General features: G+C 38.3%; 7 protein-coding genes, 2 long non-coding RNA genes and 3 other non-coding genes across 16 annotated transcripts; 2 read left to right on the forward strand and 10 right to left on the reverse strand.

Annotated features, from left to right (window-relative positions):
- Positions 1-21,159: 21,159 nt before the first annotated feature.
- cacng2a (calcium channel, voltage-dependent, gamma subunit 2a) lies at positions 21,160-141,096 on the forward strand. Its single transcript, XM_022672063.2, has 4 exons — positions 21,160-23,273; positions 106,137-106,220; positions 136,920-137,060; positions 140,308-141,096. The coding sequence occupies exons 1-4, from the start codon at positions 23,063-23,065 to the stop codon at positions 140,844-140,846; spliced, it is 975 nt and encodes a 324-aa protein (XP_022527784.1). The 5' UTR covers positions 21,160-23,062; the 3' UTR covers positions 140,847-141,096.
- Positions 141,097-151,542: 10,446 nt separating this feature from the next.
- LOC125784392 (uncharacterized) lies at positions 151,543-152,578 on the forward strand. Its single transcript, XR_007427185.1, has 2 exons — positions 151,543-151,859; positions 152,355-152,578. It is a non-coding gene; the product is annotated as an uncharacterized LOC125784392 (long non-coding RNA).
- Positions 152,579-170,954: 18,376 nt separating this feature from the next.
- On the reverse strand, positions 170,955-176,168 carry rpl3 (ribosomal protein L3). 2 transcript variants are annotated; one of them, XM_049467860.1, is made up of 9 exons: positions 175,995-176,168; positions 174,182-174,374; positions 173,518-173,686; positions 172,961-173,096; positions 172,529-172,715; positions 172,107-172,267; positions 171,904-172,005; positions 171,585-171,800; positions 170,955-171,084 (listed from the first exon to the last, which is right to left on the reverse strand). In XM_049467860.1, the coding sequence occupies exons 1-9, from the start codon at positions 176,127-176,129 to the stop codon at positions 171,040-171,042; spliced, it is 1,344 nt and encodes a 447-aa protein (XP_049323817.1). In that variant the 5' UTR covers positions 176,130-176,168; the 3' UTR covers positions 170,955-171,039. The 2 variants fall into 2 exon arrangements, with proteins under 2 accessions (XP_049323817.1, XP_007242797.2); XM_007242735.4 differs by having other exon boundaries at positions 176,024-176,114.
- LOC125784536 (small nucleolar RNA SNORA54) lies at positions 171,158-171,291 on the reverse strand. The gene has a single exon (XR_007427318.1). It is a non-coding gene; the product is annotated as a small nucleolar RNA SNORA54 (small nucleolar RNA).
- LOC125784542 (small nucleolar RNA U83B) lies at positions 172,335-172,428 on the reverse strand. The gene has a single exon (XR_007427324.1). It is a non-coding gene; the product is annotated as a small nucleolar RNA U83B (small nucleolar RNA).
- Positions 174,482-174,575, reverse strand: LOC125784541 (small nucleolar RNA U83B). The gene has a single exon (XR_007427323.1). It is a non-coding gene; the product is annotated as a small nucleolar RNA U83B (small nucleolar RNA).
- A 3,454-nt stretch (positions 176,169-179,622) lies between the features above and the next one.
- Positions 179,623-181,313, reverse strand: LOC125784391 (uncharacterized). Its single transcript, XR_007427184.1, has 2 exons — positions 181,177-181,313; positions 179,623-180,817 (listed from the first exon to the last, which is right to left on the reverse strand). It is a non-coding gene; the product is annotated as an uncharacterized LOC125784391 (long non-coding RNA).
- A 2,756-nt stretch (positions 181,314-184,069) lies between these two features.
- On the reverse strand, positions 184,070-187,791 carry LOC107197061 (uncharacterized). 2 transcript variants are annotated; one of them, XM_022677608.2, is made up of 12 exons: positions 187,180-187,790; positions 187,017-187,061; positions 186,434-186,523; positions 186,223-186,299; positions 185,958-186,036; positions 185,678-185,736; positions 185,487-185,583; positions 185,311-185,376; positions 185,110-185,168; positions 184,914-185,016; positions 184,516-184,584; positions 184,070-184,210 (listed from the first exon to the last, which is right to left on the reverse strand). In XM_022677608.2, exons 1-12 carry the CDS (start codon positions 187,216-187,218, stop codon positions 184,103-184,105), a joined length of 891 nt encoding a protein of 296 aa, XP_022533329.2. In that variant the 5' UTR covers positions 187,219-187,790; the 3' UTR covers positions 184,070-184,102. The 2 variants fall into 2 exon arrangements, with proteins under 2 accessions (XP_022533329.2, XP_022533331.2); XM_022677610.2 differs by lacking the exons at positions 186,434-186,523; positions 187,017-187,061 and having other exon boundaries at positions 187,180-187,791.
- Positions 187,792-189,679: 1,888 nt separating this feature from the next.
- Positions 189,680-210,632, reverse strand: slc25a39 (solute carrier family 25 member 39). Of its 3 annotated transcripts, none has more exons than XM_022672089.2 (12): positions 210,510-210,632; positions 206,915-207,020; positions 205,413-205,472; positions 204,887-204,937; positions 201,277-201,386; positions 200,131-200,198; positions 199,566-199,690; positions 198,719-198,892; positions 198,341-198,450; positions 195,350-195,431; positions 194,276-194,356; positions 189,680-192,634 (listed from the first exon to the last, which is right to left on the reverse strand). In XM_022672089.2, the coding sequence occupies exons 2-12, from the start codon at positions 207,009-207,011 to the stop codon at positions 192,516-192,518; spliced, it is 1,077 nt and encodes a 358-aa protein (XP_022527810.1). In that variant the 5' UTR covers positions 207,012-207,020; positions 210,510-210,632; the 3' UTR covers positions 189,680-192,515. The 3 variants fall into 3 exon arrangements, with proteins under 3 accessions (XP_022527810.1, XP_022527803.1, XP_022527815.1); XM_022672082.2 differs by lacking the exon at positions 210,510-210,632 and adding an exon at positions 208,872-208,997; XM_022672094.2 differs by lacking the exons at positions 204,887-204,937; positions 210,510-210,632 and adding an exon at positions 208,872-209,003.
- A 3,725-nt stretch (positions 210,633-214,357) lies between these two features.
- On the reverse strand, positions 214,358-218,644 carry rpl27 (ribosomal protein L27). Its single transcript, XM_022672104.2, has 5 exons — positions 218,536-218,644; positions 217,228-217,310; positions 216,710-216,879; positions 215,186-215,296; positions 214,358-214,443 (listed from the first exon to the last, which is right to left on the reverse strand). Exons 2-5 carry the CDS (start codon positions 217,306-217,308, stop codon positions 214,395-214,397), a joined length of 411 nt encoding a protein of 136 aa, XP_022527825.1. The 5' UTR covers positions 217,309-217,310; positions 218,536-218,644; the 3' UTR covers positions 214,358-214,394.
- Positions 218,645-226,704: 8,060 nt separating this feature from the next.
- On the reverse strand, positions 226,705-237,339 carry rundc1 (RUN domain containing 1). The gene is made up of 5 exons (XM_007238974.4): positions 236,542-237,339; positions 231,542-231,700; positions 229,643-229,841; positions 229,297-229,392; positions 226,705-228,915 (listed from the first exon to the last, which is right to left on the reverse strand). The coding sequence occupies exons 1-5, from the start codon at positions 236,926-236,928 to the stop codon at positions 228,044-228,046; spliced, it is 1,713 nt and encodes a 570-aa protein (XP_007239036.3). The 5' UTR covers positions 236,929-237,339; the 3' UTR covers positions 226,705-228,043.
- A 3,187-nt stretch (positions 237,340-240,526) lies between these two features.
- Positions 240,527-243,005, reverse strand: LOC125784388 (serine/threonine-protein kinase pim-2-like). Its single transcript, XM_049467861.1, has 3 exons — positions 241,673-243,005; positions 241,082-241,457; positions 240,527-240,962 (listed from the first exon to the last, which is right to left on the reverse strand). The coding sequence occupies exons 1-3, from the start codon at positions 241,718-241,720 to the stop codon at positions 240,892-240,894; spliced, it is 495 nt and encodes a 164-aa protein (XP_049323818.1). The 5' UTR covers positions 241,721-243,005; the 3' UTR covers positions 240,527-240,891.
- Between the last annotated feature and the right edge of the window lie 10,709 nt (positions 243,006-253,714).

Raw genomic sequence — 253,714 nt, forward strand, 5'->3', positions numbered from 1 at the left:
TGATAAAGTGAGCAAGCAGACCAAGACGATCATCCTAATGGTAAACACTGTCAAAGATTTGGCGCATTACTGAATTGCGCATTTAAGTACAGAATATACAGTTATGGTCGAACATTTTGATAATTTAACCCAAAACTCCAGAAATGGGCTGGGCAAAATTATCTACACCCTCAACTTAATATTTGGTTGCACACCTTTTTAAAAAAAAAAACTTAACTCAATTGCTTCCAATAACCATCAATAACCAGCTTTCTCAACTGGAATTTTGGACCACTCCTTCACTCCTGCAAATGCTCCCGGTTTATCATATGTGAACAGTCATTTAATGATTTTTCCACAGGTGTTCAAAGGGATTTAGATCTGGACTCATTGCTGGCCACTTCAAAACTGTCCAGGGCTTTGTTTCCATCCTTTCTGGGTGCTTTAAAGTACGTTTGGGGTCATTGTCCTGCAGAAACACCCATGACCTAGGACACAAACCCAGCTGTCTGACACTGGGTCCTTCACATGCCTGAAACAAAGTTATTTACCCACAATTTTGAAAAGGTGCCAATAAAGTTCTCCAGCACAGTTTTGGAGTTTTGTGTGAAATTCGGATCTCAAACAATACCCTGTACAATGTCAGGTTCTCCAACAGCACCTGGTCCACTGGAAGGTCACTAAGAGTACCTAGTCCAGTGTCAGAATCTCCAACTGTATATAGCCCAATGTTGTTGGCTCTCTCAAACACCACCCAGTCCAAAGTCAGGATCTCTACAGTACAATGTGAGACTCCGGTCCAATCACTACCCAGTTTACAGTATCTGATCTGCTGGAAGGTCTCTAACAGTATCCAGTCCAATGCCAGCTCTATCAAACAGTACCTGGGCCAATATCAGGGCTCTCTCCAACAGTACCTAGTCCAATGTGAGCTCTCTCAAACAGTACTTTGTTCACTGTTAGGATCCCCAACAACAGTCTGCCCAAAGTTAAAATATTCACCACAATCACCACTAGTGGCAACCCTCTGTGACTTTACCCAGTTCAATGTCAGCTCCTCAACAACACTTCTTCCAGTGTCAAAAGCTCTAACAATTTCAGGTCAAGTGGTAATTCTCCTGAATGGTGCCTGGTCAAGTGGTCCAATTGTAGCTCTCTAACAGTACCTGATCAAAAGGTCCACAGGTAGCCCTTTAACACAGAGTGGGAAAATTGTTCAGTGGTATCTCTCTCTCTAACAAGTCCTGGTTATGGATACTATGTTCAATGCCTGCTCCAGGTTCAGAGATGCTTTAATCAAGTACTGTAATTTCTGTTAAAGTGACGGGGTCCTCTGGGGGTTAGACCTAGCTACAAAAATATCTGCCAAAAGTTCTGCTCATTCTCTGTTGTAGAATGTTATCAGCTCAGCCTGAGATTGTCTAAATGTTCAGTTTTCCAAGACCAAGGGTTGAAAAATTTTCTTACTGAGCAAGAAAGTGCAGTTCCATTAGGAGCAAAATAAAACATTAGGGACATTTTTCCTAAGGAGCTCTCTGTACTGTTTGTTCAGTGAGAACAGCATCAAAAGAAGCCACTGGTTTGTTCACTTGTTACAATTTTATGCAGTGTTATAACATTTATTTGACTATAATTATGTATTATTGGTTTTTATGTTAATCTATCAAATATTACATATTCGAACTGTCAATAAAAAATAGTGAAACCCAGGTAGAATCAATTAATAGGAATAAAACTTGGTCTGTAGTCGTGCCAGACTGTCACAGAGTGACTCTTCTTCAGTGATGAGTTGTGCTCAGGTCTGTCTTGGTGAAGATGACCAACAAATCTGTTTGTTGAGACATTGTGGTCCAACACTTCTTTCTGGGTGTGACCAGTTTTTTTGACAATGAGCGTATATCACTTTAGGATGTTATAGGCAAACCTTTTAACCTTATATGGTCTTCTTTTTTGTTATGCAGAGAGTCCTGTTGGGTTTGGTGGACCTTTGCATTTTGGGGCTTTTAATTCAAAATAATCAAACTTCATCCCAATCGCAAGTAATGTAAACAACGTGTGTGAAATTTGTTCCCTTCATCCTTGTTAAATCACAGTTATGAATAGACATGCCACTCGTTTTTGTTTATTTTATCAACAAAATGATCAGCAAATGTACGAATGAAGTTTTATATTTTCCAAGTTTATTATTTTTTTTATATTTTTTTTTCCAAGTTTATTGAATTTTTTTTATTTGATTAGAAATGTAATCTACTCAGATCAGTTTGCACATATCATCTGTCTGAACAACATATTAGCCCCATTGAACACAGTCATTTTTATCCCAGACTATACCACACATAGTTTCACTCAGAAATTTAGTTTAGAAATGTGATCCTCACATACAGAAACGTCTTCCTCCACATTACCATCAAAATCCTTTTCTTTCAATATCAACTGTAACAGAGTCTGATCAGAGAATCACTTTGCCATCTTAATCAGTTGTGGTATGTAACCATGCTGACAGTTATTTATAGAGTTAGTTCTTCAAGATTGGTTCTCGCAAGACAGAGAGTAAAATGGGAATGTGGGGTCAGAGAGTGTAGGGTTTCCAATTTTACATCAATGTTGGAAAATTGTGCGGGAACAGAGCTCATTCACCTGCTTTACTCTCTTTCTTTTTCTCTCTGGCTCAGATCTGATTTTTTTAAGGCTGTGGGAATGTCCCAAATCAGATTTTCTCAAATCAGATTTGAATCACATATGTGCAAGGGCGTAGGAGCGGGTTTGATATTGGGGCGGGGGGACACATTTGCTAATATGCACCAAAGCCCACATAGTTTCTTAGAACAACATTTAAGGAATTACTTTTAATCACAAATAATCCCTTTTTTCTGTACTCTGTTTATTATTAGTTACATCCAAGTTAAGGTGACTTTACAACCGCCATGTTACTCCAAATTACATTTAAACAAATATGCGTGAAATGTCTCAATTATATACATATATGACAAAAACTGATCAGTTATCATCTGCGCTTTTAATTGTTTCTACTGAAAGCACTTCTTATGATGGTGTCCTTTTTTGAAAAAAGAATGTAACTTTACGTTTCATAGAGATTTTTGACAGAAGTTAATATAAATATTAGACTAAAGAAAAAAACATTTGGATTCGCCTGGAATCCCTCTATTTACTCAGGATTTAGTCTTACTGTGAACTACAAATAAACAGAAGTCAGGTTAGAGCAGTGTTTCTCAACCCTGTTCCTACACATTCTACTGCATATCCCCACTGCCTACTCTGCTTTAAAGTCACTTAATAAAGTAAGTGGAGGTATGATGTGTCTAATACACTGCTGACATACATAATGATTTATGCTCAATAGGGGGCTAAGGGGTTTTAACAGGTAAACTCAGTAAAGGACTGTTTATTAGCTAATCAGTTGGATCTGGTGGAAAACACACTTTTAGGGCAGAGATCAGGGTTAATAAACTGCTTTAAACTACCAACATAAAGTATTGTACTAAATTCTGGCTATCCACTACATCTGGCTTCTAGCTAACTATTTTTTTAGTTTACTATAGCTTACAATAAGTCCTGCAATCCTAAATGAATAAACACAATTTGAAAATGAAATAGTGATTAGCTGATCAGGCATATCAGGGCAAGCTGAACATAACATTTATGTTTTTTTTTAAGCCTTGACTCCCTGTCTAGCTAATTCCAAAGTTAAGATAACTGACTAACACAGCTGCAGTTTATTAATCACACGGTGGGTTTAACCTGTGTGTTTTGATTTGGAGAGGAGTCTTTTTAACCAGCTATCAGAAATAATCTCAACACAGGTCACATGGTTAGCTCCGTTACCTCTTAGAAAAATCGCCGTATATCCAGATTTACTTCAACACCAGCTGATGCTGGACACCGCTTCTAAATCTCACAGCGAGGGGGAGGGGCTTCTCCTCCACCAGCACGCTAACTCTTCTCGCAAGACCAGCGAGCTGATTGGCTGTTTATTCTGAAAGGCGGGACTTTCTCCCTGAAACGCACCGTGATTGGTTTCCCAGCGCTTAGCGGTCGGTCTCTTCATTAACAGTACGACTGAGCTGAGCGAAACTATTTCATTTTTGGGGGGGACATATCCACCTGTTTCTAATATTGGGTGGGACATGTCCCACCCATCCCCCCCGGTTCCTACGCCAATGCATGTGGTCCTAAATCCGATATGTATCCGATCCATGGACATGCGACATGAATGTGAACAGCCAAATCTGAATTCATGCAGAATGTTTCTCTCTCTCTCTCTCTCTCTCTCTCTCTCTCTCTCTCTCTCTCTCTCTCTCTTTGTCTCTCTCTGTCTTTCTTGTCCTGCATTAACTGCTATTTTTCATGTGTTCAGGCTTGTTTCAGTGCTCAGTGCTGTACTACACTGCCATCTGCTGATCAGGCACTGCCTCCACCTAAGAGAGATTCACTAAGTCACTATGTAAATGTCTCAGCTTTACAAAATGGTTTGATTGAATTTATAATTATATATTTTTTTAATACAATGTTAATTATCTGGAACCACAAATAAACGGATGAACATCTATACTAGTTTTTATTGTAAATGTATTGTTTCAAAACATGTTATGAAATACATCTGAGAGACCTGGAGTTATATCATAAGTGGATATAAAAAGTTACATTTGCAAAGGTGATGTAAAAAGATTGTAAAAAGTAAAATCATTTTATGTCAAACATGTTGTATTAATTACATATTGGTCTATTTTTTATCCCACTTTTCTCCCCAATTTAGAATACCTATTATCCCACCCACTCCACTGCTTAGCTGCACTCCCATTATCACTAGCAAAACCCCAACACCCAACACAGGGTAAAGACTTGCCTCCTCTATCGGATACATCCGATACATCAGCTCACAGACCCCCTATGCTGACATTACCCTTAGGAGTGATGTGGGGAGAGAGAGCGCCATCTACCTACCCAGAGAAAGTAGGGCCAATTGCAGAGGTGGAAAGTAACTAATTACATTTACTCACATTACTGTAATTAAGTAGATTTTATGTGTAATTTGTAATTTTTTAAGTAATTTTTAAAATAGGTAATTTTACTTTTACTCAAGTTCATTTTGACACAACTAATTTACTTCCCTACATTGGAAAACTTCCAATTACTGAGTAAAAAATGAAATGCTGGGGGGAAAAAACTAATTGTCTGAATTTAAAAAAAAAAAAAAAGTTTTGTTCTCCATGGCAGCGCAGCTAAACTTTCCCCAGGTTTTTATTATGGTTAGCTGGAGAGACGCTGTGGTCTGTGTGCGCGGCTCAGGGGAGCGGGTGTTCTGTCGAGTTATGTTACCCATCAATATGTGCTTCTTTAAGGCACTGCACATGCACTGACCAACAGTTTTTTTGTATGATTTTATGTTTTTCATGATAATACCTTATGTTTTATATTGGAAACATTAATAGCAGTAAAAGCATAGCAAATGCTGTTTTAAATTCGATAGAAAAGTAAAAACAGAAATTTAGAAGGTTTATTCAGTCTGAATATATAATATTTATATCAGAAGTTATTGTACTGAATTATTTTATATAAAAACGCACCCAGAGCAGAGTTTCTGAAGAACATACCTCCTTCATATCTCCCCTGTTATGTACTGTTAATTACTGCAGACCGCTAGAGGGAGCCCGCGAGTGAGTCCACAAAATGAATGGGGGTGAATAGAGCTCAAACGGATAAAAACTCTAATTAAACATAGCAAATTTACCTTGAACAGGATATTCGTTTAATTTTAGAATTATGTGTTTTTCTTAAAAAGTAAAGGGAACTTTATATAGATGTTTTTCTACAGTAAACAGGTTTTAGGCTCTGCATTACTGCCACTGTGAGCTGAATGTTTGGTAATCTGATGCTGGAGTTACAGCCAGAGCAACTGGATATTAGCTGGATAAGCTTTAAAATGTATGCATTTAGTGCTGAAACACTTCACACAGCACCGCGCAGTCTGTTTACTGTCTGGCTCATTTTATTTTTTTTCTGGTTAGTTTTTTTTGTCCGACTTGAAGATAAGTTTGACTTCACGATGACATATGAGGCTAAAACCGAACAAAAACGAAGTGGCTGCAGGCTTCTCACGCAGCCGCTGTAGTTGCTCTCCTTTAACTGTCTTCATTCTTCATTTGTATATTCATTCTTTGATTGGTGATAATTGTGGATGTTGTAGATCATTTGGTTAAATGATTATTTTGATTAGTCATCACTGTGTATGTCACTCACTTGAAGGCGGAGCTTACCGGCAGTCTGTGTTCATTGTGCCCGGTAGAGTGTTAATAAAGATAGCAGTCGAGAACTGCGGATTAAACGAGTAACCTGTAGTTCATCTCTAAAACTAGAGTGTTCCCTGGCTCACATACTCAGAGGACCAAGTTTCTACAGATGTTAAAACTCCTATTCATTGCACAGAAAATAAAACATTTTTAACATTTTTTTTATATTTGCCAATCAAACAAACTTTAACCACAACTTTAGTCAATATCACAAAAAATATAACATGAGATAATCTTTAATTAATCCTACAATGGGGAGATTTGCAGAACTTTTGAATTTTTTAACTAATGCAGAGCTTCAAATTCAAATCATTGCTGACAAAGTCTGATTAAAACTAACAGTAAGATTGAGCTAGCCTGCTGTTTTATATCACGGTAGTTTTAATAAACATATTATTAAATAGGTAATAAACTTAAATTCCACAAGGCCAGGAACTAGCTAATGATAGGGTTGGTTACAATTAATTAAGTCAAATAAACACATTTTCTTTCTATAAACTCTGAAGAATATTATTATACGAATAAAGCCAGACTCTACTCATAACAGCAGGGTTTCACAATCCCCTTCTTACTCAGCCGATTTGAAACAAACAAGATAATATCAGTCTTTTTTTTTTCAATTGTAACATGATTCGTGCTAGTAATCTCTCTATATTTTTTATGCAACTGTTATTTTATTACTGTTATTACTCAGTTTCACTGTAACTGTTTACAGTGAAGGATTACAGTTGTTATTTTTGTTTCTATATTACACAGTTACTTTACATATCTGTTGGTGCCTAACCCTGATTCTATATTTTTTCATGGGGAGGAAATAAGCAAAAAGTAATGGAAATGCAACTATTGAAATAAAAACATTTGGTGCATCTGGAAAATGTCTAAAACTTATACAGTATAACAGGGTTTTAAAGTGATCTGGGCTTGTTTAACAGAGTGAAAATTGTCAGACCTTGTATTCTTGCAACCATATGGGATAATAAATTACTCCCTGCACAACACCCCAGTAACACTGAAGATTACCGCATTGACCACTTAGCAACCATATAGCAACAACCCAGGATAAAAAAACAGCTCAGCAACACCAGCAACCACATTTTTTCTTCATGTCAAAGATTACATTGCCTCTGATCAACAGATTGCTAGACATGCTGGGAACCTGACAAATCATTATGGTCACAGGGTCCAAATATCTCCAGGCAGCAGTGGTGTCCCTCGGGGTTTGTGGAAGATTATAAAATAACAAGATTAGCTTACAATAATCATGATAGCCAAAATCTTAACCTATAAGCCTTAACTATGATTAAAACACATATTACACAAATAGATCTATGAAAGCTATAAATCTATACTCTACTAATCATTAATCACTGAATCAAGAGTTAGTCACTAAAACCACACGTACACACAGTTATTATTTGATTCATAAAATCAGCAATGACATTTGAATGGCTCAACCGAGAAAGCACGCTTCCTCGTCTTACTGGTAAACATCTTGAGGTTACAGAGGCTAGCAGACTAAAAGAGTTCCTCTTTTACTCCTGGGCTCTAAGGAGTTCCTCTTTTACTCCTACGCTCTAGGAACATAGGAGAGTTAGATTAAAAGCCAGTAAAAAACATACATTTTCTAGCCTTGCACTTAAAGATTGCGTCTAACAAAATTATACATGCAGCTTCAAGCTATGTTAAAATATACTAACTAATTAATCTTACTGTAGGTCTAGTAGAACTAATTAATCTGACTGTAGAATGTAGCAAAATTATTATCAATAAAACAGAGTATGAACTAAAGAGGAACTGTGCCTTGCTGACCTTAAGACATGCCTTGTCACCTTGGCAAGGGAAGTAACGGACACCTACGTTTTCTCAGAAGTAAAGGTTAAGACAACTTTCAAGTTCCTCAGAAGTCTGGAAAAATGAAGTAAACAATATGATATACCATATTTGGAAAGATAGCATAAAAATTAGAAGCCACCTAGCAACAAGGTACGTCACAGAAGGGTATACGTCACCCAAGGGTATAAAGATGGAGTCAGAAATGTCGAAGGTCAGAAGAACTAGGATGCATGCCTGTAATGTTCTTCCCAGATCTGAAATGTTCTTCCCAGATCTGAAATAAATCATACTTGTTCACTCTCAATCTCCGTGTCGTCTGAATCCTTGGATCAACGAACATGCAAAACAAAAAGCTAACACAGCTTTTTCTACAATTTGGTGACCTTCCGACGTGATCCAGGGTTTCGGCCGGCGAGGACCAGCTGACAGACTTCATCACTCTTCTGGGCCCATCCTAAACAGGTGAGCAGATTGCCTTTTTTATTAAAAATCTGCATATTGGCTATGTAAAACATACAGAATGAGTGATGGGTTCCAGTAGGCTAACATCCTGGTAAATTGGATTGAACAACTAGAATTTTTTTTTTTTTTTTTCTCTTTCTTCTATTTTATGTTAAGGAAACCGGTATTAAAGGATAAAAAAGGATAAAAGAAAAAGGATAACAGTGCTATTGAAACTAGGGTGGTGGCGTACCCGCATCTGCCCATATTGGGTTAGATTAAAGGCTAGGACGTGGTGTTCCTTGAAAGTGGTTAATTCTAAATAAATAAAGGACCGGGAGGGTGGCGTCCCCCCCCCACTTCTGATCAAGGTGGGATAATTGCTGGGAAAAGACGGGGTCATCCCGAGGCGTGGTCCACCTTAAACCCAGACGGTTATACAAACTGCTGGGAGATTTTTAAAACTTTTTTATTTTCTTTATTTTAAGTTTTTAGTTTAAAGAACGGGCACTGAAATACTCTGCAGTAGTGTTTTCTGCTCAGGAGCAGGAAAGTAGGAAAGAGTATGTAGTTTAAATAAAAATAAGAAAAACAAAATAAAAATACATATGCTATTGGTATTGTACAACTAAGGTAAAGCAATTGCTAATTGTTGATTTAATTGTTGTATGTGATTTGTGCGCGCGGGGGGGTTAAATAACATAATAATACAATATATATATATATATATAAGAAAATAATAAGGATATAAAAAAACCTAACTATACAAGGTAAAGATCTATCTGTAAACGGAGCAGTGCAGTAGATGTTACTAATGGTCATAAATAAATAAATAATTAACAGAGTAAAGTGCAATGACATCTATTACGACAGTGACTAATGTGAAATAGAAATATAATATAATATACATATGCACACGTTATAAGACTGTTCTAAAATGTGAAAATGTGAATACCCAATCATGAGTACAGTGTACTTTAATGTAAGCAAGGTTGGGGAAGTGTTAATATAAATAATTAAGCTGTTGAATAATGTCAGAGAGGTGTGTGACTGGATAGATAATTAGAGAATTTAGAGAACTTAATAGAGGGATTATGGGGTTGGTTAGCAAAACAAATTACAAATAAAAATAAAAAAGAAAAAGAAAAGGGGGAGTCAGAATTGAGGAAAATAATTAGCTTAATTTTGGGTATTGGACTATATCTTGGGGGCCCTAACCTAACAGGGACATATGTCTAACTCTATATTCTATAAGCAAATCTAATAATGGAAATAATGAATGTGTGTGGCTGTGTCGGAATCGTTTCCTATTGCAGAAATACTAAGCAATTTGGATTGGCCATTTTTGCAGTGCTTTGTAAAAACTGAGCAGTACATTTTTCCCCATATAGTTCACTATTAACTACATTATATTTTAATAATAATGTACAGAAGATGTATGCTGGAAATTCCAAAATATACTATGCCATGCAGTACTGCTGTGTCAGATGTCCTCAGAGCAGGACAAATAAACATGGTTTCTTGTTTGATTGTTAAATAATCAGTTCAATAAATAGAAAATGCTACATAGTGAATAGTGAATGAGTTACTGAGTGAGCCATTCCAAACACAGCTTTTTCTATCAGGTGATTTAGTCAATTATCTTACTATTCGTTTCTGATTCAGACTGATTTCAGTTCAGCCCTAGCTGAATGAGACTTAAATAAGACAGATGTAATATCTAATTTCTCTATGTTCTCATGTATCTTAGCCTATGCTGACATTTGGATCCTCTTAAGAGGGATAGTTGATTTCAGAAACCAGTGAGGAAAGACCTTATTTATTTGAAAAATGAAACTCAGTATTGGATGTAATACAAGCATTAGTGAATTGGGTCTTTCTCATTTTAAATAAGGGGAAATAAAGTGTATTTAAAAATGCAGCTCTCTGTTTTCCTTTACGGTATTAAAATTAGATTAGAAAGAGATCTGGAAAACAGCATAAATTTAGTTTTCATGCTTATACAATGCCACCTATAAAACAAATGCATAATTTTCTGGCTGTAGCATGAACAAAATCAGCTAAGCAATATAAAATTGTTTCATCTGCATAATGGTAAAGTTTGCAATCTGAGAAGCAGAGCCAGCAATATAATTTATGTATATATTAAATTAAACTGGACCAAAATTTAACATTGTGGTACATCTGTGAGATACAGATGCCAAATCTGAATAATTATTCATTGACATGCACTCTTTTGGGTCTATTCCAGAGCAGTGGCATCAAAGCAAATAATTTAAGCTAAATTCAGTGGGAGAAAAAGGGTGATACTGATGGTAATAAGGAAAATCTGTATACAATAATAACAAATAATAAACTATGGATACTCGGTGCCTTGCACAGGCTTTCACTGTGAACACCAGAGTGTGAGTTTATGACAGTATGACATACCTGGGTTTGTGCTCCCTAGCTCTACCCTGCAGGAACACTACGGCACTGAATGTTGATAAAACAGTGCTGCTACGCTGTGTGTGGTTCAGTGGGCTAGGCTGGTTAGCCAAAGACGGGTAAGATCCCAACATATTACACAGGGACAACCTAAGACAGGCACAGTCTCGATCTGACCACCACATGCATTTTAACAGAAAACGGAGAAAACATCGTGGAAGGGAAGCGCAGCCCAGGGGGAGAGTGAGTGGATGAATGAAGTGATGGGGTGTGTGTCAGTGGAGGCCTGGGCAGGGTAGACAGAAATGGACAGTAAGAGGGTGAAGCAATTTTGTGTTAAGTTCTCTGAAACAGAAATTCTGTTTCAGAAAAAGGGGGAGAGGTAAATAGATGATCATTATTGCCACCATTATTTGCCCAATATTTATTTTATAGATATAGAGCATTTTTTTTTTTTAACTTTTAGCTTGTTTATCTTTTTAAAGTTTTGGTTTTAAAACAACCTCTATGCAGATGAGCAATTACTTTCAGCAATATTGTAACAGTCTTAACTTTAAGACACACTCAGTCCTAATTTAAAAGGAAGAAATAAGAAACTTAAAAATCACAAAATTGAACTTTCACTATTCAACATGTGAGCCACTTTTTGAGCAAGGGAAACAGTAAGTGAGATTTGATAAATTGTTTAAGGAAATAGATGTATTGTTGATCATTGTGAAAAGCAATCTGCTTGGCATTGTATATGCATAAATACATATTTAACATATTGAAAAGTAAATGTAAAGCATTGTTCGGATTTATTTGCTATAATAACGTGGACAAAGCAAAGCATAACATCTGTGTTTATTAATATTGATAATATTATTGTTTGTAATGGAACGATTGATACAGAGAAAAATAATCACGTTCCACTTATCCCAATTCTTAAAGCACTAAATAAAATCAACTAAATCTAGAAATCAAGGCTTTATAAAATCTTGGGAACTGAATAAAGTCAGAATCATAATTTCTTAATAAATAGCACACCGCAGAAAAATTAAAGTGGCAGGTAAAATAATATAGCCACAAGCGGCGATGCTAAAGTCCAAGCAAAAGTAACCCAAGAAAGCCCAGTACATCAATATGGAACCATTCCTGACACAGAAGCCACATTATGTGTAGTTTGTGCAGAGTTTAAAACTTTGGGCCCTGATATTCTATCAATCAGTGTGGAGATGAATGGGAGAATAGAGCAAGCGTTGGGCTTGCGCCATAGCTATGGTTCTGTATATCACCCCGCCTCACAAGGTCAGGTGGAGCGGATGAATCAAAATTTGAAGGCCAAACTAGCAAAAATTAAACTGACCACAGGCATGAATTGGCTTGATGCCTTACCAATTGCCCTGATCAGCATTAGGAGTTCAGTGAACAGAAGCACAGGCTTCTCCCCATTTGAACTGATCAGAGGCGTAGCATTCCCGGGGCCGCAAACTGCACTAAAAGCCCCATCAGAACTACCTCATGGCACTGCCAACCAAGGTTACGATCAAGTGTTCAATAAGTTAAAAGCTGTATGTGAAGCTTTTTCTGTGCAGGTACAGAACACACGGGAGCAGACGCAAGAGGAGGACAACCCCCCCGAGTTGGCCATAACTCCGTGGGTATACCTGAGAGTCATAAAGCGGAAGTGGTCGGAACCCAGGTGGACAGGCCCATTCCGGGTGGCGGAGAGGACAAGCCACACAGTCCGGCTGGACGGCAAAGGCACCTCCTGGTATCATCTCTCCCAGTGTCGGCCTGCTGATCAACCACAAGCCAAGATAACCCGATCAGAAGAGGCAGAAAAGGAGGCCTCAACCAACATAGGGGCAGAATAATCCCCTGAGGCCAGGGGCACGTCGAGGGTAGTCTACCCCTCGCCTCCAGCGCAGATCAACCAGTGCTACCCAGGGCACCAACCTGCACCGGCGCCATCTAAACTACCACCTTGAGACTCCCTGGGGAGTTGAAGAACTGAACATTTACACCTTTACACATACACATATAGGGCTATAATCAACTATTTCCTCATTAGGGGGAACACACTTGTTTTTTGCTATGGCATGGTATGGCAGACGGGGTGGGGGAAGGACTGAAAATAGACTAAGCTGGTCAAATCTACAGATGGGATTGATTCCAACATGGTTGAAAGTACTATTGGTAATAGTGGTGGTAATAGTGGTGGTTGGCATGATCTGTGTAGAGATAGCGATCCGGAGAAAAGCTGAACCAACTAGTAACAACAATGGCACGACAGCTACAAACTCTACAACTATGTCATTGTTGGATGATAGCCTGGAGGACCACGGGTGCTCTGGGAATCTTCCAGCTTAGTGTTGACCTGTCTTAGGACAGGCCAAAAGGAGGAATTGTGGAAGATTATAAAATAACAAGATTAGCTTACAATAATCATGATAGCCAAAATCTTAACCTATAAGCCTTAACTATGATTAAAACACATATTACACAAATAGATCTATGAAAGCTATAAATCTATACTCTACTAATCATTAATCACTGAATCAAGAGTTAGTCACTAAAACCACACGTACACACAGTTATTATTTGATTCATAAAATCAGCAATGACATTTGAATGGCTCAACCGAGAAAGCACGCTTCCTCGTCTTACTGGTAAACATCTTGAGGTTACAGAGGCTAGCAGACTAAAAGAGTTCCTCTTTTACTCCTGGGCTCTAAGGAGTTCCTCTTTTACTCCTACGCTCTAGGAACATAGGAGAGTTAGATTAAAAGCCAGTAAAAAACATACATTTTCTAGCCTTGCACTTAAAGATTGCGTCTAACAAAATTATACATGCAGCTTCAAGCTATGTTAAAATATACTAACTAATTAATCTTACTGTAGGTCTAGTAGAACTAATTAATCTGACTGTAGAATGTAGCAAAATTATTATCAATAAAACAGAGTATGAACTAAAGAGGAACTGTGCCTTGCTGACCTTAAGACATGCCTTGTCACCTTGGCAAGGGAAGTAACGGACACCTACGTTTTCTCAGAAGTAAAGGTTAAGACAACTTTCAAGTTCCTCAGAAGTCTGGAAAAATGAAGTAAACAATATGATATACCATATTTGGAAAGATAGCATAAAAATTAGAAGCCACCTAGCAACAAGGTACGTCACAGAAGGGTATACGTCACCCAAGGGTATAAAGATGGAGTCAGAAATGTCGAAGGTCAGAAGAACTAGGATGCATGCCTGTAATGTTCTTCCCAGATCTGAAATGTTCTTCCCAGATCTGAAATAAATCATACTTGTTCACTCTCAATCTCCGTGTCGTCTGAATCCTTGGATCAACGAACATGCAAAACAAAAAGCTAACACAGCTTTTTCTACAGGTTCCAGGCCCTTACTCTGAGAACCATAGCCCTAAAGGCCTGACTGACCTTTAGGCCTTTCCTGTTAAAGGCTGTTAATAGAGCTAATCCCAAATCATTAATCCCCAGTTCATCTGAGAGAGAGAAAGGAGAGAGAGAGAGAGAGGAATAGAGAGAGAGGCCAAAGCAAGCTGTTTACTCATTGTTCATTTGGGTGGTTGTCACACAGTTAATGAAGGCCAGATTAGTGAACAGGGACAAGATGAGCAAACAGTGATAGATACAGACCTGTCAGCCACACACACACGCACGCACGCACACACTTGAATACATTAGCACCCTTGAAGATATTATATCATAAATAATCAATAAATAATAATAAATAAATAGTATTAATGTTGGGGTGGTAGAGACATATGTGGATATCTGAGTTCTGATGTGGAGAAATAGGCAGTATATAGGCCTGACATTTTGATTAAGGGAACACACACACACACACACACACACACACTATTTAAATGTTTAAGACTGACTAAAGTGCCTTAAGGTGACCCTGATACCATAGATCATCATATTCTCCAGATAACTTACATTATCTCTTTATTTAATCTCACTTTCTTTTATTTAACAACTGTAGCAGACTAGAACGTTTTTCTTGCTTTGATGCCATAGCAGTTGGTTTGTGTGCTCAACAGAAGAGTATCAAATAAACACAAACAATGCCTGGTCAAAACATTAAATGTCTGGTCAAAACATCAGTGCTAGCAGAACAAGACCCAGCTTTATAGAAAAACTACAGTTCTTACATCCATGGTTGCCAGGTTCAACAAAAATATCCAGCCCAAAGTCAATGTAAAACCCACCCTACAGAAGCTTTAACTAGCCCTAAATATATGTGTTAAATGGGGTGCTGAACTTGACGTCAGCACAACAATGATGGAAGCTAGGGCTGATTTAGTTAGCAGCAATCGCCTCAGGTTGTCCGACAAGAACAAGGAGATGTAGGTTCCAAAACTGTTTATTCACACACCCTTGTGAACATGCCACTCAGTTACTGTACTGATCACTCAACAATTGACATATGTATGTGTGTGTGGTTTAGTCTCATGGACGCACGATAAACAAATGTCTGTCTGAAATCCTTAAAACATCCAAACTTAGCTGCGCTGATATCCATTCACTCCTGCGATCTCCTAACTCTGCACAGGAGCAGCTCCAGGTGGCCCCAATGCTGGCTAATTACTTGAGCTCTCTGATTGGTGCCCGAGCTGCAAGAGCATGAGCTCAGCACGTGAACAAACCCTGGTTTACACACACAACAGGGGGGGAGGGGCGCGCGCAGCTGGAAACAGCGAGTATGAGGGACAGTATTTTGAACAATATGACTGTCACACGTTTGAAGCAAATGGCATGACGAGTGTATGACTTAGTATTTTTGTTTATAAGGGATTTATTATCAGCATTTATATTTATCTTAAATTATTAATAATATTGTAACATTAGTGATTTATTAGTTCTTTTATAACAGTTTTATATCCCATTCAAGAACATTTAATAGTAACATAATTAGCAAAAAAAAAGAACTAACATTTATTGTCGTCTTGTACACATTTGCCCGCCGTGTTTCTCTAACATCCAATTCTTTTGTCTTTTGGCGGCCGCTGTAATTTTTAAAAGTAGCCCAAAAAAACGCAACCAACCACCCCTCATTTTTCCCTCATGACTAGGTTTTCAAACAAGCCCAAATTGGCAGGAGAACCGCAAACCTGGCAACTCTGCTTACATCACTTCCAGCGTGCTACATTTTTACTGTTCATAAAAATCATTCAACATTTTTTAAAAATGTAGAGATTTCCTCTTTAAATATAAATGCAAAGTGCGCAATGAGAAAAACTAAGAGGTTTCTAACCAAAGAGCCCAAAGAGTACAAGTCTTTAACATCTGCAATAATCCAGCACACAGATAATGCATTCAGAATTAGTGTTTCTGTTTAGTTAAAATGTTGCCTGCTCTACATTTTATTGTTTGTTTCTGTAAGTTCAGTTTTTTGAAGACAGGGGGCGACAAACATCTACACAAAGCTTCATTCATCACCAACTAATCACTACAGCATTTTCTTTATATATTCTTTTCTTTTAAAGGTGTAGCAGCATCTCTCACATACACAATGTGGACAAAGGTCTTGGGACACCTGTTTATTTATTGTTTTATCCAAAATCTAGAATATTAGAGTTTATCATGCTTTTGTTGCAAACGTTGAACAAACGTTGAAGTCTTCCACATGTTGTCACCTTACAACCACAAACTTAAATGGATTTTATTGAGATTTTAAACGATAGACCAACACAATGTAATGCATATGTGTGAAGTGAAATGAAAATGATACATGTTTTCTTTTATTTTTAGCAAATAAAAAACTCAAAAGTGTGACGTGCAAAAGTATTCATATCAATACTCAGTAGAGCCACTGCTTTGGGGTTTGCCTCTAATAGTTTTGCACTTCTAGATAATGATTTTTTTTTGCTCCATTCTTCTTTATAAACAACTTAAGCTCATCCAGGTTGGATGGAAAGCAATTTTAGTGTCTTGTCACAGAAGCTCAATTCGATTTAGGACTGGGCCATTCTAACACATGCATATTCTAATGTGGGATCTAAACAATTCCACTGTAGCCCTGACTGTATGTTTAGGGTCAAGGTGACTCTCCTGCCCAGCCTCAAGTCTTTTTTTTTTTTTGCCTTCAACATGTTTTCTTCCAGAAATGCCCTGTTTTTAGCTCCATCCACCTTCCCATCAACTCTGACCAGCTTCCCTGTTCCTGCTAAAGAAAATAATCTCTACAACATGATGCCGCCACCACCATGTTTTACAGTGGGGATGGTGTGTTCAGGGCAGAAAGTTCAGCATTGGTCTCATCTGACCACAGCACCTTCTTCCACATGTTTGCTGCAACTGCAAACAGCACTTTATATGTTTTTTTTTTTTAACAACGGATTTCACCTTGACACCTTTCCATAAAGGCCATATTAGTGGAGCGCATGACTTATGATACTTGTCCTGTGGACAGATTCTCCCACCTAAGATGTGGATTTCTGCAGCTCCTCCAGAGTGACCATGGGTCTCTTGGCTGCTTCTCTGATCAGTGCTCTTCTTGCTCGATCTGTCAGTTTGGGTGAATGGCCATGACTTGGTAAGTTTGCAGGTGTAGAATACTCATTCTATTTTTGGATGATGGATTGAACAGTGCTTCTTGGGATGCTCAAAGCTTGGGATATGTTTTTATAACCTAACCCATCTTTAAACTTCTACACAACTTTATCTCTGACCTGTCTGGTGAGTTCCTTGGTCTTAATGATGCTGAGGTCTTCATTGAACAGGTTTATTTATACTGAAACTAAATTACACACAGCTGAACTCTATGAACTCTACTTTTGCACACATTTCAGATTTTTGTTTGATATTTTTTTTGAAAACTATGTATAATTTTTTTTCACTTTACACTTATGCAATACTTTGTGTTTGTCTCTCACTTAAAATCTCTAAAAACATGTTAACAACAGGCTTGTAAATATGAAGATCCTTTTCATGGTTAAAATAACCATCATATAATGTAAAGTAAAAGCTTTAAACCAATTTAGAAATGTATTGTAGATGATATGAACACATTTAATTTGCAAAATGTTATACTAAAAACCGTCCACTGAAACACATTCATTTTAGGAGTGTCACTGGGGGTGCACCATTCAATCCCTCTGGGACGAGCTGGAGTGCTAGAACTAATCATCCAAAATCACTAATGCTCTTGTGTGGGTGAATGCAATCAAACACTCCTCTCAGCATTCTAGTGTAAAACTCTCTCAGAAAATAGATTCTGTTAATAAATATAAATCTTGTATCTTGTATCTCGTACAATATGTAGCTTGTAAACGGTCAACTTTCAGTTTAAAGGTATTAAAATAGTTTGTTTCCTATGTATTGCAGTGACACTCGTGTATTTAGGCTTGTGTGCTGTGAGAAGAATTTGATTGTATTCAGCTCTATTAAAAGCATCAGTTACAGTGAATAATTACTGTATAACTGACTGTTCAACTCATCCTAAAGGTATTGTATGTAGTATGAAGCTCCATCAATCCACAGACAAGTGTTTGTGGACTTTAAATGACAAATTCTGTGTGAAATTGACTTGAGTTGTAGTGAAACATTATAACGAGTATGAACTTTTTTTCTAATAGCCCACCTCTGTTTACCCCCAGCATTGTGAAATACAGCGCTTTTAGCCGATGCTCCCAACAGGTTTACAATGCTAGTAATATGGGCATAGCATTGCTTATGCAAAGAAATCACTATTTGTACACCTTAACACTCCTATTATCTTTGGGGTCAATCTGACCCCGTTTAATGTTTAAAGTCTCTGAAAATATGGTTGACATTAGTTTCGTGATTCATACTTATTGTCTTTTTTTAATTTGACAAAGGCAACACGTAAAAAGTAAAGTGTTTCAAATGTTTTAATTTCAATGTCTGTTTTTATTAAGGCTGTTTTATTTGCATAAAACATAAGAAATATCAATATTTTACACACATATTTTTGTAGTAATTATGTTAAGGTCACAATAACATTCAGTTTTATAATTTTTCTCTAAATGTCGCTTAACTTAAGGTACTTACGTAACAAAACAATACTTTTTACATATTTATATTATACTAATATAACATAATATTAATGCTAGAACATCTGGTAATTCATCAGGTAAACATAAAGTAACTGGCGAATAAACGTTTGTAACATGTTTATTTAAATGTAATCATAATTTTCTGGAGGTTTAAATTGCTGGGGTCGTATTGACCCAGAAAAAAAGAGTGTTAGTAAATATGAGGAAAGCAGGAGGGTTAACAAGCTCAAAGTAGCTCCAAACTTCATTGGTTGAATTCTGAGAGCTCTTACATTAAAAACGAGACACAAAGAACTTGTGAAAGTGCACAGATAGTTTATTAAAAACACTGTTTATACACACAGTACCTTGAGGCAGTTCTCTAGGTGCTGCCATCTTGAAATTAAGTCACGCAAAGTCGACTGATGAGCACAAACTATGAGGTAGTATAGAGAAACAGATTATAAAATAAAGTTTTTACAGAATTTTAAATGTCTGGGTCCAATGAAGTTTGGAGCTACTTTGAGCTTGTTAATGGTGTAAAAAAAAAAAAATGAAGCAATTTCTTTACATGGGCATCTCTATGCCCCTATTGCTAGCATTGTAAGCCTCCTGGTAGCATTGGCTAAAGGTTGTGTAATTTTAATCCATGTAGAGAAATGTTGCCAATAAAATAAGACTCTCTAGAACATACATATACTGTACACAAACCATTTGCCACCATGCCTAACCTGATGCCAGGCACTGGGTAGATGAGTATATATATACATCCCCCAGAGCCAGCAGTGATCTGTGTTCTTTGGTGAGATGATGATTATCCAACACTTGTTGAATGCAATCAAATCCTCAGCACAGCAATTCTACAATAAATGCAATATGTAACATTTAGTAGAAGTTTATAACGCTCTTGATTTGGGAAGAAACAATGAGTATGAGCATGTGTCCCAACACTTTTGTCCATACAGTGTATGTAGCATATAATTGCTATAATTGAGGAACTGTTCAAGATAGGCTTATCAACACGTGACGTTTTTGCAGGCGTGCTCTCTCTCTCTCTCTCTCTCACTCTCTACCTTCTTATATCAAGAGAAGCTGTGTTGTATGTAGTATGTAGCTCGATCACTCCAGAGACAAATGTCTGTGCACCCATTGCTAATGCACAAACACAGCTTCTCTAGAAGAACACACATATACAGTACACAAACCTATTGCCACCATGCGTACCCTAATGCACAGCAATGCATTACATAAAATAAATACAATTTTTAAAATCTGCTTAATGGTTACAGAGACATTTACTCCACCAAAAACAAGACACAGACACAGTGTCCCAACACTTTTGTCCATACAGTGTATATAGCATATAATTGCTATAATTGCTTGTAACTGTTTAAGATTATTACGCATATCCACATGTGACATTTTTGCAGGCATGCTCTCTCGCTCTCTCTCCTGCTCCACCCTCCTCCTTCATCACTTCAGGCTTTATACAAGAGTTTGAATAATTGCTGTGAGATTAATTTGATTGTATTCAACCCTATGAAAGCATCAGTAATACCGGGTGATTCGTTCCGGCTCTTCAACTTATTTCAAAGGTATCGTTTGTAGTATGTAGCTCTATCACTCCAGAGACAAATTTCTTTTCACCCAATGCTGACACTGATGTGCAAATACACAAACAGAGCTTTTCAAGTCCCTGATGATGACTCTCAAGAAAAATATACATATACTGTACATGAACCTATTGCCACCATGCGTACCCTAATGCAGAGCAATGCATTACATAAAATAAATACAATATTTAAAATCTAGTAGAAAGTCTTTTCTAGGCGGCTTGAAGAAACAATGCATAATCCTGTGTCCCAACGGTTTAAAAAAAGGAGGACACATTATTTTGAAGAAAAAATGCATAAGCCCATATCCCAACACTTTCGTCCATACAGTGTATATAGCATATAATTGCTATAATTGCTTTGGAACTGTTCAAGATTATTACGCATATCCGCACGTGACGTTTTTGCAGGCATGCTCTCTCTCTCTCTTTCTTCTATCGCTTTCTCACCCCCCCTTCCCTTCTCCTCCTCCTCCTGCCTCTCCCCCCCCCTCCCTCCTCTCTGTTAGAGCAGCAGCGCTGGGAGGCGGATCGGTGCGCCATCGCCCCTTTGCACACTTGCTTTGCACTCGAGGAGCAGCGCGAGCCCCAGCTAGAACCAGCTTCTCCATCCGCGGCCGGGATCAGTCCAGCTGCATGGGGCAAGAGCACCCATCACTCCTCCTCCTCCTGCTGCTGCCCTCCTCTCCAGCAGCGCCCCCCACCTCCACCACCCCTCACCCAACGCTGCTGCTACTGCTGCTACAGTTCCTCTGATTCCTCCTCCTCCTTCTTCTCCTCATCATCATCTCCTTCATCCTCCTCATCCTCTTCCAGCTCCAGCCCCCCGGTTCATGGCGCAGGGGCTCCGCGGCCGGCGCGCGCCCCGGTGTCGACAGCTCGCTTCGGAGGAACGCCGAGGAGCAGGAGGAGAGGCAGCGGCGGGAGCAGCGCAGGCAGCGGGACTGTCCTCCAGCCTCGGAGCCGCGTCCGCATTCTCCCCCAGCCCCTGATGGTGGGATCGGTGGGCTGCATGCTTCCCGGACGCTCCACGCCCCCCCATCCTCCCCACTCCTGGAGGACATTTCCCAACAGCTAGGAGACACCTATGGAATCTGGGGACCAGAATTTTAGGAAAAAGGAGAACTGAACGTTTGCGTTTTTTGCGTTTAGCTTCGCTCGAAGCTCCTGGTTCTGCTCGGTTCTAGCTCTCTGGCTCTACCTCTTATCTAACGCTTCTTCTTCTTCTTCTTCTTCTTCGAGTTTGCTCTGATTCTCTGAATCAGTATTTGATTTTGGGACACTGATGTAACAGCAGCGTACTGTTACGCTATTTATCAATACTGGAATATTCTGGGGTGCTCGATCTTTTTCGTTTTTTGAGGAGGTGCAGGCTTTGGGACTGAAAGGAAATCTCAAAATATCTTAAACTAGTCTCAAATACAGCCACCCATCCATTGATTCATTTGATTCATTTTAGTCATTGACACATTGATTCATTGATCTATTATTGATCTACGTCTTATATATCTATCTTTTGTTTTGCTTCTCTCAGTTTTAGTTTTCTGCAGGCTCCTGCTTGCTTCATTCAACCTTCTTTTTAAGGCTGGGGGTCCGTCTATCTATCTGATCTGTCTATCTGATCTCTACATCTCTAGATCTACAAGAACTCTGATTCTCTTCTTTAGCTTCTTCTTAGCTTGGTGGTCTTTCTCTCTATCTCCCTGTCCGTCTTTCTGTTTTTCAGTCAGTTTTCATAATGCTCCCAATTTGAGCTTTTGGTGATATGTGTATAATATATGTATATGAGATCTGAATTTGGTGAGAGCCTATAAATTGGGGCACACTTGGGGTGGTCGTCCTGGTGGTGTGCACGTACCGTACGTACTAAAGCCACGATCTCAGGAGCTCGGTTTATATCCATCTATATAAATATAAAGATAGACAGATGTTCTGCAGCTGCAGGTTTTATGTAGCTTTTATTTTGGGAGCATTCGTGCTTATATAAGGACGTGCAGCCTGGTGCAGAAAATTAACACATAGATATAGACACACTACTTACTGTTTATTTATAATAATAATAGTAATAGCCGAGAGACGGAAGGAAGGAAGAAAGGAAGGAAATCACTATAGCTAAATAAGCATTATAACTATATAAGAAGAAGAACAGAGAAGAAAGAAGGGAAGGTGAGAAGGCAGAAGAAAGCCCCCCAGCCGGTCAGAGGCTCGGTTAGATTTTTCTCCCCTCATCTGTCTTTCACCCAAACGCAACCATAAGGCTCCCACCGCCTCCTCTTCCTCCTCCCCCCTTCTCCTCTTCCTCTTCCTCCTCCTCCTCTTCCTCCTCCTCCTCTCCCTCCTCGCGCCTGGCGCTCTCCCGCTTCTTCCTGGGCTCGGCGTGGTCGCGCAAAATCTCCAATATTTATTTCCTGTACGTCAAGAGGAAAGGGGGTCCCCCCTTCGTGCAATGCGGGAACATGGGCGTGTTTGACCGCGGCGTTCAGATGCTGCTGACCACGGTGGGCGCCTTCGCCGCCTTCAGCCTCATGACCATCGCCGTGGGCACGGACTACTGGCTCTACTCGCGCGGAGTCTGCAAGATCAAGAGCACCAACGAGAACGAGACCAGCAAGAAGAACGAGGAAGTCATGACACACTCTGGCCTGTGGAGGACGTGCTGCCTGGAAGGTAGGAGAGAGACTACCGATCCTTCTTGTCTGTCTCTATCTCTCTCTATACCCATCTTTTTCTCAAAGCCCTTTAATATCCCCCTGTGATGACGTTTATGGTGGTGCTCCGGTCTCAACACGTGCGCACGTGTTACCGCGTCAGCTGTGAATGAATGAGTTGAATAAGTGAAGGAGTGAGTGAAGGAGTGAGTGACTCCTCTACATCCATCCATCCATCCATCCATCCAGCAGATAGACTAAACCCCAGCTTCACCCAACTTTACCCATCACCATTCCCCCATTGAGAAAGTAGCCTAACTACCTCTATCTAACCTCATTTCCTTCTCCCCCTCATTTCCTCCTCCACCCCACTATTTCCCTTTTTTGGCCTCCTTTATGCCCTGTCTTAACCCTGTTGTTATGTTCATTTTTCAGAAACAGCAATTGTTTTCCTGTTTGTTTAATTATCCAAAATATGTCTGAATCCCAAAAAATTCCTAAGAAGCAGTGTGAATGTGTCATTACTAACTCAATTGCTAATTACCTATTGCTATCATATGTGTTCCTTACCTCTAAAAAATACATGTTCAAACTTTTTTTAATGTTTACCTACTTTATTACTTTTGAAAGACCAACATATAATTTTGTTTTAGATTTAGTTTTTGCAGGGGGTGGTTGCAAATAGGTGAGATGAACTATTTTAATATTACATGTTGATTACACTAATTAAAGCAAGCAGAAGTAATTTCATACTGGAAAAACAATTTTTTCTGAATCTTCAAACTTTAAAACGGGTCAATTTGACCCAGAACATAACAGGAGGGTTAAATGTTACCTTGAATTTCTAGGTCTTCTATCGCTAATTGCACACCATTACTGTAAGTCGCTTTTGACAAAAGCTTCCGCCAAATGTAATGTAATGTAAAGTAATGAGGTGGGAGGCTGGACTTTAAGCACATCTGTACACATCTGTACAGATAAATGTCTTTTGTTTGGTGTGTTTTGGCACCCTTAGCCAACATGCGAATATTGGGCTCACATGGGTGGGTTCTCACATGGGTGGATTCGCATACAGGTGGGTTCAAATGTGGCAAACAGTATTTACATTCATTTAATTCTCAGGTAGAAGTATAGATTGTATATATAGAGTTTAACAATACTCCTGTAGAAGTTGAAGTATCAACTCAAGAATCATACTCGAGAAAGTACTGGTTTCAAAACTACTTAAAGTACATAAAGTAGTTAAAGTCAAAGTAATGTAAGGGAAAAAATGCCTTCAAGAAAAACAAAAAAAAAACAAAAGCTTAGGCAGTGCCAGAAGAGCCAGTAGTGCTTAAAAGTCAGAATGTAAAGAGTAGAAAGTACAAATAATTGGGTTAAAATGTAAGAAGTAGAAGTAAAACATTGAAAGACTGAAAAATAATTACCCGGGTAAAGTATAGATAACCAAAATTCCTACTTAAGCAACATAACCAAGTATTTGTACTTTGTTACTTGCCTCTAAATGGCTCTAAATGGCTAATTAGGTTTTACTAGGGCTTGGTATACACCTTAGCTTTGCAAATGAACTCCATTATTACAGCCCACACTAATCCCAAATTGGTCCCATCTATGCCTGTATGTTGATGCAATGTACAACCCAGATGAGGCCATGTTTAACTGCTCCTGGTAGTATCACTGACTCATTACGGAACGTGGAGCCCATGGACAAAACCTGTTACACATACTGGCTCATATGGACATGTTATCTGGGGGCTTTAAAACACTGCTTCCCAATCCTGGTCTCTTGGACATTATGGATAATGGTTATCCTGATTCTAACACACCAGGTCCAGCCCATATGAGGCCTTTATGGGTATCTTGTTCCAACTGGGAACAAGAACATTTTGTCCACAGGTTACATGTTGGCCCCACATATCGTTACTGTCCTCCATTATTGTTTAGTTTTAGTTCACTACATAATTTGAACACACTAACTGTCCCTTACAATGTGTAAAAATGTAAAAGGTAAAAAGTTTTTTTAGATAGAGTACATGTTTTTATTTTTTTTATCCTGCTTTTCTCTCCAATTTAGCTATGCTACAATCCCACCAACTCACCTGTACTCCCCCTATCACTAGCAATGCCCCAACACCAGGTTGGTGAGGATCAGCTCATGCCTCCTCCGAAACATGTGAAGTCAGCCACCACCTCTTTTTTCCGAACTACTGCTGATGTAGCATTGAACTCGGTTCCGATACATCAGCTCACAGACGCCTTGTGCTGATCAACACCACCTACCCAGAGAGAGCATGGCCAACTGTGCTCTCTCGAGGCTCCGGCAGCTGATGGCAAACTGCATGACTGGGATTCGGACCAGCAATCTTCTGATCATAGTGGCAGCATAGTCCGCTGGACCACCTGGAGCCCTTAGAGTACATGTTTTTTACTGGAGAGTGATGATATGGATACCAGTGGTCAGTGGGGGTTAAACATGGGCCCCATTTGGGTTGGACACTGTACATGGCATTTAGATGGTACTTGACCCATCTAGCCTACGTTCCACCTAAGTGAAGGCTGAGAAACCACCACTAGGGATTGGAACCCCCTTGTCTAGATCTCTGTCAGTGGTCAGTTTTTGATTATATAGATGCTTTTGGATGCTGGTGGATGTTTAAATTGGTTAACTTTAAATTGATTTTGGTGGTGGACCTATTTTTTTCCTATCTAGCATAGACATAACTTTTATGAACATCACTATATTAGTGTCTCTTTTGTGCTGAGATTTGTCTAAACTGACCAGCAATGAATGAAGTCGAAGAGGGTGCAGCAACAGATGAAGCTGGAGTCTGTAACTGTACACCTGTAGTAGAAGTAAATTGTAGGGGATTCTAATAAAGTGGGCAGTGAGTGGTAGTACAAGGTAGGTGTTTCTAATAAAGTGGCCGGTGAGTGGATGTAAAAAGTAATAAGCATGTAGTATAAAGTCCTGTATAATTTATAGAGCGTATCAACTTTCAGCACCATGGACAGCAGCAGTTCCCTACCAGTGTCTGCTATGCATGTGTTAAAAAATAAGGGGATAGGTTCACCAGTGTGTATTGTCTTATTGATGTTAATGGTAGAGATGTTTAGGCCTAGATAGTGATATCTTGTCTACGTCATTGATGACACTGTGTGCACAGATTTCAAATACTGCAGCGTTAGTTTATACACCTCATCCTGGCTGTCATGATTAATGGTTGGCCCGTCACTATAATTAATCGTCACAATAATTAATCGTCACAATAATTACATTATCATCCAATGTATAGACATAAACTGAATAATAGTTGTTATTCACAATATTGTTTTTTCAATTATGCTTTTAGTAGCAAGAAGATCCCATTAATATAAATTTAAAAATATATATTCCCTTCCCAAAGTCTGAAGTTTCTCAATAATTAAAAGCTCACTGCTCTTTAAGGTATGCTACTATAGTATCTTTATATCAAGGACATAAAAATATCCATCATTAAAGACCTAGTTTAATCACTCGCACCAGTGCATCAGTTGTGCAGTTTTATACAGGTGTATTGAACAGAGTTTGGATGTTTGGTAAAAGATTATTTTTTGTGTTTAGTGTTTTTAACACACATTTTTTAAATAAATGTACTCAGCCACATTAAGTGCCACATAAAAGCGTAGGTGGTTCTGTGAAGCAAACGGTTGTGTTTCTAGTGGAGCAAAGGTCAAAATAGACCAAATTAAATACAATAAAACGAGGGAATTGTGTTGCGATGTATTAGGCTTGCGTTTTTGCACACAATTAAAGAGTTTGCATTTTTTTAAACACTTTAAAAATAAGGCTACATTAATTAATAGTTCTCACGACAGTAAAAAACATGGTCAAATAATTAACAAAAAGACATTATTAAACATTACAAATTGTTAATGCTTAAGGAAGTTGTAAGTAATAATTAATTGAGAAATGAGTTAAAAACATATAATGAATAATAAGGTCTTAACTAGTGTCAATTAATAATAAGGTGAGACATTTTGACATTAGTAGTGTTAATAAATGTACCCTCTCTGTAAAGTGACTGTAAACCATTTCTTCTGATTATTTTTTTCCTCTCATTATTTTCATTATGATCAACTGTATTCTTTACGCACTCCACCAGCCCCTTAATTAGTGGCAATAACAACTAATACAAGCCATTAAATAATAACTTCTAGTGGTGCTTGACCCGAGCCTATATCGCCCACCTGACAGTAAAAACACAGTAAAAAACAGTAAAAACAAACAGAAAAAAGGAAAAGAACAAGAATATAACAATACAAAAACAATAAAGAATAGAAGGGAGCAAAGATATAGCCCCTGTCAAAATGTTAATGAAACGCTCTTCTAGTATTCTAGTATTATTTACAGTTATTATTACTTTATCATACACCTGGTTTGGTAAATCTATATTTAATGGTGTTACATTAGGTGAGCTGGTGATGGAAATGAACAAATACACTGGAGCGCAGTCTAGAAATGTCTCATAAGATCTCAAGTACTACTAATATTTTCTTTATAGTAAAAAAAAATCTTCCTTTTTTCCTTTTATTCATGTTTACTTAAAAGAAAATCAATAAAAACTATCTTATAGTGAATAGAGACAGTTCTATTACTTTTATTACTAACAATTGGGCTATGCCTTATCGTATCATACACAATAATATTGCCAACATCTTTTAATATTGTGAACGATATAATACCCTGAAATATTGTGCCACATCAGCCACCCCTTATTATTAGTGTGTTTTTAGCAAAAGAAAAATTCACACTGTTCTCATTTTGTATTATATATCTACTAGAGACAGATTATATCTGTCCAGTAGCATTTATTTTACTTTAATCCTGGATATGTAGAGATATTTGGAGTGCGTTATATTAGCATCATGACATTCTGGATCATTGACCTCTGTTAAAAATCGGATAAAATTCTTTTTTTTTATATATATATATATATATCTTAGTTATGGGTGTGCCATATCATATGCAATAATTAAATGTAATTTTCATTTTGTTGCAGCAGTGTAGTCTTGAAAGATTTTTTTAAATTCAGTTTTTCGTTATCGTGAAAATACCTTGATAAAAAAACCCTAATCTAACAATACATAAGCTTAAACAAGACAGGGCCTCTTTCTGGTTAGTCAAATCAAAAAGGCCATTTCTGGTTTAAAAGCTTAAAAGGGTTTCTTGTTGTGATGTTTTATGGTCTCAGTCAGGTTCCTGTCATGCCCCAGTGACCGATATTGACCCTGTGATGTGACCTTGTGAGACATATCAGGGCCTTAGATCTCACCTTCGTATTTGTTACACCCAACGAGAAGCACAGAGACTCTACTGGCTGTCTATATTGCTTCATCCTGCATCCTGCTTTACTTGAGTATAGTTCTTATACTCTCACTGACTTTGCAGATGTTCTATTTCCTCTCTCTCTCTTTGTCTTTCTGTCTCTCTGTGTCTTTGTTTCTCTCAGCAATACAGCAAATTACAGTCACATGTATCTCATGCATGTGGTAGCTTTGCTGCGCTTGACCAAATCACAGGTCACAGGTCAACACCAGAAGGTTGGTTTATGCCTTGAACATTTTTAAAGGTTGGGTTTATAGAAATATTGCAAAGCCTAGGCTGCAGAATGCTGTAATTTACAGTTTTGGAGGGAAAAAAAAATATTAGACCACTTCAAAATAATCAGTTTCTCTGATTTAACTATCTATAGGTATACGTTTGTCTAAAATTAACATTGTTGTTTTATTGTTGACAACATTTCGCCCAAATTCCAAATAAAAATATTGTCATTTAGAGCATTTTTTGCAGAAAATGAGCAATGGTCAAATTAACAAAAAAAGATGCAGAGCTTTCAGACCTAAAATAATGCAAAGAAAACAAGTTCACATTAATTTAGAAACAACAACAATACTAAAATTTTATTTAAGGAAGAGTTTCGAATCAGTTGGTAGAATTACCCAGATTTTTATTTACAGATTTCATACATGTCAGCATGCTCTCCACAAGTCTTTCACACTGCTTTTGGGTGACCTTATTTCACTCCTGGCACTAAACTTCAAGCAGTTCAGCTTTGTTTGATCAGGGTAACTACACCAAATATAGATTTCTAAACTCTTAAATCATTAGCATTGTTTATAAATGAATATTAACTTGTCTTCTTTGCATTATTTGATTTTTATTTTTATTTGTAACTTTGTAACTCAAACATATACCTATAAATAGCAGAATCAAAGAAACTGGTTATTTTGAAGTGGTCTAATAATTTTTTTTTCCAGAGCTGTATGTCTAATTGAAGTATCCTTTTCAGGATATCCACAATTCTCTGTTCAGCTACAATGGAAATATGTGAAGAAATGTAAAAGATCCGTTTTGTACCGCAAAGTCAGCACGGACAAGACGTCACCACATAAAGGCCTTATAAATACTGAATGATACTTTTACTTCGAATTAGTGCAGACTAGAGTCTACATGGCTTAGAAGGCAGAGGGTGGGTGCCAGCCCTTGGGCAACTGGTGGGACCAACCTGGAGTTGGTGGGGAGACAAAACAGTGACTGAAAGCAGAGAAGGTGTATAAAGGTTTGTCTTATTAAGACAGGTAGAAGCTGGTGATTGGTTGAGACATGAATGACATGCATTCGAGAGTCTCCTGGCAGAACTTGCGTTGCAGCGTTCACTTTTGTAGCATTGCTCACTGTTGTTTAATAGAGTTTATTTCTGTATCTGTTCGCTGATTGTCAGTCATTCTCTGTCACTAGTTTTCTGACGATGAACTCAGAGTAAAGTGGACAGTTATGTCATGAAGTCATAATGGGAAATTCACCATCATTGACTGCTACAAGGTATGTAATAGGCACTTTCTCCCCAAAGATCTCATTGAAACACCAAGCGGACAATAGGGGTGGGCAATATTATATCACATACAATATATCGTGACACAGAAATATTGTGATATTAAAAATCCATATCGTGATAATAGAGATGTTCTGTCTTAAAAGTAGTCTATTATTTACTGTGAAGCTTTAGGTGTATTTATTGTATAATTGTTTTAGTTTGCAGTTTATATGCACACACTAAATATTCTGCAATATTTTTTGCTGCATTATATATATATATATTATTTTATGCTATATTATTTATGTTGCCACATTATGATTATGCTGTTATACTATTATGCTATATTCCTGAAATTAATTAATTATTTTTCTGTTTTCCTATATCGCCAAGTATATCGTTATTGCAAAAATACCCTGAAATATCGTGATATTATTTTAGAGCCATATCGCACACCCCTAGCGGAAAACATCAAAAAATTTTGTTTACTCTTCCACATGCTTCCATTGAACCCTCTCCATCCACATCCTCATTTATCTGACCTGTGCAGGTAGACAGTGCTCTTTTCCTTCTCTCCAAATCTCTCATATGTCGGCTTACTTCATAACCATTTCACTGAAACAGCACAGGTTAAGCCATGCAGTGTAGAACCATGGCAGCCTTAAGAATTTTGTATGCATAAACCCTCTTTACCAGGTTTCAATCATGGCTCATAATTGCTCGTTAATCATTCAGGCAGAATTAATTCCTATTAACCCTTGTGTGTTCATATTTTTGTTACTCGTTTACTTTGTTACTTGTATTTAATTCAGCAAAATGAAGCAATTTTACATTAAAATGCTTTACACATGCTCGCTTCACCTAAATTGCAAGCAATATAAACAGCTTACATGGTTAATATTTGCCCTTTACCTTTCTTATGTTACATTTCTTTCAAAAAGTGCTACTCTTTTTTTATTAGTTTTTTAATAAAATGTAAAAGAAAATAAATTAAACTCAAGATATGAGTAGAAAATTTGTTTAGTTTCAAATTTACAAATGAAGCAATGTTTATTAGACCTTGGCCAAACATACTGTATGTAATATAAATGTGTGTGTGGGTGGGGGGGGTGTACAGTGTGTGTTTATCGAAAATGTGTTTTGATATATGTTTTTCACAAAAAATGAGCCAATTCCAATGAGTTTCAGTTAGAAAAAATATTTTTTTAGTATCATTTGATGAAAAATGACAACAGGTCCCACAGACCCGAACACCACACAAGGGTTAAGTTCCGGTCTAGTCCTGAATACAGACACAGACACGTTTATCTGTAGCTTCAGATAGATACAGATACAGATCAAATGACACAGTGTTACACCCCAGTGTAAGATGTTGTAACTTCTGCATGTCATTATTGCCACTCACTTCACTGACTCCACTGCGCCGCAGCTCCCCTCGGACCTGACCGCTCATGTCTCTGTCGAGCTACGTATGATGGGTGACTTTGGCCGCATCTGTGAGCCCGGCATCAGCATCTGCTCAGGGTTTGCTCGTCGTCTGTCTAATGACCCTGAAATCAAAGGACAAAATGCTCTAGGCCTTTTATCTCCTGCCCTGGTGTTGTGGCAGTAGCATCTATTGGCAGCAATGTCGAGCTTACGCTAAAGCTAGCTCAGAGATCAGTGCGCTGGAGTTCAGTTCAAGGGACTCTAGCCCATCTGTTGATGTACAGTTTGGCTGCTTTTCCACTGCAGGTTAAGGTTAAGGCTGTGCAGACCGGTGAGCCCAGTTACAGTACCTTTTTCCTTTGATGTAGAAACTGGGGGGGGGGGGGGGGGGGTATCAGAATGTCAGAAATAAGTGGATTGGTTCCCCCCAAAAATGATAACGCAGAAAAAGCAGATTTTTTTGTGAAAGCACGTTTTGTGTGCTGTGTTTATTGTTAGCAACTGGCTCAGGTTGTTATGTGTTCCCACTCAGTTTAGGCTTGAGTTTTAGATGCCTGTTCAGAAATGTCCTGCTGTCAGCAGCAGCTTCACTGACCCGAGCTTTCACCTCATTGGGCGTTGGGGAGTTCGCGCCAGCTTTTTTCTTTTTGCAACAATGACAACATACTGCAATAACCTGATGTTATATTATTTTAAATATTAGACGATACTGATACGTTTTTGTTATATAAGTGTATAATTCACACATTGGACGCATCATTTTTTCTAACAACAGAAAATGTAATGTGAAGTAACATGTTTAGTTTGTAAAGTGAAAATAATTTAAAAAATATAATATTTTGTTTATTTGTGATTAAATGTAATTCCACAAATGTTGTTCTAAGTCATTATAGGGTGGACTTTGATTTTTATTAGCAAATGTGCCCCGCCCATGAACCTGGTTGGCTACTGGTTGGCATGAACCTGGTTGACTACTGTCAGCAACTAATTGGTGCTTTCTAGTACTTTCCTGCATTAGTCGTCACAGAATTTTAAGGATCAATTACACAGTTTGTTGTTGCATCCAATTCGAAACCAATTGATTGGTTTGCTTGCCTTGTTGCAATGGGCCTGATGGTTCTGTTGCCAGCTGTGCTAAAAAAGCACAGTTTGTAAGTGTCCCACGCCAAACTGTGTCCATGTGAAAAAGCCTTAATGCTCAGAACTGTTCAGCCCTGTAACTCTTAATCAGTTAGTAAGTGGAAGCACAAGGTAACTGGCAGAAAGGATAGCATGGACATTTCATTTTCTGTGATTTATGTAATACGTTTTGCTGATTTCCAGGCCTTATCTATTGACCAATCAACATTTCCTTGAAACCAGTATCTCTCTGCTCTTCTTCCTCACTCGTTTGAGTGTGTTTGTTTGTGTTTCTGTCGCTTGCCTCTTGATTTGAATCAGTAGCCCATATGTTCTGTAGTAAACAGTGGTTTGTGTAATTTCTGAATCATGACGGCTGTCAGGCCTTGATGAGCCGAGCATCACACAAACAGCTCTGTAGTTCCAGCCCGGGGTCAGACTCACTCGAAACCAGTCGGCACTGAGTTCTGCTGTGAAGATGCAGAGAGAGAGAGATGGGTTTGAAACTTATAAATAGACAGATAGAGAGATACAGTACATGATATCTCCAAAAATGCAGAAACCCCTTCTATTACATGAATGCAGCTAGTTTACATTGCAACCATATAAGTTAAGTCCCTGTAGAAAAATATTTCCAATAGAAATGGAATCTCTTGCGCAAATAAACATGAACTTTATACCCCGCTAGCCCAAACCTGGCATTTGCATTAAGCTGTGTTCTTGGGAACAGTGGTGGAGTAGTGATCCTCTAGAATCCTAACCTCTTCAAAATATGCATCTTAAATATGTGTTTGTCCACTTACCACATTTCCACTAAGTACACTATATGGTCAAAAGTATTGGGAGTAATTACATAATTTATTTTCTTTTGTTCATTTATTTTTTGGGAGTGACTGTCGCTACTATTTAATTTTGATTTTTGGATCAATGAGAACAACTTAAAGCATTTGAATGCATTTATTATTAGAAGGGTTGTCCACAAACATCTGGACATATATTAGGGAGCGATATACATTGGGGAAAATATTTCTTTTGCAAGTTTTCCCAACTACAAAGAACGGAGAGGTCAGTGTTTTTTATCACAGGTACACTTCAACTGTGAGAGACAGAATCAAAAATAATGTAATTACATTAAATAAGTATTTGATACAATTGAAAAACAGAACTTACTATTTGATTCAGAAACCATTGTTTGCAATTACAAAGTTTAGAGGTTTCTTGCCGTTCTTGACCAAGTTTTCTTACACCTCCATACAGATCTGCTCCAGATCTTTCAGGTTTCAGGTCTGTCACCGGGCAACACTGAGTTTCAGCTCTCTCTCCAAAGATTTTCTATTGGGTTATTTATAATTTGTTAATCAAGCAGATAACAATACTGAAATAATATATTGTCCAGCCCTAATTGATATATGTTAAATGTTCTTTACCAGGTTACAGGGATCTTCAAAAAGCCAAACTACCCCCCATTAAAGAACCGTTTTTCAGCTCCATTTAAACCCCTTTCTGCTTACACTGAGGAAGATGATGGAGGAAGCTGCTTGTGAATACTGCTTGTGAATACTATTCCCTCTCATCAGCAGCTTGAAGAGAAGGTGTTGGGCTGTAACGCTTCAGTACATGCGTGCAAATGATCAAAGCCGTCACACTGCTCTCAAATCCCATATTCTAATGTAGTGTGGGCTCTGTGTGCAGCGCAGCATTATTAAACCAGGCCACAGGCTCTGCTGCCTACGAGCTCAGATTCACAGATGATTTCAGTTCATCAGGAACGCGGCACCTGTCCGCCTTTAGCCATCAGGCCCAAATTTACACCCTGTGACCAACGTTATTACCCAGAGCGCTCCAGTCCCTCTCCAAACTGTGCTGGGCTGAGTATTGATAACATTCAGCACTGCAGTGCTTTGTATATTTGATATACCGGTACCATATATGGACAAAAGTATTGGGACACCTGCTCATCAACTGTCTCTACTGTTTAGGAAGGGATTTCTAATAGATTTTGGAGCATTGCTGTGAGGATTGGATTGAATTTAGTGTTAATAGCTATAATTAGGTCAGGATATTGTTGGATGATCACAGCACCTTATCCCCAAATTATTAAAAAAACAAACAAAAAAAAACATTAAAGCACCATCAATCCTGAGAACACAGTTCTCCACTGCTCCACAGCTTAATTCTGACAGACTTAAAGGAGAACTCCAGTGTAAAATAGACTTTTTATGTAGTAAAACATAATAAAAAGTACTTATCTTTGATGAAAAGCACACCTCCGTTCTCCCACAGTGTTCTGAGAAACAGCAATTTTAACAGTTTATCCAAACACCCTTCAGACTGGGTGATATGGGGCATATTTTGCCCCGAAAAATCGTGGAGACGTGGAGGCGGCCGTAAATGAAGGTAAGGAGGATTTATTATAAAATAAACAAATAAACAAACAAAGAAACAAACTAAAACAAATGGGAGACGAGTAGAAGAAACGGTGAGGATAAATAAGAAAATAAAAAAGAATTAAACAAGGAAATAAACAAGTGCTAAACAAGGGTAATAAACTAGTGAGACAAGGAAAGCAAACGCGGGATAGACAAAACAACAGAGGTTAGTTCAAAGACCGACAGAGAAACACCAGGACTATAAATACACGCGAAACCTAAACACGAAACTACATACACCTGGGCAGGTAAGGAGGGGGGCGGAGTTACAAATGAGACCAGAGGAGAGAACATGTGAATGTAAAAAAAAGTACAGGGGAGCACACTGGGAGATGGAAGCATGTAGGAACAGTAAACAAAAACACAGAAACGATACAGAGCAGCTCAAAGTAGCTCCACACTTCATTGGTAGAATCCGGAGAGCCCTGACATTTAAAACGAGGCATTAATAACTTAAAAAGTGCACAAGAAGCTTATTAAAAAACACTGTTTACATCCCATAGGGCAGGCTTTCAGCTCCGTGTGCCGCCATCACTGTACTGATAATGAAAGACATATACATACATAGACTTCCTGGTGCTGGCTGCTACGCTATGCGGAAACTATGTATATATGTCTATCATTATTAGTACAGTGATGGAGGCGCATGGAGCTGAAGCTAGCATAATATAACAAAAGTATTAATGTAAAGTAAAATAAATGTAACAAAAAGAAAAAATCACAATATTTGGTGCATGCATATAATATAAATAAATTAGCAAAACAAATGCAAAATACACTGCTTTCAATACAGACGACAACTATTATCACAATAGGAATTTTTTATAGTTTCAAAAAATATGGCCGTATTACCATGTACAATATATGGTATACAATGTATTAATCTTTGAATACTGTTTCAGACTGTTTTCATTTGAAAACATAAGGACAGCTTGTTTTTATGACATATACAGTAGTAAATACGCTAATACACTCGTCTCAATTTCTGAATCTGTTTCTCTGATTTTGCTATTTATAGGTTTATGTTTGAGTAAAATGAACATTGTTGTTTTATTTTATAAACTACGGACATAATTGCTTCCAAATTCCAAATAAAATATTGTCATTTAGAGCATTTATTTACAGAAAATGAGAAATTGCTAAAATAACAAAAATAAAATGCAGAGCTTTCAGTCCTCAGATAATGCAGAGAAAATAACAAGTTTATATTCATAAAGTTTTAAGAGTTCAGAAATCAATATTTGGTGGAATAAATCTTTTTTTTTTTTTTAATCACAGTTTTTATGCATCTTGGCATGTTCTCCTCCATCAGTCTTACACACTGCTTTTGGATAACTTTATGCCTTAACTCCTAGGGCAAAAATTCTAGCAGTTCAGTTTGGTTTGTTGGCTTGTGATCATCCTTCTTCCTCTTGATTATATTCGAGATTTTCTTTTAATTTGGTAAATCAAAGAAACTCATTTTAAGTGGTCTCTTATTTTTTTCTAGAGCTGTATCTGTGTTAGCAGTGTGTGCAAGTTAAAGTAGCTGAATGCATTTATTAGAAGGGTGTCCACAAACTTTTGGACAGCCAGCAGATCCAGACGTTTTACTATCTTTCCTGTTGAGTAATGTCACGTCCGCTGGTGTTTCTGGTGAATGTACTGTATGGATGGTGTTTCTCTACAGTGTCCGGTTCTGTGCCTGGCTTTATAATGGTCTTCTGATTGTGTCCATTCATCTTTCTGCTCCCTGTCCTCTTTCACTTTACCTTCAACTGGTCCAGCAGAGCTGCCTTTTACACTCAACTGATCCTTCTCATCTTGAGCCAGATTCATAAAAAAACACACCAGCAGTTTGCAGGGCTTCTGAGTGGTTCAGGAGATCACAGGTTTGAGCCCCAGTTATACCAATGTTGCTCAGTGTTGGGCACGTTACTTTGAAAAAGTAATTAGTTATAGTTACTAGTTACTTCTCCAAAAAAGTAACTGAGTTACTAATGGAGTTACTCCACTATAAAAGTAACTAGTTACCAGTAAAAGTAACTATTGCGTTACTTTTGTTACTCGCCCCATAACAAAAAATAAATGAACAAAAGAAAATAAATTATGTATTCTTATTATGTAGTCTTATTTGACTGCAACACACAAAATGCTAAACTACAGGTGATTATTTAAATATAGTGTAAGTAGTCCTTTTGCAATGAATGTCAATACATTTTTACTATGATTGGTTACACTTTACAATAAGTGTACATGAAATGGCATGAATTCATGCAGTATTTCATGAGTAAGTAATCATTAATTCATGCACATAATACATCATGAGTCATCATGAAAATACATAAGGTAAGCATGTCTCATAAATGTGTTAATGTATTAGTTCATGTAGTAATTAAGGTACAAATGTAATTTACTGGCATAAGTTATTAATGATGTTCATGCAGGTCTTCATGTGAAATCGAGGTAAAAACCAAAGGGTCAGCCCACACCTCATAGAAAAAACACAATTCAGCATTACTTAAAGTAACATACAGACACTCTGGCAGCTGGAAAGAGAATATGTCTGTGAAAGCAAGAAAACAAGAAATAGAAACTAATCCGCCTGAAACATTTATTACACTCTACAACTGTAGGGGGAACCCACGAGCACAAAATCTCAATCCTACCTAGTGTAGCTTTAAGCATAACTTCATCATTAAGCATAAGTTAATGATGTTGTAACACTTTACAATAAGGGGACATGAAATGGCATGAATTCATGCAGTAGTTCATGAGTAAGTAATCATTAATTGACCATAAACCCAAGAATGTCTCTCCTGTATGATCTCACATAAATGTCTTCAGACCTTACACATATAATCCCCCTCTAGTGAAGGTTCTGTATTCAACTGGCAATCCTCTTTGAATGTTCTATACAGACCTGGCAACCTATGACAGAATCTCTACACACTGCCTCCGCATGTGTCTGTGATTCCATGTCGCTCTGCAGTGTGTGTGTGTGTGTGTGTGTGTGTGGCCCACTCGAGCAGAAGAGTGCTGCTGTTTGCCGGCCAAAGTGATCAAACATTTGTTTTGGTTACCTGTTCATAAGTCTTGCGAGACACATTTAACCCCTGGTGAGAAATATCATGCAGTTTGATTTTCCAAGATCTTGTGTCATGAGACCTCATCACACTCTAGAATCAAGTACATCAAAAATTCCAACATAGCGATGAGCCCATCCAGCATTTTTCTTAATTTTCCCTAATTTAAAAATCTTCTCAAAATGTGTTATGATTGTTCCTTTTAATTGTTGATCTGTGTCGTATATCTTCACTGCTGTATCTGTTGTTCCAAATAGACAACAGCCGTCCAATGCTGATTTTTTAAATAACATTTCAGAGGATGCATAATTTAAAACATCATTTGATAAAATTGGTGAATGATTTTGTAGAATGACCATATTTGGTTTGATGAAGAATAAGGGTGGGAATCTCAGGGCATCTCATGATACGATGATATCACAAGATAATTCTCTAGGATACTTCACAGTAATACCGAAGAGGATAAAATACTCATAAATAATCAAATACCAGGATGTATGTGTTTATTAGTGTCAGTTTCACAGATTTTAAAAAACAGGTTTACCCTATTTATTGGATTAGCGCATCCATGTGGAGTAATGAAGAAGGAACTTTGGTATGTCTAATTGGAGAGGCGAGTCTTGAGGAGTTTAAAGGCCTCAATTTTAGTAATTGATTAATATTTGATGCCACATATTGATGAAGCATCTCAAACGAAAACTATACAATATATCGTGATATCGATATTTTGTCCCACCCCTAGAGAAGAACCATTTTAGACCATGACGTTTCCTGTCATGGTTCTTGGCTGTTACAAATAATAATACAACAAAGCATTCTTCCTAAGGATTTTAATTCCTTGAAGAAGCTCAGAATCATAAGACCAAGCCCAGAAACGTTTAAGAAACCATGTTTTAAGAGAGTGATATGAACGTGTGTGATGGAGGTTCTGTTCTTTAGAGTTAAGTGGTGAGTACTGAGGATGTGTGTTGTGTAAAATGCGGCTGATCGGCTCTGCTGGAGCCTCTGAGAGCCGCACACACACACACACACACACACTCGCAGGCAGAACGGCTGTAAATCTCGGAGGTCAGCTCAGACGCTGGAGGTGGAATAGATTTACAGCGCGCGGGTGGGCGAGCGAGAGAGTTACTGTAATCTTTCCCTCGAGCGCTCCCAAACCATCAAAGAAGGGAAACACCTGCACTCAGCAGAGCATCCCATAATTCAGACCCATCTCTGTGCATGAGCCCACCCACTCTTTAATAAACCTCGTACACAACATATGCCCAAATGTTTGTGGACACCCCTTATAATAATACATTTAGGGTGGGCAATATGGCCCTATATTAATATCACGATATTTTAGGGTGTTTTTGCAATTTGATATATATATATATATATATATATATATATATATATATATATATATATATATATATATATATATACAGTACTGTGCAAATGTTTTAAGAACCAGTGGGAATTTCAGTAAAGAAAAAGCTTCTTATCTGTTAAGTAAGTGTTTATTAGCTCAGTAAAACACTAAAAAAAACAATAAATACAAACAGGAAATTTACAAAAAGAAGACCTTTACAGCACCGTTTTCTTTAAAACAACCTCTAATCTCTCCTCATCTGAGTTTAATAGAGTTATTTGTACTTGTCATATTATCAACACCTGGTTAGTAAATTAGTAAATTTGTTAAATCAGTCAAGTCAAGTCAAGCAGTTTTATTGTCAATACTGCATATGTACAGGACATACAGAGAATTGAAATTACGTTACTCTCCTTCCCAATTTTACAGCAAGTACAGATAATAGATATAATAAAAGAGAATGGGAGACACTATGTGTACAATACAGCAGGGACACAAATAGACATACATGAGACAAAAACAAGGTGCAGTAGTGGTGGGGGAGAAATAGATATATAAATATAAGTAAAAAAAATAGATATATAATATAAAAGAATGGGAGACACTGTATGTATAATACAACAAGACACAATAAACATACGTAAGACGGAAGACAATAGTGCAATATTGATGGTGATTGAGATGGAATGACAGTATAAATAGTATATAACAGTAGTGCAAATATGGTATATAGCTTAATGCTGGTAAAGTGAATGAGTGCGTAAAGTTTTTAAAGTTCACAGTTTTTGGGGAATTAAAGTGTGTATTGACAGCGCAAGTATAGCAGTAGTGCAGGTATTGGGTGTGTAGTGCAAGTCCGTTTGGAAGGGACCAGTACTTTGTGTATTGTAGTGCAGAGTTTCAGTATTGTATTGGATGCTGAGTGAGTGTGTGCTGGGGGCAGGATTGGGATGGGGGGTAGAGCAGAAATCAGCTGAGCTGCTGACGGAACTGAACTGAACGATTGTATATTTCATAATCACTAACTTATCATTAATCTGATATTGTATAAAATAACCAAAGTGTACAGAATTTTGAAAAATATAACAAAAAAAATGAACAACTCTAACAAAAATAAAGTGCAGCATTTTGCAGTTTATTGATTGCATATAAACTGCAAACTAACAATTACAAGTAAATACAGTAAAAAGCAAAAAAAAAAAACATAATACAAATACAAAATAGACAGCCTTCAAGAATATTGTGAGTTTTTTTATTTTGTCAAAAATGTGGCACAACGCCTTTAATGCTTTCAGCTTTTTAATTTAATTTGCATCCATTGCTGACCAAGATGCACACATGTTCACACACACACCGTGTTTAATGCCAGATGTGCCAGTATTGAGCTCTGAAGTCGTGAAGTACTGTATACTCTGGAATGATGGTGGTCTTTGTAGAACAGTGGGATTAGTTGGCGAGTTGGGGATGATGAGGTGGTGTGGTGAATATCCAACATCCTGACTTCACTAATGCTCTTGTCGCTTAATGCAGCCAAATCCGTATTGTACATTATACATTGAAATGTATAATTTGCCATATATCAGACCTATGAATGGATGTAGCAGAGATGTGCAGATTGTTTGTACATATATATATTATTCATCTCTCTAACAGAGGTGTCAGAAACCACATTAAAAGTCTATTTTAGCCACTTTTGAACCACTGAATAAATGATCTGGTCTCTGTGGATTCAAACATCCATGAACTGTTTAATAAGACATATTATACCGGTGTTGTCCTAAAAAGCACAAATGTTCTATACTACTGCACTTGAAAGAAAACAGATAAATAAATAAGTAAGTAAGAAAAAAATCTATTAAAAAATTACCATTTAATATTTATTCAAGACTTTTTTTCCAGCAGACCAGCCAAGGTAAACCGCAATACATTTACCTCAGCAGTGCTGTTCTAATCATGAATTTACTTCAGCAGTGCTAAAATTTAAGGCTGTGTAAAATTTACACAGCAAAAGGTATCCAGTCTTTTGGTGGTACCATTTAAAAATAAGACTACCTTTATAAAGGGTTTATAAATGGATTGCTATTAGTTTATTAATGGTTACTAATTAGGTTGTAAATGCCTTAAAAATCATTAATAATCAGTTATAACACATACGTAGAAAAGGCAACAATATAGATGGCTGTGGGTTCACTATTTGTCAAACAACAGGTCATTGTTGCCCTTTCTATGTATGTGTTATAACTGATTATTAGTGATTTTAAGGCATTTACAACCTAATTAGAAACCGTTAATAAACTAATTATAAACCTTTTATAAACCCTTTATAAAGGTAGTCTTATTTTAAAGTGGTACCCTTTTGGTAAACAAACGAATGCTAATTTGTTGCATAGCTCCATTAACGTTGCTATCCTAGGCCTGTACAGTTTTTATCTTTCAGCTAGAAAACAGCTAGTTTTAAAGAGGTATTAAACTGAGATAAAGCATTAAAAATTGAAGATGAACATTTTATTTTGCTTTGTTTATAAGAGAAGAAATGAACATAAACTCTAAGCGATTCCAGGGAAGAGACAAAAACTGTGTTTCTTCGTTACAGAAAACACTTAAATAAGACTTAGAATGAACAAGTTAATGTCCAGTATAAATTGTTTTGTCTTTTTACTTCGTTTAATTCGTTCAAACACTAAATATGCTTTTTGTTTTGCCATTTTCAGTCAAATAATTGGAGTTAGCAATATCTGTTGCATCCCTATCAGTAGTGTGTTACAATATTCCAAAGCTCTGTTTAAAAGTTTCTGCCGAGAGATTTTAAACACTGATGAATCCATCCACTCTATTTGAATAATCTATATGCAGAGAAGCCTTTGTAATGGATCTCTTGGGTTAGTGTGAGGGAGTGTGTGAGTGTGAGCGTGTGTGTGTATGTGTGTGTGTGAATGTAGCACTTGAACATCCAGCTGCTTTTTGTAAAATCCTGTTAAAACCTCCTGACAGATATACAGCCATGACTGTGTGATTTTACTAGAAGCGTATTGCATTGATTGCTGAAGCGAACTGTGCTGGCATTAAAACAAACACTGGGAAGGAAATGAAAAAGGAGGTCAAAAGAGCAAGTGAGGATAGAGAGAGACGCTATCAATAACCCCATACACACACACACACACACTGAGCCACTGAGAAAAGCTGGAAGTGGTCTTAATTGATGTGTAGTTATTTGATATGTTGTCTGATCATCTAATTCCATTGGCGTCTCTTTTACAGATACATTTAAAAGTAAAACTGTGACTTAAATCAGCCATTAACATTAAAATCACTTCCAGGTGAAGTGAATAACATTGATGATCTAGGTTCCATTGACACCTGTCAATGGTTTACTATAAAAAGAGAATGTTTGAGCCAGAAGGAATCAACCCACAGCAAAGATACTTGTTGGGTAGTCGTGTGAGACTGTCATTGAGGACAGTGACTTTTTTGCCTTGGTGGAGATGACAGTACATGCATTTCTGTACTGTTGTACTGTGTGTTGTTTCAACAGGACCATGCATGTCCACAAACTGCTGCTGTCTGTAGAGTCTGTAGAGCTTTTACTTCAAGATACAGATACTCAGACCTATGCCTAGTTGAAAATATGTGGAATGCTATTAAATTCACTATTAACAAAATCTGAGTGAGAATATTTGTGCTGGATTGGACTATACACAACAGTTAGTTCTGACCTCTCAATCTGATTTAATTGGTTGAGAAGTGTTCTAAACGTGCTGATAATTGTGATAACAGCACAGCATTTTCACACTTAATCTGTGATCTGTACATTTTTGTATCATTACCTCCAGCAGCAGCATTAGCATAGCACAGGCTAGCACCCAGCCAAGGCAAGCTTGCTCGCAGCCTGCTGTGCTGGCTAGTCAATTCTTTAGTCACTTCGGCTTACGCTAAGCTAATGCTAAGCTAAAGCAAGCTAAGCTAACCTAAACACAGTCCTGCAGGCACAGCTAGCCTGTCAGCTAGCTAACTTTCACTGTTTTTCATTTATTTCCAATTTTGATTTAAAGCTAACATTCATGGTCTATGGCACTCGCTGTACACACACACTACCACTTGTGTTCTATTGCTTAAGAATATCAGAGGAAACCATAAGGAACATAATGAACGCTTTTCCACCAAAAGAACTCTGGATCTTGAATCAGTTCTGTTCGTGCTTATAAAAACCGTGGTGCATTTTAGGGAACCAGTCCGTGTTTTCACCAGTTTAATGGAACCATCAAAACGTCACATCATACGTCATCAACAGAAGGCATTGCAAAGCATCGTTGAACAGAACCAAACAGACATGCCCACAGATGCAGATGTCGTCACAGTTTGCGATTAAGAACCTCGTGTTCTTCGTTTCCTGCTTTGAGCGAACGTTCCTGGTTCCAGAACCTACTATTGTTGGTGGAAACGTGTTGAAGGTGCCGGTTCCATGCTAATTGAGACGTCCAGCATGTTATGTTACTTACGCAATAGAACACGAGAGGCAGTGTGTTATCACGAATAACGTATCGGCTGTGATTTGTAGATCATCACAGCCGTGATGTTATTCGTGATAACACACGACCTTGAGTGTTCTATTGCTTTTATACAACAGTTTTTTGAATAAAGAAAATAAATCAAAGAACTTTAAGAAATTCAGAATGAATATGCTTTAATATGCACCTGTGCCTTCTGCCAAAAAGTAGTTCCACAACAACTGTAACAGAACTGTAACTTTACTAACGGCGTATGGTTTATACAGACTAACACCACGAAAGTAAGCTTGAAAGCAAAAGTGGGAATAAGCTAAGATGGTAAGGTTAGGAGCGTGAAATAACACTAATACTCTCCTCTCCTGCTCCGTGGAGTCGTCTTCAGGTGAAAGCTGCACATTTTTTGAGTATTTCTGCTTGTTTTGCTGGGTGGTGTTGGTTAGCATGCTGGCTGGACTGTGGTTGGGTTAGCGTAGCTTGCTTTAGCTCAGCATTAACTTATCTTAGCCTAGCCTGGCTGGTTAAGTTACCGTTCTGGCTGCCAGACGGCATTAGCCGAGCGATTTTCCTTCCCTTTTTTACCCAAAAGACGAGTCAGCACTGCGGGCGAGCGTGCCGTGGTTGAGCGCTAGCCTGTGCTAAGCTAACGCTGCTGCTGGAGGTGATGATTCCAAACTGTACTGTGTATGTACGCCGTTACTCGGCAACGCATCGGCGGAGTGATACAAGTTTAATGTGAGAAGGCCGTGATGTTATCACAAATATCATCACGGCTAGAACACTTCTCAACCAATCAGATTGTGAGGTCGGGACTAACTGTTGTTTAAACATGCTTTACACACTACTAATGTATGTGTAGCTTATTAAATATCACCAGGATTTTCAGTTTCGGTTAGCTGCTAATGCTAATGCACATGCACAGCCTTAGTGCTGAAGAAATTTGGGAATCTAAGCTTATTGTAAAAAAAACAAAACCACTTTACTCACCCAAATAAACAGTTTTTAGGAGAGAAATCTTTGTAGATTTAGACCCAGCGCTCATTTGACTTTGAAAGAAAGTCTTTTTATTACAGTTTTGTTTACTTCACTTAGCTTTACTTAACTTAGTTAGCTACCACCTCACCCCCACCCAGCAGCAAGACCTTCTGAATTAGAATTTTTTTATAGTGTCTCTTAAAATGTGCCTTGTAATCCAGTTCGCCTTGTGTAAATTTACATTCATTGATAGTGCACCTTATAATACAGTGCAACTTGTAGTGCGAAAAATACAATAATTATTGAAGTTAAATCTGAATCTGAGACACTTTGGTGAGAAATATATTATGGTGTCTAGATGATTGGGTCAGAAAATCCCTTAAGCATCAAACAAGTCTTCAGTTGTTACAGGTATTTAGTAGACTTTTAGTATTTAATAATAGTATTTAGGAGCCCAGTACCAACCAAAATTACTCCAAGGAAAGACAATCAGTATACCACTGACTGGTAACATGTGGTGTGTATAAGGCAGGTGATTTTAATGTTATGTCTGATTAATGTACTTTGACTGTTGTAGAAACAAGTTCTAACCAGTGTAGAATAAAAAAAGGGTTCTTTAAAGCCTCAGATCTCATGTGCAGCAACAATCCTTTAAGAAATACTCTGAATATATAAACAATGAAGGTTGTTTACGGAACCAAACCTTGATCATCTTGATATCAAGACAGCCTTGACATTGGTAGACTTTATTTAGATTTTTGTTTATGTCTTTTCCCTTTAACTGCAGCTTATTTAACATATGATGTAAAGTGGGCTAGCGGCCGCTGCTTAAGTGGAGGTTTTATTGGTGAAATCTAGCAGCTATTCTCGGAGCTGGGTCATTTCTCTGCTGGCTTTTATTTCCTGCAGTTTATTTATTTATTTTTGGCTTTTTTTCTTTTATACTCTGCTGATCTGCTTCAGTACACAGTTACTACTAGGAGTGTTTAAGAATAAAGAGAAAAACAGGAGCTAATTACTGTAAAACTGTGCAATAGTAAAACTGAAAGGTTAACCCTTTCAATGTCAGTCTGAGATTTTAGTTTTCAATTCAATGAAATTCTACTCAGCTATTCCAGCCAATTATTCACAATATTTGAATATGTAATTGTTAGAATGTACTAATTGTTTAGTGTATAATATTAGTTTATGCAATAACTAGCAATTATTCAATCTACTATTTATTCAAAATATACTAGTTACTCAATATCTAATAATAGTATACGCTATTAGGATGCTCAGTACATAGTAATAATTCTGTAAATACTATTTATTAAGTGTGTTCTAAGTCTTTTACATCTATAAGTCTATTTTTATATTGTTTATTATATACTATTAATGTATTTATTATAAATATTAATATAAATATTATAATATGTATAAATATAAATAAATATTAATATTTAGCAATATTCAGTAAATAACTAAGTAAATAAATAGTTACACAATATCTAATAAATATTTAGCATATACTATTAGGATGCTCAATAAATGGTAATGAATCTGTAAATACTAATTATTTTACATAATATTAAACTAGTAACTTATTAATATAGTATTTACTTTTAATATACACTATTAAATAGTGCATCAAATAACATGCACTAATTATTTACTAATTAACTAATTTACTATATACTATTCAATGAGTAATTTTGACTAACTATTTGGTGTATCATTGCTGTCAAATGAAAAAGTTGTACCTCTAAAATAAAAATTTTACAGGAGAGAAAAAAACTTCTTAACTTTCAATGGAAGTCAATAAAAAGGAAAATTTCTTTTGACCATTCGTCACACAGTGCAAGGTTTGTGTGTTCAAGTGATGTAATAAACTAAAAATAGAGATACTTGATTTTCATTGGACAGCGACAATATACTATTAGGATGCTCATTGAATAACTAATTAATCAATATGTTCTAATTATGCAATAACTACTCTACATCTAATAATGATTTAGTATGTACTATTAGGATGCTCAATGTAACATATTTTTTAATATGCACAGATTTATTCAGTTAGTACTAGTTATTCAGTATCAATAAACAATTTAGAATATTTTCATTAATTATTCAGTTAGTATCAACAAATTATATAGTACCTACTCATGATGCAATTAAGCAATAGTACATGAGAGGGAGTGTTATAATATGTAATATTGGCACTTCTGTGCTGACCGTAGATCAATATTACATATTATAGCAAGAACCACGAGTGTATTGTGATTATACCACAGTTCCATTATCACTGTTTATTGAAATATTTTGAGTGAAAGAGGGAGAGAAAATACTAACTGTTTGGTTATAAACACGCCATGAGGTAAAATAGTTCAATTGTTGCTCTGTTTGGCATGTAAGCACTGTATCATTGCTAGGTTACCTGTATGTGGAGGAGTAATACATGGAGAGCTTTGGTTTACAGTGCATTACCGGCTGATAACGGCACTCGTATAACGCTTCTCAGCCAATCACACAGGGTCGGAACTAACTTTGGTATAATATTTAGTAATTGTTCTATAACTACTACTTTTTCAAAATGAACTTACTATGCAATAATGCATTAAGAAATTACAATAATTGCAATGATTACATTAAGAAATACAAATCAATCTGTGAGCGACAGCTGTCAACATGCATTTGTTGACAAGCTGAGAGATTCTACTCTCCATATTGAATGATTTTAAAGCTGCTGTTTTAAAGGAAAATGATAAATGGAACTGCTTTAAAAAGCATTTTAGCACAAAATCAAAAAATCAAAAAGCATTAATTGATCTTCACACTGACTAAATACTCTCTCTCTCTCTCTCTCTCTTTCTCTCTCTCTCTCTCTTTTTGTCAGTTCAGTTGATCCTCACACTAAGATGCTTTTGGGAAACTGAGTCTAGATTCAGTATTCAGTTTGATATTTGAACACACACAAACTGGTGTGATAGATCTGCAGCTTTCAGGCTCCAGGTGTGTGTGTGTGTGTGCAGGAGGTACTTTAAATCTGTGTGTGTGTGTGTGTGTGTGTGTGTGTGTAGGAGCTGATTTAAGACTGCAGCTAATCCGCCTTATTAATCTTCATTACTCTCACAATGGAAGCGCGAGTGTAAAGCAGAACGGGGCAAAAGCAGCAAAACCAGCCTTTGTGACAAAGGAGGTGCAGTTACACACCCCGGGGCGTCTTCTCCTCTGTCCTCTCTTCCAGCAATCCTCTCTTTTCTTCTCTTCTTCCTCATATTCACTACACTGGCAAATAATTTATACATTTCTGTAAAAAAAGTATTTGCCCCCCGCTACAGATTTCTCTTGTTTTTGCTTTTTTATCATACTTACATTTTTCAGATTACCAAACAAATTTTACTATCAGACAAATGTAACCTGAGTTACAGTTTTTAAATGATAATTTCATTTATTAAGGTAAACTAATTATTCAAACCAATCTTAAATCCGCAAATGTTCTAAGACACTATAGGGTGGGCTTTGATTCATATAAGCATGTTTGTGTCCCCAATGTGAAACCCGCTCACCTTTACACCTTTGCTGTAAGCCTGGATAAGTTCAATTTACCTAAAGGAAGTTATTTGCGGAAACTGTTGCTTGAGGATTTTTAAGGATTTTTTTACTGAAAGCTTAAGTAGTTAATTTGACAAAAACCTTTTAGTTATTATGCCTGAATTGTACATTAATTTCATTGATTATTTTTTGGTTACATCAACTGCTTTACATGATACTTCCTAATAAACTTTGAATGTTATGGTCAGGTGAATAAAACAGATTTGTATTTAGTTTTCTGTTTGATTTTATTTAGGTAAAATACAGATTTGAAATACTTATATAAATTAAATGAAGAAAGAAAATGCTATAGAGAGAACAGTAGAACAGTACAGCATACAGCCAACACAGAATCATCAGCTCAGAAAATGTTGCTTGTTCTTACAGCCTACAACATAGAGGCCAAATCAAATCAAATTTATTTGTATAGCGCTTTTTACAACTGGTGTTGGCACAAAGCAGCTTTACAGAAACATGATTACAGGACAAAGAATCAGGCAAAACATTAAACATAGAATATACATGATACAGAACCCCCAGTGAGCGCGGAGGCAAGGAAAAACTCCCTCAGAGCTGCAGGAGGAGGAAGAAACCTTGGGAGGACCAAGACTCACATTAAAGGGGGGACCATCCTACCACTGGTCAAATGGCTTTTAAATTAATTGTAAAAAGTCTTTCATACATCCATATAGGTTTTATATATTCAGGTGTATAGCAGCTCCACTAATGGCTTATAGAGTAAGATGGATGATGAGCAGCTGATCTGTTGTGGTGGATGGAGAAGAGCTGACTTCAGAAACTTCCAGTCTGGCCAGACAGAGGACATGAGAGCCTGAGGGCCAGGCAGTTAATCATCATATATTATTTACAAGTTTACCTGAGGTAGCTCAGCAGGAATTACTTCACACTGATAGTGAGTCTCATACCCAGTATGATAGATAGATAGATAGATAGATAGATAGATAGATAGATAGATAGATAGATAGATAGATAGATAGATAGATAGATAGATAGATAGATAGATAGATAGATAGATAGGTAGATAGATATTTTATTTATGCCTAAATTTCCTTCGGGATGAATAAAATCTATCTATCTATCTATCTATCTATCTATCTATCTATCTATCTATCTATCTATCTATCTATCTATCTATCTATCTATCATATTGGGTTATACTCAGTTATTATTCATAGTTATACGTTCATTCAACTCAAAGATCTCTGTTTGAATGTATATGTGCCAACAAATATTCACCTAATTAAAAGAAAAGTTAAGTAATGTTTGGAAATATCCAATTTTACAATAAACAGACTAGATTAATTTTTTTGAGTTTAAACTAATTGTGGGTTTACAGTCCATTCTGTATATTAGACATGATCTGATCTGAGCTGTTACGCAAATGTAGGCTAAAACTTCATCCTGCACTCCAGCAGACAGCAGCTTTCCCAACACTACAAGTCACACTCCCGCATTCTGCAGCACACACACCCGGTGCAGCACAGCACACACTGCGAGCCGCTGAGGACTGTTACTAATGAACAGACTTTCTGTGCTGTGTGCATCCATATGTCCATAACTGCAGCGCAGAACTGTGAAGAGAGGTGTGAAAATGATAATCTCATGACTAATTGTGCATTGTGTCCCCCCAGTAAGTTGAAAATCAAACACCTCTTAGTAATTCTCAGGGTAGCATATGTACGCTCCGCTAATATCTAATATCAATCATCCACTGGGTTTATTTTAGCTGGCTGAGGCAGTCTGCAGTTTCAAACCTGCGCGTGTGTGTGTGGGTTGCATGCGCCTGTACGGACTTTTGTTCTGTTTGTGCTAATGAACAACTTTGCTTAAACCTGCTCGTTTTGTAAGTAAGGACTATAAGACGCACTTAAAATACTTTCATTTTCCCCAAAATCATCAGTGTACCTTTTACTCTGCTGCACCTTGCGTATGTATTTTACCAGTCAGGTTTTAAGGAGCAATAAAGCAACTCCACTGAAGTATAGCTTTATACAGGAGTTTCAGTTTAGTTCTCCAGCTGTATTAGCATTAGCCTCTAACTAAAAGTGTTAGCTCTTTCGCCTTTCAGAGGTGAGAGAGGTGCTGGAGCAATATTAGCATGGGTGCTAACTGTGCTAAGCGTTAGCTCTTTTGCCGTTCCGAGGTAACTATTATCGGCATGTAGATTGCTGCTAACCCCGGCTAGCACTACTGATGCAGCATTAGCTGCTAACCACGCTAGGGGCTAGCTCTTTTGCCGTTCAAAGGTGAGTATTATCAACATCATTGCGCTGTTGGACGGCTACCTTAGCTGGAAATCTAAGCTTACTGTAAATAAACAGAAGTGCTTTACTCACCCAAATAAACCGTTTTCAGGAGAGAAATCTGTGTAGATTAACATCCAGTGCTCATTTGACTTTGGCTAAGAATTAAAGTTTTGTTTACTTAGCTTAGCTTTACTTAACTTAATTACCCTCCCCCCCCACACACACACACATGTAATGGCTGTAATTACACAGCCATAATTCATTCAAGCAGCAAAAGGCATACTTTTCCTGTCGTTACGATAGCAAAGACACACTAACACGCCCTAAATCAAGCTGTGTGGTGCACGGTTATGGGCACACCTATACATTGATAAAATAGGGCACTGTGTAACAACACTTTTTTAAATATTTACTCTTGAGTTAAATATATATAATGTTAATCCTCATTTTAAATTAAAGTTTAAAAAAAATGTTTTGTCATTTTACTATAAAGTTTTTTTTCATGTGGGGGTGTTTTTTTTCCCATGTCCACAGTGCTGTCTGCAAGGTTAAGGTTTAGATTTTTTTTTTGGCTGTAAATAACGCATTTTAAATATATGACATTTTTTATTCTAAGCGTTGAATAAAAAAAATAAACTATAGTTTCATTTTTATTGAACCTGGGATAACCGTCCCTTTAGAACATCAACACCTTTATGCTTTTTTTCTTCTCAAGGGAATGAAGACACATCATGAAAGTTCATTTTACTCATTATTTGGTGAGGTAAAGCTTACGCTGTCCATACTGTTGGTGCTCAACTTAACCCTGTGTTTTACATTTAAACAGTCCCTAGAGAACATTTTAAACCTTCACAAAATTAAAATATTGCTATTTCCTTTTCAGGCAAAGTAAGAAATGAGACAAAAAAAAATTAAGGTTACTTAGAGTGATAATACAGTGATCTCTAAAGAGTATCTGAAGTATCTGAATACATGCATTATAAGGGGTGTCCTCAAACATTTGGACACATAGTTTCAGTAAACAGCTGTAAAAACAGGTTTGAAGAGGAATCCAATGCGTCTCGGAGACTCACAGCTGGTCAGGAACGGATAGGACCACATTACACTTGTAACACTTGTAGTGTGAACGCTAAAGTGTTATGGGTTTTTCACAGTTCCCGTATTAAAGGTCAGAATTCAGCTCCGCTTTTCCATCTGCGGGCGGAAAATCATTTGCATCTTATGTGGTAACCATGGCAACTGTAACACTAGCACAGCCAGCCTCCATCTGGCATAGATTGTGCCGCTATTTTAAAAATGAAAATGGGAATTGTGAGAAGCATCAGAAATGTGCGGTGGGTGGGCAGAACTGTCGTCCATCCAGTCCATCACTCAGCACGGGTGACGCTGGCACATGTGGGCATCGGTTAGCTGATGTAACAAAACTAGGAGTTAGGGTTCTCCTCCAAGCGTGTTGAGCTCCAGTGGTGATTGTGTTAACTGAAGACACTAAAGGTGTTTTCACACCTACAGTTTTGTTTGTTTTGTTTGCTGTGGTTTAAATCAGTTAGCAGGTTTTGGAGCACATTTGGAGCATCTTCCTCTTGGTTTGGTTGGTTTTCATTTTGGAAAAAAATATCAATACACTCACCAAAATCTCATGTGGTCACAACAAACCACGCGAGAACGTTCCTTTCCTTTTTTGGTCAGAACTGTCTGAGGTAGGAATGAGAAAGTAAATACAGGAAGAAGGTGTTCTAAACTAGTATTTTTGGCCAACAAAAAGGCTAGAATAAACTAGGGGGTTTTTAGAGCTCCGGATTGGTAGCGAACATTTAAATATTTGTTTTTTAAAAAGACGGATTAAAAACGGATTAAAGTACGAAAAAAAATGCAACTCATGGCAAATATATATATATATATATATATATATATATATATATATATATATATATTAATATTTTATTATATTAATCAGTTTCGAAGTGCCTGCAAGTTTTTATCATGTATAACATTACTTTTAATGTCAGACAGAAGCAGCTTCATAAAGCTATGTTTGCTAGCAGGAATAATCTTGTTTTTTTTTTTTACACCGTCAAGAAATAATACTTTCCGCATTTAGATGGTTCCTCAAGCTTGATGTGCCACCATGATATGCTAGTTAAATATCATATTTGGCACACTGCCTTTGTCTTGTCTACACTCAATTTGAAATGCTTCCAAACAGCTGAGCTTCTCTGCATTTTGCCTCTCTTATACCGTCATTAACATAAACGGAATTGTGATGTTAGAATGAGGTGGAGTTAAGAAAAAAAAAAAAAAAAAAACTAATATCCGAATACCAAAATTAAAAACCGAATACCTACTTAACGAGCAAATATCCGAATATCCGAATACTCGGGTCCAGCCTTAGATTAAAGTACACCTGCATAGAGTACATTCAATATTTGGTCAGATCGAGGTCAAATCATGGTCTATCCACAAACTAAGCTCTCCAGAATTGCTTTGGGATGCAGTAGTTTTGGTCGGCATCCAAGAGCGATTCCTGAATTCACACCTGCCTAAACAAATCGCACCAAGGGTAAAAACGAACCTAAAGTGCAGGTGTGAAAACGCCCTAAGAAGAAAACTAAATTTTCCTTCATCCTTTGAGAGTCAGTCGCAATCAGAGCACCACCTACTGTACTGGAGTGCTCATGACAACTTCAGAAAGAATATTTGCCTGTAAGTTTGAGAGTGTGGTTTTGAAGCTGGCAAGCTTTTTTTCTAAAAATATACAGAGACTAGTTTTATGTGACAATTAGATTTTTTCGCTTCTAGATTTTCCCTAAAGTTAATGATTTCTTTAAATACAAAACACACTTTGAGTGCTCCCTAAAGGACAGCTGTAAACAAGCTTTTTTTGACAATCGAATAAGTAATATCATTTTTTTTACACAAATATGACTTGGGTTATGCAGCGTTACCCAGTTCTGGGAGAGATTTTTTTGCAGCACCACTAAAGTTGCATAGTGCAGTAGCAGCTTTCTGGCCCAGAGTGATATGGACAGAGCTGTCATTTTCCCAGTTACAGTCAATAAAGCATTAATATGATTCCAAGGCTGTTATTTTAAGGTAAAACTGATTCATGATTGTCATTTGCCATGTCAAAGGACCTTTGTCTTGTGTGTGTGTGTGTGTGTGTGTGTGTGTGTGTGTGTGTGCTGCAGATAGAGAATCGCTGGACCCTGACGCTGCTTGGCTCCGCTGTAGAAAGGGATTATGTACATACAGTGATCTGATAAGGATTACTAGGCTGTCGTTTCTCCAGCCAGTTAATGACCAGACTCCAGAGCAGCATTACTCACTATTACAACACTGCTACACACTACTGCTAACACAGGATTACACACAGCACACAAACACAGAACAGTCCAGCACAGCCCAACACAGTACACCCCAACACTGCTACACACTACTGCTAACACAGGATTACACACAGCACACAAACACAGAACAGTCCAGCACAGCCCAACACAGTACACCCTAACACTGTAATAACCCAATATAGCAAAACCCCAATACACTACACTGCAATGCCCAGTGTAGTTGACCCCAATACAGCAAAACCCAATTTAACAAAACCCAATATGGAAAAAACCCAATATAGCAAAGCCTAATATAGGACAACCCAATTTCAGAAACGCCAGTACAGCACACTCCCAACACAGCAAAACCCAATTTAGAACAACCCAATATATCAAACTCCAATATATTCAACCCCAACAAATCAAACTCCCAATATATCAAACTCCAACATATCAAACCCCAATATAACAACCCCCAATATAGCAACCCCAGTATAACAACCCCCAATATATCAAACCCAATTGTAGCATCCTCCAATATATCAAACCCCAATACAGCAACCCCCAACATATCAAACCCCAATATAGCAACCTCCAATATACAAAAGGCCAGTATAGCAACCCCAATATAACAACCCCCAATATATCAAAGCCCAATATAGCAAACCCTAATATAGGACAACCCAATTTCAAAACAGTACAGAACACTTCAACACAGCAAAACCCAATCCCCAACAAACCAAACACCCAATATATCAAACCCAAATATTTCAACCTCTTATATATTAAACACCAACATATTGGAATACCCAAAATATCAAACACAAATATAGCAACCTCCAATATATCAAACCACAACATATCAATCCTTAATAAAGCAACCCCCAATATATCAAACACCAACATATTGTAATATTCAATATATCAAACCACAACATATCCAAACACATTAAACTCCAATATAGCAAACCCCAGTATATCAAACCCCAACAAAGTAACCCCCGATATATTAAAGCCAATATATCAAACCCCCACATATTAAACCACAATATAGCAAACCCCAATATATCAAACCCCAAAATAGCAAACCAAACATAGCAAACCACAATAAAGCAAAACTCAATATATTAAACCACAACGTAGCAACCCCAAATATATCAAACCCCAAAATAGCACTCCCAATAAAGCAAGCCCCTAATATATTGAACCCCAATAAATCAAACCAAACATAGCAAACCACAATGAAGCAAAACTTAATATATCAAACCCCAAAATATATAAAACCCCATTATAAAAAACTTAACAGAGTTAAATTCAATACAGCGATTTTATCATTATAGCAAATACTAGGGGTGTGACGAGATATCGTGCCACGAGATCTCGCGAGATTAAATATGACGATATTTCTCGTCAAGCTTAAACCTGTCTCGCGGGAGAAAAAAAAGTGTTTAATGTGGACTTTTTAAGAGGGATCTGGCAACCCAGTAGCAGCGAGTGTGAGAGTATAGAACAGAGGTCACTAATGGGCGGACCACGGTCCGGACCCAAACGTTGTCCAATGCGGACCCAAACCGATAAACTACTGAGAAGGATTTAATTGTGCGGCGCAGTAAACTCACAGACCAATCACGTGTGGGGTAAGATCACCAAATGCTCTGTTCGGTCAATCAGATCTATGCAGACGCGGTAAGAAAAAAAATAAAGAAAGAAACACACCGCTCCTCACGCGGGATCGAACCCCCGGGTGGAAAAACGAGAACGGGCGGAAACTAGTCACGCCGAGCGCGACAGAGAGACAGGGGATAAATGTAAACAAAATCTGTCCAGAGAGGCATTTCTTCTTCTTCTTCTTCTTCTTCTTCTTCTTCTTCTTCTTCTTCTTCTATATTTTTACATCATTCAGTGCAAATGATGTAAAAATACAGGATATAACACTTAAGTATTTAATATAATTAAATACTCCTGGCATAGAAGATGCTTCTGCTACTTTTAAGTTGTATGTCTGGCTGCATTTTGGCTCCAGTAAACGGAAACAATAAACAGTAACAGAGTGACCAACAAGACACAAACCATATGTAAATACTGTAAGTAAATCCTACACGTGACTGTTTCATAGGCAGTTGTACTAATCCCTTAACTCTGTTCTGTATTTAAAAAATGTTCTGTCTCTGTTTACACTTCAAGCATAGTCTTAATATGACTGGTTGTGGTTTGTACTTATTTTTTGCACTATATAAGACCTAGAAAAGTTTTTTTATTCTCATTTCTATTCCTTATAGAATCAATGTGTGAGAGAAACCAGTCTGTTAAGTTTGCGGCATATGATTTTGTCCCAAAAAAAAAAAAGTTTTCTTTAAAATTTAATTTTTAAATCTCGTCTCGTTATCGTGAACCCAATATCGTGTCTCGTCTCGTCTCGTGGTATTAGTGTCTCGTCACACCCCTAGCAAATACAGTATGTTCCTCTTTTCTATGCCTTGTTTCTAGCATTCATCAATCCTATTTTTTTTTCTTTTTTTTAAGAAAAAAAAAACACATTTCTCAGATTGGAGTCTCGATGTTGCACCATTTTGTCAGTCCTCAGCCCCTACACAACACATACAAGCCGTAGTTAGTGGTTGGTTGATTTGCATGTTGGTCAAATGGCCTCTTGCGTCTCTCAGTAGGCTATTTTTGAGTTTATAAACCCTCTCCAGACTCTCTGAACACGGGCAGAAGCCTAGCTCGTGACGCTACAGCCGCCCAGACATGCTGAATAATCTCTCGGCTCAGATGGTGTCATAATAAGGGTTAAAAAGGCAGCGTGATGAGAGGCTTGGCTTTAATGCACTGCACTCGAGTGGCCAAGCAGACAGTGGAGAAACACTCACTAGATCCACCAAGAGTTCCTTTATCACATTTGGCCCAGTCGTAACACTCCGTCAGCCAAACGCGAAAACCAAGAGTGGAATGACTTGGCAATATTACATCACTCTGTCACTGGTGTTGTCACGATGCGACAGTTGTTCATTTGCCCTCGCCTCTCTTTCTCTCTTTTTCTTTTCTCTCTCTCTCTCTCTCTCTGACCCAGCCACCCGATCATTACCGCTTTATTGGTCTCTGGCCTTCCACTTACACTATATATGGCCCTGTCATTATATGACTCAGGCATTCATATCAAGAGCCTCTAAACACAGAGAGAACAAGGATGTCAAAACAAAGATGATGAATCTCGGAGAAATACGATATAATACCTCTTCAGAATTGTTTCCAGGTCAACGAGACTAATGATACATTATTACTGCGTATGCTGAAGCACTTCTCTTACATCCTGTTTAAATAGAACTGCTGAAAAATCCACCTCAAGACCAGCTATTGCAGCTAGCTGGTTTTCAGAAAAAGCTGCACTTTGATGTTCAAGGTGGTAGAAAGGCTGGTCATACTGGTACAACAACATAACCAAGCTGGTTTACTAGCATAGATCTTGAAAAGAACCTTGTGTTCTGTTTTCCTAATGGAGCATAATATGTCAGCCATGTTGGTCAACATGCTTGGTAATTCTGGTTGACCAGCTTGGTCAGGTTTGAAAATGCAGGTCAGTCATTGTGGTCATGCTGGTCATACTGCTCAATAAACTAGGCTATACTGGTTAACTGGCTTATTAAGCTTGGGCACACAGTGTCCAAAAGTTTGGTCCTACTGGTTGATCAGCTTGGTTGGATTGGTTAACCACTCTGGTCAGGCTGGTTTAATGGGTTAACCACCTTGGTAGTTCTGGTCAAGAAGCTCAGGTCTGGTCATGCTGGTCAATCATCATGGTAATGCTGATCATAGTGGTTAACAAATTTGGTTATTCTGGTTTAGTCACTTGGTAAAATTGGCTTTTCCAGTCAACCAGATTAGTCATGCTTGTCCCTAAGCTGGATCATACTGGTTGATTGGCTCGGCTCTACTGGTTGATCAGCTTGGTCATGTTAATGAAACATCTTGATTATGTTGGTAAAAAAAATTCTATCAGTACTAGTTAAGTAGATTGATCAAGTTCATCCTGCTCAGCAAGATTAGAGTCGCTAGTCAACACTCTCGGCCATACCAGTTGACCAGTTTGGCCCGGATTGTTCTTGCTGGTCATCCACCACGGTCATCCTGATCATAACTGTCTTCAAGCTTGGTAATTTTACTTGGTCAGTTTACTCATTTGATTAGCTTGTTTATGCTTGTCAACCAGCTTGGACATGCTTGTTTATAAGCTAGGTCATACTGGTTGATCATCTTAGCTATACTGGTTGATCAGCTCGGTTTTACTGGTTGATCCACTTTATCATGCTAATCAACCACCTTGGCAATGTTGTTTAAAAAGCGTATCAATGCTAGTCAAGTAGATTGATTGAGTTCCTCCTGCTCAATCAGATTAGTCTCGCTGGTCAACACGCTTGGTGATACTAGTTGACCAGTTTGGCATGGTTTGGTCTATTGTCATACTGGTCATAATTGTCTTCAAGCTTGGCCATGCTTGTTTACCAGGCTATATTGGGTGACCAGCTTGGTGATACTGGTTGATCAGCTTGGCTATATTGGTTCATCAACTAGGTCATACTGGTTGATCAGCAAGGTCAGACTGGTTGATCAGCTTGGTTTTACTGGTTGATCCGCTTGATCATGCTGTTCAACTACCTTGGCAATGTTGTTTAAAAAGCGTATCAATGCTGGTTAAGTAGATTGATCAATTTTATCCTACTCAAACAGATTAGTCTCGCTGGTCAACATGCTTGGTTATATTAGTTGACCAGTTTGGCCAGGTTTTGTTTTGCTGGTCAACTACCATGGTCATACTGCTCATAACTGTCTTAAGCTTGGTCATTCTGGCTTACTTGTTTGATTAGTTTGTTTATGCCTGTCTATCAGCTTGGTCATACTTGTTCACAAGCTTGGGCATACTGGTTGAACAGCTTGGCTATATTTTTGATTAGCTTGGTAATACTAGTCAACCACCTTGGTAATGCTGGTCATAAAGCTCGGCAATACTGGTTAAATGATTGATCAGGTTCATCATGCTGGTTAACCAGTTTAGTCATGCTATTCCACAATATTGGTCATACTGGTTGATCAGCAAGGTCATGTTGGTCATCCAGAGAGGTTATGCTGGTCAACAAGCTTTGTCTTGAACCTGTGGATCAACAGTAAAACAATATATTGTGAAACAAGCCATTGTGATCATGGGTAAAATAAATAATAGTATGTAAATCCAATGCATAGTAATATGGCAGCACATTTCTGGCATCTAAATGTATATATTTAGATGTAATCTCAATGAACGGTAAGCTAAGCTAAGCTACACATGGTTTTTAGAGCATATGTGGAGCACACAGTAGAAACAGCAGGTCCTTTTTTGAGTTTTCCTTGGAGAGAAAAGACAGCGTTCCTCTCTCTCCTTCAGTGGAGTGTAAGCTGTATCCCGGGGGTGTGATTAATCCTGGATCGGGGCAGGGCCCTGGTGGAATTCTGTTTCAGTGCTGGAAGTGGAAGTGGGTTGGATATCAGTGCCAGTGATCACAGTGAAGTATAACAGCCTGTTTCTTATCTTTTATATAATCTGTCACACAACACATTCCCAATCAGTTACATATATTAGATTAACTATATGAGTTCTGATATATGTTTTGTATGACTGCAGTGCCATTCAGAAAGAAGATTAAGAAAGTTTACCAGGAACAATAAATGATTGTTGTTGGTCATCTCCACCAAGATAAAAGTGGAATATTTCATTGTAGAGATTGCAAAAATAAAAAATAGCGTTTTGCATTTGCATTTTTGGAGATGCTGTGGTTAGTGCCAACTTCTACAATTTGTTGTCACATATCACACGTCCAAAATGTGTGGTGTCATGGTATTGCAGCAATTTTGTATGATACCAGTTGTGAATTATCCTTACTAATAAATACTCCACAGCCAACTGTCAGTGATATTTTAAAGAAGAATTTATTGCGATACACAATGTTTTTGTAATTTTAAGACTATTAAATACCACTGACATAATGATATCAGAACAGCATAAAAAAGTAATTATACACTTTTTAAAGACAGCAAAAATTTAAATAATATATTATATACTTATTTCTTTAACCACTTTAGTCCACACCGTGTATATGGAGTTGAAGTTAGTGAAGCATGACTGGCTAAAATATTGTTCACTGTTATATGTGTGAATAAACATACAAATAAACACAATAGACAATATCACGATTATCAAAAATGATTGAGGTCATGTTTATTTATTGTACGATAAATCGATATTGCAATTATTGTGACAGATCTAATTCCACAGTCATCTGTCAGTGATATTATAACAAAGTTGTGAATTATCCTCACTACTAAATATTCCACAGTCAACTGTCAGTGATATTTTAACAAAGTGGAAGTGAGTGGGAACAAAAGCAACTTGCTCTGTCAATATGGTCAGTCTCTCTGTCAATGGTTTTCATGTATCTTGGCATGTTCTCCTCCACCAGTCTTACACAGTGCTTTTGGATAACTTCATGCCTGCACTCCTGGTGCAAAAAATCAAGCAGTTTAGCTTGGTTTGATGGCTTGTGATCATCCATCTTCCTCTTGATTATATTCCAGAGTTTTTTTTTAATTTGGCAAAATTAAAGAAACTCATTTTTAAATGGTCTGTTATTTTTTCCAATGCTATAATACACATGGGTCCACACACCTACATGAGCAAATAAAAGATTTCTTTCCTTTTAACTTTTTTTCTTTAACACACCCACACATACATTAGCACACACACACACCTTCTTGCTTTTCCTTTGCTGCACTGCTTCATAGAAAGAAAGCACGCTGTAATAAATTGGATCCATACTTTATTAACACAATCAGCCTGATTTACTGTGAGCGTTATTAGGGCTAGCTCATTTGCTTTGCGCGGAAAAATAAATTGCACTTGCGATTCGTTTCCTGTCTGCTAGTGATGTGCTAACAGTCACGGCAGTTTAAAATAGCAGCAGGAGGAAAAAAAGAAACTATTTGCATGCGGAGCCGCTGCTTTAGGGCCGTGCGAGAGCAGGTACGATCTTTTTACAGCAGCAAACCCGAGACTGATGGAAATATTGGAGCGGTTAGCTGGAGGTCAGGGTTAGAGCAGGTAGCGTATTTCAGTGTCGTGCTTGATTACAACGCCTGTGTAAGATGTGCAAATTGGAAAACGGCTGTAAATCGGTTAGGCCTGCTGTCGGGGCACTGCTGTCATTCATCATCACGCCATCATCTCCTCTCATCAGCGAGCAGCTATTTTACATCAGACGAGAGCGGCACAGACTGAAGCAGCGGGTCTGGTCTGCTCTGCTGGCTCTGTTTCAGTTATTTTGGCCCCCATGCTGTGAAATCCTCCCTAAATACCTGAGTGTGATTGACATATCAGTGCTTTGATAACATGCACTGAAAACAGTGTTGAGACTTGCTGGTATCATAGAATTTCATATAATGTTTCTACAATAATGATATAGTTGTGTAAATACAAATTATGTATTAACCTCTTTTCATTATTAGTCAGTAGTTGTTTTATACTGCAGTTGAGCTAATATTTATACTAATTTTAACACTGCAGCGGTGGGTCCACCATCCGAACCTATTCTAGATAGATCCTATACTAGGGATGCACAATATAACTTTTAAGCATCGTCATCGTGATGTGCACATGCGCAATAGTCACATCGCAGGACATCGCAGCGATGGAGTAAACACAAGGTAACCGCATGGCCTCCATCCACATGGTTGGGCACGTGCTTGTAAACGCACGTGTCGAAAGCTGTGCACCTCAATCCAGCACAGTTTTGCACAGATATTTCCAGTTACAGCTGAATTCACGCTTTAAATAATGAAAAAACACTGAATTTAACCTTAAATTCATAGAGATAGAGATGGGGCCCATCCAATACAATATCGGTATCTGGGCCGATATTGACGTAATTTAACGAATCGGATATCGGTCGACCGCGGCCGATCCACTTACCGATCCATATTCCAGTCCGCAGCTTGAGCTGGACAATAAACCCACTGTGATGTTAACACAAAACATATCACTGATCTGGTTTCCAGTTCCACAGTTTACCCTGAACCCCCAGCAGCTTCAGTCTGCGGCTGACTGAGTAAACTTTAGCTGACAACTGCATTCTGGTGTTGTAAAGGTATTAACTTCATACTGGAGTAAACTATGGTCATAATCCATATATTCTATAAAACCACAGGATCTACAAACACTAACCATTTGTTGGTAAAAACAGCAATTATTTTAGTTTTGGAAATACAGTTAGCATCACCAGTTAGCCATTAGCCATCTCCAATAACATCTGCAGTCTGTTAGCCTAGCTAGCATCGGGCTGTCAGCTTCTGTCCGGCATTGTGAATGTAATAAGTAACTATCTTAAGTGTTCTAAAGCCATAATTAACATAGAATATCAAACCACAGATCCACTACTCTACATGTCAAAATAAAAGTCTCCTCCGCAACCACTGCCAAAAAATGTGTCTAGAGCCCTGTATTTAATATTTAACATATTTAATATTTAACTTTTTTTTCTAATTAATAAAAATTCTAATATTTAATATTTGAAAGAAAACTATTGTGTTTGTATATAAGGTGTGTCAAATAAATGACTGTATTTACAGTAAATGCACTTGTGTATACTCTTCAGGGGCTGTGTGGTATGTTTCAGCCTCATTATGTAACCTTAATCATAGAACTAATAATAAACTAAAAGTATCGGTATTTGTATCGGTATCTGTAGTTTTATATCAGTTTTATATCGGAATCGGATCGGAGCTGAAAAAAGTGAGTCGTCCCATCACTAATTATAGAGCTCTGTCAGAATGATCATGTAAATTATATGTGCATTGTAGGTTGACAGATATGAAACATAGACAGAAAGGTAGACAAACAAACAGACAGACAGACGGATTTCAGTAATGCTGAGGTGTGAGTAATAAAGAGCAGTGCAGTAATGTAGAGCACTCTGTAGAGCAGTAGTGAAATTAGAGCTGCAGTCATTTCGGAAGTCCTTCCTCCATGTACTCCACTGCTAACTGCTAAAATTGCTGTGAAACCATTACACAGAGGAGCAGCAATTATAAAGAATTGATCCGAGCTCCACTGTAGCAGTGCGGCGTTAACATTAGGCCAATCTTCAGAGAATGTTTAACGGAGCTCATTCCTCTAGCTCTGCCCTCCGTCTGACGGCCATTTTGCTGCCTTAGAGGAGCCCCCTACTATAAATACTGATTAACGCCATATCCACTCCCTTCGTTCTCCTGGGGAAGCGTTCACGCTTTTTTCCCCTGATAGCGGCAGAATCTGCAGCATCTAGGTCGGTGATGAATTGGTGCTGTCCTCAGCTCAGTTCATTTGCGATCCATTACAGCACATTAGCTTTGTGTCAAAGAGGAACCCAAACACAATGCATCACCAAAGGGCGGAGATAGGATCCATCTGATACCCCACCACATTCCCGCCTGCGTCTGAACTCGGATGTGAGATATTTAAAAAATATATTTTCTCTGTGTGCAGCAGCCTCGCAAACTTTACAAAGCATGTGAATTACTGTTTTACTTTTTACAGTTTGCATTTTTAAGTGAAATGAAAGAAGCCATTTTGCCTACACTTCTTGTAGTCTATTATCTACTGTCATAAAGGTTGTGTGAATTATATGAACCTTATAGAGCATTATAGAGCAACACCTATGGTTCCTGTAGTGTATTACAGTCTGCCAACATGATCACATTTATCATTTATACAATACAGAACTTTATGGAGTGCACTATGATTCCTATTGTGTATCACAGTCTGTCAGAATGAGCATATGGATCACATATACATTAGGCAGCATTAAAGTACGCCCCCTATGCTTACAGTAGTGTATTACAGTCTGTCAGAATGAGTGTATAAATTATATAAGGGCAATTCCATCGAATGAGTGTCATTTGCTTGTTGTAACTCTTCCAAATTCAACTTATTTTTGTATTTTTTTTTAACTCTGAATCTAATAAGACATGTATTAAACTGTTCAAAACATGTACTAGTCAATCTCAGACAGCTTTGCTTTATTTTTTATAAGGTTTCTAAGCCGACATTTAAAAAGCATGTTTAAAAGCAAGTCCACTAATTCCTTTGATTTTCTTTCAAGAAAGTCTTTATTTCAAATAAGTGGTTGGCATGTTTAAATAATTGATTTTTAAGATTTTAAAAAATTACTGGCACTCATTCCTGTTACTTTTTATGTTTTAAGTAACAGGGCTGAAAGCAACAGGAATAAGTTTTTAGCACAGAATTAGCAAAAACAGGAAAAATAGGTAAATGCCGGCTATGGTAGTAGCATGACCATACTGAGCACATTATAGTGATCATATAAATGTTATGCAGCATTATAGCACGCCCCCTATGCTTTCTGTAGTTTATTACAGTCTGTCAGAAAGAGTGTGTGGATCGGATAAGCATTATAGAGAACTCTTATGTGTTTTGTAGTGCGTTACTATTGCCACAGTGATTCAATTTAGTATTAATGAACTAACATAAATTATGCTAACTTCCCTGAAGTTAGTTCCCTGAAATCTCTAGGCCTTCAATGAAACTCAGGAAGAGTAAAAACACTTAAGAGTTTCTGCCTGCTAAAGAGCAGAAAATACATTGAATCAAAGCACATTTACAGTATATTAGAGACCAATACTGTACTACAATATAAATTACATAAACAACACATCAGTCTTCGTTTAGTATTCAGTGCTGATGACTAATTGAATTTTTGGTCTTATTCTTTCTGCTGTAAGTGTGCTGTGAGTGTTTGGCTGGGTCTGAATAGTGTAGTGCTGTATGAGGGACGGCTCAGACCTCTACAGTCCTCCACTTAGCACCTCAGCTGGATAGGTGCAGACAGCCACACTGCAAGACCTAGACAGCAATATGAGGTCAGATTTTCCCCTCAGCATGTGTGTGTGTGCCGCGATCAAGATGGATTGGGGCATAGAGTGATTATGTATAGTATCTAAGCTATAAAATAGGGCACATCCTCGTATAATAGGAAATACAAGTATTGGGACATGATAGTTGCCCTGGCAGAGCTGCAAAAACATAACAGTTTTGACCCCAAGATTTTTGGAGAATATTGGACCAAAGCTAGAAAGGCTAAAAGCTAAAGCTAGGCTGACTAAAAAAAGGAAAAGAGTGCCTTGTTTAGGCACTGTGTCACCAAAGGGCTAAAAGCTAATACTAAAAGTGAATGCTAGAGAGACCTTTGTTCTTGTCACAGTGCTAAGCTAGGATTGGTTAAGCTAGGATAAGGTAGGTTAGACTTGTTTCTTATACAGCTGTTTGAGCCAGGCAATAAAGTATTCATCAGGAAATGGAGTTTATCATTTGTATTCAATATCCCATTGCAAAATGAAATAAGCTACATTACCACAAAAAACAACTAAATCACTTATACTGTATGTCCAAATGGGACTTTCGAAAAAAAAGCATTCAGATACTTTAACCCATTGCTATAAGCAGACGCACATGCACATCACAGTAGTGTAGTCCCTGTAGAGAAGTATTTCCAATAGAATAGGATTCTCTGTAGCAGATAAACAAACATGAACTTATTGGTACCTAATAAAAGGTATTGGTTAGAGGGGTAATAGGCACTTCAGCATTGATCTGTGGTGCTCTTGTTGTTGAATGCAATCAAATCATCACAGTAATGGTGTATTTTTTGACTCATAGGCTGTATTCGGAATGGCATACTACATACTACTCGCGTACTAAATCTGCCCAAAGCTAGTATGCAGTACGCAGTACCAAACTGAGAATCTGTAGTGCACTACAGGTACCCGGATGGTGTACTACTCCGCTCCGATCCGCAGTGTGCATGGGGAGCTATCTTCGCGGTGTACTGCATCCCAACATGCATTGCGACTGGCTTCTCCAGCTCGCTTCAGAAAAAAACAAGATGGAGGCGAGTGCGAGAGAATTATGGAAATATATATATTTTTAAATTAAGGGAATTATTTTGGAAAGTATTGGCTCACCGCTGTAGAGAACCTCGGCTGCCTCGGCCGAGCGCTCTCCGCGGCCGGGACCCTCCGCTGACGCGGCCGCGCGTTCTCCGCTGTGTGCTGCCTTGATGTAGTACATAATTCCCTCAGTTTTAATAAATTATTTTGTTATTTTAATAAATAATTCCCTCAGTTTTAATAAATTATTCTGTTTAATAAATAATTTCCTCCGTTTTAATAAATCGTTCTTATTTATTTAATAAATAATTCCAATAAATTATTCTGTTATTTTAATAAATAGTTCCCTCAGTTTTAATAAATTTGTTACTTTAATAAATAATTCCCTTCGTTTAATAAATCGTTCTGTTGATTTAATGAATAATTCCCTCAGTTTTAATACATATTTTTATTTTAAATAAGGGAATGATTTGAATACAAATTAATAAAATTGTTTCACTTGTGCAATGTGTCTCATTTCTTTTATTGTTGAGATTGTGTAAATATGAATGAGAGTTTGTTTAAATGTGTTCTTCTTGTTGGTATTTACATAGATGAAAATAGTATTCTTCTAAAATAAATATGAAAACATATTTAACTGTAACATACTTGGGTTGTGGGGGCTGCTGCTAAATGGTTGTTAGAATTGGGTTAACTGCACTTACATTAAACTCTAAAATAAAAGCAGCAATTGCTGTTCTGGACAGTATGCAGATCTCATTAGTTTTAATAATGAAAAGGTAGGACATTTTTCATGTTCTTTCTGTTTACAACTCACTCTGAGGAATTCGGAGCACTACAGAGCACTGACTGGTGTGTCACAGCAGGACCATGTAGGGTACTACAATCAAGTGTTACAGTACCGAATACTACATACTGGGCAGCGTGTAGTATGCAGTACATACTAGTGCAGTATGCAGTACGCAGTATAGTAGTATGCCATTCCGAATACAGCCATAGTGTATTAAAATAAGCAGAAACATTTGTCGTGTTTTGAATAAATATTTAAGGAATTAATAATCCTTTATAAACTAGCAGAAGGAAGTAGAACGTGTAGATTTAAACCAATCAATACCTAATATAGTTAACTATGAAATTACCTCTGAATTTTATTATGTATTTATTTCTGTATTTTCTGTATATTTCTGTATCTTATTATGTATTTCTATGTAAATAATTATGCAAAGCAAATGCAAATGAATGTAGCAATATAGCAATATTTACAGGAACTGATTCAGCTTTGAACAGAATTGTATAAATAACCATAGACCCAGACTCGAGTAACTTGGTAGAAACGATCCTCCAGGTCCGATGCAAACCACTGCCACACAGAGCCAAAACAATATAGCATTATGTATTTTTTTTACAAAAAATGTTGGAAAGTTTCAATATCTTAAAGCAGTCAGGCAGCAGAGTGAAAGGCAGAATGGAAGCACTCTCTGTCTTTTTATAAGGTCAGCTTAATCACTTGCAAATCACTAAGGAACGTCATCAAACCTGGTGACAATGCAGAGCATGGCTTTAGTAATATTTTTAAAATATATTTAAATTGATCAAAAATATGTCAAACATATGTAGTGGAGTAAAAGAAAAAAAAATACTCCAGTAGATGTATATATATATATATATTTGAAGTCCTTTGAAAAATATGCTTTTTGGAAGATCTAATGCAGGTATTGAGTGTAACAGTGTATTAACTGTAATGTTATTTTTAGGATATTATCTGATAGGATATGCCTTGGACTTATTAAGCTCTATTGATCTGTAATTATATTATAAATATATAATCAAATGTAAAAAAAAAGGCTTTATCCTGCTGGACTTCCTTTATTCTATAGGTTTATGCTCGGACGAAAATCTAGGATTACAGCTGAAAAGGAGCCAAACTGCTTCCTGTACTGATTCTTACCCTCACAAAGACTTCAGAGATGACAGAAAGGAAATGGTCAATTCATGACTTTTATCTGTAGGACCACTGTAAGATGAAACCCTGTGAAAAAATCCACTCACTGGCCACTTTATTAGAAACACTTTAATTCAATCAATCAATCAACCTTTATTTTCACTCGGGAAAAACATTGAGGGTGACCGTCATTTACAATGTTGCAGAACATTTACATCATCAAAGGGATTAAAAACATTTAATAAGAAATAATATGTAATAAAATAGAAAAAAAATACAATACAATATTTTTATCAACATTTAATATATATGAATCAAATATTCATGTAAAATAGAAAATTCTAAAATACCATGAAAAAAATTAATTGACCCATAAAAAGTAAAGAATTTACAAAATATAAAATAAAGAAAAAGATGATAGTAAAAGTAAAATAAATTGATAAAATGAATAATAGTGAACTTAGAACATAAGAATAAAATAATAAAACATTAGAGTCAAAAAATAAAAAGTAATAAATGCATTAAAATTAAAATTAAATACATAAAAAATTAAAATAATAAGATAAAGATAAACTAATTAAAAAAATAATTTCACTGGCCAATAATCTTGTGCTTCCACTTAATGGCCACTTTATCAGAAACTCTTACAACATTGTGCTTCTACTCTCTGGCCACTTTATCAGAAACACCTACTGCTATCACCTTATGCTTCCACTCTCTGGCCACTTTATTAGAAACCCCCCCATGCCTCCACCTCTTTATTACAGCTGTGTGATCAGGCTTAGCTGTGCATCCTCTCCCGTATTACACAGGCAAGTCTTTTAAATCAGTACAAAACACGAGGGGGATGAAAGATGAGATAAAAGAATGCAGAATGTTTGTTGTTTCTGGCACTGGAACGGACCGTAGCCCTTCTGCCTTAAGGAACACGCGGAGAAGGCTTGCGCACCCGCCGTGGCAAATCTGCCCTTCATGTACCCGCTCTGGCGAGGATTAATAAGCAGGCCAATTATCTGGTTCAAGCTGTAGCAGCAGCACTTTTTCAAAGGCAATTTCAGATGTGGATTGTGTTTCCATATCGAGGCTGGGCATGTTGAGATCTCCCAGTGGAAGCCCACAGTGGCGGTGGGAGCGTGTTTAGCCAACAGCGCCATTTGCTGTGACTGGAGGTGGTGCCAGAGCTGGTGCCTGCTATAAACATAACCATCTGAGCAGCCTTGCAATTCCACACCAATGATTGGCCTTACCAGGCCACTGTACAATTAGCAACCATCAATTAGCAGAAACAGTGTGAACTGAGCCCACGGTTCATTCATAATAGGCTTGCTTTGCCATCTTACTAGAAAAATAGTCAAATAACTGTTTTTAACAACTGCCAAACAAAATACACAGAATTTAAGTCAAATGCACTTAAAAACGGTCTGTAAGACCAATTTAAGATGAATAAGATTTACCTTAAAGCAGCAGTCTGTAAGATTTGTCTTTTAAATTGGAAGTAGTAGTGTTCCTGAGTGGGGAGAGGGTAAAATACACTGTCTGGCCAAAAAAAAAATCGCCACATGGAATTAACTCAGTAAATGATCTGGAGTTGCTGCAGTTGATCAGGTCCAGGTTCAGCAACGGTTTGTGCTCAAAGAATGAGGTCAGCGTATTTTTTCTTCCCTGATGGCACGGGCATATTCCAAGATGACAATGCCAGGATTCATGGGGCTGGAAATGCGAAATAAAACATAGTTTAGGGAGCATGAGATCATCTTTTTCACACATGGATTGTTCACCACAGAGTCCAGACCTTAACCTCATTGAGAATCTTTGAGATGTGCAAACATGGCAACATCAGAATGGCAAACTCAAACAATAATGATGACTAGACAACTAGAATAGACAACAATTCTAGTACACCAAGCAGTTATTGTGGGGTGTTCCTGGTGTGCAGTGTTTAATACCTACCTGAAGTGCTCCAAAGAAGGACAACCTACAAACCTATACAGACAAAAGCACTGGAATACCAGTCAATTAAGATTATTGTGAAGAGTTTATTCTGCTTTCATTGGAGTAACAGTATCTACTGTCCAGGAAAGGCTTTCCACTGGATTGTGAATTATTCCTGTGAGGATCTGATAGTGAGCTGAGAATGTTGTATGACTACCATCACACCCCATTACCAACTCAAAACGAAAGTTGGGCCATCATTCCAGAGAACACAGTTCCTCTCACAACCTTACAACTGATGCTCTTAAACACATCAGATGTGTTGTGATGCATCTTGGCTGGATTTTCTCAGTCAGATTAATGAGGTGTAGTCACCTGGAATAACTTTCAGTTAACAGCTGCACTGAATTTAAGAGTTAATTAGTTGAATTTCTTGCCTCTTGATGTGTTTGAGAGCATCACTTGTAAAGTTGTACGCTATTACGTAACTACATGATTCCTAATGTGTTTCTTTATAGTCTGGATGACTTCACTGTTAATTTACAATATATGTAAAAAAAATAACATGGAATAAGCAGGTGTCACTGGCACTGTATATAAAACATGGCAAAGTACATATTTTTTATAAATCATTCTCTGAAGAGTCACTTTGCTTTAGCAAAGCCTCTGATCTGGGCCTGGTGTCCAGATTTGCTGGACATCAGATTATTCATATCTGCTGATAGGGCCTGTAGGTGTCAGGAAGGACAAAAGCTGCACTTCTTCCTCCAAATCGCTGATGACACAGCACTTTCTATTCTGAAGATAACCTCAGGAGGACACATGAGATATAGTTTGTCTGGCTTCGGCTGTTATCTCTCTGTCTTTCTATGCGGTGATGAATAAAAAAGCGAGGCTGAGGTCACTGATGGGGTCACTGCAGTGTCGTTCCTGTACAGATCTGACTGCAGTTCAGTGTTTTAACCCATTCTACTCCAGATGAGTGAAAGTAGAAGTAGTGTTTTTCTTGTAATCAAGGGTATTGAAAGAGTTTATCTTGCCTTTGTTGGATTAACTATCTCTCATGTACAGGGAATCATTTCTACTAGACTTTGGAGCAACATTACTGTGAGGATTTAATTGCATTCAGCAATTAGATTGTGTAACTGAATGAAGTTCAGCAAATTTTAAATGAATATCATTTGTACTAAGTATGATACAGTACAACTCACATCTTACTATCAGGTGAGGAGCAGGGAAAGGATGTGGAGACCGGAAGCAAATGCAAGTTTTTATTAAGAATACAAAAAAAATAATAAACAGAGAATTAATTAAACAAAGAAAAACTTGAGTACATAGGAACTGGTAAAACAAACGGAACAGGGCCAGGACATGACACTTACATACTGTATGTTTTTTTCCTTACATAATATTAATTTTACTGCAGACAGTATAAACACGAAAAAGTAATGTTTTGTCTGTTTAATTTAATTTCATTAGTTAATAAACAGACATCCCTACAGCATGTCCAATAAATCTGGGACAGCATGTACTCCTTTGTAATGGTGCCATTTCTTCTTAAAACCCTTCAAAGACATTTTAAAAGAGGAGGATACCAAGCAAAGAAGTTTTCAGGTGTTATCTTGTCCCATTCCTTCAAACATGTTTTACACGTGTGCAACAGTGTGAAATCATTCATGTTTTTGAAATGTGTGCAGCACATGGTTTTGCATTGTCTTGTTGAAAATTGCACATCCCCAGAAAATATATCAGTATGTATTTTTCTGTCTTAATGCTGCTATGACAGACGTTGGCAGATGCTGGATTTTGGATTTGTTGCTAATAACAGTATTGATCACCAATTTCCTAGATGCTACCGAGCCCAGATAAGGTGATGCTGCTTCTGGACATGGTTTAAATAAGGCTTCTGTTTTGCACAGTAAAGGATTGTTTTATGCCAAATCATAATTACAATCACTTATCACCTTCAATTCAAAATTAAATATTTTTTTTTACCTGCTTCAGATCTGAAACAAATAAGAGAACACTTAAAAATGATGAGTTTCTTTGATTTTACCAAATTGAAAAACTCTGGAATATAATCAAGAGGAAGATGGATGATCACAAGCCATCAAAATAAGCTGAACTGCTTGAATTGTTTTTCACCAGGAGTGGCATAAAGTTATTCAAAAGCAGTGTGTAAGACTGGTGGAGGAGAACATGCCAAGATGCATTAAAACTGTGATTAAAAACCAGGGTTATTCCACCAAATATTGATTTCTGAACCCTTAAAAGTTTATGAATATGAACTTGTTTTTTTGCATTATTTGAGGTCTGAAAGTTCTGCATTGAGCTTTTTTGTTATTTCAGCCATTTCTCATTTTCTGCAAATAAATGCTCTAAATGACAATATTTTTATTTGGAATTTTGGAGAAAAGTTATCCGTAATTTATAGAATAAAACAACAATATTCGTTTTAATCAAACATATACCTATAAATAGCAAAATCAGAGAAACGGATTCAGTGTTCTGAATATAAATAGTACACTGCCTGGCCAAAATAAAGATTTATTTCAATCCGGTGTTGCATGAATTTTTCATCAGGGAAGAAAGAATCCATTGATGGAATAACTTGATCTATATTCAGTATATTCAGGTAGTCAGCTGACCTCATTCTTTCAACACATACTGTTGCTAAACCTAAAACTGACCAACTTCAGCATCAACCCCACATCATTTACTTAGTTAAATCCAGGTGGCGACATTTTTTTGGCCAGGCAGTGTAGCATATAACAGGATTTTATGGGCATTTTAAAATATCACAGTTAGTATTGTCTTTAAATATTGTGATCTTTTTTTTTACCATATCACCCACCCCTAGTGTCAGCACTGATTGCAGCTGAAAGTAGCTAAATGCATTCAATAGAAGGGGAAGTGGTGTTTACAAACATTCTGCCCTATAGTGTATTTCTGCAGGCAGTGCCAGATATCAATCGTGTGTGTGTGTGTGTGTGTGTGTTTACGCACTCTCCCTTCGGAGCTCAGAAACAGGGACCTCTGACAGGCCGCACACGCACACACTCTGCGTCCTCTGACAGCAAGGCGTCACACAGCGCTCCCCACACACAGCCCTGCGTGAGCCTAATTAAAGCAATTAATCAGCTGAATTAAACAGGGATCACACACTGCTCCACCAGCTACACCCCCCAGGGCCTCGCAGTGACCGCGGCTAGCACAGGCTAACGCTAACTCCAGTGTCAGGCTTTTTCAGAACAGAGCCGCCTCATAGAGCTGACTTCTAACTCACACACTCACCCAGTGTTCCCATTCCAGAGAGCGCAGACCCTCCAACACTTACCCAGTGCATATAACGCTCTGACTGAGGCCTACTGGGATTTAATAATACACTGTACAACACACTATACAGCAATTTAATAATAAGCACTGTATAGCCAACAAGGGGTTAACGGTAATGCTGGGTTGTATACAGGTTCATATGATATACCAGAGGGGAAATTCATTCATATTCATTTTTCACATACCACCACACCACTAGAGGCGCTGTGGAGCACCATGTAGAACAGCACCACCAAAAAAAGCACAGAAGCAAAGCTCGCAAGCTAATGCTAACTAGTTAGCATAACATGCTAACACACTGTAGTAACCGCAGCTTAGCTCAGTAGAGCCTCACACTGTCCTGCCTGGAGAAACATGAGAAAAGAACTCCTGGAGATTTGGCTGCTGCTCTTTGCAATTTAAGTAACAATAATCATTTTAAAAATATGAATACTGTAGCCTGAAGGATTATACTGTATGTATTTGTTAATCAGAGAACCAAGGGAATTGTGTTAAACTGATAAAGAGCTACTTAAAATACTGTAATGCCTCTACTGGCTTCAGTAATAATAATAATAATTTTAATTTGACATTTAACTTGTGTCTGACTTGTGCAATAGAGCTTTAAAAAATATCTCTTTTAAATAAACATTGAGTATTTTAGGTCAATTTATAGTGTTTTTGCTGGTTTTGAAAAGGAAGCTGTGTTAAAGATAAAACATCAAATTTTAAGGTCTTTTGTTTACATTCTTCCGCTGTTTTTTCTGATAATGAAGTCCATGAGTCCTTGTGGGACAAAATAAACCCAATAGTAATCAAAGCCTTAATTTAAAGCCTCAGTGTTTTATATTGTATGTACTCCTAACAGAACAGTAAGTCACAAATTTATATTTCAGCTCAGTTGTGCAAAAATATATAAATAAATAATAATAATAAAAATACTGTGATATATTGTGAAATTGTCAAAAATACCGTGATATGCTTTTTTGGTCATACCGCCAAGCACTAGTTACTGTCATGTTTTGTTAGGCTTATAATTAGTTAATTGGTTAAACTATTATAAATTAGTATGTGATTGTTTAGAATATGATTGATTAGCCTGTAATCGATTAGCTTGTGACTGGTTAGCCTATAATTAATCAGGCTATGATAGGCGAGCCTAATGATTATTCTGACAATAACCGATTGAGCAGTGTTAGCTTAAAATGACGTAAAATTGGATTGTGATTGATTAGCATATATATTTGGATAGCATGTGATTAGTTGGTCTATAATTATTAAGCCTATGATTGGATGAGTTGGCCAATAATTGCAATAATAGTTAATAATTCGTTAGCATATGAAGATTTAGTGTATGGTTGGTTAGTCTAATGATTAATGACTAGTGTGACCAGAATTGGTTAGCATGTGATGGCTTAGCCTATGATTCAGTAGCTTGTTATTAGTTAGCCCATGATTAGTTAGGCTATGTCTGATTAGCCTGTGGTTAGTTAGCCTATTAATAAATCAGGCTGTGTTTGGCTAGATTATGACTGTTAGGCTATGATTAGTTAGCCTAAAGGTAAGACTGTAACTGGTTAGCATGGTGATTAGCTACGCTATGATTGGTTAACCCATATGCTATGGGGGCTCTGAGTAATTAGCCCAACTTATAGTTGGTTAGCCTATAGGCAATAATTAGTTAGCCAAACTTACTGATTAGCTTGGCTATGGTTGGTTAGCCTAACCATAATTATTTATTTGGCATTGATTAATCTAATGCGTATTCTATGTTTGGTTAGCCTATGATTAAGTTAAGCTATGAGAAGTAAGTCTATAGATCAGTTGATCTGGATGACCCATGTGCCTAATAATTAGTTAGCATATAATTATGAAGGTAATGGTTGGTTAGTCTAATGATTAGTTAGACTATGTTACTAGATAGCCAAAATTATTGATTAGTTTGACCATGATTGGTTAGCATATGATGGCTTAGCCTTTGATTGAGTAGCTTGTGATTAGTTAGTCCACGATTAGTTGGGATGTAGTTGATAAGCCTATGGTTAGTTACTCTTAGGCAGTGAGTGAACCTAATTATTAGCCTATTATCCTAATTATTAGTTAGGCTATGGCTGGTTAACTGATTAGGCTATGGTGGGCTAACCTGTATATTATGGTGGGATAATCTATTTAACTTATTAGCTGGGTCTTTATTGGTTAGCCTATGATTAGTTAGGCTATAGCTTAAGACTTAGTTAGCCAATAATAAGAATGTAGCATTTTGATTAGTTAAGCCTATGATTGGTTAAGCTATGTTTGCTTATTCTGTAATGGTTTAACCTTTGATTGATTAGCCTATGATTGAGTAGCTTGTGATTAGTTGGTTTATGATTACTTATCCTATAATTGGATAGCTTGTGACTGCTGAGCATAATTAGATATGATTAGTTAGCCTATGATTGGTTACTCTAATCATTAGCTAGCCTATCAGACGTAGAGAGTTATTAAGTAACTTAGGGCTGAAAATCTCTCTCTCTCTCTCTCTCTCTCTCTCTCTCTCTCTCTCTCTCTCTCTCTCTCTCTCTCTCTCTCTCTCTCTCTCTCTCTCTCAGAGGCTTCCACACTCTTCCCAGTTCTTTTTGTCTTGAGCCCCCGTTCTCACTGACACACTCCTTCATCTGTCTCAGAAACACACTCTGTTCCCTTTCTCTTACACCCGACTCCCTCCAACTCACACACACAGACACTTTGGTCATTCTTTCTTTCAGACTAGGGCATAATCAATATAAACTAATGAATCATTCTGCCAATGGACAGTTAGTGGATTGTGTGTGTGTTTGTGTGCATAATTTGTGTGCATGTGTAAGCGTACAGTACTGTAGGTGTGTATGTGTGTGTGTGTGTGTGTGCAGTATGTACAGTAATTTCTTGATCTTCAGGTTCATTGAGGTGTGTGTGTGTTCGTGTGTGTTTCTGAAGATGCGCTTCTGCTGTGGTATAACTGTGTGTGTGTCTCAGTGCAGTGTTCTGGCTGTGGGCTGCTTGGCATAGCTCCACGTTTCAGCCTGTTTAGAGAGCATGATGTAATTGAGCTATTTGCGATTGATGGAACTCGCTGTTCTCTCGGTTATCTAAAGACAGTGTAAGGCTGAGCGTGACGGGGTGGGACGCTCTGGAAATAAACGTGGCAACTGGGTGATGCAGCATTTATTGGACATACGTTTAGGAGCACACAGCTTGTCTAGTCTCTTTGGTGTAATATTGCCAAAAGAATAGCTCTCTCTCTGAAGCAGAAAAACGTGAACCTATTGGCTCCACGTGTCATGTCCTGTCTGTTCTCTTGTCTGTATGTTCTCATGTGACCCGGCTCCTCTGTGTTTCATTCCCAGTGTTTTTCCACTCACCTGTGTTCATTTGTAGCTCCGCCCCTTCGTCCCAGGTGTTTCCTGTTTCCTGTGTGTGTGCACCTCTATTTAAGGTCCGTGTTCCATTTCCCCGGTGTCGATCCTTGTACGTTTATCGTCTGTCAGTGCTCCATGTTTTCCCAAGTTTCCTCAGTCCTGTTTTCGTTAATAAATCCCTTTTTGTTTGCATTTGCATCCGCCTCCGCATCCTCCCTGCACCCGCACCTGACACCACACCTAATGTCAGGTGTGGCTAGAGGTGTTTAAAGTCCCTTGCATGGAGCTGTGGAGCCGTGGAACTAACTCTTTTGTGTTCTTTGAAAATAATGATGCAGTAGGGGTGGGCGATATGGCCCTAAAATGATATCACAATATTTCTGGTTATTTTTACGATAACGATATTTAAAATGATATTTAATTACAAATAATAATAATAATAATAATGATTAATTCAAGAATACATTACTGCAACAAAATCAATATTAAATTTCGTTTCTTAATATTTTTGCACTTTGATATGGCACATTGAGATTTTCCATTGTAACAGAAGTCAATGATGCAACATATCATGATACTAATAATACTCTCAATATATCCAGGACTAAAGTAAAATAAATGATACTGGACAAATATAATCTGTCTCTAGTAAAAGTTGTACCTTGTTGATGGACAAAATCACCATATTTCAGAGTATTTTTGACTTAACAATATTTTAAAAATGTGCACAATACAACATGGCACACCCCTATTCCTGATCAAACACATGCAAAATGTGATCTATAAACAATACAAACTACTCAAACTAACAAAACTACAAATGGCGTTTCAAGTAAAAAAAAGAATACAAATATATCCGCTTATCTTTACACTGATTTACTGCTTTAGGTCGGTGTTCTGTTAAATTTTTTCTTCCCGTCCATATGTACTTCTTCCGAACATTTTTAAATATGTTTTCATGTTTTTCATGATAATTCCTTGCATTTTTATTGGGAGCATTAAACAACCTGCTCGCATGTTAAAGCCCGACTAGGTAGGATTTACTAGATTTTTGAACTTTTTAAAGAAGTAAAATTACAGCTTAAAACTCACTTAAGCGCTGCATTGAGGTGTAATAGGAGGAATAGCGGTGCTCTCGTGTCTGTGCTGGAGCTCCTCTGAGCTCAAACCAGACTCTGTAAGTTTTCCGAGGCAACCGCAACCAACGCTCGCGAGAACTGCGACCTGCTTTCCGACCTTTAGTTCTAACAGTTCTACAAGGACTACTGATTCATTCTTTACAAACTAACATACAGACACTCTGGCAGAAGCTGGAAAGAGACCGAACATGTCTGTGAAAGCCAGAAAACGAGAAAGAGAAACTAATCGGCCTGAAACATTTATTACACTCTGCAACTGTAGGGGGAGCCCACGAGCACAAAATCTCAATCCTACCTAGTGGAGCTTTAAAAAACACTGTAATTAGCAGTTAAACATATCAATAAACTATAAAACTATAACAAACTATAAAAAAACAGTTTCCAATAGCATATATGACCATAACTTTTTAAACTTTATCTAATACAGTGATTTAGCCTATCCACATCGCCTACCTAGGTTTCTGCTGAGAGTATTTTTTTTATCACATAATCACACAACGTAGTCACATTTGCTTACCTGGGTCCTTATGTCACAATATTGCAATATGGCGAAATCCTATCGATTAAAAAAACATACCATCATATTTTAGTGAACGATATTATACTGCCCACCCCTCTATCCAGTATTTTTTGAACTATTTGGGGAAGGACCTTACAATTTTAATACTCTTCTCGCTGAATGCAATCAGATCCTTGCAGCAATGCTCCAGAATCAAGTAGAAAGCTTTACTTAGACTGTAACATTTCCATCTTTACAAAAAAAACCTTAAATACTTTGGGATTTATCTTAGAAGAAACAATGAATGAGCAGGTGTCCCAATACTTTTGTCCATATAGTGTAGAAACCCGTAAAGAACCCCTCCTTCAGATCAGAGCCAAGCTCTCCTCAGCTGAGCTCTATCTGATGTGCTGCTGTCATCGTTGTTGTTGTTTAGTCCGCGAGCCAAAAGATTGAAGCGATCAGCCAGGAAGCCGCTGCCTCCAGAATATTACTGTGTGTATCAGAAAACACACAGTTCTTGGCCACAGATGAAGTGATTCAATTACAGTGTGTTTGAACAGTCGACTTAAAGTGCTTTTTAGATTACAGCTGGAGCCGTTCCACGACAGAGCAGCAAAAATTCAATACCAGCCTGAAATCAGGTCTCTACGAGAATGGATGGATAAGTGGTCAGGCCAAGGGGGGCAAGGCTGTGAGGGCCTCGGAATACCGGGGTCTTAACACTGCTCCGGCTTGTTGGCGCACCACAGAGTTTCCCTTTCATTTTCAATAGGAAGCCTTGGTTCCATCAGATGTGACCGTGAAGTGCATGATTGGTCCTGCTTGTCGAGTCTAGGGAATCCAGAATGGCAATAAGTTCAGCTGAGACTGCACTAAGAAGAGCTGCCAATATGATCTAGGGTTGCCACCTGTCCCGGTTTTCCAAGGACTGTCCTTCTTTTTAATATTCAAAAAAAAAAATTTCATTAGGTTTTCATTAGGTTAGTTTAACTGACTATTTAGACTTTTTCTGCCTGCATTAAATCTAAAGTCTTTTTTTGAGCTGACGTGCACCATTGTGCCTCATTGGAGCTGTGGGATCATGTGATTTCACTAGCCAGTCGGTACAGACGGCTTGTACAAATAGTGAATCAAATATTAAGGAGAGAGCACATCAGATTCGACATTACCACATTAAAAACAAATATATACATTTACTGTGTATAATCTTAAGAGACACATTATAGGCATCTCCTTACCTAGTTTTCTCCCTCCTTAACCTTTTGGCAAGAGGATGCAAAAGCAAGCACAAGCAAAGCTCACACCAGTACTCAGATAAGCAGGTAAGCAGCAGTTCCTTCTCATAATTAATGTATTTAAAATAGTCATAGCTTTAAACAACCCTACTTCTTAAAGCCGTCTCTGATTCTGTTACATCAACCGTATATTTGTGAGCAGCTGTCAGTATGACAGTGTCCTGTTTTTTTGTCAGACACAGGTGGCAACCCTACTATGATCTGAAGATCGCTGGTTTGAATTCCAGGTTATACTGCTTGCTATCAGCGGCCAAAGTCCTGAAGGAGCACCACTGGGCGTGCTCTTTACTGTATTTTGCGCACTTAAAATCCTTGAATTTTCACAAAAATCTTTGGAGTGCCTTAAAATCCAGTGTGCCTTATGTATGAATTTTACCAGGTTGTCAGGTTGTAAGGAGCAGTAAAGCCACTCCACTGAAGTGCAGTGTTATACAGGAGTTTCAGTTCAGTTCTCCAGCACCGGACTAGAAACTAGAGTAATATTAGCATTAGCTGCTAATCGCACTGAGTGCTAGCTCTTTTGCCGTTCAGAGGCAAGTATTATCAGCCTGTAGCCTGCTGCTAATCCCAGCTAGCACTGCTAGAGCGGCCTTAGCATTGGATGCTAATCACACTAGCTCTTTAGTGGTTCAGAGGTGAGTATAATAGACTGTAGTCTGCATGTTTACTGTGTTAAAACAAGCTATGTAGGATGAACCATTAGCTAATATCGCCCTGGGCTACTGGAACACTCAGGGTTCCTCAGTGTTGCTCTGTCAGGAGCATTAGCCGCTAACTACGGCTAGCCATAGTGGAAATCTTGTAATCTAAGCTTACTATAAATGACTGGAAGCTCTTTACCCATCCAAATATACTTCTCTGCAGAGACAAGACAAGCTGTTTGCATATTTGCACATCTGTCTTAACACAGGCAGCAACCTGTAGTAGCTGAACGCATTTATTAGAAGGACTGTTCACAAGCATTAAGAAATGATAGTGGCCAGACAAGCTGTGTCATTCTCACTTTAGTGTAAGTGTTTGTGTGTGTACATGTGTGTGTTTTTACTGGTCTCTATTTCGCCAAACTGATGAATGCTACCTAGCGTCTTGCTCGTTTTCACAGCAGGATATCACAGAGAGTGTGTGTTTGTGTGTGGGTGTGTTTGGGGGGGGGGGAGGGTTGGGGTGGTAGGGGGTCGTCCACACTACAGCCATGCTGCTACAGTCCAGTGTCACTAAAACAGCCTCTATTCCACGCTGCAGCACTCTTCACCCCGCAGCCCTCGCTAATATTTATATGCGTGTGTCTCGCGGCAGCGGGGGGTTAGCTCACACTCTCAGCGCTAAAATGTGCATGGCTGGTGGGCAATTACCCATAAATCCCGGCTTAAAAAAGCAGGCAGTGGATCATACAGACGAGCTGCAGCCGTACCGAGGCCTGCTCGAGCTCTCGGCTCCTCCAGCAGGAGAGATGCGGCTCAGCCACGGATATGCAGACGCTACTGTTATTAGCATCTAGCTGTAATAGTGACTATAATTATAGAGTTAATTCTTTATGCATTACTGTTTATTAATCACCTAAACCTTTACCTGTTTTTTATTGTAACAATGCTTCTTAAATTCTCCCTCAAATGGTGCCACATTTGTAAGGAAAATGCATTTTGGGAAAGAGCAGCAGAGCTGAGTATAGCCCTGTCCGGACGGGATTAGTTTCTCAGGAGGAAATATGTCACACTTCTACTCAGTGATAAAACTCCTGCATCCAGACTAAAATTGAAAAAACAGGACGGCCAGTGAGTTTTTTGGCTTTGTCGATCACATGACATCGTGTTCAGTAGCTCCTCAATTTCCACTTGCTGTTGTGTTTACATGGATCTCCGTGGAAACGCACACCCAAAGTGTAATTACGGTGCATGGCAGTGGACAAATAGCTATTTTATTAAACACGTGGTGACGAACCTCAGAGATGTGCGTCCGGACGGGGCTAAAATTACTGGAGGACCACGGAGTCTTGACGTATTATCTTTTGGTTTATCTTCTTGTTACCACAAAAAAATAATCTACCAAACACAAATGTAGTTACTTTTCGTACTATGTTTAGTAAAATGTGAGAAAGCACAAGGTAAGTAGGTGTTTCCAATAAAGTTGCCAGTGAGAGGAAACACAATGTAAGTAGGTGTTTCTAATAAAGTGGCCAGTGAGTGGAAGCACAAGATAAAGAAGGTGTTTCTAACAAAGTGGCCAGTGAGAGGAAGAACAAGATAAGTAAGGGTTTCTGTTAAAGTGGCCAGTGAGTGTAAACACAGTGTAAGTAGGTGTTTCTAATAAAGTGGCCAGTGAGTGGAAGCACAAGATAAAGAAGGTGTTTATAATAAAGTGGACAGTGAGTGGAAACACAAGGTAAAGTAGGTGTTTCTAATAAAGTGGCCAGTAAGTGGAAACACAAGGTAAAGAAGGTGTTTCTAATAAAGTGGCCACTGAGTGGAAGAACAAGATAATAAAGTGGCCAGTAAGTGAAAGCACAATGAAAGTAGGTGTTTCTAATGAAGTGACCAGTGAGTGGAAGCAGGGTTTTTGATAAAGTGGCAAGTGAGTTCATACCCAAAGTAGGTGTTTTTTTTATAAAGTTGCCATGTCAGCGAAAATATAAGATAGGGGTTTCAAATAAAGTGTCCAGGTGTGGTAGATTGTAACACAGCAGGAGTGGCACTTCCTCTGTGAACTAAATCAAATTAGTGTCTGGTCGGCGTGAGGGCTTGGCTGGCCAGAGTGTGTGTTAATGAGTGCTAGCTAGCTGCTATCACGTGGAGAGATGTACAAAGCATGCACCGCAGTGAGCCTACACACACACTCACCAGGGTGTGAACACACCCCCTCTGAACCATGTGTTGTCTGAGCAACCTGGGGGAGTGTGTGTGTCTGTGTGTGTGTGTGTCTGTGTGTGTGTGTGTGTGTGTGTGTGTGCATGTGTGTGTGGCTCATACTGTCTAGAGCAAATGCTGTAACACTAATATTTCACAAAATATGGCTTAAGAGTGACTCTGACTAGTAGGGGTGGGAATCGTTTACTATCTCACGATTCGATTCGATTCCGATTTTGGGGGCCACGATTCGATTCAAAATCGATTTTTGATTCAAAACGATTTGAATTATAAAAATTTCTGCTTCTGGCTTATGAATCTTATTGAAAAAAAACCCTCCATAATATACACTGGTCCTGGAGCAAGTAATGTGTTACAAAAACAATAAAATGTGCAGGAATGTGGGTCCTCAGTGACAGAGAAATCACTGGGATATCACAATGACGTTAATGAACAATAAATAAATAATAAATAACACTGCTTTATTACCAGGCTACTAGCGGTGGTGTGTAGGTGACGCTGCTGGGCTGATGTGATGATAGCAGTGGAGCGCTAAAGTTCAGGAGCAGCTGCTGATTAACTAGTTAATTTAAGGTCGTTGTATTTCTTCAGAAAGGGGGCAGGAGGTGGAGAAATTAATTCATATTGTCCATTCCTTAATTCCTCTGTGATGAGGAGCTGAAATTAGCTCTGATTAGCTTATTGTTATTTTTCCGTTCCGCCTTAAATGCTGCAGCCCGCTGCCACCTGTAGCGTTATTTAAGGTGGAACTGGAAAGTTAGCTAGTTAGCTAGCTAACAGTTACTGAAACTAACTACTAGCGATCTTTTTTATGCTTGTTATGAAGCATTCTGCCATAAAACATTAAAACTACACGTTAATCTAAGGTAATATAGTGCTTGTTCTGCCATCTTACCGGTGATTCTCAAACACCTACGCTCTGTGTGTGTCTGGAAGATCTCCGTTTGAAGGGACAAGCCCTATCCCCAGGGTTGCCAGGTCCAACAAAAATACCCAGCCCAAAATCAGTCTAAAACCCGCCCCTCAGAATCGATTTTGGGACATTTTAAATCGATTCTGAATCGTAGTAAATGAGAATCAAGATTCTTATGTGAATCGATTTTTTGGCACACCTCTACTGACTAGAGTTGCATTTATTTCTATGGAGACACACTTAGGCTATTTCATGCTTTATTTGTGGACACTCCTTCAAATAAATGCATTCAGCTGCTTTAAGTTGCATACTTTAAGTTGCATTGCTGAAACCAGATGTCCCAAGTCTCCCGGAAGTTGCGGGAGTCTACCGCATGTCAATAACGGCTCCCTGATGCCCAAAAGTTTTAAGCTTTATGTTGGTGTTCTGTGTTTGTGAGCAATAACGATGTTTGATTATGAGTGTTTTTTGTAGAGGACCACAATAATATTAAGCCTTTATTGTGTTTTAATCCTCAATGTCTGTTGTCTGTGAATGTACTTTTTGTATCATTAAATAAATAAAATTAATCAATTAACGAATGGCCCAACAGTAAACACAAATGCGTACACAGGTGGCACAGACTTTTTTCCCAAAACACATGTGGAAAAGAAAGGGAAAAGAAGAGAAATGCGCTCTCTGTGTGCATATTTATGAAGTGCGTGCAAAATTGAGAGAGTTCTGATTGGCCTGTTCTCTGAAAAGAGTCTGTGAATCATCTAATCAGTTTTTAGTGTAGGCGGGCAGTGTTTCCCTCCTGGACGGGATGCGTTCAGGAGCATCATGGCTCCCATCAAAACTCATTTCTCCTCTCACTACTCTAAAGTATATCCATGTCTGGTATATGTAAAAAACAAGTCCTGCCCGCTGTAAGTCCTGCCCGCTGTACAGTTTGTATACAGCAGTTACCTGAATAGGCAAAATTTCCTGGCAAAACAGCTTTATCTCTGTAATATTTTTAGATGTCTCTCTTCAAGTTAATCTGCAGCATCTAAGATCTGGGCTCTGACTTGGCCACTCCATAAGTGGTTGTTGTTTTTCTTAAGCCATTCTGTTATGTACTTGGTCCAGTGTTTCAGGTCATTGTACTGTTACCCAACTTTTACAAAGTTTCAGCCAGTGCTGGATTATTTTAATGCTTAATTTGGTTTGAATTAAAGTTTTAATGTCATTTTCAAAATGAATTAACCGAGAGTAAAGGCTTTATGAATGGTCATAAATGAGTTTATTAATGGTTATTAACTAGGTTGCAAATACTTTAAAACCCATTAATAAGTAGTTAAAAATGTATCTATAACAACACATAAATAGAAATGGCAACAGTGAGCTAAAAGTTTTCAAATGTGGTTCCACACATATTAATACTGCCAAACTTCAGATCTTTCTAAATACTTAAAATAAATGACTAAGTTAATTTATATGACTAAGCAAACAATGAATCACTGTTACCTTTTCAACTGATGTGTTGTAACTGCTTATTAATGTTTTTTAAAGCATTTACAATCTAATCAATAATATTTAGTAAACTCGTTTTTAAAACAATGTATAAACCCTTTATAAGGGTAGTCTTATTTTAAAGTGGTACCATTTTATCTTTTTAAAGTGAAATATCTTAAAACGCTGCTCATTTCTGAAGTGTTTATCTATCTTACCTTGGTTACTGGTGCCTTCCAACAGACCACCACCCACAGCTATTTTTTAAACATTACTCAGAAGACTGAGCTCATACCGAAAAAAGTTCTAGCACCTGCGACACAAACGCCCGGTAGGATAAAGCCTATATTTTAGCTAGAAATAAATCCTACCTTTCAGTCACAAACCCGCATTCTAAAGTATAATCCAGCGTCCGTCAGTGTGTAAGTAACTCAGTTTTTAGTGTAGGCGGGCAGTGTTTTTTCTCTCCTGGATGGGATGCATTCAGGAGCATCATGGCTCCCATCAAAACTCATTTCTCCTCTTACTACTGTAAAGTATATCCATGTCTGGTATAAGTAAAAAATAATGAAAGTCCTGCTCGCTATACAGTTTGTATTTAACCAACCTTGAACCAGACAAGTTTGTATGTAGTATCCTGTAAGTAGAACATCTTTCTTTCTATGATTTTAAGCTGGCCAGGCTCTAATGCAGCAAATCAGGCCCAAATCATGATGTTCCCTCCACCATACTTTATGTTAGGGATGATTGTGATGTGCAGTGCCTTTTTATGCCAAATATTGTGCAGCAATAGTTAAATCTTTGCGTCATCAGTCATCAGCAACCTGTATTCCTATAACTAGCACAGTCTGGATGTGATGAGCTGCTCTTCAGTATCAACAACACCATATTCTCCCTAAATCCCTGCTACATTTTTACCCCCACGCTGACTTAAGCTGTTTCTAGAGGCCCGGGTTTATGTAAATGTTCAAGACTATTACCATTTTGGTCCTTCTGGTTTTGGAAGCTCATTTAAGTAAATAACAACAGTTTGTTGTTTGTAATTTGTTCATTAAATGTACTGATCTTTCATTATTCAAGTGATAAACCCAGCTCTCCATGCTAGAGCCACTTTAGCACATTTTTCAGAATAGAGCAAAAATAGTGAGTTTCTGTGCTCGCTTTAATCGTGGAAGATGATCAAACAGAAAAAGGAAGCTCCATTTGGCTGCTGTGAAGAAGTACATGATGAAATGGATGCAAACTGAGTGCCAAGATACAGCATCAAGAGATCTGTGCAACTCACAAAGGGGGTTGCTGAATTCAGCACAACACCAGTCATGTGTTTCGATCACTGCTCGATTATATCATTTATTACAAGTAATTCCCCTATTTGTCAGTCTGTGACATTTTCGCTTAGTTTTTATTATTTAACGAAAAGTGTAATACATTTGTCCCATTCTAAAACTATAGGCTTTTAAAATATGAAACCTGTCCCCCTGTTTGCAGCTTAAGCAGCAGGTATGAACCTGCTCAACTCATATTGACCTAACAAAGCATTTAATACACTTTGCCCCTCAGCATAGTGAGGAGGAGACCCCCTCTGTAATTTAAGGTGGTCTTTCACTTTTTGGTTAAGCTGCTGTGGTTTCTGAATACTTCAATTTGTCAATAAAGCCAATCACAGTTGATGGGTGAGGGCAGAAAGTTCACCAACTGACTTGTAGTGTTGGCATGGTTCAGTATATACTTTAGAACCATGTATTCTTTCCTTAACGTTTAAAAATGCAGACATGCATGGCTAGGTGCTTAATTTGAACCCTTTCAGAGCTGAATTATCTCCAGTGATAGAAAAAATGAAAGGACGCTGTTTTCTGTCTGTAAAAACACAGAAAAAAAACTCTAATATTCTACTATAAAATCAATATAGCAAATAAATCCAATTAGATGAATTATTTAATAGTTTATTTGTATTTCTATTGCATTGGTAGTCTTTGTGTATTATTCTAAATTTCATATTGACCTTTTTATTTCACAAACCTTCCCCAAACAGTAAAAAAAAAAAAAACATAATTAAAAAGTGTTCTAAATCACATTAAATTACTAAAAAATGAGCTGATACTTTGCCTCAATGGCTCTAGTATTATTTTTTTCCAGTGCAGTGGGCGGGGCCAAGCTACTGTTTCATTGGTTTATGAGCTTGTTTATTGGCTGGTTCATGCTCTGTTCTAATGGACAACACCTCTCAAATAGGTGGCTTGAGTAATTGGATTGGACTCTTCTTCAGCACTTGAACTCAATGCTGACCACATTTAGGATCAGATCACCCAAGATGCATGTTACTGACAGGTGTGAACAGCGGTGTTTCTTCTTTTACACAGCACTGTAGCTACTTTTTTGAATAAATGGGATTTAAAAGGTAGGGTATAGGTGTCTGATAAAACGGCCTAGCCCGGCGTGGTCTGTGGTCCAGGATGGATCATTCAGTTCAGCAGTCTGTGTGATTGACCCGCGCTGGTTCTGAAGTGTAGAACGCTGTAGCTAGAGCTGCTTGGTCCGTGTCCTGACACAGATACAGTGAGAGAGAACAGGATGAACAGGCCAGCTGTTTTTAGATCGTCCTCCAGTTCATGCTGGCTGCCTGCCCCACTCCTCTTCGGTTCTCTTCATCTTTTCTTCCTTTTACCTGCATGTCCTGTATGTCTGTCCTTTCACTTCCTTCACTCAGCTGCCATCCCTATTTCTATATAGTGTCTACAGCTTTATAAAAAAACACTAATAAAAGCATAAAAGGGTTCATTAAAACTTAAAAAACAACACTGTAACATATCAAAAACATGACCAAAAGTTTGAGGTCATCCATTCTAAATGTACAACTGTTGTCGGCATAAGCTTGTATAATCTCCATAGAAAAGCACTGACCAACTGAACAGGGCAATCTCTGATCACATACAATCCCCTAGCATTAGGCTGTGGGATCTGGAGTTCCATCCAAACCCTTTGGGAATATCTGGAGTCATGGAGCTCCTTTTGGGATGAGCCAAGATAATGGAGCTCTGCTGGAGTGATTGAGCTCTTTAGGGATGAGCTTGAGTGGTCTCATTCATCTAGTACCTGTGGGATGGGCTAGAGTGAAATACATCCTTTTGGATGGGCTGGAGTGATGAAGCTCCTTTGGGATAAGCTGGAGTGATGGAGCTCCATCCAGTTCCTTTGGGATAAGTGGGATAAGTGATGGAGTTTTTTTTGGGATGAGCTGGATTGATGGAACTCCATCCAGTTCCTTTGGAACATGCTGGATTAATGGAGCTCCCTTTGGGATGAGCTGGATTGATGGTTACGGGGACGAGTAACAAAAGTTACGCAACGCAATAGTTACTTTTACTGGTAACTAGTTACTTTTATAATGGAGTAACTTAGTTTGTAACTCAGTTACTTTTTTGGAGAAGTAACTAGTAACTATAACAAATTACTTTTTTAAAGTAACGTGCCCAACACTGCCTTTGGGATGAGCTGGAGTGATAGACCTCCTTTGAGATGAGCTGGAGTGATGGATCTCCATTCCGTTTCTTTGAAATGAGCTGGGGTGTTGGAGCACCTTTGAGATTACCTGGGCTGATATAGATTCTTGGGGATGAGCTGGAGTGAGGAAGCTCCTTTTGGATAAGTTGGGATGGAGGATATTCTTCAGGATGAGCTGAAGAGATGACGTTTCTTAGGCATGAGCTGGAGTGGTAGAGCTTCTTAGGGATGAGCCAATAAAATGTCCATCTGCTCAGGGGACAGAGTTCTTTAGGGATGAGCTAGCATGCTGGAGCCCTATCCAGTACTGTTGGGATGAGTTGGGGCACCTTGTTTCAGTTGATTTGAATACCTTTAGATCTAATTATTGGAACACAAAATTTGTTTGTTTTTTTTTTCTCCTCTTTTCTTCTCTTCTCTGATGAGTGGCAACATGGGATCCTCAAAACAACTCTTAAATGAAATTGCTGATCTGAACAACTAATGATAAGGAATATTATGACAATTATAAGGGGTGCCCAAACTTTATCATGGGCTGGAGTAATGGAGATCCATGCTGTTTCTTTTGAACGGCCTTCGGTGATGGATTTTCTTTGGGATTTTCTGGGGTGATTTATCACCTTTGGGAAGAGCTGAAGTAATGGAACTATGTCCAGCACCTTAGAGATCTGATGAAGATTCTTAGTCATGAGCTGGAATGGTGGAGCTTCTTTGGGATGAGCCAAAATATTGTCCCTCTGCTAAAGTGACATAGTTCCTTAGGAATGAGCTAGAGTGATGGAGCCCCATCCAGTACCTTCTGGATGAGTTGGGACGATGGATCTTGTTTGGGATTTTCTGGGGTGATGGAGCTCCATCCAGTTTCTTTGGGATGAGCTGGGGTGATGGATCTCCTTTGGGATTTTCTGGGGTGATGGATCTCCTTTGAGATGAGCTTAAGTAAAGGAACTCCATCCAGTACCTTAGAGATAAGCTGGAGTGATGAAGTTCTTTAGGGAAGAGTTGGAGTGGCGTTTGTGATCCAGCAGCTGTGTAACTTTATTACGGTCACATCGATGACGCTCCTCTGAGCTGAGCCGAGGGCAGAACAGATGAGGGATGAATGACTGTGTTCCATTCATTCCGAGTGGAGCTACATTCGCACTGCTCTTCTGGAAAGTGAGAAATTAATTGGGGGCGACCCAAAAAAAAAAGTTTGCCGGAAAAGTAGATCAGGAACAATTGTTGTCCTACTAGAGTTCTAGAGTAAACACACTTTCTCTCTCTCTCTTTCTCTCTCTCTATTCTTTTCTCTTTTACATACTTCATCTCTCTCTCATTCTCTATTTTTCTTCCTAGCTCAATGTCGTTCTCTTTCACTCTCTTTATGTCTTACAGTCTTTCTTTCTCTTAATCAATGTCTCTTTTTGCCATTCTCTCTCTCTCTCTCTCTCTCTCTCTCTCTCTCTCTTTCACTATCTTTATGTCCATGGGTTTATTGCCCTCTATCCTTTCATCATGTCCCACTGTGCACTCGCTCTCTCTCTTTCTCTCTCTCTGGTATTCTAGTATCCTCTCGTCTCATTCTCACGTCAGTTTCTACTCTGCACTGCACTGACCTCATTCCTCATAGCAAGAGAAAGAGAGAGATAGAGAGAGCGATGAAAAGAGAGTGTGAAAGAGAGATACAGACAGAGATAGCTGCCATATATTAAAATACTTTTTAAATGATAGCTCTGCAAAATGTCAAATCCTCTCAGTTTGTTTGATGTCTGAAGTGTCTTTAGTTTTACACTGAAGCTGCAAGTCTAATGTAGACAAAATTTACTGTAAATTTATAACCTACAACTATGCTGACATGGTTTGTTCTGCAGGGCCCTGAACTACACTTATTTACTGCACTAATGAGTGTACTTCTATTGGCGGAGCATTGGGGGTTCTATCTAGTTTTATCTAGGGTACTTGTTTTGTTTAGAACACAGCCTTTGGTCAGATACTGCAGTCGTAAATGTTGGTAAGGTTGCTATGGTATAGGGCTGGATGATATGCCTGAAATTTATCCCAATATCTTTCTTAATTTCGGTTGATATGATAAATTCTGATATCGATATGAACAGTATAGCCACTGCCATTGATGTACATAATCACATGCTGATAAAACTGTGTGATGGTAAAAATATGATGTCACAATATTTAAAGACATTTTCACAATACACAGTATCAATCGTGGCAAATTCTTCCAATTGAACAGGATATTTGACACTCTCTGTATTGAATGTACAGTTGGATCAGTGACCTTTAAGCACGGAGGGTATCCTTGATATGCTTATTAAATTATATTGTCGATACAATGTGAAAATGTATCACAATACAATAACATACCAACATATTCCCCAGCTCTACTATGATATACATATATATATATATATATATATATATATATATATATATATATATATATATATATATATATATATATAAGATAGTTGATTCTTGGTTGCTAGGATGTTGCTATGAAGTTCCTGTGTTTAAAATACTTTTTCCACCCTGCACTGTGAAATTGAACATGTTGTGTTCAAAAAACTATGCAAACATATCATTTTTGTGTGGTATTAGTTTAAGCAGACTGTGTTTGTCTATTGTTGTGATTTAGATGAAGATCAGAACACATTTAATGACCAGTTTATGCAGAAATCCAAGTAACCCCAAAGGGTTCACATATATTTTCTTGCAGCTGTATAGCTTTAAAAGAGGAAACTTAATAAACCATTCAACATTTTTTAATTGTTCTGAAAGTGTTCAAATTTAAAATTCAAAGAAAATGTTGCAGGGTCTTAATTAAAGAGAAGACAAGCAACTAGTTGGAAAAACTCAATTTTTTGTGCATTATTGTGCAACTAACCCTTGTGTTTAAGTATTATGGTCTGTCCCAGACAGAGACAGAGGAGGCTGGTCTTGTATGATCTTAGCGAATTGCCCAGTGGCATTGCAAAGATGGCCGCCAAGTGAACTGACTTTGCCTTTAAGGACTTTGCCTTTTGTCTTGATTACTGTACTGAGCACAGAACTCTGTTTGCTTAGCATGTGCAGGCTTTTCTGCCTCCAGCCTCAGGAGAAGAGAGAGAGGGAAGAAAGGAGGGAGGGACATGGTGTGAATGAAAAAGTAATGACAGAGCGATTGAAAGGATGACCGTAGGGTGAAGACCCCTTTTAGCTTCGCATCAAAGCAAATGCCCAGGGAGCTCTGATCCATGCAACGTCAACAAACACAGGTCGACAAGCGTGTATATGAGTGTGTGTGTGTGTGTGTGTGTGTCACCACGGCACGACTCACGAGGCAGCTTTTCTCTAGGAGAAATATAATAATGAAAAGGAAAAAGAAGACGAAAACGAATCAGAGAACTAAATACTACAGAGTAATGATAAGTGGTTGCTATAATATGCTTTCAATGGTGGTTGCTGTGGGCTGGCTATATTGTTAAAGTGGTTGGTTTTCTGATGGTAAGTGGTTGCTGTGGTATCCTAGGCGGTTGCTATGTTGTTTTAAGTGGGGCTATAAGAAAATATTTATACAGTGGTGTGAAAAGTATTTGTTCCCCTACAGATTTGTTGTGTTTTTGCCTTTTTTATCATACTTACATTTTTCTGATTAACAGACAAACTCTAATATTAGGCAAAGATGAGTAAAACCTGAGTAAACATAAAAAGTGATTTATTAAATGATAATGTCATTTATTAAAGATAAAAATCTATTTAAACCAACCTGGCCCTATGAGAAAAAGTATTTACCACCTAAACCGGTGGCAAAACTGCAAATCGAGTCTATATATATATATATAGAGTCTAACGAGTCTATATATATATTATAAGATATAAAAAAACATATTTAGCATGAACGTTTTTTTTATCTGTATACATATATATATATATATATATATATATATATATATAAAGATATAAAAAAAAACTGAGCTTAAGGTCACGAACCAATGGCCAGTCATTCTCCCTCAGGATTTTTTGGTAGAGAGCAAAGTGTTTCAGGTCCTGAGGCAGTGAAGCAACCCCATACCATCACACTACCACCACCATGTATGATTTAATGACTTTTTTCATGTCCAGTTTGCTTTGGATTACTGCCCTGTATACCAAATAGAAGATATTTGACAATTGAAAGTATTCAGCTGAAATAGCTAAAAAAAGTGCTTTTAGTGTTCAGTATCTGAACGTTGCCATATACAGAGGGTATTCACTGCTGAATTAGTTAGCTATAGCTAAATGTATGACTAGAAAAGAATGGCTAAAGAAACTGTATGATTAGAACATTACTATTTAGCTACATTAATGATTAAAACTGCACTGCTGAGGTATACTTATGATTAGAGTGTCACTGAGCTAGCTAGCTAGCTACATGAGTAATTATAGAACTGCTGAGGTACATTTATGATTAGAGTGTCACTGAGCTAGCTAGCTAGCTACATGAGTAATTATAGCACTGCTGAGGTAAATGTACTTTGCTTTGTTGTCTTGTTTGTCTGCTGGCCTGTTACATTAAACATGTGTTCAATAACTATTTCTAACAAAATAATAGTAGTAGCTTTGTAATTGTTTTTTTTGTTTGGAGAGCAACACAAAAATACATTTAAGCTATGTAATTATGTTATTCAATACTGTAAAAATGTAGAACAAATGTTCAGTTTGATTTTATTTTGGACAATGTTTTTTATTTTAGTGGGTTCCTAATATTTAAGAATTGCAATATAATGTTTTTCAACACTTTTCAACAATTTTCAACAATTTTCAAAAACATAGTATTAATTTTAATGAATAGAGATTTAAGGATTTGTGTCAGACAGTGGTTCATCCTTTGCTGTGTTTAAACCTTAATCAACTTTTAGAAATTTAAAGTGTTTTTTTTTTTAACTATGACCATTTATTTACTTTTATATTACTTTTTCACATTTCTCAATATTTTGAATATGCTATTTATGGTAGTTGCAAAGCAGTTGCTATGGTATCCCACGACGACCCAATTGTTACAGTGTTTCTGTACTATGGTTGCCATGCTATCCCCAGAGGTTGCTTAAATGTAGCTATACAGTTTTCAGATGGTTGTTAGGGTGCTATTCTGTATCTGATTGTAACTGGAATGGTGTTGAGAGGTGGTTGCTGTGGTGTTCAAGTTGACTTAAATAGCAACATGTCAGTAGTTAAATTTAAAATTAAGATAGATACATTGCATTTTCATCATACATCGATGCTCACGGACACACACACACACACACACACACACACATTGTGTGGGTGTTGCTCGGCCTGTCCTGTTGCTGTGCTCTGGTGCACACCTTGCGAGCAGAATTAGGGAGATTAATAACAGGTGATTATTAAGATAAATAAAGCAATTCCAGCTGCTGTTGGGGCTGGTATTAATAACAGCCCCATCGTTAGCACTCTGACAGCAGCATTAACCCCGCCCCACCGCCGGGGGGGCTGCGAGGACCTCAGCGGGGTCTCTGCATGTTTCTGGAATGATGGAGTGAGCAGGTTTAGGAGTTAGTGGTGGAGTTTAGCCTTGCCTCACTCAGGTCGAGTCCTTATTCATCAAACGCCCAGAGAACAGAACTCCACAGCTGTGCAGAGAAACCTCCACAATACGGTTCTAGACTGCAGAACTGCAGCGGGCTGTAGTGTAAACAGAGAATGAATACAGGAAGTTACCAACAGAGGAACCCTGTTAGTGCTTAATAAACCAATTTTTATATCCTTAAAAATGTATGTTAAAAGTTGATTTCTAAGAGAGTAAGACTGTGATACAGTACCCATATTTGTATTATAATACAGTTTCTGATACTTTAATTAAGTTAGATTATTATATAGAACCCAAACATTTACTATAGTACGGTTTCAGCTCTTTTAATTGAGTTAGATTGTGATACAGTATCCGTTCCTTTACTATAGTACAGTTTCAGCTGCTTTAGTTGAGTTAGATTATGATATAGAACCTTGACCTTTACTATACTACAGGTGCTGCTGTTTTAATTTAGTTAGATTTGTATACAGTATCCATTCCTTTATTATAGTACAGTTTCTAATCTTTTAATTGAGTTAGATTGTAATACAGTATCCATTCATTTACTCTAGCACAGTTTCTGCTCTTTTAATTGAGTTAGATTCTGATACAGTACCTGCAATTTTACAGTTTACAGTTACAGTTCCTGCTGTTTTATTTGAGTTAGACTGTGATACAGTATTCATTCTTTCACTATAGTACAGTGTCTGCTTTTTAATTGAGTTAGATTGTGATACAGTATCTATTCCTTTACTCTAGTACAGTTTCTGCTAATTTAATTAAGTTAGATTGTGATACAGTATCTATTCCTTTACTCTAATACAGTTTCTGCTAATTTAATTGAGTTAGATTGTGATACAGTATCTATTCCTTTACTCTAGTACAGTTTCTGCTAATTTAATTGAGTTAGATTGTGATACAGTATCTATTCCTTTACTCTAGGACAGTTTCTGCTAATTTAATTGAGTTAGATTGTGATACAGTACCTATTCCTTTACTCTAGTACAGTTTCTGCACTTTTAATTGAGTTAGATTGTTATACAGTTCCTGCAGTTTTTCTATAGTACAGTTTCTGCTGTTTTAATTGAGTTAGAATGTGATACAGTACATGCAGTTTTACTATAGTAGAGTTTCTGACCTTTAATTGAGTTAGACTGTGAAACAGTATCCACACTTACACTATAGTACAGTTTCTGCACTTTTAATTGAGTTAGATTGTGATACAGTACCTGCTGATTAATGGATTCCTGTAAAACTGCACTGACAAAAGTTGTTAAAAAAACTCTATACATATATTTGACTTGACTTGACAGTAACCATATTATCACTATAGTACAGTGTCCACTCATTCAGTTGAGTTAGAGTGTGCTACACTAACCATATTATCACTATAGTACTGTGCCCTCTCATTCAGTTGAGTTAGATTGTGTTACAGTACCTGTATTATTGCTATAGTAGTACTGTTCCCCCTCAACCAGTCGAGTTAGATTGTGCTAAACTACCCATATTATCACTATAGTAATGTGCTATCTCATTTAGTTGAGTTAGATTGTGCTACACTACCTATATTATCACTATAGTACTGTGTTCTCTCATTCAGTTGAGTTAGACTGTGCTACACTACCCATATTCTCACTATAGTACTGTGCTATCTCTCATTCAGATGAGTTAGATTGTGCTACACTACCCATATTATCGCTATAGTACTGTGCTCTCTCTCATTCAGTTGAGTTAGATTGTGCTACACTACCCATATTATCGCTATAGTACTGTGCTCTCTCTCATTCAGTTGAGTTAGATTGTGCTACACTACCCATATTATCACTATAGTACTGTGCTCTCTCTCATTCAGTTGAGTTAGATTGTGCTACACTACCCATATTATCACTATAGTACTGTGCTCTCTCTCATTCAGTTGAGTTAGATTGTGCTACACTACCCATATTCTCACTATAGTACTGTGCTATCTCTCATTCAGTTGAGTTAGATTGTGCTAAACTACCCATATTATCACTATAGTACTGTGCTCTCTCTCATTTAGTTGAGTTAGATTGTGCTACACTACCCATATTATCACTATAGTACTGTGCTCTCTCTCATTCAGTTGAGTTAGATTGTGCTACACTACCCATATTATCACTATAGTACTGTGACCATTCATTCAATTGAGTTAAATTGTGATGCAGTACCCATACCCATATCATTTTTTCTAAACTATTTTCTTTTATTTAAAAAAAAATAAATTCAAGCATAACTAAATGTTCATAACTACATTCACACGATTGAAGCCCACCCAGGTGAGCCCCTGGCTTTGCCACAATTTGCTGGAGAAGAGGCATCAGACCATCCTAAACGGTTGCCATGGAAACCCGTCCCCTGCTGCTGCTGTTTGGCTCTGAAGGCTGCTGGTAAACTTCTTTATTTCGCCCACCTGCAACAGAGCAGCGGGCTGAGAGACGAGCGGACTAGAGACCAGCAAACACACTGGAGAGAGAGAGAGATAGAGAGAGCATCACACAGTGCATACACATACATGCACACACACTAACATGCACACACACACAAATACATACTGTAGACACAAAAACACATCACAAAAAGACCCACACGCATACACGCACATATATATGCAGATAGAGAGAGAGAGAGAATATCTTGGTGAGTGGGCTTCAGCATTGATTTTCTCTCAAGCTCAAGAGATGACATCACTGTTAGAGAAGTGTGTGGGCGGATCTTCTGTTTGTCCATCTCTGAAAAGAAGAGGCTGTGATTGGCTGATTTGCTCTCCCTCTCTCTCCCTCGTTCTCTCATTTATATCTCTCATTTATCTCCCGCTCTCTCTCTCATTCTCTCTCTCTCTCTCTCTCTCTCTCGCTCTCTCCCTGGCGCAGTGGGGTCGTCCTCTTTGCAAAGAATTCTGGGTATTTTTTTTTCCAGTCCCTACAGCAGCTTGCAGTTATCAAAGGAATAGCGAAGGGAAGGAGGAACCAAAGTGTTTATTACTGCAATATGCACACACACATATACACACACACATACTGTATGACTGAATATATTCAAGCTGTATAGGAGCACAGGACTCAGGGGTGATAATAAAACACTCCCTCTTACCCTTAATGAACCTTTAGTAATCTGTGTGGTTGGGGGGGGGTGAATGGGTTGTGTGTGGGTGGGAAGACAGATAAGAATTAGAAAAACCTGGTGGGAACAGAACGGAACGGACTTGTGAATATAGAAGGATAGTTTCAGTGGTTAACAATGACAACGTAGATGTTAACATCAATCATGTCCCATGACTTTTGTCATATCCCATGGAAGCTAAATCATGCTGCAATGCTCTCCAGCATATGCATAGGAGTCGCATGGACAGTTCTAGCCAGATGTCACAATCATTACCACCCAATGTGCTGTCCTCTGTGGTGGTAATTCCTTCTGTGATGTATTCCCAGTACACAGGTGACACTGTGGATCAAGGAACATTAAATGTCGGAAATGGAATGTCCCACACAACCTGGAAACCACTTAGCTATAAGGCTTCACTCAAACGATAATTCACATCAACTAACCATGCTGGCCAGTATTCAAACTCACTTACAAGATAACACCTCATAACTTATACAGTTTGAACTTTGAGTTGACTGAGCTTTGAAACTTTGGGTTGACTGAGCTTTGGGCTTTGGAACATTGGTTTCACTGAACTTTGAGACATTGGGTTGACTGGGCTTTAGAACTTTGGATTGACTGGGTTTTGAGACTTTGGGTTGATTGGGCTTTCGGACTTTGAGTTGACTGAGCTTTGGAACTTTGATTTGACTGAGCTTTGGGACTTTAGGTTGATTGAGCTCTGGGACTTTGGGTAGACTGGGCTTTTGAAAATTATGTTGACTGGGTTTTGAGACATAGGTTTGGCTGAACTTTAGGACTTTGAGTTTACTGAGCTTTGGGTTGACTGGGCTTTAGGACATTGGGTTGACTGGGCTTTGGACCTTGAGTTGACTGGGCTTTAGACCTTGAGTTGACTGGGCTTTAGGTTGACTGGGTTTTGGGACAATGGGTTAAATGGGATTTGGACTTTAAGTTGATTGAGCTTTGGGGCTTTGAGTTGACTAGGCTTTGGGGCTTTGGTTTACTGAGCTTTGGGACTTTGAGTTGACCAGGCTTTGGAGCTTTGTGTTGACTAGGCTTTGGGGCTTTGGGTTGACTGGGCTTTGGGACATTGGGTGGACTGGGCTTTAGGGCTTTGGTTGACTGGGCTGTGGAACTTTAAGTTGACTGAGCTTTAGACCTTTGGGTTGACTGAGCTTTGGGACATTGAGATGCCTTTTTTAGGGACATTGTGTGGACTGGGCTTTGGGACTTTGAGTTGACTGAGCTTTGGAGCATTGACTTGCATTGGATACGGATGTGATTTTAGTTGCTTGTCGGTTTGCACAGACAATTCTAGCCAGATGCTGCGCTAGACACTAGACTGCATGTGTCTGTGTACATATGAGTGGAAAAGTCCAGTAGAATTGGAGATGAAAATTTGGATGGTTATGGAAAAGGCTTGAGGGAATGGAGTTAGGAATGGGATGCGAATGTCAATGGGAATGGTAATATGGAGTGGAACAGGATGAGACTTAAAGATGGAATATGTATGAAGAATGAGAATTGAGAATGAGAATGGCATACTGAGACATACTGAGAACCTTAAATGAGAATGGAATAAATCAAATAAAATGGGAATAAGACCATTATATAAAACTGAAATGAAAAGGGGAAAGAGAATGAGTATAAAAAGGATAAGTAACTATGCATTGTTGGAATGGGACTGCAACTGGAATCGGAAAGCGGACAGGAATGGAGAATGAAATCGGAGATGGCAACTGGGAATAGGAATGAGAGCAGGAATTAAGAAACTGTAGAGGGGGTAAGAAATTGGAATTAAGATAAAACTGAGGAATAAGAACAGAAATGAGAATGGGAATTTGGGAAGGAGGATGTGAGGAGAGGTTAAAAAGAGAATGATCACAGTTGTCCTTTTTAAAGCCTCATTAATTTTGGACTGTGAATAGAATTTATGAGACTAGAAAATTCCCTGGGAGACAAAGAATACAATTAAAATAAAAATCACACTTTCTCTCCAGCTCTAATCTGCAAGACTGTTGTAAAATTAGCTTTGTGGTTCTGTGGGAACGTTCAGTTAAAGAGGGAAGAGAGAGAGGGACAGTGAGAGAGAGAGCGAGAGAGAAGATGAGAGACGGACAGAAGGAGAGAATAAACCCTCTGAAGTGTTGCTTCAAAATAGATGCAAAATAGAACTCCCTGACTCCCAATTCCAAATCAGCAAGCTGTCTGACAGTAAAGGAAACAGAGACGAATCTCTGTAAACTACAAATTATATTGTTTGATCATTTCTATATGAGAGAGAGGGGGGGTATGCTTTAAATAGCAATAAATACCAGAATCCTCATCATAGGAAGAGAGAGTAAATATGCTTTTCTGCTTCTCTTTCTCCTCTATAAACTGTTACCTCAGGTAATGTATAAACCACGAGAGAAGAGAGAGAGAGAAAGGTTCGAGTTTTGTTATGTTTATGGACTGACAGATTGGTTTGGGTTTACTGGGTGAGGGGGTAAATCTGGGGGTTCATAAGGGAGTTTATATGTACTGGGCTATTGGGTTTAGTGAGTTTTAAAATACATGGTTTATTGGGTTTAGAAGGGTTTGGGTGTCTTTATTATATATTTTTTGTCTATTGAGTTGTGACTAAGGTTGGGACATTGGGTTAATTGGGCTTGGAGACATTGGGTTGAATGGGTATTGGGACATTGGTTTTGCTGAATTTTGGGACATTGGTTTTACTGAATTTTGGGACATTGGTTAAGTGGGCTTTGGGGTTGGTGGGCTTTGGGACATTGGGTTGACTGGGCTTTGGGACATTGGGTTGACTGGGCTTTGGGACTTTGGGTTTGCTGGGCTTTGGGACATTGGGTTGACTGGGCTTTGGGACTTTGGGTTTGCTGGGCTTTGGGGCATTGGGTTGACTGGGCTTTGGGACTTTGGGTTTGCTGGGCTTTGGGACTTTGAGTTGATTGGACTTGGGTTAAATGGGTTTAGGGATGTTGTGTTTTTTTGGTTTACCGGTCTTTGGTATGTTGTGGTTGACTATTAGAAATGTTGGGTTATTGGGTAGAATGTTTTTGTGGGTTGTTTGGTTTATTAGGTTTACTTGGGTTTCAAGAGATACATTTCTTGTATAAAAAATACTATTTCCGTTTGTGGTTGTGTATGTGTGTGTGAAAAAGAGACTATTAACCAAATAGGCTCATAGGCTCAGCTCATAGACAGTGGCTATGGAAACAGAACTCAGAAAGAGGAGGAGGACAGAAGGCGATAGAGAGAGAGAGAGAGAGAGAGAGAGAGAGAGAGAGGATAAAAGAGCTGTGTGGGAAAGCCTGGTGCGTGGGCTGAGCCAGGGGTTTCTGCAGCTCCAGCACTTGTAAATCCCCATCTCTCTCTCTCTCTCTCTCTCTCTCTCTTTCATTCTCTCTCCTCATTCCCGCACTCCCTCACCCTGCAGAGATAATTACCTGCTTTATGAATGGTGGGGACAGTGCAGAGACACAGAGGACCATCCATAACTCATACAAACATCAATGAAGGGATGTGATGTGATGACCCTCCGTTGGTGTTGGAGTGATGAAGGGACTCTGGTTCTCGCATTAAGAGCATGTTCTCTGTGTTTTATTCACTTCAGTTCAGTTTAATTGACCGATCCTCACTCTGATCATACTGAACTTACCTTCAGTGCTGGGTTCAAAAAGATCACATGCAATCTGGAATAGATCATTCGGTCTATAATTAGTTATAAATTCTTTTTATTTTATCATCAATGCAGGATACTATTGAAAATAGGTACGCATTCTGAAGTAGCTTATAATGCATGTGTAATGCAACTTGCTAGACATCTCGGCATGGGATTGTAGAGGTTCTTAATGATGGTCTGCAGTAATCCATCCCATTGGTTTCAAAGATTCTTGCAGATTTCATACACTAAAAAAAAAGAAAAGTTACTTTGGACCAGCCTTAAATTTTTTTTTTTTTTTTCAACTTATATTTATGATTTAGTTAGAATCTAACATTTTGATTTAAAATCAGTCAATATATTATTTAACCCACATACTGAAAAGTTTTTTAAAACAAAGATAAAAGATGATTCATAATAAATATAATTTGTTAAACTTTTTCTTTTCCGTCACAGCAATGTATAATTTTACCATTGAATAAACAATTAAAATCATTTTAATTCTGTAATTTCCTTTAACCTACTAAATTTTGTTAGAATCATTCAAAACGACTTAATATTCTAATATTATACAACAGTTAGTTCCGACCTCACAATCTGAAGTGTTCTAGCCGTGCTGATATTCGTGATGACATCACAGACTTCTCACACTAAGTCTGTATCACTCCGCCGACGTGTTGCCGAGTAACGGTGTATATACACAGGACAGTTGTGAATCATCACCTCCAGTGGCAGCAACAGCAGCGTTAGCTTAGCACAGGCTAGCGCTCAGCCATGGCACGCTCGCCCGCAGCGCTGACTCGTCTTTTGTGGGAAAAAAGGGAAAGAAAATCACCTCGGCTAATGCCGTCTGACAGCCAGCACGGTAACCAGCCAGGCTAGGCAAAGCTAAGTTAATGCTAAGCTAAAGCAAGCTACGCTAACCTAACTACAGTCCAGCCGGCTAGCTAAAACCAACACCACCCAGCAAAACAAGCAGAAATGCTCAAAAAATGCGCAGCTTTCACCTGAAGACGACTCCTCTGCGCAGGAGAGGAGAGGTTTAGTGTTATTTTAAGGTCCTAACGTTTAAGTAGCCATCTTCGCTTATTCGCATTTTGATTGCGTTCATGGTGTTAGTCTGTACAAACTATATGCCGTTTTGTAATTAAGTTACAGTTCTGTTACAGTTGTTGTGGAACTACTTTTTAGCAGAAGGCACAGTCTATATTAAAGCATATTCATTCTGAATTTCTTAAGGTTCTTTGTTTTTTTTTCTTTATTTATTTTGTAAAAAATTTGTATAAAAATTTGTATAAAAAGTTGTATAAAAAGCATTAGAACACTCGAGGTCGTGTGTTATCGTGAATAACATCACGTTATTCACGATTACACACTCCCTCTCGTGTTCTATTGCTTAATTAAGTATTAATTAAGTAATTAAGCTGGGCAAACTTTCAAAGTCTCTAATCTGCAAAAAAGCAGTGTAACTGTGCAGTTAAACGACTATGCTCTTATAGCCGACAAGCTTTTAACCATTATATAAAACTTCCCTCAGTAGCTAAGAGAAGATCCCCTGAGGGGAACAACTTCACAATAATGGTGAGGGAGGTCACGCCCTTTACATGTAATAGTGGTGACAGGAACCAATAGGAAAAGTGTAAGACTGACTGACAGAAAAACTCCAGGAGGAGTGATCTGATGTGATGTCATAACCTCTGGAATGAAGTAAAAAATATAATTTAAATTAAATTTTAATAGGGAATGGATTTGCTTCTGGGCAAACTGAGAAAAACAGGTTTAAACCAGAAATCATAATTTTTCATTAGACCAACATAAAAAGTTCACTTTAAATCAATGACATGGTTGTTACACTTTTTTCAGTGTAGGTCAGGCAATGTGGCCAGCCATGGGATAGTATCTGTGTCTTCAAGGCAAGCTGGTTGCAGAACTTTATGAACAATAATGGGCCTGCAATGAAGACTGATGGTGACCTGACATTGTCTGACTGGTTGTCTTCACCAAATTGGATCGTAGTATCTTAAGTTTTAGTCTTAGCAGCAAATAGTGCTGTAATTTAAAGTGCTGTGAATTGAATTTTTGTATCAAAGTCCCCTTTGCTTCTGGCATCACTTGACTGCATGTTGCTGTGAAATCTATATTTAAAATAGCATACGAATAAACCATTCTGCATCCTCCTCAAATCCTCACAGAAAAAGGAGCAATGTAGGGCATTCCCTGAACTGCCCCACAGGTTAACTTCTCCAGATGCCCAGACCAGGTCAGCCCAAACAGCTGGCTCTCTCTGCTCTGCCAACAGGACCTTCTGTGTGGAGCCTTCATTGCACTCCTGTCCTGCTGTGATAGAGTTCATTGCCAAAACAGCTTCATTATTTGTTCACTGAATAGAAGAACCACACCTGTGATTTCAAAGGTGAAAGTGGACAATTTTGTAAACTTAGTAAATACTTTATGGGTCTGGATTACAAAATCAGCAACATATTATATATATTTTTGCTTTATTTCTATAGAATATAAGGTTATGAAACCACAGCTGCAATATAATATAATTCTGGTCATAGAATAAAAAAAAATTGGTTTTGGTGAGCCACCACAAGATTTTCAGTGATCCCGTCTGGCCACTCCTATATGAAAAATTTCCATTGGCACCACTACAGACCAAACATAGATCATACAAACCATAAATATTATACAGACCATACACACCATACAGACCATGCAAAATATGCAGAATATACACAACATATAGAGCACACAGACACAGATCGTACTGACCACACAGACCAAACTGACCAACAGACCAGACAGACCAAACAGACCACAATAGACCTTACAATCCATAAAATATACAGACCATACAAACCATGCAAACCCTGTTGACCATACAGCCCAAGATCAATCAGGCCAAATGGACACAAACCATACAGACCATAAAACATTCAGACTATACACACCATACAGATCATATAGACACAGACCAAACGGTTCATACAGACCAAACTAACCACACAGATTATACAATTCATGCAGACCATACAAAACATGCTGACCATACACACCAAACAGACCACACAGACCATACTGACCAACAGACCAAAAAGACCATACGATGCATACAGACCAAAAACAGGGGTCGCCCATGCTTGGGCTCCCTATCTCCTTTTAAGGCCGTTTTTTCCCGGCTGGGTCCCAATGCTCTAGCCGAGGCAGCGGTAGTGTATTGGACCGAGACCCTGGCGACACAGATTCGATCCCGCGTGAGGAGCAGTGTGTTTATTTTTATTTTTTTCCTTTCTTCTTGGGTTTACCTGCTTCGAGATCAACTGTTCTAAAATTGGGTTCAACAACCCTCTGGGCTGGAGAGTTACTAGTCTGTAGCACTCCATCCCATTACACTTCATTTTCCAAAATATAATTTTTTTTGTGGCCCGCCATGTAATGGCTTAGAAAATATCTGGCCCGTGGCCAAACCTAATTGCCGACCCCTGCCGTAAAACATTTAGACCATACAAAATATACAGACCATAAAAACCATGCTGACCATACACACCAAACAGACCATTCACACCAAATTGACCACACAGACCATATTGACCAACAGACCAAAAAGACCACACAGACCATACAGTGCATACAGACCATAAAACTGGGGTCGCCCACGCTTGGGCTCCCTATCTCCTTTTAAGGCTGTTTTTTCCCAGCTGGGTCCCAATGCACTAGCCGGGGCAGTGGTAGTGTATTGGACCGAGACCCTGCCGACAAAGATTCGATCCCGCATGAGGTGCAGTGTGTGTTTTTTTTTTTTTCCTTTTTTCTTGGGTTTACCTGCTTCGAGATCAACTGCTTTGCAATTGGGTTCAACAACCCTCTGGGCTGGAGAGCTACTAGTCTGTAGCACTCCATCCCATTACACTTCAATTTCCAAAATATAATTTTTTTTGTGGCCCGCCATGTAATGGCTTAGAAAATATCTGGCCCGCTGCAAAACTTAATTGGCTACCCCTGCCATTAAAACATACAGACCATACAAAACATGCAGACCATACACACCATACAGATCACACAGACACAGACCAAACAGATCATACAGACCAAATTGACCAACATACCTTATAAACCATACAGACCATACAAACCATGCAGACAATAAAAACCATATAGACCATAAAAACCATGTAGATCATACAATGACCAACGGACCAAACAGCCATACAGACCAAACAAACCATACAGCTCTGCTGATATACATTTACTTTAACTGTTCTCGCTTTCTCCTGTAACATTCTCTCTCTCTCTCTCTCTCTTTCTCTCACTCTTTAATTTTTTCTATCTCTCTGGCAGCCGCTAATTGCCGCAGAGCTTGTTGATACAAATCAATGTGCTGTGTTACACTCTGAGCCAAAGCAGAGAAAGGTGAGATAGAAAAGTGGACACTCAAACACGATAGGGATTTTATAATGTCTACCCTGTTCTAGTAAATGCATTCAGCTACTTTATATTGAACTTATTGCTGTCATGGATGTGCAAATGCACACACACAGCTTGTCAAGTAATAGGACTCTCTGGAACATAAACCTACTGGGATCATGCAGTGGAACTGTGTTCTCTGCAATGATGGTGCTCTATCCAATACTAACATCCTGATATTGTCACAGAATGCAGTCAGTCAGCTCTGATATTTGGTAGAGAACCTTCCCTGTGCAGTAGAGACATCTAAGAAATCTAAAATGTTGGTTGAATGTGATGATTTCAAATATGTCAGTTTGTTTTCTCTTTTACCAATAACCTACTTCCTGATTGTTATGAAAATAATTTTCAATATAACTTTCAAGTTCATCACTACTCCACTAGATCCTCCAATAACCTCCGTGCTGCTTTTTTTTAGAACATCAATTGGACAGTTTTCACTTTCACACAGAGGGCCTTTAATATGGAACTGCTTACCAACTCATTTGAAAATCTGCAATAGCATCACTAATTAAAAAAAACAGCTTAAAACTTATCTACTCTCATTATAACCAATCCAAATAGTAAATATGTATTTGTGTATATTCTTGTAATTATGTATATTGAGTAACTACATATTATTATTATTATTATTATTATTATTATTATTATTATTATTATTAATCTTATTATTATTATTATTATTATTATTATTATTAATCTTATTATTATTATTATTTTGTTTGTTTGTTTGTTTTTTCTCAATCTTTTTCTTTTTTCTGTGTTTCTCTTAGCCTCTTTTAGGCTTTTTTTTACTTTCCCTGCATAGTAATTTTGTTTGTTTTTTGTTTATTTGATTATTTGATGTCACATTCTATCTGTGCAAATTAAAAAAAGATTGATTATAAATTCGAAAAAAAAAAGAATCAGAACCTTTACTCTCACTAACCTTGACTGTGCTCTCTTTCTCTCTCTCTCTCTCTCTCTCGCAGGAAACTTTAAGGGAATGTGTAAACAGATAGACCATTTTCCAGAAGATGCGGATTATGAAGCCGACGCATCGGAGTACTTCTTACGTGAGTGAATCTTCTAATTCTATCATAGACGTTGTGAGGAATCCTTGCTAAAAGCTTTCGCCCTGCTAATCAACATAGAGCTAACTATAGGCCTTAATCAGCACACACTCTCCTCAAAGTGTGTGGAATCTCTGTAATATATTTATCTACAATACTACACCAATGTAGTGATTTGTTCCTTTCATCTAGATAAAAAATCATTAATACACAGTCCAGTCAGAATATTAAGATCACCCTATGATCCTTGTTTATATACTCACTGCCCGTCTTATGCTTCTGGTTGCTGCATTATTACCAGACTCAGGTGTTTAAAACTCCAGCAGCACTGCTGTGTCTGATCAACTCGTACCAGCCAGCTCAACACTGACTAACACACCACAATCATGTCAGTGCCACTGCAGTGCTGAGAATGAATGATCAACCACTCAAGTAATACCCGTATTTGACTTGTCTCTCTGTCGAAAGTTCTTTCCTTAGTTCCTATATTTACCATAAAGCAAGATTAACTCTTGCAATGCCTTAGACTTTTGAGCCTATGGTTGTGGGCCAAGAGCTCCTGAACCTGCAAACATGTTCTTTCCCCCACAAACTACCCATTTTTACCCATTTTATCATCTAAAATAGTATTAAGCACATTGATTAACTAAACAATGTTGTATAGTGTGCCTTAATGCAAATGCTCCTATATGCTCAGTGGAGATGATAAAATGGACAGTGAGTATAGATTATTGACTATTCTTTTGTCTTATTGTTCATTTATCTGGTATTTTCAGCTCCTCTATTCTTTCCTCCTCTCGTGTGTTCTCTCTGTTTTTTTGCTGTCCAGCAGCAGGTTTGTCCAGCTCTTCTTAAGCGGGTGTGATAACAGCACAGGGATTCCCTCACAAACAGCATTGATTTTTGCTCTTTTTTCGCTGTTGCAAGTAAACCAGTGAAACGAGTGTCAAACAAACAATGCATGAGAGGCTTTTTTGTGTCTTTGAGGACCTAGACACTCACAGGAATGCAACTAGGATGTGTAAACATACTCAAGTACTTGAGTATTCTGTTACCTGGACCAGCTTGAGCTTGAACTTGAGTGTTGTTTGGATCACAGGGGTTTTGCATCATTTTAAAATTCAAATTTAATGCTTTTTAAGACCTTTTAAAGACCTCCAAACCACAGTTGTAAAATGCAGCTTAAAATGATTTGTTATTTATTATAGTTTTAGTCAAGACATTTTTTGACCTTCCAGTTAGCTAGCTCACTGCTAAGGTTAGTATGTTAGCATACTGGCTAGCTCGCAGCTAACGTTAGTTCTCTCCTTGGTAATGTAGCTAACTTGCCACTAACATTAGTATGTTAGCTAACTCACTGCTAATGTTAGTATGTTAGCTAACTCACCGCTAACAATAGTAAATTAGCTTGTGCACCGCTAATGTTAGTATGTTAGCTAGCGCGCTGCTATTGTTAGTATGTTAGCTAACTCTCTGTTAATCTTAGGTCTCTCCCTGGTAACATTAGCTAGTTTGCCTCTATTGTTAGTATGTTAGCTAACTTACCGCTAATGTTAGCATGTTAACTAACTCACCGCTAACATTAGTAAATTAGATTGTGCAGCGCTAACGTTAGTTTATTAGCTAGTGCTCTGCTAACGTTAGTATGTTGGCCAGCTCTCTGTTAAACTTAGGTCTCTCCCTGGTAACATTAGCTAGTTCGCCATAAACATTAATATGTTAGCTAGCTCACCACTAACATTAATATGTTATCTAGCTCGCAGCTAACATTAGCTAGCTTTCCGATAATCTTAGTTCTCTCCCTGGTAACCTAGCTAGCTTGCCGCTAAAGTTAGCTAGCTCACTGCTAACCTTAGTTCTCTCCCCAGTAACATTATTATATTAAAATTACACCAAATTTACAGTAAATACATCACATCAGCAATCATGGATTAACATAGCAAAACTTTAGCAACCACCTAGCAACACTTTTGCAACCAGCCAGCAACACCAAAGCCAAAAACACCACTTTGGACACATTAGCTACCACTTGGCTACACCATAGCAAAAACAAGACATACAGTAGAGTAGAGTAGAGTAACATCATATAAATTACTTAGCCACAGTTAAGTAACCCACTGGGATACATTAGCGATTGATGTTAGCATGTTAGCTCAACTATCCAGCGTTTCTTCAGGAAATGCACTTTTCTAGGTAGTCATGCAAACCCTGACCATTGAAACTTGTGTTGTCTGATTGGGGTTAGAGGTGAAGAAACTGGAAATCATAAAGTTTATTTTTTATTTTTAATGTTTGACCTCTTTAAGATAGTACAAGTCTTGGGCTGCTGAACCCAAAGTCCTGAAGTTGACTGGTTTTAATAGACAAGAGTGTCACTGTAAACCTCCGACCCTATATGTGTGTGTGTGTCCTTTTCCTTTGCTGCAATTGGACAAAAAGGCTGCAATGCTCCCAATGGCTCCTGAATTAGGACACTCATATCCATAAATATTTCAGCCTCTTTCCTATATAGGTCAGGCCTCTCTCTCTCTCTCTCTCTCTCGCTCTTTCTCTCTGAGTCTCTCTCTCTCTCTCTCCGTCTGTCTGCGTCTTGTCCTCTCAGACTTCCTCACTCCGGTACTTTTGGACCCTGACTGTGGAACTATGTGGCAGAAACACAGACCAAGCAAAATCACACAGGGCCATTTAGGACACTTTTTAAAGCGATAGTTCAGCCAATCAGACGTATCCAGCACCCAACACCCCCCACCACTACCAGAAAGAGTGTGAGAGTGTAAATAACGCTCCGGATCAGAGCCACCGCTCAGCACAGTTTAACACTCGACCTCATTTAACACCCTGCACTCACTCAGTCTCAGAGGACAGACTTTACTGGAACGCCTCATTTGCATACAGTGTTTCTAAACACGTACTAAATAAAAAGAGGCGGCGCAGGAGTGTTATTATTAAAATTCTCAATAATCAAGTCCTTTGAGTGTTTAAAACAACATTCTGAGTACAGAGCAAATTCTGTTTTTTGGAATAAACTCTCTGAGAGTTAATATCAGCTCATTTTAAGTGTATATAGAATACACTTTATGACAGAGTTAAAGTAACTGTTTCCTGGGAGTTTTTTTTAACTATGTTCAGGAGCTAAATCTGAACTGTTGTGGGAGTTAAAATACTTTTCCCATCTAGAGTAAAATACAGCTCTCAGCTGGAGTTAATTTTAACATAAACTCCTTCACAGTGTTAACAATTAATGCAAAAATGTGTGTAATTAAACTAATATTATAAAAAAAAACATAACATAATATTTTAAAACCTAGGAATGTTTAGGAGAAAATGACAACAAATGGCATCATTACAGATTACAACAAAAATGTCATACTTTATAAGTATTTTATATATAGTGTATATTTACACTTTACAGTAGCTTGCTCTTATAGCCTACAACACGCTGGCTAGGCAAACAACCATTATATAAAATATAATAGGATATCCAATGGAAGGTAGCCCTGGTGGTCAACACTTTACACTGATGGTAAGCTAGGATTGGGGGACACGCTCATTATGCAAATAAATGATGCTGAACGTTTGGTTTAACGCTGAAATATTTAACCCTGTCAAGTAACTCCAACACTGAAAACTATTTACAATTACACTTACTCTTAGCTGTTTAACTTACTTGAAATTTGGTTATACAAACATAATTAGAAGTAATGTGGATAATATATTAATTTAATACATGAAGTCCGCAAAAGTAAAATGGCGCTCTCACATGCTGACGTTAAATGTTGCTGTGGCACGAAACAGTAAAGATAAACCAACTCCAAGTGAGTTCAGTCATGCCCCTCAACTCAATAAGAATAAACTTAATTTAACACAATTTAACACTTTTTTGTTTAACTCCAGATTTTCAAACTGTGTTGTGGTTTAAAGTTAAGATTGTTGATGTTAAGGCCAGAGTTTAGGGGTTATGGTTAAGAATAGAGTTAATATGGCCATGTTTATGGCTTCTATGGTTATGTTTATTTTTTTTTTATTAAATTGTGATTCAGGGTAATTAGAGTTAATGGTGTAAAGATTATAGTTACGTTTGGGACTAAGGTTAAGGCTAAGGTTTAGGATAAATATTTGGGATCAGGGTTAATATGGTTACAGTAACAAGTTCAGTTTAAGGGTTATTACAATCAATTTTAAAATTATGGTTAGGTTTAGTCTTAGAGTCAGGGTTAAGGTTGAGTAAGGTTAAGTTTAGATTAAGGGTTAATGTCTGGTTAGGGTTAATATTAGGTTTAGATGATGCAGGATACAAGATTACAGAAAAATCAGTTGTTGCTTTTACAAATACTGTAAAACTCTCTCTCTCTCTTTCTCTCTCTCTCTCTCTGTCTCTTTGCAGTAGTACAGTGGTAGATTTGACCCTGTATGATCTAAAAACTCACTGAAGCTTCAGAAGGCTTCAGTGTGTTATGTAACTGATGTAACTGTGTGCATGTGTGTGTGTGTGTGTTTCTATTGCAGCTCATATTCACTGTAATACACACAGCACACACACACAGTAGTAAAACACTGTTTTATAGGTAATGATTCAGTGAATTAGTTAGAGTTGTTTTGGAAATGATTCAGGGTATCTTTAGAATAGCCAATATAATTTCATCCAGGTGGTTAAGTGCATTTTAGACATGATAATAAATAAATACAAACCCTAACTCTAACCTTAACCCTAAAGCTTACTTTAACCCTAACCTTAAACCCAACCGTAAACCTAAGCCAAACTCTAATCATAATCTTAACCATAACACCCAAACAATATTTTAACCCTAAAGCTTACTCTAACCCTTACCCTAAACCCGACCTTAATCCTTAGTCTAACTCTAATCATAATCATAACCATAATATTCAAAGCCATATTCTAACCTTAACCTTAAAGCTGACTCTAACCCTAACCTTAAACCAACCTTAACGCTAATCCTAACTCTAATCATAATCATCACCATAGCAACCGCCATACTTCCCCAAACCCTAATTCTGACCTTAACCCTAAAGCTTACTCTAACCCTAAACACAACCTGAACCATAAACCTATCTCTCATCATCATAATTACCATAGCAACCACCATATTACCCCAAACCCTAATTCTAAACTTGACCCTAAAGCTTACTCTAACCCTAAACCCAACCTTAACCTTAAGCCTTACTGTAATTATAATCATAATCATAGCAACCATATTACTCCAAACCCTAATTTTGACCTTAACCCTAAAGCTTACTCTAACCCTAAACTCAACCTTAAGCCTAAGCCTAACTCTAATCATAATCATAACCATAGCAACCACCATATTACCCCAAACCCTAAACCCAGCCTTAACCCAAAACTTACTCTAACCCTAAACCCAACCGTAACCCTAAGCCTAACTCTAATCATAATCATAACAACCATCATATTACCCCAAACCCTAATTCTAAACTTTACCCTAAAGCTTACTCTAACCCTAAATGCAACCCTAAACCCTAAAATCTCTCATCGTAATAATTACCATAGCAACCACCATGTTACCACAAACTCTAATTCTAAATTTAACCCTAAAGGTTACTCTAACCCTAAACCCAACCTTAACCCTGAACCTATCTCTCATCATAATAATTACCATTGCAACCACCATGTTACCCCAAACCCTTATTCTAAACTTAACCCTAAAGCTTACTCTACCCCTAAACCCAACCTTAAAGGTCACCTTCCGTCGTTTTTTCTTTCATTTTAAAATGTCTAGTTGTGGTCTCTAGTATGAATGAATGACATGTGAGCCGTTTTTGTAAAAAAAAAGTGCTCAGGTGTCTCTGTATAGCTCTTTTTTAATGGACTGTTTTAGGGGTGTGTCCAAAATGACCGGATTCCAGCTTTGCTCATGAATATTCATACATGCAAACAGCATGAAAATATCTCTCCTCTGATTGGCTAGGAGCACTGCGACGCCCCTCCACCGCTCTGCCGCTCACTGCCTCCCACCTCCTAACTGATGAGCGGTGATGTTGCGTCGCTTCAGCTCCGCCTCTGGGAGTTTCTCGAGCCAAGGTGGGCTGGTCTGTGAGTTTCTGCCTACGTAGGCAGAAAGATAATTCAAAATTCACCCGTTTTTCGGAGGGGGGGAGGGGGGATTTCTTTGCTTAGCTCCTGCAGACAATGGGGGCTGCAAAACAGTTTAATGTGCAGGTGTACACATTCAACTCGGAGAGACCTACTGTATTCCACAAAAAACAAGAAAAATCGGATTTTCGCGGAAGGTGAGCTTTAACCTTAAGCCTTACTGTAATTATAATCATAATCATAGCAACCATATTTCTCCAAACCCTAATTCTGACCTTAACCCTAAAGCTTACTCTAACCCTAAACTCAACCTTAAGCCTAAGCTTAACTCTAATCATAATCATAACCATAGCAACCATATTACCCCAAACCATAAATCCAATCCAAACCCTAAAGCTTACTCTAACTCTAACCCTAAACCAAACTTTAACCCTAAAGCTTACTCTAACCCTAAATCCAATCGTAACCCTAAGCCTAACTCTAATCACAACCATAGCAACCACCATGTTACCCCAAACCCTAATTCTAAGATTAACCCTAAAGCTTATTCTACCCCTAAACCCAACCTTAACCTTAAGCCTTACTGTAATTATAATCATAATCATAGCAACCAAATTACTGCAAACCCTAATTCTAAGATTAACCCTAAAGCTTATCCTACCCCTAAACCCAACCTTAACCCTAAACCTATCTCTCATCATAATAATTACCATAGCAACCACCATGTTACCCCAAAAACTCTTATTCTAAACTTAACCCTAAAACTTACTCTAACCCTAAACCCAACCTTAACCTTAAGTCTAACTCTAATCATAAACATAACCATACCAATCACCACATATCTCCAAACCCTAAACCCAACCTTAACCTTAAGCCTAACTCTAATCATAAACATAACCATACCAATCACCATATATCTCCAAACCCTAAACCCAACCTTAACCCTAAAGCTTACTCTAACCCTAAACCCAACCTTAACCCTAAAGCTTACTCTAACCCTAAACTCAACCTTAACCTTAAGCCTTACTGTAATTATAATCATAATCATAGCAACCAAATTACTCCAAACCCTAATTCTAAGATTAACCCTAAAGCTTATTCTACCCCTAAACCCAACCTTAATCTTAAGCATAACTTTACCCCAAACCCTAAACCTAATCTTAATCCTAAACAAATTTAGCCCAAAATTTTGCCATATCCATTTTTGCCGTAAACCTAATCTTAAACCTATGCTTAAACTTTTACCATATCCATTATTTACCTTAACCTAATAAAATCATAATTCGTTTACAATTTATACCTAATCCTAAATGTAATCTCAATATCTTAATTATATTAGATTTTTCAGTGCAGCTCACGGGTTATGTTCATCTCACAGAGAACATAATATAGGAATACACACACACACACACACACACACACACACGTATATAGCACAGTACTGAGCAATAAAATCAGTGGACCTAGGCTGAGCTTGTGTGAGAGGAAGGGAGACCCTGTTTTTGCAGTTTATTAGACTGTAGAAGCCACACTGCACTGCCAGACAGCCCCTCCTTACACACACACACATACACACACACACTTTTATTACATTTCATGATCATCCACTACCAGGCCTATGGGGGGAGGAGCACATAGCACTGAAGCCTGGGGCAGCGGGCATGAACACGCACATTCATACACACACAAACCAAGTCAGTGCCCACATATCATAATCCAGCATTGCTTCGCCTATAACATATTACAATAGTTGCAAAAATTGTTGTTACCAGGAACAATAAACGTTAACAAATGCACAGTGACGTGGGTAATATTTATTGGGCTACACATTGTGCATTTGTGAAGTTGTGTGTAACACAGTGATGCGTGGTTTGTGGTGGTTTGGAAGTTAGGTGTGTAAATTTCTGGCGTATTGCTATCTTGTCGGCGGAAGCGCAGAAGAGCTTCGCTGTTAAAATACTAGCATGCCAAAGTCAGAGCGTACCTGGCGTTTAAAGCAAATGGGAAGTGATTGGTTTATTTCATCTTACACTCAAAACATACGTATGATTAATAAACAGAAAAAGAAAGTGTCTTTAGTGGACTTCGAGGTGCACAAGCGGTATTTTTTCTGTTCTTACAATAACAAACACATACTGACATGCCTTAGAACAAGCCGCATGGTTCATGGTTGATGGCTTGCCTATAGCTCGCTAAAATAGGGCCCGTAATTTTTCAGCGTGGAGTTGGAGAGGTTCCTAATGGTGTTCAATAACATTAGATTCCATGCATCTTGAATATTCAGTGCTCATAATGTGTTTAATAACTTCCCAAATATTCTCAATCGTGGATAGATCTGGCAATCCAGCTGGCCACAGCATCTCTAAAAGAAATGTAAGAAGATGCATTGGTGTGTGTGTAATCACCAGCACTGTGCTCTGATTGCAGTCCGGGCTGATTTAAAGCCTCTCTGGGCCGTCTCGCTCTGCTGCAGTGGATTCTGTTTGCTGGTCACTGTGGCTGACGTCACCTGTTTGATCGTACAGGAGTGCCATTAGTCAACAGAAGCTTTAATGTCGTTTAGAGAACAGAGTGAAGAACCTGCTCAGGACACGGTTGCAGGACAGGGAATTTTACGAACATGGGAGTAGCTGAAAACGACCGCACAGTAATCGTCTGGTTACTCACTGTCAGGTCACTGCAGGGAATTGAGCTTACACTGTGATTACACTCTACAGGCCTGTGTGTGTGTGTGTGTGGAGTTGTTTGAGTACAGCCAGTTATGCTGTGATTGTGTTGAGTAAAATTTAGGCTTTACTAGGGCTGGGTATCAAAATTTGACACCAAAAAGGCACCGACTAAAATTTGTCTCGGTACTATCAAATATCATAAGGTCTCAAAACATTCGGTGGCTGTTTTCAGTACTTTGCATTAAAGCTCCAATGATAAAAATCATTAATAATCAGTTATAACACATATGTAGAAAGGGCAACAATGACCTGTTGTTTGCCAAATTGTGAACTCACAGCCATCTATATTGTTGCTCTTTCTACGTACAGTTGTGGTCAAAAGTTTACATACACTTGTAAAAAAACATAATGTTATGGCTGTCTTGAGTTTTCAATAAGTTCTACAACTCTTATTTTTCTGTGATAGAGTGATCGGAACACATACATGTTTGTCACAAAAAACAGTCATAAAATTTGGTTCTTTCATAAATTTATTATGGGTCTGCTGAAAATGTCACCAAATCTGCTGGGTCAAAAATATACATACAGCAACATTAGTATTTGGTTACATGTCCCTTGGCCATTTTCACGGCAACTAGGCGCTTTTGGTAGCCATCCACAAGCTCCTGGCAAGCTTCAGGTCGAATGTTTGACCACTCTTCTTGACAGAATTGGTGCAGTTCAGCTAAATGTGATGGTTTTCTTGCATGAACCCGTTTCTTTAGCACTGTCCACATGTTCTCAATGGGGTTTAAGTCAGGACTTTGGGAAGGCCATTCTAAAACCTTAATTCTAGCCTGGTTTAGCCATTCCTTTACCACTTTTGATGTGTGTTTTGGGTCATTGTCTTGTTGGAACACCCAACTGCGCCCAAGACCCAACCTTCGGGCTGATGGTTTTAAGTTTTCCTGCAGAATTTGGAGGTAATCCTCCTTCTTCATTATCCCATTTACTTTCTGCAAAGAACCAGTTCCACTGGCAGCAAAACATCCCCAGAGCATAATACTACCACCACCATGCTTGACAGTAGGCATGGTGTTCCTGGGATTAAAGGCCTCACCTTTTCTCCTCCAAACATATTGCTGGGTGTTGTGGCCAAACAGCTCAATTTTTGTTTCGTCTGACCAGAGAACTTTCCTCCAGAAGGTTTTATCTTTGTCCATGTGATCAGCAGCAAACTTCAGCCGAGTCTTAAGGTGCCTTTTCTGGAGCAAGGGCTTCTTTCTTGCACGGCAGCCTCTCAGTCCATGGCGATGTAAAACACGCTTGACTGTGGAGACTGACACCTGTGTTCCATCAGCTTCCAAATCCTTGCAGACCTGCTTCTTGGTGATTCTTGGTTGACTCTTGACCATCCTGACCAATCTCCTCTCGGCAGCATGTGATAGCTTGCGTTTTCTTCCTGATCGTGGCAGTGACACAACTGTTCCATGCACTTTATACTTGCGTATAATTGTCTGCACAGTTGCTCTTGGGACCTGTAGCTGCTTTGAAATGGCTCCAAGTGACTTCCCTGACTTGTTCAAGTCAATAATTCGCTTTTTCAGATCCACACTGAGTTCCTTTGACTTTCCCATTGTAGCTTTTGTAGCTGAGTCTAATCACTGGGTCAAATGAGCCCTATTTAAATGGGCTCATGAGAAGTCAACAGCTGTAGTCAATCAGAATCACTTACAAGAAGTGAAGAGGCCATGACATGAAGCTAATTTGATTGACACAACTCGCTACATCACCAAAATTGACAAATTTTGTTGCTGTATGTATATTTTTGACCCAGCAGATTTGGTGACATTTTCAGCAGACCCATAATAAATTTATGAAAGAACCAAATTTTATGACTGTTTTTTGTGACAAACATGTATGTGTTCCGATCACTCTATCACAGAAAAATAAGAGTTGTAGAACTTATTGAAAACTCAAGACAGCCATAACATTATGTTTTTTTACAAGTGTATGTAAACTTTTGACCACAACTGTATGTGTAACCATTAGTAACCATTAATAAACTAATTGTAAACCATTTATAAACCCTTTCTGAAATTGAAAATCATAGATTTATTAATGTAATTTTTTTTTGGTACCTTATTGTGATTAGTTACAATAAATAATATACCATGTGCTATTTACATTTGCTTAATTACAGATAAAAAAAAAACGAGCTTATGAAAGTGAAAAATGCCATGTCATTACTCTTTATTCAGCAAGTTTTTTGTAATAAAAGTGCTTGTTATACTGAAATTAGACCACCCATTGACACTTGTACACGTTTTTGTAGACGAACTGAAAGATACGTACAGAGGCGGCATCTGAAATTAATGAATTATTTGGTGTAAAAAGAGCAGTGCAGAATATCACAGATTTATTCATACAAATTCTTTTTTTGGTTCTTTATTGTGATTACTAATAATAAATAATTTACCAATGGCTAATACACTTGACCATGATGATTTGTATTAGTAGTAGGGTTTATGTGTGTGTGTGTGTGTGTGTGTGTGTGTGTGTGTGTGTGTCTGAGTGTGTGTGTGTGTGTGTGTGTGTGGTGGGCAAGGCAGTGGGCAGTAATAATAAGTGTTTGTAGAGTAGAATCAATGGTTCTGCAGGCTGAAGCACCTGATTAGCATGACCCTGCATATCAGCACATTCGCACCAGTGGGAGGCTGATTAAGGGTGCATGCTAATTTCCTTTCACTGAGCTGGCAGATAGTGAGAGAGCAGAGTTCAAAGACAAACCTCCGTCAAGACCGAGCTGTGTGTGTGTGTGTGTGTGTGTGTGTGTGGATACGTACACAGCCTATAAAAAAGTTTGAACTTATCCGACTTTGTAACGATCGATTATTCGGTGTTAGTCAACGCAAGTTTAAAAAATCATGATGTCAGTATGTTCTGTGTTCTACTACATTTACAATACATGCATGCAGTCTAATGTGATTCCAATATCTGATCATGCATGTAACAAATGCAAATAAACAATTGTAATTTGTTGTGCAATTCAAGTAGATCAGTATATAATTGTAACATTTTGTGGAATTCTGAAATATAATTATGTACATGTAACAAGTTACAATTGTAATTACGTTAGTGTAAATATTACAGTTTGTTTCCAGTATGTAATTACAATGTGTAATTAGATAAATGTACACATTAGGGGTGTAACGGAACAGAAATTTCACGGTATGTTTTCGGTATAGTTGGTGTTAAAAATAAAGAGGCTTGGCATTCTGTATAGCCTCACCTTTATTAAATTCATATTAACAATGAATCTTCATTATAATCTTGTTTTGTTTTTTGGGATGGAATGATGTAATGGGGCTTGAGCACTTTTACTATTAAATGCTTGAAACCAGGGTTCTCTCCTACTGTCATCATGAGAGATCTTGTTGAAAGAAACAAACAATGAGCATGATTGTGGTGCTTTATTAAGAACAAAAACAACAGCATTACTTAAACTACAAATATTTTTTCCTAAGCATATTACTGGAGAGAGTGAGAGATAGAGAGAGAGAGAGAGAGAAAGAGAGGGAGGGCACGCAGGCGAAAGAGAAAGAGACAGAGTGAGTATGAGCGCCTAACCCTGCGTTCACACTGGAAAGCAGCCATTCATTTCCTATGGCAGCGCAGCGACGGTGTGTGGACAGTTTGAATCACCTGCGTTTCTGCGCACGCTCCCTGCTTGTGTGCTCCAGGTTCATTGGTTCCACAAGTCTCATACAGAATGCCTGTTCCGTGTATTCTGCTTGTGTTTGTGTGAACCGAACCGTGACCCCAGTACCGTGACCTTTTACAAAGAATATAGGTACCACTACACCCCTAGTACACATTTGGGGAACTCCTGTCTGGAAATACACAGATGTAGCAAATGGTGAAATTCTGATGTAAAATTACACAAATCTAACATTGTTATGTAATTCCATTTGATTAGACAACAAGTGTAACAAGTTAAGAAAACACAATAGAATTTAAACAGATTGTAGAATTCCAATCTATAATCAGGCAAATGTAACAAGCTAAGGATTTTTGATCTATAATCAGAGAAATGTGTCATAGCTTATGAGGATTCCACAGCTTTTTACATTTGCTTAATTACACATTAAAATAACAAAGCTTATGATATGTAGTTACACATCTGTAACAAACTAAAAAATCCCATGCTATTACTCTTTATTCTGCAGTTATTTTTTGTTATATAAATGTGCATTATACTGAAATGAGAGCACTGTAAAATAAAGTGATTTAAATTATTTAAAAGCAAATCATAACAATATTTCAATTAAGAATTCTGGTGATAAATATACAGTTTTACTGTATACAGAATATTCAGTTTAATTCAACTTTATTATCATTATACTGATATGACTGGTATAGTGTGTAGAGGTAGAGCAAGTCTTCTGTTCCTGTACCTCATTCCGGATGGCAGAGGTTGGAACAGGAAGTGACTGGGGTGTGTAGAGTCAGAGGGTAATATGGGTAAGAGTAGTGCTCCTGCTGGTAAAACTGTTTGTGTGTGTATTTTTTTAAATATTGATATATAAATCACCAAATACATTATATGAACAAATGTATTGTTTCTCCAGAAATCAACAATGAAAAGAACAGGCGAAAAGAAAAGTTAAGCTTGTTCTGGCCCCGAAAAGCTATGGTGGAAACTAGCTCCCCTGAACATCGCGACCACCAACGAAAGGCAGTAATCAGGATAAATTTATTGCTGGAACTTACAATGGTTACTGTCGGCCGCAACCACGCCAAAATCACAATAGGCTAGCGAGCTAACAAGCTAACAGGCTACAACTAGCACTTGTGCTGAACACACACACTCACAGACATTCACACAGTGAGCCCCCCTCTCTCTTCACCTTACACACACACACAAACACTGAGCTTGTATCAGTTGAAGATGATCAATATCAAGGTTGGTTGTTCACTGGTTGTTGGTTGTGCTGGAGACAAAGAGCTACCTAGCTTCAAAAACACAACGTCAAATTTGAAGAAACGTTTGGAGTCGCAGCGGAGGCATGGGTGTGTGTGTGTGTGTGGTGGGGGGGGGGGGGGGGGGCTCCCTGTGTGAATGTGTGTGTGTTCACCCCGAGTGCTAGTTTTGGCTGTTAGCTTGTTAGCTTGCTAGCCTGTTGTTATTTTGGTCTGTTGTTATTTCAGCAGCTACTGAAAGTAACTTATAAAATTACTTGAAAATAAGTTTACATTACTTTTAAAATCAAGTAATCCATAAAGTTATTAGTTACTTTTAATGAATACTTTTAGTGAATTTAGTGAATATACACCCCCCCCCCCCCCAAATCCTGTCAATGTTAACATGTTGTGTTCAATAAAACCATGCAAACATATAATTTATTGTGTGGTATTACTTTAAGCAGACTGTGTTTATCTGTTGTTGTGACTGAGATGAAGATCAGAACACATTTAATGAACAATTTATGCAGAAATCCAAGTAATCACAAAGGTTTCGCATACTTTTACTTGCAACTGTAACTATGGCATTACTGATTACCTTTTCTTGTGATATTAGTCATTTCCATCGTTCAGCAGAAATAGAAAAGTTATGTGTGTGAATTCGCACATCAGTGTCAGCAGCGGGCGCAACTTTCTGTAGCTGAATGAATTCATTAGATAGGGTGTCCATAAACATGTCCATATATAGTGTACGTGAGCACGAGGCCTGGAGTAATCTGCAGCGATGCTGCTCCGCTAGCTGGCTAAAGGGACACGACGTTCCCTCCAGAGTCTGCAGCAGCTAGCAGAACGGCTGACCTTGACCCACATCAAAACTGTGACCTCCTGCTAATCACCTATCTCCAATGGCCCATCCAGATCAGCTTTCCCTCTTCAAAAAAGCATCCGCCGACCCCTGGCCCGCCGCCTTTCCCCGGCCATTAGCCACGGGAGAAAGGTGAGAGCGCTAATTTGAACCAGGTCATATTGTTAGCCTCAGCTAGCGGGCTAAGAGTGACAGGGCGTGCATTAAAAAAAAGAAGGCAGCAGCTTGGCTCACCACAGTGTCCTTGCTCTGAAAGTAGGTAAGTGGAAAACTGTTTTTAGAGACCATTTGGGTTGAGCTGGAGCGCTTCAGCTGCTTTGCTGTAGTTAAAAATTAAAGCAGCATGCTGGAAAGAACTCTCAGCTGTTCCAGCTCGTGCTAGCGCAGCACTATCGCACCGCTGGAACAACACATGTACAGTACAGGTGTACAGGCTTCTGCTCTGCCCGTGCTTTCTGATTATTATACAGAACAGAAACTAGAATACTAGAATTTAACCATAACAATAAGACCAGTGCCATATGAGGTGAATTACACTGATGATCTGGTTCCAGTGGCTCCTGTCAAAGGGTGGATCTACTCTCTTTATCAGAATGTGAAAAGTCAGTTCTTGAAGTTGACGTGATGAGGCAGGATACACTTTGACACGGATCAAATTTGTTGTGGTGGCTTGACAACTAGGTCAGAACATCTCCAAAACATGAGGGAGGTCAGTACCTCCCAACAGTGCTCAAAGAAAGGACAACCAGTGACCCAGCAACAAGGACACAGATGCCCAAACACACTCACTAGTGCTCATAACTTCAGAAGACCCACCTCACAACTTCAGTGCAAGTTATCCATGTGTAACTCTACAAAGATCTCAGAATATAGTTGTAGAGGTTCCTAATGGGCTCTTGCATGAAATAAAGGTTATTTCATTCAGCGCTCAGGGATTTTATTTGCTCATGTGTAAAATATAGGTGTGCTCAACTTCCCCCTTTGTGCTTGCAGAGTGTTCCCTGCTTGAGCAACAAAGCTGCCAAAATCTCCAGCCAATCAGAAGTGGCAACAGGATTTGACCAATTAAATTCTTAATGCCGCTTTCTCTGCATTTTCATTGGTTGGAAAAAAACCCTGCCATCCTGCCCCCTGTAACTTCTCCAAAATGGATGGTTATGTTATTTAGGTAGTCTCTAAATCTGTCTCACATTCGTAACACCATAATATAGAAGTATATTCCACAGAACATCATATATACTAATATAAATACATGCATCAGTTATAAATCACTTTATCTGAGGACGTTGACCCGAACCATCCATTTTGGAGAAGTTACAGGGGGCAGGATGATGGGGGTTTCATCACATTTTTTGCCAACCAATGAGAATGCAGAGCAAGCGGCAATAAGAATTTAATTGGCCAAATCCTGTTGCCACTTCTGATTGTCTGGAGACTTTTGGCAGCTTTGATGCAGTGAAAATCTCAGGGAACGCTCGGTGAGCACACAGGGGGGAAGTTGAGTGTGCGCACGCTCTCAAAACATTAAGAACAGACAGATAGTTATTATATACAGACAGATATTTATTTATCTGAGAGTTTTGTACAAGAGGAGAGTTAATCTGAGAGAAGAAGGAAGGAATTTTTCAGAGAAGGAAGGCCACTGGTTGCACAGATTCCACAGATTCTTCACACAACCTAGTGCATGTCTTTCATATGCTACGGAAATATTTACATGATTGTTATGGCGAGCAAAATGTTGATAAGGCCAGCTTGCTTCCTGGAGCCCCTCTCAAGCTTCTGCAACTGTTAAAATTTCTATATTAGTCTTCCTCCAAGGCATGCTTCATTTGCAAAGGATGTTGCCAATGGTCTTTTAGCTAGGGATGGTGTCCACCCCATGCAGGAGGGTGCCGCCTTACTTTTGTGCAGCATAGCACATACTCTTTTAGTTTGTCTGCAGAGTCGTTTTACAAACTGCTGACAATCTAGGGCTGGGACCAGGCCGCAGACAGATAGGCTTAACCAATTGTCTGAAAGCTGCAATGAGACGTAACCTAGATACCAGTCTGCCCCCATAATCAAACATAAATGTCGAAAAGTTCAGTCAGTCTAAATGACCTAACTTATATTAAACATATAAACAATCTTATCCAGAGGGTAGCACCAACTTTACCTAACTTAAAATAAGATTCAAGAGCAGTCATAGTGAATTAAATTATAGGTGATCAGAAATGTGATGTGCTGGAAACCTGGATTAGGCCTAATGGATATTTAGCATTAAATTAAGCCACCCCTGCAGGCTATAATTATATACACAGCCCAATATTGTCTGGTAGAGGAGGTGGAGTTGGCTCACCTTTTGAAATAGCTATAAATCAGAAATATTATTATATTTTTACTTTCTTTAAACTCCTTTACATTAGGAGGATTAGGTGGATCTATTCTTCGAAGTAGTTTTCTGCAAGTATTTGTATTTTCGGCTCCTGAGCTCCCTTTACGTGTGAACTGAGGTCGTAGAGTGATACTATAGGATTTTACACAAACATGTAGCATCATATTTTAAGAAAAATGTGTTGCATGTTGCATTAAAAATTACATATTATGCAAAACATTTTCCACGCTTTTGTGTTTCTCCACTGTGGGTCTCGACTGCCCAAATAAACACTCCAAGCACAAAAACAATCCATCTATCCATTTTCTGTGAATCAGTTGAAGTAGTTTGGTGTCAAGAATCAAATGCATTTATGAGACATTTCGATGCCTGCTTTATTAAGATGTCACAATAAAGAAACCTGCATAGAACCACCCTGGCACCACCCCTCAAAAGTGAAAACCACCTCAAGAGCCCCACCCACTACATCAGTTGAGGAAACACCATTACAGTCACTGAACAGCAGGATTATCCAGCAGACTTTGTCTGAGGGAGGCATCTGTACCTACTGTCTGTGGCAAGTCAGCAGACGAGGGAAATGTACATTGATTGGATAAGGAAACTGAAACACCTGTCATTTTAGTGTGGGAGGTTTCAAGGTTAAATTGGAGCAGCCTGGTGGCCAATCTTCATTAATTGCACATTATTGCACCAGTAAGAGCAGAGTGTGAAGGTTTAATTAGAAGGGCAAGAGCACAGTTTTGCTCAAAATATTGCCATGCACACAACATTATGGGTGACATACCAGAGTTCCAAAGAGGACAAATTGTTGGTGCACGTCTTGCTGGCGCATCTGTGACCAAGACAGCATGTCTTTGTGATGTATCAAGAGCTACAGTATCCAGAGTAAAATCAGCATACCACCGAGAAGGACAAACCACATCCAACAGGATTAACTGTGGACGCTGTAAGAGGAAGCTGTCTGAAAGGGATGTTCGGATGCTAACCCGGATTGTATCCAAAAAACATAAAACCACGGCTGCCCAAATCACGGCAGAATTCAATGTGCACCTTAAGTCTACTGTTTCCACCAGAACTGTCCGTCAGGACAATAATTTATTGTGGTCTAAAACCAGGTGTTTCAGTTTCATTGTCCAACCCCTGTAAATTCCTTCAAATAACAATTCAAAAGAGCCCTTAAACGACTCATTCTGAAAGGGTTAAACCTTTGTATAAAGCGGTATAATATATCCCCTTTAAAAGATTTGCTGCTAATATCGATGTATGCCAGATACCTCAGGACACTTTCTCCAGTCCTGTGAATTCAATATACTTCTCCTACACATTATTAGGGAGGTGGTTTTAATGTTATGGCTGATACGGCTTTGCCGGTACATTCTGCACCTTTCCCTCCGGTATCACATCATGCTCTATTTTTGTGTTGGCTGAATAAAAGGTAAAGGCAAGGTGAGCGTCGCCCACAGCACCCACAGCAGATCATCATCAGCATACGGAATTACTGAGAACTCGAGGCAGGTGCTGCTCTTCAGTGCCTGTGTGTTCTCGGTTCTAAAAGCAGGCTGTGTGACTGAGAGGTGTCATTTTTTTTCCTCCTCTTTCCTCTCCCTCTGTTCCATTTCTTTACCCCAGGCATGACTAGTCTATTCCTCCTCTCATCTCACGGCTCATAATGCTGCACTAACAGCCCCCCTCCTTCCCCCCTTCCCTCCCAACTGCAGCCCCTGACAGACTCTGTGAGCTGCTGTCTTCATTGGCAGTGTCATGGTTGGGAAACGTGAGCGCAGCAGCCGGCCCTTGGGGCTCAGTCATTGCTTCAGATCCCTGAGAAAGCCCTGCCCACCTCACCACCGGCCCGTCACTCAAAAACAGCCTCCCCCCTCCCCCCGAAGACGCCAAAAAATAAATTATTCCTCTAATAAAAATAAATAAAAGCCAGAAGAGAGGAGGGGAAATGGCTGATGTGTGTGAATCTCATACATGCATTAAGGGAGCAGCTCACTCAGGCATGCAGGATCAGAGACACAGCGTGAGAGAGTGTATTGGTGTGTGTGTGTGTGCGTGTGTGTGTGTTTTACAGAGAAAGAGAGAGAGAGAAAGATTCACACACATCAGCTTTTTTACCCTCCCCCTCTATCTTGTTTATTTATTTATTTATTACATTACTCTACGTGCAAAAAGTCTCCTATGTGGTAATTAAAAAAATAACTACATAACCACAATCCATTCCATTGGTTCTTTAAGTTGACATGCTTTTTTAAATTTACAGTTATATATATATATATATAGATATATATATATACCTTTAAATATTCCTTTTAAAGATTGTGATTATTATTTTACCAATTTGTATTTTGTATGTATATCTCACTATTATAATCATATAAGACACAGCCGAATGATGTTGCCATACAACGCAGAGGTCAAACCCAAGGTCAAGGCTCAGCAAAGCAGTGCAGAGCACCAGAGAAATGCTTAGGAACTGTAACTGAAATTCTCTAGAGAATAAAGCATTTAGCTTGTAACACAAAGTTTATTAGCTACTATTCTTATTTAAACAATTGAGGCCTACAGCCAAACTGAATCAGCTCAGCATGACGTTTGGATGGTTCCCTTGTTGTGACGGAAATCTGCATAGATCCATCCTGGCACCGCCCCTCACCTGTGAACCACCTCAAGAGCCCCACCCACTAGATCAGTCAAAGAAACGCCATTTTTTATTTTAGTTAAGACCCTTAGACATTGCACAGCGGGATTAGCCAGCAGATTTTGTCTGAGGGAGGGATCTGTACCTTCTGTCTGTGGCAAGTCAGACAGCTTTGAATCATCAAATCATTTAAAGGTTTGATTTGATAAAACAAACAGTTCAACTAATCAGTTTAGTAAACAGCTGGCCTTTAGAGTTATAGTGGCTGGAGCGAAAATTAATTACTGAATCAATGGACATTCGATTAGTTGTAACAAACAGTTCAATAATATCAGTATGGTAACAGCTTATGGCCTGGAATTTAAAAAGAATGATTTTAAATTATTTATTAGATTCATTCAAGCAAATGTTGGTTTGAAAGAATCTGTTCTGTAAACTGATTCAAACTTTCAGACTTAATCAAAACACCACAGGAGCTTAAACTCTACCCATTATGTTTTTCTCTGAGGAGCCTTTCAAAACCTTCTGTATAATTCAAACCAGATCAGCAAACTGAATCAAACTTTCAGACTGAATCAAACATCACTGATCACTGCAACTCAAAGACAGAGCAATAATGAATTATTAAATCATCAGGCCTTTGGTTCAGTAAAACAACTGCTTTAAAGAAGTCGTTTTTTTAGACAAGCTGCCTTGACTGCTCACTTTGGTCTGAAGTAAAAATGAATCATTGAATCTGAGTTTGGTAAGCTGGCTTCATTGAATCATTGAAAATGACTGATTTGATTCACTTAAACTGACAGTTTAAAAGAATTAGCTCTGTAAACTGAATCAAACTGTCAGACTCAATCAAAATATCACCCGAGCTGAAACTCTACCCAGAGTTCCGTTCTCTGTGGCTGTTTTTCAACCTTCTGTCACCTTCAGACTGGACACTCACACTCTCGCTGTCCACAGTCAATATATTTGGGCTCACTCTATCTCTGACTGTCATTAGATCTACACAGATCTAAACCACACTCTTTAACAAGTAGGGTTTTCAAGGATTCTGAAGTAACTGAAACCATTACAACTCTAAGAAAACATTATTCAGCCACAGTCATTTTTATTTTATTTTGACTGTGACTGTGTTTGTCAGTTACATTACAAACTCAGAGTGTGTAACACAAGCCTTCTAATGAAGTTAATGAGAGTCTGTTGACTGCTGTCCATTTTCCCTTTTTTCCTATTGCCTTGGTGCACCTTCACAGAGTGAACCTTCAGGTCAATATCCTCTGCTGAGATGCGCAAAAGCACTGCGCTGTTTAGATGCCAATATGCCTACACCTCATAGATAATGGAAAGTGACACACTGATTGGTTTATTTCACTTTACGCCCAAAACCCACCCATGTTTAATTAATAAGAGAAATAGTTTAGAATTAGTCTGCAATGGACTGGCGGCCTGTCCAGGGTGTATCCTGCCTTCGGCCTGATGCCGGCTGGGATAGGCTCCAGCCCCCCCGCGAGCCTTAACGGATAAAGCGGTTGACGATGCGTGAGTTTAGAATAAGTGCCTTTTGTGGCATATTTTTTGCCCCCTTATGATACTGAAGATACACAGACACACCCTGAATCAAGCTGTGTGATCCACAATTGACATCTTGCCAATAAATCGCAAAAATAGGGCCTAATGTCTTTTTTGTTGTCATGCTGCCACACAAGTGTTTTCAAAAAGCATTCTACTATTGTTATGGTTGCATTTTAGTTAAAAAAAAATGTAGCCCGACTTCTAGAATAGCAATTGCAGTGCAGTACTTTTAGATCCTTAGCCATCTGTACTGAAGCTCTGTCTCATCAGTTTTACATAAATGGACTGAATTAGTGAAAAAGTAGAATTTTGTGCACTGCAGTATTCATTCTGTTACTTCTATCAGTCAATATACACAGCAACATATTGTATTTTTTGCACTAAAAGGTTGCATCATATTATAAGGCGCACTGTCAATGAACATCTATTTTCTGGTCTATTTTCATACATAAGGCACACTGGATTATAAGGTGCATTTTATTTTTTATAAGGAACTTCTAATTCAGCAGGTCACGCCGCTGAGTGCTGGTGGTGGGGGGTAGTTTACTAAGTTAAGTAAAGCTAAGCTACGTAAACAAAACTGTAATAAAAAAAGACCTTCTTTTAAAGTCAAACGAGCCCTGGATGTTAATCTACACAGATTTCTCACCTGTAAATTGTTTATTTGGGTGTGTAAAGCGCTTACATTTTTTACAGTGAGCCTAGATTCCCAAATTTCTCCAGCACTAAGGCTGGAGCATTGGCATTAGCGGCTAACCGCTCCAGCAATGCTAGCTAATACTAATAATGCTAATAATGCTAGATAATACTCCCCTCTGAACTGGAAAATGGCGAGTGCGGTTAGCGGGTAATGCTAATGCCACCTTAGCAGTGCTAGCCAGGGTTAGGAGCAGGCTGCAGGCTGATAATACTCCGCAGTCCGTTTGCAATACAAAGGCCCTGTTCATAATGTTCAAATACTTACGTACCAAATTATTAGGAGAGAAAAAAAGAGGGAGATAGACATCTTTGTAGCTTGTTCACACCTGTTCTTTGGATCACCAAAGATGCATGTTATTGCCAGGTGTGAATGGGTCCAGAGAATGATGCAAACAAAGGAGGGAGAGAGGTTTTGTTGGATTGTCTGTCATGGTGTTGGTAAATGTTTGTTTACAGTGAGAAGATGAAATAGCTTGCTGGAGAAGTAGATGATCATGTAGCACAAGTGGAAGGCCTCACTATGCTGGAGGAGAAGAAGAACAGACTGAAAGAGACAGATCTGTGAGGAAAAGATAAAGAGAGTGGGAAAATTAAAGTGTCGTCTATCACTTGGAGTGAAATCTGGTTTCACTTTCTCAGCAGGACTGTGAGGGATGAGGAGTGTTGTTTTACTCACTCAGGGGCAGCTCAGTTTTCAAGGTGTTCAGTTCGTTTAGCTAAATAAAGGCTTAAAATGTCCATCTCCCAAAAGTTTTAAAACAATATATATATATTTTTTATTTGGAAGTTGAAAGCTTAACTGATGTAACAGTACACTGAATTAAGATCATACTGTCAAATAGAGGGAGTGTAAATTTAACCCTAGACCTTGTAACCCTAGAGCTAAGCACTAAGTGTGTATTTGTGTTTTTTTAGTTTATTAGGATATTATAATATGTGTCTCTGAGTAACCTGATTTCATCAATGCTTAACATTTCTGATCCAAACAACCAATAATTTATAAAGGAAAATCATGAAAATAAACGGTTATGTCACTGTAAATATACTGTATAAATATGACAATGTTCTGTTCCACCTTAAAAGCTAAACACAATCATTTCAAAGCGCCAAAATACACATCTTTATCCTGAAGACTATGTGTCGCCACAGCAGAATGTAAGGTGGAAGTGATTTGCTGAAGGCAGTAAAGTAAATTTAAGAGTGCAAGATATCAGCTATTTATACGTAGTGCCAGTGCTACATTAACAAAGACACAAGCAGGGGTGATAGCGTTCCGGCGCCGCGCCGGAAATCCGGCGTAGCGTGGCTCTATAAAAAAAAATATATATATATATATATAAATAAAATAAATAAATAAATAAATAGAGCCGGTTCAGGTATTAAGTCCCGCCTCTCAGTAGAAACAGCCAATCAGCTTGCTGTTTTTGCGGCGCGCGGAGGAGCGGGGGAAGCCCCTCCCTTGCTGTGAGATTTAGCGGCGGGATCGGACGCAGCAGCTTCAGCTGATTTAAAAACAGATCTGGACATACGGAGATTTTTCTCAAAAAAAGATAACGGTAGGCTAAACACGTAAACTGTGATGATATGTTTCTGATAGCTGGTTAAAAATACACTTCTTGTATCAGCACACAGATTAAACCCACTGTGATTAATAAACTGCAGCTGTGTTAGTGAGTTAGCTTGATAGGGAGTCAAGGTTTTAGAAAATAAATAAACTATATATGTAATCTTCAACTTGCCCTGTACCTGATCAGCTAATCACTATTTCACATATTTCACTGTCGTTATTAGTTTAGGATTACAGGAGAAAATGAATATAGCTAATTAGCTAGAAGCCAGATGTAGTGGATAGTCAGAATTTAGTACAGTACTTTATGTTTGTAGTTTAAAGCAGTTTCTTAACCCTGATCACTGAACTAAAATTGTGTTTTCCACAATTCCACAATCATTTCACCTAGATTTTCACCTGATCTTGATTTTCACCTAGAGTGACAGCTGTCACAGTGAAAATGAAGCGGAGTTATGAAAGTGGTTGTGCTAAACGAAAGAAACGGGCAGAGAGCAAAAGAATCGCAGATGCACTGCCAAAATTCACCTCCTTTTTTACACCTCCTGAACCGATCAGTGTTTTTGGGGCCGATTCCGATCGCCGGTCGTCTTTCACCACGATGGGCCGATCGCCGATACCGATCTTGGGCGGGGCCAAATGCCACATTAATGCCACACAGGTGCCTGGCAAACCTGGCTGGTACAGATTCCCCTAATTACATCCACACCCAAGCAAACACTGGTAATTTACGCTGCTAGTAAATAAACATGAATGTTACTGACCAAAATAAACGCTTTTTATGAGAGATATAAGTTCTGTGTAAATATGTATAAGACAATACCTGACAAAATCAGTTTTAATGACGTTAAATAAACATCACTGTGACAGCGCTATTCACAGTTTCACCGCAGTAAAGGACGAGGAGGTGAATCACTTATCTAACCAGCCTTTACTGATTTCTGCTCCAATAACCCTTTCAATAACCTCCAATAGCCTTTAATAGTCTTCAGTAGCCTTCAACAGTCTAACCTTGCAGCCGTGGTGTGTCCACTAAACTCCGTAGTTATAAACATCATGAGGTTAGCAGCGCGCTAACTGACCTGTTTATAATGTAATCCGAGCAGTGCATCCGTGACAACTGCTGCTGTTAGCTGCTTTGGCTGAAAGGTGAGCTGTAGAGAGCTGTATTATCCGTTTTTAAAACCTTTTCCTACACAGATGAACTTAAAAAAACGTGTAAAAAAACGCTCCAGACTGGCTGAGCTGAGCTCTGTAGCCCGTGGCTGGGCTGTAGCTGTGACTGAGTAAAGACAGCGGGGGCTTGTGCTGCTGCAGCTCCGACTAGTGGTTGGATGAGGAACTGCAGCTTCTTGTAAGTGAGCAGTTTCACCGGTTTCACCAGTTTCATCCACACACAGCTCTGATAAACTGCTTAACCCTAAACTCCTGAATCAGATCGGCTAAAATCATAAGAATATCTGCAGAACAGTGTTAATATGCAGAAGAATATACAGAACAGTGTTAATATGCAGAAAAATATACAGAACAGTGTTAATATGCAGTAGAATATGCAGAACAGTGTTAATATGCAGTAGAATATGCAGGATCAGGGTTGAGAAACACTGCTGTAATGTGACTTCTGTTCATTTGTAGTTCACAGTAAGACCACATGTCCTGACGTTTATAAAAATCTCTATGAAACATAAAGTTACATTATTTTACACAAGGACACCATCTTAAGAAGAGCTCTCAGTAGAAAAAGAAAAATTAAAAGTGCACTTTTTTTTACAAGAGTGGAGAAAATGTAAATATGAAAATGAAAACGTTATCTAAAATGTGTCACTTGACAATAAGGTTATACACAGACTATTAAATGTTTGAATAATGTGTCAACATTTATGCCTATGTTACGTCACATATGCAGTCTGTTGTCCCTCCCCAACAACCCCCCTTCCTCACCCTGTTGGAACAGGAAAAAAAGTTCAGGCTCAGGATTTTTTTTCACTATCACCCCTGCACAAGCCATGTGACCAATAATATGAGCAAGGCAGCTAGACGAGAGGAATGGTTACTGGTCAAATTCAGTTGATAATATGTAAAACTGATAAGATTGACCTGAAGTACTGATGAATAATAACTCAAAAATACTGCAGTGCAGACCAATACCTTGGAAGTCATCTAAACTTAATTTTCTTTTGTGCACTTTTACATAAAATTGTTCTATAACTGGATGTACTATGTACATTTTTTATATATAAATGTTAATATATAAAACATAAAAATGTTTGGTCGGCTCTTTGGTCGGATCAAGTCTTAATTAGGGTGGTCAGACCTTCCCAATTCCCACATATTTCATGCCCTGATCGTGATGTGATATTTATCATATCGTCCAGCATTGATACTCCAGTTTAGCAAAAGAACTTAGCATTAGTGTAAGAACATTTACTAGAACATTTCATTTATGTTTGAATATGTTTCTTATTGTATTGTGTTGTTGCTGCTGGATGCCTAAATTTCCTTTAGAATCTATCTATCTATCTATCTATCTATCTATCTATCTATCTATCTATCTATCTATCTATCTATCTATCTATCTATCTATTTCTTTATTAGCAGCATAGCCAACTGCGGTTAGCAGTGCTAGCCAGCCCTGCTTAACAGCGCAAGCCATCCCGGTTAACCGTCCTAGCCAGCTGCAGTTAGGAGCATAGCCATCAATGGTTAGCAGTGCTAGCCAGACTTGATTAGCAGTGCTATCCAGCCCTGGTTAGCAGAGCTAGCCAGCTGCAGTTAGCGGCATAGCTATTCATGGTTAGCAGTGCTAGTCAGCCCTGGTTAGCAGCACTAGCCAGCCCCGGGTAACAGGGATTCCCAGGTGCCGTTAGCAGCGCTAGCCATAATAATAATAATAATAATAATAATAATAATAACTTTACATTTATAATGCGCTTTTCTAAAGACCCAAAGCGCTACATAAAATTAGTAAAATAAACAAGAACAAAATAAACAAAAACACTTAACCACTCTTAAATGTTAAAGAAAAAAGATGAGTTTTAAGTAATTTTTTTAAACAGTCCAAGGTAGGAGCACTTTTAATGACCTCAGGGAGAGCATTCCACAATCGTGGCGCTCTAAAAGAAAATGCTCTCTCTCCCATCCTTTTGAGCTTACAGATAGGCTCCTGTAATGTCCAAGGGCTAACAGAGCGAAGATTGCGTGAGGGAGTGTAAAACTTCACCAGATCACAAAGATAGACCGGAGCAGTCCCATGTACCACCTTAAAAGTTAGAATAAGAGTCTTAAAATCAATTCGTACTCGGACAGGGAGCCAGTGAAGTTTCTTTAGTACAGGAGTGATGTGTTCCCGTAGTGAGGTATTGGTCAACATTCTGGCAGCACAATTCTGAACATACTGCAGCTTCTGGAGAGATTTCTTTGGTAAAGCAGAGTAAAGCGAGTTGCAGTAGTCCAGTCTACATGTAATAAACGCATGTACCAGTTTTTCGGCATCAGATGGGGAAAGAAAAGGTCTGAGCCTAGCAATATTTCTAAGATAATAAAAGGAAACTTTACAAATGTTCTTGATGTGAGTCTCAAAATTTAACTCACTATCAAAAATAATGCCTAAATTGCCATCACTGGTTAAAAGGGATTCCCAGACCTGGTTAGCAGCTCTACCAAGCCACTGTTAGCAACGCTACCCAGGCGCTGTTAGCAGCATGGCCAGTCGTGGTTAGCAGCACTAACTCCATTTTAATCTGCAAATTCATTGGAGCAGCTTTACTGCTCTTTACAACCTGACTGGTAGAATTCAAACATAAGGCACACTGGATTATAAGGCGCACTAAAAATTCTTTTAAGGATTTTAGGTGTGCCTTATTGTCCAAAAAAATACGCTATTTATGTATCCTTTGAAATATTGGTTTGTCAGAAAATGCAGGAAGTACAAACCAAAATTTATTATTATAATTTTTTTAATTGAACCCTTCCAGGGGTTTTAATCACCTTTAGTTCAAACAAATACATATACAGAAAGAAAGAGAGAGAGAGAGAGAGAGAGAGAGAGAGAGAGAGAGCTGCTGACTATGCAGGTTGAGAGAGGTGGTGAGACGGTAAGTGTCCTGATGAAAGTGTAAGTATGCATGCTAAGTAGCGGAGGAGGAGAGAGAAAGAGAGAGAGAGAGAGAGAGAGAGAGAGAGAGAGAGGAGGGGGAAAGAGATGAAGGGAAGAGTGAGAGATTGAGAGTGGGGGATGAGTAAGCAGTGGGGATTAGAGAAGAAGAGGCAGTAGGAAGGAGTGATGTGGTTTCTGACTGAACGACGCACCATGTTTAAAAATGCACAGAAAAAAACGAGGCTTTATTCTGCTAATGTCTTTAGCTATGCTAACATACTTCACTCCATGTTCTACATAACAGTGAGTCATACAGAGTCAGAAAGCACATAATGAAGTATGTTACAGATTACTGAACACCTCCACATGGTTTAAGGTGTGTGTGTGCGTGTGTGTGATGGTTAGCCCAGTGCCACTTGGTGTGGTATACTGTAAGATGCTATTATATGTTGTTATGATGTACTGTGGCTACATAAGCTTCAGAGCTCCAGGCAGTGTAATGCTACAGTCCATTTTCTTTAGTTGAGAGTGACGTCACAAACATTTGAATCATTGTAGTCGATTTGCATAACCTTATACACCTAAAAAAAAATGCTAGGGACTTTAGAATTTACCACAACTTGTGTGCAAATTATTGTTCAGTGTTTTATGGATAATAAACCAACTATGTCCTACTTTTAGTACCAGGTTATGCTTGTTAGCCTTGCCTCAAGTTAGCATTAGTAGCAAAACTAGTTGATAACAACCCATAATTTGGTATTGTTCACACTAATATGCCATGAAAACCTGTCCACAGATAAAAGTTAGAAAGTACTGGGCCCTCCCAGCTGGCACGAAACTGACCTCCATTTTTAAAAAGCGGTTGAAATATAATTGAAGTAATGTCTGTTCTTAATGTTAAATTGTTCTGTAAACTGTGAAATCTTAATGTTGAATTAACATAATGTCCTCAACTTTCTGACTTTTCATTTAGCATTTTAAAATTCATCATTATACAATTTCAAAAAACTATTGAATTAAAAAGTGTTTTTTACTTCCATTTGCAGTTATTGCTTTTTAATTTGGCATCATTTTTTTTACCATACCTGCAGGTATGTTCATGTTCTAATAGTTTTACTGTTTTAGTGTTTTCTAGATCAAGTGTTGAATCAGATTGGTAGTGGTGGGTAACTTTCTTTATATTCAGCTTTACTACAGTGATGATGTAAGTTTATGGTTAACACTCTGCTAACCATAGAATTTTCTAGTTTTAGCTACTTGTTGTGATTGATTTTTGTTTGTAGTTGTACAGTTCATACTTCTCAGTGATGTATATTCAGAGACAGAGAGAATAAAAATAAAATTGTTAATTTTTTTTCTCTTCCATACAATTTTGAGCATCCCCAATGTAAGCTATGGTTTATTTAAGGTTAAACAGATGAAAAAAAGTGGCAAAAGTATGCCTTGCACAGCCTGAAACTCTTAATTAATCATGGGTGTGTTTTGGTCGCAATATAAAATAAACCATCAGCGTGTCATTTGCTACTCCCTTGGCGGATTAGTATTTTAATGCCAAAGTGCTTCTAAACTTCTCAGCAGAAGGAACTGAACCGCTTGCTCACCCTGTGAAGGTGCGTGAGCAGGTAATTTACTTTTTTTATTGTGTATTCTGTTAACTGTTGATGTAAAAGTTGGGTATGCACACTGCTGCTTGTCTTTGTGTGTATGTGTAAAAAGTGGCAGTGCACGTGTGCCTAGCGTGTGCAGGGCGCCTGCATTGCAATGAAGATAGCAATGAACATCTGACTGTTGACTGTGGTCAGGGTTCAAATCAGTCAGTGAACGCACCTGTGTTTTCTGTTGCCAAGATACCAATATGCCAAAACACTCCTTACTACCACGGCCATCGGCATAGATATATTCAAAAACACCCTTGCTATTTAAACGACGAGGACACAAGGGGTGACAATAGACGGTTGACAGGATGTAAGATAGCAATGAGCATCACAATGCACCTTGTGCAGGGTGTAAGACACGGCCTATTGTGTGTACAACTGATTTAATGAAAAACAAATAGATAATCATGCTAATAAACTGTATAATGCTACTGCTTTTACTACTGATGATGAGTAGAACATCTCAATTATAAGGGCATTTCAGATCATTGTTTTTGCCTGAAACTCTACCTGGAAAGTCCAAAGTCCAAATCCAAGTTCAGATGGAGGGCAGAATAAATATAAAGTATTTACCAGGTGTGTGTTGGCTAATTGACTTCATTTGGTGTAAATTTTGGGCGGAACTATTACTTCAATCCTCTTCTCCCATTATAGAATAGATGTTGTTGACCCACATTCAGACTGCCCTGAACATTCAGACTCTTTTCCTGTTTCTTAGTGTTCTTTCTATTAAAAAAAATACTAAATTATACTCACTGACAAGTCACAAGTAATTGAGCCGTCAACCGTGTACCATGCAGCTTGATTTAGGGCGCCAATGTGTGTTTGAAAAAAGAACGCCTTGCACGGCTCGAAATGTGCTTATAGTTCTCCTACATAGTTCCCCAATGGTGGAACAAAGTTCCTTCCGCTACCAAAGCAGGAGTATCCCTCACTACTTTTGAGAACCGCCTAAAGAATGAGCTCTTCAAAGAGCGCTTACTCTCCTAACACCTCTAATAAACTAACCACTTCTAACCCAATTCCTTGCTACCCATGCTCCTTTCTTCCTCCTTTCTTCCTCTTACCCCTCTTTTTTACTACTCTTCTGTTCTTTACTAGTCCTCTTTTAGTTGTAATAACTTGATGTTTTAATTTATGCTTACTTAAGTTTTTATTCGCCTTTACTTAACATTTTTTAGGGCAACTGTTTTTCTCTCATTTTTAAAAAAAATCAAGTATCTGGGCTTACAGTGTGGGTGTGTAAATGTGGGTGTGTGTGAGAAAGAGACAGAGAGAAAGAGCGTGCATGTGTGTCTATGAGCAGTAAAGGTTATTACAGAGTGCTCTCTCTCTTTCTCTCTCTCTCTCTCTCTCTCTCTCTCTCTCTTTCTCTCGTGAATAGAGCTGTTTACACACTGATGGGGTGTTGATTGCTTTGTGCTGAGAGTCGAGCAGAGCAGATGCTGAACCCTTGCACACTCTTTACCCTTACCCTCTCTTTATGCTCTCTCTCTCTCTCCCTCTTTCTCTCTCTCTCTCTCTCTCTCTCTCTCCCTTTCTCTCTGTAGGTGCTGTGAGAGCGTCCAGTATATTTCCGATCCTCAGTGTGATTCTGCTCTTCATGGGTGGTCTCTGTATCGCTGCCAGCGAGTTTTACAAATCCCGCCACAACATCATCCTCAGCGCTGGGATATTATTCGTTTCTGCAGGTGAGCCACTAAGAAGGGATTGCAGTTTGATATTATAATAGGGCACGGTTTGATATTATAATTATGAACTTCACCGACCGAGCTTGAGCTTCTCAGTGGCAAAAGGATCATATACACCTTTGTATATCGTTTATAAATGAAGTAAAACCAGGCCTGGACGAACTCTAAAATAATTAGTATTGTAGTTTCTAGTTAACACATTAAAATGATTAATATTAATAAAAAAAAACTTTTACTCTACTGCAGTAAATACAAATCACATGCCGATTTTTTCACACACAAGCAAAAATACATAATTCTCGTCTGATCTACCATTTAGATTTAGATTTTTGAGTTAAAATAACATTGTAAAAACCCGAACATCAGTAAAATCATTGTTCATTTTTTAGTTGTTTCATATTAAAGGTTAGTGAATAGTGAGAGATAAAGGCCGAAATGGCTCCCTACTCCCTCATTAGTGTTGCGCTAAATAAAGAATATAAAGGGTGGTTTCATGCTACTGGTCGAGTTGTGTCTGAAATTGTCTGGAGGAAATGCTGTGCTTTGATGGGAGGAAAAACTACCAAGTGTTAAGAGTTTGTAAATTGAACTAATCAGTGTTGTAGTTAGATATCTAAGCTGGCAGAGACAGAGCTTTAAGTCCTGCTGATGGAAATTTGAATAAGCAATGTTTATGTTCGTTATTATATATGAGTATTTACTTCTTTCATCGCTTGCTAGCTTAACACAGTGAATTGGTTTTATCTAAATCCTACTGTAACAATCTGGCAACCCTGTTGGCTTATTGTTCTCTCTGTTTGTCTGCTGCTAGGTAGCGAGGCTCGCAATTCTTTTTGGGATACATTTTGCTTGCTTAGTAAGCAGCGATGCTTACTTTAAATCATGATGCATTGTGGGAGTTTGTAGTGCCCTCAAAATCACGTTCCAGTTCCTGCTTGCGATTCGGACACTCAGAGAAAAATGGCTTACATACTCAATAGTGCCCTAACTAGTAAAAAAAAGAGATCCATTTCGGTCACAGCCATAAAGAATAAAGAAAGTAAAAAATTTGCGTGTAAGTCACTCTCTCTACACACAGCAGCGAGAGAGAGGGAGAAAGACAAGAAAGTGAAGGAGGGGGCAAGATTACAGCTACTTTAGCAAAACTCCTAAATCACTACAATTGCCACAAAAGTTTGCATATCAAACGACTTGCTGCTTCAGATTTCCAGGTCTCAGGTACCGTCAGACCCCCACAGTCCGGATGTGTAAACAGTTTAAAGCAGAACATGAAGGCATCTGATTTTACACATATTCAGTTCAATCCACGCAAGACAGACTACTCCTCTCACACCCCCTCTCTATCTCTCTCTTCCTCTCTTTCTCTCTCTCGTTTCCTCCTCTGATCCTGTTGCTAGGCTAAGTGGGGTCTTTTGGGATTACACTCTAAAAATACGGTGTCCCTGACACACTTTACCAATGATCCATCATCTCGGTTTCGCTCTATCACAGACGACTGTTCGACCGTGTGACTGAGCCCAGCGCAGCCAACCTCACAGGTCACCCTGACCTCAGCTCACTCCTGCCGCCTGCGCAGCGCAGCCGCCATCTGCTTCACACTCGCGCAGACAGGCGCTGCCGCTCGACTCGGGCTCGGTAACTCGATGCGACGGGCCGACCTGTGAAAGCTGAAGCATATTGACTATAAAGGGGTACTTCACTAAAATATTCAAATGTGGTCAGCAGCAAGCAGAAGCTAGCCGTTAACTCTAACAGTGATCCGAACAGAGCTGACAGATAACTAGACAATCACGAGCTAGAGCTCCTCACAACTGGGGACCTGTTAGCATAATCTGCAAAAAACTTATTAAAACTACTGTTCCTATTAGATTTTAGATTAGATTATTTAACACAGTATAGTGATTGACCAGTCAGTATTATGTGATTCACATAAAACCTTAAAATAATTTAGCTACTGTTAACATTTATCACAAACACTGACGGTTCTAGGGGCAGGGTCACAGAAATCTGAAATCTGATTGGCCCCCTGAAGTGCCCTGTCCTGTCACTCATCTGTCCTTTGCCAAAGAGCAGCAATCAGATTATAGGTGCACTAATAGCACTAATGAACCAAATATGAACGTCCAGTGTGATTAAAGCTTATGTAGGAGAGATGTTTTGATGTTTTAAGCTAAAAGTTATTGTAAAAACTATTTAAAAATAATCAAATGCTGGATTTACTCACCTGCTGTGTGTTTGAGAGTTTTTTGTTTAAGTTTTACACCAAAAATAAAAAATCTGTAATCTAAACGGCAGATTAGATAAATATAAAACCAAAAAAACAAAACACAAGCAAATGATCAGCATTAACACACTCAGAATCTGTTTCTATATTAGCCGTATATCTTAATAGTTTGTGCCAATCACATTTTTATATTCATAAATTAGTACCTGTTACCTTAGCTCACATTAATTCTCTGTACTGTTTTGTTCTGTTGTTTGTTTGTTGTTTATTTGTTTGTACTAAGAGGGTCAACCCGAGTAGGATGGGTTCCTCTAAGGTTTCTTCCTCTTAAAAGGAGTTTTTTTTTTGCCACTGTGTCACCATAAAATTGGCATCTCTGTGGTGCTGCTCATAAGAGGCGTGGACCTGTTTTTCTTTTTAAAGCGGCTTTGTGACAACCTTTGTTGTAAAAAGCGCCATATAAATAAAATAAAATAGAATTGACTTGACTTGACTTGATAGATTTCAGAAGTAAAACCCTTTAGCAGCAAAATCCATAAAAATCCACCAAAACACAAAAACCAATACAAAAATAATTTTCAAATAACTGCAATTCCTATCTGTTTTAAATTAGCAACATACACTTTTTCCTTTTGATTCTTAAAAATTTGATTGCAGGTTTTTTGTGTAAACAAACAAAATGAACTTCATAGATTGTATGTAATAATACTTGGCCCTTTGATGGCCCCCTACTCAGAAAATCCTAGATCCACAACTGAAAACACGCTAGTGGTTAATCAGTCATTTTGCCAGCTTTAGCTGAGTGCTAGCAGTGTACCTTAGGCTTTCAGTGTTACTAAAAAATACTCTTGGTATTTTAATCTCAGCGTTATCAAGAGGGAGAGTCACCTGGAATCGTTTTTTTTCAATGTTTTAAAGGAATTCCTGGAGGTGTTGAACAGTAGTTGCTCCTTTCTTAATTTACGCTGTACAGTCAGTGCAGGTTGCAGAAACCTGACGGTTCTTCTTCTTCTCTCTGCACAGGCCTCAGTAACATCATCGGCATGATCGTGTACATATCGGCGAACGCGGGGGACCCCACCAAGAGCGACTCCAAGAAAAACAGCTACTCGTACGGCTGGAGCTTCTACTTCGGCGCCCTGTCCTTCATCATGGCCGAGATGGTGGGGGTTCTGGCCGTGCACATGTTCATCGACCGGCATCGAGAGCTCAGGGCGGGGGCGCGGGCGGCAGATTACCTCCAGGGCTCGGCCATCACGCGAATCCCGAGCTACCCGTACCGCTACCGGCGCCGCTCACGCTCCTCCTCGCGCTCCACCGACCCCTCGCACTCCCGGGACGCCTCACCGGTGGGCCTGAAGGGCTTCGGAGCGCTGCCGTCCACCGAAATCTCCATGTACACACTGACCAGAGGGGGCGACACGCTAAAGGGCAGCCACGGGACCCCCACGGCCACCTACAACTCAGACAGGGACCACAACTTCCTCCAAGTCCACAACTGCATTCAGAAGGAGCTCAAAGACTCGTCCAACACAGCCAACCGGCGCACCACGCCCGTATGAGGACGTGAGGAACCCCCAAGACCGAGAGAGAAATGGGGGACGGGGCAGACGGGTGGGCATATAGAGAACAAAGCCCTCAAATATTACTGTATTACTGATCAAATTTCATATCCCTTCAGTTCTCATACTTCTTGATTACGTAGAGCTGGGAGGATCTTCTGTGTTTATTTGAAAGGTTATTTTACATGTATGCATGATTATTTTTGCCATTTGTCATCAGGGAATCGAGCTCGCTCTGTCTGGGGTTGGAGAGATGATGGGGGGGGGGGGGGGGGCGGACGGACTCGGGTGGGCTCTTTTACATGACTGGGGGGCTGTAGCTTGAGGAGCTGGTTGGGTATTTTTGTGTTCCAGCACTCCTCTTTTGGTCTTTGTTGGATGAAGATAATGAAGATGATAGTGATGATAATAATGAGCTACAGCATCTCCTCAGTCCTCTACTCAGTCTTCAACATATTGATTTGTTCATTTGTTGTTTTGCAAAAGAAACTGTGAAACACTTGCAGTAGGTATTTTAATCTGCAAGAACAGCCCAGTGTGCAAATAAAGGTACTATATATATATATATATTAATCAATATTTATATATATATATAGTACTGTGCAAAAGTCTTAGGCACCTGTTTATATATAAAAAGCTATTTATCTGGGTTGTAAGCATTTATTTGCTCACTAATACTCTAATATTAGACTAAATACGAATTATTTATTTTACGAATGATGATTTTATTATCTTACGTTATATTTTGTGTTGGTTAAACCATTTCCATTTAGCTTTTGCCATTTGCCCCAGTCTATTTTACCAGTCACTAAAAAATCAGGTGAGCTCCTGGTGGAACCGAACAAATCCGTACAGTATTATTTATTTCTTGTTTATATTTATTCTAATATTGTCGAGTTAAATTGACACTTATTATCCAGGTAAATGGTTTTGAATTATTTACTTTGGTGCCTAAGGATTTATACTTTGCACAGTATGAATATGAATATATATATATATATATATATATATATATATATATATATATAGTAGTCATTTTATAACTTATCAGAATTTCCTGAAGTGCAAAAAAGCAAAAATATCTAAAAAAAAAAAACAAACAAAAAGACAAAAAAAGAACTATATCTATAAAACATGAGAACAGATGCCAGGTCAGACTGGCGGGTGATGAACAGACTGAGTGATAAACAGCGGCATCAGCTGCCATTCAAACGCCCAGCTGCTAAGACCAGCCGCTGCCAGAGACGCTCGACCTTAGACGAAACATTCTATTCTTTTAAAAAGAACCTTCTCATCTTTTGCTCCGTCCCTGTTCGCTTTCTTTTCGTTCCTCGCACCTTTCAGCCGTCAGTGGAGCGCAAGAGCCCCCTCGCCGGGGCCAAAGGTCACCGAAAGACTCCGGGAACGACTGCCAAGATGACTCAAAAAGGAAGGAGGAGAGGGAGAGGAAAAGACGAGGACGTAGAACACTAAATAATTACTTGCTAAGAAGGAAGCAAGCGTCAGTTTAACTACGAAATACTACGAGACATGAAGCTAAGAGACTCACAACTACAGAAATTAAATGCATGCTATAAATTTACAGAAAACCTGCTCTTGAGAAACTTAAGTTTTAAAGGATAACAATAATTATAATGGGAAAAAGCAATGTTGAAAATGTTTAATTATTAATGTTTGTGTACTCTTTTCTCTTCCGTTGGTTTTTTAATCATTATTTAACTCATTGTATTGATATTTGTTTGTAACGAAACCAAACAATCGAACAAAACAAAACAACTGCTTTTTAAAATGTTCCGTTTTTTCTTTCTATGTAAACGTATGTGTTTCATTTCGGGAATCACGCAGCCTTAGCCATTTCCTGATTTCTTTGGGTTAATTTCAGTGTGTTGTTTCAAATGAAATGAAATCTAAAGGTGCCAAAACAGAATGATCCTAAACTTGGATGCATCAAGTTCTGATGAATAAAATACAAACCCCAGGGGGAACAAAGCTGCTGTTTCTGTCTTTTAAACCTCCACAGATCCAGGTGGGTCCTCACACACTTTTATCCGAGACACTCATTGAGCAGTAACGCTGTCTTAGTAAATCTTTTTTCATCAGAACAGCCTCAATTTTATCTATATTACATATTTATAACACATTTATTATTATTACACACAGATTTAATGGACCATATAAATAGTACATATATACACTACCATTCTTGTCCAGTCAGTAACTGAAAATGGTACAAAGTATTTTTTAGTATTTTTATCAAAAGTTTATTAAATTATGTACTGGGTAATATCTTACCGGTATGTAGAAATGGATTAAAAAAATAATTTTACAAAGCCTTTGTAAAGCAGTGCTGGAACAGACTGTTTTTCTGCACTCTCTACTGCAGCATTTACACACTTAAACACAGCACATTCACATTCTCATCATAATAACTAGAAAAAACACAGAGAAGTCTTTTCTTCATAGAAATTACAGGTGAAGTCAGAAAGTGGTGAGTTCTGTTTTCTACACATTCAAATGACTCTTGAAAACTGGTATAGGAAGACGTCTGATGTAAAACATCTTGGTGTTATCCTGGCTACAACACTGTCATTTAATTTACATGTAAATAAAATCAGGCAGTCTTCATTCTTTCACCTCAGAAATATGTATGTATCAGATATTAAGGAAACATGCTGAGTTTAAGCACTGACAGCTGGTGTCAGCAGAGTTTCAGACAGTATTTTTTATTTGAACTGTACAATCACGGAAATCTGTGTGGGTTTTAGCCTCCCAATCTGCCCACCACCATTCCACCCAGTCCCATTTCCACACCCTGTGCTGTCAGGTATAGACAACAGAATGCTGGCTAATTTTCTGCTGAACAGGCCATTACTGAGCTACCATAATAGAGATAAGCATTTTGAACATTGCAAATGTACATATTCACTGATAAACTACTGAATAAGACTCGTTGTTGATTGCCACTGGGTTTCAATCTGGCAACCTGCGTGAGCTTTGCATCTGCGGAGAAGAGGGTGAGGCAGAAAACTCTATCCAGTGTTTGAAGACTGACTTCTGCAGCCATTTCACACACTCACTTGCATTTACTACTCATTGTTCCTTTATAACTCACCTTTGTGGGGATGTTAATGGCTTAATTTTATTTGGATTCATTATTTTATATAACCTTACTCATTATATTCTTTCGCTTATCTCTTTATCTGCTTATATAATGTGTTTTTACATGCCTCTTCTTTTATACATTCTTTCTTGTTTTTGTTTCTTCTTCTATTCTTAAATATTGTTTGATTATACACGAATGTCACTTTTATTTGCAGTTTTTACCTGCATTATTTATGTGTTTGTATGAGGGCTTGTTTTTGATGCATTGATGCACCATCATGGGGAGACAGGGTTCAGACATGCGCAGATACAATTAAAAGGATTTATTGAGAAAAATAGTATACAACAGCAACGGAAAACAAACATATCATAAGCAGGAAACAGTCCAAAGGTCATGCACGAGCAGGTAATATCAGAGGTAAGGCAGAATTAAGCTTAAGGAAAATTTAAGTGAATGTTAAAAAGTCTTTATACATCCACACAGGTCTAATATATTCAGGTGTATAGCAACACCAGCAATAGAAGCAGTTAAAGTTCATATAAATTTGGATGGAATCGTAGTGGAAACTGAGGAGCTAGTCTGAAGCATGTGGCAAAAACTGGTCAGATGATCTGTGCTGGATTATAGAAGGGGAAAACTGACTTCCAGGAACTTTCATCAGTCTGACCGGACAGGAGACAAGAAGAACCTGAGGGTTCAAAATCCATGGGTATCGGGACAAACAGGTGGGCAGTCAGTAACTCATAGGAAGGCAGAGAGATGGAATTACTGGATTTATGAAAAACAGAGAATATAAAATATTATCAGAGTGTGATTATCTAATGACTCCGGCCGATCTGAATAAAACAACTAAATGTAGAAAGCCAGAAGGTAACATAGACACGGAGGCACCCGAAACACCGGCATCCACCCACTCCACCGTCCACAAACCTGAGTGACCGTGTGCAGTGGGAGAACAACAGCACCAACATCTCAGTTTACCCACAATTCCCTCTGTCCATGAACCCCAGAATCTGCTGCCTTATCTAAAAATAAAAACATTAATTACCAAAAGCTAAACTAAACAAGTAGGTTTTCAGTCTAGACTTAAAGATTGAGACTGTGTCTGAGTCCCGAACATATTCGGGGAGATTATTCCACAGTTGAGGCGCTTTATAAGAGAAAGCTCTTCCTCCTGCAGAGCTCCTCTGAATTCTGGGAACTACTAAGAAACCAGCACCCTGAGATCTAAGTAATCGCGGTGGTTCATAATAGGAGATGAGGTCTCGTAAATACCCATGTAGGGCTTTATATGTTAACAGGAGAATTATATAGCCTATGAGGAATTTGACTGGAAGCCAGTGCAGTGCTGATAGAACTTATGGAAGCCCATTCCCGCCACCTAAAAAAAATAAATAATCCAGCAAAATGTTTTTTTATTATTATTAAGTAAACTGCTATCTCAATATTTTGAGATACTAAGTCAATATTTTGAGATACTAAGTCAATATTTTGAGATACTAAGTCAATATTTTGAGATACTATCTCAATATTTTGAGATACTAAGTCAATATTTTGAGATACTAAGTCAATATTTTGAGATACTATCTCAATATTTTGAGATACTAGTAGGCTGTACAGAGACAGAAGCAGGTGAGACAAAGATGCAAAATGGATACCATCATTGAGGACTACTTCAGACGTGGATTCACAAATCATGAAATATTGGAACTTTTAGAGGAATCACACAATATCAAAATAAGCCTCCGGATCTTGGACGAGGCTGAAGTTAGCTTCTTATTCGCCAGTGTCTTATTCAGATTTCCGTTCCACCTTAAATGCTGGCTGAACATTCATGCGGCCGCCTGTAGATGTCGCATTTTAACAGTAAAAAACAGCATGTAAGCAAGGTGCTGTGAAAACGCTCTGAATAAAGGGGAGAACACAATGCGAGGGACAGAGTTTAACTCTGAGTGAAATATAATGTAAATAAAATTAAATATGAATTAAAACGTTATTGCTCTCACTTTTGGCCTAATTCCCAGGTCATTATCTACAGGTGGCCGCATGTATATTCAGCCAGCATTTAAGGTATCTCAAAATATTGACTTAGTATCTCAAAATATTGACTTAGTATCTCAAAATATTGACTTAGTATCTCAAAATATTGAGATAGTATCTCAAAATATTGACTTAGTATCTCAAAATATTGAGATAGCAATTTACTTAATAATAATAAAAAAAAATTGCTGGAGTATTTTTATTTTTTAGGTGGCGGGAATGGACTTCCATAAGAACTGGACTAATATGCTCAAATTTTCTAGTTTTAGGAAGGATCCTTAAGTATGATTTAAAACATAATGAGGCAAATCCAGTTACACCGACCATGTTCTCTAATCTTTGTAGAAGGACAATAAGATCTATTGTATCAAAGCCTGCGCTCAGAGCGAGAAGTACCAGCAGCCTTGGTCTGCGGCAAGAAGCAGACCATTTATCTTAACTAGTTAACTTTAGGGCATCATTTAATTTTAGAAAAACGGCAGGATGTGCAGAAATTCATTATTATTGTCCGTTCCATTTTATTTTATTATTTTTTCCGTTCCACCTTAAATGCTGCACCCTCTGATGCCTGTTGCAGCGTTTAAGGTGGAACAGGAAATTTAGCTAGCTAGCTACTGAAACAAACTAATAGCAATATTTTATGTTTCTTAGGAAGAAAATGGCCATAAAACATTAAAACTGCACATTCAACTATGGAAATATAGTGATTATTGTAATTTTTAATAAGGAAAATACTTACATTTCCACGTTTCTTTGGTTGGTTCTTCCACCACCTTGCCAGTGATTCTCAGAGCCCTTTGTTTTGAGTGTGCCTCTGAAAAATCTCTGGAAATCTCTTCAGAGAGGTAGGAATAAGTGGTAGGGATAAGGGGTGACATTTTTTCTCTCTAAATTGAGACCAGCTTTAATGTTCTTTTTGCTCAGCAGTGGTTTTTGTCTTGGCACTCTGCCATGAAGGCCATTTTTGCCCAGTCTCCTTCCTCCTCCTCCTGATGGTGGAGGCATGAAGACTGACCTTAACTGAGGCAAGTGAGGCCTGCAGTGCTTTGGATGTTGATGCAGGGTCTTTTGTGACCTCTTGGATGAGTAGTCCCTGCCCTCTTGGAGTAAATGTCGTTGACCGACCACTCCTGGTAAGGTTCACCACTGTTCCACGTTTTCACTATTTGTGGATAATGGCTCTCACTTTGGTTCATTGGAGTCTCTTATTTATTTATAACCTTTTCCAGACGATAGATCTCAATTATTTCCTAAATTTATTTGAATGTTGGCATGATGTATAGTTTTTGAGTATCTTTTGGTATACTTTACTTTGTTAGGCAGGTATAATTTATGTGATTTCTTGATTGAGAACTAGTGTGGCAGCAATCAGACCTGGTTGTGGCTAGCCACCAAGTTTGACCCCAACTTCTCCGGCCAACTTGGTCTCCGGCCAACGTGCTGATTTTTTTGGGAGCAATTCATTTTCTGGGAACTGTAGAACAGGTGCGTAATTTACTAGGTGGTACAGCAGGAGAAGCACATTAAGTTCTCTCTCTCGCTCATTTTCGTTGTTTTAGCTCAGACAATGATTTTATTTTTGTGCCATGACCAAGCAGGCTACAATAAATGCCCAGTACTTCGCTTTAACCCAGCTTCTGATCATCTTTCTGCTGGAAAAGAAGCAGAGTTTGGGTATTTCCTCTGAATGGTTGAAAGGGAAAGTTAAGCTTGTTCTGGCCCACCGAGCTACGGTGGAAACTAGCTTCCCTGAGTATCACGACCACAGTCAAGAGGCAATAATCTGCATAAAGGATAAAGTAACATCAGTTTACTACATCTGTGTTGCACATCACATTAAAAACACTGTGTTAGCAAATGCAACATTTCAGCGTTCAGTGTTAAACTAGCTTCACACTGCACAGATATATGAGCTGGAACACAGAATCTTCTCACTATTTTTACTTTCTTGCTTCCACGTGAGACAGCTCTGACTAATCAGAGTAGACAATGTGCTTGCGTGGTTTACTGGTGTGCATTTATGTGCATTTAGGTTTATTGCTTGTGTGAAACCAAACCAAACTGAAATAAAAAAGAAAAGTAAAAGAACTTATCAACTAATCCGGACCAGAGAAACCAACTACAGGTGTGAAAACGCCCTTTTATTCTCACCAAATTAAGTTTTAATTCAGAAATCCTCACAACCAAGCTGAGATGTTTATAATAAAGTAGATAAAATGTTTCCTCTATCTAATTTATTATGCATTCTTTATTTCAACGCCCCACATTGTTTTTTTTTTCTGCCCTCATATATGTATATACTAGTATTTTAACTGAATCCTCGAATATTAATATAACCGCATTTTACATTTTTTACAAACACTCTTTTATTTACATTTGAAAATCCACTATAAAATCGATTGACACACCTTTTATATTTACAGCTCTGGAAAAAAATAAGAAACCACTTGATTTTAGATGGACGATGACAAGCCATCAAACCAAGCTGAACTGCTTGAATTTTTGCACCAGGAGTGGCAGAAAGTTATCCAAAAGCAGTGTGTAAGACTGGTGGAGGAGAACATGCCAAGATGCATGAAAACTGTGAAACTGTGTAAAAACCAAGGTTATTCCGCCAAATATTGATTTCTGAACTCTTAAAACTTTAAGAATGCTTTCTTTCTTTGAGGTCTGAAAAATCTGCATATTTTTTGTTATTTCAGCCATTTCTCATTTTCTGCAAATAAATGCTCTAAATTACATTATTTAATTGGGAATTTGGGAGAAATGTTGTCTATAGTTTATAGACTAAAACAGCAATGTTCATTTTACTCAAACTTAAACCTATAAATAGCAAAATCAGAGAAACTGATTCAGAAACTGAAGGGATCTCTTAATTTTTCCAGAACTGTATATATACAGCACCCTCCATAATTATTGGCACCCTTAGTTAAAATGGTTAAAAAGCCTTAAAATAAATTTAATTGAAGAAGCATAATCTCACTCTGAATTATTTGAACCATTTATGCCATTTCTACTGTAGTTTATAAAGTGGATCAAAGCATCTAGGAAGCTTTAATTTAGGTAGTTTATCACTTCCTGTTTCACATAGGCCTATATCTCTTACTCACTTTTAAACATGGGAAAGACACTATTCAGGTAAGGCAAACGTGTGTCGACCTACATAAATCAATGACTACATAAAGGAAATAACTACAAGAAAACCTGCAGATGCCCTTCTCTACAGTCAGAGCATCATCAAAAAGTTTAAAACATCTGGAACAGTGACAAACAAGCCTGAGAGAGGACACAAGTGTATCTTACCACCACGCACAGTGAGAAGGATGATAAGAGAAGAAGAAAAAGTTCTGCAAAGCTCACTGTAAGAGAATTTAATTCAATGGGAGCAGGTTAGGAGGCAAGCACAGAGAAAGCCTTTTCTGAGTTATAATCATAAGCGTAAACGGGTGGAGTTTGCCCAGTGGTACTGGGATTTTAACTGGGATTTTTAAGGATGAGTAGGCAGAAAATCACCTCATGTCCACTGTTAAGTATGGGGGAGCATCAGTGATGCTGTGGGCATGTTTCTCCTCCAAAGGACCTAGGAACCTTGCAGAGGTGGAAAAAGTACTGAAAAATTAAGTAATTAAGTAAAAGAACTTTTACTTTGCTAAAGTTTTACTCGAGTAAAAGTAAAAGTACCCATCTAAAAATCTACTCGAGTAAAAGTTAAAAAGTACTTAATTTAAAATGAACCTTGAGTTAAAGTTGCATGGCTACTTGATGTAAAAAATGTACAACAAATCGTAAATGTATTGTTATTAATTAATATATATATAAATTATTAATAATATATATTTGGACCTTTTAGTTGTATAATCTGTGTAGTTGCACATGAACGGAGATTACTGGTCTTTATAAAGTAAATCCACAGCTAACCAGTAAATTTAGAATATACATATAACTTACCACCACATGCTTTCGCAGGTTTGATGTGGAAGTTTTGAAAGCTGATCAAAAAATGGTAAAAACCAGCAGCACTTGTTGACTGGAGAATTTCTGATTTATTAACAATACAAGAATAACCAACGCGTTTCAGCGCTCAGGCCTTCATCAGGGTTAAAAGACAAAAGTTAATAGCATTCCAGCTTTTAAAACACACATGATTACATGATTACAAAACAACCAATAAGAGCACTTAAGAATATATAAGAATAAGAATTGTTGAGTTCCTTTAGGTAATTTGGGGAAATGAGTCTGTATCTTCAGTTTGGTTGTTTTTTCCTCTGTGTGTGTTCTTGAGCAAAAGTCTTTTTCCCTAAAATGGATGATTAACTGTATTAATGAATTTCAGAAGGACTTTTAAGAAGTTTTGGGTGGAAGTGGTTCCTCGGTGGAATTGAGCTGCCAGCTTCTCATTGGCTGATCATGTGACCTTTAGTATTTGGAGTGTTCTCATTGGTTGTTTTGTAATCATGTGTGTTTTAAAAGCTGGAATGCTATTAACTTTTGTCTTTTAACCCTGATGAAGGCCTGAGCGCTGAAACGCGTTGGTTATTTTTGTATTGTTAATAAATCAGAAATTCTCCAGTCAACAAGTGCTGCTAGTTTTTACCATTTTTGATCAGTGATTTTATTGCCAGGCACCTTGTTGTGCAGTGAAGTTGCACCAGATCCATCTGCTTCTAGAAGATTTGAAAGCTGACAGCTCTGTCCGGCGGGACAGGCACATTTTGTATTGCATTTTGCACGTATTGTCTCGTTATTCTACCCGCGAGCATCCGTGCACCGGCGCAATTTTTTATTCAGACAATTGATTTTTTTACTGAGTAACAGGGGGTTTTCCAATGTGGCGAAGTAAATTACTTGTGTCAAAATGTACTTGAGTAAAAGTAAAATTACCTATTTTAAAAACTACTTTAAAAATTACAAATTACTCATAAAATCTAATCAATTACAGAAACGTGAGTAAATGTAATTCGTTACTTTCCACCTCTGGAATCTTGTAAGGATATATGGGATCATGAACTCTGTGAAATATCAGGACATTTTGAATCAGAATCTGGTGGCCTCTGCCCAAAAGATGAAGACGAATCGTCACTGGGTCTTTCAGCAAGACAATGACCCTTAACATGTGGCCAGATCTCATAAAAAATGTTTCACGAGGCACAAAATCAAGCTTCTCTCATTGCCATCTCAATCTCCAGACCTCAACCCAATAAAAAAACTTTGGGGTGAGCTGAAGAGGAGCGTGCGAAAGAGAAGACCCAGGACACTGGACGATTTAGAGAGGAATGATTGACGATCTTTCTTTCTGTATTCTCTTATCTTGTGAAAAGTTATAGGAGAAGATTAAGTGTTGTCATGTTATGAAACGTAGGTTGTACGAAGTACAAAGTACTAACACCAGGGGTGCCAATAACTGTGGCACACATGATTTCATTTTAATATTTATTTTGTAATATGTGATTTTTTTCCCCCACCAAATAAAGGCACTTGAATTAAAGCTTAGATTTTTCTCTTTTTCTTTTGCATTTTTGTCCTATATAATTTTTTAAATAAAGAATTTGTAACTGTCAGAATGCCATGTTAATACGGATATTTTTGTTTATTTATCATTATACATTCATTGTTGTTTTATTTCATATGGTTGTTAAAAAGGGCTAAAAATCTATACGAAAAGGTGTAAAAATGAGGGTAAAATGTGTTAATAAATATACGTCTCTAAAATAATATTTGGTTAAAAAGAGGACTTTTAGTTTAGTGTTGCTTTACTGTGGAGCGTAATGAGTCACGTGACGCGAGTTAGTTAGGCGGGTAACTGGAGAATTATGGGTCAGAACTAACGAACTTGGCGGCAGAGAGAGAACAACAATTAAAGCTAACACGAGGTTGACGTATATTTGAGCATACACAGTTGTAAACACATGGGATATTCACCATATTCACCATTATCATATATATTTTCCACACAGAATGACCACTGGACCACAGGGAACAGATGGAGTTAGCCCTAACTTAAACACATTTGTTTTTTCAAGCATAGGCTAGTGTGGGGGAGCACTTCTTTCCCCTCCCATGCATTGCGTCAGACTAACTTGTGTATGTTCTATGTATGTGCGCTATAGGAGCGTATGTTAAGTGTTTCCAGCTGTGAGGTGTTTTTCAAACATAAAGGCTGGACTTCAGCAATTCCAGCCAGAGAGCTTGGGATCAGATTGGGGAAACCTCTCTCCAAGCAAAACCGGTTTGCTTGTTAATGATGCTGTTATCTTTTGTACTAATTATTCTTTTTTCTGTAATAAATTTTCTTATATACAAAGAACAGTATCAGCGAAGACTTATTTCATGCATCTACATGGCATCACAGCTCAAGATACTACAAGGTCTAAAGGCGCACACGGTAAATGTTTGTCTGTTTCATATTGTTTAGTAATGTGTTTAATATGCCTTTTTTCAATGAATCTTGTGTTTCGAGTTGTACACAGAATTGTTGTGCTAGCTAGCATATACTGAACGGTTGCTTTGTTTTGTGTAGTTTTCACGGTGTCCGATGAAGGACCAGAGAGAGGGAGAGAGAAAAGGAGAAATAAACCTTCAAAAGACATCAGTATGACTCGTGGCCATTATTCCATTAGACCGGTGTAGCTACAGAATTTATTATGAACCAAACAATACTTCTTAACTAGGGGTGCCAATAATTATGCAGTGAGCATTTTTGTTTCTATATACTGTATATAACACATAAAGACTACATTATAACTGCATTCAGATACTTCTAAGTATATATATAACATATGGACTATATTACTTGCCTTAACACACAGCCAACATCCACCCCCAGGGCCTGTAGGCTGAACAGGCTGTGAAGGCGTGTAGAATCGTAGCTGTTGGTGTTCCTGCATAAAAGAACACAGGTTTGCTATAAAACACACTCTTCCCTGCCTGAGTGACTCCACCGTGCACTACTGTACACGAACTCACTAAAAGCATCGCTTTCACATCGCTCTCACAACCCAACACACCATGTACAGCTTCAGCTGGGTCGTTTTCGTGTGTATGTGCGTGTGTGTGTCCGTGTGTGTGTGAAACATTTACCTGGTGTGAATTTATGCATCAAGCACAGAGAGCTCATGTCCTGCACTCAGAGTTTCTCACAGCAGGTTAAATAAGCACCACTTCAGCTGTAATGGTTAAATTGCGGAACCGCTTTAATCTCGTTCTGCAGTTCGTTCCTTCCTTCTCAGGCCTCCTACATGCTGCACACTCTCCAAGAACCAACATCTGCAGCACCCAGGCCAAGTTTCACTACCTCAGACTCTGTTAATAATTCAGCAGCCTTGTTAACATGTACTGTATGCATGTTAAGTGTGCACATGTTAGCAAACACAAGAGCCAGCAGCTGTTTCTCATGCCTCACCATTTTGTTTAAAGGCCTACGTTCTTTATTATTCTTGCCCATTTATTTTCAAAGAAATTGTTGCAAAAGTTGTTGTTTTGCAATGCCTAAAATTACCATGAAAAATATGTGCAATATCTACTGAGCTACACATTCAGAAGTAGTATGTAACACATGCATGGAGTTGTAGAGGTTCCTAATGGTGCTTGAATATTCACACTGTTCCTGCCAATATTGCAGCAGGGAGTTGGAGTTCAGAATTCAGAAGTCTGGTAATGGGACTTTTTCTTGTTCTTTGTAGAATACATTAGGTCTCTCTGAGTTGTGTATGCTGATACTTCTTGTCAGATAGGAGCTAACAGCGCTAGAAACAACATGGCAGTTAATTCCCGTGTTATTTGTGCAAATAACACATCAGTGTTATATGCTTTGCCCAGTAATTCTAAGAGAGCTAAGGAACAAATGTTTAGAATTTGTCTATGGAACACCACCAGTAAAGTACAGTTGAGATAGATAGGTGTAGGTTTAGAACAGTTCTGTTTGCACTAGTTAAAAATAAAAAATCCAACCTTTCTGGACCTGGAATACCCACCTCTGTGTGTTTAACTATAGGTTAAAATAGGATCTCCGGTGGATTTCACATTTGACAGAGACTGTAAGACTAGGTCAGTGGCTGAACTGCACTTAGCAGGGCATTACACATGTTTAAAGTAACATATGACATTACAAAGACTGTTAATTACATAATGTTGAACTGTCAAAATGCCTGTAATGAAGACCAAAGGTGGACATTAATGAAGGGGCATAAATATGGGGGTTTAATTCACAGGTATTAATATGGGATATTGATTCAGGTGTAGTGAAGTGTTTTATTTATTCAGGGGCATTAATATGGGGTTTTATTAAGGAGTATTAATATGGGTTATTGATTTAGGGGTATTTATATAGGGGGTTGATTTATTGGAATATATATGAAATATATGGGGTTTTATTAAGGAGTATTATTATGGGGTATTGATTCAGGGGCATTTATATAGGCGGTTGATTTATTGGTATTTATATGAAATATATGGGGTTTTATTAAGGAGTATTTATATGAGGTATTGATTCAGGGGCATTTATATAGGGGGTTGATTTATTGGTATTAATATAAAAAATTCAGTGTATTGAAAAAGGGTATTAATTCAGGGATATTCAAATGGGGTATTAGTTCAGAGGTAATAATATGGGATATTATTTCTGTTCTGTTTATTTTTTATGCTGTTTTATAGATCAACTCTATCTCTCAGTACTTATTCTGTATCTTTTCCTCTTTCTGCTCTCTCTCTCTCTTTCTCTCTCCCCCTCTTTCTCTCTCTCTCTCTCTCTCTTCTTCCGCTGCTCCTCATTATAATATGGAAATAAAAAAGACACGTTTTAAACAGAGGAAATCAATTATCAGGTAATAGCCGCTTGCTTTCCTCGATCAAGATTACTGACTGATTAATGTCGTGCTGTTTCTCTTAAATTAGCCGCTCTCCCGCAGTCCACATTATGCAGACTGAAATTACAGCTCTTAACATCTACACACACACACACACACACACACACACTCACACTGAACTGAACTGAGCGCATTGAACATTTTTAGACATCTTCTAGTTCCTTTTTACAAGTGCCACACTTAACGCCTGTGTTATCACTGGTATCTAATCTTCAGTCACATTTTTTGTCATTTTTTTCTCTATATTGAGTTAAAATAGGATTTTAACACAACAAATAGGTAAACTGATCAGCCATAACATTAAAACCACAACATAACATTAAATGCCCAACAACTCTGATCTGCTGAGGTATGAATTCCACAAGACGGTGCAATTCTGTGGTATGCTGCACCAGAACTAATGTTAGCAGCAAAAAAAATTACCCCAGGACCCCCTGAGAAACTAATCCCACCCCGATAGGTCTTAAGACTTACATGCTTGTCCATTTTTACTGCTTCAACACATCAACTTCCAGAATTTACTTTTTTTTTATCACTGCCTAATATATTCACCTCTTAACAGGTGCATTTGGAACCAGATCATCCATCATTTAGTACTTTTCTGTACACCTGTTTTAATGTTTTGGCTGATTTTGTTTGTTTGTTTGTTTTTCATTCAAAGTGTCAGAAGGCATCCTTTTTCCATCACTGTCCATCAAACGAAACGGATCCAGCAGACAGCCAATCAGAAAAGGTTGCCTATAGGTTCTGGTTTATCTTCTGGATTTGAGGAATCTGTCTCATGCGCAACAAAACTAAATTGCTCCTTGAGTGCCTCAGCACTTAAAAAAAAATACAGAAGATAAAAGGCAATGGAATCTTTACCGATAAAGGAACATGCAGTGTAGCAAACATGATTGACATCATATTCGGTCACGAATATGAGTCTAATAAACTAATAAACTCTGACAATAATAACATTACCGCTCCTCCCCATGTAAAACTAATGCTGTCCAGATAGGGCCGTGTGTAGTACACAATTGGGACACAGCCAACGTTCCAAAATGAAACATTACCTTCTAAATCAGGGGTGTCCAAACTATTCTTTTTTAGAAATAGAATGAAAGTTGGCCCGCTGTTAAGCAGGTTTTTATAATGTGAGATTCAAAGTTTGAACGCTAGGTGTCAGAAACGGGCCAAAAGAGTCTAAAAGCGGAGAGGGTGCGCATTTCTAGTGCAGAAAAACGGGCCAAAGAGTCTAAAAGCGGAGAGGGTGCGCATTTCTAGCACAGAAAAACAGGCCAAAGAGTCTAAAAGCGGAGAGGGTGTGCATTTCTAGCGCAGAAAAACAGGCCAAAGAGTCTAAAAGCGGAGAGGGTGCGCATTTCTAGCACAGAAAAACAGGCCAAAGAGTCTAAAAGCGGAGAGGGTGTGCATTTCTAGCGCAGAAAAACAGGCCAAAGAGTCTAAAAGCGGAGAGGGTGCGCATTTCTAGCACAGAAAAACAGGCCAAAGAGTCTAAAAGCGGAGAGAGTGCGCATTTCTAGCGCAGAAAAACAGGGCAAAGAGTCTAAAAGCGGAGAGAGTGCGCATTTCTAGCGCAGAAAATCGCGCAAAAGAGTCTAAAAGCAGAGAGAGTGCGCATTTCTAGCGCAGAAAATCGGGGCAAAAGAGTCTTAAAGCGGAGAGAGTGTGCATTTCTAGCGCAGAAAAACAGGCCAAAGAGTCTAAAAGCGGAGAGGGTGCGCATTTCTAGCACAGAAAAACAGGCCAAAGAGTCTAAAAGCGGAGAGGGTGTGCATTTCTAGCGCAGAAAAACAGGCCAAAGAGTCTAAAAGCGGAGAGGGTGCGCATTTCTAGCACAGAAAAACAGGCCAAAGAGTCTAAAAGCGGAGAGGGTGTGCATTTCTAGCGCAGAAAAACAGGCCAAAGAGTCTAAAAGCGGAGAGGGTGCGCATTTCTAGCACAGAAAAACAGGCCAAAGAGTCTAAAAGCGGAGAGAGTGCGCATTTCTAGCGCAGAAAAACAGGGCAAAGAGTCTAAAAGCGGAGAGAGTGCGCATTTCTAGCGCAGAAAATCGCGCAAAAGAGTCTAAAAGCAGAGAGAGTGCGCATTTCTAGCGCAGAAAATCGGGGCAAAAGAGTCTTAAAGCGGAGAGAGTGTGCATTTCTAGCGCAGAAAAACAGGGCAAAGAGTCTAAAAGTGGAGAGAGTGCGCATTTCTAGCGCAGAAAATCGGGGCAAAAGAGTCTTAAAGCGGAGAGAGTGCGCATTTCTAGCGCAGAAAAACGGGGCAAAGAGTCTAAAAGCGGAGAGAGTGCGCATTTCTAGCGCAGAAAATCAGGCAAAAGAGTCTAAAAGCGGAGAGAGTGCGCATTTCTAGCGCAGAAAAACGGGGCAAAGAGTCTAAAAGCGGAGAGAGTGCGCATTTCTAGCGCAGAAAAACGGGGCAAAGAGTCTAAAAGCGGAGAGAGTGCGCATTTTTAGCGGAGTCTGTGGCCCGTGACTTCAAATATATTTCTCCTTCTGGCCCCCAACAAAAAAAGTTTGGACACCCCTGTTCTAAATAGTGAGTAAAGTAGTATACAATTATGAGTGTACTAGTGATATTGAACATTAGCTGAAGGTGCACACTCAGTGACATCATCAATCACTAGAAAGCCTTTTAAAAGTTGAGAAAGATTATTACATTAAAATGGAAACACATTCTTAAAATGATAAAACTGTAAGTGTGTATGCAAATATATTCTGGAATTATTTATTCTGTATATTACATATTATGTTTTTCCTGAACTGAAATAACTGAACCTTTAATGCCATCCACATCTATATTTCTCTTTCTTCTCAGTATAATGCTCATCTCTCTCTTTCTTTCTTCCTTTCTCTCTCTACCTCTCTCTCTCTCTGTTGATTTCTGTGTCTCTCTGTTTGACAAGCTGTGAGGAATTAGCCCCTCGCTGTGCTCCTGTCAGTGTATCTGGCTCTACCTTCATCCTTCTATCCCTCTCTCTTCTCTCTCCCTCTCTTTCTCTCTCTGCTGGGCTTCCTCTTGGCATCTCTCCCTGCCTGTCAGTTCTTTTTTCTTTGTCGTTCGGCCCGTCTGTCTTCTCCTCCTCTCTCTCTCTCTCTTACTCTCTCTTGTGGTTTCTACCTCCCATTCTCCCATTTTTAACGATGCCCTTCATCCCCTTCCCTTTCTCTTCCACCCGTTTCTCTCTCTTCTTATACTGCCTCTCTTTCTTTTTTCCCTCTCTCCATTCTATCCTCACTGGTTCTCCATCTCTCTTCATCTCTCCCAATTTTCATCTGGTTCACTCCATTCTTTGTTTTCCTCTTGCTCCCCTTTCTTTACTCTTTTTTTCTGATTTTCTTACCTCTCATCATTTCTTTCTTTCATCTATATTTTTGTCTCTTCTGCAGTTCCTTATATTCTTTGTCCTCCTATCACTCCCTCTTTCTTTCTCTCTCTCACTTTACCTCTATGATTTCCCCCTTTTCTATCTGTATATGTCTCTCACTCTCTTTTTCTGTCCTCTTCATTTCTCTCTCATCCTTTTCTCTCTTTTCTGGTAACCTACTGTCTTTTCCTTCCTTTCTCTCCCTATCTCTTTCACTCCACCTCTCTCAATCTCTCATTTTGTCTCTTCTCCAGTTCCTTATATTCTGTGTTCTCCTATCAGTTCTTTTTTCTTCTCTTTTATTTTTTCTTCTCTATTATTTGCCCCTTTTTTATCTTTCTTTGTCTCTTGTTCTCTTTTTCTGTACTTTTTTACTTCTCTATCATTCTTTTCTCTCTTTTTGGTACCCCACATCCTTTCCTTCCTTTCTCTCTATCTCTCTCTCTCACTCCACCTCTCTCAATCTCTCTTTTTGTCTCTTTTCCAGTTCCCTATATTATTTGTCCTATTTTGTCTTTCTTTTTTTCTGTTTTTTTTACTTCTCTCTCATCCATTTCTCTCTTTTCTGGTTCCCCACATTCTTTCCCTTCTTTCTCTCCCTATCTCTGTCTCACTCTACCTCTCTTAATCTTTCTTTTTCTTAATTCTTAATTCTTTCTCTTCTCCTCTCTTATCAACCTATGTCTCTCTCAGTCCACCTTTCTCAATCTCTCGTTTTGTCTCTTCTCCAGTCCCCTATAGTCTTTGTCCTCCTATTGCTCCCTCTTTCTCTCTCTTTCTCGCTTTACCTCTATTCTTACCTCCTTTTTATCTTTCTATGTCTCTCGCTCTCTTATTCTGTAATTTTTCACTTCACTCTCATCCTTTTCTCTCTTTTCTGGTTCCCTACATTATTTCCCTTCTTTCTCTCCCTATCTCTCTCTCACTCCACCTCTCTCAATTTGATGTTTCCCTGTATTTTTTTTGCATTACTATTTTTTCTTTGTATCTATCTCTCTCTTTCTGCTTCTCTTTAGTCTTTTTTTCTCTCCACCTTTTCTTCTCTCACCCTTCTCTTTCACACACACACCCCCCTCTCTCTCTTTCTCCTGGTGTAGTGATCAAACACTTCTTGTGTTCCTCTCTGTAGCGCTGTGATCAGTGTGTGTGTGTGATCAGTGTGTGTGTGTGATCAGTGTGTGTGTGTGTGTGGTTTGAAGAGAAGAGAGTCGGGGAACAGGCTGTCCCCTTCTGGCTGGGAATACTAAGGCCTCAGTCCCACAGCTGCTGCTGCTGTGTGAGTGTGTGAGTGTGTGTTTGTGTGTGTGAGAGAGAGAAAGAGAGAGTGTGTGAGTGTGACTGAGTAAGTGTGTGTGTGTTTCCAGCGCTGGTCGAGCTTACATAAGACTGCACATACACACACACACACACACACACACACGGCCTGACCTTTTTCCCCACTGCACCACTCACACTGCCCACCACACACTGACGCACACACACACACACACACACACACACACACACACACACTCTGCCCCCCAAGCGCCTCAGAGGGAACGTGACACCACACACTCTGGGGGGGAGGGGTTAAGAATATCACAAGTTGACTTAAGGACATACACACTCCAGGACAAAACACATACACAACCAGCTGATTCACACATTCACACACCTGACACCCCTCATATATCTATTAGTGTGTGCAGTTGTAGTGGGAATGTTTAAATGCATCTGAATTTGTTCCAATGTACACTGAAAATCATCATTCTTTCATTTGATATTCAATTGAGAATTAAAATAAACAATAATAATTATTATTTCGTTTTTGGTTTTTGAATATAATACCAAAAACAAATAACACCTTGTATTTTCTGTTTTTTATTTGATGATTTAAACAAAAATGGGAAATAAATAAAAAAAAACAGATCAGAAGCCGAACTTGATTTCGATTTTTCACCAGCGTGTTATTCGGATTACCGTTCCATCTTAAATGTTTACTGCAGTAAACCACAGACAGTCATCTTTCATCAGTAAAATGTTTATTTCCTTTATTCATGAGCGGAATTTGTTTGCTCGCAAAACCTGAACTAAAATGTAGCAGAAACTCTGCGTTTAAAAACCCTGTGTTTAGATTCAAACCCTGAGTTACTGAGTTTAGATTCTCTGCCCGAGTCCGACCCGATGCCCGGGCTGAAGAAAATGGTCTGTGGCGTAGGAGTTTTTATTATATATATAAAATCACAATATAGCAAAAAGTTTTAAAAAGATGTATCATTACACCTCTACGATTTTATAATTCTCCCTTTCAAATAATATTTTTAGTTCTAAGTGCATTTTATAATTCTCCCTTTCAAATAATATATATCATTTTAAATCTATTTCTTCGTTCACGAGCTCATTAGACAATTTAAATCAAGCCCAATTTAAACCCCCCATTAGAGCGTTAAAACTGAACTTTTTAAAAGCGGGCTGCTTAAATGAGCAAAATTTGTTCAGAATTATATTAATTAACACTGCAACACTAAAGAAGCATAGACATATTATTTAGGAACAATATTTATTAAGAACAGTTACACACAGCGCTGCAAGTCACGTGCATAATATGGACAAAACCATGTTGCAAACCTTCTATACAGCATATGGAGAATTCAAATATTTCTCTGCATTTACTGTAATATTTAACATTATAGGTGAAAATGATATATAAATGTGAAACATTGTCTTTTTAAGACAATGTTTTTTGAGTCTTTTGAGTCTTAATTATGGGGGTCAGAACACCCAGTCTCCCCTGTAATCCGAGCCTTAATGCCTTAATGGCTGCCCTTCTTGTGTGATTTTTTTTTTACTGACTGTCTGTTACAGTGCCCCTTCTTGCAATAATTAATGGTGGTGTGTCCTCTAGATCAAAACAATTTACTAATTTGTCTTAATAAGCACCCTTATGGGTGCTATTACAAAGTGTCTCCTATGCCACCCCTATGAGACAGCCTCCCAAAAGGTGTCTTCACCAGTAGATTAAACATAATGCAAGTTTCCTAAAGGTTGCCTCATTAGTGGAGAAAATGTGATGTTGTGTCCTATATATATTCCCAAAACAAAATAAAGTGGGCTGGGCGCTGCCGCTATGATCGGGAAATCGTTAATTCGAATCCTGGTTATGCAGATTGCCATCAGCTGTCAGAGCCCTAAAAGAGCACAATTGGCCTTGCTCCCTCTGGGTGGGTAGATGACGCTCTCTCCCCATCAGTGCAGTGGACCAGCACTGATGTTTTGGAACTGAGTCACTGCGCTTTACTCCGAGCATTTACAGTTTAAAAGGGATTAAAAGTATTTTTAAAAATTTAAATAAAAACTGACATTTACTATAGACAAATAAAATATATACGTAAAAATGGAAAAATAGGACATTTTAAAAAGATTATAAAAATGGACATAAAAAGTATAATAAATAAATGTATGTACAGTCAAAGTGCTTTTCTCTTTTAATTTTTCATTTCAAAAACTCCAAAATTTGAGGGGGAATAATTTATAGTTACTGTGCAGATTTTTAAGTTAAGATATTTAATTTTTATATTTGATTGCTGAAGGCTCTGGGTGAGATGTATTTTTCTGTGGTAAGGAAGTGATGGTATGGGGTATTTTAGAGCGCAGGGCGATCGTGATTCAGTTCAGGCTGCACCACTGACTGTTGAATTTAAACGTCCTTTCAGGGGATCAATCATGCAAAGCTTTTTTCCGCCGCCAAGATAGAAACCTGAACACACATCATTTCCAGACCACCACGCCCATCAGCGTTATTATATTCTAAAAGTCCAACGCTATTTTAAGGAAGCGTGCACAAGGCGTAAAAATAGTCTGTTGGCGGGGTGTACGATGACAACGCTCCACGCTACACGCCTTGTGCTGGGTGTACGATAGGGGCCTTGGTTTTCATTGGACAGCAACGATATATGTTTGTATTAGAATGCTAACTGCTAATTCAGTTATGTCAGTCACAATTTATTTTGCAATCGCAAAATTAAACCAGGCTGCTGTATGATAAATTATGGCAAAACTTCCAATAAGAAGACATGCAGAAATGAATGTTATAGCATGTTAAGCCTGTTTGCTGCATCTGGATGAGCAGATCTCACACCAAATAATGATTCTCAAAATAACACACCATTTAAAGCATATACATTTTTAACCTTGCCAAATAAACACTCAATATAAGTATTGACATTTTTTCATAACCAAAACATGACTGAACACAATGAGCATGTTCTGAAGACCAATCTCTACATAACCAAGCTAATGAAGCTTGGTTAGCTAATATTACTGTACTGTATTACTGTAATATAGTAATATCACAAGCTAATATTACTGAACTGCCACACTCTCTTTCTCTCTTGATGTTGTGTTGTTCAAGTTATATGAATATTGTTGCAAGCCACTGTATGGTTGCGGTTGAGATTGCTTTTGTGGATTGTGGGGGTTGTGGCTTGGTAATACCTTTCTGAAATGAGTTTTTGTAGAGTGGGATGTGCGAGATAGGCACTCATTAAGACACATTATCAAAATGTCTTAATCTAAAATGCACATCATTATAATTCACTGCAAATTTATTGCAAAATCAAGGGCTCCCTAGTGGGCACCCATTCCCTTTTTTTTCAACAAGAAATGCAGCCGATATAGCACTTTTACGGTGTCTTTTTTACCACTCTTTCTAGATGGAACCTCACTTGCTTGATGCTTTGTCAACCATGAGGGCATCTCCTTGATTTTGCAATTGCCCCCATAGCCATAGCAATACTTGGGCTTAGGCCCATGCTCTCCATTCTATGAAGACCCCTTCTATACTGTCAGAAATAGGCCCACTTTAAAGCCGCTGAACTCACTCATTAGCTATAGTGTCTGAATACTTTTGGACAGTTACTATGCACATCCATGCCTGTTCAGTCATCACTGATGAAGATGCACTGCGGTTGTTCTCCTCATGCCCTCTACTGGAAGGATGGAGAACTGGTCCTCTCCGCTCTCTGCTCTGGAGTCTGGTGAGGCTGCCGGCTTTAAGAACGCCGTGTCCATGGGAACAGGCTCAGAATACTGATCACACAGTGCAGCAAAGGGGGCTGCAGTCGAGCACAAGGCAGCAAAAAAGCACGGTCTACCCCACCTCAGCCCTGAAAACGCTCCTTCAGTCTCCTACAGTGTTTGAATGCAAGCAGTAAAATGCATGCAGCACTGTTCAATACACATACAAAGCCCTCAAACACATGTATGTGTGCAGTTTGTTATATGTGGTTTATGTGGTTTAACCCACACATACTGTGCGTTGGCTCTAGCCCACATGCCTGGAGCATCCAGCGTTATTCATATGCAAACTGCAAAGCCTTGCAGGAGCGTGTGAGGCATCAATCTCAGTATATACACGGCATGGACAAAAGTATTGGGACACCTACACATTACACCCTACTTGAGATTTTTAGACATTCCATTCTTAATCTATAGGTATTTATTTGTAGTCAGTTCCCTCTTTGCAGCTCAAACAGGTTCAGAATTCTGCAGTTTTTGAACAGCTTTCACACCTCACATGTTTGGTCTGGATTTTTTTAGACCTTTCAGTTTGGTCTAAAACCAAACAGCAGGGGTGAAAGGTTGCTTAGACCAAAGGAACTAAATTTGCTCTAGGCAAAAGAGGTGGTCTTGGTCCGGATCAATTTTGTGTGAAAGTGTGAAAGCACTTTCTAGATGGAACCGGTTTTGCTTCATGGGTGTGCTACAAGTGTCACCCAGCAGTACACGTGCAAAAGCTGATGCTTGTGACTATATCTACTGTAACTGTAGATTAACCCTTACCCTTAATCCAAAATAAAAGGAATCCAAGGGTTATCTGTTACACTAATTCTGCTGTGTGATGCGCGTTTAACAACATCTCCAAAAATAGGGAGATGCACCCCATGACAACAGAACACCTGTCATGTCCTTGCCCTGTTCCATGTCTGTCCTGTTTTATGTCTTCCATGTGCTCTGCTGTGTGTTTTTCCATCTTTGCCTTCACCTGTGTTCCATCTGTAGCTCCACCCCCTCGTTACCTTTCCCCAAGTGTTCTCTGTTTCCTCTCCGCCTTGTGTGTGTATTTATAGCCCTCTGTTTCCTGTTTTCTTTGTCGGTTCTTATACATTTCTTCGTCCGTTCAGGATGTATTTTTCTGTGTCTCAAGTCCACTCCTTGTTTCTTTGTTCTTTTAGTTTTGATTTATTGCTTGTTTTCTTCATTTGTAAATAAATAACTTTATTATTAGCATTTGCATGCGCTCTCTGCGTCTTCTCCTTGCTGCACCCTGACAACACCTCAACACTCAGAGACCCCACACTGTTATTTTATGAGGTTTGACATGTAGCTGAGTTGCTGTGGTACCAAAATGCTTCTATAAAAATAAAATTTGGACATAATTTAGAGCAAAAGCAAATGCTATACAGCAAAGTACACTGTATAGCAGGATAGATTTACTTTTCTCTTAAAATAACTCAACACACAGCTATTAATGTTAAAATACACTGTCTGGCCAAAAGAAAAGTTGCCAACAAAAACAAAAAGTTCACACACACTAATATTTAGTTGGACCACCTTTAGCTTTGATTGTGACAAGCTTTCACTGTGGCATTGTTTCAATAAGCTTCTGCAATATCACAAGATTTTTTTCAATCCAGTGTTGCATTAATTTTTCACCAAGATCTTGCAGCAGCATTGATGATGGTAGAGTCTGATCTCTGCTCAAAGTCTTCTCCATACAGCACATCCCAAAGATTCTCAATGAGATTAAGGTCTGGACTCTGTGGTGAACAATCCATGTGTGAAAATGATGATCTCATGCTCCTTGAATCACTCTTTCACAATTCCAGCCCCATGAATCCTGTCATTGTCATCTTGGAATATGCCTGTGCCATCAGGGAAGAAATCTTAAAAAAGAGAAAACAAAGTCATTGACATATTTTGGTCTGGAAAAGGTTACAAAGTCATTTCTAAAGCTTTGCGACTCCAGCAAACTACAGTGAGAGCTATTATTCACCAATGGAGAAAACATGGAACACTGGTGAACCTTCCCAGGAGTGACTGCCCGACTAAAATTACTCCAAAAGGGCATGAACAACTCATCCAGGAGGTCACAAAAGAACCCAGAACAACATTTAAAGAACTGCAGGTCTCACTTGTCTCAGTTAAGGTCAATGTGTTAATGATCCAATAAAATGAAAGAAACTGTCTGAAAATGGTATCTATGGGTGAGTTCCCAGGCAAAAACTCTGCTGACTAATAAGAACACAACAGCCCATCTTACATTTGCCAAAAAAAAACATCTTGAAGATCCCCAGGACTTTAGGGTAAATATTCTTTGGACTGACGTGACAAATGTGGAATGTTTTTTGAAGATATGTCTCCTGTTACACTGGGCGTAAAACTGACACATAATATCAGAAAATAAACATCATACTGAATTTAAAACATGGTGGTGGTAGTTTGATGGACTAGGGTTGCTTTGCTGCTTCAGAGTCTGGACAAAGTGCTGTAATATCTGGAACCAGGAATTCTGCTCTATATCAGAAAATCCTGAGAGAGAATATCTGGCCATCTGTTTATGACCTCAAGCTCAGGTGTACTTGGGTTCTGCAGCAGGACAATGATCCAAAGTACACCTCTGAATTAATAAAACTACATGAAGGTTTTGGAGAGGCCTAATCAAAATCTGATTGAGATGCTGTGGCATGATCTTTAAATTGTGGTTCATGCTTGATAACCCTCTAATGTGTCTGAATTAAAACAATTCTGTAAAGAAGAAAGACTGAAAGACTCAGTGCCAGTTATTGGTAAAGCTTGATTGTAGTTGTTGGTGCCAATGGTGGCATAACCAAGTTATTTGTTTTAGGGGGCAAACACTATTTTTTTTTTTTTTTAACAAATAAAATGATCATTTGAAAAGTGTTTTTATATTTACGTAGGTGTTTTTTTGTCTGATATTAAGGTATTTTTGATAATCAGAAAAAAATATTAGTGAAAAGCAAAAACACAAGAAATCTGTAGGGTGCTTTATTTCAGATTGACTTAACATTTCAGTTCCACAACTAATGGTAATGCTAATGATAGCATTATTCCTTAACATCTTGAAAGTTTTAATTCGAAATACAAGCAGACCTTTAAAGTAAGGGCAGGATTAAGAGCTTAGATAATGAACAGCGCTGTTATTCATAAAGAGAAATGCTTATCCAAACAGCCTGTTAGGACTTTCCCAAGGGCGGACGAGTTGAAAGATTTCGTCAGGGCCTCTGAAGCTTCTTCAGAATCAACTCTCTGTCCTCTGAGGGAACCTTGTGAAAGTACAATGCTAATTAGCATGCGTACAGCATTCATTATCGACCCAGCACCTGAAGGCCAGGGCTAAAGCTGACTCAGGGTATCCACAAGGCCACCATTGACCCAGCGTTTAGCTAATTCCACTCTTCCTCACAATACGCTATCAGCTAGCATCCGCACCTCTGACTTTCAGCCTCCAGAAAGTTTCATTTTTTTAACAGAAACCACATTAGCAAGTCTATAACAGATTGCTGAATATGTTTTTATACCGCTAGGATATGGAGTTTACGAACTACTATTATATTTTCAGGTGACCATAAATCCTTTTTCTCTTTTATGATTTATGCAATATTTCTAAGTTCTTTAAAATACACAGAATTTTGCATTGATTCAGTGGCAGCCTTTACAGTTACCACACATACAATTGTTTATTTTTTTTCAGTCTGCCTTTTATTTCTTAAGATTTTAAAGATTGCTTTAATAAATTTAAACATTTTAATGATTCATTTAGCTATTTTTAATAAAATATATAATGCTATTTAAACATGTCCAAGAATTTCCTGTCCATCCTGTGATCTTTGGATAACTGCCCCTTTAAGAAAATAACCTTTAACACCATTGACATCACAACCACAACACTGTGTTTTCTCAAGGGAATTAAGACAGTTGCTGCTTGTTCAGTCCTGTATAATATTATGTACACTAATTTCATCTTCATATTTAGATGAGGTAAAGCTTAAATGAAAACTGCAGTGTGAAATGGATTTGGGGTGAAGTGAAGCAAAATAACGAGTACAAACTTTTGTTTAACAGCCCACCATTCCAAAATACAGAGCTTTTAGCCAATGCTCCCAACATGCTTACAATGCTAGTGATTGGGGCATAGTGTTGCCCATGCTAAGAAATCACTATTTTTACACTATTAATAAGCTCAAAGTAGCTCCACACTTCATTGTTACTGAGAGGCCTGACATTTAAAATGAGGCACTGAGAAAGTTTGAAAGTGCACAAATAATAAAAAAACACTGTTTATACACACAGAACCCTGAGGTAGTTGTCTGAGTGCCACCATCTTTAAATTAAATTACAATAAGTCAAGTAAAAATGTACAAACAAATAGGTAGGATAGGGGAACCATTGATATCAGTAACATGGTACTCTAATCTCTAATCTCTAATTTTTTCAGTATCTTGTTACTATTTCTAATCCAGTAATCAGATTAAAGTTCCTTATCCAAGTCACTGTGCGCTACTTTTTTGCAATTTTCCTTACTAAAATAATGTTGTAGCATCCAGTTGGAAGTGTTGAAAGGATGGACGAGAAACCGGAACTGTTGGCCGCAACCAAGTGATAACAATAGGCTAGCAAGCTAACAAGCTAACAAGCTAACAAGCAACACTCACACAGGGAGCCCCCCTCTCTCTCCACCTCACACACACACAGACCCACGCTCTCCCCACCTTTCTCACACACACAGCGAGACTCCCTTCTTCTTCTCCACACACACACACACACACACACACACACACACACACAGCAAGCCTCCCTCTCTCTCCGTCTCACACACATACTGATACAGCCAGCACGCTACTCTAATTATATGCATGTCTTATACCTTAAACACAACAGTGCGGAAGTGGATCGAAGCTTCCAGTAAAGTGAGTTTTGGCAAAACTGCTATATTAAGATGGAATGAATTTAAAAGTAACTTTTAAAATCAAGTAATCCATAAAGTATCTTAGTTTTTTTTATTATTTTTAAAGGCTAATTATTAATCAGTATCTAAGTTTTTTTTGTTATTATTTTTAAAGGGCTAATTATTAATCAGTAATCAAAATACTTTTTCGAAGTAACTATGCCATCACTAAAGGGGAACAGATAGCTAAATGAATTCCGTAAAAATGCACAAATATAATAGCTATTTAAGCAACAGCTGAAATTCATACATTTACACAGAATTAATTTAACAATCTGTTCCTCTTTTTTCACCTATGCTTTTAAAGTCCATCAGTCAACTCATCGAATAAAAAGTGGAGGTACTTTGAGCTTGTTAATAATGTAAAAATAGTGATATCTTTGCATGTCCCTATTGCAAGCATTGTAAGCCTTTAGGAGCATCAGTATTGAGCATATGCAACTCCTTTTTGCATAAATATAGCAAATATATAGCATATATTTTTTATTATTTGTAGTATGAACATATATTGTGCTGTTTATTACAAATGATCAACTTTTAATAGGCTATTGGTTTTGAAACCACTACAATGTTTTGTAGTTTAAGCAAAAAATAATGCTTCTTTTTCCTGGTCGAAATTTGACTTTTTATATAAATGAACACGAAAAAAATAAATAATAATCCAAAAATTGCATTTGAGAACTTGAAGATATTACATTTTCACATACACGGTTCCCTTTTCAAGCAAGTTGTTTTATCATGTTTCCATTTCCTGCTTCATAGTTCCAGTGCAAACCTAAAGGTCATTTAAGGCATGTCCAAACCAATAGACAAACTGTTCTCATAAACCTTAAACAGTCCAACAGACTTTTCCACTTTTGATGTGTTTTGTATCAGATGCCTACCAGTCCTCACAGTTTGGTTGTTTTAATGTCTTTTAAATATTACAACGGTTTGATGTATAAATGTTCAAATGAAGCCTATTCTATCCTCTATTGTTCCCTTAAAAGGGACGGTGTCCTTTTTTGAGCTTGGGTCCTTGTTATCACCTCACGTCAGGCTACGGTTGCCTGTAGCCTGTTCAAATTGGTGGTTTTGGTTGTATCATAATGACAGTGAGTTCAGGCCTTTGCTTAGTTAAGCTTTACTGTTCTAGGATGATGTTCACATCTTTGAGGGCCTGAGATGTTTTGCTGTGTTAGGAGGACTCCTATTGGGCAGAACTGAAATTGAAAGTGAGCTCATGCTACAATAGACTGAAAAGCTATGCTTTTCGGCCCAAATCTGATTTTGTGTCCAGATTTTGATTGCAGCAGTTAGAGTGGAAAATCAAGCAGCGTTTAAAAGAGAGACCTCCGCTATAGTCTTTGTCTGCTGTGACTGTATTAAGAAATGATTAAAGATATTAACAAAATCCTAAATGAGAGATGTAATGCTTGGCCAATTACATCCATCTATTTTGCTAAAAAATCAAATATAAAATAAAGCTTAGCTGAAAACTAATTTGGTGAAAAAGATCTCCACCATGACCAGACTACAGTAATGAACTCCTGCCTATACAATCATAATACTTATAATCTGATGATTTAATATGAACATTTAGAGTGCTTAAACTTTAGGCTCTAAGAACTTTCATGGTGATGCTTAATTTTACAGCACACTTTCGATGCAGGCACTTCAATTCAAACAGTACTTCTGTTAGTGCTGCAATATTGATCATGAAAATATATAGCAACCTAATCCAATTTTTTTTAGACACATTAGTGAAAAATTGGATTACACCTCTAAATAGCAAACATTTTATCCACATTTTACACAGGTGTAAACAGAACCCCCGCAGTATGTGGAAATGTGTGTGGACACCAAAATAAATCCTTTAAGCTACCAAAATGTACATTACTTCCTCGAGACAGTGTAAACAGAACATTTTCTCTGGAATGGTGGTGCACCATCTAACACTTCTGAAATAAGTTTGGGTGGTTATCATCCACACCCTGACCTTAATGCTTTTAGCTTTGAATGCAAACACTACAAGCAAATGCCCTGTAATCTCTCTTTACTGTCCAGAGGTTTTAAGTTACACCAGTAAAAGCAAAAGTTGAATAACCAATCACCCACTACCTCATTGCTATAAGAGGTGCATAACATGTAAATTACAGAATACTATATATGTTAAGTTTTGCATTTTATTTCGTACCAATATTCTAGTCATGGTCTTCTCTTCCTTCTTGAAAAATAGCAAGCACCAAACTAGACAAATTTCTCGTTTAGTAAATTAGGAAACTACAAAATGCTTAAATATGCAGGAAGTCATATATTCCTGCAAGAGGGTAAGTTATATTGCCCCCCCCAGACCCATGTGTAAACAAAGGGCTCTTTCAAATGGGGCAGAGCCAAACAAAGGGAGAAAATCTTAAACCATTTAAAACTAGAATGTTTCAAATATTTAATTCTATACATTTTAAAGCATGTAAAAAAATAATCAGATAACCAGGCACATATTTGAATCTCCAAATTAATTTTCCTCCAAACTAAAACTTGCAGCAGTTTTAGGTTTTTCAACTCCATAATAAGTTCAACAGAAATGCTTCAGAACGACCAAGAACAATTTAGCATTGGCTTTCATTTTAGGTTCAACTGCAAAATTTGGGGGAGCAAAAAAAAGGATGAAGCCACAGTACAGGACCCTCTCCCCATAAAATTTCAGTATGAAAACAGCAAAAAAGAATAGTTGAGCCAAGCATGTTTTTTTGGGCTTTTTATTAAATAATTCTGCAGTGCTGCATGACCACTTATGAATCCACAGGCAGAGCAGGGCTGATGAAAGCTCAAGCAGTTTCCTCCTTGGCAAGGCGGTCCTTCTTGAGTGGTCCCTGGAAAAGACAGAAAAAGGAGCGTCAAGAGAAGTACCCCCACAGATGTCTTTACAAGACATGTTTACGGGTAATTTGTCGCCAGAGAGTGAACAGGGAGTTATGCACATAAGAGCTCCACTCCCCTGCCTCACTGAACATTCATCTTGCACTGGAATGGAACCCATGTTTCGGACTGAACTCCAAAACGGGTCACGAACAGTGCACCATTTTAGACATAGACTTGCTCATGGTAGTGAACAAGAAAGCTAAAAATAACGTTGCACACCTTAAGACTATATGAGCCTAAATTTAGCCACTATAATAGGGTGCAAACAAAAAGTAAGCCTTTCTACAAGCTTCACAAATAACTAAACGTACAGCAAGACGTATGTTAGTGGCATTGGTCAAAGTCAACCTCAGGCTCAGTGGCTCAGCTGCAGGATGCATGAGAACACTGAGCATACAGAAGGATGACTAAGCAGGATCCCTTCCTACCCGGAAGCAGTCACTCTACTCACCATGAAGGCCTTCTTCTCATCCATAGTCTGGAAGCGCCCATGGCCAAACTTGGAAGTGGTGTCGACGAACTTGAGGTCGATCTTCTCCTGGGCCTTACGGGTGGTCTGCGTCAGCAGAGACTTACGCAGAGTCAGCACCCTCTTCTTGGTTCCAATCACGCAGCCTTTCAGCATCAGGAAGTCATTGGTCACCTCACCATAGTGGACAAATCCACCCTATAAGAAAAGACAGGAGCACATTTAGGTTAAGTGTGTGAACTAAGGACTGTAATCCTAATATTGTTACACATGTTAAATGGATTGTTTCCTGAAGGCTCACCATTGGGTTGATGCTTTTGTTGGAAATATCGTAGGTAGTGGAGGCATTGTTCTTGATCAGCTTGCCATCCTTGGTGTGGTAACCCTGGCCAACCTTGTAGATCTAAAAGAAGAGAAATTAGTCAGTGGTGCATAACCTTCACAAAAAATAGTAGTAACATCATTTTTAAAGAATGTGCATTAAACAAATGACTAATTCTTTACCTTCTTGTTAATCTCAGTACGGTGGTGGTAGCCCTTCTGACCAGCACGGGCAACAGAGAAGGCCACACGAGCTGGATGCCAGGCACCAATACAGGCCACCTTACGTAGACCACGATGGGTCTTGCGGGGCAGCTTCTTTGTGTGCCAACGGCTCGTCACACCTGGAGAATACAAAATAAAGTGAGATCTACAGAACAAGAGTGTAACTTAAGTGAAAAGTATTCCTTTAGTGTTTTCAGAAGGAAGGCAGCATGGGGTATTTCCTCATGCATTTCGGGCGCCATGCCTGACGCTGGATCCATGTTTTTCATCACTTTACACTCGGAAGTTTCGAACCCATACAAGAGAAAAGGCTCATGTGGTTGCACACAAGCACATTATTCTAGTCTAATCAAAGCCCACTTTAGACTAGTCACACTTACCCTTGTAGCCATGACCCTTGGTTACTCCAATGACGTCAATCATCTCATCCTGGCCGAACACAGTGTTGATGGGAACAGCCTGCTCAAGCTTCTCTCTGGCCCAGTCAATCTTGTCGGAGATGGTGCCTCCATTCAGCTGAATCTCCATCAAGTGGGACCTCTTTTGCCTCAGGGGCAGCAGTCGCATCTACGAAGGAAAGTAGAACTTAGTGACTAGTCATACACCGCTGCATGGAGAAGGTACTGTTAAGGTGGTTGAACCAAAGCATTTAAAATTATACCTACAGAAAACCCAGGTAAATCATTTTAAACAGTAACAAGGTATAAACTGCACTGAAGCCTTTCTGCATTGTGCTACTTTCAAACATGCAACAACCTTCCACCAACAGTACCAGTCAGTTATCCATTTCTTCACCAAATATAACAACTCACCTGTGTGTGAGCAAGGACACGGATGACCTTGCAGTACTTTTTCATGGAAGCAAAGTCCTTCTCCAGCTGCTTCTTGCCCTCATCATCCTGCCACTTCTTGCAATACTTGGTGAAAGCCTTCTTCTTGGACTTAGACCTGTACAGGTGCCGCAGAGCACGAGCAGAGGAGAGAAGCACACAGGTTTGCTCACAGCTCCTTCATAGCCCATCAGGGCCAGAGGAAGGAGGCTGGGCAGAGCAGCTAACCCATCCTCAACACAGCAAGGAGGGCATCAACAGCTCTTGGTTTCTTTCGGCTCATGGCTCGGTTTCTAAGGAGCCCTTTCCACCGGCCAGAGGAGCCCGGAGCTCATCAGGGCACAAGGCACCTGAGCGGAGCTGCACCACACCGACATGTTAGAACTGGCTCAGGAGAAACATGGGAATGTTCACACTGGGCAGCAACATTCAGCTCCAACAGTTTGAACAAGATCACTTTGCTAATGTAAATGTTTTACAACACATTTTGCTGCTAAAAATAGAAAGAGGCATATACTGCAATCACTAACAACGCTTACCAGTTTCTGTAGAAGCGACGCCTGCACTCATCACTGAGATGCTCAGCGAAGATGGTCTTGAAGGAGCGCAGACCACGAGGTGTCTCGACGTAGCCCACAAGGCCAACCACAATCATGGGAGGAGTCTCGACGATTGTGACTGCCTCAACCACCTCCTTTTTGTTGACCTCTGTCAACAAAAAAAAAAAAAAAATAATAAATATATATTTTATATATATATATATATATATATATATATATATATATATATATATATATATATATATATATATATATATATATATATATATTTAACACCAGCTACAGAAGGCTGGAATTTTCATCTAGAGCAGAGCCAGGCTGCAACCTTAAACGAGTTAAACATGCAAAAACTAAAACATTTAGCAATTGTTTGTGGCACTACAGGCTTACATGCCCATTATACACTTAAAAAAAATATTTAAAAAAAAAATACAAACTTAGTCTGACCCTTTATTTATTTATACATATTCTTTTTTTAACCCCAGTCAGGTCTGGCTCTACACCACTGCATTAGTATGACTGCGCTCAGTACTCGACATTCAGCAAGGGCTTGGGCCCACATATGTCCGCCCGTCGAGGGTCTCATCACTGGCAGACGCAGACAAAACACATCAACACAATGGCTGAAAAGGTTTAAACTCACTTGAGCCAGGTCTGTCCACTTCACGGACGATGTGAGTCATTCCAGCCTTGTAGCCGAGGAAGGCTGTGAGGTGAACGGGCTTGCTGGGGTCATCCTTGGGGAAGCTCTTTACCTTACCACGATGGCGACTGCTCCTCTTGCGGGGCAGAAAGCCCAGAGACCCGTGGCGTGGAGCCGAAAACTTACGGTGAGACTGAAAGAGGAGAAGACACTTAAATTATACATCTGCATTATACTGGACTAACATCTATTCCACAAATTGCAAAAAAACAAAACAAATTCAAGTAAAGGTATTCCTTTAGTGTTTTCAGAAGGAAGGCAGCATGGGGTATTTCCTCATGCGTTTCGGGCGCCATGCCTGACGCTGGATCCATGTTTTTCATCAATAAACACTTGGAAGTTTCATAGCCATACAATTTAAATTTCAGCCATCTTAATTTAAATTAAGACTACTTATATGGTAAAGCCCTTCAGCTTCATTCTAAAGCTGAGAGCTCAACAAGAGTCAACAGACCGTTAAACACTGTGTAACAAAGGAAATACAGCTAAATAAAACAAATTTATCATGTTACCAGCACTGAATAAACTAATTTGTATGATACACTTTTGGAAAAAACAGGTTTGAGGGCACAAAATCAATAGATTTTAACCAATTCATTTTTAGTTTGTTTTATTTAACCTGTTAAACTGTGATAAGTCTATGGAGGAACCAGTTATGACCAAGTAGTTACAGAAGCCCTTCAATTTTTTTGGTTTAATAAACTGTCAAGATAAGCCAAAATTTAAACAGGGGGGGATAGTTTGGTCTAAAAATGTTCTACCTAGAGGTTAAGGAGATACCAATGCCAGATGTCAATACCAACAAGTTATTCAAAAAAATATATAAAACATTACTTTAATGTTACACAGGTTTTAAATAATGTGAAACTTGCCTCGATGCAACATAATGAGGACAGTGCACCTCTGTGCTTGTTTTTTTAAGTGTTAAGCGCCATTATGCATATGGATCCATTTTACACCTAGTGAAACTAGGTCTGTACTCGACTCTCGTACACCAACTGCAGGCTTGGCTGTAGTATTACATAGTACTTTTCGCAGTAACGTCCTTAACCATGGTTATATTATACAGTTCAGTTCTTTACACATCTGAGCAAAGTAAGCAAACATAAATGAAACTTTTGTATAACATACGTGTGCGTCAATGCTAACCTATACAGAACGACAAAATGCCTCTAGTGGAGTGACCAGCCTAAGGCCGTGATTTGAGGCTAAAAAAGCGAAGGTGAGTCAAACGGAGCTTCTGACTCGCTTATTAATGCTTATAGGTTAACTTAACAGCTTCCTAATTTCTTTACCTGCGAAAAAAAACTTTTGAACTACACTAAATATCCTATAAAAGTGGTCATAACGACGACTCTGCGTAACTGAACTCTGAGCTCCAGCAGCAGCATGTAGGTTAGCTAACCGGCTAACTAAAGCCTACAGAAACTAGGCCGCAAAACTCAAATATTGTATAAAACTAAAGCTGTAACGAACAGGTAACTTAACTACTGCAGAACAAATAAGCAAACTATATATCTGACAAACACCGACCGTAACTTCAAACATTCAAAAAGCCGATAAAAACAAGAACTAGCAAAACCTAGCATTACCGCCTAGCCAGTAGCTGCCAATCGGGCCATCTAACAAACACAAAATAAGACAAACCAACAGACTTTACCCTCAAATAGGATTAATAAAATACTGATTAAAGACAAAACATTTGAATGCAGACAGTAAATTGTATATAAACGCAAGGATGGTTGCGATATACCTCAGCTACTGTCAGAAAACCAAACTCACCATGTTGTCCCCGATTGAGAAAGAGACCGTACAGAGGCGGCCTCAAACATTTTATACGCAACGTGAACGCGCGCGCCTCCGTGCGTCGTTGCGTCAGTAGCGTCATTGAAGCACGTGAACTCTCATGTAAAGCGATACAGAAATCTCTTAGAGAAAAGTTTTGTATTTATAATAAAATCAGAGAAATACATTTGAAAATCCTGCATAATAGCTACCCATATATTTATAATCTTGATAAATTTACAGAAATAGAACAGATTTGTACATTTTGCTCCAAACAGCAAGAAAAAAACTAGAACATTTATTTATTTTTTAATGTTTTTATTAAGACTATTTTTGGAAAGCTCTAGCTAACCAATAATATTTTCGAATAAAAGGAATTGCAGGGTAAATATAAAATGTAAAGTTGTTTTTTTTTTGTTTTAACTGTAATGTCTCTAATGTCAACTTTACTTTGGATCTGATGATCCTCTTTTTGCTGGATGATGAATGAGATGTGTTGTCAGTACAAACGTTTTTTTTAGCTGGTAAAACCTTTTTGGTTGTATGTTTTTTTATTATCTTGGACTCCCTTTTGTGATGTTTTGTGAAATTTAATAATTTATATAAAAAAGAAATGCTAAGCTAGTTTAGCGTTAGTTTGTTCATAAGCTAACAACGTTATGAATTTACAATTTTCTGATCCATCCTCTATAAATACACAACTTCTTAAGTTAATTTAACACATTGACTAAACAATGTAAATGAAAAATGTTTAAACTGCACAAAAAAACGTTATATTTAAAAGTTCCTATAGAGGAAAGTATGTTTAGCACTGGCGCTGGAGGCACACTGCCCTTTATGACTTCCCCTCTCACACTAGATTAATTATGATGTTAAAAGTCCCGATTAGTCGTGGTGATACTATGGAGTTATGTTCTAACCACTGCATTCCAGAAACTTCAGCCATAGCCATTTTCACCAGAGTAGCTCAGATTCATATGTTTGCCCAGTTTTTCCTGCTTCTAACACATTAACTTTAAAGATTGACTGTTCACAGGTTCAAAATCCTGTTCTTAAACACTTCACACACTTATTAGCATACCTGTCAAGTCTCCCGTTTTGGCCGGGAAACTACCGTATTTTACTCCTCTTTCCCGCCGTCCTCCCGTATTAGTATTTTCCCGTAAATTTCCCGTATTATATTAAAATAAAAAATATATATTATTGAGGAGACAGGGCACTGACCGCTCTGTGTCTCTTAACCGATCGAGGAGCCGGTTCAAGGAGAAAGTCCCGCCTTTCAGGAGAAACAGCCAATCAGCTTGCAAAGGTGAGTCAGTGGGGTGAAGCCCCCCGTCGCTGTGAGTTCAGGCAGCTAGTCGGAGCAGCTGATGTTAAAACATATCTGGATATTCAGCGATTTTTCTAAAAGAAAGGTAACGGTAGGCTAATCATGGAAACTGTGATGAGATTTTTCTGATAGCTGCTTAAAAATACTCGTCTCCGAAATAAAACAAACAGATTAAACCTTTTAAAATAAAAAAAATTACAGCTTGAGTTTAACCAGAAATGTGGAGAGGACCGAAATTAACTGAACTAATCAGGGGTGGAGTGATCAAAATAAAGAAGTATTAATTAAAAATTATTAATTGTGTAGGCCACTTAGGACTAATTTTTACAGATGGAATATATCTGGTCCATGTCCTTTTAGTAAAAGCTCATAATACTATTTTAGGTCACCTACAGTCATTTTGCAGAATTTGTGCACCCTTTGTTCAATTTTAAATCTATTAAATAAATAAATAGATATATAATATAAAAGAGTGCATTTATGGCAAAAAAGACATGAAATCTTAACTTTTTTTAATATCTAGAAAAGGATTTTTTATTTGGCTGTATTAAAAGAATGAAATATGTAGGAATGTCCACAACATTTCAGATTCTTCACATGTGTCTTAAAATGTAAGGGATACTGAACCTTCGTTGGGCTGGTGGGACGACTTTATGCGGACAGAGGAAAATATCCCTTATTTTTAAATTTAAAACTTGACAGGTATACTTATTAATGAGCTAATTATTTGGATCTGGTGTGCTGAAAGCAAAGGTATCAAAAGTATTCACATTCGTTACTCGGGAAGAAATATAAATACTGTGGTTTATCAACACAAAAACATGTAAAAGTTCTGGTTTAAAAACTACTTAAAGTATAAAAGTAAAAGTAAAGTAAGGGGGAAAAATGCAATTAAGTAAACAAGCTTAGGCCACTCCACAAGGTCCTATAGTGCACTACCCCCCTCCCCAAATCACATTTTATTAAAAGCCATAATGATTATAATGTAAGATTTATCTGGATAGGGTTTTTTTTTTTTAAACAAATGTTGTGCTGAATTCAGCACCCCCGCCAGGAAAAGCTTGGCTTTAACTTAAAAAAAAAAAAAAAGAAAAGAAAGAAAATACCCAAGATATATAACACCAGAATAATAAACAAGCTGAAATGAAACAGGAGTATCAATGCTATTTCTAAAATGTAAGTTTTAGAAATGATGAGATAATTGTGAGAAAATGTAAGGACTAGAAGTAAAAAGTCAGCTAAAAAATAATTACATAAGTAACGTATACATGACCGAACCACTAAGTAACATTTGTACTTTATTAATTGACACCTGCTGAAAACAGTGAGAGCACTTGTGTAAAATGTGAGGGCAGGATCAGGATTGGTTGAAAACCACTTTAGGTGTTCCATAAAAATAAAGAAAAAACTATTTTGACAATTGTAATATAAGACTTCACACTACAGAGAAATTACACTTTCCAGAATCTATTTATTAATAGTTTTACTTCCTGTTATGAGTGTGTCCATGGCAAGCTGCACAACAGGAAAGACAATGACAGAAAAAATGGCATTTGACTGATGTTTCATAGATACAATTATTTTTATTATTATGATGTTTTACATTGACAGAGTGGAAAGCTTAAAATTAATCTCAGCTAAGTACAGAGACAATATGAGAAATATTAAAATAAATTAATGTTATTAATTGCTGAACATGCCACAATTGTCCTCAGTATTAAGGACATAAAAAGATATGAAGGTGTATCATTTAACTCCTGATGCCAAATTCTGGGTCCAGGTGTGTAATAATAATCACCCCATGGTCAGAAACACTAAGTTACAGCTCATTTAGTATAAAGATCTACAAAACACACTACACCACACACAAAATGTAAATAACGGGATCCACAAACTCACCAAACTGTACACACTGCACTCAAAACACTGCCGATAGCTGTATCCACACTATGTGGCACTCCACACCCGTTTACCAGTTCTCTTAATAAGTTATTACCCTCCAATCCTGTGCCTTAACCACCCAAATCCACCCATCACCATCATTCTGCCTAATAGGAGACACACCAACTACTAATACAACAACAGAAAACAATAGAACTGTTTAGCTATATTTAAGTATACAGGTATATAAGGATATAAATATATACAGTGGTGTGAATAGGTGTTTGTCCCTTTCGTGATTTTCGTTTTTTTCCTATTTGTCACTTTTAAATGTTTGATATCATAAAATTAAAATATTAGTCAAAGAATTAAACACAAAATGCAGTTTTTAAATAAAGATTTTTATTATTTGGAGAAAATAAAAACTACATGACCCTGTGTGAAAAAGTGTTTGTCCCCAGTTAACATAACTGTGATTTACTGTGAGTTAATTTTCTCTAGCCACACCCAGGCCTGATTACTGCAACATATGTTCTCAATAAAAAAATCACTTAAATAGGACCTGCCTGGCAAACTGAAATACACAAAAAGATACTCAAAAGCTAGACATCATGCCAATATTCAAAGAAGTTCAGAAACAAATGAGGGAAAAAAATAAATTAATTAAGTAATTGACATCTATCTATTAGCTAGATCAACATCCAAAGAACTGCAGGCCTCATTTACCTCAGTTAAGATCAGTGTTCATACGTTATTTGAATATCTCACGAAACACTTTGAGCAAGTATGAACTGAAATTGAACTAGTTCAGAAAAGCTGTGAACTGGCACAACACTGTCCACAACAATCACTGAATTGATTAGAGCATGCAAATCGTCACAATTGTGCCTCACTTCACCACGCCAAACCACGTAAACCTACAGGCACAGCAGCCAGAAGCTCAAGTTCACCGGAAAGAGGAGGGGTTATCCAGGGCCACAGCCGTAGAAAGAGTGAGCCCATGATGCCACTCTTCAGAGGAAATTCAAATAGGAGAACAACTTGCAATTGGCCTCCTTAAATACCTTTTCTCATGATTGGATACACCTGGCTATGAAGTTCAAAGGTCAATGAGGTTACCAAACCAATTTTGTGCTTCAGTAAGTCAGTGAAAAGTAGTTAGGAGTATTCAAATCAATAAAACGATAAGGGTGCCCATACTTTTGCACCAGTCAAATTTTAGTTTAAAGCATATTGCACATTTTCTGTTAGTACAATAAACCTCATTTCAATCCTGAAATATTACTGTGTCCATCAGTTATTAGATATATCAAACTGAAATGGCTGTTGCAAACACCCAAATATTTAGAACTAAAAATGATTAAGATTAATAGGGGTGCCCAACTTTTTTATATGCCTGTACCTTTTGGCTGGTTAAATGGTACAAATCTGTACTTACTGCTGTTAGGAATGACTTTGTACTTCAAAGGGAACAAATCTGACTCTGTAAAGACCAATATTGTACCATTGAGGGCACAATTAGAGTGTACCTCTGAGTACAAAAAAATACTTATATCGTACCTCTGTTTTTTAGAGTGTACCTATCTGCCCTCCCCCTCTCTATCTACCTTTTTACCCTCCTCCTTTCTATTTACCTATCTGCCCTCCCCGTTTCTATCTACCCATCTGCCCTCCCCCTTACTATCTACCCATCTACCCCCCTTTCAATCTTCCCCTTCCGTTATTCTTTTTATCTATCCTCCCCCTCCGTATCTACCTATCTGCCCTCTCCCGTTCTATCTACCTATCTACCCCCTTTCAATCTATCCTCCTCCTTTCTATTTATCTATCCTCGCCCTTGCTATCTACCTATCTGCCCTCCCCTCTCTATCCTTCCCCTTTCTATCTACCTATCTGCCCTCCCCCTTTCTATTCATCTCTCCTCCCTCTCTCTATTTACCTATCTGCCCTCCCCCTCTCTATCTACCTATCTACCCCTCTTTCAATCTATCCTTCTTTCTATTTATCTATCCTTGCCCTTGCTATCACCTATCTGCCCTCCCCTTTTCTATCTACCCATCTACCCCCCTTTTAATCTATCCTCCCCCTACCTATCTGCCCTCCCCCTTTCTATCTACCTGCCCTCCCCCTTTCTATCTACCTAACTGCCCTCCCCCCTCTCTATCTACATATCTACCCTCCCCCTTTCTATTTACCTATCTGCCCTCCCCCTTTCTATCTACCCATCTGCCTTCCCCCTTACTATCTACCCTCCCCCTTTCTATTTACCTATCTGCCCTCCCCCTTTCTATCTACCCATCTGCCCTCCCCCTTACTATCTACCCCCCTTTCAATCTACCCTCCCCCTTTCTATTTATCTATCCTCCCCCTCTGTATCTACCTGCCCTCCCCCTTTCTATCTACCTAACTGCCCTCCCCCCTCTCTATCTACATATCTACCCTCCCCCTTTCTATTTACCTATCTGCCCTCCCCCTTTCTATCTACCCATCTGCCTTCCCCCTTACTATCTACCCTCCCCCTTTCTATTTACCTATCTGCCCTCCCTCTTTCTATCTACCCATCTGCCCTCCCCCTTACTATCTACCCCCCTTTCAATCTACCCTCCCCCTTTCTATTTATCTATCCTCCCCCTCTGTATCTACCTATCTGCCCCCTTTCAATCTATCCTCCCTCTTTCTATTTATCTATCCTCCCCCTCTCTATCTACCCTCCCCCTTTCTATTCATCTATCCTCCCCCTCTCTATTTACCTATCTGCCCTCCCCCTTTCTATCTGCCGATCTGCCCTCCTCCTTTCTATCTACCCTCCTCCTTTCTATCTACCTATCTGCCTTCCCCCTTACTATCTACCCTCCCCCTTTCTATCTCCCATCTACCCCTCTTTCAATCTGTCCTTCCTTTTCTATTTATCTATCCTCCCCTTTCTATCTACCTATCTACCCTCCGCCTGACTATCTACCTATATGCCCTCCCCCTTACTATCTACCCCCTTTCAATCTATCCTCCCCCTATCTATCTACCTATCTGCCCTCCCCCTCACTATCTACCTGCTCTTCCCCTCTTTATCTACCTATCTGCCCTCTCCCATTCTATCTACCTATCCACCCTCCCCCTTTCTATCTACCTATCCACCCTCCCCCTTTCTATCTACCTATCTGCCCTCCCCCTTACTATCTACTCTCCCCATTTCTATCTACCTATCTGCCCTCCGCCTGACTATCTACCTATCTGCCCTCCCCCATTCTATCTACCTATCTAACCCCTTTCAATCTATCTTCCCCCTTTCTATTTATCTATCCTCCCCCTCTCTATCTACCTAACTGCCCTCCCCCTTTCTATCTACCTATCTGCCCTCCGCCTGACTATCTACCTATCTGCCCTCCCCCTTACTATCTACCCCCTTTCAATCTATCCTCCCCCTTTCTATCTACCTATCTGCCCTCCCACTTACTATCTACCTATCTGCCCTCCCCCTCACTATCTACCTGCCCGTCCTTTCTCTATCTACCTATCTGCCCTCTCCCATTCTATCTACCTATCTAACCCCTTTCAATCTATCTTCCCCCTTTCTATTTATCTATCCTCCCCCTCTCTATCTACCTAACTGCCCTCCCCCTTTCTATCTACCTATCTGCCCTCCGCCTGACTATCTACGTATCTGCCCTCTCCCATTCTATCTACCCCCTTTCAATCTATCTTCCCCCTTTCTATTTATCTATCCTCCCCCTCTCTATCTACCTATCTGACCTCCGCCTGACTATCTACCTATATGCCCTCCCCCTTACTATCTACCCCCTTTCAATCTATCCTCCCCCTATCTATCTACCTATCTGCCCTCCCCCTCACTATCTACCTGCTCTTCCCCTCTTTATCTACCTATCTGCCCTCTCCCATTCTATCTACCCCCTTTCAATCTATCTTCCCCCTTTCTATTTATCTATCCTCCCCCTCTCTATCTACCTATCTGCCCCCCCTTTCTATCTACCTATCTGCCCTCCCCCTCACTGTCTACCTGCCCTCCCCCTCTCTATCTACCTATCTGCCCTTCCCCTTTCTATCTACCTATCTGCCCTCCCCCTCACTGTCTACCTGCCCTCCCCCTCTCTATCTACCTATCTGCCCTTCCCCTTTCTATCTACCTATCTGCCCTCCCCCTCACGATCTACCTGCCCTTCCCCTCTCTATCTACCTATCTGCCCTCTCCCATTCTACCTACCTATCTACCCCCTTTCTATCTACCTCTCTGCCCTCCCCCTTTCTATCGACCTATCTGCCCGCCCTCTATCTACCCACCTATCTGCCCTTCCCCTTTCTATCTGCCCTCCCCCTTTCTACTGATTTATTGATCTGCCCTCCCCCTTTCTGTTGATTTTTTGATCTGCTCTCCCCCTTTTTATTGATCTGCCCTCCCCCTTCCTATTGATTTATTGATCTGCCCTCCCCCTTTCTATTGATTTGATTTATTGATCTGCTCTCCCCTTTTCTATTGATCTGCCCTCCCCCTTTCTGTTGATTTATTGATCTGCCTTCCCCCTTTCTATTGATTTATTGATCTGCCCCCCTTTCTATTTATCTGCCCTCCCCTTTTTATTGATCTATTGATCTGCCCTCCCCCTTTTAATTGATCTGTTCTCCCCCTTTCTATTGATGTCCTCCCCCTTTCTATTAATTTGTCCCCCCCTTTCTATTGATTTATTGATCTTGATCCCCTTTCTATTTTTTTTTTTTATTATTTAAACCTTTATTTTACCAGGCAAATAATTAAGAACAACTTTCTATTTACAATGGCAGCCTGATCTGCCCCCCCCCCCCCCCCCTCTATTGATCTGTCCTCCCCCTTTATATTAATCTGTCCTTTTATCTATCTATCCTCTCCATTTTTTGTTATATCTATTAACCCTGTAAGGACAGCAGGAAAGTAAGGTAGAGGCTGTGCTCCTCCAGAGTCTCAGACAGCGCTGTAGCCATCCTCTCTGCAGGGAAACATCAATACAGAATAACATAAGACATGGTGTAAAACCCTCTGAAATACATCCCATACAAGTGCAATAGAACAGTAGACAGAATTGCTATAATATCCCGTTAATACGCCTACAATATTAAAAATTGTTTCTCAGAGCTAAAATGATATTAAACTCATTTCTGATGGAATACAGATGGATTTCTAATGTCTTGTTGTACATACAAATATACATGTGTTTTATGGTTCTGTGCTGAACATTTGACTTTAAGAGTAAACTCGTTTTGTTTGCTGCTTTAGGTAAAACTAAACTCTGACCTTGTTTTTGGGAGCTGTTTCTATGCTCTCCACCATGACCTCCACACTGCTCTCCAGATCCCCCTCAGCCTATAAGAGACAGAGTCAAAAAAAATAGAGGGGTTTTCAAAAGAACTGTAGACCTATAACTGTTTAAAGACAAAGTGAAATAAAAAACACCTTACTAATAATTTAACTGCAAATATTTGTTAAAGTTTAATACTTTAAAGAAAGTGAAACAGAATAAAATGGTGTTTAAAACCTCTTCTTAAGAATTGCTGTATTGTTATATCACTAAATAAAAAGTATTATTACTAAATGAGATACAGTAATGGGTCATACATGGAAAAGGTCTAAACAAGCTGATACTGCAGGTACCTCTTCTATAGCTGACAGGAAGATTAATTCCCAACTCTTACCTGTGCAACTGGCACTGGCTCAGACTCAGGCTCGGTGCTGTTGGTGTCCAGCCTGTGAGAGGAATCCGCCTCTGCATCCAGCACCAGGACATCGATACCTGACCTGAAACGAGAGAAAATTGAGGTCTTATTGTTGGTGGCGAGGTGTTAAGAAATAATGTGCGTGTTAATGATGGGCGATAGTGCAGTGACTTACTGGCTGGATGTCTCAGAGTGGAAGGTGGTGGTAAGGGACGCTACCTCTGCTTCCTCCCACTGTCCAAAAATAGATAAAACAAGATAAGATAATTGCTTATGAATCCAACAGTGGGAAAATTGACAGTATTACAGCAGCAAGAGAACAGCAAGGCATTCCTAAGCAGAAAGACGTAACAATATAAGACAATTACAGACTGACCTGTGTTATAGGAGCTTGCTCCAGGAACTCCTCCTCTCCACTGTCGTCCTCCAAGTCAGCCACAGCCTAGAAGAAGGGGAAGAGGTGAAAAACTGAATGGGTTTCCTAAAACCTTTAGATATTCAATCGTTTGAAGATAGTAAAGAGAGGATATAGAACTAATTGCAAACTCTTACCTGTGGAGCTGGACCTGGGATAATCCTAGGCACTGGTCCAGTGGTGTCGAGCCTGTAAGAGGGATCCGCCTCTGCCACCAGCATCGGGCCATCTGACCTGAAATGAGAAAAAACAGAGGTCCTACTGTTGATGGTGAGGTGTTTAAGAGACTATTTGAGTGTTGATGGTGGTTGAAAGTGCAGTGTCTTACTGGCTGAATGTCTCCGGCGGGTAGGTGGTGGTGAGGGACGGGATCCAGGCTTCCTCACACTGTCCAAAAACAGATAAAGATAATTGCTTATGAGTCCAACAGTGGGGAAGTTAACAGTATAACAGTAGTAAAGGGATAGCAAGACACACAGAAGCAGAAAGCTGGATAATTAAGTGTATAGTGTGTATGTGTGTGTAAGGGAATACTGTATGTGTGTCCTAAAAACTTTACCATCTTCCAACGATTTAGAGATGATACAGAATAAACCAGAAACTCTAACCTGTGCAACTGTACCAGTAGTGTCCAGCCTGTTCCAGGGTTTTGCCTCCGCAATCGCCACCAGAGTCTTGCAGCCATACCTGAAAGAGGAAATGGGAGGTGTCAGGGGGGTAAATCAGAATCAGAAAGAGGGAAAGGGAGGTGTCAGGGGGGTAAATCAGAATCAGAAAGAGGGAATGGGAGGTGTCAGGGTGGTAAATCAGAATCAGAAAGAGGGAAAGGGAGGTGTCAGGGTGGTACAGGGGCAGGTAAGGAGGCTGTGATACCTTGCAGGTGTGGTTGAAAGCAATGCAGACTCTGGGTGGGAGGTGGGCAGGAGTCCCTCCAGCTGACCTTCTATCCACTGTTAACAATAAAATTTCATGTTAATAGAGATTCAGTAAAAGCAGAGCTGTATGTATTAGTGATGCTGCTAAAACAGAGATGTATGACAATGATACTTGATTACACTTTAATTGTTTATTGTGCTTTTCTCACCATCTTAATGTGGGCCCTCCGCTTCATCTCGAGAGACCTGGGCTGACACGGCGGGGGCTCCTCCCAGGCGGCTGGCTCTTCACCCTGCCACTGCAGACAATCGTATGTCAGTCAGCTCATTATTTTATTATTATTAGCAAATTTCATATTGTATGTATAATATTTACCTAAAACTATAACCACATTTGTTATGAATCTCTCCTTGTGATCAAATAAAGGGTCATCAAAAACATATGCACATATTTTTAAGAGTAAATTCCCTTCAAATCTAAATCCAAAAAGAACAGGAAAATACACAATACAAAAAAGTGTTAAATAATTTCACTAGCTCCTTTACAATATATGCTGGCTATCTAACCATATCTTAGCTAAACTAGGTTAGTAAATTCCACAGAGTGCACAGTGGATACTCAGAGAACCCTCTTCAGAAATGAGCGTTGACTCAAAAACCCCAGTCTAAAGCTGGTTTAGTTAAATGTTGTGTAAAACGTTATATCAGTAAATCTGAGGTTTTATAATAAGCGCTCTGAGCGGGTCTGAAAGTTAGTAGCTGCAGGTGTAACAGTTAGTGATAGAGACTCACCGGAGACACAGGACGAGTCCTGAAAGAAAAGTCTCCTGACTGCGCCTGAAAAACAAAACAAAGCCCTGATTTAAACTCCTGTCCTAATCCAGCTCTGAGTGTTTTCTGAGTGTTACTGTGGGTGAATTTTGTGTAAAATGTGAGAAGTTTCCAGTTTACTCACCACTGTTGGAAGAGGTCTGCTCCTCCACTGGGGATCCATACCTGATCGGTATGGGGGTGAGCTCCCTCAGCGGCTACAGTAACCTGAAAAACAAAATACAATTAATTAGTGAAAAACAGTAAAGATAATACAATTATACAGTAATTAAAAGATAATACAGATATTAAAACAGTGAATATAAAACAGTAAACTGGTGTTTAAGAGTTGTAGAGTGTCCTTCCGTCGAAGAGTTGCCGCTGCTGCTGCCGCTGCCACTCACGAGCTCCGAAGAGTTCGAATAAAAACAAATGGAATCTTCTGCTGAAGGACGCCAGGCGCTTTTTACTTCCTGCTTCTTTTTTTAAATTTAAACCTTTATTTTATTTTAGCACAACAAATTAATCTACTTTTGAAAAATAAATGAAAATTCTGAAAAAGTGGATTTTAACTATTTTAAATTTTTGTTTTTTTTAGCCGTCTAGCTCTATTCACCGCATTCATTTTGGACTGACTCGCGGGCTCCCTCTAGCGGTTATCAGTGTTTTTTCTGATAGAAAGGGGAGACAGAAATTGGGTAAGGAAAAGTTTTTTATATATAAAAATATAAAATAATATTACTATAATAATGGAGCTCCATTTTTTGAGAATGTGAAAACAAAGCAAACATATGTACACACACACATAATATATAAAAATACACAATACAATATACAATACAAATACACAATACACATATAAAAATATATAATATAAATATATATTTTTTCTGTGAAAGTTCAGTAGAAGCAGAGCCGGTATAGTTAAAAAAAATCTAAAAATAAAATAATAAAATAAAAAGCAGGAAAAAACACTTCCTTGCGTTACTTACCCATAAAAAATGAACAAAAGAAAATAAATTATGTAATTACTATTATTATTAGAAAAATAACAAACGAAAATAACCCCAAAATGTTGACAAAAATATAATCTAACGAATAAAAAAAAAAAGAAACGAAACACTTCACACGACCAAAGAAAATTACTAAGACTTGTAATACTGAAAAAAAAAACGGAAAAAATAGCATCTGGGGATAAAAAAATAAACAAACCAAACCACACTCAAAGGAAATATATATATATATATATATATATATATATATATATATATATATATATATATATATATATATATATATATATATATATATGCAAAACAAAAGAATGGACAAAAACAACAATCCATTCAAAAACTCATTTAAAACAACCACAGACTTTCTGCGCATAATAATAAAAGTTTTGGTTAGTTTCAGTTTCAAATCATGAAAACAGCTCACCAAAACCTCAACCTATCCTTTATATTTGACAATATTTGATTAAATTACAGGTTCTTACTTATTTTTATTTAACTGAACTGAGTTTTATAATATTTATAGCCTCCTGCTGAATTCAGCTCCACGCTGTGAAAGAGAGAGAGAGAGAGAGAGAGAGAGAGAGAGAGGCGCAGCGCATTTTGCCTGATTTCTCTTGATTTGTTGGCTTTAGTGAATTTAATAACATGATTTTACCTACACTTGTCCGATATTATTTATTAAAACGTTTTTGATAAGAAACGAATTCTAATGTATAGCTTTATATTTCTGTGTATTTCAAATGTTTTAAGTTTTATATAATTGACGAGCAGCACCAGACGCCGACAATGTGCTTTATTTTTCAGATATAAAAGTGAAACTCAGTTAAATAATAGCAAAGTTAAATAAAATAAATGTATGTTTAGTCAAAGTTCTTTTCTCTTTTAATTTTCCATTTCAAAAACTCCAGCTTTTGAGTGAGAATAATCATCTGTTGAAATTCTTAAATAGCAAAATGCCTGTCTGCTATATTAAGTTACAGTTATTTAGTCTGTGTACTAAACATAAATATGAATCCTTATAACTGACAGAAATAAATATAACTAATAATAATTTATAGTTACTGTACAGATTTTTAAGTATATTTTATTTTTATAGTTGATTGCTGAAGGCTCTGGGTGAGCTTTATTTTTCTGTGGTAAAGAAGGGGGATCAATCGCGCAAAGCTTTTTTCCGCCGCCAAGATAGAAACACGCCAGAAATTTACCTGAACACACAGAATTTCCAGACCACCCCGCCCATCAGCGTTAATATATTCCAAAAGTCCAACGATATTTTAAGGACGCGTGCAAGGCGTAAAAATAGACTGTTGACGGGTGGCAACGTGCCACGCTACACGCCTTGCGCGGGGTGTAGGATAGGGCCCTTTGTCTGTATGTGCGAAGTTAAAAAAAAAAAAAGTTAATTCAGCTGATAATGTAACGTGCAGTAACGGGGTGTCGGAAATAGTAACGGCGTTATAGTTACAGCCAGAGTAATTAGTTAGATTACTCGTTACTGAAAAAAGTATTATAACGCCGTTAGTACCATCACTGGTATTGGATTCGTTTCAGTTCTACCAACCTTAATGAATAGCTAGGTCTTGAATAGGAGCTTGTTTTTGCTTTAGTATTAATAACAGCACAGACTACGTGTTTAAGGCATTCTTCTTTATTAAAAACAGGTAAAACACAAATCTCAAGTAATATTTCAGCCATGTTTCCATAGCTCTTTTAGCTCCCATTTAATGCAAACCCTGTTTTACTGAAATGATGAAATTATAATAAACTTAAGTTAATCTCCTCCATATTTATTCTCCAGCATCAATGAAACATTTAATCTACCTTTAAAAGGCAGAAAACAGAGTGGGATGCATTATCACTGCTACAGCGGAAACATAAGAAAACGAGAAAACAAGGCTTTGAACAGCATAGTGTCTCTGTGCTCCTCAGGTCAGCGGTTAATGACATTACATTTCACAACCTTCTGAGCAGACCAGCATCTAGCACCTTCCATTTCTTACTTTATCTGTAATTATTACTCAGTCCTGTGGCAACTGCAACTATAAAACAAGTCTAGATCAAAATGAACTCAGTAACCTGCCAATCAAGAGCAAAGACACATATTTACTAATAAAATCCCACCCCTTTTCCCCAAAAACCTTCACATAATTAAACAGTAAAGATGTGAACAAAGTCATTTAAAGAGGGTTTGGTGTGGAACATGCCCTCCTGCTGAACTCAGAACCCAAATTGTTTTCTAACAGTAAGTTATTACAAGAGTTTTTATTTTTTTTTATACACAGCATTTGCCTCAGACATTGTTTTATTATAGTTTTGCCATGACTAAGGGTTTAAGCATCTTGTTGTGTAGTTATACGTATGGTTATATATTCAAGGTGGAGGGATACAAGCAGGGAATTGTATGACAAAATAGTCCCCAAAGAAACCATTTTGTCCAACATTAACCACTGTACACCATTATACCATCATCCATATTCCATATAAACTCATGTGTAAATCCACTGGTGGGTTGTGAATTAGGGGTATGCGATACTGTATCATATCTTATGCAATAATACAGGCAAAAGTTCTGACACAAGTAGTCCAGAGGGCTAAAGCGCTGCCACTATGATCAGGAGCTGGTTTAAATCCCATTCATGCAGCTTGCCATCAGCTGTCAGAGCCCTGAGAGAGCACACTTGTCCTTGCTCTCTCTGGGTGGGTAGATGGCACTCTCTCCTCACAGCAATCCAAATGGTGATGTCAATCAGCACATGGCATCTGTGAGCTGATGTATCAAAACCGAGTCGCTGCGTTCCGAGCGCACTTCGATGCTACTCGGCAATGCTGCATCAGCAGCAGTTTAAAAAGAAGCGGAGTCTGACTTCACATGTATCGGAGGAGGCATGTGCTAGTCTTGAACCTCCTGGTGATCCCTCCCTCTATTAATAGTGATGGGGGGAGGAGTCCTAATGAGTGGTTTGGGTACTTGGCTGTGTAAATTGGAGAGAAAATGGGAACATTTTTTTTATATAAAATTATATATAAAAAAAAAAGTTCTGGCATAAAAAAAACAAAGCAAAATTCCATTAACATTCCATATAACTTGACATTGTGATATTTTTGAAAGCAGTCCATTCGTTTTTTGTTTTTTTGCCATTTATTGTAGTTTCTTGTTTAACTGTTTGCAGTTTACATGCACTACATATGCTACACTGTAGTTTTGTGGTAGCTTTTGCTTGCAACATTACTTTATTTTCTTTATATTTTATATTTTAGATCATTTTTGATGAAATAGATGTTTTGGTTTCTACTGAATGTATGCAGCTCATATTTAAACTAAAATGTTAATGTTTATGTTGTGGTAGTATATTCTTGGAATTAACTTTGAACAATGTCACTGTTATGTCATATTGACAAAAATATCGATACCGCAAAAATACCCTGAAATATCCTGACTGATTTAGTGCCATATCGTCTGTATAAGTTTAATAGACATGATGACAACTAGTCTTATTCACCACCACTGTAAAAAAAAAATTCTTTATATAAGTTTCTTCATTTCACAGTGAACCACAATTTCACACCAAAACCTCAATCTTGATTGACAGTTTACATCTTCAACACTGAATTATGTGTACATATTGAATCTGATAAATTCCCCTTAATTTATCATCCTTTTTTATTTATCAATGGAAGGGAAAATAAGGAAAAACTAAATGATATTTAGACTACACTTCTTCTGTATTTAGCCATTTTCTTCAGCACAGACACAAATGTTTGTCTTGTAGTTCAATGGAATAAGCAGCAGATGGCGCCGCTCTACACAGAAATGCTCTCTTACAATAGCAGAGCTTGACCATGCTGTTGGAAGTCATTTTATCCTGACAAAAGGGCACAAATAAATCATTCCCTGAGAAAGATTCATTCACTGATGTCTCTCTCAGAGGTAGGGGATCTGCCAGCATGCTTTGGTGCCATTTTAACATACGGTGATGTAGCGTCATGCTACTGTTTCACATTGCAGGGTATGACTATAATATAGGGCTGCATGACATCTCTCACGTTCAAACTGGCCTTTACTAGAATGAGAACGGCAGAAAGGTTTTAAACGAGCCCTCTACGCAGACCAATCATCTTCCAAAAAAATAACACAGACCAGGCATTTCAACCATGTTACATTTCTGCATTGCAATATGAAGCAACATAATCACTATGCTAGAAGAGCCTCATCCGCATCATGCAGTCCTAACTGAGATCCACAGCTTCATAAGAAGAACAGTGTTAAAAGTCCCACAGTTCCGTGGTCATGCTGTGCTCAGCACATCCAGCTTTACCTAGCTTTATCTTTAGCTCTGAGAAGGGCCACAGCACAGGCTGAGCTAATGAGCTAAAGGCTGGTTATCTCTGTTTAGTCTTTATGTCCAGTGGTTTCTCCATGCTAGGCTGGGAGTGAAAATAGAGGCTGAAACCAGCAGCCAAATCCTCCTCAGACTGCTCTCTGCTTCAGCTCCTCATTATGCTGCTGGAAGAAAGCCTTTCCAAACTCGTACGTGCTGATCATGACTGCGCACGCCGGGGCCACTTTGATCACACGTGGAAGGAAGCCTGCAAAAATGGGAAAACAGGTCAAGACAATGGAAAAAAAAAATACAAATATAGTTAAAGGGGGTTCTAATGAAGTAAAGTAGCCACTTTATTAGATCCCCCTACATTGTGCTTTCAGCCACTGGTTACTTTATTTAAAAAATAAAGTTGCGTGTGTGGTAGAAATATGTAGCTTTCTTTATTTGGAACCCATACAGTAGTATGAAAAAGTTTGGGCACCCTTGAAATTGTTTATAAATCACTGGTTGTTTGGATCAGAAATTTCAGTTAAATAGATCATATAGCAGACAAACACAGTGATATTTGAGAAGTGAAATAAAGTTCATAGAATTTGCAGAAATAACAGCCTCTAAAAGCTTTCTATAGTTTCCAATGGGAGTCTGGCTTCTGGTTGAAGGTATTTTGGATCATTCTTCTTTACAAAACATCTCCAGTTCAGTCAGGTTTGATGGTTTTTGATCATGAACAAACTGCTTTAAAATCACACCACAGTTTTTTTATAATAATATTCAGGTCTGGGGACTGAGATGATCTTTCCAGAACATTGTACTTGTTCCTCTGCATGAATGCTTTAGTCGATTTTGAGAAGTTTTTGGGTTTTTTTTGAGTCGTTGTCTTGAAGTATCCAGCCCCAGAGCAACTTCAGCTTTTTCAGTAATTCTTCACTGATTCAGTCTGCTGATATTGACTAAAATCCATGTGATCCTCAACTTTAACAAGATTCCCAGTACCTGCACTGAACACACAGCCCCACAGCATGATGACCAATAAAACAACAAGGGTGCCCAAATTTATTCACCTGTCTAATTTTGTTTAAAGAATTATTGAACACTTTCTGTAAATCCTGTAAACTTCACTTCACTTCTCAAATATCACTGTGTTCATCTGCTATATGATATATTAACTGAAATTGCTTTTTCAAACAACCAATGTATATAATATATATATATATATATATATATATATATATATATATATATATATATATATATATATATATATATATACATACACACACATTTCTTTACTGTTTACTTAATAATTTACATTTATAAACTTTATAAACTCTCACTATGACACAAGGCTTTGGAGGTTATTTGTACTTTTCAGAAATCAAGCTTCACTGCTGTTCTGGGACTATTGTATACGAACTAGGAGACAACAAGCTATCTAAGTGTTTGTTTGTTTGGGTTTTGTGCCATATCAGCAACATGTTGACTATTTTAAGGTATCAACATATTCATAACTTGAGCATCACAGACTTAAATCAGTGTCTTCACATGAAAGACTTCCAGAAAATTAAGTATTTTAGCTGGTGGAATCTTTTCAAACAGTTTTTCCATATTTGTTACTCTGTTCAAGTCATTTTTGGTGGTTAAAAGTGCAGGGCAGTCTACTAAGATGTGTTTAATAGTTTGAGGAGTATCACAGAACTGGCAGGCTGGAGTCTGTTCGCCAACCAGGAGGTGGCGGTGGCTATCTAAGTGCTGGAAACCTTGCCTCAGATTGCCAGATCATGCCTGTTCTACACGATGCAATGTGTGCACTGGCCAGAAGACCTTTTTATTCACTCTATAATCTTTCCATAATCTCAAAAAGGAAAAAATACGAAGTGTTAAATGAAAAAGGGCCAATACTTACCAGCAAACAGCCCCCGATACCCCATTTCACTCCAGATACTCTTCATTATATGCAAGGTAGAGGAGGGCTTCTTCATAGAGGCTGCAAAAACATCAAACGTAAAGGATCCAAAATCATTAAACATGTAATGCCTTAAATCTTTAAAGCTACAGCCCTTAAGATGTTTTCTTATAAATCAAATCAAGGTGGTATTTAGTAGAATCGGATAAAATATTATAATAAATGGCATCAATATGCTTCTGCTAGCATCCCAGCAAAGCCACATCAATTCATTAAAAAAAAGGGTTCCTGAGCAACCCTAGCACTGCTGATGACACTGTTACTGTTTATACACTAGTTACTGTAAACATGTAGCTATCAGAATGGCAAACTCTTCGTCTTTAAACATCTTAATCTGCTCATTGACTTATCATTAAAGCAAAAAAAATGCAGAATGAGAACTGAAGAGATTGGCACGCTAAGAGAGTAAAAGTGTCCTCACTAAAATCACCAAATTAATCTGCTCTGAAAGGAGTCTGCACCAACTTTAATGCACTGCAATCTTTAATGTTTTTAAAGTATTTTTAAGCATGCCCAGTGCAAACCTACATACTTTCACTCTAATGACAAAATCATAACACAATCTGAAAAGTAAAGAGACACAAACTCTTCACCCAAACTTTTCACTAACCCTTTTCCACTAACTGACCACTTTATTACACAGTACACATTATATAATTGTGCAATTAATTACATAATAGCGTTTCAGCAATAAATATGGGTCAGTTTCCCAAACAGGGATTAAACCTAGTCATAGCCAGATTTTCCTTTTCCTCTTTTTAAAATGATGTGTAGTCCAAAACTAGGTTTAATAGTCTGGAAAATTTACCCATTTCTGAAATTAATGTGACGTAATTGTAAATAATAATTCTAAGTAATTAACTGCACAATCATATAATAATAGGTTATGTATTTTTAATAAGAGAAAATGTTTCTAAAAAGTGGTCAATAAGCCAGTGAATGGATGGACAATGTATGTTTCTATAATAAAACAAACAATAAAACAAACAAAAGAATGTAAATAAATTTTCTTACCCCCGAGACTCTCCATCTCTCCTAGCTGAATCTGCCTGCGGGTCTTCACCACGTCAAACGGCAGGGTCAGTATCGCCGCTATCTGTAAAGGGCACAGAACAGTTTGGTTAGAGGACAAACAGTCTCTTTCGTAGTGTGAATGTAGTGATAAACAACTGAACTGCTGGCTGTCATAAATGTATAAAATATAATGTACATTTTATTAACACAAGCCAGCCACAGCCTTAAAACAACCACAGATTGTCTGGTTCCCCTTCTTCAGGGAGTGTATATACAGCTTTGGGGAGTTAAATCAAGAAATCATGGAATATAATCAAGAGGAAGATGGATGATCACAAGCCATCAAATCAAACTGAACTGCTTAAATTTTGCACCAAGAGTAAAGGCATAAAGTTATTCAAAAGCAGTGTGTAAGTAGGCCTGTAACAATAATTACATTATCGACTTTAACATTTAAAAAAGGACATGACCTCAATCATTGTAATAGTACTGATATTCATTGTGCAAGTGCAAAATGCGTGGGCGTGGCCACCGTGACCTGGTAGTGCAGAAGTACACATACACAGGGAGTGAATGAACTCTAAACGTACCTTTATTAGGAAAAATGCCCTCCATCTATACCCAAACAAACTTAAAGAAACGTAGTAACGACCCAGTACGGCTCAAGACGCTTAAATTTAGTGTCTCTTAGGTTTGTGGTGCCTCAGGCAGGTCCTTTTGCCGATCCAACGCGGGCCAGCTGGGACTGACCGGGGCTGCAACTTTTTTGGGTTCCAAAATTAAGTGCAAGAACAGAAACTGAAAGTTTATTGTCTTAAAAAAAATTTATTATTATATTAGTGCCATGTAATGGTCTTAAAATTGCAACAATACCGTTTAATCGCAATATCTTCTGGGACCATATATCGTTTGCAAAAAATTATTTTCGTGACCTGCCTATATGTAAGACTGATGGAGGAGAACATGCCAAGATGCTTGAAAACGTATTAAAAACCAGGGTTATTTCAGCAAATAATGATTTCTGAACTCTTAAAACTTTATAAATATGAACTTTGCATTATTGGAGGTCTGGTTATTTCATCCATTTCTCATTTTTTGCAAATACATGCTGTAATTGACAATATTTTTATTTGGAATTTGGGAGAAATGTTGTCTGAAGTTTATAGAACAAGACAACAATGTTCATTTTACTCAAACATTTACCTATTAATAGCTAAATCAGAGAAACTGATTCAGAAAGTGGTATTCCTGATAAGCAGCAGTCAATACCACTCTACCACAATTATTCTACTAAAAAAGCCAGTATTTGTGAAATGTTGTCATCATCATAATCATTCCCATCATGACTAAACAAATACTTCTACACCCTCAAACTAATACTGTGATTTCACAGAGATAAAAGCTGATTCTCTCTATCATGATGTAAACTTTGATCCATTCATTTCACCACCACCCCTCCCTTTGTCCTACATTTAGCCCATTAATACAGACACAGTAAGCCCATTGTGTTCATTAACAACACCCAGGCTGAAGATCAGTCCAGCCAGAAAAGCAGATAAGATCCTGTTACATAAAACTGTAACAGATTACTGGCAGTAAACTAAATTGTTTTCTGACACCGAATCAACCTGAGTCAGTCTGTGAAAGCTAAGCCTTTACATGCCAGAAAAAGGTCACCGGTGAGGTGCCATGGTTGAAGAGTTTCAACCACCAGTCACAGAAAAGGCTTTATTCTAGATTTTGGAGGATTTGCACAGGATTGCTCTCAACAGTAGAAGCATTAGTGAGGTCAGGATTTTGGGTGATCAGCACCGCACCTTATCTCCAACTCCAAATCTCAGAATTATTGGATAAAGCTCCATTAGTCCAGGGAAAAGCTCAATGCCATTAGGCATGGTGCAAATGCATTCATGTTTATGTGCTCCAGAGGGTCCTATTCTATTGGCAGTACTTCTTTATAGGAAATAGCCAGGCTGTGTATGTGTGCATACTTGCACATCTGTGTCAGCAATTGGTGCAGCTTGAAAATAGCTGAATGCTAGGGCTGCAACTAGAGGTTTCGATATTTTATCGAAATCGATCAAAATTATGTCATGGTCTCGAGCCTCGAAGTCAAAAAGAGGGATTGACGATCCCTCCCTCTAAACTACGCAAGCACGCGTGCTACGCAAATGGCGCAGCACACTGTAGCCGACCCCACGGACATTGTGACTGCTCAAAGAGCAGCTCTTTCTCCAGAGAACGTGGACATTCTCGTCTTCTTAAAACTTAATAATATAAAAATAACAGTTGTTTTGTCTAGCCTTAAATATGTTAATAGTTTTGGTACCTTAAGGAGCATCTTTCTCTCAAATAAAGTTAATAATATATCTTTGTTAAAGAAAAAAACTTGTCATTCTCAGGGACTGAGTCTTATTTTTCATGTTTAACTGTGATAGTAGGATAGAGTTCAGTTTGTTAAGGCTCTACTTGTTCTATTATTTTGTCCATGACTGTTCCTGTTTTTTTTTATTATTTATATTATGTTGCTACCAAAAAAAGCCACTAGATGGCATTATATTTATATCTTAATTAAATTATTTAAATGTGACCAAAATTTGCTCCAGTCCTGCAAAGCTTGAAATCATTTTATGAGTACAATTTTGTAGGTATATAATTTTTTACTGTTTTATATCAGAGCCCATAACTGACATTGTACCGGACTGCTGCTGTTTAGACAACATAATCAACAGAGAGGGAATGACTGAGATGCCACTCTTTTGATTACAGTCAGTGGAGCATCAACATGATTCTAAAGCTATGAACACATACAATGCATATTCCATTACAAAACAACTTCTGTTTAACTGAACATTTTATTCCAGTCAGTGTTTTACTGATTTTAATGCTTTCTTAAAAAATGTGAGACAACTAGTTTATTTTGTCTGATACAACTGTTTCAATGTAAATACTGTGTAATATCATATAAATCAAAACTAATAGTTTACTTACAGCTCCAGATATAGCTCCTGCAGTGAAGCTAATGGCGAAAGAAGCCTGAGGTCTTCTATATTGGTCACACAGCTCTGCCTTTACCAGCTCATAGTTAAACCAGTACAGGGCTGCAAACATACAAACGAGCAAATTTAAATATTCTGACAATTTAGGCAAAAAAAATAAATAAAGCAATGATGTAAAATCAGAAAGACATTTTACAAAAGAAAATGTGATTAGGAGAGATTGTTTTACTGTGCTTTGGTTATTGATTATACATAGTGTTTTATGAGCTAATTAATCACATTATTGTATCTCATAAGAATCTGAAAGAGGCAATCTCACATTTCTAATAGCATAAACATGTACAAACTGCAAATCTGCAGCTCTACTGACCAGAGAACGGGACGTCTCGCAGGACAGTGGGTCCCCAGCCCCTCCACAAGGAGAGCCAGCCGTTCTGAGCCACTGCTGAGCGGATACACACTCGCAGCTCACTGTAGGTTAGCTGTCGAGACTGCATCTTAGTGCGCACAAGCTCCAACGGACTGATCACCGTCACGGCTCCAACTGCACAGAGACACACACGTACATCGGTTTTAATTTCACCTCCAGTATACAGTTTTCATGCATTGTTATATCGTAGCATAGCTGACAAATCAGTTGTAACGCTTAAACAGGCAGCATCACTGTTATAAGCTTTGCCCAGTAATTCAGAACTAAGGAACAAATGGTTAGAATTTGTCTATGGAACACCACCTGCAAAGTGCAACTGATAAAGATGTTTTAGAACAGTTCTGTTTACACTGGATAAAAGTAAAAATCCATCTGGACTTGGACTACCCACCTTTATGTAAGTAACTAGATTTACATAGGATCTCCGGTGGATTTTGCATTTACAGAGACTGAACTACACTTAGAAGTTCTTATTGTAACATATTGTAACAGAACATACGACATTGCAAAGACTGTTATTAGTGTAAAAAATGTCTTTATTTTAAAACGTTTCTAACTGTTGTCCGTCTGACTGCCTCACAGTGCTGTTAACCAATCAGTGGCGATATGTTTGCATGTAAGAATATTCATGAGCAAGAGCCGAAATCCCTCAAATTAAATTCTAATAAAGCTTCACATAATAAATGAGGTCTATATCTTCAAAAAACATCTTTCCAACACTCTTAAAGGGTGTAGATAATGGGCTGATAAAACAGCAAAAAACACAAAACAAAAATCATTAACTCACGTCTAGCCAGCCCTCCCGCTATAAGGGGGATGTGGTTGCCCTGGTAACCCATGCGAAAACGCAGGAAGTCCCTCAGCTGGTCATAGCAGGTGAAGTAGATGACCGTGGCAGGAACAGCCATGACCCTTCAAAACAAACACAACAGTGATGAAGTCCAAGGCTGCAAATGCACCACACTAAAACACTGCACTGTGTTAGCCTGTGTGTGTGTGTAGGAGTGAATTCAGTGTGAGACAGCAGTTTTAATGTGTTTAATGCACTGTATTTACTAAACTAAAAAAAAAAAAAAAAAAGTTAACATTATATATTCTTTTTTTAATTAAATGCTGGTAGATTTCATTGCACTAAGTATAGTGCAATGAACGCAGTGTGTGGAGGGGTGGAAGACAAAAATAGAGACAGGTTTGTCATCACAGCAAATACAACTGACATTTAAAACAACTTTCACTACAGATTTCACTAAGCCAGATAACGCCACCTTTGTCCTGAAGATAATGTAGAGCATATCATCACGTGTTAAATTACGCTCATCTACTAAGGTGTTTTACAGGCAGGATGGACTCACAGTGTTGGAGGAAGGCCGCTCCACAGTGACCGCAGACCCTCATGCCGTGTGATTTTCACAAATGCATCCTAAAAATAGAACAGACAGTATTATTTAGATATTTTGAATACTATTCCTGTGCAAAATAACCAATTTGCCCAATTTATTCCCACTTCTCTTTTCTTTTGGATACATTTATTTTTAGGATTTTGTGCCAGTTCACAGCTTTTCTGAACTAGTTCAAGTTCAGTTCATACATGCTCAAAGTGAACAGTTCACGTTCAAAGTTCACAATTTTAATTCTGAACTAGTTCAAAGTTCAGTTCATTTTACTTTTTTCGTGAGATATTCAAATAAATCCTTTTTTTCACACTACAAGCTAGAAATCACTATACGTTCTTTGAAACTGCTCATTGTAGACATTTGCTCATGACACTGCAACTGTGGGTTTCATACCAGGTGATGAACTTGCAGCAGTACAGACAAGGTAGACCAGTTCTATACTTAGTGCAATGAAATCTACCAGCATTTAATTAAAAAAAGAATATATAATGTTAACTTTTTTTTTTTTTTTTTTAATTGCAGGGCTTTCTATCACTCTCGTCATTGGTCTCTCTCTCTCTCTCTCTCTCTCTCTCTCTCCCTCTCAAGTGTTGTGTTCAGTTCAACGTTCACGAAAAAATGATCGTGTTCAATGAACGCGTTCTTTTAAACTCGTTCACGCACATCACTGATTTTCACACAATATTAACAATGATCCTACAATTTAAGTAGCAGACAAAAAGGTGATGGGTAAGCAGATTATGTTATTGAGGAATTTTGGAGCTTTTATTTTTATGAAATTTGTCAGCTGAGATTTATTATTTGAAATCTGGCAATCAAAACTGTAATTTATTCAATAATATATAGCTGCACTAGAAATGATAAGATGAGATAAACTTTTATTATTATTAACTACATTAGTGATAAAGCTCAAGTGCAAAAGTAAAAACGATTTCATTTAATACTAAACATATGCTCTCTTGGCTGAACAACTGGTTAAAGCAGTTAACAGTTAATGTTTAATGCAATTTATTACAGATTAAATACGATTAAGATGACTAAATATTGTGATATTTGCCTCTACAAGCTTTAGTGTGAGCATGTGTGTGAGTGAGTAACACCTACCATGGTTCCACTGAAGTGAGTGGGTGTTTTGTACCAGGTACTGCAGGTGGTCATGTTCTGGCACACATATATGTGGTCCATCAGTCCGTTACAGTACAAAAAGCACTTCCCTGAAAACGCAGGAAAAACAAGTCCAGAGTCAAAACACGATCTGTAAAGATGGCATTTATGTAAACAGCAAAGGTCAGTATTTAGAAATCATGCATCGGTGCAAAACCCATTCACAAAAATAAACACATACTGCTACTATCATTTAGATCATAACAGTTTTTAATTAGAATCTAAGAACATTTAATATATTAAAAATATTTAAACCATTTGGCAAATGTTACATTCTTTTTGTAAAGATAAATTATAACTGAGATTAGACCTTCCCCTTTTAACTTCCAAAAAAAGGCACAATACTGTTGATGAACCACAGAAATATTTTAGCTAAAGGCTAAAAAAAAACAATAAATATAAAGGTTTTACAGTTTTAAACCAAAGACTTTAAATACATTTTGGACTGCACTGTTTGCATGGCTAGCTAATTAGCATGCTAGTTGAGGGGGAATTAAAAAACAGACATACAGAGATACACTATCTGAGCCAATTAAGTTTATCTTGGTCTCAACAGACCACAGGACATGATTTCAGTAATCCATGCTTTTGGGCTGCTTGTCTTCAGCAAAAGTGTTTTCAGGCTTTCTAGAGCGACAGTTTAAGAAGAGACTTCTTTCTAGGAAAGCACTCAAAGCCAACCTCTGGATATTACCCTGAACTCGTTGACTTAACTTTGTTGGCTGATCCTGGGGAGAGATGCCTTATCAGAGTGAGACATGTAGTGGAAAACTGCTGTATGACCTTGGGCATCATACTGTATCTCAGGTTTAGGGTGTTAGCAATCTTTACACAGGCCAACAATTCAGTTCCTCACATCCTCAGAAAGTTTTCTTGCCATGAACTGTCATGTTAAAAAAAAAAAGCGCAGAGGGTCCGCAGTTGTAGCGCAGAAAAACGGGTCAGACAGTCTAAAAGCGGAGAGAGTGCACAGTTGTAGCGCAGAAAAACGGGTCAAAGAGTCAAAAAGCGGAGAGGGTGCTCAGTTGTAGTGCAGAAAAACAGGCCAAAGAGTCTAAAAGTTGCCATAATTAAGGAGTTTAATATTACGAGACATCATGAAATGAAACATCAATTTAAAAAATCTTAGTTTACACAACACTGTCAAAGATAGATAAAGATAGTAAGTCAAGTAAAATGGTGTGTAAATGAAAGTAATCAGGAAAATGTATTATTTAAAGTGGAATATTTCATTATTTGTTTTATTACAGAGTCTGTGGCCCGTGACTTCAAATATATTTCTCCTTCTGGCCCCCAACAAAAAAAGTTTGGACACCCCTGCTTTACAGGGAATAGACAAGCACATTTTTTTTTTTTTTTGTATTCTGAGTATTTACTAGTACAAATTAAGTTATGGCTTATTCCACTAATGATATTTTAGGCTAAAGCAACATGTAATAGCTGGTGGCCACTTGTGTAACAAAGATGTGATGTACTTCCAAATAATGTGTGAAAATTGATTAGGTCATCTAAAAAAAAACAAAAAAAAAACAGTAATGATAATAGGTTTTATTTTACCTCTAAATCTATGCTAGCTGGTGCAGCATAAGCTTTCATTACTTCCATTTCATCACTACATTACCCTGATTAGCAACATCTTGAGACAATGAGAACTGCATGTCAAATTTTGTTTTAAAGAACTATTGCTTCAGGTACTAAAGCCATCTGAGCTGGTTCAGACCAGAAAGAACCATCAGGTCCAAACCAAGGTAAAGATATCTATAAACATGAGTGGGAATTGAAGTGACCAGACTCACAAGGCAGCCACAACAGTGCTAAATACACCTGATCTCTTCTACAGTGCAAACCATGCTGCTATTTTAAGAATACTGCTTCAAAGTAAAGCCCTTGGTAGCAAAGTTCAAGTGCCCTGGCCCGTGTCCCGTTTTCCTTTCAGCACTGGTCCAGCTCGTTTATTAGAGATGAATGAACATCAGCACTTCAGCTTCCGAAATTCATGACTGCACAGGTTCTGTTATGTAACAGTGAAATGTAAAAGGGGGTGTGTTTTGAGAGACATTGACTGTACCAGTACTAGAATGGAAAGTCCATTCAACTGCTTAATCAATTAAGTCCATAGTTGGCACAAACACGTTCTAATCCAGAGGACAGTTCAGATGGGAACAGTGAGAGTTGACTTCTTATTCAGTCTGAGTACCTTAAAACCAATGATTGCTCATTCCCAATCCAACCTGAGAACTTTAATACCTAGAATATCTTAATTGCTGCTGGATAAGAATAATGTCTGTTATTGATGATGAGACAATGCCAGCGGGTGCTTTGCAAAAACATAGCAGTAAATACAAAGCACTGAACTGGATCAGGCTTAAAACAGCCAATTTAAAGTCCAAAATGGGGATTTGAAAAAGCTAATATTTTAAGTTCAGCTAGATAACAATAAGCCCAAAGACAACCCAGTTCAATACTAGAACAACTGAGAGCCATCTTGATAGGAAACCCTGGACCGCATTAATGTAGATCACCCTTTTTACACCAGAGCTGCAGTGTTTAATTTAACACCAATGAAGCCAAACTGAGGAAAAAAAAAAGAGTGTACCACACTCTGGTTCATGTGCTGAAACATGCAGGATGGATTGAGAAGCTCCACTGAAGCACCACATCAGTGTGCTCTTGCTATTTAGAAATGGTAAACAGTCAGTTCTGGCACACCCTAATGTTTTGACTGTGTGTGTTTGCTTTATTCTTATTCCTCAGTGCTAGCTCTGACCCTGAGGAGTCTGGATGAAGTCAAGGGCAGACAGCAGTCACGTTTTTGCTCTGTATGTTCTGTCCCGAGTGCAGTTGTCCTTAGAAGAACATAACAGCCCCTAACTTTGGGCACTGTACGCATTCCTTACAAAATGTGTTATACACTGATGTCTGAGGACAAGGTGTGTAGTAGAGTTAAACACAGCACTGAAAGTTCAGTACCTTCTTTTATCTCAGCAATGTACAATGGCAAAACAACTCAATATGCTTTAGATAAGCATATTAGATATTTAAGTTAAACAATTAGCAGAACCAAAAACAATTTGTTTAACCATTTGATAAGTGTTCAAACTGATTACATTAGCTTCTGCTTGGCTGGACAAAAACCTGCATCCAGACCAGCTCAATTTAGACATGTTTGACACACAGTGTTTACTTACACTAGGCAATCCGTGCGGTGCCCAGTTACCTCCCAAAGCACAGCTCGATTGACTAGTGTGATCGCTCAGACTAGCTGTAAATTAAAGGGGATTATCTATGCTTTTATCAAGAAAAAGCACTCCCAAGAGAGGGTGCTTTTCATGGCGGGTGTGTTGAATTCGACACAACACCGGCAAGCCTCCTTGCACCTCATGACGCAAAAACAACTACATAAAGCCTGGTAAATTCAGTTCATTACACCAAACAGCGCAGTTTTGATGGTGTGTAAACTAGTTAGTGTGACACACTGGTGAGTTCTGGCAGGGGCGTGCGAGGTGAGAGAGAGCAGGCAGTGTGTTAACGTGTGTTAATGTTTACTTACACTTTGAGGGACGCACCATTCCCCTCCATGACCGAGATTCAGCTGGTAAAGCTGCAGAGATCAAAACGCAAAGACGAGAAAGAGAGCAAGAGAGAGAAAACGGGGGGAGAGAGGGAAAATAGAAAAAAGTAAATAGGTGGAAAAAGTAGAGAGAGAAAACAAAGATACAGAAAATAATGGAGAGAGTGAAAGATTGAGAGGAAAAAAAAAATACAACAAAATAAAAGAGATAAAGACAGGTGTAAATATGGCACCTGTTGCAATATGCTATTAATAGCTAAAGCAAGCACTGTACCATATAATAATTATTATAATAATAGCAGAGCTTTAATACTTCTTTAAACAGCAGTTAATAATGTACAACACACACACACACACACATATATAACGAAGTGTGTAACTGATGCAGGTATTAATGCCCTAGAATAAATAACACTATCATAAACTGAAAGTCGAGTCAAAGTCTCTGCAGCTCTGCAAGCAAAGGTGAGCGAGTTAAGCAGTGTATGTGGAGAGCTGAGCGTACCGTGGTAGAATGGACTCTGCTGGGCCTGCAGTCTGATCTTCACCACGTCCAGCGGCGTTACTGCAGAAAAAAAATGACCATAATGAGCACAGCAATACAAAATATTAATACAATCTATGAAAAACATAGTATATTTGTCATATTTACTATGACAAATGATGTCATGCAGCCTGATGCTCCACTGACCTTTCTCTAAAATTGTCAGTTTGTCAGACCTTAAACTTGATGCCTTTTTGACTTCAATATTATTTTAAATGTATAATTGCTGTCACCATCAGAGATGCACCAAAATGTAAAATTCTCACCAAAACTGAGCAAAATAAAAACATTTAGCTGAAGGCAGAATACTGAACACAGCTTTCACAAGTTGTCATTTATTTTGGCACTTACTGAGTGTATTTTCGCCTTGCAATTACAGAAATGCAGTCAGCAGACAAACCAACAAAACGCAGTTACCTCAGTAATGCTATTTTAAGCAGAAATGTACTTCAGCAGGGTTATTCTTTTCATAAATGTACCTCAGTAGTGCTGCTCAAGTCACATGCAAGTAAAATTTACACAGTCTTTAGGTAAACAAACGGATGCAGTAAATTGAGCCTGTAAAGTGATGCTGAATGCTTTATTTTGTTTCATTTATGTGAGTACAGCATAATAATGAATTTACACATGTAATGTGTCAGCTCCATCCCTTACTCTCTGCTCTGGATACAGCAGCGCTTAGCAGCCTACTGACACTTTCTTTGCAAATTCTTTGCTTTTCCATTAAAGGAAACACATTGGACTAAGATTACTAAGAGCGTTTTCACACCAGCACTATTTGGTCTGGTTAAAACAGACTCTTTTTTTGTGCGCTTAGTGCTGTTCGATTTAGCAGGTGTGAAAACATTAATTGTACTCTTACTGCTAGTGGAGGTGGTCTTGGTATGGTTCCAAACAAACTCTGGAATGGTTCTCTTGTGGTAAGAATGTGATCTTGTCTCGATCCAACCCAGATATCAAATATACACCTTTTATTTAAGCTTAACTGCTGATAAGGCGCAGTTTAATCTGTTATATTAGCCAGATAATTCTAATTACCATATCTATTAACAAACGCTGTCACTGCTCCACGCTGTTAACACACGCGGTCTGTGCTGTGTTCACACATCCCTGTTTACTAAGTGTACTTCTGCGCTGCATGTCCCATTGAAAACACTGTATTTGAAAGTGCAGCGTTTCAAGCTCTTATCAGTCAGAGGAGACAACTCGCTTGTGTGTTTTATTGGCACGCATTTTGGTACAAGGTTTATTGTCTGTGTGAAACCAAACTTTTACTTGGAGCTAGAAAACGCTCCAGTTAAACAAACTCATCAACTGATCTGGACTATAAAACACCCTTATTCTTTTGACTAATTCAAACTTGACTAATTCTTTTTTTGTCATTTTTGGCTAAATATTTTCAGCTGTATCTGAAAGCATGATCTTTGTGGTGAAAAGTTAAAACAAAGTATTTTTTCCCTCACCAAAGATGGAAGTGAGTAATGCTCCAGTGCCAGACGCCAGCATCTGCTGCACTGGAGTAATGGCAGCGGAGGGGCTGACCGCCGGACCCTCACTCATCCTGCCAATCTGAGAGAAAGACAGAGAGAAAGAGAGAGACAGACAAATGTGCACTTTAATAAAAGATTCCTTAGCAAAGACAACATGTGTTGGTGAGATCAGAATGAGCACCACGCCACCTCTTCATCAACTTCAAAATTCATGTCAAATATGTGTGACAAATAGGCTGTCCACAAACATTTACACAAAAGCACTTAGGCAGATTGTTCTTTTTAGGTACTGTATGAAAGCATTTGGGCTACTATTGGGCTATGATTCAGTCATCACCTCTGAGCTTTGGGCCTGTTTATACTGTGTGTGTATCACACCATTTGTACACTGTTGTGAAATAAAAGACTTTACAGAATGACCAATTTCTAAAGCTCATCATGATAATCAAATCAAAGATTTGTGAGCTCAGAGATTCACACTTGCAGGCTAAAATGAAGACAGATCAGGTATTTAAATCTGTAAAGGCTTTTACACACAGTCTCTAACTGTCTGCAGACTGGTTGAAGAAGTAATCAGTAAGACAAACTGAACAAATCAATACACAAGATAAGATTTTACTAAACATTCGAAAGGAAATGAGTGTTCAAGCTGTGTAAATATAAGACAAAAACACAAAATACACATAAGAGTTCTTATAAAAAGTTGGAATAAAATAAAAATATTACAAATCTAAATAGAAAAACAATCATGTGTGTATACATGTATAATGTGGAAAAGTTTTTAAAGCAATTATCTGAACGTACTGATTTTTTGTGCGATACATTGTCCCAGAAATAGCTGCAACACGCAACAATAGCCATTTTAAGTCATTCATGCATACTTTTAAAGATCAATAAACTAGTATTAAGACACTTTAAAACTGAAACATATAAAAAGTAAATGTCTCACACAAAACTACAAAAAAAAAACACTGTTTTAAAAACAAAGTTGTCATACTGGTTCATTCATGGCAGGGGCCTTCCTTACCAACTAAGGATAGTAAGCAAAATGGAATTCAGTAAAAAAAATCAATGAAATAATGTCCATATTCTGAACAATAATGGTGACAGGCCTAGATACCAGTATTATTGCATACACAGCTCTGGAAAAAAAATAAGAGACCACAAAAAATGATGAGTTTCTTTGATTTTACCAAATTGAAAACCACTGGAATATAATCAAGAGAAAGATGGATGATCACAATCCATCAAACCAAGCTGAACTACTTGAATTTTTGTGTGGCATAAAGTTATCCAAAAGCAATGTGTAAGACTGGTGGAGGAGAACATGTCAAGATGCATAAAAAAAACTTTATGAATATGAACGTGTTTTCTTTGCATTATTTGAGATCTGAAAACTTTTTATAGAATAAAACAACAATGTTCATTTCACTCAAACATGTACCTATACTGATTCAGAAACTGAAGTCTCTTCTTTTTTTCAGAGCTGCATATCTTACTATAATACTTATTTTTTAATAAACATGGTTTTATTTATTACTTTACATATATTTTATTTTTATTTGTATTTGTGTTTTATGTTGCACAGCACCATTTGGCATTTATTTTAATCTATTCTACTGGAATGACAAATGCTATATAAAAGATGTTTACTACAACTGTTACATATTGTTCTTGCTATATAAACACAGTCTACTGAAATACAGTATATTGCTAGCACTATAGGAAAAAAAAGGAAACAATGGCAAAAATATTGATGAAAAGAGCTGAACAGCACGTACACGGACATAAGGGGAAGAAGGCATGTTTACATAGATTGCTATGTGTGTGTCATGCATGTAAACAGAAACAGCATAGTAAGAGTCCCATTTGCTGCCCAATAATGCTTCATTTCTAAAGTAAAATACATTGTAGATGTTCAGTTACTTACAGTCTGCATTGAAGGTCAATAGGGTAAATCCAGGAACATCATAGCTCATTCATAAAAGTACAGTAAAACTCTGTGTGTGTGTGTGCAGCTTTTTTTAGTCCTGCAGCTTTAGAGGATCTCCTACGCTCTGAGGGAAGCCCTGCTTAACAGTCAATGCCCTCCGTGCTGAAGAGGTGGGGGTGATTATAATGGCCAAACACTGATACGTTATCTGGGAGGTGCACCAGGTCTCCACCCTCTACCCTTACAGACCACCCCCAGTCCTGAAACACTTTCTCTAATTTTCTCTAGCCCTAAATTAAACAATTGTTCATTATTTTAACATTACTAATATAACAGAGTATTTTCTAAAACAAATTGTTTTGGTTGTTTTACTACACAGGCTTCTATAAGATGATGTCACTTGCAAAAATCTGGAAAAGGCTTCTACAGGGCACTGGACTGATTAATACAACGATTAGTCGACATAATCGGCCATGAATATGCATTAGAAAAACTGACTATTACACTCAACACTGTAAACAAAACGTATATTTGAGATGATAACTTATTTTTTTTTACCAATTTATCTACAATGGACCACAATTCCACATCAGGCATCCACCTGTAACTTACGTTACCAGCCTGTTTACATCTGGGGGATTTAGGTGTAGAACATTTAGGGAGTCTAAATGTTTAACATTTTAGGCTTAAACAGTGTGTGAATTAAACGCTATATAATTATATGTATTCAGTTTTTTTAAGCATGTCTTTAAAGTCTCTTAAAATACAGCCCAGACCATGAAGTAAGCTAAGGTACTATTAGCTCTAGCAGTGTTTTTCAGAGCCAGTCTGTTGTTTTCTTTAAGGCCGCGTTAAAACCCATAGAAAACACACTGCAGTTTATTAGCACGTATTTCACCTAAATATAAAATGATTAAATAAGATTAAATAAAAACTCAATTCCCGTTTGAAAACGTCCTAATCTACTAATAATAATGCGCAAATCGAGCGGACTTGTTTTGAATCTGCATGGTTTATTATCCGCCCGTTCATTGCACTAACTCTCCGTTCCACCTTAAACAGTGCAGAGAGTATCTACCCACTGCGCCGTTTAAGGTAGACTGGAAAATTAGAAAAAGATGGAGGCCACAACTCGCCTTAATCAGCCAGAAAATACCCCACAGGAATATTTGAATTACACAAAAGCGTATTTAACACAATAAATGTTCTCAGAGATTGCACAAAGCAGGCAATGTAGAAAGGTAGGTTAACAGTTAATAAAAATGTTTAAGATAACAGCTATAAAGAGCCATGACCAAGTGTCAGTTAGTAAGCTAAGAGCTAGCTAACCTAGTTTAACTGTTAACTAGCTAGTTAGATAGGTTAACGGTTAGCCTAGCCAACACACAGTTGCTCTATAACATGGCTAAAATTGAACTGTCAGTTACCAGTTAACCTAGTTATAAAGCTGTGATTGTGATAGTGTTAATGGGTGCAGTAATGCATATTAGACTGTAACTGATAGTTAACGTTAGCTAGTAAACTAATATTGATGCAGAGCTAATACACAACACTATATAACCTATACACAATTAAATCAAGGCAAAAACACAATATCACAGCTTCGGAAGTGAGCTATAAAGAAGGCAGACTCACCTTCTGGCTCCAGAAACCAGAGCAATTCCCCCGTCAGATCCTCAGCTACTCCATACTGTAGTGAAATGAGGCGCCCAGCACCAGCCTCACGCACAAAAACACGTTTTGTCCTTGGCGTTGCTCTGCGACCCCACTGCGCCCCCTGCGGGCTGTGGCTCGTGGAAGCGCTGTTTTGACAGGAAGCCACACCATATGCTGCGACTTAAAGCAAGGCAAGCTGTATAGCTTCATTCATACACAGGGCCAATTCAAAGTGCTTTACAGAAAGATTTAAAACTCAATGCAGAAGTTTAAAAGCAAGTTATTGTATATTAGAAATTATAATTAAAATTATAAAAAAGTAAAGCGAACTGTTTATCAAAGAAATCTAATTAAAATATTAAATATTTAAACAGAATTAAAATAAATGGGCCATTCCACAGAATGAGTGCCATTTGCTTGTTGTAACTCTTCCAAGTTAAACTTATTTCTTTATCTATTGTCAACTCTGAATCTAATAATACATTTATTTAACTATTTAAACCATGTACTGGTCAATCTCAGGCAGCTTTACTTATTTTTTTTACAAGGTTTCTAAACTGAAGATAGTTACAAAATTTATGTGACATTAAAAAAAAGCATGTTTAAAAGCAATTCCACTAATTCCTTTCATTTTCTCTCAAGAAAGTGTTTATTTTAAATAATGGTTGAAGATGGTTGACTGCATGTTCAAATAATTAATATTTATGACAAAAAAAAACACTACATATGCATATAAAATTTATTATTCTGCAATTTATTAAACACATGGTTAAATGATTAACCAAACAGAATTGGGAAAATGTGTTTTACATCAGCTAATATTCACATTAATAAATCCATAAACCAGGGGAGTCTACTCACTCCTGTTACTGGCACTCATTCCTGTTACTTTTTATGTTTTGAGTAACAGGAATGAAAGTAACAGGACTGAGTTTTTAGCATAGAATTAGCAAAAACATGACAAACAGCTAAATGGTGGCTATGCTGACAGCATAAGCACACTGTGCACATTTCAGTGATTTTCCCAAAATTTGTATTTTAAAAATAAACAAATAAGATCTAATCATTAATTTAGGCAACAGGAATAAGTGTTAAGATTGACCTTAAGTTAAGATTGAGAAAAACAAATGAGGGAACTTAATATTGGTCTTCACATGATCTTCAGAAGAACCGAATGATGTCACTTCCTGTTTTACCTTAAATATTATGGATTTATTCTGAAAAAATATTATTAAAGCACAGATGGAATTTGGAGTCACACAACAATGCAAAAAAAATTACAGACAGTCTGTGGAACTGTAGTCATAAGGTGAACAGCCGATGTAAATCTAAGTATCTTCTGCATAGCTGTGATAAACAATGTTATTTTACAGTAATTAAATTCCTGTTATTAAACAATACTGACCTAAACCCATCTGAAATGGCGATTTGGGATAAGCTGAAAGAAAAACAGCAACTTTTGTTCAGCACCTCCAGAAAATCAAATTTAAGACACTGAGAAAACTATTCCAGATGATCTTGAGATTAATATACAAAGAGTGTGTAGATCTGTCCTCAAAGATAAATGTATAAATGATAAACATATTCTGGTTGGTTTTACACCTTCTGGTCTTGTTTAATATCTTCAATATTAGGATTACAAGGGAAAAAAATATTAAAATTAAGAAAACTCATCGAATGAGAAGAGGCGTCTATATCAGTTAGAAAATAGTATATATACAGCTTTGGAAAAAAAATTAAGAGACCATTTCAAAATAACCAGTTTCTTTGATTTAACTATCTATAGCTATATGTTTAAGTAAAATTAATATTGTTGTTTTATTCTATAAACTACTGACAACATTTCTCCCAAATTCCAAATGAAAATATTGTAATTTAGAGCATTTCTTTGCAAAAATTAAGAAATGGTCAAAATGAAAATGGTACAGTGCTTTTAGACCTTAAAATAATGTAAAGTTCATATGTAATATGCAAATGCAAACATATGTAATATGCTCAACTGTGAATAAAATATGAGACTTGCAAATAACTGCATTCTGAATATCATTGAATTCATTCATACAACCTCTAGTTTGCTTGGAATTGAAGTTGTACATTTAAATGTTTATATTATAAAGTTATTATAAAGTATAATAAAGATATGTATATAATGTGAATTTGGTAGGAATCAGGACCTCCAGGAATTATTGCTCAAGTCTTAAATATCCCTCATAGAAAGTTGTTTTAATAAATGGCTATAAATACACTGCCTGATCCAACAAAAACAAAGAGCAGAACAGCAACTTTTAAACAATTTGTAAATAATATTGAGCTCAACATGACAACTGAACAGAAAGAAAAATTCACACGTAGCATACAATTTCAATCACTGTGACACTTCCACGAACAGAACTGCTTAAAAAGGTTCTAAACAGATTAAGGCATATTCATTTCCCCAATACAAAAAGTCAATTAAAACGTTTGGTTACTGTAGAATTCTTGCCTACTTAAATAAATGTATCTCAGCCCAGGGAACAGGGATTACAAACTTTGCTGGTTCACTTGATGTCCTTTCTTGCATCACTGTCTTAATTCTCTAGCCATAGCAGTTTGTCAGACTACTTTTGCCCATTTTTCCTGTTTCAATGCACATTACAACTTCAAGAACTGATCGTTTACTTGCTGCCTCATAAAGATCATTGGAATGCTCACTTTAACTGACAATGGTAATGTTATGGCTAATCTGTGTATGAGTATATTCAGGGTTCATTCACCATTTAGAATGTAAAATTTAAGCACTTGTCAAGCACTTTCAAGGCCCATTTTCAGGTTTTTCCAGCACCTTTCAGCTGTGGTAAATTAATAATGGTGATATCTCAAAACTGCCATTCAGCATTAATCAATGTCATAAAACTATTCTCCACGCTTCACAGCTACTATGCTAGTAAATAGCATGAATTATGGATTTTTGTCAGTTTCACACAATGTAAATACCAATGTTCTTCACTGCATGTTTACCCTATTAATTTAATTGAGCAGTTCCTGTAGTATGTCAAATTTGGGGGTGGGTTTATATACATACATACATACACTCAATTTGTGTCACTGCAAGAGATGGTATTATGTTTATGAAAACACGACCAGAATTGGTAATAACAGAAGGAGAAGAAATGAAAGCAAATTAAGGTTTATTATACAAACGTCGGGCCAACGGCCCCGGCTCATTCCACATTGCTGACGGCGGGCAAACAGCCCTGGAGATGGGCTCTTTCCTTGGCGCTGCCTGATGCCGGGCAAACAGCGGCTCGTTGGAGGACGGAGACACTGCGTTAACAGTGCCGGGCTGGGTTTAGCCTAATAGTACATTGTACGTGTAACCCCAGATTACTACTATTATTTAGATACATCTAAAGCTTGGCTTTTAGCATAGCTAGCTAACTCTCCTGCTGCCAGTGTTTACAAAACACAAAAGGGATGCATCTGGGGGCAAAAAGAGCCGGTCCCGTGTAAACCAACTTCTTGGATTACGAGAAAGAACCGAAAGCCTTTTTTATATTTAGCTCTGCAATTTTCTCTATAAGCAAACTTTTTTAGTCAGATTTAGTCACATGTAGTATTTAGTTTTTTGTAGTACAGTTAACGCAGTTACAATTTCACTTTCTCCAAAATCCCAGCACTTTCCAGGCCTGTAAAACAGAACGTTAAAATTCAAGCATTTTCCAGGATTTCAAGCACCCGTACGAACCCTGTATAGTATAATTAATATAATATTTCTGAACTTTAATTTATTAAGCAATTTTGTAAACCAAAAATATATAAATAAAATAATCACAAAACAAATCCACAAATGTTTTTTACAGATTTATTAGAGAACCCACTGAACACTTAGAATCTGAGCTTCTGGAAGAACCATTTGTTCTTGCCGGTCTTGTATCTGTAAGAAAAAAAGAGGAGAATAATTTTAGTATTATACATCAAACCAACAAAAAGTAATTTCACAGAATCAGTGCAGGGATATTCACAATATAAAAACGCTATTGGAGTTATCTAAATGACTAAATACATGCATAGCAGACACCAGCAATGACTGTCAGAACAGCTAATGATGGAACATTTTTACATGACCGTTAACGTTTTTTTTCCCTTCCTGCACATCCTATAGTGGACACACTGCTGGGTAAATGGAATTGTACTGGTTTTATGTGTTTACTGGTGTAAATCTTGTCTTCAGAAGAGTTAGAGTGCATATTCACAAAGAATCAGTGTGCAATCAACCCTGTGAGCCACCATGTTTTTGAATTGGAAAACACCATCTAGCAGATATATATATTAAACAAATAAAACATAAGTGTTCCAATTAAACATTAACTCAAGATCATGTAAACTTAAACTAACATTTTCAATCAGTAAAAGAATAAGACCTGAGGCTCAGAATAAAACATTCAAACAGAAAAGGCAAAAATGAACGAAGATTAACGATAAATTGAAGGTTTTCTGCCTTAAACCCACTGGTTTTTCCACTAAACAGCAAATTAAAAAGTAAATTAAGCCCCTTAAGGTCCTGTGGTTAGGCATCTTAAACATCTTATTTTCCTTTTTAGAAAGCTCAAGATCCGAGTCCATACGACTGAAGACCAGGAACACAGTGAAAGTGGTTCAAGTTTCCAAAGACTCACCTCTCCTCAAATTTAACCTTGGCCTCCCTCCTGGCTTTACGCTTCAGAGCAGGATCCCTGAACACATCCTTGTTGACAACAGTTTTGTCCAGAGGAATGTCAACAGAGTACCTGAACACAGAACAAAACATTTAATTTTCACATTCATTCTGACCGTTGACAATACACTACAAAAAGCACAAAGAGCTTTATAAATGATCCACTTGACAGACTGCAATGAAAATTTACTAGATGTTTGAATTAAATAGCCACACAAAGCTGTGCCCAAACTTATTCAAACAGAACGAAGCAAATTTTTTAATCCGACGCGTGCAGTTGGTGTGGTGCAGTGGATAACACCACTGCCTACCAGTGAGCTACAACGTGGGAGGCTGGGGTTCAATTCCAGGTCTGGGTAACATTGGTGTAGCATAGCATAAAGAGTCTTTGGGCAAGACATTGGCCCACTTCTTTAATAGGAATAACTCTAAGTTGCTCTGGATAAGAGCATCTGCTAAATGCCATAAACATAAATGCAAGAAAAAGTCCCATACTCCAATGAAATTTCTCCACCAACAAGACAGCAAATTCTCTCATATACTGTATACATGCTGCCCTCTGACCTCTATTATTATTATTGGTCCCCTAAATAATAAGGCTTTATATACTTATACATACATAACCTGAATGCTTTAATTCCAGAACTTTGTCAAATGACAGTTCACACAAAATATGCAAACTAAAAAAACTACAAACTTTAAGTACTTTAAGTCATTAAACAAAGCCACCGAAACATCTGGAAAACACACTGAAACTTAACCAATACTGACATCTACATGACAAATGCCGGATATCCATCAGCACCACTTAACAGTCATAAATACGGAAAATGCAAACAAACAAATATAGCTTTAATTCCAGTAAGTCAAATCAAATTCATCTTAACCAAGCATCTACTAGTATCAACAGGTTTCCAATATTGTGCATTTCAGTGAAACATTGACGATGCCTGCTCTTCAGACAATTTACATGAATCCAAGAGGCTTAAAAGGCTTAAAAAACAGACCATCTTGCTAAAAATGTAAATAAGCAGCATTTTGCCACAATGTTTGAGACACCGCATTCTAATTTTAAAAAACAGCAATTTAGACCCTGGACACTTGGGGTGGGAATAACAGGGCATCTCACCATAAAATATTACTATGACATGTTGCAAACAATAATGAGGGTCACGATACAAGTATTATGTGATTCTCCATCACAAGACCTTTCTGTACGATACTTCACAGCATCTGTGTTACTGAAGAGGATAGAATTATAGATTTATTGATCTCAGACCCACAAAAACTGACAACCAATATTCTTAACCCTATTTGTTTGATTAGCAACACTACGTGGAGTAAAAAAGTAGTGTAAATCATATTTGGGGTGAGTCTTAAGGAGTTTACAGTGCTTACGTCTGAGTAAAAAAACTTGAGTGATATTTTGTCCTACTCAACTCAATACATTAATGACCTCATGTTTGTGCTTCCTGCTCATACATACCTGGTGGGCATCAGGTGGTTGTAGTTGTAGACCTTAACGAAAGCCTTGATCTTGGATCTCTTGGCAATCCTCTTCTTGCCCATGTTTGTGGTGACCTTACGGGGATAACGGTCAATGCCTGATACCAGGGCGTGGCTGTATGGGCGGTCAGTAGTGCCATCATCAACATTCTGAAGAGAAAGAGCATCATCAGAATTAGTAATTAGATACAAACATTAACATTTTTCCCCAGCCAAATTAACTTATTTGAAATAGGGATGCACCAATGTGATAATTGTGAATTCACACAAGATATTTTCTAAGTGCAGATCTTTATAGAAATACAAAAGCTTTTCCAATACTGTAAGATAAAACTATGCACATATTAGTTAAGCAATTCAGAATCATAAAATATAGTAATTTAAGAATTCAACAAATACATAGAATTTCAGGAACATCTGCCTGACCCAACTAAACATACTGACAAGACTTATAATTTTGGGCAGATGTCCTATTTTAAAACAACCAACATGGCTTACCTTGACAATGACGGCTTTACGTCCGGCGTAGCGTCCAGCCAGGACCATCACCACTTTACCAGGCTTCATAAACTTGCCCATCTCTGAAAAAATAAAAAAACAGAGGACAAAAGTGTTAGTAAATTTAACAACTTGCAAGACTTTAAAGAGCCCAAGGCCCTTTAAAATCAGCACTGTCCTTTATTGTAGGTCATGAAGTTCCTAAGTGACATACTGAACATCCTAAGAGAACCTCAGAACATTGTGTGCGTGTTAGTTCATGCGACTTTACAGAATGTAGGTGTGCGGAGTTAGTGCTGGAGATAAAACTGAAAAATACATTTGTAGACCACAAATGTCACTGTCGACCAATCATTCATTTCTAACAGCACCGCATTACACAAAGTGCTGGGGACAGAAGCGCAATGGGAGATGGATAAGAAGTCTCCAAAAGTGCCCAAACAACAGATTACAAAAATTACTCACTAAATATTAGTATTTTCCACATTTAAACAAAATCTGGACATTTAAATACCTTTTAAATATTATGTTAAGCTGTTTCATTTGTTTTTAGTGATGGAGTACTGAATATTAGTCCATAAGCAAAAATAATCATTGACTAATCGCCTAAGTGAAATAAATCAGATTAACCAACTACCAAAATAATCAGTTGCCGGCCTACTCCAAAACCAAGCATGCAGGAAACTACAAAATAAAAGTGCTCTACTCCAAGACCTTTATAATGAAAGTGAGGCTTTAGATGGACATGCTAAATGCCAACATTTAACACACTGAGATACTGCCATTTTCACCTCTGGAGGAAAAGCCTAAAACGAGTTTCGGATTTTTTTTCTCAAAAAAAATATCTCAACATGAGCCAGCTAGCCTGATCTGTTTTAAAGATAGTAACTTAAGGCTTGAATATGACCAGTAAGACCGCAAACTAGCTAGGCTAGGTTAGCTAACTTAGAAAGGTTCGCCAAAATAGCAGGTATTAAACGACTGCAGACCCACATAACAGCTGACTAAACGCGTTCAGAACATAAGAGTTTATAAAGACATAATAAAGCCGGGAGTTCTCGTGACTGTGCTGCATTTTAGACACTCTGTGAAGCAACAACACAGCAGTCCACTGACGCCAGAGAGAAACGCGACATACAGTGCTATATTTAATCTCCACATTCTGGACTATTAAAGCGCAAATTAAAGCAAATAAACACTTTATTGTAACGTTAAACATGTTATCTTCACAATCCGTACGTATAAACGAGTGAAAATGCGGGATTTAAAGCAGATGGAAGCCGATTATTTGATCTGGTTTAAACTTACTGATCTGATTCTACAGCCGCCGCGATCAGGAAAGGAAGTTAGTTGGGCGGGCCTGAACCTTGACACCAGCAGAGCGTGACGTATTTCCTCCAGCTTTGTGTTCTGATTGGTCAGAACAAGATGTGCTAACCAAACCGCGTCTGTGTCTCCTACTAAGGGCACTTTTAAGGATGGAGGCTCGAGAGGCCATTTTATAGCGTTCCAATTAGGATATATGGTTTTAGGTAACCTCTGGGTTCCGTCCAATATCACACTAAATAGTATGTTTAGTATGTTAATACACTTTAACACCACTAGAAACTATTAATAAACATAGTATGGAAAGTGTTAAATTGTGTGATTTAGGACACATCCATGAACTATTATAGTTTGTACATATGTGTGTGTATACTTTTGTTGTGCAATGACAGTAATGAAATCTATTTATCTGTCAAATCAAATCAATCAAATGTATTTATTTATTAAGTGCTTTTTGCAACTGATGTTTCTTTATGCGACCATGCAGCTATTAAGCTATTAATACATTTCACTGTTGTACCACAGATTACCCTGCTGTGTATGACAAAATAGTTTGATTTCATTTGATCTAAGCTAAATATGGTACATATGCATGCACTGACTGATTAATCAGCATTATGTAGCTCTAATGCTAACCCATAGACTGTATATAGCTGGACAGAGCATCGTCTCTCAAAAGTGAAGCCACCACAGGTCGGGCGCCCCCTGCTGTTCAGTTTCAGAAAGCCGTGTAACCCCACCCATTCCCATAGGTTTCAATGGCAAAACAGACAACTTTGAATCACGTTTTTTTCTAATATACTGTAATTCTACCTCCTTTATTTAAATGCAACAGCGAGTGTAACCTCTGCTTATATTGTTAATTTTTATATCCCCACAGAATTCGTTTTTTAAAACGTTATTCAGCTCTATTCAAAAAAGGTGTGGTTATTGTAAAAGGGCTGGTTATGGGCGGGACCAATAACAGACCGTCAGCTCCGCTCCGCCCCGCTCTGCAGTCTGTGACCGCGAGGCAGCCCTCAGGGGTGGGGTTATTTAAATGAGTAAGCTGCTCTCCACAGTGCAGAATCGGGTGTCAGGATCGCCAACATGGCGGAAGATTTTGGCTTCATTTTCATTGAATGAATGGGAACGGCGACACGGCGTCCATCTTTTTTTACAGTCTCTGTGCTAACCAGTCAGCACTCTGTAGTGCTAATGCTAACCAGTCAGGACTCTGTAGCTCTTAAGCTAATCAGTGAGCTTTCTGTAATTCAATGCTAACCAGTCAGGACTCTGTAGCTCTAATGCTAATCAGTCAGCACTCTGTAGCGCTAATGCTTACCAGTCAGGATGCAGTAGCTGAAATGCTAACCAGTCAGGACTCTGTAGTGCTAATGCTAATTAGTCAGGACTCTGTAGCTCTAATGCTAACCAGTCAGGACTCTGTAGCACTAATGCTAATTAGTCAGGACTCTGTAGCTCTAATGCTAACCAGTCAGCACTCTGTAGCTCTAATGCTAACCAATCAACACTCTGTAGCTCTAAAGCTAATCAGTCAGCACTGTGAGCTCTAATGCTAACCAGTCAGCACTCTGTAGCTCTAATGCTAACCAGTCAGGACTCTGTAGCACTAATGCTAATTAGTCAGGACTCTGTAGCTCTAATGCTAACCAGTCAGGACTCTGTAGCTCTAATGCTAACCAGTCAGCACTCTGTAGCTCTAAAGCTAATCAGTCAGCACTTTGTAGCTCTAATGCTAATCAGTTAGCACTCTGTAGCTCTAATGCTAACCAGTTAGCACTCTGTAGCTCTAATGCTAACCAGTCAGGAATCTGTAGCTCTAATGCTAACCAGTCAACACTCTGTAGCTCTAATGCTAATCAGTTAGCACTCTGTAGCTCTAATGCTAACCAGTTAGCACTCTGTAGCTCTAATGCTAACCAGTCAGGACTCTGTAGCTCTAATGCTAACCAGTCAACACTCTGTAGCTCTAAAGCTAATCAGTCAGCACTGTGAGCTCTAATGCTAACCAGTCAGGACTCTGTAGCTCTAATGCTAATCAGTTAGCACTCTGTAGCTCTAATGCTAACCAGTTAGCACTCTGTAGCTCTAATGCTAACCAGTTAGCACTCTGTAGCTCTAATGCTAACCAATCAGCACTCTGTAGCACTAATGCTAATCCATCAGGACTCTGTAGCGCTAATGCTAACCAGTCAGCACTCTGTAGCTCTAAAGCTAATCAGTCAGCTCTCTGTAGCTGTAAGGCTAACCAATCAGCACTCTGTAGCGCTAATGCTAGCTAGTCAGCAATCTGTAGCTCTAATGCTAACCAGTCAGGAATCTGTAGCTCTAATGCTAACCAATCAGCACTCTGTAGCGCTAATGCTAATCCTTCAGGACTCTGTAGCGCTAATGCTAACCAGTCAGCACTCTGTAGCTCTAATGCTAACCAGTCAGGACTCTGTAGCTCTAATGCTAACCAGTCAGCACTCTGTAGCTCTAATGCTAATCAGTTAGCACTCTGTAGCTCTAATGCTAACCAGTTAGCACTCTGTAGCTCTAATGCTAACCAGTCAGGAATCTGTAGCACTAATGCTAATTTTCCAGGACTCTGTAGCGCTAATGCTAATCCGTCAGGACTCTGTAGCGCTAATGCTAACCAGTCAGCACTCTGTAGCTCTAAAGCTAATCAGTCAGCTCTCTGTAGCTGTAAGGCTAACCAATCAGCACTCTGTAGCGCTAATGCTAACTAGTCAGCAATCTGTAGCTCTAATGCTAACCAGTCAGGAATCTGTAGCTCTAATGCTAACCAATCAGCACTCTGTAGCGCTAATGCTAACCAGTTAGAACTCTGTAGCTCTAAAGCTAATCAGTCAGCTCTCTGTAGCTGTAAGGCTAACCAATCAGCACTCTGTAGCGCTAATGCTAATCAGTCAGCTTTCTGTAACTCTAATGCTAACCAGTCAGCACTCTGTAGCGCTAATGCTAATCAGTCAGCTCTCTGTATCTGTAAGGCTAACCAATCAGCACTCTGTAGCGCTAATGCTAATCAGTCAGCTTTCTGTAACTCTAATGCTAACCAGTCAGCACTCTGTAGCGCTAATGCTAATCAGTCAGGACTCTGTAGCGCTAATGCTAATCAGTCAGGACTCTTTAGCTCTAAAGCTAATCAGTCAGCTCTCTGTAGCTGTAAGGCTAACCAATCAGTACTCCGTAGTGCTAATGCTAGCTAGTCAGCAATCTGTAGCTCTAATGCTAACCAGTCAGGAATCTGTAGCTCTAATGCTAACCAATCAGCACTCTGTAGCGCTAATGCTAATCCTTCAGGACTCTGTAGCACTAATGCTAATCAGTCAGGACTCTTTAGCTCTAAAGCTAATCAGTCAGCTCTCTGTAGCTGTAAGGCTAACCAATCAGCACTATGTAGCGCTAATGCTAACCAGTCAGGAATCTGTAGCTCTAATGCTAACCAGTCAGGAATCTGTAGCTCTAATGCTAACCAATCAGGACTCTGTAGCTCTAAAGCTAATCAGTCAGCACTCTAAACTCAAATGCTAACCAGTCAGGACTCTGTAGCTCTAATGCTAATCAGTCAGGACTCTGTAGCTCCAAAGCTAATCAGTCAGCACTCTAAACTTTAATGCTAATGCTAATGAGTCAGGACTCTGTAGCTCTAAAGCTAATCCGTCAGCACTCTAAACTTTAATGCTAACCAGTCAGCACTCTGAGCTCTAATGCTAACCAGTCAGGACTCTGTAGCTCTTAAGCTAATCAGTCAGCTTTCTGTAATTATAATGCTAACCAGTCAGCACTCTGTAACACTAATGCTAATCAGTCAGCACTCTGAGCTCTAATGCTAATCGGTCAGGACTCTGTAGCAACAATGCTAACCAGTAAGGACTGTGTAGCTCTAATACTAACCAGTCAGCACTCTGTAGCGCTAATGCTAACCAGTCAGCACTCTGTAGCGCTAATGCTAATCAGTCAGCACTCTGTTGCGCTAATGCTAACCAGTCAGGATGCAGTAGCTCTAATGCTAATCAGTAAGAACTTAGCAGTAGTAATGCTAACTAGTCAGTGCCCAGTAGCAGTAGTGGCCATACAAATAAGCCCATAATCATATCCAGCCAAGCAAATGAATCAGAATTTACTTGGAGGTTTTATTCAGCTTGCTAAATCAGTGACTATTTTTCATTAGCTCTTAGCAGGCTTAGCATAACTGACCAAACTTCTCATTTCAGATCCATTCACTCCTTACTTACAACAAAATGAAATAAAAGAGGACACATTTTTCATTCAATCGTTTATCACTTTCTTTAAATTAACAGAATCAGAATTTTAAATCAAATACAGAGGATGAAACACAATTTTCATTAACACAAAGACTGTGAGAAACTGCTGCTAAACAACTGAATCAAAACAAAATGAACATTTTGGAAAAGCATGGTGACTAAAACAATCATGGCACTAAAAGTAAACACCAATATACACTATATCGCCAAAGGTTTATGGACACCCACTTTAGGTTAGACAGAGATGTGCACACACAACACACACTGACTGGCACCATGCTTAATGCCAGGCGTGAACTTGAAGGGTATACAGTAAACCACCAGGATTGACCTGTGGAGCAGTGGCACTGTGTTCTCTGGAATGATGGTGCTCCATAGAATACTTTTGGGATAAGCTGGCAAGTTAGGGATGAGGTGGGATGGTGGTCATTCATTACAACATTCTGATCTCAATAATTCTTATGTTGTGGCACCACTTATGCTGAATTAAGTCCTTATAGATCTTATAGATGTTGTTTGAAGATAATGAATGAGCAGGTGTCCCCCATACTTTTGTCCATATAGTGTATTTGAATCTGATTGGAAATTCTAACAAGAAAAAGTGCTAAATATTCAAGGAAATACCAAAATAACACAACAGGGAACTAAATGTATAGATGGGTGATATGACAATATTGTATCCTGTTTTCCTGCTTTTCCGAGAGAAATATCTGACTGGATATGGTCAGTGCTAAAGAACACTGATTAACTATTGAATGGGCTGAAGAGTCTTAACTTTTCTTTCCTCCACAATATGCATTTGTTTTAAACACACTACAAATACCGGTACACAAGTTTAAGTCAGAAACTATATGATTTGTCTCAAAGGTTTGGCTAAATTAGAGAAATATCGTCCAATTATCTATCACATATTTTGGCTATGTTTAAAAATCAGCCAATACTGATAAATAGCTCACTTTTTCCCATCTTAACTACAAAACATAGCAGTCCAATATTTTAATCATATCACCCAGCCCTAACTAAAACAAAAATGCAATAAATTCCTACATGTGGGATTCTGGACTGGATTGGACCTCGTTTAGTAAAGCTACACTAAAGCACAACGTCAGAAATAAAGGAAGCATATATTTCATGCTGAAGAAAAGACTAGCTTAAAAAGTCTACCTTAAAGCATGCACTCATCACATCCAACACATTCAACATCAGGTTCAAAATCAACAGGAGCATAAACACACTTTAAACATTCCAAAAGACCAAAAAAAAGAAGGAAAAAAAAAAAAATCTTACAAGCTTGAAAAGAGTTGGAATACAGTCATTGGGCACAGTAGTGTAGGAAGTACATTCAAGATTGTAGAGCAGTGGTTCTCAGCCCTGGTCCTGGAGAACTCACAACATCACATATTTTAGTGGTTTTCCATTTGCTAGCTTCACGCACCACGACTTACTGTGTTGTCAGATCGTAGCACCTTTCACAATACACAACATGTTGTTTTGCAAAAATATTTTAGTCAGTCTTTGTGGTTTGCTCACTAAAAGGACAAGATTAGGCACACAGGGTCACAAATAATACAATCTTTCACCAGGAGGAACACACGATGAACCTGACTGCTGTCCAAAATCATGCGCTTTGCATTCTGATTTGCAGCAAAAACGTACAGAAGTAAAAGAAAAGAATATGGATGAAAAACATGTATAAAGAATGTTGTTTATAACTCTGCCCCCTGCTTTTTCCTCAAATTACATCATGCGCTTCGATTTGCTGTGGCACTTGTCAACAGGCTCAGATAGTATACCTGCTTGCGAGGCATTGGCGATCACTTGACAATCACTCAGATTGAGTCTTTTTACAGGCTCATCCTCTAAAATGAAGACGGCCATCTAGCATCACTGGGGACTGAAGAAAAAAACAAACAAACAAACACATAGACAGTTGCACCACCTGGTAGCCTGTACAATAAGACTGATAAGAATGCATTGTTTTCGAGCTACATGGTTTTGTTATTAAAACGATGCTTATAGAATCTCCAATAACTGTCGGCAACTGAAAAATTCGACCTTAAATCCTGTAGTCCTCCTCTACTCAAATTCAGAACTTCAACTCAGAAAGGGCCCGTTAATGAGCCGAGTAGCTGGGTCAGGTTTTTGCTAAAATATGCAGAGTAGGTGGTCCTCCAGGACCAGGGTTGGGAACCACTGTTGCAGATCATTCAAAGGAGACTGGCAGGAGCTCCAAACAACTCTCAAAGCTCTCCTGTTGCAGCAAACAAGCAAGTCCTTGTCCAAGTCCCGAAAGGTTGGAATATAATCCAGCCTGTCTGAAATGTCAACGCGCACTGATGGCGCCCGAACTGCCACTCAGGAATGAAAGAAAGGTCTGAAGCCTTAAAGCAATACTTCCATATACAGTGTTCTTCAACCTAATCTCAGTCTGATCTACTGTATCTGCAGTGTACAGTCACCAACAATTACTTTAACAGCCTTCTCCTTTCTCTTAATTTATAAAAGAACCCAAAGACTAGGAACACAATTACTGTCTCTGTCATGCAAAAAAAAACTTTTTGTAGAAGTAAAATCCTTCTAAATTTTTATTGAAAGTAATGTTACAATATTTTATTTCAAGTAAATTTGAAGATTTCTACTACTCATTAAATTTTGACAAACTGTGTAAAAACTGCCATATTCACATATAGTTTAGATTCACATGAATATTTTGTCCGTGAAAATTTGTATTAGTTTTAAAAGTCAATAGGCAGGTAAATTGACCTGAATTCAAAATGCAACTGTTTTCCACACTGCAAAAAAAGTATTCCTTCCGTCTAGTCTAAATATCAGATATTTCTTATTTTAACATTTTACGTTTTGTATAAATATTAAGATTATTTTACTTACCGCCAGCTTAGTTTTACTTTAAATTAAGTAATTTTATCTACTGAAAATGTCTTGTACAATTGCTTGTTTTAGGTATTATTTCCTAAGAACACCTTTATTAACTTATTCTTACTTGTATTTAATATTTATTATTAATTATTGGCTGATAAGGCAGTATTAGTAGATGGAACAAGTAAAACAAATTAATTACAAAGCATAACAAAATCACATAGAGAACAAAAATAGATACAGACTATATGTAAATCTATTACATTTGTTAAGATAAGAAAAAAATTGTTTGCAGTGCAGAAAAAAAGTGTGCGACGTGGATAGAGTTCTTAGTTACTGCCCATTTGCCATCAATACCAAATGACACTGGAATTCATGAAATTCATGATATTCAAAGAGCACTCTACTAAACTTTCTCTTATCAGTGTTAGAAAAGGAGTCAGTACTCATGACGGTGATCAACAGTACCTTACAGATGCATCAGACAAAGGAATTAATGTTAATTTGACCAGAATGCAGATGTGCCCTCATAAAACGAGAACATACCCACGCTGAAAGTACAAGGACTGTTTTTCTCTCTGGGACTCCTGACCACAATGGCTCTGGTAACACTTGAACAGTTGCACCACCTGGGGCCTGTACACTAAAATGATAAAAAGTTATTATTTTAGGGCTACAATGTCTTGTTATTAAAACAATGCTGTAAGTATACAAAAAGTCATGTAATGAGCATTCATATGATCATGCTACAATTTAAGTATGTGGTGTTGCAGCTGTAGTATTAAAGTGTAGTGTTTCTTATGCTTTCTTATGTGGTTGTAGGACACAAATATTATGTCCCTATAATGTACTTGCATCAAAATGCTTAATCATGCACCTCTGCATGTCTGGTTTTGGTAACAGCATTTAAAATAGGCATACAACAACTTCTATAACAAAACAAAATCTCCAGCCATTTGACAAAATAAATAATAGGTGCTTTGGGCAGTGTTTCTCAGCTGATTAACAAGTCCTCTCAGACTTGCATGGGGTGTGTTAAAGCAGGGAATCTTTAAAGATGTGCAGGGCAGGTAGGTGCCAGGACCAGAACTGAGAAACACTGCTCTAAAGCTTAGTGTCAAATCCACTTGAGGTATCATTTAATGCAGCATAGTCAGTTTTTAACCTCTTTCATCCTTCTTACAGCTTGGGGATTTGAATGCTAATACAAGATTGCAATAAAAGTGATAACTATATTAAAAGTGCTTTAGGTTACTCGCCAGGTTTCCTATTCTGAAACCCTTTTGTGAAACAGTGACAAAATGAGAACTCCTCCCCAATCCAAGCTCCTCCCATAGGTCTGTTCCTAAACTGCTACTTTGGTGAGGGTGGGCCAACTTTACAGAATGCTGGAGAAAAAAAAAACTTAAAAAATATAGATATTTTGAGACAGAGCTACAGTTTCTCATTGGGGTGGATATATACAGCTCTGGAAAAAATAAGAGACCAGAATCAGTTTCTCTGATTTTGCTATTTATAGGTATATATTTGAGTAAAATGAACATTGTTGTTTTATTCTATAAACTACGAACAACATTTCTCCCAAATTCCAAATAAAAATATTGTCATTTAGAGCATTTATTTGCAGAAAATGAGAAATGGTAAAAGCTTTCAGAGCTTTTAGACGTCACATAATGCAAAGAAAACAAGTTTATATTTAAAAAGTTTTAAGAGTTCAGAAATAAATATTCGGTGGAAAAACCCTGGTTTTCATGCATCTTGGCATGTTCTCCTCCACCAGTCTTACACACTGCTTTTGGATAACTTTATGCCGTTCCTTGTGCAAAATAATTCAAGCAGTTCAGTATGGTTTGATGGTTTGTGATCATCCATCTTCCTCTTGATTACATTCCAGAGGTTTTCAAATTGGTAAGATCAAAGAAACTCATCATTTTAAGTGGTCTCTTATTTTTTCCCCAGAGCTGTATATTAATAACACTCTAACTGTAGGTATTGTGCTATACACTGAGGCAGAGCTAAAGTCTCTCATTAATATTTTAATCAAATATAGGCAATGTTGACTGGAGTAGTTTTTCCCCAATATTCTGTAAAGCTTTCTCACCATTCCAACAGTAGCCACTAAAGAACACACTTGTGGGTGGAGCCCGGTGCAGTTCTGAAATACATCGACCTAGAAGAACAGGTTGAAGGACATGTAAATATCTTCTCAAGGAAGGAAATGTTGACATAGTGCAACAGTAGTGAACGAATATGAAACAAAGAAGGTAAACATCCTGCCTGGCTCTCGGGTTAAAAAGCCACAACCCCAAAGCTACATTCAAATTGGTCACAACAGAAGATCAGAAAGCATCCTTGATGTTCTTGAGCTGCCTCACGGCCAGGTCCACAGGGAGGTTGAACTTGAGGTGGCTGAGGCGTCCCAGTATCCTCAGCGCTCCCTCAAAGCCCGTCTGGGCCATGTAGCTCCAGGGCTGGTAGTGGGAGTGAATCAGGGTGCCGGACTTGCACAGCAGGTTGACCCAGGACACCAGCCTCTGCTCATTGAGCGCCATGCACACTAAAGCCTTGAATTCGGAGTCAGCGCTGCGCTTGTAACGGTCATGCTCATGCAGGACGCTGTGAATGGCCCAGAGCAGCGAATGCTTTGGTGTTATGGTCACCTTGCTGCGCCCTAGTGGCAGGCTGAAAGACTGCGACAGCTGGCGGGCTGGAGACTCCACGAACGCCTGGCCGTTTTTGGAGTGATAATACTTCACGAACAGCTCCCAGGGGTGCAGGGTTTGTGGGGAGGGGCTAAATGGCAGCAAACAGGAAATAGGTGCCAGAACGAGGCTCATGCCCTGCGAGGGAGTGTAAAGACCGTGGGCCAAAAGGTCCCGCAGAGCCAAGGCCAGGTCCTTCCTCACCAAAGCTGTGAGCTCGTCTCCGGGACCACCCAGACACAGACTGGAGGTGTAACTGACCACGTGCTCCTCCTGACCAGCCGGCTGCCTGCGAGATGCCTGCACACGCACCCGCTCAACTGCAACCTCCAGCTTCTGCAGTAACGGCCCATATTCTTGAGCCCCGTCCCCCTGGGGCCACACACTCTGGGGCACGCGGCCGGCGCTGCAGCCGAACTGACTCAGGGCAAAGATCTGCAGCACGGCCAGAGCCCTCTGGATCAGCTGAAGACCCGTCTCACGCAGACGCTGGGCCTGCTCAGGGTCAACTGCAGGAGCAGAGAGGAAAATACAACGTACAATTAAAGCAAATAATAATAATAATAATAATAATAATAAGCACATAATAATATCAAATAATTTATAATAGATGCTAAAGAAGTAATTGTGGACAATTAAAAGTGTATGCTGAATAATTATTAGTAGATATTAAATAATTTAAACTAGATACTGATTAATACTTATTTAATAATAAAATAATTATTCAATGCTAAGCAGTTACAGCAATATATGATCAAAGTTACAATTAATAACTGCATAATCAATAACTGCATAACTGCATAAAACTGCAATTGACTTAAAACTTTCACAGATTTATGTTTAGTTTTTTTTACACAGAGTAAAATGCTGAACACATGATTAAAACTGACCTTGCTTCATGCCCCCTTGAGTTTGAGGTTTAGGGCCTGATGTATGAGCCTCCTGGCTGTTCCCGCCCTCTGACTGAAGAGGACTCCCTACCTCGTCTGCATGAAACAACATTTTATATCATGATAAGATCACAACATCGAACAACACGAAAAAAAAAAAACACAAATCCTCTCATTCTTATCACTCAATATCCTCGCCTTATCTTTATTTTATTTTTGGAAAGCCTTTGAGCAGCAATTTAAAGTATGCCACCAACAGTGGGTGGTTTATTTTGGGTTTTTTTGGTACCAGTGTCCAACTGTTTAGAACATGTGCTTTTTTCCCACATTCTCCCCTGGTTCTTACCCTGTATGAAGTTAATGAACATCTCCAAATCCCTGATTTGAGTTTTGAGCTGCTCTACCAGCTGCTCTTTGACTCGGACTGGGTTGACGATCTGGGCAATGGCTGCGTCTACTCTTTGCCGCAGCTCCTCTGGGGTCAGCTTCCCGATGTCCTCGTTTAGATTTACGTCCAGCTTCTTAATCAGCTCGTCGATGATCACCTGGAAGAGCAGTACAGATATGCTACTGCTTATTGTTTCTTCTTAAATTAATGGCATTAAAAATAGTTTATGCTGTTTTGGTTGGAGTAACTGTCTCTACTGTCCATGGAAGATGCTCTTATAGATTTTGGAGCACTGCTGTGAGGATGCTCCCCAACTCATCCCAAAGGCATTGAATGGAGCACCACCATTCCAGAGAACACAGGATCTGGTGCAAAATTAATGTGTTTTTTTTGTTGTTGTTGTTTTTTTAATCTACTCCAGATAGGGGTGTGCCATATGGTATTGTGGGCAACAATATCGCTAATATTTATTAACATTGTGAACAATATTTTACCCTGAAATGACATGCCATATACCCACCCCTATTAATCACATCATTTTTTTGTTGTTTTCAGCTAAATTCAGACTGTTCTCTTCTCCCATTATATATCTATTAGAGACAGATCATATCAGTACAGTATCTTTCGTTTTACTTTAATCCTATGTATATAGTGCGTTATTAGTATCATGACATTCTGAATCATTGCCTTCTGTTACAAATCTGATGAAATTCTTGTATTTTTTATATCATAGTTAGGGGTGTGCCGTATCATGTCCTATGCAATAACAGATTACATTTTTTTGTTATATCACCAAGAGTATCATTATTGCAAAAATGCAATAAAAAAACATTATATTATTTTAGGACCATATCGCCCACCCCTAACACCAGACAGTACTATTGTTAATACTTCTCTACAGAGACAAGCAGTGTGCATATGTGAATTTGCACATCTGTGTCAGCAATGGGTGCAACCTAATGCAGTTAATGCAGAATGCATTAATTAGAAGAATTGTCACCAAACATTTGGCCATATATATTGAATTTCCCATATTTGAGCTTAGTATAAGAATCTCAGCATTGGCAGAGTTACACAGACGAGTAGGCATATCAAAATAAATACATTATCATTAATTTAACATACAATATAGACAAAACTTAGTCATTTATGCTGACTGTGATACTGTGTTTTGTGTTTGTTTACATACAAATAAACATATGATTTAGCCAATATTTTTGCCTGTTGCGTGATCACACTGCATCAAAACAGTGCCTCCATACAAGAAGTGGACTGTGACAGTTACAGAATAAGTATTTCCCAAACTACTGTTTTATTAAAAGATAATTGTCTCTTACATGGCTATATCATATTCTATGCATTCATATCCTACACAATAATATTGCAAAAATGTTTAAAATAATGAAAAAACGTAATATTGTGATAAAAGCAATATTCTTGAAAGTAGCCTATTTTTTATTTGTTCCACTATTTACTGTATTCACTTTTAATTGTTTGTTTGCAGTTTATATGCATAGACTAAATATGCTGAACTTTCATTTTGTGATAGATTTCTGTTATGTTACCTTATTTTTATATATTTTTAAAATAATAATACTTATATATTTTTTAATTTGCTAAATCTTTGAAATTGTTACATTTATACTTTTATAACACTTTATTTACTTTTATTTACTGGGCATCACCGAAAACAGTAGCTATCATGACAGGCCTACAAATAAGCATCATTCATTTTAATTCAGACAGAATAAATTTGTGACTGTTTATCTCTCTGTTGTGGGTGAAGAAGAACTGATGCATAAACAGCTTCAGTTGTGAATATGCAGTGATGTGATGAGATGATGGGTAGTCGTGTACCCTTTGCCTCTCCATGACAACAGACTGTGGCAGTGAGTCATAGCTGCCCTCCTGATAGGCGAAGCGCTCCAGGTCATCCAGCTGTGTCTTCAGCTGGAAGATCAGCTCCTTCTGCTTCTCTCGCTGAGCCTCCAGACGCTCACGCTTCTCCCTCTCACTCTGTTCAAATACACAGACAGACACAGTCAGAGGTGGGATGGTGAGGTGAACGCTTTAATCTGCTCAGTTTTTATTTTTAACATAAATGTAGGTGCATCAAAATAAAAACTATTTTAGGCATATAACTAACTTCAAACTTATCAGGTTGTGCAGCCTAATGCTTTTTTTAAGATTTATTTCTAATTGTCTCCCATATTTCCAATTTACCAATTTAGCTAGGCCGATTGTCCCAACTATTCCGCTGCTAGTCAGCTGTGTATCCCCTATTACTAGTGATGCCAAAAAACAAGGAGGATAAGGACTAGCGCATGCCTCCTCCGATACATGTGAAGTCAGCCACCACCTCTTTTTGAACATTGCTGAATAGCCAGTATGCTCGGAGGAAAGAACAGTAACTTGGTTCCGATACATCAGCTCACAGACGCCTTGTGCTGATCAACATCACCCTTTGGAGTGATGTGGGGAAAGAGCACCATTTACTTATCCAGAGAGAGTAAAGCCAATTGTGCTTCCTCAGGGCTCTGGCAGCTGATAGTAAGCTGCACGACTGAGATTGGAAATTTTAAATATATCAATTCACTAAAACATTATATTTCAACAAATTTCCCACACAATTACAGACCTTTATTCTGCGGTGCTATAAAGATTTAAATTTCACTAGTAAAAAATATATAACAGATAATTACATCACACATGACTGTGTGGTTGCTGATGTTTGGGTTGGCAATTTTTTTTTTGTTGTTACAATCAATTTAAACCAGTATAAAAGCTATGAAACGAATACAAATATAAGACACAACATTTAAACAATACAAAAATATATTTTTAAGGACCATTTATTATCTACTATGAATTATTCTGGATCTTCTGGAATTAAATAAAATTATTTACTCTGTAATATAATTTATCATGGTTTAATCATAACATCACTTTTCCTATAAAAAGCTCTTTGATAATTTATTGCATCTGCTTTAATTTAAAAATCTCTTCAGCACGCACACAATTTATTTTTAACATATATGAAGATTTTGAGGGCTGAAGAACTACTAAAAAAAATCATTTGTTAAGTGAACCAATGGTTATTATAAGAACGTTATTATTTTGTATTCACTGAAGAGGACTGATGTAACTCATCACTAAGACAAAACCAAAAAGGGCCTCCATGTTTTACCTATTATTACTAATATTCAAAATACTTTTTGTTTTGTATGCATTTTTAAACGATCTGTCTCTTATTTTCTTGGTCCTTTGGTGTTGTTACTAAAAAAATATATAAATTAAAAAAAGTTTATTACTGAGATTAGACATACACTGGGGAACACCAACAGAAGCTTTTATAACATCCTATTCTAAATCCAAAGGAGTGGGTCCCCCCTTATGTAGCTCTAACAGCAGTAGTGCAACTCTTCAGGGTTACGTGGTCTGACACTTTGTGGCTGAACTGCTGTGGTACCTAAACACTTCCACTTTTCAATAATGATACCTCACAAACGATAGAGGAATATGTAGAAGGGAAGATATTTCACAAACTGACTTGCTGCAGTAATAGCATCCTATAACAGTATTAGGCTGGAGTTCAGTGAGCTGTAAGAGGTGTGTCCCATCACTTACAATACAGGGTATTTAGGCTTAATCCATGTCCACTGTATTAGCTTTTAAAGGGTTAACACACACACACACAAAACCCACAACAGGACAACAGGAGAAATACTAAAAACCATGCCTTAAGAATATAGTGACAGCATGAAGCTTTTGCTGTTAGTACTTACCATCTCCTCCTATATGCAAAGCATGTGAGAAAAAAGGAACAAGAAAGAAGATCTTAACATCAGGTTTCTGGTAATGGGCCAGGTTCAATGGACACAAACAGCAGAACGGAACTGTTGAAGGGCGAGGGCAGATTCTGGGCACTGTTATAAAGTCCATCTATCACTATGTTCATTAGTGAGATCTAATACTGGCACAATTCTGCCTACACAACTGCAGTGATCAAAAGTGGAACATACTTCCGTGACATTCCATTTGGTTTGAGATCAGATCAAGGTACTTGATAAGAGTCCTCTCTATTTTAAACCCTGTGAGCAGCAAATGATGGAAGTATAAGCCTAGATGTAGCTGTTTAGTCTGGATCTGTCCTGATAACACATCTTGAAAAATCATTAAATAACAGACTCCAAAACAGAGGCTTACAGTTCCTCTGATTGTGCTCAGTGCTTTTATGTCTAACTGTTATTAAAACTACATAAAAATAAAATGCATTTATGTAATTGTGGAAACACCCCACATTTACTGAACATTATTTAACTTTATTTACTGTTTAATCCAATTAACCTGAGAAATAAATAAATCAAATAGGATATATATAACAGGTAAGGGTAAAAGAGCTAGGCTGTAAAGGGAAGGCAAAATAAAAGGCAACAATACTGCACCCTAATTAATGCAAAACTCAGCATAGAGTTATGTCTCAAGCTGATATTTAAATGATTAAATGTGTGGTCTGAGTCTGGCAACAGAGGACATAAAAACCTCTTAAAGAGTCTACTTTAGAGTAGAGGGCCTCTTGGTAAGAGATCACTCCCTCTAAAATGCTCCTTAAGATATTTTGCCTAGATGACAGACATTGAAAGGGTGTGCATCATTGGGCTAAGAAAAGAAGGGTCATTCAGATCTCTTGTAATGGGTCGTAAACGAGAAACCTGAACTGCTAGGTACTGGAACCCGATGGTCTTTAGTGATGAACCCATGTTTATCTTAATTCAACCATCTCAGTTAGGTTTAGGTCAAGGAATTGTGGAGGCCAAACTGTTTTTTATTTTGTTTTCATGTCTTTGATACGAATTTACAATGTAGGAAATACATTAAATACATAAATAAAGAAAAACATTAAATGAGGAGGTGTGTCTAAACGTTTGATTTGTACTGTATGTAGACAGTATTACATCTTACCCTATGTTTGTCGTGCTTTTTGACCCACTGTCATGGTTTGCTTGATCCTCCGTATTTTTTGGTATTGTTTGTTATCTGTATTCTGCTTTTTATTACGTTTTATATTCTTAGTGTTATTTGTTCCTTTGTTTAATTTTGATATGGCTACTAATAAAACTTGCACTTGCATACTCTGGATCGTTATATACTGTAAAGCATGACCAACTCATGTCCAGTGCCCAGCTGCCTATTCAGCCCTCTATTTAGCCCCCTGTCCAGTCCCAGTATGTGCCCGCTGTCTGGGTCCGTTCTATTTGTCCAATCTCTGTTTAAGCCCACTGTCCAGTCTCTGCTCTTGTCTTATGTCTTATGTCTCATGTCTTATCTAGGGCTGCAACTAATGATTATTTTGGAAGTCAACTAATATGATAATTATAACAATTTTTCAATTAGTCAATTAGTCAACAATTATTTCTGCCATTTCTAAAAACATTCGAAACAGCTTAACATGAGATTTAAAAGACACTTAAATGTTTAGATGTTGTTTTAACATGGAAAGTACTGATATTTAGTGAGTAAATATGTAATCTGTTTGTTTTCTGTTCTTGGTGTTGTTTGATTTTGATAGGGCTTAAATAATACAACCACCTTGCACGTGCATCCTGCTTCTTACACAGAGAGAGTGTTTAAAAACTCCAGCAGCACTGCTGTTTCCTCTGGGGTTCTGAGCATTGAGGGACAGGGTGAAAGAAGGATAATAAGGAATGCAAAGAAACAGATAAAGGTCTATACCAGGGGTCTCAAAGTAGCGGCCCGCGGGCCACATGCGGCCCGCGACGCGGTTTCATACGGCCCCTCACGGGTTAACAAAATAAACATACATCTGGCCCGCAATTCAATTTAATTATTTATGCTTTATTAAATAATTAAATTGCTTTTCATATTTCATATTTTATCTTAACTTGTATTTTGGTGTGTGTGTGTGGTTTTTGTTTTTTTTTGCTTACGCTGCGTTGCCTGCTTTAGTAGTCTTCAGTAGCCTTCAACAGTCTAACCTTGCAGCCGTGGTGTGTCCACTAAACTCCGTAACGTTAGTTATAAACATCCTGAGGTTAGCAGCGCGCTAACTGACCTGTTTTTAATGTAATCCGAGCAGTGACTCCGTGACGCTGCTCTAAACTGCTGCTGTTAGCTGCTTGGGCTGAAAGATGAACTGTAGAGAGCTGTATTATCCGGTTAGTGGGGTTATTTTATTTCATACACAGAAGAACTTACAAATTTTTAAAAACGCTCCAGACTGGCTCAGCTGAGCCCTGTAGCCCGTGGCTGGGCTGTAGCTCTGACTAAGCAAAGACTGCGGGCTTGTGGTGCTGCAGCTGCAGCTCCGACTAGTGGTTGGATGAGGAACTGCTAAATCTGAGGAAATGCTAAATCTGTCACAGCTCACAATTTTTGATTTTATATTTATTAAGCCTTATTTCAGTATCAAACGTTTTGATCAAAGTTAATATAACTTATAAATTAAAAGGATTTATGTTAATAGAGCAACAAGCAACCATTTTTCCATGCAACTGTAATATTTGATTGAATAAATAGTATATTGAGAGTTATTTAACATTAAGAAGTAATTACATTCATTTTGTATTACATCTGGTTACATTTTCTTATATTTATAAGTTACATCTGGCCCTCAGAGGACAGCCAATATGCCAATGTGGCCCTCGGCAAAAATGAGTTTGAGACCCCTGGTCTATACAGTCTGGATATACTGCAGGGCACAGTTCACTGCACTGTGTTGTTCTTGTTGTGGTGGTGGTGTATATTGCTTTAAAGAGGACGTGTGGGGCAGAAACACTAACGGCAACAACAACACCAGCATCACCACCTCCAGCAGCAGTTTCCTCTTTGACACTCACCGGGTTCTCCTGCCCCCTCAGCCCGAGCACGTGCGGGCATCCTCGGAACGCGAACTCCTCGAGCTCCTCCAGCATCCGCGTGCGCTCCCGTTCGTCCGCCGGCGCGCGCGCCACCTGCTGCAGGCGAAACTGCACCTGCGCGAAGTGCGAGCTGACGGCCAGCAGCGCCGCGCGCAGCTGCTCGTGATCCTCCTCGAGCCGCTGGAGCTTGGAGCCCGGAGAGCCGGGCTGAAGAGCCAACGAGTCCAGCGGCTCTGCCCCGCTCCTCCTCCCCGGGCTCCACTGCTCCTCCTCGGGGTTCGCCACGGCTCCCACCGGCGCCCAGCGCTCCCCGGCCACGGCCCCTGTAGCCTCGCTGTCCGAGGTGGACAGATCCTCGGTTGACATATTGGCTCGGTGGTTTGTTTTACCTCGGTTAATAAAATAAATATGAACGGTAAACGGCAGTGGAGCGTCTGTTGCTTTGTTTTATTCTTTTAAAATGTCCTTATCGCAGCAGGCTGGAGGCCATCTCCCAGCTTTCAGCAGCTCCCTCCTCCTCCGCCGCGGATCAGCTGCTCTCGGTAAAGAAGAGCGACGTAGCGATAAAGAGAGAAACGTTAACAAACAGAAACAGCCGTAAAGCGCAGATCTGTAGCTACTAAACGCGCTCCAGCTTTAACAGCTTAACTAACGGGCTGCGGCCCATCCGCATACTGTACAAATCAGCGTGATGACGTCCGCCGACCGGGATTGGAGCGGACGTGATGACGTTGGTTTACGCACAACCCATAATAGAAGGGAGAGTGCAGTGGGTGTATTTCATTCACAAGCGAGGATAATGATGATACTCGTGTCCCACTGTTTATTCATTTGAATTGCTTCATTATAATAATAATACAGAGTGGATTAGGTCATTTTATGTTAACCCATAATACCCAGAGCCTTTTCTGAATACTAATAATAATATAATTAAAAAATTGAATCAGATAAATTCAGTGAACAGCTCATTAAAATATTTTAAATAACAGAGTAATTTTATTTTAACATTTTGTTCTAGAAATTAGACCAATTATAGAACCTAAAATAATTAATTAAAGCTTTTGAATGGTTAAAGGGTTGAAACAGAGCTGTAGAAGCAAAAAATACTCTTTTAAAAGGAGTTAGTTTCATCTCCAGAACCCACCTACACTCTATAAATAAGCGAAATTAACAAACTGACATTAACACACTGTTTTGTGATTCTCTTAGGCTGTTCAGTTATGTTCATTTAGAGAGTTCATGAGTTAAAATGACATTGCTGTAAGTGCTGTCTGTGAAACATATGTCACCAGGGCTCTTTTAGGTTACAATAATATATATTTATTTCTGTATTCATCACGAGCTAGTGCTGAATGTGGTGAATCAGCAGGCCTTTAGTAACAGAGCTCCAGTGTTAACACAAAACAAAGTACACAAAGAATCCTCCAGTTTATTTGTCTAGAGTTAATCTAGATGGTTAATTCCTATTGTGCATTTGTCTTTGTAGACAACTGTTTCACAAATATACAGTGAGATTAGCCCAACCTCAAATTACATAATGTAATCTATATTAGAGGTGCACAAAGATATTGGATTCATATCAGTATTGGCCAATGATTGTTGTTTTAATCATCGCCATGAACCATATTTCAAACCAATAATTGAAGAAGTATTTATTGAATGCTGGAAAAGTAACAAGCAGCGCTTGCTGGCCGCCCTGCGCCCCGCTACAATTGACTGACACTGGCCGTGCTACTTTAAAATGCATTGATTTAATTACATTTATTTTATTTATTTGTATTAGTTTCATTAGATCTATTGTTTAAATTAATCTGTTAATTAAAAAAGAGGGTTTAAAGCTGGGATCTCCATGGATCACAGCAGTGAGCCTTGGGGGTCCATCACTAGTTGTTCTTTCCTTGAAGCACTTTTGATAGATTCCATTGCATACCGATCACCCCACAAGTACTGCCTGATGATTTGGAGATGTTCTGAACCAGACATTGAACCAGCACAGTTTGATTCTTGCCAAAATCTCTTAGATTTTTACACTTGTATGTTTTTTATGCTTCATTACATTAACAAAAAAATGAGAGTTCACATGCTGGCTAGACATGAACTGTTATCTAAAAACCACTGAGATGCAGGGAACCATGGCCTTGGTAGAGCAGGTGGTCTACAGAACTGGAGCTGGAATTACTGAGTCAGATCACAAGGCATGCTTGGCATCTGTTTTGTTTACCTTTCTTTCTTTATCTTAAACGTCACACCCGGGGCACAGGTGAGGCATTGTACTGTGTGAATAGTAACCGAGGCAGCAGGGACTTTCTTATAGTGTCCTTGAACAAACATGTGCAGGGATTATGTAACATGATTCTGTTTCACAAATCATTTAATATACTTTTAAGTGGGGACAGGCTGGTAACAAGTTGTTTCACGGGACTATATCACTACTTAAAAAAAATTGACAAACTGGTTTCGCTGATTGACCAGTCTTGCTCTCAAGCAGCATAAGTATGTTTTATTTCAAGGTTTATTTTCAGGTTAACCAGGTTAATCAGCCAGTATGATCAAGCTGGTAGAAAACCAGGTCCAGCATGACCAAACCAATTGAAGAGAATTACTGACCATCCTGGGCAACCAGTAAGACTAGATTTGTCAAGTTGCTCATTTTAATAAACCAGACTTTTTAATGCTTTTTATGTTTAATATTATCGTAAGTCTTGAAATTTGCTTCAATTAAATTGTAACGTGAACAATGTCAACAACCAATAGGAGAGCTATGGGAAGCCACAAGGCAAGCACGGGAACATTTGCGTAACTGATCATGGATTAGACTCCGGCAATGGCTCGGTTTAAAAGGCAGCTGTGGCCAAAATGTGCTTCTATATCTGCTACACTATTAAACAGCTTCTCTTCCTGTAAAGCTCCAACCATAAACATGATGGGAAATAATCTCAGAAAGAATCTAGTTCCAGTCTTACAAATAGTGACCCTCAAAAGATCCCCAGTCGTAGCCTGTGACCAAAAAGTCTGTGACTTGTCTTGATGTGAGAGGGTGTCAGACTTTAGTCTGTTAAAAGTCTTTTTTTACAGTCTTTTCAAAGTCGTCTAGTGTATGGTTAGCATAGGCTCTCTGTATAACTAGCCCCATAAAAAACTTGTGTATTCAGTTTATATAGACAGTTTATTTCAGGAGAAATTGGAAGTGGATTCAGCTGAATTATATATCAGGGTAAATTGAGTAGCTGTAGGCAGTCTTTTTCTCATTTCGATTTTTCTGATAAAATGAACCTTGTTTAGAACCATTGCGTGTTTTCAGGCAAATTATGTAATGTTGGATAGTGTGCCAGCGGGTCTGCTGGTATTCCAGATGTGTCGAATGGTGTGCTGGCAGCTATAAAGTTGTACTTGTTTGGTTTGCTAGATTATTATAATCTTATATTTGTGCCAGTCAATTTACTAGCTAATATAGGATGTGTTTGAGAGTATGCCAGCTGCTTTAGAATGTGACCAATTCTGTGCCAGAAAATGTGCCGGATATTTAAAATGTGATGTGTGGTAATCCAGTTGCTTTACAATTTGCCAGTTGGTGTGCCCTCTGCTTTAGGGTAGATTTGCCGGATGATGTGCTGGCTGCTGTAGGATTTGCTGGTTGGTGTACCAGCTGCTTCAGAATGTGCCAATTCAAGTTCGGCAGCTTTAGAGTGTGCCTGATGCTGTGTCAATTGCTTTATCATGTACCAGTTGAAATGCCGGATACTTTATCATGTGCTCCAAATTGCCGGGTTATTCAGGATAGGCCAGTTGATGTTTTAGCCGGTTTATGTGGTGGTTTGTTTTCTGGTTGGATTTGCTGTGTGTTCTTGCCAACACCCAGCAGCTGAGCAGTAAGTCCAGCAGTATAGCACCCAGTAGAAAGGTATCCAGGCCTCTCTTCTAATTTATATGATTGTCATTTTTGGATACAACTAGAGATTGAATATGTTTTGCATGTAACACTCAAAGTTATCTTTTATTCTCATGTTTTCTACATTTCAAAAAGACTATCATCAAAAATACATTATTTTGAATTTTACACTTCAGAGCAGCTGGTTTAAACATCCCTCAATATTAACTCTGCATATTTATAACAAACTACAGACTTGTGAATTTTGCTTCTCTGCACTTAATTACAAGGTTAAAGCTAAGACCAAGTGTCTGTTTGACTGCTGTCTCATTTATCAGGGTCTTCTTTTTCTTACCATTGGATAGGTCATCTTTGAAGTGAAGATTTACGTCAATGATTTCTTGCCTGGTTGTAAAGGGGTCGAATCCATTGACCATAAAGAACAAAAACACACCTAAAGACTACACTGTTATAGGAGTGGCGTGATAGCTCCCAGACAGAAGGAACTCTGGAGGGCAGAATTTTTTGGTGCCTGAGAATGTAATAAAGGAAGAAGAAAAACAAGCAGAGCTTAGCAGAGAACTTCACTAAAAACTAAAAGCTACATGTTTGATTGTTGTAGTGGGTTGAGGGCCCAAGACTCAATCTTACCTATATAATGATTAAATTCACGTTCTGTAAAGAAGTCACCACAGCCGAAGTCGATCATCTTGATCTCAAAAGTGTACGTATTGATCAAGAAGTTCTCCAATTTTATGTCCCTGTGGAGGACACCTCGCTTGTGGCACTCAGTTGCTGCCTCTATTGCCTGAACCATTATATGTCTGGCCATGTCTTCACTGAGGAAACCTCGATCCCTGTACACAAAGTCAAACAAGTCCATACAAGGACGAAAGAGCTCCATGACCACAATATAGCGCTCTGGCTCATCGAACCACTGGATGAGTTGTAAGATGTTTTTAACTGGTGGTTCACTCATCTTTTGAATCAGGGCCACGTCGATTGGAATTGACCTGGAATCAACAGACTGCAGAAACACATGAAATTCATGATTTGTTAAATAGTAAATGCAGAGAAGAACAAATCAAGTTTACGACTTTAGGACTATTATGCATTACTGCTAATGTAATATAATTAATGAGTTTCACCAATATTACTCTATTATTATAAAAAAACAAATTGTAAAAGTTTATATTTTTGTAAAAAGGTTAAAAACATTTTCGGGAACTTTTTATTTCTCACTTTGACGTCCCTGCAGGCTGTGTCCCTCTGCTGCTCCCGTACCTCCATCAGATCAGTGAGAACTCTGAGATGGATGGTGCATAGCTGCTGCAGTTCCTCTCTAAAATATATATATTTTAATCTATATCTAGTTAAAAACTTAAAAAATATTGTTTTATAACTTTATAAAAATATCTAGTGCTCTATTCATTATATAGTTTTGATAAGAAATGCTAACCTTATCAAATTATAGTCTAGACACGTGCTCGTGCAAGCCGTGTTATTTAACTCATGCTTTCATTAGTAAAATGTGAATTAAGCTAATTTCCTTTTATTTTTTATTTTTTTACAAACTCAGTGTGTTATACCTGCAGCTGTGCATTGCAAGATGTGAAGATTTATTTCGTTTAATCTGTTTCAGGTATGTTGCTCCCTAGTTTTTCCCTCCAAAAATGCTCTACAAATATTTCTGAATATGTTATGAATTAATTTCTAATCCTGTTGTGTAATAGGACAAAAAAATTGCTTTCCTCTGTAATTTTTTTATATATTTTAATGAGAAAAACAAGCTATACGATCATGTAAGTTACATGTGTGAAAAATACTCTTTTACACTCAGATCAGTGAGAGCTCTGAGATGGATGTGTGTTATACCTGCAGCCGTATTGCAAGATGTGAAAATTTATTTGGTTTAATCTGTTTCAGAATAAAAAAGAGTGGAAAGCAGCACTGGTTTGAGACTCATTTACTGGCCAAACAGTGGTCGTTACACTAGCTGTGTTTGTTTTGCCTATATCTGTGGCCATTCCCATTTCACCTATTGGTCCTACCCTTCTACTCCCCTTTTGCTCGTGCACAATTAGCAGTACGGTGTCGTAATTCTTGTTAGGTTGGAGGGCGAGGTGTTAGGGGTACATGACCCTTTAAACGGAGATTTTTCACACACTCACTGAGGCACACTCAAAACATAGGCTGAGGATCACTGGCAAGATGGCAGCACAAGTGATTAAAGAAAAAAGAGGAGGCAGAGTGCTTTTCCACCAAAAAAAACTCTGGTTCTTAAACCAGTTCCATTCGGAAAAGCATGGTGCTGAAAAGCATGGTGCTTTCAGTGAATCAGTCCGCGTTTGCACCAGTTTTAGGCCCCGTCCACACGAAGCCGGATATTTAAACTATCTTTTCCGTTTTTAAAAATATCTTCGCCCACACGAGCAGCGTTTTATGAACCCATGAGAGTCCTTATATTATAATATAATATAGTATACAGTAGGGGTGTGGCACGAGATCTCGCGAGATTAAAACGGACAATATTTCTCGTCAGGCTTAAACCTGTCTCGCGGGGCAAAAAACAGTTAAGTGTTTTTAAGACTTTTTAAGAGGGATCTGGCAACACAGTAGTGATAGCGATAGAGTATGTACTCTGTACTCTGTACTGTATTAAAAAAAAAGTTCTGTCTCTGTTTGCACTTCAAGCATAGTCTTAATATGACTGGTTATGGTTATGCATAGTTAAATTACAAGAGATTTAGGAGAAAAAAAACAGAAACCATAGGTTTGCACTTATTGTTTGCACTATATAAGACCTAGAAAAGTTATATTTTTATTTTTTATTCTTATTTCTATTTCTCATAGAATCAAAGTGTGAGAGAAACCAGTCTGTTAAATTTGCATTATATGATTTTGTCAAATAAAACTCTAGTTTTCAAGCCATTTTTCATTTTTGACGTTTTCTTTAAAATGTTATTTTTAAATCTCGTCTCGTCTCATTCTCGTGAACCCAATATCGTGTCTCGTTTTGTCTCGTGATATTAGTGTCTCGTCACACCCCTAGTATACAGGATATAGCACTGAATCATAACACATCATAAGTTAAAAATGGCGACGGTCCGGACCATGGACTGACGAAATTTTCTCCAACTGGACCGTACTGAAATCTATTTAAATACCCCTGCTCTAGACATTTGGACGTTTTCTCGTCACTCTTCAGTAACAACTACTTCTTTTTTTTAATTGTCCCACCAATTTTTTTACCGTTCGCGGTAAGGTCTGTACCTCCGGACAGGAGGATCGGAAAAAATGCACACAGCGCATTTTAGTAACGTTACCTCCGCTGTGTTAGGTAATGTGAGGGTAACATTAAACTTAATAATAGTAATAATAATAACTTAATCAGAATCTATAAACAAATCACTATAACCCACATTACTGACCCACTGTAAAATCCAGAGAGGCTGGGGAGGAAACAGGCTGGATGAGGAGCTCCAGTAACAGTAACTGATGTATTTTGAGTTTGCTGGTGTAGCTGGGGGCTGTTCCAAGAAGTGAGCTTAAAAAAGCGGTGCTTATTTGAGTAAGCCTCGCTTGAGTTAGCCAAACAATTCACTTCCAGCTAGTTCCGTTCCACTAACGAAATCCAGACATAAGCTGTTCCCACTAATTCAAGCCAGTCTTTTGGAATCAAGGCTTGTGCACGTGCACACAGTATTTACACAGCCTCAGTAATCGAGCCCTGAAAAGCTGAGAAAGTTTTTCAAAGAGGTAAAGGAATGCGCTGCTTTATTCCTCTCCTGCTGAACAGGAGTTACTTATACGTCTATTTGATTAATATAACGACATAATTATAAGGAAAGGAAACATTTCTTGTGTTATTAAATTTAATTCTAAAAAATGCAGACCGATTAAATGCGTAAGCATATTTAATCCTTTCATTGGCATTCCAAAATGTTATAGTAAATTAAGAAAATTGATAATTATATCCTGATTCAGAAGCAACATGGGGGGATTAAACTGAACGTGGCAGTAGGTCAAGGTTAAATATAAAAATATACCAGAATGGTAAGTGTAATTCTAATTGGTCAGTCTAATGTGCAGGGAAATGTTAAATTACATATTTTAGTGTGTATTATGATATAAATTAGCTGCATGAAATATTTTAGCAACCAGAAAGAAAACAGCTGTTGCTGCTACTGGTGGTGATGTCATTCACTTCCTACAGCCTTTAATGTTGGCTGCTCTTTTCATTGGCTACATTTTTTGCTAATTTATATCACCTGTATGAAAATATTGGTGGGGTAGTTGTCTATATCCAATCACTTTTTGCATCATTAAATTAACCAAACATTTATATTATTTATATTGAACAAATATGATCACATATGTGAATTGATATAATTATGGGATTACAGTTATACTTCAAAGCAACTTCATCTAAAGTACCTGGGCATCATTAATACTAATAAATGTGTTTTTGTGATTTACGCAAATATCTTTGTGGAAAATATTTGTGGAAAATAACTGCGATTAAATACTGGATTTCATTTTACACTGGCCTGAATTTGTTAAGATTGAACCAATAAATTGCAATGTGCAGACACATTTCCAATACAGTACAATACTCAATTAAATGTATACAAATATTATATGATATGCTTCATCCACTATATTTATTGGATTAAACCGTGGCGGAACCTTGTTCCTGGATATTGTTTCCCACCCGCAAGGCTATGGCGTCACACGGCTCATCCAATAGAAGCTTTGCAGCTAAGCTAAGCATCAACTCTAGCCTGGGACAGAGCAGGTTTGGATAAACCATAGACTGTATATAGCTGGACAGAGCATCGTCTCTCAAAAGTGAAGCCACCACAGGTTGGGCGCCCCCTGCTGTTCGGTTTCAGAAAGCTGTATAACCACACCCACCCCCATAGGTTTCAATGGCAAAACAGACAACTTTCAATCACGTTTTTTCTAATATACTGTAATTCTACCTCCATTATTTAAATGCAACAGCTAGTGTAACCTCTGCTTATATTGTCACATTTTTATATTCCCACAGAATTCGTTTTTTAAAGCGTTATTCAGCTCTATTTAAAAAGGTGTGGTTATTGTAAAAAGGGCTGGGTTACACCTAGCCGGGGTGGGACCAATGACTGTATGGGCGGGACCAATAACACACCGTCAGCAGAACCTGCGTCATGTTCTTTTTTCCCCTTACGTCAAGCAGTAGACTAGTAGTTAGTCAAAGGTTTAGCTAGCTAAGTGTACTACCATAATTATTTTTTATTAGCTAAACTGAATTTAGATTGTTGTATTATTAATGTGTTCTGCTGTTAATTGCTCTAACAGACATTCTGGACAAAGTTCTTTGCAGTTTTTTCGGTAAGTTTGCTGGCTGTTTTTCCCTCCACTCCTGTGTCTGTGTGCATTTTATTTTATTAATTATCAAGATCTTAGGCGAACCATTTAATCTCGGTTGGATTATATAGCTATCTTAATTTGTTAGCTAACATTAGTGTAGTTATCTAACTAACTATATTCGCTAGACTCTGTAGAATTAATATTTTTACTTGGTCAGTGGCTTCGCCCGTCACCGGTGCATGTGGCAAGCTGACCCAGATAGCATGAAGGCTCTGTCCGAGATCCGCTGATGTACGGCAGCACTGGCTTAGACTCTGCATAATCAGTGCAGAATTTAGCCAAATGTGCTCAGTTCGTCTCAGCGGCAAAATTAACTGAGCTTCAGTACCGGATCAGTACCGGATTCGTCTCGTTGTTTAAAGCAATAACTAGTCCTGGCATTCACTGCCGTTTGGTGATGGTTTTTTTCGCTGTATTTTATTCACTTCCACTTGCTACATACAGAACTATCATGTGGCTGGGTACACGGTTAATATCCATAACGTGCACGAACTGCACTGTTACTATGAAAATATTAATCATATCGTGCTGCAGATAAGTTCTCCGCTCGGCTCGACTAGACTCCGCTCCGCTCCGCTCGGCAGACTGTGTGAGCTCTGTTGAGGCAGCCCTCAGGGGCGGGTTTATTTAAATGAGTAGGCTGTCTCTCCACAGTCTTTCTCCCTCCTGTGGTCTCTACTGCGCAGACTCTGGTTTCTAAATCGCCAAAATGGCGGAAGATTTTGGCTTCATTTTCATTGAATGAATGGGAACGGCGACACGGCGTCCATCTTTTTATACAGTCTATGGGATAAACATATATGTTGCTATAGTAACTGAACGAGGCTTAAGTCTAGCCTCTTTCGTGGAACCGAAATTTGAGCAAAATGAGCCAGGCTTGTCTTAATACGCCTGGGTTACTGAGTTAGCTCACTTCGTGGAACAGCCCCCTGGTCTGTCAGTATATCTTGGGTGGTGTTTGACCAGTATAATTAAAGCTCATACTGATAGAGTAGCGTGTAGAACGGTCAAACATGCCACTATCACTCGTCTTAGCTACGCTAATGTAAACAAAAAGCGGACATGCGCAGACTCGCTATGTGACGTCCGCGTTTTCAGAAACCTCCGTTTTCCCCGTCCACACGGCTCCGCTGGAGCTGAGTTTTCTACAATCTTTTAAAGGACCTACTGTTCTTCGGCTTCCATCCAGTTAGCATTTCTTGTGTTTCAGACACAGTCACAACAAACTACAAACTATTTTCAAGTGATTTCACTGTCGCAAATTTCCAGTGTTGGGATCATAATATTGTACAGATAGAATCAACCATGCAGTGATGATATAGTTACTTTGAAAAAGTAATCCGTTTACTGATTACTCCTTTAAAAAGTAACTGAGTTAATTTATGGATTACTTGATTTTAAAAGTAACTAAGTTACTTTACAAGTTACTTTATTAGTTACTTTAAGCAGCTGCAGACACCACCTCCTGCCGCCTTAACATAAAAATTATAACCATTTTTGCCAATACTCCCTTTATTGGAAAATTCAGCAACAATGTATCACTAGACATTTAAAGCTGAACTATTTCCTGAAAAAAAGTTTTTATAAAAATAAAAGACCATTTCTTAACATAAAAAATAAAATATGTTTTTTTCTTGATTTCCCTTGACATAAATACTTGTTTTTATAAAAACAAAAAAATAAAATAAAGAAAGTCTTTCCTGACCTGAAATATTCAACACTTTAAATCTGAACATTGAACTGATTGTTTTCAGCAGGGCAGCAAGGAGTGGTTTTACAAAACAAAACCGTGTGTATGGTCTAGGCCAAGGCATAATCACTGGCACGCGACACGCTGGACCAGCATCAGCAAAAAAAAATCAGACTGACAGCACAATCCTCCAATCGAATTTGCTCCTCAACGCTCTGCACTCAGCTCCCACCCACTTTCCCACAGACCCATATTTAAATTTAGCCTAATCAAAGTCAGTTAGCCCACCTAATAGCGTTACAAGAGATGACAGAGCCTCCGGCTTAAAAAAACAAAGCTAGGGCATTTCAGCCCTCCTGGATGGAAGACTATGGTTTTGTGTATCGCAGCTCTGATCAACTGGATGGATGGACAGGACGTGAAGATGCAGCTGAAGAGCTCGCCACTGTGGGCACGCTGGACATCTGCACCAGAAAAGTTCGGCTGTCTCAAGAGCATTGCATTGGCCTTGTGTGTTCGGCTCAACCTACCTGTGTGAGCAGGTATTTTCGCACATGAAAAGTGTGCTCAGCCCTATCCGCAGCTGTTTGATGACGGACAATTTCGAGTCATGTTTACGATTAAAAGTGACAAACTACAACCCCCAGATAAGAAAGCTCAGCCAAGAAAAGCAAGGACAGGGATCACACTCGCTGGTAGGCAAGGCATTCATTCAGTGCAAGTTACGCTTATCTATAAAGCCACGTTAATTCAGAGCTGGACTCACTGTTATTCTGATTACACAAAAAAATATATATAGTAATAATAATAATAATAATTTTATTTTTAAAGCACATTTTCTATGTAAAAAAATCCAAATTTGTAGAACATATTCCCTTAGTTTGTGTGTGTTTTTTATTATTTATTATTGTTGATAGTGGCACACTCATTGACTAGAAATGTTAAAGTTGGCACTCCATGTGTCAAAGGTTGCCGACCCCTGGTCTAGGCTGACATCATGTGTACTTTTGTTACTTTGACCTAGTTTTATTTTGTAATCACATCTTAAGAGTGAAACAGTGGAGTGGGGTGAGTAAACCAGTGGTTGTACCTCATTAACAGAAGCTTCTTAAACCTCTGCTACAAAACGCACTCCTCTCACCTGCCTGCATGAATTTGTTTGTGTCGCTGCGTGGTGTGAGTGTGCGTGTCGAGACGCGTGTGATTGGGGGAGAGCGGAGGGGGGATAAAGAAGGGAGCGCGGTGTGTGTGTGGTTGAGAGAGAGAGAGAAACACAGTGACTTGGATTAGTAACTTTAATCTGATTACTGGATTGGAAATAGTAACGCGTTAGATTACTCGTTACTGAAAAAAAGGGGTCAGATTAGAGTAACGCGTTACTGATATCACTGCTTGTTAATAAGCTTGATCATACTGGTTGAACAACTAGGTCAACTTAATCCATACCTTTCAAGTTTTAGATGTAAAAATAAGGGATATTTTACTCTGTCCGCTTAAAGCCGTCCCACCAGCCCAACGAAGGTAAGGTATCCCTTACATTTTAAGATAGGTTTACAAAAAATCTAAAATAACGACATGTGAACCACTTACACACTACAAATAGATGATCAGAATCTGAAATGTTGTGGACATTCCTGCATATGTCATTCTTTTAATACAGCCAAATTAAAAACCCCTTTCTATATATTTTTTAAAAGTTAAGATTTCATGTCTTTTTGGTATAAATGCACTCTTTTATATGATATATTTTTTATTTATTTAATGGATTTAAAATTGAACAAAGGGTGCACAAATTCTGCAAAATGAATCTTTTGATCTCTCCACCCCTGATCAGTTTAGTTAATTTCGGTCCTCGCCACATTTCTAGTTAAACTGAGTCACAAGCTGTAATTTTTTTATTTTAAAAGGTTTAATCTGTGTGTTTTATTTCGGAGACGAGTATCTTTAAGCAGCTATCAGAAAAATCTCATCACAGTTTACATGGTTAGCCTACCGTTCCCTTTCTTTTAGAAAAATCGCTGAATATCCAGATATTTTTTAACGTCAGCTGCTCCGACTAGCTGCCTGAACTCACAGAGACGGGGGGCTTCCCCAGAGCCACCCTCCTTTGCAAGCTGATTGGCTGTTTCTCCTGAAAGGCGGGACTTTCTCCTTGAACCGCCTCCACGATTGGTTAAGAGACACAGAGCGGTCAGTGCCCTGTCGCCTCAATAATATATATATTTGTAATTGAAATATAATACGGGAAATTTACGGGAAAATACTAATACGGGAGGACGGCGAGAAAGAGGAGTAAAATACGGTAGTTTCCCGGCCAAAACGGGAGACTTGACAGGTATGGCTTAATAATTTTAAAACATTCCGAAGCTTAATCATGCTTTATTAGAGAGCACATCTGGCTTTGCTTTATTTGGGTGGGTTTTAATTCATATAAAATATATTTGTATAGCACTTTTTACAACTGTTGTTGTCACGGTGCAGCTTTTCAGAAATGTGATCTCTGGACAGAGAATCAGACAAAACATTGAACATACAATGCAGAACCCCCTGTGACCACTATAGGCAAGAAAAAAATCCATATTCCTTACACTTTCGCATGTACATTCACGTATCAAGGCAAATATATAGGGGGGCCCATCCTCCTCTGGTCAGACAACTTATTAATGAATGTTAGAAAGTCATTTTCCATACACATGGGTCTAATATATTCAGTTAAATAGTCACACCAGCAGTGGAATCAGTTAGAAAATTCCTAGTTTGAAACAACTAGATGGCGCTCTCTCTTCACATCTTTACCAGTGTGATGTTGGTTAGCTCAGGAGTCTGTTAGCTAGGAATGAGCTAGGAATCGGATGCTTACCTCCAAGTGCACTGGCCACCCAGTGATGCTGCATTAGTGGCAGTAATGGGGAAGTCCAAATAGGTAGGTTGGGTATTTGTACTTACAACTTGTTGAGAAAATTTAAATATGTAATGGTGCATGCCGGAGAAATAGTGGGCATAAGCAACGCTCAAAGGTTATTGTTGATCATTTTCTAAATGAAAGCCATTCCAGATAACTGTCATACCTAGGTCAAAGAAATGATGGGAGAAAATGCCTACATTTGCAAAGCTGGCGAATACTTTGAATTTACGATTCTGGTTTAACACTTTTTTGTTTACTAAATAATTTTAATTTCGATGGCTTTAGCATTAATCTTGGATACAGAACTATAGTAATATAATGGAAAACAACTCATTTTAAAGTGTGTCCAAACTTTTGACTGGTACTGTGTTATTATTATTCATCAACATCAATACAATCTGAGGTAAATGTGTGATTTGTGAATGCAGTTAGCATTATGCTAACTGGTTATGGTGTGAGCTTGTTAGCCATCACTTGTTAGCTATGTTAGCTTCCTAGCTCCAGTGCTAAAACTTAGGCTTGGGATGTGCCATATCGTATTGTACGCATTAACATTATATCGTACGCAATAATAACATTTTTGAATACTGTGAACAATATTTTACCCTGAAATATTGTGACATATAACCCACCCCTAATTTTCAGATCAGGGTACTACTTTTCACTGTCCAGTATCATTTATTTTACTTTAATCCTGGATATATAGAGATATTTGGAGTGTATTATTATTATCATAACATTTTGGATCATTGATTCTGTTACAAATCTGATTAATTTCTTGTATTCCTCAGTTAGAGGTGTGCCATAGCATATTGTATGCAATAATAAAAAAATAATTTTAATTTTGTTGCAGTAGTGTATTCTTGAAATATTTATTTTTAATTCAGTGTTTTGTCAAATCAGGAAGAGTATCATTATCACAAAAAATACCATAAAATATTGTAATATTATTTTAGGGCCATATTGCCCTAAATATTGCTACTTCAGGCAACATGTCTTGTTGTCTGTTCAAATTACATTTGAAATAAGGCCATAATGGTATTTTTAAACTGAAATATGAAATGCATAGAATATAAAGAGTGTTTTAGCACTCTAGTAAGTCCTTGAAAGTTTATCATGGTTTTATTTTAGGAAGCAACAGATGTTAAAGTTTCTCACAGTTCTATTGAATTACATAATCCAACTACTGCAGATACAGACCGTGGAATATCATTCAATAGTAACTGGGGCAGGAGGGACTTTCTGAAGGCATTCTTGAACAAACACAAGGCAGGAATTTGTATAAACAGTACCAGTCAAAAGTTTCAACACATCTTCTCATTAATATTTGTTGTTTATTTATGTTATTGACTACATTGTGGACTAATATTAAATACTTAAAATCTATAAACAAACACATATGCAATTAGGTAGAACACCTAAAACACCTGACATATTTGGGGTGAATTGGAGCACAGGGTAAAGAAAAAGCAGATAACAAGAGTTCACCACCTCTAGAACTCCTTAAAGACATCTGAAGAACAATTCCAGGTTCAAGCTCATGAAGCAAGCTTAGAGAATAAGTTGACATCAAAGTAAAATGTGCTACTTTGAATAATCTAAAGTATAAAACATATTTTGGCATTTTTAACACTTCTGTTTTTTTTTCTGTTTTCTGTCATAATTTTCTCATTTTTTTCTTTATAGTTTTGATGTCTTCAATATTAATGTACAATTTGGAAATAATAAAAACAAATGAATAAGAATGGGTTTGTCCAAACCCTAATAAATAAGTGCTTTAGTAGGCCTGAAGTTGAACGTCAGAGTGAGGTTTAAAAATGTATCATGTTTTTATGTCAGAAAGCAACAGATGTTGAAGTTTCTCATGTATTACAGTTCTGATTGTTACGCCCTCGCTATGTTTTCCTGTTTTCCCCGTTTGCTAGTGTGTTTCTCCAGTACTTTTCCGTCACGTGTGTGTAATTTGTAGCTCCGCCCCTTCCCCAGGTGTTCAGTGTTTCATGTTACTATTTATAGCTCACTTTAGTCCTTGTTTATCCGTCGGTCTTTGCACCTTCCTACGTTGTCTGTCTCGTCACGTCTTAGCTTTGCCACGTATCCCCTGTCCAGTTCCCCGTCCAGTCTCGTGTCTCGTCCAGTGTACAGTCTAATGTCCAGTCTCCGTTTATGTCCAAGGTCCAGTCTACAGTCACGTCCTCGGTCCAGTCTCCTTTCTTTGTCCAGTCTCCAGTTCAGTCTTCTGTTCTGCCCCATGTTAAGTCCCCGGTCTCGTCTCTTGTTTTTCCCGGCCTCTCCCCGCCGCAGGCCCCCGGGGTTCGTTTTTACGCGCCTCGGGAGCTGCGCGTTTAGGGAGGGACTTCTGTTACGCCCTCGCTATGTTTTCCTGTGTTTTCCCCGTTTGCTAGTGTGTTTCTCCAGTACTTTTCCTTCACGTGTGTGTAATTTGTAGCTCCGCCCCTTCCCCAGGTGTTCAGTGTTTCATGTTACTATTTATAGCTCACTTTAGTCCTTGTTTATCCGTCGGTCTTTGCACCTTCCTACGTTGTCTGTCTCGTCACGACTTACAGCCAGCTCCTGCTGCCCCAGACGCCGCACCGCCACCAGCTCCTGCTGCCTGAGTTGCCGCGCCTCCAGCTTCTGCTGCCCAAGCCGTCGCGTCGCTAGCGAGGCCCGTCACCACACCCACGCCAGTCCCTGCACCCAGGACTAAGTTTTGCCCTAAGCCCCGTGTGCCCAGGTCTGCCCTAAGGCCCCCAGACTCCAGCCCAAGAACTTTGCCCAGGCTGGCTCCACGAACTACCCCTCTGACTTTAGCCAGTCCTGGGCATCCCCAGGTCTTTCTTGTCCCCATTTCGCTTCCCATTCTGGTCCCCGTGTCTGTCTGTGTTCCTGTTCCTGTCTTGTCTGGTTTTTCTGTGCCTGTTCTTGTCACCGTTTTCGTGTCTGTTCCTGTCAATGTTTTTGTTCCCGTTCCCATGTCTAGTCCTGTCCAGTCACCTGTCATGTCTCACGTCCAGTCATCGTCCCCTGTCCAGTTCCCCGTCCAGTCTCGTGTCTCGTCCAGTGTACAGTCTAATGTCCAGTCTCCGTTTATGTCCAAGGTCCAGTCTACAGTCACGTCCTCGGTCCAGTCTCCTTTCTTTGTCCAGTCTCCAGTTCAGTCTTCTGTTCTGCCCCATGTTAAGTCCCCGGTCTCGTCTCTTGTTTTTCCCGGCCTCCCCCCGCCGCAGGCCCCCGGGGTTCGTTTTTATGCGCCTCGGGAGCTGTTGTTTAG

This window comes from Astyanax mexicanus, chromosome 19, assembly GCF_023375975.1.
Source record: "Astyanax mexicanus isolate ESR-SI-001 chromosome 19, AstMex3_surface, whole genome shotgun sequence".
Lineage (NCBI taxonomy): Eukaryota > Metazoa > Chordata > Actinopteri > Characiformes > Acestrorhamphidae > Astyanax > Astyanax mexicanus.

Excerpts from the sequence above, each read along its gene's own strand:
- cacng2a (XM_022672063.2), top strand. The coding sequence starts at position 23,063 with ATGGGCGTGTTTGACCGCGGCGTTCAGATGCTGCTGACCACGGTGGGC. Across the intron at positions 23,274-106,136 it reads GAGGACGTGCTGCCTGGAAG|GAAACTTTAAGGGAATGTGT; the intron begins GTAGGAGAGAGA and ends TCTCTCTCGCAG. Across the intron at positions 137,061-140,307 it reads GATATTATTCGTTTCTGCAG|GCCTCAGTAACATCATCGGC; the intron begins GTGAGCCACTAA and ends CTCTCTGCACAG.
- rpl3 (XM_049467860.1), bottom strand. The coding sequence starts at position 176,129 with ATGACGCTACTGACGCAACGACGCACGGAGGCGCGCGCGTTCACGTTG. Across the intron at positions 172,006-172,106 it reads GTACTGAGATTAACAAGAAG|ATCTACAAGGTTGGCCAGGG; the intron begins GTAAAGAATTAG and ends CTCTTCTTTTAG. Across the intron at positions 171,801-171,903 it reads ACAAAAGCATCAACCCAATG|GGTGGATTTGTCCACTATGG; the intron begins GTGAGCCTTCAG and ends CTTTTCTTATAG.
- LOC107197061 (XM_022677608.2), bottom strand. The coding sequence starts at position 187,218 with ATGGATCCCCAGTGGAGGAGCAGACCTCTTCCAACAGTG. Across the intron at positions 185,017-185,109 it reads CACTCTGAGACATCCAGCCA|GTCAGGTATCGATGTCCTGG; the intron begins GTAAGTCACTGC and ends CTCTCGTTTCAG. Across the intron at positions 184,211-184,515 it reads AAACAGCTCCCAAAAACAAG|AGAGGATGGCTACAGCGCTG; the intron begins GTCAGAGTTTAG and ends GTTTCCCTGCAG.
- slc25a39 (XM_022672082.2), bottom strand. Across the intron at positions 204,938-205,412 it reads GCAGAGTCCATTCTACCACG|CTTTACCAGCTGAATCTCGG; the intron begins GTACGCTCAGCT and ends TGATCTCTGCAG. Across the intron at positions 194,357-195,349 it reads AGAGATGGAGAGTCTCGGGG|CCTCTATGAAGAAGCCCTCC; the intron begins GTAAGAAAATTT and ends ATGTTTTTGCAG.
- rpl27 (XM_022672104.2), bottom strand. The coding sequence starts at position 217,308 with ATGGGCAAGTTTATGAAGCCTGGTAAAGTGGTGATGGTCCTGGCTGGA. Across the intron at positions 215,297-216,709 it reads AACCACCTGATGCCCACCAG|GTACTCTGTTGACATTCCTC; the intron begins GTATGTATGAGC and ends TTCTGTGTTCAG. Across the intron at positions 214,444-215,185 it reads AAGGTTAAATTTGAGGAGAG|ATACAAGACCGGCAAGAACA; the intron begins GTGAGTCTTTGG and ends TTTTTCTTACAG.
- rundc1 (XM_007238974.4), bottom strand. The coding sequence starts at position 236,928 with ATGTCAACCGAGGATCTGTCCACCTCGGACAGCGAGGCTACAGGGGCC. Across the intron at positions 231,701-236,541 it reads TGAGGGGGCAGGAGAACCCG|AGTGAGAGGGAGAAGCGTGA; the intron begins GTGAGTGTCAAA and ends GTATTTGAACAG. Across the intron at positions 229,842-231,541 it reads TTGTCATGGAGAGGCAAAGG|GTGATCATCGACGAGCTGAT; the intron begins GTACACGACTAC and ends CTGCTCTTCCAG.
- LOC125784388 (XM_049467861.1), bottom strand. The coding sequence starts at position 241,720 with ATGGAGGTACGGGAGCAGCAGAGGGACACAGCCTGCAGGGACGTCAAA. Across the intron at positions 241,458-241,672 it reads CAGCCTGCAGGGACGTCAAA|TCTGTTGATTCCAGGTCAAT; the intron begins GTGAGAAATAAA and ends GTGTTTCTGCAG. Across the intron at positions 240,963-241,081 it reads TGAATTTAATCATTATATAG|GCACCAAAAAATTCTGCCCT; the intron begins GTAAGATTGAGT and ends TTACATTCTCAG.